This window comes from Falco cherrug, chromosome 3, assembly GCF_023634085.1.
Source record: "Falco cherrug isolate bFalChe1 chromosome 3, bFalChe1.pri, whole genome shotgun sequence".
In the NCBI taxonomy this organism is placed as follows: Eukaryota; Metazoa; Chordata; class Aves; order Falconiformes; family Falconidae; genus Falco; species Falco cherrug.
The window spans coordinates 13,533,470-13,738,439 of NC_073699.1; the positions used below are offsets into that span (position 1 = coordinate 13,533,470).

The window sequence follows — 204,970 nt, forward strand, 5'->3', positions numbered from 1 at the left end:
CAAGGCTTGTCCCCACACCCTCACCCTAAAAACTAACCACCCCTTGGCTGCAGGGTTGGGGTGAGACTGCGAGGCTGCTGCTTTCACCCTCCCAAAGCACAGGGTCAGGCTGGAGCTGGGGTGCAGGGAAGCCCAGGATGGGTGCAGGGGCTGCAGATCCTCACAGGAGGGAGCATGCAGTGTCCCGAGGTCCTGCAAGCCTGTGCAGCCCCCAAACAGGGCTTGGGAAATGGCTCCGGCCCTGCTCAGAGATAGGAAAAAGCTTAAAAAAAAAAAAAAAAGTCAGAGAAAGCCAAAACTCCACGCACCCTTCCTGCAACATGCAGACGTGGCACCCTGCAAACATCTGCAGCCCTGCGGCACAGGCAACATGCTTACGCCCCCCCAGCCCAAAACATGTGCCAGCATGCTCTGACCATGCACACACAGACCCACAACACACCACAAATGCATGGTGCTGCAGCAAAGGTCAGCATACCGCAGCCACCCCAAAAAGACATGGCAAAACCAAGCAGGGACCACACAGGCACCCTGCCACAGCTCAGGGTGCAGGAGGGGGCTTGGCCCTCCCGGTCCCAAGAAGGAGACAAGTCATAAACCAGCCCCATCTCACATAAACTGCTTTTTTATTATTTATTCACCAAACCGGAGCACAGCTGGATCCAGGACAGCTGTACCCAGGCAGCACCAGGAGCTTCAGCAGCCCAGAGCAAGTCAGGATGATGGGGATCACTGAGGGGTCCCCAGCTGCACCCCAACACTTCAACAGGGCAGAAGGGTGCAACTCTTCCCCAGGATCTCCCCAAGGAGCGGCTGTAGGATGGGGTCCCCCATGGAGGACTACCACTAACAAGCGGCAGTAATGTCCCATGCCCTGCTCCAGCTACTCCCCTGCTTGAGGGATTTCCAGGAGGTGCCAGAAAAAAAAGAGTGGGAAACAAAAAAACAAAACAAACAAAAAATGCCCACAACCAAATAACACACCAAAAAACCAACAATCATAGCAATGTAAGGAGTTGGGGGTCACATGCCTGTTCCCCTACCCAAAGCTGCCCTCGGAAGATCAGGGTTGAAGGGGTAACATCACAATCACCAAAATAATCTGTTCCCGGGGCAGCAACTTGGTGAGACCCAGGCCACACCTTCCCCAGCTTGCTGCACCCCCCAAAAAATAGAAAAAAAAAATAATCAAGGAAGATACAAACAGAGGGGCCAAACAGTGCTGAGCACCAAGGCAAGGAGGAAAATCAGGCATCCTCAGCCCCAAACCACTGCTGTGCTCTGCCAAGGCAGCGGGGAAAGGCATCGCAGGGCTGGAAACAATTGCAGCTGCCTCACAGGCATCACAGAGCATCATACTGGACCCCAGGTGAGATCCCCCAAAACCCCACACAGCCCCAAAGACAGCTCTGCTCCTCCAGCCAGCCCCATCGCAGCTGGGAGAGGGGGCAGCAGCCCCCCAGGACCATGCCCACAGGGAGCACTGACCATGGCAAGATCCAGAGGCAAGGAAATAGATGGGGGCGGGAGGGGAACTGAGGTCCCTGGGATGTTTTAGTGAAGGCACTGGCCCCAGATCCCTTCTCCTCCCCAAACTCTCCTTATTTAGTCACAGAGCAGGTGGCTGGAAACACTTCTTCCCCCCAAAAAAAATGTGCTGAGAGAGGGATGTTGGGAGGAAAAGATGGGGAGTAACCCACCAGGAAGCTGCGATTCACTCCCCAAAAAAACAAGGTGGGGAGAGGAGGCAATGTCCTGCAAGAGACTCTGTAGGCAGCAGGACACCTTATTTTTTAGAACCAGGTTTGCAAAGCTCCCCCAGCTCTAAATAAAAATAATAGGGAATGAAATGCCCCACAAACCCTGCTTTCTGCCCAGTCCTGCTGCATCAGGCACAAGGCAAGGGTCCCTCTATGCATCCCAGCTCCCATCCCAAAAAAACAAGCCTGATGTCAAGCTGAGCTCAGGCTGCTCAAAATGCTCCACACACAAAATAAGACACCAACAAGCCTGAAGCAGCTGAAGAAAACAGGGGGATCAAGTCTGGGGGTGCAGGGGAGGGAGAACCAGAAGGTCCTGGGACCACACACACACCCCCCAAAGCCTGGGGACAGCCGGTCCCAAGGGGGTTGCATCAGCACAGTGGTGATCTATGGAGGGCGGCAGGGGGCAGCTCGTGTACCGGGGCACCTCCTGGCTGAGGACCCGCCATGGCTGAGCCTGTCCAGAGATATAGGAGGAAAAGATAAATATATATATATAAAATATATTACATGCTCAGAAATACATTGGGCCAAGGGCTGTGTTGCAAATTGCCCCACCGAGACCAGATAGCTGCAAGCAGGGCAGCTGAGCTCGGGCTTCTCAGCGACACATAGCAGAGCTGCCGGGGACATAAATCCCTGCAAAGAGTCCCGAAAAACCCCTAAACATTTGTAAAAATACCAACCCTAAAGCTTTCCTTTAGGGAAGGTATGTATTTCTTTGGTTTGTTGTTTTTTTGGTTTGGTTTTTTTTTTTTCCCCCTCCCCCCTCCCTTAATTAAGAACTCAAAAGGGAAAAGGCAAGAGGGGAAAGAAAAATTATTTATTACCATTTCAAATCAAGCCAGCGGCTCATCGGGACGGTGTCAGACAAGCTGGGACCGAACTGGATCCGGGCTGGGGTGAAGGTGACTTTTTGGCAGCCACGGGAACAAAGGTCTCCAGGACACCTTGGGACCCACACTGGCCGGGGGCGGAGGGAAACAGCCAAACAAAAAACCCAACAAAACCCACCAAACTCAAACAAACAAACAAACAAAAAAAACAGAAACCCACAATCAAAACACAGTACCCGGCCGGTAAAAAAAAAAAAAAAAGAAAAAAGAAAAGAAAAGAAAAGAAAAGAAAAAACCCACAACAAAAAAAATCAAACCACCAAAACCACCCCCCCAAACAAACAGAAAATAAACAAAAAATACCACCAAAAAAAAAAAAACACCAAGAAAAAAACACAAGAAACCACAAAAGGCAAGAAAAGAGAGAAGCCCGAGTTCGGTGGAGCAGAGCCGGTGGTGGTCCCTGGCTTGCAAGTGATGAATAACAGCGTATTCGCCCCGGCGAGCCCCCCGCGCCGCGACCCGTCGCCGGGCGGGAGCTTGGGGAGGGTTTTGCATCAGTCCCAGGACTCCAAGGGAAGCAGCAGCAAACCCCAAACGAAAAGGCAATGCTGCGGGACCCCCGCTCGAGAGAAAACCCGACCCAGGCTCTAGTTGAATATAAGTTTTTATCTTGATGCAACATCGTTAAAACCGTCACAAATCGAAACAACAGGTCGTTAAAAACCGCTTCGCACGATCAGTACCTAAAATGCACCAGGCTCCCAAGCTCGCTTTGTCCGCAAGACCCTTGTGTTGTCCCCCATATTTTTTTTTTTATGGTTTTTCTTTTTTAAATAAGCAACTTGTTAAAAAAACCCCGCTCCTCCGCGCAGGATCGGCCCCGCTTTTGCTCCAAACACAATTGCACGAATTAATTTTTTTTTTTTGCAAGAAATAATGTGCATTTTCTTTCCTTCTTTCAACATCGAGGTTAAAATAATATTCCGTTTCCCGAGGGTTAATAAATAAATCTGGTGCATAGTGAGATAGCAGCCAACCGTTTGCAGTCCATATATTACTATATTGCCTTTCAGGTCACCCTAAAATTGTTACCTCCCCCCCGCCCCGCTATTTTAAAGAGCATAGATAATTTTAAATCTCTATAAAACAGTATTATTTAACCCAATTGATTCCTGTATATAGTGCATTCGGCTTCTTCCCAACATCATTAAATTAACTCGATAGTATTTGCATGCTATTACATACAAACTTTTTAAGACTCGTGTATTTTTTTTTCTTTTCTAAAGGATTTTGGGTTGTGGGGTTTTTTTTTTTTCGTAAATCACCAAGCAAAATATAGGCTCAAGGAAAAAAAAAAAAAAGCAGAAAACTAACTAATTTCTACATATTTACAAGGGTGAATAAGTTAAATGTGGCTCAGGTTTGCCGGCCGGGGGGGTTCGGGCGGCGAGGCCGGGCAGGGTGCAGCGCTACCTGCGACCCGCCCGGCCGATCCGTGGAGACCCCTCGAAAAAGAAAATCAAATCGGGGGTTAAACACACAGGATAAGGGGTGGGGGGGTGTATGTGGGTAGGGGGTGGTGATGTTTGTGGCGGTGGGGGGGAAGCCACCTGGATGGCGCTGATGCTCCCGGGGTGGGGGGGTGGCTGCGCGCCGTACACGTCCCGCATGCAGGCTGGCTCCAGGTCCGCTGCCGCCCCCCCGCCCCATCCCCAGCCCCAAGTCCCGGCTGTTGAGGGGTTCAACTCTCTCCAAAATTTCAGTGGGCAAAAAAAAAAGTTGTGGGGTTTTTTTTTTTTAATACAAGCAGAGGGTTTGCTCTCCCCACGTGGAGGGGGTGAGGAAAAAAAAAGCGAGGGACCCCCACACACACACATACACCCCTCACCCCAGGTATGCGGCTCACATGAAGTAGTCAGCAGCGGGTTTGGGGGCGGCGGATGGGGAGGGCTCCCTTGGGAAGCCCCGGCCGGCTAACTTCTCATATTTTTCTTTGTACAGATCCCTTTCCTTGGCCAAGCGTGTCACCTCCTGCTTGAGCTGCTCCACCTGGCTCTGGAGTTGGCATTTCTCGTTCTCCAAGATGTGCCGTTGCTGGACCCGCTTGTAACGGCAGGATTGAGCGTAGCCTCGGTTCTTCAAGGTCCTCCTCTTCTGCTTGAGGCGGATCACCTCCTCCTTGCTGAAGCCCCGCAGCTGCCGGTTCAGCTCCCGTACCGACATACTCACCAACTGATCGTCGGAGAAGCGGTCCTCCAAACGCAGGTGGTGATGATGATGATGGTGATGGCCGGGATGATGATGGGCGGCCGGCGGTAGCTCCTCGCCACCGAAGGGCTGAGGTCGGAAAGGCTCATAACCTTGATGGTGATGATGATGATGGTGAGGGGCACCGATCAACGCCTCCACCGCGTCCTCCGGCGTCAGGTTGAGAGCTTCGGGATTGAGGTGATGCTGGTAACCCGACATCCAGTACAGCTCCTCCAGCTGCTGTTTGGAGCCCAGGGAAGCGGCGGCGGCAGCTGGGGGACCGGCGGCCGGTTGCCCGCCAGGACTGGGAGCGCAGAAGCTGGGCGAGGAAGGCACGGAGGAGCAGGGCGTGCTGAGCGGGGTGGAGGAGAGGGAACCGGCGGGCAGACGGTGGCACAGCCGCTCCGCCTCCGCCGGTTCCTTCTTCACCTCGAACTTCATCAGGTCGAAATCGTTCACGTATTCGATGGCGAGGGGGCTGGTGGGCAGCTCCGCGCTCATGGCCAGCTCCGAGGCCATCTCAGTCCATGGAGGGACCGGGGGGCGATCCCCCGGGCGCCGCCGCTCACCGAGGGCTGGAGGTCCCGCTGGCTGCGGGAGCCTCCTCCGGGCGGGCTCCGGGGCTCTGTCCGCGCTGCAACCGGCTGCCCCGACGGGGCTCCGCTCCCGGGTACGGCCGGGCTTCGGCTGGGCTCCGCCGCGGGGCTCAGCCCGGCTCCGGCAGCCTCCACGGCGGGGCTCAGCCCGGCTCCGCTGCAGGGCTCAGCCGGGCTGCTGGACTCTCCGACGGGACCCCGCTCCGGGCTGCGGGCGGACACCTCCGTCGGGGCTTCGCTGCCAGAGCCTCCCGCGGGAGCTTTCGCCGGGCGCCGCGGGCCGGGCGCGCTCCCCCCCCCGCCGCTACCGCCGGTGGGACGCGGAGCCCCGTGGGTGCGGGACCCGGCGCTCTCCAGCACGGCGCTGCCCGGCAGGCTCCAGCCGCTGCCTGCGGCCGGTCCCCAATGGCAAGGAGCAGGCAGCGCCCTGCCCGCCCCTTCCTGCCTCCCCCTGGCACCTGCCCCGGCCCCACCTCCCGCGCCGCCGCCGCCGCTGCTGCCTCCGCTCCTCCCCGCCCCGGGCACGGGCACGGCGCCCTGGGGGCGGGGGCCGTAGCCCTGCCCGCTCCCTGCCCGTGCTCGGCGCTGCCGCCGCCGCTGCCGGGCGGCTGAATGGAGCCCGCCGCCTTATATACGGGGCAACGCGGCCGGGCCCCGCCTTCTGGGGCGGGACTAGTCGCTTCTGTCCTATCAGCGCGGCGGTAGCTCGCCTTGATTGGTGTATCCCCACGGTAACGCCCCGGGGTAGCTGTCAATCTCCGCGGGGAGAGGGTTCGGCGCTGCTGGCGGCCGCTCCGGAGGAGAAGCCGGGGGGACAGTGGCCAGGGCATCCTCCTGGCAACCCGAGGGTAACCCCCCTGCACCCCCCAGGCACCCCCCCCGCACCCCCTGGGCACACCCCGGGCAACCCCCCTGCACCCCCCAGGCATCAGCACAGGCATCCTGCCTGCACCCCCGGGCATTTCCCCTGCATCCCCCCCTGCACCCCACAGGCGCCCCCGGCACCACCATATGCCTTCACCACTGCAGCTTCTACCAACCACCCTGGGCCCAAGCCGGACTGAGCAAGGAGTGGGGAAAAATAGAAATCATAGTTTTCTCCCAAAGAAACAAGAAAATCCCAAAACGGCGATTACTGATCCCAAATCAGGTTTCATGCAGTAGTTGCTGGGGGACCATGGCCTCCAGGACATCTGCAGGTGCCAGGCGTGACATCAGGGTGCAGCCCTTTCCCCACCTCAGTTTCCCCAGGTGGGAACAGCTCAGCATCCTTCCTGGGTCATTGGAAAGGCTTGCCATCCTTGCAAAAAGCCATATACATATAAAATTTATTTATTTATTTATTTTATGTTTTCACAAGTTATTGATGGTCAGGAAGCAGCTGTATCCACCAGGGAAACACTCCACGTGCTCCATCAGGGCTGGACCAGTTAAGCCGCTGCCCCTGGCTTCGTGACGTTTGCCCCGGCACATGGCGGGGAGCGTTACCAGCTCGAGGCTGAGGACCACCATCCCAGCAACACGGCAAAGGCATCACAGGCACTAATCGGCAGCTTGGGGGTGAGGGGTGGGGGGGAGTGGGGCATGGGGTGCTCAGCCCACCGCAGGATGAGACCCATGGTGTGGATGTGGCTGCGCTGCTCCGAGCCCTGCCACCTCGTGGCTGCTGCAGCTGCAGCACGGGAGGGATGAGGATGTTTGGGGTATCCAGGCGAGAATAAGAATTAACTTCCATGGGCTCAGTGTCAGTGTGGGAGCAGCGGGTCAGGGACAGCACCCCGGGGCTCAGGGATCACATGGGGAAATGTGCTGAGGCCAGGGATGGAGCACATGGCAGCCTGGTCCCAGCTGCGGGGCTGCGGGCACAGCTGCTCCTCACACCAGTGTTTGAGGGAAACTGAGGCACAGGGCAGTTGCCATTGAGTTGTCCCACCAAACCCCAAAGGATGACCAGCTTCATCCTGCAGAGGCTATCAATACCCACCCACCAACCCGCAGTCCCCCTCAGGACTCAGGGTTGTCTCCATCACCTGCAGGATGCAGCCTCGGTCCCACTGCATCCCAGCCTGGCTGCATCCTGCCCCTCTGCACCCTACAGGCAGCTCCATGGGATGTGGGCGGTGACGGTCCCTTTGCCCAGCTGATGGTCATCCCTGCTCAGGGATTTGGGGTTGGGGGACACTACCTTCCATGGTGCTAACTGACCATTCAGAAGCAGGGATTATTTGGGCCAAATTACTGCAGAAAATAATTTTTTGGGGGGGATAAACCCACTTACCCCGCTGCATCCCCAGCAATTAAAACTTCACATCATTTCTCTTACTGGATCAGGCCTCTGGAGGTTGTTGTCCCCTTCTATCTGCTCCCATCAAGGTAAAACTGAGTTGGGGCAGAGGGGTGTGTGTGTGTGTGTGTTTGTCCCCCCAGGGAGGGTCACACATGCAGGCAAAGCCCCACATGTGTCCCCCAAAACCCTGGTGATGCTGGAAGTTAACCTATATTGGATAACCTGGAACACAGATATCCCATAATGGAGACCTCAAACTTGGGCAGGGGATAATAGGACACCTCCATCCCTCACCCCCAACTTGAGGGAGGGGACAAAGAAGGGGACAAAAAGGGCTTCTGGATGTTTTTGCAATAAACCCCCCTTTTTATAGAGTGTTTTCAACCTCCGTTTGCTTATGTGACCCCAAATGCAGCATCAGTGTCCCTGTGCAGTGGGATGTTGAGGTCCCACACTGGGAAAGGGGTGTGTGGGTGGGGAGTCTGGGATGTGATGCCACCTCCCTAACCCTGGCACCACGTTCCTCCTGGGAGCTGCTGGCACCTTGGGGGCACCCGGCCCCCATCAGCAGCTGCCACCCATGATGGGACAGCAGCCACCAAGGGATTAGGAATGGGCCGGGCTCCAACAGGGACGTCGCTCACCCACGACACCCCCTTGGGTATTTTTAGTGGGGTGGCTGGGTACAGTGACACAGCTGGGGGAGCATGTCCCCAGCCCTCCCCGCCACGCTGAACCAGTCATCTAAGTTTACTTGCAGGCGGTCAAGTGACATAACCAGGTTGGTGGCCATGGGATGGCGGTGGGATGGCGTCACCTTTTGCTTTTAGAGTGGGCAGCTTGTGTGCCCCTTTAACCCTTCGAGCGGGGCTGGGTAACCGTGTGGGTGCTGCCTTAGTTTCCCCAGTTGGTTGATAACAGGGTGATAGGGTGATGGTGCGCAGCACCCAGTCTGGGGTGCTGCTGGATTAGGAAGCCCTCATAGTAGCATCACCCCATGGCAAAGGTGGTGTCCACCATGATGCACCCCATGAGCTGATGGTACCATCTTGGCAATGCTCCACCAGCATCTGCAGCACGAACCCAGGTGTCACTGCACAGAGAAGGGTCAGAAATCATTTTGGGAGGGGGAAGAAAAACCACCAGCAATGAGGCTGGTGCCCATGGTGAGACCAGCTACGGGCACGGAGGAGGAGGAGGGCAGGGGATAGCTACCCTGATGACAGGCAGAAAAGCGAGCCAGCGGCTGACACCTCCTCGGCACCTGCCCCCCTGGCAAGGCACCAACAGTTGTGCCAGCAGCACCCGCCGTGGCAGGTGTTTCCAGGAAATGTTTACAGTGCCCTCCAGAAACACTGCCCTGTGCCACCCCTCCAGCAAAGGCACGTCCTTGCTGGGGCTCTGGGACAGCCCGGCCATGCACCCACTACCACAGCATCCCCAGCTTCATGGGGAGGACAGATAAACCCCCATTGGGGCCCATCACCCAGGCATTGCGGCTGCTGGTGGCAGTGGGGGAACCCACCAGGGCTCAGCAACACCTCTCCCGGGGCTGCGTTTATCCCTGCTTGGAAATTAATCACCCCCAAGCAATGCTTTAATGACAACCAGCAATAAATTACAATCCTCCCCAGGAAGGGAGCAGCGGCACCGGTGGGCGGCGGAGCCGTGGCTCTCGGCAAGCTACTCATTGCCTCACTCAATTAGTGCAGTGCAAGCCTTAATCCCAGTTAGATTGCTCATTAGGGAGCCACAGCCATGGGAAACACCAAAGCTCCCGGCCACTGTCACCCTGCACTGGCCATCCCTGGGGACTTGCATCATCATCATCTCCTCCAGGGTGATTTTTAGTGAATTTAGGTGGTGGGTTTTTTGGGTTTTTTTTAGGAAACCACCACATGAAGAAACATCCTTTCTAGGTAAAAGGGGGGAAAGTTATAATAATTACAAATGTCAAAAAATATGGGGATCAGAGAAGCCCCTCCACCGGCATTAGCCAGCTCCTTGAGGGGGTGTTCATGTGGTATCACTGAAAAAAAGAGCAAAGCCACACTCTGACCAGGCATCCTAGGGAAGAAACTCTTTATTTACATATCAAAACACATGGGTTAATAAAAGACATTTAACATCAACGGAGACAATGAAGTTTTTATTAAAAAACTGCTCACTGTACACACGCTGGGGTATGAGTGCAGCCCCGGAGTGGGGGACCTGCTGGTCCTTGCAATGGCTGGGAGGATGCTGGGGACGTGGCCTCCCCAAACTGGTCTCCAAGTGGTACTAACCCCCACGCCAGCTCTTGGTTCAGAAGTGGGCAGCATCTCTAAACAGGAGCCCAGGGAGGTTACAGGCATTAATGACGTCTCACCTTTGGTGGCATGCCGTGCCCACAGTCATGTGAGCCAGGTGATAAATCCACCTCCACAAGCCGGGGAGAGCATCTCAGTCTGTAGATGTGGGGTGATAACACCCAAGGGGGTCACCTAGGGAAGGGAAACCCCTGTGGGGTCCCACACCACCCAGTTGCAGGGGGAAAAACCGCAGCCATCAGCCCCTTGCCAGAGCCGTGGTGCCCCTGAGCCCACTGCCGAGCTCTACCACCCACCCCACTGCTGAGCACACTTGGGTGCTGGGTCCCCTGGGAGCCCCAGGGCTCACCCACGTCCCTGCTGATGCCTTTTCCCTGCAGCTGCGACTCAGGGCAGTGGATGAGCAAAGCCTGCCACTCCCCATGGCTAACCCTGACTCTCTGCACCTCTTGGGAAAGGGAAGTCCTGCAGCCGTCCCCAGGACCTCATCCGTGTGGGGGAACAGCATCCACCACTCCGAAATCCCTGTGGGAATTGTACCCACGGATGCAAAAACCCAATGTGCTGGCAGCTGCATGGCTGGGAGTACTCGGCACAAAGCTCCCCCTGTGTTTTGCTCCTGCTTAGATTTGGGAGTTTCCAAAAAAAACCCGTAAGAGCTGGTTTGGGTCTCCCAGGGGGGACCAAACCCCCTCTGGGATGGGAAGAGGTGGGTGTCAGGGTGCAACTGGCCACGGGAGACATTGACATGCTGCAGGAGCATTTGATGGGAGCTCAGCACTGCTCCGAACACACGTTTCCACTAGGGATGCTCTCGGCACATAGCTCCACTCCAAGAAATCTCCCAAAAGCAAAGGGATAGAGCGGGATGGATGCAGGTGGTCTCTTGGCACGAAGAGATCAGGGCTGAGCTGAGTTGGGGCTCTACACCCTGTTACACACCACCACAGTGACTTGCAACCACTGGCCACACTTGTCCCCAGTATAGTGGCTGACCTGGATGCAGGCATGTCACGTGATGGCATTAAGCTCCTCAGGTCCCTGTATCACCTTGTGTCTGGGACTGCAGCAGAGCCACAATCTGTGAGTGGACCGATGGGGATGGGAGCCTCTTCCTAGCTCTGCAAGCATGCAGGGAGCCTGACGGCAGGGCTTGCCTTCAATACACTGGCTGAAAAGATAAATCTATTGTCAAATTAATGTATTTCAAACAAAGCTGCTCCCCTGCAGCAACAGGTGGTGCTTCCCCATGCTGCCATCCGTCTCCTTGCCAAAATGATGTCCCAGAAAAGCAAGATGAGAAGGGGGTGCTGCATCTGGCCACGGCATCCTGAGGTAGGTGCCAGGTCATGCCCGGCTCTGCAGTTCCTGAGCTGGTCAGCTGCCGCTTGATCGGGTCTTGCTTACAGCCGGGGCTTGATCTGCAGCTGTTTGCCTGGAGGGAGGAAAGGCAAAGGTGATGGTGGGAGGGGGGTACCATGTGTCTGGACACCCCTGGGCTTCTCCTTGCTTGACTGTGGTTGGTTAACACACTGGAGATGGGCAAAGGCAGCAGGGATGTAGGTGGTCCCCTGCCCCAGCTGCACCTGACCCCACTAGCACCCACCAGCCTCACCTCTGCCGCCCTCTTCCAGACGTGCGTTTTCAGAGTCCCGCAAGGATGACGGTGGCAAAGTCCTCTTCTTTTTCTCATTGCCTGGGAGAAGAAAGGAAGAGGAGAAAGTCATTGAGGTTGACTCAGGTCACCTTGGAAATCCTTTGGGTCACAGGAGCATCCTGAGCTCCTCTGCTGCTCCTGCAGTCCTGGTGCTTCATGCCTTAACAGTGGGAAAAGGGAGTAAAAGCTGCCCCAGAGGGCACAGTGCCGCCAACAAGAAGGGTTAATTAGTGAGCAAATGTAGAAAAATAAATGAGTGCACCTAACTGCATTCTGTGCCTCCCATCCTGAAGCCCACAGCCATGGTTGTGGCTCCCCCACCACCCTGCCAGCCTGCTGGTGGGAACACGTGTGTCCCCAATCTGGTGCTCAGCCTGGCCTTGCTGCCCTGCAGCCCTTTCCCCTGCCTTTTGGTGCAGAGTTGTTCCCTTTGGGGTGGGGACATGTCTCCCTGCAAGTCCAGAGCCTATGTCTCCCTTGGCCATTGCTGGGATGGAGGTGGATGCTGGGATTCCCCAAATCCCTGAGCACCCTCAGCCCCCTGGAAGTAGTACAGGACAGAGGCACTTGCAGGTCCCTTCCTGGCGCAGAGCAGCAAGTCTGCTGCAAAACCCCCAAGTTATGGGTGAAAAAGAAATTTAAAAGTAGTCAACCTCCAAACAGCAGCACAAGGTGAGCATCATGACCTGCTTTGGGGCTGGGCTGGAGCAGGAAAGAGCAGAGCACTGGCAAGCAAGAGGTTAACTCATACTTGGTGCTCTGGCCACTCCAGGTTTGGGGATCAAACTTTTCAGCCACCCCCAGCGTCCCCCCAGGATGTGCTGGGTGATTACTTCTCCTTGCTGGAGCACTGTGTCTCCCCCAAAACGGGTCCCAGATGCTCATACAGAGTCAAAACTCCATGAAGTGCCTCTGGGAGGTGGCATCTTCACACGACAAATCCAGGCACAGCCCATGGACTGGGGTGGATGGCATGAAGCCCCCCTCCATTTCAACCACAACACTGGAGTTTCTCCTATTTTCCCTTGCTGAAGTATGTGGAGAGGTGCTCATGGGGTCTTACCTACCAGACTGGGCAGGAGAGCAGTGGCCACTTGGGCAAGAAGACACTGAGATGAATGTGGATGGGAAAAGGAGAAGGTTTCCCAGAAAAAAGGACCCACAGCTTGCTGAGTGATGAGGTTTAGTGGGAAAAGTCCCCTCTCACTTGGGATTACAGCAGGTGGAGAAGGTCACGGAGAAGATGGAGGGAATACAGCCCAAACCCTCTCCAGATGAATAAGCACCACACAACTTAACCGTATTTCTGTAAAACCCCAGCTTTAGCACCCCGCATCGCACCTCCCAAACAATGATGCCCAACACAGATGTGGTACAATGGGCACCTTCAAGCAGCCTTGAAAGCCTGAAGGAGGTTTGGGGGCAGGGGAAGCAGGAGGGGTGAGGAGCCCAAACAGCATCCAACAACAGGGAGCCACCAAGAGTTTTTTGTTGCTTTTAAACTTGGGTAAACAAACTTGCTCAGAGCCTAAGCCGTAGTGGCAGTGATACATAGCTTTTGAGCTAATTTATGTAAAATAAAGAGGGCTCATTTAGCACCTTTCCACCCTTAATATAACACCCATACATCAGAGGGCTGCACAGCAGCCATGATGGACTCAGCTATTAGTCACTGGCAAACGCAGCCAAATTCAGCTTTGGGGAACGGCACCACCAAGCAGATGCCCATCACACCCTGCTCAGCCTCTGACCACCCTTCTAATTTTCCAGCTGACCCCAAGTATTTCTTTTGCATTGAGCCAGATGGTTTTTCCAGCCTGGGATTTCCAAATCCCACCCTGGTTGCTGTAGTTAGGGTCCAGCAGAGCTGCTATCCATCAACCACAAGGGGTCAAAATTAGCATCTCCTTCCTCCTGCCCCACCAGCAACCGCCGCCCCAGTCCAATGGGAACGATGGGAACAGCTCAGTTTCCCCTGGATGAGCTGGAGAAAACTTCATTAGCTAATATACATGCAGTGGCACAAAACCCACGCTTTGCGATTTAACGCAAATATGATTACAGAAGTAGAAATAGATTTCTTTCTTTTTGGAGAGAAGAAAAAAAATTAAGGATGATTTTTAAATCAACCGTAATTAGCTTCCTGACTTCAGTACAGGGTTGCACGGAGCCGAGATGATTTCACAGCATCCATGTCTGATTTCCAACATATTCCTCAAAAAACTGAGGAGGGCAATAATGAATTAAAACCACAAGAGGTTGTAAAAGGACTAAACCAGTCCAGTTTCTCACCTTGGAGGGAGGGAGATGCTGCTCCTGGAAAGCATGGAGCAGTGGATGCTTCACCCCACAGAGCAAGTGGGGATGGGCAAACACTGCATCCCACATCACCATGAAAACCAGAGGCAGGGGGGACCTGGACAAAACGGGGGTGTCACTTAACCCACCCCAGCAAAAGAAAATATATTTTCTGCTTTTGTGCATGGGAGATCCTGCAAATGGCGTGATCAATCTTGGGTCGCATCTTGTGTACCTTCACTCTCTCCCCCCGCCGGCTTCTTCCCTGCATTTCAGCAGCCATGCAATCCATCTTCCAGGAACCAGGTATATAATTTCTAGTTAGCGAAAGCCGGGCTAAGAAGCCCCTTTTTCATTACGATGATTGAACTGCTTCCAAAGAGAAGAACCAGGGCTGGATCACAAGCTCTCCATCGAAAGCCGGGCAGCTTTTGCTGAGCTTGTCAGCCTCGCTGGAGAATTAGGACTTCCAGCGCTCTTCCTCCTGATGAAAATCAACATTTATTTTGCCTAAACCTAAGAAGGTGTCAGGCAGATGGAAAAACTTGCCACTCTTCACGAGGAGAAGGGAGGGAAAAGAAGGAAATCTAATAGAAATATATTATCAAGTCCGAGGAGTGGACAGTGCAGTAAATCACGCTTCAGGTGGCACCATTATATTTTTCAATAAAACCTGGCCTTCCCCCAGACGCTGCCGAGCCGAGCAGTTCCAGCTGCAGCTGACAGGAAAGTTAAAACAAAATTTGTTTCATCCCAATGCTGATACAGGTTTTTTTAAAGGGATTGAAAAGTAGGGAAACCCCTCAGATGAGGGATGAAAGGAGGAGGGTCTCATCCTTGTCCCCAGATTCTCTCCCTGCCCACCATTCCTGATCGATGAGGGTTTAAATAAATTTGTTCCCCTCCGAGCTGTGAGGGTGGGAGGCAGCTGGAGACTGCCCCACATCATTGGTGGAAGATTCCCAAGCCCCAAAGCAAGGGGATGCACGGGAAGATGGCTTGCTTGCAGCTTTCCAAACTCCACCAGCCAGCTATAAAAAGCTTTGCTGGAGGGAAAGCCAGTTATGTTGATGCTTTTCCTTCCTGACCAACCTCCAACCTGATGGATGTCTGGTCTCCATCACTCTCCTGAGTGTTTTTCGTCCTCTCCTGCATCCAGCCAGGCTCCAGGAAGGGGCTTCGTGTGGGACATGATACCCGCAACCACCTGCTCCTCCCCGAGAGCTGACTGTGTGCAATAGCCCCGAACAAAAAATATATTCCCATTTCTAAAAGGAGAGCGGGCTAACAAGGTGGCTACAATTAACAACCAGCCAGCTAATGCTCTGGTTATTAACACAGCAAAGGGGGGTGCAAAAGTTTCCACCTGACGGCTCGGAGCACCGAGATGCATCCCAGCATCTCCCTGCCGGATGCTCCAAGTTTAACACTGTGAGGAGAAATCTCCCTATCCCCCCAAACCACTTTTTTCCCCCATTCCCAAAGGAAAAATATCACTTTAACCCCTTCTTGACCACTTTGGGGAAGCCCAGAGGCTGAATCTGCCTTGGAAATGGCTTTTCCTTTCTCAGCAAAAGCACTCACTGAGTCAGCTCCCAGAGAAACGTACGTTGGGAGATGCCTTTAAAAAATAAATTGAAATTATTATTGATATTTTTAAATAAAGCCCAAGAACCAAAGGCAGGATGGAAAGGTCAATGGCAAGGGTTAAGCCCCAGAATTTTCCACAAATTATTTTTCATATAGAAAAAGCAGCTGGGGGGCTGGATCTCCTTGGCTCGATCCTGCATTAATCCATCTGGTGAGACAACCTGCACCAAAACCTCACCCTGCTGCTGTTCCGCCCAGACCTTCTGCCCCTCATGTGGGGGAAGCATCAAGGCTGGGATGTCATGAGAAGCTTTGTCCAGAAGGAAAAATGCTCAGATATTTTCTTGCTTCCTAACTAGGATGTTCGAAGCGAAGACAGGCTGGGGGTGATGTCCCACTGCTGCCTAGTAGTGCCTGTCTCCTGCCATGCTTGCAGAGCAGGGTATCTGTGCCAGGATGTTCTTTCCATGTCTCTTCTCCTTAATTCCTTCTTTTAAGTGGAAAAAAGCAATCGGAACACTAGCCATGAGCTGCAGTGGTGGGAGTGGGGCTTCGTCGGGCATGGCAGAGATGTTTTGTGCTCTGGTGGTGCATGTTGACATGGCCTTGATGATGCGTGGTGAACACCATGTTTGTCTTTTACTGGTGAGCTGAAGTTTACCCTGAAGAAGACGGGATTTCACCACCTGGGAGGGCTCTTCCAGCTTCAGTTTTTTGGTCATTAAATAACCTGGGGGGGAACAACATGGCTGCCAAGTGGCCGCAGGCTGAACAAGAGGGGCCTTCAGAAATCCTGAGCCAAGTCTAAAAGCCCTGGTCTACAGACCCTCTGCCACAGGTGGACAAGACCCTAAAAAATGGGTAACAAATTAATATGGAAGAAGTAGATTTCAGTCCTGGCAAAGGAGTGAGACTTGGCAGGTCTGAAAGTCACCTGCAAATCAATCAGGGAAGAGGACTGCAAACGTGCAGGCGGCTCAGTCCAGGCAGAAAGTAAATCAGAGAACAGTATTGCCAACAGCCTTTTGTGGGCTAAGAAATGATGATTCTGATTCAGAGCGAGAGCCCAATTAGAAAAAGTCACTGCACTCACCAGGTTTACTGGAAGTGTCAACTACACTGGTTCCTTTGCAGTAAGGAAGTTAAATGGCAGTAAAGTTTCTGACTTTTGGACCTTCCCAGAGCCACCAAGACATGCGGCGATCCAATTCCAGCCTTCAACAACAGCCATGTTATCTGCACTACCCCACAGCCTGATGGTACCCCAAACCTGGTGGTGTTCTGCAGCAGGATCAGGGCTTTAGTAAGGGATGAAAATGAAAGGATGGAGAAACAGAGGCAAGGGCTGCCAGATACAAGGCATCTAACGCAAGGTCCACCAAGGAGTTCTGGTGAGGTCCATCAGCCTGAGTATCAGTCTACCTGTTTCTCTGGGCTGGGAAGGAAGCATTCATGACCAAGAAGATGTCTGAAACCAGTATCCACGGTGTATGAAAGCAACCTAAACCCACCCCGCTGCAGAGACACTCACCAAACAGCCCCCAAATCTGTAGGGACCTGCTGACTCAGGAGGAGAAGATGCAATTGCTAATGACCCAAGTAGATCCAGCCCATTAACAGGAAACCAATTAGACTGCTAGGCACTGTCCTGTCCAAGGGGTGGATGCAGCCTGCTACCTGCAGCTCAACAGATTTTTGCATTAGAAAAAGCAATTCTATTAAAGGTTTGTTAATTCAGTTACGAAAGAGTTTTGATGCTCTCTTATTAAACTCTCCCTACATGCCTGATGGAGCGTGGCGTTGGCTGAGAAGCTGGTGAAGGAAGCATTCACCTGCAGCAGGATAACACAGCAAAGGAGGAGATCAGGATGAGCACAGGAACATCCCATCACCACCTGCCAGGTGCATGGATCACCCTCTCCATTACAAGAAAGATCTGCCAAATGCCAGGAGAAGAGATGGGAAGGTACCACCAAGGTCCACACTGTCCTGGAGCCCTCCAGGTTGTTAAGCTATGAGGCAGGGATTGGTTCATGGGTACCATCAGGAAGGAAGACAGAGATTTCCTGCTGCCTGATGTGGAGCCTGTTAATTTATCCTGTGAGACTAGAGTGCCTCAGAGAAAGACAGCAATGGTAACACTGATGTAAGGACAACAAGGTACATCAAGCACACTCCTAATTCCCTTTTCTTTCCCTGCAGACTTCAGGGCTTGGTGTCCTTCTGCCCTTCCTCTCCTTAACTTTTCCTTGTCCCATTGGTATCATCTCCTGAGGATCTGGGAGGTCTTGTAACTCTCATGAGCTCTTACCATGACCATCAAAGTGTCTCCACCAACTCCTGCCATCTCCTACCTGGATGATGAGCTGGACCTTATTGTTGAGGTTGGACAGGTTCAGGAGGCTGGACTTGATGACCTCCCCAGGTCCCTTCCATCCTATGATCCTAAGGCCTGGACTTGGATCTGAAAATGGCCCAGAGCTGAAGGGAAAGACCCCCAAAACACAAAGGAGATGGTTTATCTGCTCCTCTCATACCTAAACTCATCCCTGGCTCTCCCTCAACCCTCCCAGCTGTTTCCATCCTGCAGCGCCTCAAGCCACCCACAAACTGCCAATAAAGCTTCAGAGCTGCTGCTAATTAGAAGAATATAGCAAATGGGGAAACTGAGGCACACACCACTATCCTGCCAAAACCCCTGTTTCTGCATAAAGATTTCAGTTGCTGCCCTTGCCTGCAAAGGCTAAAACTACTGTGACCAAAGATCTCAGATGATCTGTAACCATCTCCCATCAATCTGATCTGCCCCAGGAACCTATGAGGGGACCAGGAGCAGCTCTGCAGAGTTCCCTGGCTCTCCACAAGTGAAAAGCCACATGAAAAGCAGTCCTCAGCCCATCAACCCCCTCACTCTTCCCAACCTGGCAGGTGACCAAGCCAGCCACACATCACAGCAATCCTGAGATGTCACAAGCCACTTAACCATCCACTGTCCCATAGCCCTTATTAGATGGTCCACTGATCTGGCTCCACAGCTTGCTGGGTTTCTTGCTGCTGTGAGCACCCAGGATGCATGGAGCAAGCAAAGGTACGGCGGAGTCAAGAGTTATTGCCAGCCTTTGGGTGAGGCACCAAGACCTTCAAGCAGGTTCCTCAAAAGCTGGGAGGCCCAGGAAAGAGCTTCTCCAGCACCTTAGCCAGACTCTGAGGAAGAGAGGTCCATTCCAGTGACCAGCTCTCCAAGAGAGGTCTGACAACAGTGAGCCATAACACCCCCACCAGCAGTGCAGGAGACGCACCAGGACCCTGCTCAGAAAGGTGGTGCTGTCAATGACAAGTCAATGGAGGGAACCTGGAGGAGGAATACACAGAGGAGGAGCAGAAAGGCTGGGAAGACTGTGTGGGACAGAACAGCTGCCCTCAGCCAAGTCGTGGGAGATCCAGAGGCCATGGAGGTGACCCCCCCTGAAGAAGAGGTCATGGATGTGGTCCCACCCAAAGAAGAAGCCAGGGAGGTGGACCGGCTGCAGGTGCAGCATTTAGCCCCTGACTTCATCATGGCCAAGGCCTTTTCCAAAAAGAGGCAACGAGCCCCACCAGGAAGGCCAAAACCTCAGCTCCCCACCAGCCAGGACTCAAGATCCTCAAAGAAGTCCAAGGTGGCTCAGATGCCTCCTGAAGGTAACCTGGATGGAAGAGAAGAGAGAACCAGGGGGTTCCTGTCTGGAGATGAGAAAACTAATGGGGAATTGCTGTCTTTAACTACTTGTCTTCAGTTACCTAAAGGTGGTTGAAGATGGAGCCAGACTCTCCATGGAGGTGCATAACAGATAACAGATCAGTAAGAGAAAACTATATAAAAAAATTTTCCCCTGGATAAACAAAAGGCTTCAGATTTACCATGAAAAAGTCTGAGTTCAGCACTGAGGTCTGCATTAAATGCTTCATTAGCAGCGCTTTTCAGGATTGGGCTAATTTGGTAGTGCTATGAAAACATCCAACACTTGTGAGACCACACCTGGAGCTCTGTGGGCTCCCCAGTACAGAAGGACATGGACATACTGGAGCGAGTTCAGTGAATGCCATCAAGACGACTGAGGTTGGAGCACAGGATGTACAAGGAGATGTTTGTGACCACACAGACAAACCAGTTCCCTGTATTTGATCCACAGAAATATTTCCTCCACGATCCTACCAAGAGAAGCGAACTGCGCTAAGTCCTGCCAGCATCAAAGCTGACAGTGAATGCCAGCTCTTGTTATCCCAGGACAATGTCCTAGCCCTTCATCCCCAACCACACAGATGCTCTCTGGAAAGCTCCAGGGCATCTTCTGCTGCTGGCTCACACTGACCAAAAGGGTTGGCTGCCGCACCTGGCTGCTGAAATAAGTTTTAGATCAAAGAGCTGGTGTCAGAAGTAGGGTTAAAGGAGATACTACAGGTGATGGGAGACCCCATGGGACCCTCAGTGCAGCCAAGGGGGTCTGGCCACATCCAACTGGATGGCTCACAGCACCAGCTTTCTCTTACATTCCAGGAGCTGGGCATGGTTGGATCAGGATCTGGCACCAAGGGGTTGCCCACCCCCACAGTCACATGCCCTGTTGGGGGTGGCTCTCAAGCACTGGTCCAGCCCGGCAGAGAAGGGGGGAGATTTGCATTTGCAAAGTTATTCCTCCAGAAGTGAAAGCTGTAAACAAACCCAGAAGCGCTGCACCTCCGTGAATTCCTCCAAAGCCAAAGCGTTTGAGCGTGCTCAGCGGAGCCGTTAAAAAAGACTGTAGCGAGCATCTTCCATTAACGTTACGACCGTGAAATATGACAATAAAATGATAGCCGTATGGTCGCAAATTTGCAGCCCGCCGAGTTGCTAGGGGTTTATCGTCACTCAAACGTGCAGAGAGCTGTAAAATGTTTACAGAAAGGGTTGTTTGCAGCTATAAAATCCTCTTTTCTCTCCTAAACAAGGCTGAGTGGAGCCATTTACAAACCCCTGAATGTTCATCGGGGGAGAGGGGAACATCTGTTCTCTCCAGGAGTTTTCAGTGATCTTCTCGAACAAATTAACTAAAATGGGTGCTTTCTAATTAAATTAGCACTCGATTGGAATGGTTTGCATTGGTGCACTTGCTTACAATTAGCGCGGGGAGGCCAGTTAGGCTCCAGCACAGGCTATTTAACTGGAAGGTGAAATATGGAAAAGCCCATTACCTGGAAACGGGTGTTGGAGGGGTAGGGGAGCCCCTGCTCCCTCCAGCTCTGCCCTCCTGGATGGAGAACACAACAAGGATGCCACCAAGCCCACCCTTCCCAGCTGGGATGCCTGGCTGGAAGCAGTTTGCTCTCCCTGTGCTGCATGGACAGGCTTTTTGGAGGGTGCTCAGAAAGCACCAGTGGCCTCAAACTACCACTCTGACCCCAAACTACAAGGCTCCTCTTGCAGGTTGGGAACCCTCCCAACTGAAGAATAACAGCGGGCTCTGCTCCACACATGCAGACCGCATCACTCCTTTTCCAGTTCCTCTTTTCTATATTCCAAGGCCAGAGGCTGCAGACCCCCACTGAGACCCCACAAACTGATACTGTTGCCCACACTTGTCCTTAAACGTCATCTCCAAACCCACACTCCATCCCTCCTGCACAGAGAGCCTGTGTTTTTATTTAATTCCTCCTGCATCTACCAGTCTTAAAAGGGAATTTTCTTAAATTGTAACCATTTAACCAAGCAATTCAGCTCACTCTGTAATAATAACCTGTCCTCCTCCTTATTTACTACCCCACCAATTTGTGTGTCACCTTCAGGCTTTACAAGCAGAAACCCAATATTATCCTGGGTATGAAATCCACAGCGGGGAAGGCGCAGACCCCCAAGCCCCACTGCAGACCCCAGCTACTACCTAGAGCTACGCAGACTCATCCTGACCACCTGCTCAGCTCAAAACAGCACTTCAAGCTCATAAACACCAGTTCTGGTGATGTGGCCACCATAGAGCATTTGGTCCTTCAGCAGCACCTAAGCCCCACCCTGTGCTCTTTCGGGATGACGGCTCACTAGTGGCTTGGGCGCCTTCTCTCCCATTAGGTTATGGGGGTCCCCAGCTTCTGCTGTGCCTGAGCCTCTTTGTTTGTGTGTTGAGATGATTACCATGTGTGTTGATGTGTGTTGAGATTAATTACCAACTGCAACACAGCGCCAAGCATGGGCAAACTCAGGCACTGAAGAGCATTCTCATGCCCAGACTCACCACACTGCATCCCTTTGGCAGGGAAATTGCTTCATCATCAGATGATTTTACAGCCATCTGCAATTCCTGCCTGGTTTGCCTTTCCTCTGATCTTCTGGCATCTGCTTTCCCGATGCCAGTGTTCCCTGGGCAAAGGAGAAGGAGCATGGAGGGATGCATGCCCCAGCCCCATACACACCAGCTCCCCACAGCCTTCCTCCCAACACCCCTGGACTGAACCAGCTCCTTCTACTCATCCTCCCACCCAAAACACCTGAAATCATCCTCCCTTGAATGTGCAAACCGGAGTTAAGAGGAAAAGGATGTCCTCGCTGCCAGGATGATGCCTCTGCCCTCTCGACCGAGTTACTCCAGGCTGCCAAGTGCAATCCAGGGCATTTTGACAGCTTTTTTGTCCACAGATTAATTGCTCCATCTTCACCACAGAGATAAAAAAACCGATTAAGCCACTGCTTTGGGAGTGCTTCCCTGGCTGCATCACTGAGATCAAAAGGGAGTTGAACCAGAGCCAAGGAGAGGGAAGAAGGGAGGCACGCAGGGGAAGAAATCCCTGGAAAGGGAAGTGGAGAACTTCACCCCATGCCACGGAGAGGAGCCATTCCCAGCCAGAACGGTCCCTTGCTGTCTCCGCCGCACTGTGATTCGACAGCACACTCACTTGCCTGTGACTTCAGGAATATGTGGCTAATCCCGAGAATTTTCCTTCCCACACCATTAAGGCATCTCAGACCTCCCTGGCTTGAAGCATTCCGTGTTCAAGCCTGGCACTGCCTTGCAAATCCTTGGTACCTGCTTACGGACAACCATGCAAATGCCCCAGCCTGGCTTTCAGTACTGAATTCATCCCTTCTCCCCATGGGATCCTGTTCCAACTGCATACTCAGTCAGAGGTGGCACGGGACAGAAGACAGAGAGGGATGCTCCAGCCCTTTGGTTCATACTGAGCCAAGGATTTCATCATTACTGCCACAAAATATTCTGTTTTCTGAGCCAGATGCTGCCTCCCTTTTCACGAAGGTGCTCAGGAGATGCAGCTGCTGTACATCCCTCCAGTGAAGGACAGGAGATGAAAAGGAAAGCTTGAAGTATCACCTGGCCAAAAACCTCCCACCCAGCACTGGGAAGGACCAGACATGATTTCTGCCTTGGCACCTCCATCACCTCTGCTCCTGCGGACGCATCCCTGCAGTGCCCCAAAGTGCTGGATTTTCCAGTGTCAGAGCTGATTTAGGAGAGGAAGAAGCAAGGAAAATGTTGGAGAAGCAGAAATGTAGCTAACGTCCACCATGAGCCACTCTGGAGAAACAAAGACGTTTCTTCTCATTACTTCAGCTACCTCCCCCTGCTTTTATTCCCACAGTCAGTTCCGTTTCAAACAATTGAAACATTTCCCTGAATTTTTTCAAAAATATAAAATGTTGAAGCAGATGCTGTTTGTTCTCACATGTCGGAGTTTTTAAGAAGTTTTGCTCATCCTAAAACAGCCTTTTCCAAAAATGTTACTGATTTACAAACCCTCTTCCCCCATCTTTTAGCAAAAGAATAAAGCAGATCATCTCAGATTAACATGGCTCTTCCTCTGAACTTGCAACCTGCAAACACGTCACCCCACCTCCCACCAGGGGTGTTTTTATTTTTAAGCTTTGAAGCTATTTCACCCTGGGAAATATGTGTGATGAACAGTCCAGAGGTCCTTCTGTGGGTCCAGCAGCAAGGCAGAGCATCACTACACCCCTCTGAAACACCCTTCTACCAGAGACTGCTGCAGGTCCGTCATTGGAATGAGACTGGATTCATCATCAGATAATTTAAAGGATAAGGAAGAAGGGGACAATGATAAAAGATGGGGACAAAATCCTACTGCGTGGTTTCAGGAGCAGAGCCAGGGACATGTGCCCTTGTGTGCAGAGAGACACAAGTCCTGATTGCCATCCCACTTTGGGCTCCCATGGCTTGGCATCTCACAAGGTACATGGATCTCACCAAAACCCACTGAGAGCAGTTGGGAAATAACTCTCCCGCACGGTGAATCAGAGCAGCTCAGAGCATGCGTCAGCAAAACCAGAGCAAGCACTTCCTACCTGGCTCATCCTCTGGCTCGTCCTCATCCTTCTCCACTTTGCAGCCCTCGTCCCTGGGGGATGCTGAGGACTGGAGGGAGATGAAGGACGGCAGCTTTTGCAGCCAGTTGGTTGGCGAAGTGTCTGTCTCTTTCCAAAACTTAACTTCTTGCTCCGCACTGGAGGGTCCGGGCATTTCCCCATCATCACAGAGCTGAGCTGGATCATTCCTGAAGGAGGCACAGGGGAAAATTAATACAGAAAAATAAAACGATCCCACTTGGCAATGATGGGCATGGCATCACGTGCAATGGAAGAGGCTGGGATAACCACCAGAGCCACACATGAAGGCTCCCTGGGCTCCATCCCAAGCTGCTCTGTATCTCTAAATTCCCAGAAGCTGGCTTGGATTTAGACAGAGTTTCTCACCCTCCAGCTGGATTCCCTGCCCCGCACTTCCCTGCAAGGTTTCCAGTTCTCAGGTGTGCTTGTGGAGGTGATGGGCTGTTTGGGTGCCGGCTGGGCTAAGCAAGCAGAGAGGAGGGGAGATGGAGGGCATGGGTAGCAGGGATGGCTTGGAGATGTCCTGCTGGGCTTGGCTTAGCCCCAACCCTGCCACCCTCCTCCCAGCCCAGCGAATATGACACTTCAACTCATTCGACATCTCTGATGACGGTGCCAATAAAGGAAAAAAAAAACCCCTCCTGAGCAGCTTCCAAGCTTGGGTGTGCTCCCTTCCTAGCAGAGGATGCCAGGAGCCGGCCCCAGGACAGGAGGAGGGTGCCCCCCCACTGCTCAGCCCTGGGCTTATGCCTCCTTACCTAAAAAAGAGCAAGGAGCTATTTCATACCTCATTCACACTGGGGACGTGAGCTCTGCGTCATTCCAAGGCTCTTCTGTCACCCGGAATAAGTTCAGAGAGCCCGCTGAGTGCTTGTCCCCCTCTGCTACCTTACAAGGCAGGACCAGGATGAGGCTCAGGACTGGGCAAGAGCATGGACCAGACCAGCACGGCTCCCAGGTCCCTCCATTGCCATTCCACCTTCACCCCCACATCCTGCTGCAAATTGCCACAGAGGAGCCAAGCATCCAGGCTGGTGTTTTCTCTTCCTGCTAACCAGGACTTCTGGATTTCATTTTTTAAAGCCAGATTTCAACTTGGCTTTAATTTTAATTGCATTGGGATGTAGTCATTCTACAGGCAGAGCTCAGGGGTGAGGGCAGAAGAAGGCAAGAATGTGCCAAGTTTGAGAAGATCTGTTTCCCTGTGAGGACGAGGACCAACGTGTTCATCATCAGTCTGTGGCTCCATCCCAGATCCCAGCATCCAAAAGTACCACAGAGAGCTCAGAGAGCTTCCAAGGATTAACCAAGGACCCAGCCCAGCATCAAATAGTTTTACAAAGCCTATTGTATCTTCATGTCTGTCCCCATCTCTGCTTCTTCAGGCAGTGAGTCCAGCCCTGATGGCAAGCCCCTCCATGCCACACCAAGAGCTCAGCTCTGCTCTCTGCCATCAAGAAGAGGAAGAGGGATGATGGTTTCCAGTTTCTCACAGAGCTATGGATAAACTGTACCTGGTTTTGGCAGTAGGGTCTCCATCAGGGCTCCTCCACCTCCCAGGAGGAAGGTCTACAAAAGCCTCAAAGAGACCTGGAGGTGCCAAAGCACTGGGCAGCACATTTCTAAGGGTGAAGATAGCTACACTCCAACGGCACACATCAGGTAGCAAGATGCAAGCTATCTTACCTTTTCTCTCCATTAGCTCTGCCTGGGGACCTCTCCCTTGAGCATGGACCCTGCCCAACCCCGTTACTCTACAAAGAAGGCACCACGATGACCCACATCATCAACATCTTAAAACAAACCAGCACACAGATGGATACACACCTGGAAGAGGAAATGTTTTTGAGCAGGCTAGGAAGAAAGCTGTTTAAGAACAGCAAAGTGAATTTCTTCTGCTCTCTCCTACCTGCCTGTCTCCTCCCAGACTCGTCTCCACTTGGAGGGGGGGTCACTGCGCTCCCCATCTTCTGCCTCTTTTGGGTGGCGTTTCTTCTGTGGGTGCAGCAGCTTGCACCGGGCACCACTGGGGCAGACTCCTTTCTTGGCAAAGTCAGGGCAAACTAGCGTGTGCTTCTTCTTGCACTGCAAGGGAAAAAGAGAGTGATGTTGGGAAAAGCAGTGAAACCTCTGCAGGGAGCACAGGTTCCCTTCAGGGCTCCTTCAGATGGCACCAACATGTTGCTAAAGAGAAGGATGTATTGATACTTCCTTCTCAGTATCAAAATACCACTCCATTCCAAAATACTATTAAAAATAATACTCTCCTCTGGGAGACACTACACACTCACCCACAGCTTTCCAAGCGCCCGATTTTATGGAACCAAACCTCTAAAGTCTTAACAGCAATGATCAGCCCCCAAGGGGGTGATGCTGGGAGGTTCCAAAGAGGTTAACTGGGCTGGAGAAGCTGGGTTTGGAGAAGACACAAGGTTTTCTTGTCCCAGACATGCTTGGCAATTGAGGAGGAGCAGGGAAGACCAGGCATGAAAGACCTTCCTTTTAGGACTTATTTTGGGATTGCTGCCTGGACCACCCTCTGGACGAAGGTGGCTGAGGGCTGGAGCTCAACCCGCTCTGCTCACGGCTTGGAAATGAGATTTGCTGATGCTCGTCTGACCAAAGAAGCTTAGCATGGCCATGGCATAGGGCTGGCAAAACCAGGGCACCATGATGTTCACCACTAAAAGTGCTTCTGCACTCCCAGCCCAGCGTTTCAGGAGCTCCCTGCAGCAATGCTCACAGCTGTCCCTGCAGCCACCAGCTGTGCTAGTGGGATGGAGATGTCAACAGTGCTCCACAGCTTCCCCTGCACAAGGCTTTCTGCTGTGGAACAGCACTTTTTGGCAGTGGGAAAGGCAGGAAGAAACGCAGGCAGGGCAGAGGAGACATCTTCAGATCTGATTTCTGTCTGGGTGGCTGAGAACGTTGGTGGGGGGAGGGAGAAAGAACAGCTTTTCTCTAATCTCTAACTGTTCCAAACACCATGACAGAACACCCAGCAATCCAGAGAGCTTGTCCCAGTGTATCCCAAGGGATGCAGGGTGGCAGCAGGTCCTGGAGCCCTGCTCAGCCCCATGATGCCCTGGGTGGACCCATTCCCACCCAGGGTGCTCTCTCCCATCCCAGCCAGCTTGGCTTTTGCAGGAAGCACAGGCATGCACCACGTCATGATACCCATGGAGAGAGGCAATCCAAGACACACGGCGCAACAAAGGGTTCACAACATCAGCATCCATTCCCCTGTTGACAGTCTCCACGAGCAAAGATGCAGTCTGCTTTTTCCCCACATGGGTCCTCCCACACTTGGATGCCCATGCTGCAAATCTCCCTGCTACAGGGTAGCACAGTTGCTCAAATTTTGCACAGGTTTGGGGCAAAACAAGACAAACCCAGGGGAACAGAAACACAGTGAGGGTTTTAGCATGATCATTCTCACCTGTTTATAAAAATGCATCTTCCCAACAATGTGGGATGTAGGCAAGCTCTTGCCCTTTTAATGCAACCTGACTCTGGGGGCACGGGAGCAGCTCCCCATGCTGACCTTTGGGATTAAGCAGCAGCCCTGCTGAGCTGTGGGAGCTTCTCTTTAAAAGGGCAGAAAGGTTCAGCAGCTCTGCTGCCTGGGGCCGATCACTGAAGTCAGCAGCAGAGCAAGGAGCTTGTCTGCTGGAGGTTGGGGATGGCATTGAGCAGCAGGAGGGCTGGGGATCCAGATGGACGCATGGCCATTGTCTCGATGGGGGGCACGGTGCAGTGACAGCACCGCTTTTCCAATAAAAATTCATTAAACCCACAGTTTACGACTTTCCTCCTCAATTTGAAGGACCTTCAATGGTAAGTAAGTCTACAAGCCAATGGGCAACCTGAAACTAGAGTGATCTCTAAACAGTGCCCAGGGTCTGCCATTATTCCAAAATCCTGTTTCATAGAAACAGAATCACAGAATGGTTTGGGTTGGAAGTGATCTTTCAAGATCATCTAGTCCAACCCCACTGCCATGGGCAGGGACACCTTCCACTAGATCAGGTCACTCAAAGCCCCATTCAGTTTTCCAGGGATGGGGCATCCACAGCTTCTCTGGGCAACCTGGCCCAGCGTCTCACCACCCTCACCAGAAAACATTCATTTCCTATGTCCAATCTAAACCTACCCTCTTTTAGTTTAAAATCATTGCCCCTTGTGCTATCACTACAGGCCCTGGTAAAAACTCTCCGTCTTTTTTATCAGCCCCCTTTAGGTATTGGCAGGCTGCTCTAAGGTCTCCCTCCCGGAGCCTTCTCTTTTCCAGGCTGAACAACCCCAGCTCTCTCAGCCTGTCTTCATAGGAGAGATGCTCCAGCCCTCGGACCAGCTCCGTGTCCCTCCCCCGGCCCCGCTCCAGCAGGTCCCTGCCTGGCTTGTGCTGGGGACCCCCGAGCTGGGTGCAGTGCCCCAGGGGGGTCTCACCTGAGTGGAGCAGAGGGGCAGAATCCCCTCCCTAGACCTGTTGGCCACATTGCTTCAGATGCAGCCCAGGAGACTGTTTGCTCTCTTCCGCTCACGGACAAGCACTGGAAAAGCATCACTAGAGACTAGAGCATCCCAGCCATGCAGGCAAGGCCAGCTCCTGCCTGCCCCGAGCTAGCAGTAGCATTGATGCTTATTTTGGGTATGCCATTCCAGAGCGGGTATGGGAAAACCATCACATTCAGCACAGAAAGCTTGTGTTTAAGCAGCCATTCCCTTGCAAATCACCTAGAAATTTGAATCAAGCAGAGGTTTGGGAGAACAGCTTTCACTTTCCTCTACCTTCTTCCCAACTCGTGCTGGTCTGGCCACCTCCACCTGCAGACGGGCTATGGCCCGGATCAAGAATAAATGCTTGCAAAAGACAGCGACAAGACAGCTTTCAAGGGCAGTCCTTGTCATGAAAAATAATGAGCAGAGAAGCAAACCCCTCAACCTGATAACTGCTTTAAAAGTAAGTGAAACAAAATCAGGGGAGAGAAAAACTAAAGGCATGGCCTGTTGAGGATTGAAGGCTAGGATGAACCCAGGGGCTGCTGCCAGGTGATGGAGAGATGGAAAGGCTGAAAGCCACATTGGCGCGGTGCCAGCTGAGACCATCTACATGGAGAAAACCTGCAACCGCTTGTGGTTTATCTTCTCATTCCCCTTTTCCCCACATTCTCTGCCCAAAGCCATTCTTTATTGAATGGGCAGTGATGGATGATAATGCCTGCCTAAAACTTATACGACTCCGGTGGCACAGGACAGGCAGAACTGCTGAGCTCACTTTGACAGGGCAAGTGGATCCCAAGGGAAGCATGAGCAAAACCTCAGGATTTCAGGTTCCGTACAGTGTCAGGCAGCAAAACAGTGAGGGATGGGCTCTTGGGCTGTGTGATCATGTTTCTGACTGGCATCAACGCAAAGTAATTCCCATATCGTTCTTATAGCTGGGGCCAGCTCTAGTTCAACGGCACCAGTCCCATGTGATGGCTAGCTGGCCTGATGGTATATCAGATCTACTGCATGCTGGAAGGCTTCTAGTCCACCACCACCTCTGGGTCTCCATCCTTGTGATGATGGTGACACCCTGAAAGCCTCCTATTAATTATGAACCCACCTGATGCTGATTATTGCTATTCATTGTCAGGGCAGCAGCTCTTCAGAGCCTCAAGGATGCGAGATCTGCTTCTGTAGAGTAGTTTCCAGGACAAAATGGACTTGAAAGGAGAAGAGAAGGAAAAAAAGAGCCCTGGTCTCAAAAAGCCACATGGATGCTTCACCCTTGCAGCTGGTGGTGATGCTGCTATGCCGAGGAATGATGCTATTTTGGGGAAAAGCCAAGAAACATGGCTGTTTCTTCCAAGCAGGGCACCCAAGGGACCAGTTACAAATCCCTGCGGGAGGGATGGTGCTGTGGTCCTGGCTGGGTGCCAGGATCAGGATATGGCACCTCCCCAGTGCTCTCACCAGCACCAACCTCCAAGTCAATCACTGTACCAGACCATGTTTATTGGCTCCATGGCAAAAAGATACTTAATAAAGAAAACAAACCGTGTGCGACTAATCCCAGGGCCATGTCCCCAGCTCCGGTTTCTAATGGCTTTTCCACGCCGCTCCCAGAGCTCGGCCTTTCTTCCGTAACGCCCCGTGCATCGTCGCTGTTTCAGGGCTGGGATGATGAGGCTGGGATCACCTCCCTGCTGGGCTCAGTGGTTGGAAAAGCCCCTTCTGTTTATTTATGGCCACTGTTCTGCTCTTGCCCTGCATGCCAGAGCAAACATGCTGGGGCTGGGTTGCTGTAAGGTGGTTTGCTGCGCACTGTGTGTCAGCCAGGGTGAAGCCCATGCTGGGGTGGCGGGCATGACCTCGTGCTGGGGGCTATCTGATCCCTTCCACCTGTTGGGGTGGCTAATTATACCCCCATGGGATCCCTGCCAGCCCACAGGTTGGATCATAAAAAGAGAAAAAAACCTCTGATCCCTTCCAAGAGAGACAACGGAAAACCCACAGCAGTTCTAAAAAGCCCTGGGGATAAACCTCCCCGGCTCCATCGGGTGCTGATGAAGATGTCATCATCCCACTGATGTCGTCCCCATCCTGGTCTCCTCACTCTGGGGTTCCCCCCACAGCCTGCCTGGAGGAGACCGGCAGCGGTGCCCAGCGCTGGGACAGTGCCCGGCTGGCAGCCCCCGTGGTCGGGACTCCTCCCTGGCTGCCAAGGCAGCTTTGGGTGAAATTCAAGGTGCTGTTAACGACTTACAAAGCCTTAAATGGCCCAACAGGCCCCGAAGTGCATGGGGAGCGGAACAGGGATGAGGGGGTTTTGCAGGGCACAGCCTTCTTTAGCATGGACCTGGCAAAGAAGGAGGCAGCAACTGAAAGGTCCCAGCTCAGCCCTGGGAATGACGTTAATTAACATTTTCCACGAACGAGCTTGGCAGGAAGCAGCAGAGGGCAGAAGGCAAAGCTGGGTTACTGGGCCAACTAACAACCACCCACTGACCTTACAGGGTGGGGATGACCAGCCTGGCATTTCCAGCTCTGCTCTACCAGCAGTTTGCCCAAGTTGAACTTCTTTAATATCTCCAGGCTTGTCTCACCCCCTGCTTGATTGCTACTTTTCCAGCACCAGTCAACAGCAGGTGACAAGGGACCAGCAGACAGACAAGAGATGGCAAAGTGCTGGAGCATCTTCCTATCTCCTTGGACTTGTGTCTATCTCTCCATCCACCATGACGGACCCGAGTCCAGCTCCTTCCTGGAAACCCAGCACAATGTGGTGACAAAAGCACCAAGCAGACCTTCTGGGGAAGGGGAGCATTAAAAGCACAAGTTAATCCCCAAAACACAAGTGCCTCAACTCAAGTACTTTCTATTTTTTAAAGCACATCCATGCAGCTTCACTGGAACTATTACAGGTAGCCTCGCCGCCAAGTGCAGGATTAAGCGAGTGGATTGATGTCAGGCTGTTTTAATGTCCCTCTTACCCACCATGTCTCAGTGCTAAGCAGCTGTTGGGAAGCTATCGCTGGAGGTGGTGGAGCTGTTTTCTGACACCGCTCTGAACTGACAGCCAGTAAATAGCTTTTTTTTCATGGCTTTTTTATAATTGGGTGCAGACGGAAGCAGCCTTAAAAAAAAATATCCAGCTCCCTGTCATTAAAACCTGGAGGACAATACGTCCAAACATCATCCAGGCTGTGGAATAATGATGGAGAAATTTAGCCAACACAATTATCCTAAGGAATTTGCTCCAAAATGAGTTTCTGCCCTCAAAATAGTTTGGTGATCTGAGCTAAATGCTTGCAGGGAAGCGATGACTTCTGATGGCCTTCTCCAAGTGCTCATTAGTATCTGGGATCTACCAAATGCTCCCTAGCATCTACTGCAAAGCCATGAACCCTCTCCCCTGGTATTTGCAGGCAATAAAACAGCATTTGAGCTAAAATACCTCCGGAGCTGGAGTAAGAATGGGATGGTATTTCTAAACTCACTGGGAAGAGGCAGAAAAATAGCTGCAGGAGACTTAAGTGGCCAAGAAAAAGCCTTGTCCCTGCAGCATCCATTCCTCCAGCATGGTCCAGCCCAAACTGAAATGGCCTAATGGATGGGGCTCTCTTTTGCATCCCTTCTCTGCCACCTCTTGCCATCTTCCTCTAAGTTCCCGTCAGCTGTTACTTCTCATCTTTCTTCTCCATGGTTTGGACATGTTACTTCCTCTGTAATTGAAATTTCCCACATAGCAAAATGATGTCAAAGAGCACTGCATCTCTCCAGCATGCACGTAAGCAACACCTCCAGGTTTCAGCTCCAAGCAGGAGCAGAGGTACCATAACTGAGCATTTTGGGGTTTTTTATTTTTTATTTAAACATACTATCTTATTTGGGAGTTGCTTCCTGTCAGGTCTTGCTCCAGCTCCCTGCGACTGGTGAGCACCTTGCTTGGAGTCACACTGGCCAGAAGTTGGATTTTCCAGGGTTGGTTTCTGACCGTGTCCTGAATCAGCTTGGAGGACAGCCACAGAACTCGTAACAACGCCTGAAGACAGTGTAAGCCAAAATATAAATAAAAGAAACAAGGCAAGCCAAGAGGGTGGAGGGGAAGACCAGCCAGTGCAGCCCTACTCCAATCCCGAATCACCCAGGACCAGCTGAACCACCACAAAAGCCAAGTCACAGAAATAAGGAGGAATCAACAAATCATAGAATGGGTTGGGTTGGGAGGGACCTTCAAAGTTCATCTAGTCCAAATCCCCTGCCATAGGCAGGGACATCTTCAACTAGATCAGGTTGCTCAAAGCCCCATCCAACTTGATGTTGAACACTTCCAGGGATGGAGCATCCACAACTTCTCTGGGCAACCTGCTCCAGTGTCTCATCACCCTTGCTGGAAAAAAAGTTTGCCCTTATATCCTATCTAAAGCTACTCTCTTTCAGTTTAAAACCATTCATTACTCTTTGTTCTGGTAAAAAAGTTTCTCTCCATCTTTCTTATAAGTCCTCTTTTTATACTGAAAGGCTGCAAGATGGTCTCCCCAGGCTAAACAACCCCAACTTTCTTAGCCTTTCCTCATACCAGAGGGGTTCCAGCTCTCAGACCATTTCCATGGCCTCCTCTGGCCCTGCTCCAACAGGACCCTGTCTGGCTTGTGCTGGGGACCCCAGGGATGGACACAGTGCTCTGGGGTGTTCTCACCAGAGTGGAGCAGAGGGGAAAAATCCCCTCCCTAGACCCACTGGTCACACTGCTTTGGATGCAGCCCAAGATACACTTGGCTTTCTGGGCTGCAAGAGCACATTGCCAGCCAGCTCATGTCCCATTTTTCATCGACCAGCAACCACAGATCTTTCTCTGCAGGGCTGCTCTCAATCTGTTCTCCACCCAGCCTGTATTTGTGCTTGAGATTGCTCCAACCCAGGTGCAGGACCCTTGTGCTTGGCCTCATTGAGCTTCATGAGGTTCACATGGGTGCACTCCTTAGGCGGGACAAGACCCCTCTGGATGGCCTCCCTTCCCTCAAGGGAATCAACGGCAGCACTCAGCTTGGTGTCATCTGCAAACTTGCTGAGGGTGCACTCAATCCCACTATGTCATTAATGAAGATATTAAACAGTATTGGTCCCAGTACAGATGCTTGAGGGACACCACTTATTACTGGCTTCCACTTGGACATAGAGCCATTGACTATAACTCTTTGGATATGTCCATCCAGAAGTTGAATCCCCAACCTGGCATTCACTGCAGTATGGCAATATCTACAGCATTCAATCACTCCCCACACCACTTTGTTGAAGAACCCCATTTCCATGACCCTCAAAATCTCATCCATCACACCCCAAAGCCAAGATGGAGCCAATTTCACATGGGGAACCCATTGACAGTGATCACCAACCCCAAATCATCACTGTCAGGGGTGGAGCAAGCCAGATATCCACCAGACATCCCCTACAGTGTCATCTGCATGAGGTATGACAGGGGCTCCACCACGTGCATGATTCCAGGTGGCTCATGGAAGGTGCCAGCCACTGCTCTCAGGCTGCAGAGACTGTCCAACAACAGAGAACAGATGGGAACAAAGGGAGACTCCAGCACGGGAAGCAAAGACAAAATCTGCTCTTTGTGTTCACTTGTACAGAAGTTCGGGTTGAAATCAAGAACTCCCTGCCTCATCAGCATATTCCCACTTTATAGCCATGATTCAGTGACTGCTTTTCCCCTGAACTTTCCTAATTTTCATGTTTTGCGATGCACCTCCTTCTACAGAGATATTAAAGTGCAAGAGAGAAAATCACACCCCGGTATTTATATAGGCACTATTATCAACTAGCCGAGACTACCAAGCAGTTCAAGTTTGCCCTGATAAGCAACGTCTTTAATGTAAGCATCTGAATGCTGTTGAAGATACTACAGCTAAATTAAAGTAGCAATAAGAACTCTCATTATGCCATTACAGAGTACGGTAAATAAAATGCAACTGGAAACCTACAAAGATTTCTGCACTGATACATGGGTAGGATTGGACACGGAAGAAGCCTGATTAGTTTTAAACCTCTGCAATCCAGCAAGTGTTTTCAACGGAAAGCTCCCATCGCCAGTACCAAGATTTACCCCTTACTATCAGCAGCACAACCATCACTGCCCAGAGGAGATGCACAAGGACTTGATGTCCCCAGCAAGCCAACGGGATGCTCCCAGTCAGTCAGATTTCAGCCTGCTCAAATCCAGCCTGGCCACCACTCGTGATCTTATGAGCAGACCCACTACCAAGCCTACCCACCTTTTTTTTTTTTTTTTAGTAAAGATTTTACTTACTAATCAGTGTGTTGACTGATGACTTCTGCTACACATTATAGGAAAAAAAACAAACCAAGCAGGCAACTCTAGCACCCAGGAAACATCTGTCAACCACAGCCAAAATTAAAAATAAACAAAATGAAGTTGCTTTTGTAGTTGATTTTCATACAGCTGCAGTGGACCATAAAAGAGCTATCAAAGGCAGTGCTCTTCATCAGCTATTTCTGAACAATGGGAGAAGGTAAGCCACAAATACCTTATCCCAGAGAAGGGGCTGCCCTGTTGCCCAGGAGTTATGTCCAGTGTCTCCCAGACATGACTGCAAGCAACAAAAATCAGCAGGAGAGGTGAGGACCACTCAGCACACCAGGAACCTGCAGCTGGAACAGGTGGACACTGCTACAGATATGCCTAAAGTATCACTAAAAACTCCTGGCAAGTAGACCCAACGAGACTTGGGTCAAAATGAAGGTGAGGGAGCCATAACCAGGTAGTTCTCCAAGCCGTGCCTGCTTCAGCACCAGGAAAAAGGATGCTGATGCATCCACCTGGCAAACTCCTCTCCTCTTTCCCCCCCTGCAAACCTATTGACATCTTACCTGATAAAGCCTGGAGAGGGTTCATAACCTCTAAAACCAGCCCTATACAAAGCTTCATGCACACAACCAGCATTTCTGTAGCTGTGAGGGCATTTCTACCACCTGCCCTCCATCTGAGCCCAAAACAGCTGCATCCAAGACAGAGATAAATTTCAATCTTAAATGGCTTTTTCCCACACAGGACTGAGAGAAGGGGCAGGAGAAGCTGCCAAGATGTTTTCATGCAACACCTCCTCATCATACCCTGTCCTGCTGGAAGTGTATACAATGGGTCATCTCTTAAAAAGAAGCAATTTGCTGATGTCCAGACCCTAATGCCCAACCTTCATGAATGCAGGTGGTTAAATCTGTTTGACTCTTCTAATAGGAGCCGGAGCATGGTGTGTCTGCTGACATGGAAGCTGATGCAGGGTATCAGGTCTCAGCAAGCCCATCCTCATGTAGGTCACCTTTAAAGATCTCACCGAGATGGAAAAGTGATAAGTCTCTGAGCAGCAAAATCATGCAAGTCTTTCTCCTCTTCCTCTTCTCCATCCTTTGATCAGCTCACTCATTTCATGGATTTACGGCCTTAATGAACATCAGCTCCAGCTTCCTCCTGGGCAGCCCCTCCTCATGTTCAGAGGCCCATTGATCACATCGCTGTTTCCCCATGGCCTCTCTGTTCCAGTCCAGTCAGATCCTGCACACCTATAAGATCCTGTCCTCCCCTACCCAACACCATTAGTGTGTCCTGCAGCCATCACCTCTCTCTGAATCAAAGGGTAGAAGAAACTGGAAGCAGTTCTGATAGAATCATAAAAGGAGTAAGATGGAGGTATGACCAAAATATAGAAATTTTGGGATGTCTCAAAGCTTAGACTTCTCTGTATCCCTCCCCATGCTAATAACAAGAGGTGAGGTTTTATATTAAGACTTCTTGCACTTCAAGCAGCCCCCCTGGTAGCTGGACACGGAGGAGCTTCTCAGCTTGACTGCATCTAATTCAGCATAACAAAGTCATGGAGTTTGGAGATGAGCACTTTGAGCCAGGAAACCTGCTCCTGCCACAGGTGGCTGTCTCCAAGTATCAGCCCTGGGGTGATCTGAAAGAAAAATCATCTGCATTTGAAACCTCTTAGTCAGTCCGAAATGAAAAGCATGCACGAAACCATCTGTATGTGAAGGAGCTTCTTAAGGTCTCACACAGTATTTGAAGGGTCTCCAGGAGAGGAGCAAATCTTTGCTGACCCACTGATGTGATGGTGAAGACCTACAGGAACAAGGCTGCCACCCAGAAAACTGACCTGGAAGAAACTCAGCTCCAAAACATCTCTCATAGAATCATTTAGGTTGGAAAAGACCTTTAAGATCATTGGGTCCAACCGTTAGCCCAGGACTGCCAAGCCCACCGCTAAACCACATCCCTAAGCACCATATCTATGCATTTTCTGAAAGTTTCCAGGGATGGTGATACCACTACTTCCCTGGGCAGCCTGTTCCAATGCCTGATAACCCTTTCAGTGAAGAAATTTCTCATAATATCCAATCTAAACCCCACCCCTGCACAACTTAAGGCTATTTCCTCTTGTCCTGTCGCTTGTTACTTGGGACAACAGACTGACCCCACCTGCCTACAACCTCCTTGCCGGGAGCTGTAGAGAATGATAAGGTCTCCCCTGAGCCTCCTTTTCTCCAGGCTAAACTCCCCCAGTTCCTCATCAGACTTGTGATCCAGACCTTTCACCAGTTTCACTGCCCATCTCCGGACAACACTCCAGCACCTCAATGTCTTTCTGGTAGTGAGGGGCCCAAAACTGAACCCAGGATTCAAGGTGCTAATATCTCAGTGCTAGCACACCTGGAGGGAAAGGAGAGGGCTGTTTGTAAAGTTGAGGTGCTTCCCTTCACAACCCCCAACACATCTAAAACCTCTCCCACAGCCCCTCTGGCCATAGCCAGTACCAGTTTTGGAGGGATGAGATCAAGGAGCAGCCTGGGCCTTCAGGATTTCCACAACCAGAAGATGTTGAACAACCCTCAAGGGACTTTTCATCCAGAGATTTGTCCACATGCTTCTCCTCTAAGGGAGATGTTGGAGCTCTGAAATGGCAGCAGTGAGCACAGAGCAGCTCACATCCCACCACTAGCCCAACCACAGCAGCGGCAACCTCAGGAAGAAGGAGCACAACTGATCACAGCAGCAGCATGGAGAAGCAAGAAATCATTCTTAAAGGATTTATATGCAGCTTAAAAATTCATGGTGATTCTTATACTTGCTAGACTCAAGAAGCTTCTACCATTAAGCACCTCCAAGCTTTTTGCTGTCACAAGTCTCTCAATGCTGCAGGAAAAGGACAGCCAGTGTCCTTCAACTCCCCACCATATGTGACAGGTGCTGTGGTGGCCACCATGACCACCTGGGACAGAAGTTCAGGATGATCAGCAGGCTGGAACACCTCTCCTAGGAAGAAGGGCTGAGAGAGCTGAGGTTGGAGAAGCCTGGAGAAGAGGAGGCTCTGGGAGGACCTTATTGTGGTCTTTCAGTATGGAAAGGGGGATTATAAGAAAGATGAAGAAAGACATTTTACCGGGGCCTGTAGTGACTGGAAAAGGGGAAACAGTTTTAAACTGAAAGAGGGCAGGTTCAGGCTGGACATCAAGGAAGAAATTTTTTCCTGTGAGGGTAGAGAGACACCAGCACAGGTTGCCCAGAGCAGCTGTGCATGCCCCATCCCTGGGAGTGTTCAAGGTCAGGTTGGACAGGGCCTTGAGGGACCTGATCTAGTGGGACATGTCCCTGCTTATTGCAGGGGGATTGGACTAGATGATGTTTAAAAATCCCTTCCAAGCCAAACTATTCTATGACTCAATGAAAGATGGGGGTGGAGTGCAATTACAGACCTGGGAATCGGCCAACAGCTACCTGGATGAATGTGCACAGGTAGGTCCCCAATGATTGTGTGTGCTCAAGGGAAAGTCAACCTGCTGGGAGTCAACCTGGGACCAAAGGAGGGGGAATAAAGACCCAGAAAGACCAACACCTGATGGCTGTTGGCTGTGAGGAAAGAAAAAAGCTGTTTTACCCAGCAAGCAACAAAAAACAGCTGAGAACACGCAATATGAACAGCATTGATCTTCACCTTTCTGTGATAACGGATTAAGGGGAACAAGGACCTCTCTGCCACTCTCCATTGCAAACTGAGCACTGGATAATGAAGAGAAAATCCCAAAGACATTTAACTGTTTGCTGCTACTAACACAGTTCATGTGGCTTTTCTTAAAAAAAAAAAAAAGTGTTAGATTTAAGTATCAGACACATAAGTTTATGGTGGGAACATGCTAAACTTCCACCAGAAAAGGAGAAAATAACCAACCAAGCACATCATCAGACTACAGAAACACAAACAAGAACAAGGCGTCAGCTAAGAAAAAGTCCCAATGTTTGAATTTTCTACAGAAGAATCAAGCAGCTGCCACTGTGAAAAACACCACAATCCACCTGGGGGAGGAAAATTATTTTTCTAAGGAAGCGGCACTTCCTCAGGCAGCACATGCTAACTAGACCTGCCTTCGTTAGCATGAGCTTTGCCAACAGTGTACATGGGTAAGGTGTAAGTCAGAGCTCTGGTGAAAGGCTGTTGGCCAAGCAACTCAGCAGGACTGAAAAGATGGATTTTAGGAGATGGATGGGCAGTTCCAGTGCAGGTCAACCATGAGCATCCTTGCTGTGGTGGCAGTCAAGCTTCAATTGTCAGGAACTGGGCTGGTCGTGCTGGTTGGGGTCCCCAGGAGCAATGAGTTGCCAGCAAACACTGGAGCACAGAGTCCCCGCTTACCCATGATTTATTCCAGTACATAAATATATCACAGTAGCCTCGATGTTTAATCTCAGTGTCTTACTGTTTAACAGTTCCCACGGGGGAACAATTTACCCACAGGCTTCACAGCAGCTGATGGAAACAATATGAAGATAGGTATTTAATGCGGCACACTCGCTAATGTACACCATGGGGAAAAGCTTATTTAATACAAAACAATTTTACAGATGCAGCAGTTAGAGGAGACTGGGCTGACTTGCTTGCCTTTGCTCTGACAAAGCTTGCCTTTGCTGCAAGGGCTGGAGGACGCACCAAAACTGACCCTTGCCACAATTCTTACACATACAGTTTATTCCCCAATAAGCCATGTTTTGTGCCCATGAAGCAAATCTCAAGGCACCTGCTCATTGGTGTTGCCTATGGATGTATAGAATCAATCATAGAATCATCTAGGTTGAAGAAGACCTTTAAGATCAAGTCCAACTGTGAATCAATGCAATGAGTGCTCAGCCGTGCAGAGATCTCAGCCCATGGTTAGCCATCAAATATTACAACAGCAGCCTGACACACAACCCATTATCACCCTACAGGCTCCTTTGGGCCAAGTGTTATTTCGTATTATTTCATATTATTTGGGTATTATTTCAGGAGTGAAATGTGAGCACAGCAAGGAGAGCGGCTTGGCAGAGAAATCACCTCTCAGACAAGATGAGCATCTGTTCTCCAGGCTTGCTGGTCATGCAAGCCACTCATGACTACATCTCCTCCTGCTTCTCTGTAACCCTGGGGAACATGCTACCACAGCTTCACTCACTGGTGCTACCTCATCCCTTGCACCCACCAGCCTCACCCCATCCTCTTCTAGTGAACTCATGCCCCAAGCCAAGATGCATGCATGAGGACCCATATGGGAGGAGGGATGGGGAACCAGAGAGGAACTTTTACTATAGAGCAGCTCATTAAAATGTCTTCGGAAAACCCTGGGGAGCACCTGCAAGAGGCCCCATTTCTCCCTCTCTTCCCACTTCCCCCTTCGGGCTTCCTCCACTGCAGGTGACCAGCCCAGAGGGACCAGCCTCACCCAGTGTGACCATTTCATGGTGCCAGAGACGGTCAGGGAGCTCCAGGCAAGGCGGCAAGGAGACTTCCATGGTGGGCATAGCTTTGTGGCTTTAGCTAAGACATTTATGACATTGTGTTTAGAGATGATGCACGTCACAGAGCTATTTGGAGCTGTATGTCACCTACTGCTTCATGAAGCTGAACTTGCAGGTCCATTCAATCCCTTTAGGAAGCTGTAGGTTCCCATGTGTGCACACAAGGTGGAGGAACGTCCTCACCTACAACCAAGGAACCGGTGAGAATGCTGGAAATCAAGGTCCTAGCTTTGCTACCAGCTCCCTCCTGGAAACGACTAATATTGGGGGTAACATTCCTTAACGAAGGATGTGGTCATGCTCTTGTACAGGAGTTGTCCCCTCAACCCAAGAGTGGAGGGACCTTTATCCTCTACAGTCTACGTTCTGGAAGAAGGGACTTGGCAACACAAAATTAAAGCTTTCTCACTTAATTCTAAGTAAGATCCTGATGAAGCTAGAGCATCCCAGCATTGTTTGTATGAAGAGCTCACACAGTTGGAGTTACAGCCCATGGGACGGGTCAAGGGTTGATCAGCTTGGCCTGAGCATCCTGCAAGACATTCTAGAAAGTACTTAAGAGATGACACTGCCAACGACACATCATAAATTATGGATAATAATGGGACATTTTTTATGAAGATCTGATAAAAATCAGAAAACATGCTTCTTCGGGGGAGCACAAAAAGGAAAACACAACTGGGAAAAGAGTCCAGTGTGCCAAAGCCCAGCACAAAAGAACCTAAATCCCTAATTACCAGCCATCCTTCTTTGGGATGCTACGCCAGCATCACACACCTTTGCTGTCTGTGCCCTTTGTGGTTCAAACCACAGGCAGACAGCTCTCACCGTTTCTCGGACAGGGAAACGCAGAACGAGAGAAGATTTACTCCAGGCCTAAATTATTCAAAAGAAAAGGGACTGCGCATCTTTAACAAGCCATCGTTTTATGAAGCAAGGTTAACATTTTTACTTGATTCAGTAGAATATTATAAACTCTCCGGGGTCCATTTGAGGACTTTCTACTTTGAGCAAAGGCACAGACTCAGCACTTTTTATATTATTTAGAGAATAAAATTAACCCTTAATGGCCCAAGCTGGTATTTCTCCTCCCCAGTTAAATATGGCCTGCTCAGCAATTTCTCCCCATATATAATTACAGGCTGCTATCCATCATCTGTAGGAGAATGCTTTTCTGACACTCTAAAAGTGACACGGTAAGCACTTTTACTAATAGAATAAATATTCTAAATATCTCTTTTATATTTTCATTTAAATTGGAATATTTTACAAATAATTGTAGGGACCCTGCCTGTGTGGCTAGCACTGTGCTGGAGGGAGGTGGCAGGATGTCTGTGTTTTCCTTCAGAGGAAACGCTTATCCTGCATGCAGCCCCCTCCACACACTGGCCACAAAAAGTAATTAGGCATAGACTAATTTATTAGCGTTTCCCTCCACTGCTGCTGATACCCTGCTTTCCCTACAGCTCTCACTTTGAGCTTTTTTCCTTTTCCCTTTGCCTGGTTTTTGCTCTGTAGCAGTTTCTCCTCGAGAAGGGATGGCTTTGCTTGCAGAAGGCACCATCCGCCATTGTGTTTGTGTTCTGGGACAGGCTGGTGGCTTTGCACGATGATGCTACGGTGATGGGTGCTGAGCACCTACGGCTTCACTTGCTGGGTTGTACCTCTGCCAATGAGAGCTACAGGGGTGGAGAAAAGAAGAAGAGACCTTTGGGGCTCCAGTCCAGAGCAGCATCTGGATCCAAGCATCTGACCGTTCATCCCAGTGACTTCCCCGGTGAAAAGCACTCAAAATCACAAGGGAGTTAAGAATCTCCAGGAGCAGCAAGTCTAAGCAAAACGGTGCCTTGGCAGACATTTATTCATGCATTATCTATTAAATGCAATAAAATAATATTGCATAGGCCCACTGGGGCATATTTCGGATGGCACCCTGTGATCTGGCAGACTTGAGGCAAAGAAAATGATTGTTTCATTAGCAGCTCATTTTTTCAGCCAAAGAGCCAATCTAAAGCAGTGCTTGCAAAGTTCCTGTCACGTTTTCAGTGTGGTACCTGGAGTCTCCATTTCAAGGAGCAGGCTTTCTGTCTCCTCCAATTCGTTACTGTTGGCTTGTAGAAGCAGCTGAACCAAGCCAGGGCACTGATGTGATGTTTTCTTCCATATCAAAGGTGTCATAGAAGAGACTATGAAAATCCCCAGAGAGAAGCAGATTGAGAGAAGAGGATGGCTCCCATCCTCCAGCTGGGTTCATAGAGGTGGGCCAATATGGCACAGCAAATCATTATCATAAGATCATAGAATGGTTTGAGTTGGAAGGGACCTTTAAAGATCATCTAGTCCAACCCCCCTGCCATGAGCAGGGACATCAACTCGATCAGGCTGCTCAGAGCCTCGTCCAACCTGACTTTGAACGTTTCCAGGGATGGGGCATCTACCAAGCCAGTGCCTCACCACCATTGCAGTAAAGGATTTCTTCCTTCTATCTAGTCTGAATCTACCCTCTTTTAGTTTAAAAGCATTCCCCCTTGTCCTACCACTACAGGCCCTACTAAAAAGTCTGTCCCCGTCTTTTTTATAAGCCCTCTTTAAGTATTGAAAGGCCATAGTAGGGCTTCCTGGGATCCTTCTCTTCTCCAGGTTGAACAATCCCAACCCTCTCAGCCCTTCTTCATAGGAGAGGTGCTCCAGCCCTCCCATAATTTCTGTGTCCCTGCTCTAACAGGTCCCTGTATGGTTTGTGCTGGGGACACCAGAGCTGGACACAGTGCCCCAAGGAGGGCCTCACCAGAGCAGAGGAGGGGTGGAAAATTACTTCCCTTGAACTGCTGGGCACAATGGTCAAAGGATGAGCACAGTCAAAGGATGAGCATGGTCAAAGGATGAGCAAAAATCCCACTGCATAACCCACCTCCAGTGAGAAAGGCTTGGCAGCTCTGAACCACTACAGAAGAATATAATTTCCATAAATCTGAGAGTCCACCTTTCCTTTATTCAAAAGTGACGGCAAATTGACTGCTCAGGGATTCTGATGTGACAGCATCACTGCTCTTGCCAGTTTGAGATGGGAGCTGGAGAAACCAAGTGAAGGTGGCCTGTATCTTGTTCATGGAACTCAAAAGAAAACTACATGCACTACTAATAAAAAAGTCGTTCACACTGAGGCAAAAATGCTATTAAATTAATGGAAAACAGCAATCGGATAGGATGGTCACTTTGATTCCCAGGGGAACACCAGCATGGCCAACCCCCACCCTTAGCCACGAAGCAAGGAAAGGTGAGATCCTGCAGCATGGCTCCGTGCCACTGAGGAACTGAGCTCACTGCTACCCGCTTCTCCCACTGCCTACAAAGAAGTGGGGAGCCACAACATGCCAGATAAACCCCCAAATTCCACTTTTTTTGCACGTAACGGCCCTAAAATTCCTTTGGAAACCGGCAAGTGGCAGCCAGCCCCAGGCTCTGCTCCAGGAAAGCTGTTCTTTCTCGAGCTCTGCATGTTACGTAGGGTGCCATAAGCTCGCAGACGAGGTTGTAAATCTACTGAGGGTGCACATAAAGTCCATGTAGGACTTCACTGCATTGATCTAAACCAGAGAGCCCCCAGGACCTGGAGGTGGGCCCCACAAAGCCCCCAGGCACATAACCAGGCACAGCTTGAGGTTTAGCTGCTGCAGGCTAAGTGAGGAAGGGTGGTCTTGCTGCTAAGACTGAGCCACAAGATCTAGGGCTTGAGTTTTAACCTGTCACAGAGCCAGTATGCAAAATAAGCATTAATGTCTGTGGTTTTTCTATGTAAAACAGGGACTCATAAACCTCTTCCTTCACTTCTCATCTATTTAACTGAGCAGTTTTCAGGGCAGATGCTATCAGTTCAGGCACCGTACTCCGGTAACATGGGCACCCCAGGGAGGGTCTTCCTGGGGAAACACCAGCACGACGTTTGCGAGCTGCAGCTTTTGATTTGTTTCCTGGTTTTTTCCTGCCTGTAAGGCAACCAAGCCACTTTGCCCATAACCCTTTGGAAAGGCACAGGATTGCCATTCATCACATCCAGGTGTTCAGCAGCTTCCAATTCTATGACTCCCTTTAGTGCCGTAGCTCAAGTGAAAAACAGCTTGTGGCTTCAGCAAAGGCGCATCTGTCCCGGGACCCCAAGAGCTGGTCCTCTCTTTACCTTTTCTCCCATGGGGCAATAGCCTTTGAGGAAATCCTGGCACACTTCTGCCTTCCTGGACACATAGACATGGCTGTATGGGCAGTTGCTGTTGCTGCAGATCCCCTTCAAGAAGTAGGAGCACACCGGCATCTGCAAGGGCAGAGGATGAGAAACACGTTAGCACTCCCCTCGACTAGTGATTAGGAACTGTTCCAACACCCAGAACTGAAATAAAATCACAACATGTGTAAAATAAATATATGCCTTTTGCCAGCCACTGATCCCAGAGGTATTTTTAGCTCTTCTATTGGTCTCCTGCAACGCAGCTCCCTGACCATTACATGGTCCTGGTGTATATATGCACAAGGGATGAACACCCTTGCCTTAGCATCCCTCAGGATGGTGAAAAGCATGAAACTGCCACCAGAAAGAAAACTGCCTCTGTACAGCACGGGGAAAAGATTGGGGAATCATAACAAACTCTTTTATCACGAGGGCTCTGCTGGCATGATGCACATGGCAGGCACATCTTCTGCCGACACTCTTCTTGAAGAGGAGAGAAGGAGTGACTGCTCCCCAGGCTCCTTGCTCATAAAAGGCACTAATCCGAGTGCACTGTTGCACGACCAAGGACTGAGAACACCCTTCCCAAGGGGTGGTGCAGCAGCTGTGATGGGCACAGCAGCGCAGGTCTCACCCCCAGCCTGGCTGCACTCTCCCGTGGCAAACTTTGGCCATTGCAAAGGCCACAACAGCATTCTGGGGGTGCTCCCCACTATTTGGCTCTTCCGTGGATATGGAGCTGGCTGGAGGATACAGAGCACGTAATTAGATAAAGGTTCCAAAAGATGAGTTATAGCAAGGGGGAAAACAAGCACTTGCACCTCTGCAAGCATTTCTGGGGGAGCTGCATCATGCCAAGGCATCAGCCTGGACCCCCCAAGGGTGGCAGGTGATGTGATGATGCCTGTCCCTGTGCGCTGGAGGAAGGATGCTCCAGGAGGCAGTGAAAGGAGGAGGAGAGCCTGGGCTCCTGCCGTGAGCGGTTGGTTACACGGCGTAGAGCCCCACTCCCGCATTCAGCTTTAGCAGCATGACAGCCGATGGGGAAAAGCAAACGAGCAAGGATCCTCATCGTCCTCAAACCACAAACTTCACCTTCTGCCAGCTGTTATAATTAAAAACAAATTACCAGCCTGCTGTGATATTTCAGCATCCTTAACTCACCGGCTACCGCAGGCAACTTCCCGACCCGACTAGGCAGCTGCCAGTGGGAACGTGTGCTTCCCGAAGTCATCGCGCCGGTCCAGCTCCTCCTGCTCAATCCCTTGGTGACCACCTACATGCCAGATCTCCTTCCGGCTCGGCACAGTATTGATCTCTCTGTTCACCGGTAGCATCTCAGCCCCACCAGTTCGAGCATCCCCAAACTAATATTTACAATTCTGCAATAACCACAGCTGAGGCTATCTGGAAAAATCCCTTTCCCTGAAGGGCACATTAGGGTTTTAACTAAATTGGCTCACTTGAGGCAAAGAGAGGAACGGAGAGAAGAAGGGGGAAGCAGATAGGAAAGAAAACAAAGGGTCCTTTAAAAGAGAAGAGTTTATTTTTAATTGTCTTTTAACTGCCGACATTAACATAAAGGACAGGGCTCTGGGGCTATCTTTTTTGGTTGTGGTGGTGTGACCGTAAATGATTCCCTTAATGTAGTTTTTGATATAGAGCCCAAATTAGCTCTAATAAAAAGGGATAATAAAGGCAGCTCTTCTACAAAAATAAACTCCTCCTAGCTGTCAAGCCTGAGCCATTATCAAGAGGAAGCAGCACTCTCATTTCAATTAACCTTGTTTGCACCCCACTACGTCCACACAAATAACAATAACATTAATTCAAGGCACTGGTGCGGTGCGTCCGTATTAGACAGCTTTGACTATGTACATGCTTTGGAGCCAGCAGCTAATGAACCTGAAACTCAACGTGAATTTCCAAATTGCTCACAACAGAGTTTTGAAGCTCTATTAGGGAGAAAAATGCTGATTCTTTTCGAGTTCCTCAAGGGGAAAAGCTGTTGTAGCAGCAGCAGGCGGTTGCCCGAGTCCTAGCCTCTTGCTAACCTTCACTCACAAAGCCATTCATTCAGATTTACCAGTTTCTCTCAATCACCAGGATGCGCCGGTGGCTCTGCCCCGTTGTGGAGAAATTCCCTGCACATCACTTCGACAGATGCTCCTTAGCCAAGGGCTTCGCACCGCATCACCTGCAAGAGCAGAATTCCCCAACTGCCAGCCTTCCCTCTCCTCCAGGCCCCTTTTTCCATGGCCAGAGGGGCAGTTTGCTTTTTGAGAGCACCTGCAAAGCATTGTGTCCATCTGGAGCAGCCCTCCACCCTGGAGATCATCCGCTGCTTGGAGCAAGGGTTTTACGGCTTAGGATGCAGAAAAGCTCCCTGCTGCTGCAACAGCTCAGCCCATGCAAGTTTGTTACAGAAAACAGGGATTGTCCCCATTTTTCACTAGGGAAACTGAGGCACAGGATCATCCCAATGCTGAGCAAGAGTTTTGTCCTCAAAGCAACAGTTAAGCCCCACAAGCCCTTGGTCCTTCACCTCGTGGACCAGGTATGGAGCCCCATCTCCAATGACATCCCACCGGAGTGAGATACACAACAACAATAACCTGACGCTTCTCTGATGAGGAGGTTGTGAGGTGTGTGTCCCCCATAGCCACAAAGTGAAATTGAGAGCCAACTAGTGAGGCATCAGCAAAACCAGGAATCCCCCAAACCACAGCTGACACCCCGTCATCACTAACCACAAGAAAAAAACAATAATTCATTGCATTAAACCCCCAGCTCAAATAGCCAAAAACAAGTGACCCCCATAATCCGTCATCCAAGGAACAAGTGGGATCTGCTCCAAAATACCCACGAGCAGGGGGAAACTGCTGCCTTCCTCTGCGGATTGCCTTCACCTGCCTTTCTCCTCCACTGATAAATGAGGCTAACACCACCTTTGCTAGTAATCACTTGGGTTAACAGGGAGCTACAGGAGTTGAAAAGCAAAGTCGCCTCTTGCTTTGGGTAGCAGCATCCCTGCAGCTATAAATCACCCTGAAACAGGCTTGCACTCTGCACAGGAGGCTGTTTCTCTTCTAGCCCACACTGACGACAAGGTAGTGAGTGGAGACCTCTGAACCACCCCTGAGGTGCCCAGGCCTACGAAAAATAATCCCCCTTCCCCACAGAGCGCAACATGCGTGGCCAGAAACACGTTCTCTCAAAGCATTTGTTTCTAAGGCACACAAGAGAGCTTGCATCTGCCTGCTTCCTTTGTAGGCTTCTTAATTTAATGACTGATCTTGGGCTTAGATGATACTTATGGTAGTGGCAAACTGCTAAGGAAAAAGGTGAGATGGCCAGAGGCCACCTGCACGCCATGGGACCCCTTTCCAGGGATTCTGCCCCCCTCAGCAAACCAGCTCTTCTGCAACAAGCGTCGGCACAGCCACTCCTTTTTAATTCAGTTTTAGTACCACAATGATGTTATCGTTATCATTGCCCGATTCCTAACTGGCAAGGTGCTGCTAAGGGGGAAAGGCTGAGTTTTCCATGCCATGCTGCAGCCATCATTCTCCATCTATCCACCCAAAATGGAGCTCAGAAGCCAAAAGCTTGAGGTCCTCCTTGAGGCACCAAGACACACTGGTGCTTCTGGAGGGGAAACTGAGGCCACAGCTCCACCAGCAAATTAAACATGTTGAAGAATATTCCTGGGTACCAAGACCAGTTGGCACAAACCTATCTGCATCCAGCCATTGCATCCTTTAGTGGAAACGGCTGCTGCCAAGTCACTGACTGCAACAGTTCCTTGGCCGTCTCCAACTCCTAAGTCTCACCCAGGTTTCTGCCCTGGGACCAAAAACAAGCTCTGGTACCTGCTGAAATACCATTTAACTCACCAGTACAGATGTAAGTCAACAGTCCCATGCAGTCTGGATGGATATCAATCCTTCGGCTCGGAGCCACAGGCTCTGAGCACGGTTGCATGCTCCCATTAGCACTTGCGTATCACTTACTCTGGTGAAAAGAAGTTGCTGGCCCCGTATCCACTCCAAATCTGCGTTAATTCTAACAATTCTAGATACACCAACAGCCAGTCCTTTTAAAAGCTTTCTTCTTTCTTGGCTTCTGGATTTCTGAAGTCTAACTATATGTTATAGGAAGAAAAAAAAGCCACAGCTTTTTTCCCTTCAATCAGTTCTCATCCTCATCCCTCTTTTGACATGCCATGAGTCAGGGAGTACAGCTGTCCCCAGTCTATCTCCTCTATTTTATATACTCATGATTAAGTGACTCTGAAGAGAGATACATGTAAAAAGCATATGGTGCTTTGTGTCTCGTTCAGAGCGACTCTGCTCACTGCAAGGATAACTTATGAGCTCCCCACTGACAACGAACGTGCCTTAGGCAAACGGAGGAAAAGGGAGACAAGAAAACTGTGCCCAAAGGCAAACACTGTTGGAAAAGGTCCTGTCCCAGATGCTGATGAGAGCCGATGTCCCATGGGTTAAATCCTTTACAGGTCAGTAATTGCGCTGTAACTACCTATGTGATGCTGTGGATGGGGAATGGAGGAAGGTGATACTTCAAGGGAGTGGGGAGAAGAACACGCTATAAGGACAATTCAAAGGGCACAGGCTAAATAACCAAAGCTTGAATAATTAAAAGCAGCGCTTTCAGATGTGGCTCAGGCGAGCTTCAGTCCCTGCCGCGCCCCAGGCACAGCTGTGAAAGCTTTGACAAAGCTACTTTCGACAAATGACATGTCAGAAATACAGCCAAGGGGGGCTGCAGGCTCCTCAAGTGACACAAAGAAGGACTGAGCCTTACAGGCTTCTCCAGGAAGACCAGTCCTCATTCGCATCCCGCTTTCTGTCACCTCCATCCTGACAGCAGAGCCTTGACACCAGAGCCGATCCCAAACCACTCCCCATGCAGTGACACTGCTCTCGCTGGTGTTTAATAGCCTGGTGGGATTAACCTTACTGCTGTTGTCTGGGTGATCCTTTGTCTGTAGCAGAGAAATGATCTTCCAAATCCGTCCAACAAAGCTGAAATGTAAATATGTGCTTGAAGCACATCCCAGCTAAACGAAGGACCCACAGCTACACTTAACCTTCAGCACCAACTTCGCCTCGGCTTCAACGCTTGAGGTCTCCAAAGCTACGTCCGACTGGAGATCCTAGCCACTGAACGGAGGTTAATCTGCTGAATTGTCAACTGATAATCACTAAAAGAAAACCTAATTATTTTTCCACCTCGGTCTGTGTAATAAAACCACAGAGACCCAAATAAAGGAAGTTGAAAACGAAGATGAACTCAAAAGCCGTTCTACTAGCCAGTTTCACTGCCTGGCTTTTTAGAAAGGTTAATTTATACCTCCAAGCTCTTGTATGTTAAAACATCCTCCTCTTCCTCCGACACCAGCACAGGGTGATTTAGAGGGAAGGGTGATCTTACGGAGGTAGCTAAGGATTAGATGCAACTAAACGTTACTCCCACGCTCTTTCTCTTCAGTCCCTGGAGTTTAAGCACTCCTTAACCCAACACGTCACCCAACACAGCCCTAGGTGTTTTGGTTTCCAATTCACTGTTTAATGCATTCATATACCAATTCACTGTGTCGTTTCAAAAGGCACATTTCGCTCTCACAACCCCATCATATGCCTGAACAGCTCGGCAAGCAAACTATAAATGAACTCTGCTGGAAGCATTCAATGAGGAAGACTTCCCCGCAACCACCAGCATAGGTCCGCTTGCTCACAGAGCCACACCGTGCTCAGTGGGAAGCCATACAGACCTTGTCTTTCGACACCTTGTGGGAAAACGAACAGGTCCCATCTGTCTTCTTGCACGTGCCACGGAGAAACCTGTAGATACACCAGAAGGAGAGGGTCAAGCATGAGATGGGTCGTACAACACGGGTTTTTAAACACCAAGCATCTGCCTTGCCCCATTACCACATCTGCCCCAAGGCCACAAATACACCTAACTGCTGCCAAGCTCACTGTTAAAGCCCATTTCACACCCTGAATCATCACAGAGTAGCTGATGCTTCCTGACAGATTGTGCTCTTTCATCATATTAGGCTGCTTATTAGTAGGTAGAGCAAAGCATGCACCCTGAGGTTCAGAAATGATGCTCCCAGAAGGAGAAAGATTCTTCCTAGAGCCCTGATTACACCAGATGCTGAATGAAGTACAAGGAGGAACTCCAGGTCTGAGTGGCCAACATCCAGGAGAAGCAGAGACAGGCACACAAGAGAAACTAAGATCCCAAAGCACATGAGGATGTTTGGACTCAGAAGTTTTCCTAGGAGCTACCAGTGTGACAGCAGATTAATAAAATACACGTTATCGTGGGAAGAGTGCTGGTCTGAACCCTTTCAAAGGAGACTCCAGGGGTACATGCTCTCAGCTGCACAGGCTTGCAGGGAGATTCTGGAACACAGAATATGCCTCCAGCTTTACTTATAAAATCTGGGTAAATTTAGAGCTGAGCATGGGGAGATTCATTAAAAAAAATAAAAATAATTCAGATTGGTTTGAAAAAAGTATAAATGGGAACATACAGACGTGAAAACCAGCTGGTTGATGGCAAAACAAGACACAAGATAATGAACGTTGTCCTCTAGTGACTCATGGAAATGGCACAGGATGGAAATCCAAAAGACCTTTGGGACCAGAAATTCCTAAAGCACACATGGAGCACAGCCCAAAACCAGACTTTGTCATGAACATAAGAAGAAGTAAGGATTCAAAGTGAGGAGTTAGTAGTTAGCATCCCTTGTCCTCTACATCACCAGAAATAATCCTGACCAGATACCTTGGACATACGAGCCTCAGTGTTCATGAAGATGTGTTAGGGAAGAATATGTGAAAGCAAGTGAAATCAGTTAAAAAATCAATAAATCACCTTTCCCTCCTGTATGGTCTCCCACTGAGCTTTGTGCAACCTCCAAATGATTGTAGCACAGCAGCAATTTTATGGAGAAATTACTCAAGGAGTTCATCAGTGGAGTTGGCTTTTCTACACTTTTTAAACGACTAATAATATAGTTTAATCAACTGTTGGGCAGGTATAATGAGCTGGCAACATGAATCAGTTCTCCTGTAATAAATTAGTGAGTCTTGTAGCTGCATGGCATCACAGGCTGAAGGATTCAAAGCTGCTGCATGGATCCGAGCAGATCTGAGAAATGCTGCTAGAAGAAATCACCCGGTGCATGGTCAGGGCAGGCTCTCAAGTCACTCAGCTCAGATCTGCACGGCGCTGGTATCTGTACCAGGTATACCCACGACCCACAAAATCATTCCAGTTAGATGGTGCCTTTGGGGACTGGCTAAATGTTTTAGCCTTTAAATACCACCTGGCAAACCTTGATGGCATCCTCAACCTGACAGCAGTAAGTACATCACTAAGGACTATTATTCTGGCTATATTTAAGCAAAGTTGATTTGATCTTATTATTAATTCTTTAAACACTACTCTGATTTTTTAGGTTTTTTAGAGCTTCTGTACTATGATATGGAAGGATACTTTCTACCTGTAAACATCCTGGTGATGGTATCCACCTCCAAAATGTGAAACAAATATTTCTGTAATCCCTACAGTCTGTCCACAATAACCAAAATGCGTGTATTTAACTTGGAGGCTAGTTGTGCAATGCTTTATTAGCATTAATAGATGTAAACTGCTGTGTAAATTTAGAGAAAAATTATCATAAAAGATTAAATAGACAATGATCCTCCGGTCTGGGAAGTTCAGACAGAGAGGGGAGGACTATATAGTTACAAATGGTGCCTAGAAGGTGATCACAGAATGACTTTTCCATCCATCTCAAGAGCCACGAGCGAGGAGGCACCCAGCACAACAGTTGAGCAGTCTGTTGCGGAAGCACTTTTCATGCAGTCCGTAATCCAGTTGTGCAACCCACTGCCATAAATACCATGTGTTGAAGAAAGGACTAAATAAGTTCACCCCAGAAAAAGAACTGCTGACTATTACATGACGATGGTTTGGTGGCAAACTCTAGCAATTGTAATGCAAACCCTGCTAGGCTGCAGGGCTTCACTGCCAGAAGCTGAGTGGTCCCAGCCAGGCGAAAGTGCCTTTCACCGTGTTCCTCATCTTCTCCTCCTGTAGGTACCTGCCAACCCAACAGTGCTGGGCAGACCCCAGGCCTGACCCAGAACAGCTGTCCTCATGGTCTTACATCTCTGTTATCAGGTTTTTTCCCTGGGGAGTATCACATGAGCAAGCACCAAAGCCAACCAATGGCTCAGCCTACTATGACAGACCAAAGCATTGCACTTGCTGTGTCCATCCATACCTGGTGCAGACGGCCACCTTCTCCGGATCATGAATGTAGGGGCAACTCTCCCCACGATTACACTTGCCGAAGCGGTTGTAGTACATACAGTATTCCTTCTTCTTTTTCTTCTGTTTAGCTTGACGAATGATGGCCAAACTCCGCTGAACAGCACGGCTAAACGAGAAAGAGAGACAGGGTCAGGAAACATCTCCAACTTCAACGCAACAATGACATAGAGAAGACAGGCCAACAGCACCTGAAATCACAGAGGAGCCCAAGTTTCACTTTGAAGAGACAGTGCGATATTAAGGAAGCTTGTGCCGGACCTAAGCTTTTAGGTCTTTGTGAGTTTTGGCCAGCTTAAACTTGAATCTTAAAAATGTTCAAGATGAGGCCTATCTCCCTGGAAACATCTGCACTAGGTACACAATCACCCCATGCAGCAGGCCAGGTTGTGACCAACCTCTTGGAAAGCACCTCTGCAGAAGACAACCCTGGGGAACAACAAGGCACCCAGGAGTCAGCCAGGCACCCTTGCAGTGATGACACCAACCACATCCTAGGCTGTATGAGTGGAACACAGCTGGGACGATGAGGGAGGGGACCTACCCCTCTATTTGGCATATGCAAGACCACAGCTGGGCACTGGGTCCAGTCTGGGGCTCCCAGTACAACAGTGATGGATGGCAGCACATTCAGCGCAGGCCACCAAGATGGTTGGGGCTGGAGCACAGGACATCTGAGCAGAGGCCATGGGCTCAGCAGGGAGGAGGCCAAGGGGATCTTACTGTCCTCCATGACTTCTTAATGGGATGGTGCGGAGAAGATGGAACCAGACCTTCTCAGAGACATATGCTAGGAGGACAAGAGGCCCTTTGGGGCAGGAGGAAGAACAGCTCTCCAGAGATCCCTTCCCACCTCCATAACCATGATTCTCTCCTATGATTCTATGAGCTTGGAGAGAGCTTCCTGCAGTTTTAGTGAGGCAGAAAACATTCTCTCCCATGCTGGGCTCATGCAGCACAGGATGCAAATGCTGAACAACTCAGAGGGCACTGCAGCATGTGTCCTGCCAGCTGGCCTGCTGCTATTCAAGTCCTTCAAGTGGGCACCTGCTTATGGACCTCAGTGAGCGAGGGCCTATGTGACAGCCATGGGAACACAAGGTAACACCAAATATCAGAAAAACTTGCTATTGATTGCCTGGTACCCTAGAAGTTGCTTAAGGCTATCGAAAGCTGCTTAGCACACATTTTTCATAAACTTCCAGATGAAGAGGTAATTAATTACCTAGCAGCTATAGAGATATATGGGACCAGGAGGAAGAGGGGGAAGTGTTGAGATTTGGCTGAATTCAACACCATGGAGGTCATGTTTGATGTCTCTGAGCAGATAATTAAGATGATACAGCATGATTAACTCAAGTTTGCAGAAGATACGCTGCTCTGGATGGGGGCAAAGCAAGCCGCTCACCTTAGGTTCTCTGGGTAGTCGTATGTTTTGCTTCCTTAGAGACTAAGGATAAATATTTATATATACAATTACTTTAATACATGTATAATATATAAATATTATCTAATACTATGTATTTCCACAGTCTTGGTCCTCCTGGTGGAAGAAATACAGGTCTAAGGGTCACAATAGCATTACCCATGACAAATACTGGCTCAGGCAAACTACTTTAGGGGGGAACATGTATTTTTACCTCTGTCATTATTGGTTGTCTACAGCTCTTGGGTTAAAATGCAATAAGATAAAGACAACTTCACATAGCCAAAATGCTGAATGCAAAAGCCTCATTTCAGCATCAGAAATGTCACCACCTCTTTCATCACAAATGGCTTGGGGGGATACCAAGCCCCACCACAAACTGCTTCTTGGTACTTAAGGTGACCGCAAGGCAAGCCATGATACAGTATGGTAAGCATTTAAAAAAAGAATATTTCTTTGCTAAAAATTATGATATTGAAAAAAGGCTCTCCCTTAGTCAACATCTCTGCTACTTGTGATACCTGGCCAAGTCACCAGCACATCGACCTGCACAGAAAGCACTTGCAAGCTGGACTCCAGCAACAATTAACTCCAATAGCAGATTTTTAATTAGTTTATATTAGTGGCAGGACATGATAAAATAGAGCTAGAATCTGGCATTACATCTGTATACAGACATCTGGAACTGACACACTTCAGGAATAAATTTCAGAGCGCTACTATTAAGAGGGACTTGTCTACAAATGCTCATACTTAAGGACACAATGATATGTAGCACAACTGTAGCATAAAAAAAAAAGGCAAGAAGAAAGCTGGCAGGGCTTTGAACACCAACAACGTGCCATCTTTCTCCCATACACGGTGCTTTCCAGTTGCCACATGGCAAATTCCCGGTCTGTGGGTGGGACAGAGAGAAGGAAAACTGCAGTTTTGCTGGGTTAAATTTCAGGGCTTCTCAGCTGGGGGGAAAAAAACAAAATACCCCTTGAAAACACTACAGTTGATTTTAAAAGGGACTTTCCAAGCAGGAGTTGGCATTCTTTGCCTGCAGAAAGGTGTTGCTATCCATTAATAACCTTTCAAACCCTTTCGAAGCTGAAATCACAGCTTTCTGCTGAGCTTACAACCCCCTTGGAGCAGAGGCTGGGGGAAAAGCAGTGGCCAGAGCTTCACCAAATAAACAGCCAGTTAAATACACACATCTCATGCTTTTGACACCCTCCTGAGCATAAATCACATGCAGCATCCAGAGGGGGAGCACGCTATTCCTCCCTGCAAGTACAGACCTGGCGAAGTATCGGCTTGTAGCTGATCTGTTCAGGCAGCCGGATGGAGAAAAGCCAGGACTAGGCGTACAATGCAACCTCGCTGTTGAAAACAGAAAAGAAAACGTAAGTAGTTTCCTCAGAATCGAGAAATTTTGCAGGAATTCACACAGCCCTCAGTATCTTAATTTCACAAAAATGATCAGAGGGATGAAACACCTCTCCTATGAGGAAAGGCTGAGAAAACTGGGAGTGTTCAGCCTGGAGAAGACTCTGGGGAGACCTTACAGCCACCTTTCAATACTTCAAGGGAACTTATAAGAAAGATGGGGACAGACTTTTTAGCAGAGCCTGTAGTGATAGGGCAAGGGGGAATACTTTTAAACTAAAAGAGGGGGGATTCAGACTAGATAAAAGGAAGAAATATTTTATGATGAAGGCAGTGAAACACTGGCACAGGTTGCCCAGAGAGGTGGTAGATGCCCCATCCCTGGAAACATTCAAGGTCAGGTTGGACAAGACTCTGAGCAACCTGATCGAGTTGATGTCCCTGCTCATGGCAGAGGGCTTGGACTAGATGATCTTTAAAGGTCCCTTCCAACTCAAACCATTTGAGATTCTATGATCTTATTGCTTTATCCAACACAAGCAGCTCCCAGAGCCCAGACAGGTGAGGATGCTCTTTACAGACCTCCATGTTGCCGGCACCTCCAGAGCCGCCATGGTAAAAGGGCTCCTCGCCAGCTCTGAACACCACAGGGACCTTTCCCCTTGGCACCCAAACATGCCAAAAAAACTCTCCAGGCAACTCACACGCTTGTGCTATCAGTCCAGAAAATTTCCGCGCTTGGCTTGGCTGCTCCCTGCAGCCAGTGGGGGAAGCCCAGCGCTTGCTTCCAATACGTGCATGCACATAATTAAATTGTCCTTGACTGGCGTAGGAAAGAATGAATTGAAAATAAAGGCTGTGTATCAGCTTTCCAGGTGGTACGAGAGCGGCTCAGTCACTCACCTGCCAGCCCGGGCGTGTTGGGAAGTGAGTGAGCAGAATTTGATAGTGCGGCAGCGCGCTCTCCCCGCGTGCGAGCTGTCACTTGGGCTGCCGGCATCGGCAAAGCCCCATCTGTTCCTTCCGCAAATAAAAGCGATGGCGCAGGCGCAGTGTCAGTGTGGGCAGCACATGCCTGTCCATCAGAGGCATCGAGCAAGCTCTGTGCTACTCACTGGCAAGCGTGTTCAAGCTTGCTGGAAGCTCATTCCAGCTTGCCGCAAGCATGTCAAGTATCAACTGGGCATTTAAGCCACAATTGAGGGGTTTTCTGCATTTTATTTTTGGCTTCCCCCTCACTGCAGAGCTGTCTCGCTGTAGGAGCATCTTTTTTAACTAGTTTGAAGCGTTCAAATAAATGTACGTCAACTTTGGGTCGCTCCGAAGATGCTGCAGAGCATCTCTTAGCGAGGACTTAGGTTAAGAGGCCAGCGCATTCGAGCAAGGTTGACCTCCCAGCTGATGCAGGGAGAAAGACCCAAATTAAAGTCCAACCATTAGGGTAGGGATAGAGCATCCCCCAGCCCTCTGCAATTATGTTTAATGCTCCTTAAAGCAAGCTCAGCAGGATGGGCTATACCAGGAGCTGGCTCCCCAGGGCAGCAGACAATCTCTCTAAATATTTAATACCCAGGCATAAAAGTGGACTCTCGGGGATGAACGCACTCCCATGCTTGTGTGCCACCCTTTTAGTTAAAGTGGCCTGATAACCACATCTTGGTTATCAGAAAGGAGGAATCTCTAAAGAAATAAATAAAGAGGTAAATAAATAAAGGGTGCAACAGCCGCATGCCACTGGGTTTTAATTTCTATATAGCAAAAATACATCCATATCATAATGTTTTTTTGCCCAGCTTTTATCTTCTGGCAAGAAGTTATGCTATTATACATGGAGAGGCGATGCACATCTCCCATTACCGGCTCTTGCTGTGAATTAACTCACAGCCTGGAGGCAGTTTAACTGCCCGAGAGAGTCAGTCCCATCCACAGCAAAATCCAGGCAAGATGCAGCCATCCAACATGTTGACCAGGTCCTGCAAAGCATCAGACTGGCAGCTGACAAAGAAACTCTTCATCCACACTTTCCCACCACCTAATTACTCACCCTACATGCAAATCCTCCCTGAACTATTAGAAAACCACCTAAATATTTACCCAGGAGGAGAGAGCCCAGCAGCTGCGTAACGCTGCTGGTTAAGAAGCTCCATAACTACACATTTTGCCATCAACTGGGATTTACAGTGAAAACTCAAACTCTGGCATGATAGTATTTTTAGAAGCTTTTGCATTGTGCAAAAAGAAGTTTAAATACAAGCCAGGCTCTGTGAGCATTAAAGAAGCAAGGCAGGAGATGCAGGAGAGCGGATTTGATGCCTCAGACTTTTAGGAAGGTCCAAAGAGCCCATGTTTTGATTTTTTGAGTGGTTACCAACTCGAGGATGACCACAGAACAGCTACCAAGAGATCTGCATTAATAAATACACAGCATCTGATATTTTGAAGACAGTGGAAATTCCAAGTGTATCTGAATCAGGATATTCAGTGTGTATTCAGGGTATATTATCAAAGTAACCCACGCAGCGTGAAACCAGAGCTGGGCAAAAGACACCAGAGGACTGGATAAGGGTTAAATTAAAAAATGAGGAGTTGAAATTTGCTGCAGTCTGGACTAAATTAAACAAAAAAACAAAACGATGCCTCCAGAGCTTGACTGATCCCTGGGAATCTCATTTAGTCCAGACATAACACGTTTTTATTTTGCAGGTCAGATGCCAGCCCCAAATCCATCCTGTTCTTCTCCCGAGTTACTCTCCAAACTGAGAGAGCATCAGGACTAGGACAGAGCAGTGCTGTCGGATCAGGAGAGCAACTCGCACATCCCACATCATGCTTTTCTGTGTATTGCAAATGTCCCTTGCTGCAGAGATTTAAGTAAGTGGCATGGCAAGTTCCTCCCCTGTGCATGCTCAAAGGCAGTGGGAACAACAGGGGTAGGAAAAAAAAAAGAAGGAAAAAAGAAAAAAAAAGAGCTGCTGGGGAGAGCATCAAGAACTGCACATTAAGGGCTTTTTAACTGATTACACACAGCACAGCGGCATCAGGCTTGATATTTTATACCCTGCATCAGGGACAGGTGGTTTTCTCTCTCTGCGTTTTTTTTCCTTTTCCTTCTTAATGATTTAGCTGGTTTGAAGCGCATCATCTGTAAGGAAATACATAGCCCGTGCAAATGGGGATGTTTCTCTTAATGCATCATCCCAACCTGACACTGGCTGCTCCGGCGGCTCTCGGTGTTATCAAGCGCGAGTGTTGAGAAGTGATTGTTGTACCTAACCCAGTCGTGAGACTCAACGCATCTCTCCGGAGGGAGCGGGAGCTGTCATGTTCATTAAATGCATGATTACAGCTATGATTAATAGCGGGGGCTACAGTCTAACTCCTTTTTTTCATCCTGCTCCTCTGAAGGAATCCACAGCCAAGCAGTCCCATGGTGTTTTCTGCAGTGTTCGCCTCCTGCTTGAAATTCCAGCTTTTGATGGAAAAGGGGAAAGAGGCACAATTTATCCCTGTCAAAGGCTCCACAACTACAAGTGCTTAAAACGAGCAGGTCAGATGCTGCACCCCTCCACCAACATCTGTACATTAATTAGGACTTCCCCACCCCCACCCCCCACCCCCACACCCCCCCCCAAAACACAGCTCAAGGCTCAAGGCTGTCCATCTCCTGCACCCTGATCCTTCTCCTCCAGGGAAAGGTTGGCAGAGATTTGCTTTGGCAACCGCATTTGGGAGCAATGCTTGGTGCTTTCCAGCATGCCTATGTGGGGAGAGGGATGCTTCCATCCAGCTCCAACACCTCTGCTCAGCCTTCTCTCACCCAAGGGCTTGCGATGCAAAAAATGCACACTGAAAACACCACTTGAAATTTTCCTTTGCCATTAAAAATCGGCTGCAAATATCGCAGGGAGGGAGTGCAGTTAATTATTACCTGCTTAATTATTTAGGAAGGACTTTATTGCTCCTAGGGCATAGCTCAAGGACCAGGACCTCATCATGTGGAAAGGTTTGTTTGTGTATCTTATCTAGTAATTTATTTTTTATACAGTGGAAAGGCTGTGGAAAACTGAAATAGCCTAAAAAAAAAGAGAGAACTTGCAGAGCCGGAGTGCATTGGGGCCAGCAGATGCACAAGAGGGTTAGGACATTGTTAGAGTGACGGCCAGCACCAAACCCATTGCTGCCCATCTGCTTCAACTTCCCCAAACCAAGGATAATTTATGGAAATCTTACACAGGGAGAGAAATAGCCAGGGCTTTGCCCGAGTGAGAGCAGCTAGCAGGCAATCAGCTCTACCGGCCAGTGCTCCAACCCAAGGATGATCGTAACAGGGTCATCCCAGCTTGCGTTAATTTTTGCTCATCAAGGGAAGGGGTTTTGCCATTAGCTGCACTCACATCAGCTCAGCCTGTTTCAACATGACCTTGGCACCCAGGAAAGGCTTCCTTTAACCATGCCGGCTCCTTTAATGGGTCCCATTATAGCCCCGCTTCGCCTGCCACGGCACAGCAGCCTACTTCAGAAACAGCCAAGCGATTCATTTTGTGAGGCTCTCCGCTTTATTGCTGAACAAAAAGTTTTGAGGCTGGCACTCGGGGAAATTTATTTCTTTAATTATTATTCATTTAAGTGGGTTCCACTGTTTCAGATGATCAGCACTAGCAGCTGCTGGGGGTAATTTATTTTCCTCACTGGACAGCAGAAGCCCTCACTCTCTAGAAGGTAACAGCAAAAGAAGGGATGAGCTGCCACTACACGAGTGGAGCTTTTCACGTTTTCCTGTCTGATCACACCCCAGCTCCTAACAGGAACATGCATGTTCCTGGGTCAGGCGGTCACGAGTGTTTTATTAGTGAACCAACCTCAATTAATGAAGCACACTCCAGGCTGGTTGTTGTTGTACGAGCAGATCCTTGCAAGGAGCCTGGAGTGGCTGCTGTGGGGCATCTTCTTAGCTCTGCAAGCTCTGGTCTACACCAGTGCTGGATCCAGTGGTGCTCCTCAAGGACATCTGGTCCCTGCCCACCAGCACCTGTAATCCCACAGTTGAAGGACTGAGCTCAAAAGGAACAAAGGGACAGTAATCCCAAAACCAAGGGATTGAGGTTGATGGGGCCAAGGAATTCTGCAATCCCAAAGACAAGGGACTGAGACTGAAGGTACCATGGAATTGAGCTAAAAAGGGGTATGGGATTGAGCAATCCCAAAAACAAGGGATTGAGACTGAAGGGGCCAAAGGATTGAATGCAAGAGGGATAAGGGACTGAGCAATCCCAAAACCAAGGGATTGAGCTTGAGGGGCCAAGGGAGTGAGCTCAAAAGGGGTAAGGGATTGAGTAATCCTAAAACCAAAGGACTGAGATTGAATGGGCCAAGGGATTGAGCAATACCCAAACCAAGGAATTAAACCCAAAAGGGGTCAAAGGGATTAAACTCAACAGTGGTAAGGAATTGAGTAATCCTAAAACCAAGGGACTGAGCTCAAAAGGAGCAAGAGATTGAGCAATCCCAAACCCAAGAGATTGAGATTGAAGGGGCCAAGGGATTCTGCAATCCCAAAGACAAGGGACTGAGCTCAAAAGAGGTCAAGGCATTAAACTCAAAAGGGGTAATGAACTGAGAAATCCCAAAGCCAAAGGACTGAGTTCAAAAGGGACCAAGGGATTAAGTTCAAGGAGGGCAAAGGATCAGGCAATCCCCAAACCAGGGAATTCAGTTTGAGGGGACTGAGCACAAGCCAGCCCCAGCACAGCACAAGTGACACCAAAACCAGCTGAAACCTGAGGAAAGCAACACTCCAGTTTTCACTGCTCTCACACCTTGGTGCATTGGGTTGGCCTCTCCTCCACCAGCTTCTTTCTTACTCTGCCACCACCTGGTCCCAACACATTCCAAGTGTTTTGCAGACAGAAAGGAAGAAAGCTGAGGCCATGATCAGCAAACTGCATGATCCCAATACTGCAGATTGGGATGCTCCCAGGTGCCAGATGAGCTGCTCTAACAGCCACAGACTGGGGGAAGAGGCAAAGCATAGCACACCGGGGTGAACACCCCCCAATTCCTATTTGAACACCTGCACTAAAAGTGCCACCAAGCAGAGGTGGCAGAGGATGGGTGGTGAAAATGTTCCAATCTTAAATCCCTCCTTTCCTTTTTAAAAAAGCTGAGTGGCTCAGAAGAGGAAGCATCATTTACGCAAGTCCTCAGCCAGCCCAACTATACAGCTGAACACTTTATCATCCTTGCAAACGTGAAAAGTGTGTTTCTGTGGCGCTCAGCACTTCTAAAATTAGTTGGTAAACAAGGAGCCGAGAGCGCAGTTTCTTGCAGTGCTTGGCTCCCTGTGCCGTGGTTATATTCCTTCTCCTTTCACTGAGCATGGAGTTCTCCCACTGCATCTGAAATCATGTTCATGAGCATCAGTTATCCATCTTCAGCGTGATGCAGCAGAGGAGCTCGCATCTTCAGTCTCCTCAGCTGTACACTAGATGCTGTCACAGCAGGGTGGGGAAACTGAGGCAGGAGGGGCTGTTATGCAGCAGGATGGAGACAGGGATTGGTTTAGATGCAAAGAAAGACCCCCAGCCATGGAAGGCTGAACTTAAACACGTGTTTCAAAATAATTTGCTCATCTGTGGTCAGGGCCACCATCGCAGCTGTATTGGGAGATGTGCATTAGCAGCTCAGGAGAACTTAAAGGTTCCTCTTAAACCCCCACCTTTAAGAGCTCAGCAACCATGGCTGTCTCCAAGACTTCTGGATCCTACCGTTGTAGAGAAAAACTGAAAACTACCAATAAATAAAATCACACCGCTTGAGGGGCTGGCTGCCACCCGTGAGCATTCCCCCAGCAGGTGAAGCCCAGGCACACTACAGTGTCCCCAAAGCCACCAGCCTTCTGTCCCACTGGGGCTCCTGCAGGCTTCCCAGGAGGTAAAACCTCAGCAGAGGATGAGAAAGTCATGCAGGTGAAGATCTGCCTATGGAAAGCAGCCTGGACACCAGCAAAACGCCACTGGAGGCAGCCCCAGACCAGGGTGTGCAATACCTCTCACTGCAGCAGCGGTGGCTCGTGCCTAGATTGGGGTCAGGGCTGCTTTCCGGACAATGTCAAACCTCAATTTGGTTTCTGCTGCTTTCAATCTTGTACAGGGCTGTGCTTTTTTTTTTATTTTCCCTTTTGAATTTCTTTGTGAAATGCTTTATTGCCAGGACCTTTTGCTTCTTTCCCTAATTTCATAGAAATTCCTCAAGTACCTGAATAACATCTTAGCAGCTGTAGAAAGAAATGAAGGAAAGGATTGTTGTGAGCAGAGAAACCCAATTATTACGCTTGCTCAATTAATTGCAACGTATCGAATACTTTCCACACCATGCCGCTGCCTATTTTCTAATAATTCTGCAAAGTGAAAAATACGTTGTTTCAGAAATACTAGTTATCCCAGGGATAAAGAGCTTTTCCATGTTTGATACTGCATCTTTGTCCTGTACAGGGGCAAGGAGCAGGGGTGGAGCCCTGCGTTTGCAGGTAGATGTCTTCTTCTGAGCCTTTTCCATTCTTGCTCAAGCAGCTGAGTACACTGAGTACTGGTACATCTGAGTACTGAGGTACATCTGAGCTCACTGGCCAGCTAGGAAGGCAAGAAGTCTTTTTTTATTTCCACATTTTATCCACAGTGCTCAGGAGACAAGCTCAGAACTTCCAGCAAGCCCTCTGGGAGCAGACCCACACATGTGATGAGAGCACAGTTCTCAGCAGCTGCATGGACCACTGCGATGCCCCAAAACACGAACCATTCCGGGGAGCTTCTTTATGCTCAAAACACCTTCAGAAACTTTTCCTGGGTTTGCAATGACGCTTTCTTTGCCCCCAAGCCAGGTGTCCCCCATGCCATGCCACCAGTAATAAAGCAGGTTGCAGACGAACCATGGCAAAACCCCTACTCTTCCCCTTGCTCCGGGAGATGGATGAGTTGCTTTATTGCTCCTGGTAGCCCCAGGATTGACCCCAATACAGCACAGGGCTGCAGGAAGTGCATCCACAGGACAAAATTTTAGCTCACCACCAGCATCCATCAGTAAATCAGCTGGTGGGGATGGTATGACAGTGCAGATGGATCAGTTGCAGCGACTAGCATCATGTTTCTTATTGTAGTTGGGCCACGAAGAGACAAAATACCAACCCAATAAATTCAGGCAAACAACAGAATTATAACCCACTGTAAGTAAACTCCAAGCTATTAAACTGTCAGGAGTGTTTCCCATCTCTCTGCTACCCCAAACACACAGCGTCTGGCACTGGAAGGGAAAGCAAAAGCTGTTTTTTTCATCTTTTAAATAAACTCTGTCAAGTGTTGAAAACACAGAGCATTGAGTAAACATGTGAAGGCTCATACCCAATAGCACACACAAATCTTCTGCCCTGCCAGCCCCAGTTATTGTAAAGCAAGAGACATCAGTATCTGTTGAATCCATCCTTGCAAAGGAGGATGAATCGTATCAAGAGCTGAAAGATGACATGAAAATACTGACACATACCAGTTAACTAGGGCTTTATTGTTACAAACCCCATGTGCTGCATGGCAGGGGGAAGGAGACTACAGCAAAAGAAGAAGTATCTTAAAAAAAAACAACTAATGAGATGGGTTTCTATTTTATAGAAAATAACCCTGGAAGGGACCTTCTGTCCCAAAATGGAACTAATTAAACCTGTTTCTCTAAACAAGACCTTGCTAAAGGACGTGGTACCAGTGGGGAAGAAAAGATGTGGGGATATCACATCTGCTCCGTGCCCCGTCACCCCTGATAAAACCACAATGGGGAGCAGCTGCCTTCTCACCACCAGCCAGGAGGTCTGACCTGCTAACCTTGAGGCAACTGCACATCTCGATGAAAGTATCATTTTAAAACTGAGATCAAAAAGGAGGAAAAGCATCCATAAAAGTACCCAGTGCTTGCTGGTGCACACTCATCCTGTGCCTGTTACTGATCCTTTGTTTCTTAAAGCTGCTTTAGGTCACCTCCGCAAACTAAATCCCTTGAAAAACATCACAGTTTCCTTGCAAGGCTTGAGCCCCAGGGCTCTCCCCATACCCCAAATGCCCCCCAGCAAAACCCCAAGAGCAATGCTGATGCCTGAATTTGCAAAAATCCTCCTGTCATACCACTGGCTCAACTGCTCTTCCAGAAATTGCACTCTGAGCTAGTGTTTCTCTGCTTGGTCCCAGCCCAGCGGTGGATATACATGGACAGGCTGAATCCATCAGCCTTTGCTGAGTTGCCTGTGCGTGACTTTGCTCTTTCCCAGTGACCAGACAAATTTAGAGACTTTCTTGCACTTAGATAAATGAAAAAAACCAATAGCCTGGAAAGCATTTTAAATATGGAATGTGCAATATTTGGGCTTGGGAAAGGCTGTCTCGGTGCTCCAAACAGCAGCAGAAATAGTGATTTAAGCACAAAGGTGGACAGTCAAGTCCTCCCACTATCTCCTAGCACCCAAATTAAAGTCACCAATGTGTTGACTACAAATTAGGCAGCAGCTTGAGTCAAGTCCACCTCCTTGCTGCAAGGCAGGTCCTATTCCAACTGTATCCTCGCCGAACTGTTCTTTAAAAAATCCCAATAATGGAAATTTCAGAGTCAACACAGCCAACTTAATCCAGCACTTCATAATCCTCATCCTTTGAAAGCTCTCCCTGCACCCTTCCTGAAAAAGTTTAAACCCTTTGGTTTTTTGGCTGTCATGGACAAGACATCCTTCCCCTTTGCTTGGCAGCTCTTCATGAACTTGGGCACCTGCAGCCCCTCCATCACAACCTCTTCAGATGGCACAGACCCAGGTCCTCCACCTTTCCAGTCCTTCCAGCCATCACTTCTCTCCTGGACCCTTCCCAGTGGTCCAAGTCTGTCCCAAAATCTGGCCCAAAAACCAGATCTAGTATCTTCCCTGCCCATGTCTTGGAGGTTTCATAAGACTTGTAGAATCATAGAATGGTTTTGGTTGGAAGGTACATTCAAAGATCATCTAGTTTCAATCCCCCTGCCACAGGCAAGGGCACCTTCCACTAGGCCAGGTTGCTCAAAGCCCTGTCCAACCTGACCTTGAACACTTCCAGGGATGGGGCATCCACAGCTTCTCTGGGCAGCCTGCTCCAGTGTCTCACCATCCTCACAGCAAAGAATGTCCTAATATCTAGTCTGAATTCCCCCTCTTTTAGTTTAAAACCATTCCCCCTTGCCCTATCATTACAGGCCCTTCTAAGAAGTCTCTCCCTCTTTTTTATAAGCTCCCTTTAGGTACTGGCAGGCTGCTGTAAGGTCTCCCCGGAGCCTTCTCTTTTCCAGGCTGAACAACCCCAACTCTCTCAGCCTGTCTTCATAGGAGAGGTGCTCCAGCCCTCTGATCATCCTTGTGGCCCTCCTCTGGACTCGCTTTCTTGTTAGGTTTCAATCCTTTTCTTGCACTCCAGCAAGATGTTTGCTGCCTTCGGTGACACCTTCAACATGTGGGGATGGTGCTTATGGCAGAACCACCCATGAGTTGGTTTTGTGCAGCTGACTGCAGTGACTTCGGAAAATCCCACTGCCATTAGCAAAGGTCTTGACATCGCTGACATCAGGATTTGCTTGGTTTACAAACCCCTGAGCTCACTTCATTGCCTTTTTTTCCATGCCTCTAAAGGCTGATCCTTGCCCATCCTCCTCCAGATGCAGCACCAAAGCCAAGGATGTAACAGCTCGCAGGTAGGATTGCAGACTCCAGAACAAACCATATGGACGCAAGCTCATGAGTGTGCACATACTTATTTGCAGAGCCAGCAACAAGGAGGATGTCACAGGCCAGTCAGCCACCAAAAATCTGTCCTGAGCAGAGCTGAGTTGCAAAAACACCCGCAAACTGTCCTCAAACCGCTGCCAAGCATCCCTTTAATGCTCTCAGAAGGGAGATTACCTGAAAGTAATGTTCCATCGGCTCCGCGCCCCTTTGGACACCGCAGCATCTTCATCTCTGCCATCATCTGCAGGCGTCTTCGTTTCCCATCCCTGGGTGGCCAGGGCAGCTAATCCGCGGTTTAAGCTAAATCTCTGCCCTCCTCCCTGCCAGCAATGATGTGCAGTAAGGATTTATCATCACTGGCCGTCCCTCTTCTGGCTGCCTCTCGTTTCCCTCTCCACTTTCCGGCTGTGTGCAAGCGTCAGGGGGGAGTTATTTACTCTTTATTGAGATATTGCTGTTTGCTCCTAATTTTCCTCATGCTTTTCAAACTTCCCAGAGCTGCTCAGCTCTCCTGCTGATGGGATTTTTGTGTCTGCAGAAAGCTCCTTTGCTCCCTAATCCTGTTCTTTGTGGGTTTAAACCTCCCCAGGACGCCCCATAACACTCACATCAATTGGGGTGCAGGTGGTTTCAGAGGCTGCACCTCTCAACGACACTGCACTATTTATTGCCTCTCTTCATCCACTTTCCCACCGTACATAAAATGACTTTGGCATTAAATTGCCTCCTTTATAGCATCATCCACGAACATACTCATCTCTGCACACTTCATCCTTCCAGCAAAGAAAAACAATAGCACAAAGCCATTGGCTTTGCCTTTCCCAGTTTAACTGTCCCCAAAATTTGTCAATAAAGTAGTTATGGAGCAAAAATATTTGACCCCAAGTAGAAATTTAAAAAAAAAATACTTTGAGCACAGTTAAAAAACTGGTCTTTCCCAAGAGCCACACTTGAGGCATCAAGTACAGGAGGAGCTAAACCACAAATTTAATTGAAGCTAAATGTAAAGCCGGTAACTGTGTCAAAATGCCTGTTTCACAGTTATCTGCAGAATGATCCTCCCAGATTTTCTTAGGTCAATATTGAATGTAATTTGATAAGCATCTCAAATAGGTTTAATCTTGTGGTGGCACCTGAAGCCGCCCAAGATTTTGCTCAAGTTAAAAAAAGAAACAAGTTTAATGGTGCATCTCTACAAGCTTAAACTAAGCCTGAGTGAAGAAAAGCCTCCACTTTCTTAAATCTTTCATTTCATCTAAAAGCTTCAGTGCTTTTGTAAAGCAAGAAGAGCTGGGGGATGCACTTTGGCACCGATGGGATATCCATCACCTTTGCATCTGGGCTCCTGCAAGGCCAGAGGATGAGTTGCAACACACGGGCTGGGAATAAGCATTTAAAAGTCCCTGTGGGTGGCGGTTAATTCTGGTTGTAGGACTTGGAACGCTGAAGCTGGGACTTCAATGGATTTTGGACGCAGATGGGGACAAATTCTTGCTGCTCACCTGCTCTGCCAGGGCTCTTGGTGCTCAGGTCTCTGCCCCGGCCAGGGGTGCTGGAAGTCTTGGAGAGTTTATTTGCCGATACTCGGTACATCACCCCACCAATGCAGCAATAGCCTTTGCTCCTCCATCTCTGTTGCACGTGCTGGGACTTGCCGCCTTGAGGTGACAGGCGTGTTTGGTTCAGTAGCGGGGATCTACAAGAAAACATAAGCCAAGGTAAGCCCAAACTATGGATGATATTGCAAGGAGCTGCTGCTTCGTGAGCAAACCCTCAGCTATCTGAGGATGGAGGTGATGCAGCAAGGAACCAGGGTGCTCTTGCTGTAGACAGAGGAGATGCTCTGATCCCCTGTGATTTACACCAAAAAACCCCACAACTTCAAGGACTGTCCTCCTGATACTCCCTCCCCCATGCAACAAAAAGCCTTTTATTTCTCTCAGCTCACCCACAGCAGTGCTGCAGAAGGGACCACGTGTTGAAGGTCAACTCCACGCCCAACCGCAGCCTGCTAGGACACAGCAAAGGTGTTTGTCCCTAAACTCTGCAGGTGTTTCCTATAGGCCCCAATGCCTCGCAAATGGCACAGCTTTGATCCGCACTGCTGGTATGTACTTCTGAATAGGCAGCCTGGTGCATCCAACACAGTATTCAGGTGAGGCCACACAGCCACGGCTGATGCCTCATCTCACACCCTTGGCTTGCAGCTCCAGCCCCAGCAGCAAACATAAAAAGAAATGTGGATGCGGTCCCACGAGGGAATCAGCAATGTGGGATCTCCCCTGAGCTGAGCCAATTCATGGAGCTCTACAAGCTTTGGTATTTTTGGTAGCATTGCTATTAGGTACTATAACTTTTATGTTACTATTTTGCCCCCAAAATATTGTTCCCCAGGGCTCAGTACTGGGGCTAGTCCTGTTTAATATCTTTATTGATGATCTGGATGAGGGGATCAAGTGCACTTACAGGAAGTTTGCAGATGACAGCAAGTTACGGGGGAGCGTTGATCTGCTGGAGGGCAGGAGGCTCTGCAGAGGGATCTGGGCAGGATGGACCTATGGGCCAAGGCCAGTTGTATGAGGTTCAACAAGGCTCAGTGCCAGGTCCCGCACTTGGGGCACAACAGCCCCCCCCAGCGCTACGGGCTCGGGACAGAGCGGCTGGGAAGCTGCCCAGTGGGAAAGGCCCTGGGGGTGCTGGCTGACAGCCGGCTGGGCAGGAGCCAGCAGTGTGCCCAGGTGGCCAAGAAGGCCAGTAGCACCCTGGCTTGTACCAGAAACAGTGGCCAGCAGGACCAGGGCAGTGATCATCACCCTGTACTGGGCACTGGTGAGGCCACACCTTGAATCCTGGGTTCAGTTTTGGGCCCCTCACTGCAAAAAAATATTGAGATGCTGGAGCATGTCCAGAGATGGGCAACGGGGCTGGGGAAGGGGCTGGAGCACAAGTCTGATGAGGGGTGGCTGGGGGAGCTGGGAGTGTTTAGCCTGGAGAAAAGGAGGCTCGGGGGGACCTTATGACTCTCTACAACTGCCTGACAGCAGGCTGTAGGCAGGTGGGGCTCAGTCTCTTCTCCCAGGTAACAAGCAACAGGACAAGAGAAAATGGCCTCAAGTTGTGCCAGGGGAGGTTTAGATTGGATGCTAGGACGACTTTCTTCACTGAAAGGGTATCAAGCATTGGAACAGGCTGCCCAGGGAAGCGGTGGAATCACCATCCCTGGAAGTGTTCAGAAAACATGTAGATGTGGTGCTTAGGGACATGGCTTAGTGGTGGACTTGGCAGTCCTGAGCTAATGGTTGGACCTGGTGACTTAAATCTAAGTGATGATCCAACCTAAATGATTCTATGTTCCTATAAAATCTGGCTCTTGCAAGCGTTTTGCTACATCCCTGAAGGGGACGAGTCACCCGAGACCACTGTCACCCACCATTTAGCAGATGCTGGAACCCAAGCAGGGTTAAGCAGATGGGGAGGCACTGGGGACCTTCACCCCCCCCCATCTCTCCCCCACATCCACAAACCCTGTAGCGAGGTAGCGGGATGGCGATCGGTCATGAGCTGCAATCCAGTTAGTGTTGCTCGTAAGATTATTCTGAACAATCAGTAAGCTCTGAAGTGACACCCTAGGGACAAATATGTCTCAGAGGGGCTCATGTGCCACCAAAAAACCTTCCAGTTCATGACCCAGTATCTTCTGCATCATCCCAACTCCCTCCCAGCCCATGCGGAGCTACCCAGCTCATTTTTGTACATATGCTGTTATACAAACAGAGCCGTTGCAGCCAAATCAAATCTCCTCAAATATCAGTCGTCTTCCTCATTTAGCACTAATCCAAACAGTAATTTGTTTATGCAAATTAGAGCTCTAATTTTGTATTAGTCCAAACTATGCTCATAATGCTATTAGCAGAACGTATATAAACCGCGCATTACTGGAGAATATCTGTAAATTAAGATCCCGCTATCCTATCAGCAGAATGCAAACCCCGGAGAGCATTACCTTTAAATGAACATGTGCTGCAAAGAAAAAGAGAACTGTAAAATGTAATAGTTACATTTCTTAATGCTTAGCGTGACAGCCTATTCATTTCATCGGGCTGTTGCCACTGGCTACCGAGCTTGGAGAATTGCTGCCTGATTTTTGTGGAGAGGATGGGGATTGCATAAAGAAGCTGCTGCCCTGCTTCCAGGTTCCCCAGGGCTTGGTCCTCATGAAACTGCTCCAGAGAGGAGCATCATGTCTTAATTTTTACAAAACCAGGTTACTTGCAATGAGCCGTAGCGGTGGCATTGTTGTGTAAAGGTACCAATGGCAGGAAGGACATGAGGGCCACACATGGACCACCCAGCAAACCTTTGCAAGTCCAAGGTTGCAGCCAGCACTGGCTGCAGGACATGGAGAATGGTCTCTAATGCATCCAATAAAAATGATATCAAGTACCTAATGACCAGCAGGGTGAGGGAGGGGATTCTGCCCCTCTGCTCCGCTCTGGGGAGACCCCCATGGAGCACTGCGCCCAGCTCGGGGGTCCCCAGCACAAGCCAGGCAGGGACCTGCTGGAGCGGGGCCGGGGGAGGGACACGGAGCTGGTCCGAGGGCTGGAAGCCCTCTGCTGCGGAGAAAGGCTGGGAGAGCTGGGGGGGCTCAGCCCGGAGCAGAGGAGGCTGCGGGGAGACCTCATAGTGGATTTTCAATATATAAAGAGGGCTTATAAGAAAGATGGGGACAGACTTTTTATTAGGGTCTGTAACAATAGGACAAGGGGGAATGGTTTTAACTAAAACAGGGTAGATTCATACTAGATTTAAGGAAGACATTTTTTACACTGAGGGTAGTGAGACACTGGAGCAGGTTGCCCAGAGCAGCTGTGGATGCCCCACCCCTGAAAACATTCAAGGCCAGGCTGGATGGGGCTCTGGGCAACCTGCTCTAGTGGAAGATGTCCCTGCCCATGGCAGGGGGGTTGGACTAGATGGCCTTTGAATGTACCTTCCAACCCAAGCCATTTGGTAAATCTAATAAAGGTGTCATAATATAGCAAAGCACCGCCACAGCTGTGACAAGACAACTCAGCTCAGCTTCAGCTCTCCTCCTCCTCTTCCTCCTAGTGATACAGCTCTGGGAGGTCACCAGGATGCTCCATGCCACCATACATGGCGACTGCAGTGCTGCTGGCTTTTGGGCTCCTGTTTTGCCTGGCACTGAGCTGTAAGCATCAGTCCCTTCAAGGAAGTTCTGTAAAGTCTTCAGAAAACACAGCTGGAAAAAAGCCTTCTGAAAGCTTCCAGGTCTGTGGGACAGAAACAGCCAGAGCTGCTGATTGCAATGGACAGTCAGAATTACAGTCAGGGATGGAGCACTTGCTGAGAGAGAGCTGGCTGTATCTATAATCCCCCAATACATGCAGCATCAGGGGAACCGCTAGTGACCAGAGATGCATTTGCTTTGATTTCAACACAGAAAACACAGCAGAACATGTAGAAAACATTACCAAAAGCTGAAATATGAGGCCTGGATATAACTTCATATATATGTGTGTGTGTGTATGTGCATGCACACATAAATATTATAAATATATATTGTATAATAAATATATAATTATACATATAAACCTATAGATGTAGTGGAATACTCTATATATTATCTCTTGATAATATATATAGACATATATACAAACATGTATATATATATATAAATATACATAGTATTGAATATACATACTGAATATGTATTGAAATATATTCTCTATACATTATATATAATAATATACAGAGATACCTTTCGACATAAATCTCTATATTATTACCTATCAATTATCTCTAGATATGATTAAATATATACACTGAATACATATATGGATTTATATATATTCAATAATACCTAGAGATATTCAATATATATTCAATAATATCTAGAGATAATTGATAGAGATACAAGGCCCAGCTACTACTGCCATTTAAAGTATTTTATATTATTCAGATATTATTGAATAGATATATTGAATAGCTATTGAATTATATATATTCAGGACTATCTGGAGATAATAGATATATTCTTTTACATATAATACATATTTAATGTTTTCTTCCAGTCTGTCAGAGGGGAGGGAAGAAGACCCAGGCTCAGCCACACAGCCAGGGCATGGAGGGGAGGGTGTCCAAAGCCCCAGCTCCACCGGCAGCAAAAACTTGTTCCTGCCCTAAACACAAAGTTTCCAAGCAAAGCCCTTCTGTCTCCTCTGCATTTGACAGAGACATAGCATTGTGTGTGTGTATATATGCTCACACATACATAAATATATATGTAACAATAGACATAGAGATATCTATAGAGAGATCTATAGATATATACTCTATAGATATCTATAAATATCTATATATACACACTATATCTGTATCTATATCTATAAATATATACTATATATAAAAATATTTATAGAAAACTATCTATAGCCTGTGTTGATAGACATATACCTTATGTATCTATAAATTATATAAAATTATAGACATACATAAACTATACCGATATATAGACATATATCTAAGTTATTTATAAAACTATATACAATATATCTATATATTTATAGAGAGATTACATCTATATATCTCTCTATACATATTGTATAGTTAATATATAATCTATATAAAAATTTATTTGATATAGATTGAAATATATATCCTCTAGAGGTATCTATATGGACATATATCTGTGTCTCTATCATATGTCTATATTGACATCTCGGTACCTATATATGAATCTATATATCTATAGATATCATCTATAGTTAATATATCAATGTATATAGAAAGTAAGATTTTATATATACCTAATAATATAGATTATATTATTGTATAGACATACACACACATATATGAGAAATGCTATCCAGGTCTCATCTCTCGAGATATCCCAATCCTAAAAACCACGGCGCACCAAAGCTACACCAACAGCACGCTCCAGAGAAGCATCTTTTCCTGCTGCTGCCTGGATTTCAGTTCTCCTTGCATATCCAGCCCCAGCCTGGGCTTCACACACCCCAAATCCACCCCATTTCTCCAGGCATGGGCACACCTTCCTGAGCAGGGGTTTCTGCTTCAGAGAACTGCTCCTACCCGCAGTGCACTTTCTTGGAAAATCATCAGTGGACTTTTTTTTTTTAAAAAAAAAAAAGGGGGGAGGGGGGGGGAACGAACCTTCCTCTTATGTCTGTAACATCAACATCGTGCACAGCCCCAGGCGCTACTCATGCTGGCTGAGCCTAAACAGCACTGGTTTACGCACCAGTTTAAGAGCCTGGCTGGTTGAATCACCCAGATCCTCAGGATATTTATTTTCTTGCTTTGCTGCACTCACTCAACCCACTGAAGTGGTTGCACACTCTGGCGCTCCTTGTTCAAAAGTCACCATTTATCAAGAGTTATTACCCAGTGGCATCTGACCCCTGGTATGTGAGTAGAGAGCAAGCAGGTAGCAGCTGCCGAGCAAATAGCAACAGCTGCAGATTATAAAACATTTTATACTTTTATAAAGCAGTATTAAAAAGAAAAAGCCGGTATAAAAGGAACAGAGCAGCGATGTGCACAGCAGCACACTCTCCTTCCTGGCAGTCCTTAGGGATGGTCAGGCCCCAAATACAAGGAACTACTGGTGTCACGTCTCCCGTTAGGGATGTTCCCACTGGGATTTTTCAAGAATTATGGCACAAAGCACTGAAAAGGATCACACCTGCAAAAAGAGTGGGGTTGAACCTCCTCCAATTTGTAGTCATTGCATTTTTGAGAGAGAAAAATGACCATCTTAGGTGGCCTCCAAGCAAAGCTTCTGCAGAACATCTGCTCAGGCCCAAGTGCTACTGGACTGAAGTCTCATCTAGGGACTCAATTTGAGCTCACTGGAGTCCTGACCATCTCTATTTCCATATTCCAGGTGGTGGAAGTGTCCAAGTAGGGATGTCCTCAGCACCCCTTAGCCTCCACGAAGGCTCTACAACCAGCCCAGCTCCTCACCTGGAAACTCTCCTACCTAAAAAGTCAATGGGGGTTATCCCCACTGCGGGGTGGGAAGAACCCCAACAACCCACCTTAAACACCTTCCCAGGGCACTTTGCTATTTCTATTTGTGTTTATTCCCCTTTAACTCCAGAGGTCTCCTCCTCTGCCCTTCACCCCCCAGAAACTGGAGGTGCAATTTTGCAGAGCAGTAAGCCCAGGGGATGCAGACAGGGGCTGGTAGGACCCCCTGCCCACACATGTTCACACCATTGTGGGGAGTCCCGATGCAAACACAACAGGAGAGGAGATGCTGCACACCGGGAAATGCTGGTGATGCTTTGCGGGGGGATTTTGGCAGCTGAACACATGCATTGGGTTGAGCTTTGCCCACATCTGTTATTTATAGAGTATTATTTATTACTTTATTTATTAAATTTATGTATACTATAGGAGCTGTAAGAGATTTAAAATTGAAGGTAAAACATGTTTTATATCAAAAAATCACAGTGGAACCTGAGCTCATAAAGAAGAGCAGGAGGGGGGAACTTCATTCGTAGGAAACCTCTGTTTTCCTCTTAAGCCAAGCTGTTGTTCCCAAGTGGTTGCGTAGCCCCAACACACCCACTGTGCGTCCTCCTCCCTCTCAGTGACTTGTAACCCGGCATTGGCCGGGAAAAGCCACCAGCAAGGAGGGCGAGGGGAAGGATGGCTGTAACAGAGGGCATGGAGCTGCGCCAAACGCCCAGTCGCTTTTCATTGGCAGCGGTGTCACAGCTCTCTGTTGAATTGTTACCCTAATGGAAAGGACGGCCTTTGGAAATGAACTGTATTGAAAAAAAGAGGATAAAATTAATGAGATAATAGCCAGGCCAAGGACCTGAAGAATACGCCGGCCCCTCGACATCAGGGGCTTGTAATTCCCTTTCTGCTGCACAAGCCTGCGGATCTAAAGAGTCCTCCTGTCCGTCCAGAAGGCCCGCTCCGGCAGGAAATTTCATTAACGCTGGAAAATAGGAAAGGTATTAAGCGTGGATAATGAAGGCCAGAGTGTGAACAGTGCCTTAAGATAGTCTTCTTTCTAGCCTTTGTAATGGGAGGCATGAACTTTCCCTTCAAATCCATTTCTAATCCATTTGAAATACTACAGCAAATTATCTTCCCTTCAGCCCGAAAGCGGCCAGCCAATTTACTCCGAATAGAAGTGACAATGCTACAGAATTTATCGCCATAACCTTGACTACACAAGGTTGAGGGTTGTCTTTCCCCCACCCCCGGGGTGGACAGGGGAAGAAAAATTTTTAATGAAAAGGGGGAAGAGGAATGCTATAAAAATGTTTAAAAACAGTGTCGTAGCTGTTGGAGGTCCAACACCAATACCAGGGCCAAGCGTGACGGGAAGATCAAAGTCTTGTGCTAAAAATGTTACAGAGGGAGGACCTGGGCTAATAAAACACTCTGCAGGTTGGGGTCTGGGGTCTTCCTCTGCATCCCTTGACACAGTAGCAAGCTTGCCTGAGTCTGGTGCTTCATAGATGCTCAGGTCGACCAAGTCTAACTTTTCTTACTCTCCCATGATTAAACATCAAGCTGCTGTGTCCTTCATTGAATCATTTAGGTAGGAAAAGACCTTTACGATCATTAAGTCCAACCATTAACCCAGCACTGCACAGTCACCCACTAAACCATGTCCCTAAGCACCACATCTACATGTCTTCTAAATATCTTCAAGGATGGTCACTAAACCTCTTCCCTGGGCAGCCTGTTCCAATGCTTGGCCACCCTTTCCATCTGGGAAGAAATTTTTTCTCATATCCAATCTAAACCTCCCCTGGCGCAACTTGAGGCCATTTCCTCTTGTCCTATTGCTTGTTACCTGGGAGAGGAGACCAACCCCACCTGCCTACAACCTCCTGTCAGGCAGTTGTAGAGAGAGAGAGGGTGTCCTCTGAGCCTCCTTTTCTCCAGGCTAAACATCGCCAGTTCCCTCAGCCACTCTTGATCAGACTTGTGCTCCAGCCCCTTCCCCAGCCCCACTGCCTATCTCTGGACAAGCTCCAGCATCTCAATATTTTTTTGCAGTGAGGGGCCCAAAACTGAAACCAGGATTCGAGGTTTGGCCTCACTAGTGCGAAGTACAGGGGGACAGTCATTGCCCTGGTCCTCCTGGCCACACCGTTTCTGATAGAAAATTTCCTCCAGACTTCTCTGCTTGACTGATTTCTCATCACTTGGGAACTAGAAATGCTGGGTCTTTCCTCTAGCCTTTTCTCCAAGACCAGCTTCTCATCACTTGGGAAATGGAAATGTTTCTTCCAGGAGACTGGTAAACTCAAAGCAAAAACTGGACCAAGAGGGAGAAAAAGGCTCAGCAAGACAATGTGGAGTCAACAGTCAGCTGACGTCTAGCTCAACGTGCCTTCCGTGCCTCCAAACACAGCGAAGCTGCTCAGAATGGAAGAAGACCACTGAAACTTCAGCCAGGAGCCAGCAAGTGACACTACCAAAATGCAATCCCTCTTAAATTGATCTATGAAAAGCAAAAACAATAAAAGGGAGATTTCCAAGCCAACATGGAAGGTCTCTCCTTAGCAACAAGGATGACTCACCTGAGCATGCAGCAACACCTGTAGGAGATGCTCAGATACTACACTGCCGTACTGCGCACACGAGTGTGCACTCAACGCACAGACCATCTGATCCAAAAAACCCACACAAACACCTCCATAAATGCATCTACAGTATCTGATGTATATAAATTAAACACAAAACTGAGAGCAGAGCAAGAGCATCCCAATGGCATTTCAGCCAGCTGAAACGGAGAGGATTTCTTGGCGCTGACGGCAATACAAATGGCTCTTAAAGGATGGTTTTCTTTTACTACTAGATATCTTCTTTAGGCTTAGCTTTTTTTTTTTTTTTTTTTTTTAAGTAATCCTTACATAGTAAGAAATCATATTTGCATGCTGGCATTTGATTCCCGAGGAAAGAGAGGATCATAACCCGGGCAACGGTTTTGGACAGCAACAGGGAGTGGCGAGGCAGGAGGGACCTCATCCACTCCAAGCCTCCCAGATGGCAATGCAAAATCCTCATTTGGGAGAAACATTAAAAAAAAACCCCAAACCCCCACTATCCTTGTTCCCTAGCATGCAGCATAACAAAACACACGATTTAGGCTTAAAAGTGCTCCTCAAACTTATTAGCGATCCCCCGAGTTGCTGCACCAGTTTCCCTTGGAAGCTGCTCCAATCTCCCATAACATGTCTATCCCCACCCACCAGCTGCCTGAGGACACCAAATCAGCAGAAAAAAAGCAAGTAACTCCACTAAAATATTTGGTTTACGGAATTTATATCAACATTATTGCTTTCTTCTTAAAAAAATAAAAGGTCAAATCTCAAATAAACTCTTTCTATTTTAAGACTTGATTTATTTAAAGAACCTGATTTGGATTATTCAAATAATTCAGCTCACTGACTATGATATTCAAGGTTAAAAAAGTGATCAGAAATTGAAAAATAGAAAAGCACGTGTCTTCTTCCAATATACAAACATAAATACAGGGGTTCCATTGGTTTTAAATACACAGTGACCAGCTATCATCTGTTAATTTATCCATACACATTTCTCTACTTTAACACTTAGTTCTAATTATGAAACAAACACTTTCAAAAACTATTTTAATTTGGTTCAATTGAATGTGAATTTCCATTCAAATGCAGCTTAACGTTAATCTCAAGGAAAAAAAATAATCCAGCACAGATCTCATTTACCATTTTCAAAACCTGGGAAAAAATTATGAACCTCCTAAGTACCTATTAAGCTACCTAATTGCCTAAATAAAGATGTACCTACCTAATAAATCCTCCTGACTTGTGAAAGAAAAACTGTTGCAGGTATATTATAATAGTTATCAACCAACAAGAATAAAGGTTCCTCCAGAAAAACAGCTGGTAAATAAAGATGAAGAACTAGACCTGATGATTGAAATCAACAGTTTCCATCTTCTGGATCTAAATTCTAATTAACCCCAGCAATTAAATCACAGTGAGCTGCAACAGTGCCATGTGGCCACATGCGTGTGAAGGGCTGAAATAATGGTGATGGGATCGCTCACTTGGTGGGCAGTGATGATGTATGATGGTGATACAGTGGAAGAGCAGATGACCAGCCACCATGACACAGTCAGTTTGTACCATTTTTGGCAAGACTCAGATGGTGACCTCCCTCAGCAGCCCCAGCGGCGTGGGCCACTCTCCTCCCCTGGCCACAAGCATCCTTCCATTTGCCATGCTCATCGCTGTAGAAGCTGTAACACCAACAGCAAAGGCAGCAGAACTATTGGCAAACAATACAAACTGCCTTTGAAATGTTTAATATTTTCTCCATCTGTTTAAAAGCTTTCAGCCTCTCCTGCACGCTGTTGCCAATGCTATTATCAAAGCTATCTAAATGGATTTCTTCTTCACAGTTCAAGCCATTACTTCATCCTGTAATCAAAACCATCGCAGTTGCATTTCCGTGTACATGTTGTGTAAGAAACATAGGATTATACGTGCCATGCAGGGCTGTTGAGGGTTTTTTTGTGGTTTCCCCCAATTTCCACATCCCATAGGCATGACACCTCTTCCCAATCCTTGCACAGGCTGGAGAAGTTATCTCCTCAAATAATTACACACAGAAAGATCCAGGTATGAAAATAACATCCCAGTCTTCTTGCAGTGCTTTACTCAAAGGGCTCTAAAAGTTACAGCCAACCCTGTGATAAATCATAGAATCATAGAATGGTTTGGGTTGGAAGGGACCTTTAAAGATCATCTAGAGCACCCCCATGCACTCCATGGACAGAGACATCTCTCACTAGATCAGTTTGCTCAAAGCCCCATGCAAACTGACTTTGAACACTTCCAATGATGAAGCATTCACAACTTCTCTGGCCAACCTGGTCCAGTGTCTTTGTAAGACTTCAATCTTTTCCAGTTGCTCACTCAAAATGACATTAAGATCACAGCAACATCAATCCTCATTGCAAGACCAGGCCATGGGAGGACAATGGCATTTCTGAGCTAGCTGCAGGAGTGTGAGCACTGGGGCAGAAACGACAACATCCAATGCTTCAAACATTACAAGGTTTGAGAAAGGAGATGGGACTCCTCTGGGAAAGGTCCAGGCTTGATGGCTCAGCAAGGGGGAATTACATTGATGGTGAACCCCAAAACAGCTAATGCAAGCTTGACACCCCGAGGCTATGGCCACAGGGTACCTCTATGCCCGCCTTTGAGCAGGCAGCTCTGTAAGTGTTTTGGGGCAAAGCCAAGCCCTGAAGCCCCCATCCCCAGGAGCCAGTCAGTAACCATCCCAGATGAGAGCAGGTAGAGATCCAGGTAGAGATGATGGTTTGAACCAAGGAAGCCTTTGATGTGGGCTAGTAACAGCTGACAGAAAGGAAGAACAGCAGAAATTATTTGGGGTTCCTGTCCTGTTTCTAGGATCAGCCTGCTTTTCCCCAGTTTTTCTCATCCTTTTCTCTGGACCCTTTTCCTCCTTTGAAGCTGAAGAACCAGAAAAAGGATGAGATCCATGCAGAGTCCTCGTGTACAAGATGCAGGACCTATCTCCATAAGCTACATCTTTGCATTTTGACAGGTGAGATTTGACAAGTCTCCACAGGCCTCCAGCTTGTCACCCCACTGTCAGGGTCACCCTACAGTGCAGGCTGAGAAGCCAGTGCACAGTCAAACCCATGAGCTCACCCCACAGATGGTCTGGGGACAGTCGTGGAGCCTGAAGAGCAGCCAAAGGAGGCTCCCTCTACAGCCACCCCAAAACAACCTCCAGTAGCCAGCGGCAGTTCCCTCTGGGCTGTGAGACTCATTCAACACCCCACAATTTTGACCATGGCTTTAACTACATGAGCTTTTTGCTCCGTGCAAGACCCACATTAGTCTTTCCTTACCACCCACACAGCTCAGAAGAGTCAGAGGCAGAAATGTCCCCAGTGTCATAAATCCTGCTCCAAGCCGGGGATTAAAACCAGAAACATTAAGCTTGTAAAAAGGTCTAATTAAGCCTGCAGAAAAAGATACAGTTTGGGCTACACATGGTTCATAAGCAAGCCAAGACCCACCTCAGGTCTTCCTTTCCCTAAGAGTCCCAACCAGGAGCATGAGACAGGGAAGCACTGTGCTGTCCTCACACAAGGGGCTTCATTGCCCAAACATCGCAAATGAGTGACTTTCATGGAATCACAGAGTGGTTTGGGTTGGCAGGGACTTTTAAAGATCATCTAGTTCCAACCCCCCTGACATGGGCAGGGACACCTTCCATTAGAGAAATTTGCTCAAAGCCCCGTCCAGCCTGGCCTTGAACACTCCCAGGGATGGGGCATCCACAGCTTCTCTGGACAACCTGCTCCGGTGTCTCACCACTCTCATTGTAAAGAATTTCTTCCTTATGTCCAATCTAAATCTATCCTCTTTCAGTTCAAAAACATTGCCCTTTGTCCTGTCACTACATGCCCTTCCAAAAAGTTTCTCTCCGCCTTTCCTATAAGCCCCCTTCAGGTACTGGCAGGCTGCTGTAAGGTCTCTCCGGAGCCTTCTCTTCTCCAGGCTGAACAACGCCAACTCTCCCAGCCTGTCTCCATAGGAGAGGTGCTCCAGCCCTCTGATCACCTTCGTGGCTTCCTCTGGACCTGCTCCAACAGGTTCATGTCCTTCTTACATTGCGGACTCCAGAGCGGGATGCAGTGCTCCAGGTGGGGGTCTCACCAGAGCTGAGCAGAGGGGCAGAATCCCCTCCCTTGACCTGCCGGCCACACTGCTTTGGATGCAGCTCAGGATATAATTGCAAGCACACATTGCCGGGTCATGTCCAATTCTTCATTCACCAGCACCCCCAAGTCCTTCTCCCCAGGGCTGCTCTCAAGCCACCCATCCTCAGCCTGTACTGATACTGGGGATTGACCTGACCCAGGTGCAGGACCTTGCACTTGGCCTCATTGAACTTCATGAGGTCCACAGTGACCACTCCTTAAGCCTGTCAATGGCTCTCTCATTGCCAGCTCTTCCCTCTAGTGTATCATTATTTCTTCCCACTGGATTTATTGCCATTTCTTTCTTGAAGGCATTTCAGGCCCATGCTGGCATTCCCTTTCATTTTTCAGTTGCCTCTAAAAGTCACCAAGAAGGCTTCACACTGCACTTGGCAGCCCTGCAGCACTGGGCTCACAGTCTCAGTCGCTTGTCAAGGGTGAATCCATGTGCCAGGGAAAGCACTTAAATTTGGCCAAGACCATACAAAACACAGAGGAGATACAGTTACCACCTCAAGGAGCTTACAATAGTGTTACAGAGGAGAGTTCTTCTCCCTGCCCCAAACCACTTCACTTTGCTAAATCACTGCTACTGTTTGCAACTCCATTCATTCCTGAGAAAGAGATGAAGAGCCTGGCCACAAAACCAGCTCCACATGATATGCATGAATAATGGTGGAAAGCATCTGGCTTGTGGCCTGCTGCACTGAAGCCCTGGCATAGCCAAGCAGGGAGGGCAGGGATGGATCAGCCCCTTTCAGAGCAGCTCACCAGTTGGGACTATCCAGAGGGTGGTCTGGAGAGCACTGAAAGTGGTGCCAGCACACAGCCTGTTTCACCTACGGTAGACTTTAAAAGTCTCTTTTTCGTCCCAGTGGACTGTGTCCTGCTTCCTTTTTTGTACATCTAGTTATCCAAATTATTTGGTGTTCCATCACTCCTCTGGGTAGGCAGTGTGGTGGGATGCTCATTCAGAAGAGGGTGAAAGTGGGGAGTCACAGCATGGGGAAGGACAGAAAAAGTCCTCATGAGAAGGTTTCCTCCTGTAGCTTCATTTGAGCTACACACCGGACAGCAGTGAGCATGCAAGATATGAGAGCCCAGGACCAGGAGCAGGTAACAGGCATGGCCATCTTCTTTTGCAAACATCTTCCTGTAAGCGCAAGAGATGAAGTTGTCTATAAACTAGATTAAACCCAGGGGACAAAAGTGGGACTTTAATAAACACAGGCCAAATGTTTTCTACTTAATTAACCAAGGAAACCAAACGAGAGCATCCCACATCCTTGCCATCAACCCCTGATGGCTTTCAGAGACTGGTGGGAGACACTGCAAGGGAGCACACAAAACCAAAGGCAAGTGGGTTTGTGCTTTCAGGGTTTTAAGCCCCAGACCCTGAAAGTGATACATTCACCCAGGGCCTATTGGAGCTGCAGGCTGCAAAAAACCCTTTTAGATTCACAAAGTCAAAGCACCAAGAGCCTTCCTGGACAGCACAGCACACTGTGAACTAACACAGATACCTCAAAATCACCAATACTAGCACACCACCGAAATTAAGCCAAAATGATTTGCATAGATTTCACACAAAGGAAGAAATGCAACACAGGCTGGGTTTCAAGTAGCTTAGGATGTCCCCTCTCCATTTAAATAGATTTAAAAATCCCAGCTTCAATTGAATTGGTCCAATTGTTTGTGTAGCCCAACCTCAGATGTGTGATTTAGCAACAAGTCATACCCAACAGTAGGGTAAGCCTTACCTGATGTCTCACCCCCTTTTGCAGGGAAGATCAAAGAAAGGAGTTGGTAAGTTGAGCACCAATGTCCACCCTGAGGCTGTATCTGCTTACAGTATCAGTTGTTGGTCAACAACAGCCAAAGAACAGAGGAGAGGTTCATGGCTTAAGCAACAACAAATTGAAAAAAGCAAATAATCTTTAATGTCCCATGGCGTGTTCAGCCTTCCTACGACTGCCCTTTCCTCTCCCGCACCTTCATCTTCAACCATTACACAAGACAGCATGTCAGCAGGCTAGCTACCATGTCTGCAATCTTCCTGCTGGTATTCCTGCTCCTGGCAGTGTCACACACAGCCTGAACTGTGTGTTCAGGCAATTTATGGTAAAGTTACAAACCTGCCTATAAGACGGGTCCTTTTACATTTACAAATGTTTCAAAAATCTTGCAGGACAATTTTATCCAGCAGCACTCCCCTTCCCAAGTCTGCCAGTCTGGGAGATATCCCAAGTCTGCCAGTCTGGGAGATAGGTTTACAGACTGGGAAGGATTAGTTAATTAGTACCATTTTTTTGTTTCCCAATGCAAATAAGGGGTAGTAGGCTATATAAAGGCTCAGGGCACTGCATCTGCTCCAGTCTCCATGTTTGCCATTTCTCCATCCTCCCAGCTCCGATGATTAGCAATATTTAGTTTTATTTTTTCTCTTCTCAAGCTAGAAAGAGATGTATAGCATAAACAAGCTCACAACTGAAGGGTGGAATGGGATAGCAAGATGAGAGGAAGAAAACCCCATTGATAACAGTGAGAATTATGATGGAAAGTGGTCCAAGCACAACAGCTTATCACCCTGACCAAACGCAGGAGACCACCAGATGAGGGGATGTTAGAAGAAGGTCAGCTAATGACACTGGAAAGGGCCAGTGAGTGCCTCGCCCAGAGGTGATGAGATATTTCAGAAACTATACAGGATATTGTGACTAGCAGTTCAGAGGAGGTGATTCTCCCCCTCTACTCTGCTCTCATGAGACTGGAGTATTGTGTTCAGCTCTGGGGGCCCCCAGCATAAGAAGGCCATGGACCTGCTCAAGTAAGTCCAGAGGACGGCCATGAAGACGATCAAGGAGGTGGAGCACCTCCCCTTTTAGGACAAGCTGAGACAGTTGAGATTGTTTAGCCTAGAGAAGAGAAGGCTCCAGGTAGACCCTATAGCAGCTATCCTGTATCTAAAGGGGGCCTACAGGAAACATGGGGAGGGATTCTTGATTACAGAGTGTAGTGATAGGAGAGGGGGTAACGGTTTGAAACTAAAAGAGGCGGGGTTCAGACTAGATATTAGGACATTCTTTGCTGTGAGGGTGGTGAGACACTGGAGCAGGTTGTCCAGAGAAGGCATGGATGCCCCATCCCTGGAAGCGTTCAAGGCCAGGTTGGACAGGGCTTTTGAGCAAGCTGGTCTGGTGGATGGTGTCCCTGCCTGTGGCAAGGGGGTTGGAACTAGATGATATTTAAAAGTCCCTTACAACCCAAGCCACCTGATGATTCTACAACATCACCTGGCCACTGACCCAACACAAGTGGAGTGGCTCACAGCTGATCCATGGAGGAAACACTGCTCCCCCTGGTAGTTTCCTGACTCACAGAACTGTTACAGTCAGAGGGGATCACTGTAGACAGATGTTGACGGTTTAATTATCTGGGGATTAACAGAGTTTTCCTGTTAAAACTTGCAAGTTTTGCTAATGCCACAAGTTTAATGGGCATCTTCTTTCCTAACATAACTGAAATTGTGTAACCAGATGCTGGTGACAGAGGGACAAACAAAAAAGCCATCAGGTGATACAGGCATAGAACTAATTTAAGATCATAACTGTTACCAGAAGCATTGAAACACCTGTCCCTAAATCAAGGTTAAATAAGATTTCTCTGGTGTGCTGGGGTTGTCCTGGCCTTAGCACAACAGTGAATTTCATCTATATTGTGCAAACACAACTGTCTCCACTCCAGAATAATTTTACCTCCATGCATGCTACTGCATCAGCAGATTTACTGAGTGCTATGGCTCTTCCCATCCCAACACAAGGACAGGGAGAAGGGAGAGAGGATTGTCCATTCCTTCCCTTGGGGCTTTTTGGCACAAGGATGTGCCTTGCTAAGATCACCGTGCCAAAAGTGGGGGCACGGGGAGGATCTCCATCCAGCAGCACTACAGGAATGCAGGCATATATTTGAATTAAGCAGTCTTTCAAAATCATTTTTGGCCTCTCCTATGAATCTTATAATTTCTGAGACCTCCGAAGCAGCAGAAACTGACCAAAGCCACCCTAATGTGCTGGCTGTCCCTCCACATCATGTGTCCCTGACAGATATTATGCCACCTCTCTTGCTTCTTGACATAAACCCAGACCTGCAACCCAGCCCCAGCACGGCTTTTCCTTCTGCGCTTTCTGCACACCCATCACATCAGTCTCACCCACGAGAAGGTGCCCAGTTCTGCCAGTTAAATGTATCTTTGCTGAGCTGCCAGTAGCACAGTATTACTCTCAGCAGGATGCCGCTTCTGCCTGTAATTAATGTTTCATCATCGTTCCTGAAAGCAAACAGCTGCTGCAGTCTCAATCACTCATCTTCTTGTGGCTCTCGCTTTCCTAATGGGTGGCTGGCACTACACTGGCCTCTTACTTTCTGTCTTCATCCACAACCTTCTCCCATGGTCAGCAACAGTTCGGTTTATTTTGCCACCTCATGACCAGAGGGTCTTGGCCAAGACAACGGTGTTCAGCCTGTTTGCCAGGATTTTAGTTTCACTGGGATTTCTACACATTGCTTCTGGCCAAGACTGTGTCTACTCCAATGGCTCACTGGACTCCTCTGTTCAGGTAGGGACTAGGCAGGTTTTTGCTGAGGTCTCCTGCTCTGCTGGGTACTCTCTCTCGTTTCATTGCTCCCTCTGTCTCTGCACATGCCTTTCTTCACAACCCCCACAATACTGCCTATGTAATCCGTACCTTGAGGTCTCCCTTCATCCTACATCTTCCTGGCTGTTTCAGTTCCTTGTGCTTAGGGTCTTGCACCCCTCTTCTCCAGAGCTTCCAGGTGCTTAGATACCTCCTCCTCATCTTTCAGAAGTTTATTTTCTGACCAACCCCAGCCTAAAGCAGCTCTGCTCACTCCCAGTTCATCTGACAGCCCAACCTGAAAACACGTTGCTTGGCTCCCCTCCAGCGAGGGGTCTGATCCCACCCACAGAAAGATCTTCAGAAACATTTCAAAGTTACTCAAGTTCTGCAGCAAAGTTTGCACTACAAAAATGACTCCACTGCAGCACTGGCCTGGAGAAAAAACAAAGATCTGTTCTAGAAGACGTAATTGCCCACATGAAGCTGTTTCCAAGGTAGGTCAACTTTCAGCCTAAAACCCATGACAGCGTCCCATTAAACCGCTTAAGCTAAGATTCAGAATGGAAATGCTGACAACCCCTAATACACAGCTTTCCAACCCGCCGCTCTAATGCTGCAGCAGATCAGTAATTATAACAGGAAGACCGGGGACCATTGTCCCATTAATTAGATTCCTTTTACCCCCATTAGCTCAGATGATTGGACAAAGTTCATTACGGTTTAATTCTGATTAGCTGAAATGGATCTCTTTCAGCATACAAGACAGGCAGGTGTTACCGGCTTTAGCACCTAAGACGTGCTCCAGGCAGGCACCCACGCTGGCTGTGACACTGGGCAGCACCACATCCCACATCCACGTGGGACAGGATATTAATGCTTAATCCCTCCGAGGCAGCATCCTACCACCCTCAGTGATGGGCTCCAGGGCTCTCCACAATTAGAAGGAAAGCGAGGGTAGGTCACAGACCTCCTTCTGTCCCAGCACAGAAGATAGTCCTTCATCTGCTCATACCAGAGCTTAGCAAATTGTATTTCAGATCTCTGGATGTGCTCCAAGTGCAGCAATATTGCACCTTCCTGCTTGTTTTTCTAACACACAGATCTGTATGAAGCATTGTGCAAACACCAAGCACCATCCCTGCTCGGGTCGAAACACTGTGCATTTCCATACAGTGGGCGTTTCCTACATTGTGCATTACCAAGTAGATTGACAATCAAGTTCTAGCCATGCTGTGGAAAGCATAAGCTGAATTTGGAAATCCTAAACAACAGTCTCAACCCCCAAGGCTAATTGCTGAGGATCAAAACCATTTCGACACTGCATCCATGCATGACCCACAATGGCATGCCGGTGGCACTGCCTGCTAAGTCAGAGGTGGACAGAGCCACTGAAGGTGGACAGCACCTTCAGACTCAAAACAGCCTCAACTTCGAATATTTTCCAAAATAATCAGCCAGACATATAGCCAAATCCCACTTGTGGCTTCCCCTCCTGCTCGCTTTCCAAAAATACCTGGCCTAATTGCTTTTTCCAGAGATGGCTTCTTTTTAAATGCTCTTTTTCTCCTGCAGGAAATAGTAATAATACTAAGAAGAGCAAGAACAGCTGATATATTTTAATTAAAGCAAACTAATATCTCAGTCAGGCAGCAGGGCTCAATGGAAAACCATGTGCCAGGCACTGACTCAGCATGGAAGAGGTTAAAGAAGTTCAGCAGGCTGTGCTAAAGGGAATTATCTGCTGAGAAAACACCAGCCCCTGGCCAGCTCTGGAAAGCCGCGTGCCCACAGATATATGGGCTTTTACTAGGGATAGATATATATCCATGGCAATGCAAAACTAGTATTAAAATTAATTTACCTACTAAGATATAGAGAACAGTGCATAAGTGCCCCTTCTGATTTTTTTTTTCCATAGAGCCTTGGTTTTGCTGCCTTTATGTTACTAAGGAACAAGTAACAAATTCATGTTTCTACTGCAGGCTTATTTCTCTAAATTTAAAGCAGGCTAACTTTAAAGTCGTTACATATCCATGTATATGCCCCATATAGCAGCCTTTAGGCATCTTTTACAAGCTGACCCACAAAACAACTGGAGCAGCATTTTCAGCTTTGATTCCTTAGCATGAACTCTTGGCATTCCTGTAATCAAACGATCCAGGCAGTAAATATATTAATACAAGTGTTGTGTCTGCCTGGATAAGTATATATACTTATATATACACACATATATATTTTATAAACTTATACATGTATATTTTATAAATACATGTATATAAAGAATTTAGATCTACTTCCAAGTGAAAGAAAAAAAGGTCCAACACTTCTGAGAGCATCAGTATATAAGATACTCACCAGGCAGACACTTAAAGGAAGTCTGCTTGGACTCGGTATATATTGTAATGTATAAAAATGATTCAAAGGCACCCATCAAGGGGCAGTGTATTGGTTAGCAATACTAATTGCATTGCCTACATTACAAATGATATTGCTCCATTATTAAAGGGTCGGGACTATTTTATGTGCTCACATCTATTCAATTGGTATTTCGATCAATGGATGCATTACAAGCTTTCCCTTTAAGAGCCTAATAAACAACAAGATGGAAAGGAAAATTCGCCGTAAGATGACGCTTTAAAAAATCCATTTCAAGGGGAGCAATTGGGACTCTGTAAAGCAGGTTGCAACCAAACCAAAAGGCTGGAAATTAAGAAGTTGAGAAGGTCATGTTAGCCCTGCAGAGGAGGGCTTGGGGGTACTGGTGGATGAAGAACTGGACACGAGCTGCAATGTGTGCTCACAGCCCAGAAACCCAACCGGCTCCCGGGCTGCACCCCGAGCGGCATGGCCGGCAGGGCGAGGGAGGGGATTCTGCCCCTCTGCTCCGCTCTGGGGAGACCCCCCGCAGCACTGCGCCCAGCTCGGGGGTCCCCAGCACAAGCCAGGCAGGGACCTGCTGAAGCGGGGCCGGGGGAGGGACACGGAGCTGGTCTGAGGGCTGGAAGCCCTCTGCTGCAGAGAAAGGCTGGGAGAGCTGGGGGGGCTCAGCCCGGAGCAGAGGAGGCTGCGGGGAGACCTCATAGCGGCCTTTCGGTACTGAAAAGGAGCTGATAGAAATATGAGGATGGACTTTTTAGCAGGGCCTGTAGTGACAGAACAAGGGGCAACGGTTTTAAACTGAAAGAGCATAGGTTCAGATTGGACATAAGGAATACATGTTTTCCCACAAGAGTAGTGAGACACTGAACCATGTTGCTCAGAGAAGCTGTAGTTGCCCCATCCCTGGAAGTATTCAAGGTCAGGCTGGACAGGGCTTCGAGTGACCTGACCTAGTGGGAGATGTCCCTGCTTATCGCAGAGGGGTTGAACTATTTGAAGGGGTCTGAAGATTGCAAACTCAAACCATTTCATGATTCTACTATTCTCCCCAACACAGGACCATGCTTCAAACATAGCAGGGCAGATGTGAGACAGGGTATGGTCTCCACGCCATTAAAAAAAACAATTCTTGGAGTTCCCAACAATCATCCTGTGATCAGAAATGAGGCATAAATCTAAATATCTACTATATGTCTATCGGTATAGAGCAGCAGCTCACTGGCATGCGCTGGGCAAAATCCAACACAAGGGAAAGGCTTCACCAGCACCAAAAATCACAACGCTGGTTGAGCGAAGCACAGCAAATGCCAAGATGCCCTCCAGCACCTGCTGCCTCATACACCAAAGTGACCATAAGCCAGAGTCCAGCCCGTGCCTAGATTAATGTGGATGTTTCCTAGAGATTCCCCTACTTTGGGAAGTGCTGTTCCTTCCAGCTTTCACGGAAGCAATAAGGAAAAAGCATCTGTACATAACCATGTAACAGCATCTTGCTGACAACACTCAGCATCTCTACGTGCAAGCTTGCCATTTACAAACATACAGTCCCCTTATATCAGGCCAGAGAAATAGTAAAACCGATACCAATTAGTATGAAAATTGCCCCTTGGGCTCAGGATCCAGCTTTTAAAATCAATTGCTTTATGGCATCATCCCGAGCAAACCTCACTGTTAGGCTCAGAGGAGTTTCCAAGTGTTTCCACCAGCTCTGACATGGCTTTGCTTGTTAGAGCACTTAAAACAGACCTCCTGCAGAAAAAACACGGCTGCATGGCATGTTTCAGCCACACTGGTCATCTACCAGTCTGCTGGGGAACCTCATCCACACGGAGCTGTAAGCATGCTAAATCTCAGCACAGTGACAACTCCATAGGTGCCAAGACAGCCACATTGTTTCTGTGTGCCTCTTGTACCGATTTCTCAGGTACCTAAGAATAAAAGCACATACGTTGGTCATACAGGCAGCGCAGATGTTCAGCATGTGTCCAAGGTGTTTGGATGAGCTCCCACTGAAGCCGTCGCTCATGCACGGCTTCTAGATAAAGCCCCAGCAGTGAGAGCATCATCCAAACAGCCCAGAGATGCTCTTAATCAGGGACTGTGCAGTGATATCAGGAAAAGTGGGGTCCAGCCCAGAAGTGAAATGATGTGCCAAGTGTTTGTGGCATTTATTGGGAAATACAGGCTGTGAACCTACATGGCACATCAGTTCCTGATGCAGGATGCAGAGACATCTCTAATAAGGTCACTCTGTTATATAGGATTTTGAGGGCTCTGAGGTATAAAATCCATCGGTCCCCAATTTCAGCATATTGGCACTGCAAAGCGATGTGCGTGTGTTCGACATGTACACGAAGACCAAACACACTTACTGTTGCTCCCTCATTAAAACTAAATTAGCTGTCATCCTTTCCTGCACAGGACTCATACAGAGCTGTCTCCCTCTGCTGGCACCAGACTCAGAGCAGCTCACAACTCCAAACCAAAAAAAAATAATAATGGGGAAAACTTCCTAAATTAACCCAAAACTGGTGTTTAGCTCACAGCATTGACAGAACCCTCTACAAACGTGTTAAGGTGAGACATAACTCACACTTACGATCGCTTCCATGGCACCATCATTCCCCTCTCGACATCACCCCCTCTGTGCAAAGGTGGATAAAAAAGGATTTTAATGATGCTCTTACGGCACAAGTTCATAAGCAGGCAGGTACCAATTCAGCAACTCTAGCTCATTTTTCCACTCAGGATTTGGTCCTTGCAAGGATGCTCAGCTACCACCCCCATCCCAGGACTCCCAAGTATCTCCACTATTTTTACAGAAAAAACGAAAACCATCATCTTTCAAACCAAAGGTGGACCTAATGCCTGATAGAAAGGAAAAAGAAACAACCAAACAGATGTGATTCCAACTTTATAAAGTTCTGACACCAGCACAAATGGAAAAAGCAACAGCTGGAAGAGCTGAGATATTTTCGTACCTCACAGCATGCAAAGCTGGAGGGACGCCTTCCCTGGGTCTCACCAGGCCTTCCTGAAGAGCAGAAGTTGTGAAGGCCACCTTCTCCCAGAGTATCAGGGAAAACAAGTCCTCACAGCACTTACCTGAGCTGCTTTCCCTTGTTTTCACGGATGGGAAATAAAGTCACAGCTTTCCCCAGAACAGCCTGGGAATGATGGCACGGACACCCAAAAGCAAAGAGCTGAAGGATCTACAATGGGTTTCCCATGACCTGGGGGGACACCCACTTCACCCCAGGCAGATGCACAAAGCTGGTATCCTAACAAAGATTTCCCTCCACATCTTGCTTCCCCTTGCCCAGCCCAAAATAATCACGTTAAAATATATGTGATTAGAGGACCATAAAAGACCACATGGCCACAGCCAGGGCCAAGGAGGGAAGAAATGAAATGCATGATCGCAACAGCAGAGCAATTACCTCCCGGTCTGGATCCTTTCAAAATCAATATTAAGCCACTAAAACTGATTAGGCCAACTCCGGTGATACTCCTGAAGACATGGCAAAAACTGGGAAAGAGGTGGGGTTGGGGCATTGCTCCTCTCCCTGTCGCCAACAGAGACAACCACAACTTGTCCCCAGTGAGAGACAACACTGGCACGACCGCATGCCACCAGTGGCGCGAGGGTCCGGGGGAGGAAAGAAAGCAGAGCCTGAAGAAGAAGACAGAGAGATGGCTATAATTTATACTCTCCTGCCTATACTTTATGGCTTTCTTAATTCGGCTCCTGCTACTATTAATGTAGTTAATGTTGAGATTATATCTATTTTCTGGCGTCAGGCAGTGATTTATTCAAGCCATTTTTCCGGTGCCGGCTCCCACGCTGTTAAATCAAGCGACTTGCCAATTAAGTGCTGACTGGGGAAGTGGATGCAATCTTAACAGATATCTAACCGCAAATTAAACCGGGTGTTTCTTATGTGTTGTGGTGTGCAAGGCCAAACCGCTGAACCTTGCTGAGTTGGGAAAAGAGAAAATAAAAACAAGCCCCAAAACAAAGGGGGGGGGGGGGGGGGGAGGTACGGGAACCAAAACACCACTAAGTTGCAGAAGAAAAGAGACAAGTTGCCTTTCCCAGTGGCACGGTACTCATCACTCAAGCCTTGCGTGCCCACTGCTTTCTGGACTTCAGCTCCAGACAACCACCACCCTGCAGTGAAAACCAGGGAGCAGAGAGGAGCATAGGGTGGAGAATTCAAGGGTGTGTTTGGAAACCCCTGTTTTGCAGAGCAAAGATGGAATCAAGAGCTCTCTCACCCATCACCATCGCCAGGTCTACCAGGGTTCATGCAAGATCAAGTCATCTCAGGCTTGCAGCAGGTGAGTCCAACCACCTGCCCAGGGCTAATTTTTGATGTGAAGTCTCAAATACCTCTGGATGTCCTGGTGCTGCAACATATGATGTGCCACAATCGGCAACAAGCAGTGCCCAGAGGTCTTGAGAGATCACAGAATGGTTCTAGCTGGAAGGGACCTCTGGAGGTCATCTGGTCCAACCCCCCTGCTCAAGCAGGGCCACCCAGACACAGATGTATCGATGGTTTTTTAGGACCTCCAAGGAGAGAGATCACACCCCAAGGGCTTCGGAGGTCCTGGTGTTCCCTAGCACATTGGTGGGACTGACTGGGCTACATCACCTGCCCAGGACTTAGCTGCACCAGGACATGTCCATCGTCACCTAGAATCATAGACTCATAGAATCATTTAGGTTGGAAAAGACCTTTAAGATCATCAAGTCCAGATGGTTCACAGTTACCCCCTTTCCTCCCCTAAACATGCACCCCATGCAAGGTGGGTACCATAATGCCTGTAGAGCCCTTCATCGGCATCACAGTCTGTAAGGAGGACACAGCATGGTACAGAGGAGCATGTTTAAGAGCTTTGGTAGATGACCACCAGGAACCACAGAAATAGCCCAAAACCTGCTCTCCTTCACTCACAAAGAGGCAATGACAGCTCTGCTGCTTCCCAGCCTGCAACTCAACCATTAGCAATACTTCCCTGCATCTATTATTTGCCTCGAGAGCTATAATGAAAAGCAATACACAAAACTAAGCACTATTATTAATAATTGTGTAGAGTTGTTGTGATAACAGCTCATGATAAGTGGTGAATGTTTTTATGTTCCTTGAATATTGAGCAGGCATTAAAAAAATTAAAAAATAAAAGGGGAGGAGAAAACCAATATATACATACAGGGCAGTACAGAAAGCCCAAAGATCCTCATGTTCAGGCTGTACCTATGGCCAGGAATTAAATCAAAGGACAAGAATAAACAGGTAAGGGGCTGCAATGGTTCTGGACAGGCAAAAAGTGACCTACGGGGAGGAGTGGAGCAATTCTTGCCAGCTGCTGAAATTCAATCTAAGGGAAACACCATCCAGAGCTCCCATCATAAATACTCAATCAACAAGGACAAACAACTTCGCAAGCCTCCAGCACAATATAAGGATCAGGTTCCTGGGAGGCACAAAGAAGAGCAACCACCTGGCTTTGCAATATTTAAGGAAAAACTCCCACTTGCTACCTCACTTTGGGAAGCCCACATCGGTTCCCTGGCATATGAGATAAACCACACCAGCAGAACGCAAACTGACTGGTACATTATTTAGCATTGTTGCAAGAGACCAAAATATTTGGCAACGTGCACTCGCAGCCCAGAAACCCAACCGGCTCCTGGGCTGCACCCCGAGTGAGTGAGGGAGGGGATTCTGCCCCTCTGCTCCACTCTGGGGAGACCCCCCGGAGCACTGCGCCCAGCTCGGGGGTCCCCAGCACAAGCCAGGCAGGGACCTGCTGGAGCGGGGCCGGGGGAGGGACACGGAGCTGGTCCGAGGGCTGGAAGCCCTCTGCTGCAGAGAAAGGCTGGGAGAGCTGGGGGGGCTCAGCCTGGAGCAGAGAAGGATCTGGGGAAACCTTGTTGCAGCTTTTCGGCAATTAAAGGGGGCTGATAAAAAAGACAGGGAAAGTCTCTTTACCAGAGCCTGTAGTGACAGAACAAAGGGCTAGGGTTTTAAACTGAAAGAGCATAAGGACATAAAGGAATACATGTTTTCCAATGGGGATGGTGAGATACAGGACCTGGTTGCCCAGAGAAGTTGTGGACACCCCATCCTTGGAAGCGTTCAAGGTAACGTTGGATGGGGCTTGGAGCGACCTGATCTAGTGAAGGTGTCCCTGCCCATGTCAGGGTAGCTGGACTAGATGATTTTCAAAGGTTTCCTCCAACCCATATAATTTGATGATTCAATAAGTGTATGACTTTACAAAGCAATTAAAAACCCTAAAGTGGCTGAAGCACACAGAGGGGACTTCAAGGATGTTTGGGGAAGCTAGTACCGACTTTCTGTCAGTCTCCGGTGGAGGCTCTGCCTTTCTTTAAAACTCCCAGTGCATGCCATGTGCTGCGATGCTACATCATCATCATATTGTTACACACAAATAGTCCCCAAATATCAGCACGGCATACTTCAAGCAGGACATCAGAAACTCCTTTTCAATCTTAGTATTAAAATAATACACATTCACCTTCAGCAATAGGTAACCCCACGATCTGATGAGCATAATACTCTCAGGGTTTGCATAAAAAAGGATAAATTATTTGAATTTAGCAGACAAAAATCCAATCACACAAAGGCATTCTGGCAAAGCCATTTGCAGTCACCTTCACTGCAACGGCCTCGATCACACTACAACAAATTAAGATTAGCTATTAAAAGACTTGGGGAGATTGGGCTGGCAAGTTTGAAATATGCAAGCAGTCTAAAAATCTATTGATTATTGTAAAGGTAGTTTACTACCACCCTTAAAACTGGCCTAAAAGTGGTATTTAAAACAGTGTTTAATTATGTAAGTTGGCTATATGGCAGCGTGCACAGCAGTGGAGTTTCAGTTCTTTCTTTTCCGATTTGAAGTCTCATCCAGGCTCTTTTTGGCCACATCATCCCTTATTTTTGGGGAAGTCCACCACGGGTTAAGTGCTGCGCAAAGCACAATACGAAGAATGTCTCTGCCCCAAGAGATACAACATCGTAACTCACCCGTCACACCAGGTTCTCAGCCAAATACTCTGCTCCATTGACAATGTATTTTAAATCACATATTAACATTGATCCAATTAATGCAGCTGTTGCTAAACCAGATGATTTCTGAGTCTCTTCCTGCCCACTGCATATTCTTGGTTGCATTTAAAAGGAGCAGAGGAGTTGAGGCCAATCTCAGCTTTCCCCTCTTCTCATCTTAAAGGCACTTTGCAGCAAGCAGCTTGTTTCTTCCCCACTGATTAACGCTTTTCACCTTTCCTGCCCAGCTGCTTTAACCCCAAAATTTGTTAACATTCAACTGTTGCATGGGGTGATGCTCCCCTGGGTCTCAATATTTTAGTTTCTCTCAAATCCCACTGGGACATCCTGCATCTGCCCTTGTCCTGCTCTCCACAACCTCAGGACAGGCAAGCTGGAGAGGAAGCTTGCCCTGATTTTCCAAGGCAAGTGGCATGTGGACATCACAGTCTCATATCCTTCTAGTGAGGAGATGCCAGGAGGAGCATGGCAAGGAGCTCACAATCCAAAGGGCTCAAAAGGAGACTGTGGGGATGGAAAAGTCCAAGAATAGGAAGTCAAAGCCCCTGAAAAATCAAATGGACTGATATATGGATGGGCAACAACCACAGCCCACAGCCTGACCACAACCAGCTCGTAACCGAGCCCCTGGTGGCATCTAATAAATTTTCCAGTTATAACAATAAAAGGTTATTTTACCCTAACCCTACAAGGATATGCTTCAACACCTTCGTACAATGTTGAAGCAACACTCTGGGTTGACTGAGCTGGTCTCATGTAGAGCTTTGCCGTGAGAATACCCACTGTCCGTAGGCAGCCCTAAGTGACCAGTCTCTTCACAGCTAATGAGACCTTTCTACCATTGCTAACTACGCTGGTCAGGCTTTGTTCCCCACCTCCCTCTTCCCACACCTCTTATCTTGTTCCTCACAACATGTGTAAACAGGTCCTTTGAGTTCAGGCAATACCCGAGGACCCAACAGTGGGAGAAGTCCAGGTGCTTTGCAAGGTGTGGGGATGAACCAGTCCCATTTATCCCAGCTGTCATTACCCAGCTTTGCCACAGCTGAAGAATCAGAGGAAGAGGACTACATGTCTCAAAATGAAAAAAATAAAATACAAAATCCTTTGAAACTGGCTCCAAATTAAGAGCTGCATCGAGGCTGTCAAGCCCCTGCTAGCTGAGTCTACAGCACCTTCCGTGCGAAAAGGGAGCTTAGCCCATTTATTAGAATGATGAAAGCAAAGGGATCTAAAAATTGCACTCCTTCGTTAATGAGCAGCCAAAGGGATCGGTAAGCATAATTTCAGAGGCTAGTAATATTTTATATAATCAGCGAGTGGTTTAAATTGAAAACCCCCAACTGAATCAATATTTACTGCATTGAAACGAAATGAATAGTAATAAGTCACTAAGCTCCCTGTCCTGTTTCATAAAATAAAAAATTATAAAAATGAGCACAGGCGCAGAGCGACTATCACATTAACTTTTACGGCACTTGGGGAGTCATAACCGACTGTTCTCATAAAATAAAATTTTAAAAAACCTGCCGGAGGAAGCCTTGCTTCAGCATCGCCAACAGAAAAAAAGCAAAATAGGAGCCGAGAGTTTCACAAACGCAGGCAAAAAGTCTCCCAGCAGCCCAAAGCCCCACTCCCCCGGCACACAGCATGCTCTCAGCTGCTCACCGAAGTGCTTCCTACTCGATTTCACATGGAAACCATCCCAACCAGACCTCAGCCTCTGGAGCGTTTTGGGTGGTGCAGTGCCACAGCTTTGGACACAGCCAACGCAAGCCCTGCCCTCCCTTGCATTTGAAAGGTGGTTTGTGTAACCCGCGCAGAGGTGGGAACAGTGCAGATCCATGGGCAGGTGCCCACTGTGATGACCTGGGACCAGAGAGCAGGTCCAGGGTAAGAGTGATGCTGCCTAACATACACCCTGTCCATACACAAACACATCGATAATAAAGTATTAACCTCCATGATTACACGCTGGGACAGCGGGCCTTGTTACTCCTAATCACAGTTCCATGAGTTGTCCAAGGAGGTCTTTTTTTCTTCCCCCTTATTCATTAGGGTTTCTTTTTATTCTTAAAGCCCTGAGAGTTCCAAACAGCATCATGGCCAAAAGTACAACTAAAAGAAAACACACTTCTATAGCACCTTAGATACAAGACACTCACATCCACATAAAAAGGCTACCTTTCAACACTTCCACCAAGGAGAAAATGGTCCACCCATCATCTTACGTTGTGGAGAACCAGGGTCAGGCTGGATGGGGCTTTGAGCAACCTAATCTAGTGGAAGACAGCCCTGCCCATGGCAGGGAGGTTGGACTAGACAATCATCTAAGGTCCCTTCCAACCCAAACCCTTCTATGATTTTATGATTCTGAGCTCCTGAAGAACATTTAAGTGGTGGATCCCACAACTGCAGAAGATGAGAGCCCTGGCTTCCCACCACCATCTCCATCACTAAACCCCTCCCTGTTCAAAGCAATGCAAGTGCTCTGCTCATACACACCAAAAAGAAATAACTCATGTAAAAATATTCCCTCCTGTAGAAAGGCCCAAGATGGGGGTTGTTAAGTGCTCAGAAGCAACCTGGATGGATATTTTTTTCGTATTTTATTTTTTCAAGCACCTTCCTCTTCAATCCTCAAAGCTTTGCTCCTTTTTTGAAGCACCTTCAGTTGCTTGCCTGAATACCTACCCTTTCTGTTTACTCTTAAAAGGAGTTTTCAGGATTGTCAAGTATTAACAAAAACAGCAGAAGGAGATTTTTTTTACCTCATATAAATTATAAAAATAGAAATGCAACTTTTTTAGCTCACTTCACCAAAGCCATTGCCCTGTCCCATGTATAGTTTTATATGGATGAAGAGCAGGGGGGACAACCCCATACTCACTGCTTTGGACTTCTATGCTTGGAGCTTCCCAGCATTTTCCCATCTCTCCTACCCAACCGAGGGCAGGTTTCCATGCCCTGTTCCCCACCACAGCAGTGTTGAGCCCTGTTTTGGGTTGAAACATGGTTATTTTAAATGCAGAAGAGGCCAGGAATTTGTTAGCGGGAGGAAACAGGAAAATGTCCCTGCTGTCTCAAGAACATAACTCCCACAAAGAAAGTTCCTTCCTGTGCCAAAAATAACCTTCCCCTTTGCCCCTTTTATTCTTGCATTTAAAAAGGAATTAAAAGCAAGCAGGGATGCTGTCTTCTGAGGTCCCTGCTCCTCCTTACCGAGTCAAAAAACCTTTTTCCATGTCAAATATCCTGAGCTGGAATGGCTTTGGGGTTTCCCCAGAGATTTCTCCTTCATTGCCTCCGTTTACACACTCCTTTCCACATCAGAGGATGGCAGGAACACCTGTGGCAGCACTGATCTGAATTCACTACCAATAATTCAAGAAGCAATTATTAAATCTGGGGGGGGGGGGCAGAATTAAAGGAAATTATTTGCAATCAAAATATATTTCAGCTTGGAAAAGCATTGATGCTTGCAGACAGGTGGCTACGGCACTTGTGCCAATTTCGGAAACGCCTCTGCCCTTTTTTTCCCACTTTCCCAGCTTTAACAGCTGTGACCTCTCAGACCTCCCCATATCCTTCTGCAAATCCTCCTTCCAGGCGAGCCCGGCAGGCAGTGCAAGCTGCAGATGCTGTGGTGCCCAGTCAGCACCTGGGGATGCACGGACGGACAGACGGGGAACAGGGAAGCTGCCGGGCGCAGATGGTCGGCTTCACCACAAGCCCCCACGAAGGGGCACCTGTGCCAAGAGCGGGCGCAAATCCGGCCTTGCACTGAATCCTAGCTCTGCTGCACACAGGGGTGCCAGAATCAGGCCCTGGGGAGAGCCAAGGGGAGTATGCTCCTGCCTGGTAGCAGGCAAGAGGCTTTGCAAAGCTTCAGCTGTAACCAGCACTTCTTGCTTCACCTAGAAGCAAGACAGGAACAAAGGCAGAGGATAAATCCACAAATTACTTCCCCGACTTTATGTTACAGTAGCTAGGCATGGTAAAAGAAGTTAATTTAGAAGTTCCTCACCGCAGTTAGAGACATCCAAAGCACTTCTTACAAGTCCTTGTGTTACTTGTGCTTGGTAAAGATCATCCAATATGAAAACCACACACATCCTAACAAAAAAACTCATGGTTTGGAGGAAACACTGCGGCTTCATCCCAGAGCAACCTCCATCAGACAGAGATTTTGGGTGTAGAATGAGGAAACCACAGTCCTCTGGCAGGGGAAGATAACCAGGCAGGAATGGTATTACTCAGTACTAAATGAGCTAATTCTGATTATTTTGAAGGCAGCAGAAGGAAATAAATGCCCAGGTATTGAGAAAGCTGATTACATAGGGTTTGGGTATACAGTAAGGTATGAATATAACATTATTTAGGTATTTGCCTCCATATCGAGTACAACACACTTAAACTCAACTGGCAATATTCACTATCTCAGCCTAAGGGCAAAACACACCTGACCTACCCCGAGAGAGACGAACAAGCCTGCTGCCATTGGTACCACAGCATCTCCCTCCTCCATTCCTTCTCCCCATTGCATTCCCAGCTCCTGGAGAATGGCTGCTGCTGCCCAGCGAAGCTCTTGGAGTTCTTATTTATGAAGGGTCAGTCCTGCTCTTGAGCCAGCCCCACACCATCCTCCAAACTTGACTTTCATATCCTATTAAATCATCTTATCTCTTAGTTGTCACCTCTAAGGACATGCAAACAGCCACACTTTTAACAGACAGGTGATTAATGAAGCAAGATACCTGCTTGCTCTTTGCTTTCTGCAGCCTGATTGCTGCCAACAAAGGGTTTCGCTCAGAGCAGGAGCGGCACCCAAGACGCACGCATCCCTCTGCATTCGTTAATCCAAGAGTTTCTTCCAGCGTTTTAAGAGGTTTGTTGTTGGTTTGTTTTATTTCTCAGGCCAGGAAGAAACAGATGGATCCATCCTTCAGCCTGAAAGAAGACTAAATGTTTACTTAGCCTGGAAAGAATTAATCAGTTGAAAACGATGCTCAAGCACTTGCCAAGTGACCTCTCTGCCCCCACAAACTGGTTCGCTCTTTCCCTGAGCCCCGAGACCTGCCCGGGCACAGCCCAACGCGAGCAGCCCAGATGCCAGCAGCAGTTGGACTCAGCTCAGTGCACCAGCTCATGGCGAGGTTTGAACGAAGGTATCACAATTTTACCATCACTGGGAGCTGATAAGAAGCAATTTGGGTCATTTATGCTGCACGGAGCTGCCATTCAGCCATGCTGCACTCCCCCCTTCCTCTTTTTTTTTTGTGTTTTTGTTTGTTGTTTTTTTAAAATATCAACTTTCACACTGGAATCACCACAGGAAAACTTCTTGGATCGAGCTGCTAAAAGGCTGGAGAAGTTACAGCCCTTTGTAGCAAAAGATATTTGGGGGAAAGGGTGGGAAAAGAGAAGCTCTGCCATTACTAATCTCTTAGTAGGGTAGAAATTTAGAAATTAAATACATCACTCACTCCTGCAGCTGTCACTGTCAGGTGAAAAATCGGTGACTGTGTAAATACCCAGTGCCAGAAAAATATTCTCAAAATGGGATGCAGTTAGGAGGGATTATTAGCCTTAGAAAAACCACTTCCAAAGGTTCAAAACCATTTCAAAAAGAGTTTTAAATATGGCATATGTGCAATTTGGAAAACCATATCCCCAAGCAGATTTCATCTGGCCAGACTACTCAGTTGCTGCTGAAGCCTGGGTTAGAAAGGGTGAATACTATCATAAAAAATATACATTTTTGCTGAAGCCTGCGTTAGAAAGGGTGAATACTACCATCTAAAATATGTATTATTTTTTTTTTTTAAGCCACAGTTGGCATCTGGGGAATCTGGATGTACAAAAGGAACAGCAGTACCTGAAACCTTGTGATCCCATGAAATATTTTATCCTGGAGCATCTGGGCAGGAGCAAATAGATGCCCTAAGAGAGAGTAAGCAGCACTGAGAGAGGTTAAAAGGCTTTGGAGACCTGCTTCGATTCCCAGCATCACCACATTTCGTCCCTGCATGACGAAGATATGTCCCCAAGAGTGGACGAGGAGGGTATCAACCCTCTGCTTTCTTCCAGATGGCATCTGCCCTGATTGCCTAGGATCCATCCTAGAACTTGCACACTAATCCACAAATCACATTATAACATCCATAATTAACATTCTTCTACTAAAGCTTTTCCTGTGCTTTTGTTGGAGTTAATGATTTGAGTTCAAAGTGCTTTTTCCATCTCCACACTGCATTTCAAGATCCTGACTGTGGACTCCCAAGTAAATGAAGAGGAAGGGCAAGCCCTGACCTACTGGTCATGTACATGCCACCACATTTAGAGTATTTTGGATATAACCTATAGGAAGGGAGCGATTGCTGCCTTCACCATGCAAAGACCACAGCCACCCCAAAGCATCAAGAGCTGCTGGGCTGAGGCTCCAAGAGATGACATGAGAGACCGACCATAGCATGGGGAGGACCATTTCATGTCTGGTGTCTCAGCACCTGAAGATGGGCTTCCAAACACTGGAGATGACCTCTCTGATTGTCTGGGCACAAACTTTTATGTCTCCCACCTGAGTCCCTGCACCAGCTGATCCAATCCCGACTCAAAACTGCTGATCTGCAGCTGAAAACTCCCAATTTTTAATCTGTATAAACCTCCTTGCTAAGGATGTTCTGCTTTTCTTTGATAGCTGCTGTACTCTGAAAGCAAGGAGAAGTGGTCACAAAAGAGGGGAAAAAAAATCCCAGCTAATGAATTACCACTCATCAGCAAATCCTCTACTAACCGACTGTGCGTGTGCTCTCTGTCTATTATAAACACTAAGTAAAACATATTAGCTTAATATGCCATGGGGTGGGAGCAGCCAGTCAGCAAGACACTGATGATGAGCAGTAGCTCGTTGAGAAGCAACACAACCACTTGCGAGCATGTCTGCACTGTTATACAACGTAGGCAATGCCCCACATGCTGGATTTAGTTAGTCCCTAAGGGAGCTTTCCACTTGGCTTGTCCAGCCCTGGGAGCTGATAACGCTCCCACAGCACCATGATGCAACTGGAGATGGTGGGCCCAGTGTGAAAAGACCCAAGCGTCCGGTCACTTCCTTGCAGCTCTCAAAACGAGTGCTTCTTGCAGCCTTACCGATATACAGTCTGTCTGTCTCTCTCTCTCTCTCTCTCTCTCAGCTTAGTTATTGTGTTAGTTTATTCTTTTCTATAGGAGCCTTTGGTCAAATGAGCATCATGGGTGTAATATAGCTCTCCGTATTTGTGCAGAACTATGTGAGGCTTGCAAGTCTGCTCAGCTCACTAGGAATTATAGCAGCCTTCCAGTACCTAGAGGGGGCTATGTGAAAGCTGGAGAGGGGCTTTTTACAAGGGTCTGTAATGATAGGACAAGGGGAAGTGGCTTTAAACTGAAACAGAACAGATTTAAATTAGATATTAGGAAGAAATTCTTTACTGGGAGGGTGGTGAGACACTGGAGCAGGCTGCCCAGAGAAGCTGTGATGCCTTGTCCCTGGAAGTGTTGAAGGCCAGGATGGACAGGGCTTTGAGCAACCTGGTCTAGTGGGAGATGTCCCTGCCGATGGCCGGGGGTTTGGACTAGATGATCTTTAAAGGTCACTCCCAACTCAAACCGTTCTATGATTCTATGAATTGGCATTTGAACAAACACTGACAGGTGAAACCACTTGGTCCAGGGAGCCTCCTCTCTGCCCTGCAGCAGGACACAGCATGAAGGATTCATTCTCACAGGGAGATAGAGGAAAGGTGGCAGGCTGGAAACAGAAAGAGGTTGCATCAAACAGGCATTTGCAAACCCCATCACAGATCCAAAATCTTGCCCCAGGCTGGTGCCCACACTGCTGACCCACACCAGCCATGTCTCTTCTAGTAAGTAGTTTGGACCCTTCAGAGTAGATCTGTAGAGGCAACCTGGTGCTCCACACTACAAATTACTTTCATTTCAGCAAAACATGTCCTTTGCTTTGCTCCTGCCTGGCTTTGATGATCCAGTGCCCACCAGCAGTTAGAGAACATCCTCAGGACTGGTTTTATCTACAAGGGGTTGAGTCTGAGCCTCCAAGACTGGTCTGTGAAGCCACCTGAAGCCCAGCAACTGGAGACGTTCCACTCAGGAGACCAACTTCAAAATGTTGCCCTGACCCAGATGAAAATAATGCTGAGGATGCAACTGATGCCTACTACAAGGGACAGTGTCATGCTTTTCTACAGTGGTTTTATACCATCACACTTTGGGGGAGGCGGGGTAAGAGAAGGAAGATCCTCCATTTATACATTATCCATGCTATGGACTGGTTGGCTTCCCACTCATTTCCATCCATCATGAGCACCTCAGGCCAAAAGGATGCAGGAGAGTTCAACATCTCACATGGCAGAAAGCCAGTGCCAGGCTGGGAGTTCATCAGGAGGATGGCTCTCAGCGGATGCTGGTACGGAACCTGGTGGTGGAAACCACTGCTTACATATCTTTAATTTATGGGAGACATCTGTATTTGGCTGGGGGTAAGTATTACAAAAGTAAAACTATGCCCCGATGATGCTAAATGAGATGTCGCTTTTATTCTCAACTATGCTCATCACTTACATGTCTGTAGAATCTCTCTATAACCAAAACCCAGCTTTCTGCATTTCCTCTCCTAAATCCAGAGCACAAGATGTTTTCTGGGCTACAGATCTAAAGCCACATTTCAACAGCCAAATAAGAAGCCAGACCACCCCAAGGTGCCTTATGGCTACATGAAAAAAACTTTATTATCCGTACCTCTGCAGGAAATGCAAAGCACTTCCCTTAAATAATGTAAAGCAAAGGCTACAGCTATACCTCACAAACTCAGAAAGGGAGGGGAAAAAACCAGAAATTGCCCATTTTTTCAGCCAAACTAGTTAAGCATCTCCTTTATCTGCTCACAACCAACACAGCTCCAAGCAGGTGATGAAGCTGAAAGATCTCCCAGCAAGAAAAGATCCAGGTTTGGGAAATGGTGGGCTCCCCAAAGAAGGATGCTCCAGGCTCCACGGAAGGGCTGATCCAAGATCAACACAACACCCTGTCAAGTAAATAACCCATCATTGCCTCCCCAGGTTCGAATGTGACGGTTTTATTTTTAATAGAATCCATTCAAAACTCGACTACTCCATTAACCAAAATTAAAAAAAGAAAATCCCATTATTCTTAAGTATGTTCATATGCATTTAAAGCTGGTAGTTAACCTCTGAGTCCCGTTTTTATTTTGTTTTCATTAGTTCCTCCAAAGTAGAGCTCGATTACTGTGGCCAACCCTTTGAGGAGGAATCCGGAGCGCTCCCTCCAAAGCCAGCAGCCTTGAATTCACGCAAAAGCAGCACAAAATACAACTTCATGGCACAAGGTTGCCCCCACACAGGACAGAACTGGGGGGACTGGGAGGATGGAGGGGACAGCCCAGGCAGGAAGCAGGCTGGTGCAGCCCCCGTCTCCCCCTGCAAAGCTGCCCAGCTGGGATGTGCTGCTTGGCCAGTTAGCTGGGAAAGCACCCAGCCATCAGCTCTGTCTGGGGGGAATGCACTAGGAGGAAAAAAAAAATGAGGAGAAAAAGGGGGGAAAGGAAAAAAGGAAAGAAGAAAGACTAGAGAAAGGGGAAAGAGAGGGGAAAGAGGAGGAAAGAAGGCGAAAGAGGGGGAAAGAAGATATAGAAAAAAGAACACAAAGGGGAAAAAAAGAAAGAAGACTGACTGTTGTAAAGTGTCTGTCTTTCTGCAAGGGGGGAGTGCTGAGCATATGAAAGATTAATCCCGAGCTTTGCCCAAAAGAAGCGACATTGTTTTTTAAAGCCTCTAAACTAGTTCCTAACAGAAACTGGATTATGCTAGGCCAGATGTCAGGGCTTCTCAGAAACAATACAGGGTTGTGTATCTCATACCATCCTCATTAAAAAGATTAAAAGTACTTCCTATAGAAAGAAAAAAAAAATGTATTTTCAAATGGGAGCCACAGTTTCCTCCTGCCTATAATGTCTCCAATCCCAGCAGATGAATTTCACTTTAATGAGATGTCATTTTGGAGAATGGTTTAACATCCCTTCAAAAAAAATCTTAGCCCTAAACCTCGTAAAACCACGTCGAGATTATTAAAAGAAAATTTACCACACAGACAAAATAAAATAAAACAAAATAGAACCCGCCAATTCGCAGAATCCATGACACGGCCGTTTTTAAATGTGATGGAAAAGGCTTTCCAAGTTATCTGCTTAAACACAGGCTTTCTGTTTACTTCTCACTTTCATGTCAAATGAATTTGGGAAGAAAAAAATTGACAGGAACTTTAAGGACATTAGTCACATTTCGACTCCTTTTTCAGATTAATGCATCAAAAGCCGGGGAGGCAGAGGGGTATTTTATCATCTTGATAAAATAAAATTAACTCCTGGTACCCCAACCTCTGCCCGTAGGGTTATGATGCTCATGATCCTTCACCTGCGTGCTCGGAGATCCAGTAGCATTTGGCACCAGGAGCAGAGGAAGCACAACCCCACCAGAGCATCATCTGAACAAGATAAATAACTCATAAACCCCCCAAAAAATTGGAGATTGCAGTCTGGTCTTCGCAGGCTCCTCTGAGCTTGAAGAGCAGCTTCTCGACAACAGCATCAGTCCAGTTTGTGCTCCAAACTGGTCTGCAGGAGGTTGGGATCCCACCTCTTGGACCCCTTCTCCCCACTGAAGTGAAGGTATCAACCAGCAAAAAAAATAAACGGACCGAGGAGAGAAGACAGCTTTTGCTGAGATCTTTAAAAGAAACACCATCCCTGTCTACTCACAATATATGATAACTTCGATTAAAGCTTCCCCCCATTTGAGCACTCAGCAATTATCAACAGTCGAAGCCCACATTAACAGTTTTCTGTCTTCCCTGCAACTTTCAAGATGATGCCCCAGCACCGAAGAAATATGGATTTGCTCCATCCATCATGCATAATGGCCCTGAACCACACCCTCAGCTCTCAACCTCAACCACTGACCCCCTGGGATTAGGAACATGCCGTGATTTAACGTAATTTCCTCTTGAAGAGCTGCAGAAACACCTTTAGACCCTGCATCATCTTGAAGACGCATGGAGAGCAGCATCTTCGCTCTCCAAAATTGCTTGATGTCTTCTCCTGGAGATGTGTTGAGAAAATACATGACAGCAGTGTCTGCTTAGCAACATGGAGAAATAATCAGGTGTTATTTATTTGCCTCTGGCTTCTTCACATTGAGATTGTTGAGACAGCGGTTAAAGATGGAGAGAGAAGGATCCTGTAAGCACAGAGCACACCATGGGCAGAGCTGGCACTGAAAACTACTTTGCCAGCCTGCTTCTAACTAATTCCACCACCTGTCACTAAACCAATGCACATTTTGGTCTCCATGCAATAGTGTGCCACTGCCAGATTTTGTATTTTCACAGCTATGTCAGAAATTAAAAAAAAAAAAAAAAAAAAAAAAGAAAAAAAAAAAGTCCTCTCCAGACCAAACTAATGGTTCATGGACTAAGCTGGTTTCCACAGGCACCAACTCCAGATGGTTTTGGAGAAGAGGTATAGATACCTCAAACAGGAAAGTGCAGAATGACAGCCAGGGAGATGTCTCTTACAAATGTACATATTTAACATAATTCTAAGTAGATGCTGCTCTCAAAGTCTTGTACCATAAAATCCTGCAGACTAAACACCTTGCAGTGGTGGCTTATCAAGGTGGTTCTCACATGGGGTGCTTCAGCATTGTCCTTCTAATGGTCGCTGGGTCTTGTTTAGGGGAATTAGGACATTTGCTGCCATCCTCACGTCCCTTTCCAGAAGAAGCTGTCAGCATAAAGGTAATTCATGGGACCATCATCCCAACGGCCTCCAAAGCACAGCAGACACAATGACTGGGGCTGCCCTTTCCCCTGCTCTCTCCAGTTCTTGGCCAACAGCTAATTTTAAAAAGGCATCTTCATTTTCTCCCAAAAGTTGGGGGTTTTAAGCAGAAGGACATTCTTCATCATTTGAGCCTTCTGAAATATGTCCCATAGTGCTTCACCCTGTACAGCAGTATCTTCCACAAGTGCTAAAAAGAATTCCCCAGAAAGCTCCAAGCCATAGTGGTGATCATAACTCCACGCCAGCAAAGCAAATGAAGCAGAGAAGGGATTTCCCCTAACAATGGCTGGTGAGATGAGGACTAAACCATGCCAAACCAGACCTGAATCAACTCCCCCAAGGGGCCACCACTCTGGCTCTTTAATTGCCAGCATGGGCAAAGCTACTCAATGTTGGGTTGTAGGACAAGCAACACACACCAACGAATCTCAAACACTTCTCAACAGTTTCCAAAGATGTCACAAAACCTGGAAAAATCCATCCCATTGCCAGAATGGACAGACTTCCTGGGGAACCTTAAGAGTGCAACCAAAAAGCTCAGAAGCAATTGAATTACTGCGGCTTAACATGTTACTGCCCATCAGCCTGGATTATGGTAAACGACTCTGTGCAGACTGTAAAACTTGGGTTCAAAGTGCTGTGCCATGGTGGCTCGGCCACTTTGCATCACCTTGATCTGCAATGCAATGGGAGGCACGCAGAGAGGAGGAGACAGCTTCCCCGGAAAGTCACAAGGACATGGTCTCCCCCACAGAAAAAGAGAGGATATACTGAGTTTTCACATTCGTGCCATGCAGCAAGTATTCATGGCAAGGCAACCGTAGAGTTCTGCGTTCTGCAGGAATTAGACATAGCAATTGATCTGGGAAAGCCGTGCAGGCACGGACCCACTGCAGTGCACGTGCTTCTGTCCTGCAACTCAAGGCTTTACTTCAGCTGTGTGTCCCTTCCCCAAGGGTTTAGGCAGAAAGAGTTAACTTACATGCTGACAGCAAACCAAGACCGGCACTGTGGCTCCACTTGCCCCAGTCAGACATGGAAAACACTCCACCGCAGAGGGAGAAGCCGAGCACCATTCCTGATCACACGATATCATTGTCTCAAGGAGGTGAAACTACTATTTCACTTCTGCCAGGAAACATGTAACAGGACTCAAGATATGACAGCAGAATGGGACCACAGAGCAAGGGAAGTCTGAAGGGCTTCTCGGGGAGGGGATGGCAGGGGCTGCATGAAATTAACTCAGCACCTCAGCGTGGGATTTGGGGGAAAAGATGATGATGATGTTGCACAAGAGAGGAGACCAAGCATCAGGACAGCCCTGGAAATTGGTGGCCTCCACACACCCTCAGCAGGTATCTTTGCTGGTCTGCAGAAGCTAGAGAGCCAGCAACAGATGGCCCCATCATTGGAATTGTTCAAGGCCAGGCTGGATGGGGCTTTGAACAACCTGATCTAGTGAATGATGTCCCTGCCCATGGCACAGGGGTTGGACTCCCTTCCAACCCAAACCATTTTATGATTCTGTGAACTGGTTGATGAGTTGGGTTGACTGGCTGGAAATGGATCTCTGAAAACTATTGGTAAGAGAGCAAAAAGAATCAGAAACCAACAACTCGCCCACTGTGAAGAAAAGGAAGAGATGAGACAGGGAGGTCGGTGTGTCCACGCCACCTGGCACACAGTATCTCAACCTCCTGAAGAGACAGTGACTGGCAAAGACAGTGGTTTCTCCTCCTCTTGGGCCCTCAACCATATGTCCCTTTGCCCTGGTGAAGTGGCACTTGCACCCAGCACTGTGGCTGAGCACCAGCCCGTTTCACAACCTGCATCACCCACTTTACCTTTCAGCGCAAAAGCCTAAAGGCTTTGCAGGAGAATGGGTGGCGAGGACCCAAATCAAGCCCAGAAAGCTCTCACTTCCATCTTAGTCCATTCAATCTGCTTCAGGCCAAGGAACAGAAAGAAAAGAAGAAAACAAAACTAAGCCACACAAGTGTATCCTCTGCTGACAAGTGTTTTCTACTGAACAGGCATTTCTCTGACAAATGTTGTATTATCTTGTTCTTTACTTATTTATAGTGCTGGAGGGGTAGAACTGTCCCTCAAGAGGTGCTGCTAAGTTTTCTGAAGGAAATATCTGAGCTTCTCCATCAGTGCCAGACTATTATTTGTAGACAGATTACTTTTCTTTTAAACACATGCATCAGTATTTTAGACAAAAACTCTTCAAAGTGGGTCAGTGTTCAACTCACTCATCGGGGGTCTATAAACACAACATCAGCCATTACGCACAGGTGTCTCTGCTTCCAAAAATGTGTCTTAAAATGGCTCTGTCTCTCCATGAGAGGGTGAGCTGGTGTCTTCTGCAGACGTTGGTGCATCCTCCTTCTTCAAGCCAATGCTCTTGGCTCTGTGCTTCCTGGCTGAGCCCATCACAGGCACGTCATCCCCTGTACAGGGACATGGATATTTTCCACTGCTGTCTTGGAATGGATGCTCAATGACATTTGGGTTTGCCCCATTTATCCTGCTCTGCTTGCAAGAAAACTGTCCCTTTGGTGGAGGATGTGGATTTGCAAGCAGAGGGTATCTGCAGTGGCCAGGAGCATCCTCCTGTTGTTATCCTCATCTGCTCCTTCCAGCCAAGGTGTGTTGGGGTGGAGGATCCTAGCCACACCAGCGGATGCCCTACTTAGCTTTCTAGCAGTTTCCACAATCTTACAGCACACCCAACACCAGAAGGCTTCGGCTGACTCTGGGCAAGGTCTGTGAAAACTGGACATCCTGGTTTACTGGTGGCTGCATCTGCTGACACCACATGAACCACAGAAAGAGGCTGAAAGCAGGAGCAGCATCGCTGCTGTCGCTCAACATGTCACTTCATCCATCTCAACTCCTCCAAAGCAACTCACTCAGCCCTCTCCTGGTGGCGAGAGGCTGCAGGAGGAGAGGGCATCCCCCCACGATTTCTAAGCAATGACCAACCGCAATGTCAATAGGAGCAAATGAAATTTAAGACAAGCAAATCACAGCTTTTCTGAGCTGCACTCCTGCAAAGCAGAGAGAGATAAGGGGGAGGAGTGAAAAGGAGAATCAATAAATCTTAACCTCATTCACAATGATCTGGAGCTCTTATTAAGTAAATTAATTTAAGTTAATTTAACTCGATCATGACTCCTGATCACAGTGATTTAGTGAGGGGGAAATTGCATTAGGAAAGGCCACACTTGCTAGATAGAAGAACGGAAGAAAATTAGATCCACTTAGCAATGTGAATTAATATGGAAATAGCAGGTGTAAATTTAACCTTATCAAGAGAGTGAAAATTATCTTCATAAATTTGGAGAAATAGCCCCCAAGTTGCTTATAAATCTGTTTAAAACAAAAATATTACAAAAAGTGTAGTAAAATTAATTTAAAATATACTCCCATCTATTGCCTCTAAGAAAAGTCAGCAGCAGGGCGAAGTTTAATGCAACCTAGCAATAAGGGGAGAACGCAACTCATCATGGAGGGATTAGCACCGGGTACGTCCAGATGTGCAGCGACTCTCCCCGTCACTCATTTCCCAAAGGCACAACCCTCTTCATCTTAGTCTGCGGATTTGGGGGAGTTTCTCAGCAACAAGGGCAATGTCCCGGATACCCCAGCAAGGGTTTTTGCTGCAAACTACAGCACAGATACTCAAAAAGAGAAGGGGGAATCTCATAAACATCTTTAACGACAGCAAGTTCACAAGACAGAGAAGAACACAAGTCCTGTTGGAAGTTTATTATGGCAGCACATTAAATCTGAAAAAATCAGTAACTGTGTAAAACACTTGAACATCACTTTTGGACTCCTCAAAACCTGATTTCATAGTAGGAATTTCTCCTTAGCATCAGCTAGAAACCAATTTGGGAGCAGCATTTGACTGTAGCACCACCAGCCTTTTAACATCACACTTCTGGCTTAAGGTGAAAAGGGTAATAAAAATAAATTTAAAAAAATAAAAGGAAACAAAAATAAAATAAAAAAAAATAATTGACCATTCAGCATGATGAACACCAAAAGATAAATATGAGGAGGTGACTAAACCAGTGCTCCAGGCATGCACAGTGTGCTCCACTGCCACCAAAGCTGCCCATTTCTTGGCAAAAGCAAAGCACCAGAAAGCAGCTCCCAGCTTGTTGCTTGCTAGAGGTCCAACAGGATGCTATGAACAATGGAACAAAAACACTTATAAAAACTAGAGGAGAAGCATTTGCCACATGCTTCCTCCAGACAGTCCAAATGACTGATCACACACAAAGAAGGTAACGGGGAGAGTGAGTAAGAGATTTATTGCTTCTTTAAAATACAATTGTTTTAAATTGCTGATGGCATTTTGTCAAGATTTGTCTGAAACAGCTGTAAGATCTAAACTACATAATTTAATGAAATCAGAGATTAATACAGATAAAATTATTCTACAAGTGGGAGCTCTCAGCCAATCATGGCAGCACAAACAGGTTGCTCCTCTGCAGAATCAGTGCTCGGCTGAGAAAGACCCACCACCCCGCAGCTGGAGACTCCTGCTCTCACCCTGCCTGAATCCCCTGCCTGAAGCTCCTGCCCTCCTCAGTTCTCACCGTGGACCCTCCATCCATCAGCCATCCAAATCATAGAACCATAGAATGGTTTGGGTTGGAAGGGACATTAGAGACCATCTAGTTCCAACCCCCTGACGTGGGCAGGGACACCTTCCACCAGACCAGGTTGCTCAAAGCCCCATCCAGCCTGGCCTTGAACACTTCCAGGGATGGGGCATCTACAACTTCTCTGAGCAACGTGCTTCAGTGTCTCACTACCCTCATTGTAAAGAATTTCTTCCTAATACCTAATCTAAACCGAATCTCTTTCAGCTTAAACCATTCCCCCTTGTCCTATCACCACATGCCCTTGTAAAAAGCCCCTCTCCAGTTTTCTTGTAGCCCCCTTTAGGTACTGGCAGGCTGCTATAAGGTCTCCCTGGAGCCTTCTCTTCTCCAGGCTGAACAACCCCAACCCTCTCAGCCTGTCTTCACAAGAGAGATGCTCCAGCCCTGGATCTGGAGTAACAAGCTGTGAGGGAAGAACCTGAGCCAAATAGTCAGAGCACAAGCTGTTTTCTGTTAGCTAAGGCTGACCTCCATAGAAACACAGAATGGTTTGGGTTTGAAGGGACCTTTAAAGGTCATCTAGTCCATCCCTGACATCTTAATGTAGATCAGGTTGCTCAGAGCCCCGTCGTACCTGGCCTTGAATGTTTCCAGGGATGGGACATCTACCACCTTTCTACACAACCACATTAGTCATCTATTATGGCATTGTACACGTGCATCTGCACATCATCAAGGGGCACCAGATTAAATTTGATATGGCTATGAGAAGCCCATCTCTCCCTCCCTTACAACCAATGCCTGAAAGATTTTCACAAATCAGGCTCGCACATCAATGGGATAATAGTTTTGGGCAATATCATGTCACAGTACGACATGATGATTTTCGCTATAAAGAGCATCAAGTAGCAAAAACGTCATCACGTTTCACTCACTGGGAAAGCCATTACAGAACCAAATCCACCAACAGACAGTAGGTACAAGATACAAATTCCCCTCCCAGGAATAAAACTGGGATAATTACAGAGCAGGGCGAGCCTTGCCTGGCTCACATTTTCTCTTTCAAGGTCCCAGATGAGGCACATTAATGTTGGAGGGACACTAAAGCAGTAGTTTTGCTTTACTACTACTACAACGAACAGATTCGTTGCAGAACATTTCACCATCACAAAAACTAGAAACAAAAATCAGTCTTCTCTCCGATAAATGGGCAGGACTTGCAGCGAGGGCAGTGACAGAGAGAGAAGGGTCATTTGAACAGGACTGCCTATAACAAGAACAGAAAGCAGCAGCTGTTTCCACCTAAATAAAAGGAGGGAGATTTGCTCAAAATGGCTGGTTCAGGACCAAAACAGCAGCAAACTGAGCTGCGAACAGGAAAGGGCAAGAAGCATGTCATTGTGGGTGTAAATGCATTCATTAGGGGCAATCTGAGTTGCACATCAGCAACTGCAGCTACAGGAGTGACCAGAACCAGAGTCAGCATTACACCAACACTACAGGAGGAAACAAGAGATTTAAAGCCACAAGAAACAAATCATCACCTGCACACAAAATACCTGGTGCTGTAATTACCAGCAGCAAATTATGAACCTCTACGAAGCAATACAATTTAAGATTTTATCATAACATACTTGTACATTCACAATGCAAAAGAGAACTTTGAGAAATTAATAGTAATATTTTAAAGAAGCTGCTTTTGGGGCCAAAGAAGAATCACAACAATTACTTATTTGATGGTCTGGCTTTCTATTGCAGCCTGAGAGCAGTGAGCAAGCAATAACTCTCACCAGCAGGTAAGATGCTGCCTTGATTCAGCAAAAGCATAGGATGAGGGAGCAAGAAAAAGAATGTATGGTTTGTTTGTGGAAAGCGAAATGCCAGAAGCTGGCCCCAAGAACATACAAATGGAGGTGGCACCTACAAGTAGAGCAGTAACTGGAGGAGGCAAACCAGCCACCTTTGGGGTAAATGGGAGGCATGTGGATCTCAGGACTTGATAAAAGGGCATGAACACATGGGAAAACATCAAAGGCAAAAGCAGCATGTGTAGAAAAAGGAGGCAGCGCAGGTAAGATTGACTGTGAAAAATCTGGGTGGAAATCAGCCATTAGCCCAAAAGGATCCCACAGTTTCCATACATGGACTTTGAAACTAAGGCCAGCATACTACACAAGATGAGGAGTTTCTCAACCAAAAGCTTGAAAAAACCAAGACAAAATAACAGACCTAATTTTATATTTTAAAGAATAGTTTGAAAGTAAACAGATTTTTCTAAAATCTCCCTGTTTACCTGGTACTCTGGCCCATCACCCTGAAGTCTTCCAAAACCAACCCTCCCTTCAGATACCAGTATTTGTGAAACTCAAAGCCAAATTCACTTCTTATAGGGAAAAATCACACAAACTGAAGCCTTAAAACCAATCAACACCATCTCCACAGCTGTCTCTCCACAGCACCCACCATAAAGGCCACCAACCCTTGGGGCATTGCTGGGGGAAATAACTTTTGGAAGAAACCACCCACAGAAGGGCATTGATGCTGCCCCATGTCACTGCTCTGCCAGAGGGGTCAATGGTGGGGGACAGCCCGCAGCATCCCTCAGCTCCTCAGGTTCATTACACTGGAATGAATAATAAAACAAGCCCATAGCAGAGAAGAGCTGGCTCTCTTTGCCCAAAATACTGCCTGTGATAGTGGCAAACCAGCATTTCAGGGGGAGGAGAAGTCATTCTCAACCTAAGAATAGCCAGAATCTGGGTTATAGCCAAAACCATCAGTTCTAATAGTGCCTTTTTTAGAGCATCAATTACCATAAGGACTTTTCTGCTTACACACAAGTTTCAGGCTTTGTCTTGGCCTCTGAGATGTTCTCTGGTAACATCTCCAGCAGCTAACAAGGCTGCACTTTGCTTGTAGCTGAAATATGAATGTCAGCATAACTGATTTAGGAAAACTCAGGCTCAAGGGTAGGGCACCATCCTTCAGTGACACCTTTCTTCACATGGGTGCTGGCACGCCAAATTATTTGCTACAGGGATGGGCTGATGCTCCACACACCCAGATAACCTGGGAAGAAGCAAGTTTGTGCCTGCACCTACCTCCTGGTGTAGGTTTGGAGCACCTGCCTCCAACATGCTTTCAATAAGCTCCTCTGTAGCACCAACGTACACATTAATATTATAAAGCAGAGGGAAGGTCTGGCTTCATTAGCAGGTTTGTCCATCCTTATTTAACAGGCCACATCTATCTCCAAAAGAAGCAGCAACTTCACTTAGGTCTGATGTAAAAAGCTCTGTGTGTTTTTTGCATCTTCCTTACAGGTTATTTAATGGCTTCATGGAAACAATTAATTAAAACAGGGAATAAATACAAAGCCACAGACTTCAGTAAGCTGTTGGCCGCCAACTCAGTCTAACGTGATTAGTAATACAATTTTACACTTTAAGTCAATAAACCCTGTGTAGAAGCAGCTAAACAAATAGAGAAATTAAGCAACGAACATGCAATAGTTGTAACGCAGAGCCAGCGTGGGAACTCCCTCAGCTCCTGCATCCCAACCAGCTGCATGCAAGGAATGGAAGAATTACCTGGATGTCACAGGGCGCCTCGTCTTCCAGTTGGGAGCAGTGCTGCCAAAGGTTGATAAGGCTGGTGACACCACATTCTTCTTCACTATCCTGTATCGTGTCTTTATCACCTTGTTAGCAGGGGGGCTCCTTAAGAAGTGCAAATTAGCTCCTATGAGAAAGCAAATGGAAAAAAGGGTTTGAAATTTGGGGGTGCATGGGACAGGAAGGACCTCATCAATGTAGGTCATACACCCAGTTCTTTAGCACCTACAAAAAGACCCATGGGGCACTTTAGGCATGGGACCACCACGGATGATGGTAACAGAAAGGCTCTGATGGGCTTGGGGGCATTTGGTTTCTACCAGCCCCGAACAAAACTCCATCAGGTGAATTATGTATTCACCAACAATACCTTGATCCCCAATATCTACATGGAAACAGATTACACATTTAATCATTGCCATTTTCATCATATTTTGCAGGATGATCTACACTCTGGTTTGTTCTGCAGAATGTTTCATGCAATTAACAGTTATATGTTTGACTCTGGTTTTCCTCCACTTGATAGCTAGCAATTTTTTTCACGGCTTTAAGGAATGCATCTAATTGCCCAACTTTTATAACATACAGCTATAACTGCCCAGATAATTAAAGCTGACACTACATGCTGAGACTAAGTCGTCTGGTTTTATAACTGATTTAAAGGGCCGACTGTTTTTCTTGGAGATACTCTAATTAAAATTATTGAAAGGTTGAGAGGGGAAAAGCAGAATCATTATTTCCCTTGAAAATGTTGTACCGTCTCCATGTTTGTCTCTGCAAGAGAAGGGAGAATAAGGTTGCTTCCCAAGTAAACTGGTAATCTCAGGATGCTGGATCTGTGTCAAAACAAAAAAAATAGGGAAATGCATTTTAGAGCTGATCGCATTCCCTTGAGCACAGCGAGCAGCTTCTCCATCTCCCTGCAGAGAGGTAACGGCATCCATGACTTTACAGTTTAATACGGAGAATATTCTCCTTCTTGTGCATTCCCAAGCAAGCTGGCATCTCGTGTTGGGTTCAGGATTAGACAGCACGAATTTCCACTCCCAAACTCATCCAGAGAGTTACAATTTCTGGTGGGGGTGGAAGGAGAAAAGCAGGCTCTGCCATGAGAGATAAATCACTGGAAATTTTCATAATAAAGATGACAATTGCAATGCTCCTCGATACTATACTGTAAGATAAATGATCACGGAGCAAGGAGCTTATGGAGGGATTCACAGCTTTCAGCGCCACCTATAAAGCCCTGAGCACGCTCACGACACAACGCAAATAATCTCTTTTATATGGCTGCAATAAAATTTGGAAGGTGTTTGGTACAAATAGCCCAGCCAGCTCTAACTTGGCATTGCTCTTGCCCACACTGCAGCATATGGGACCTCCAACCCCTGTTAGCATCATGCTTGAAGCCACATCCTCACACCAAAGTGTTATTTTGAGAGAGACTCTTCTACATCCCTCCAACTCCTATACGGGACCTCTGCTGAATTTATGCATCAAAATAATGCCAGCATGCAAATTAGTTTCTGCGGCACTGCAGTAAGCAGCAGACTTTTGATGATGTCATCTCAACCAGTGATCATCCGTAAAACCAGCAGTGCTACAAAGTACACTCCTAGTAAGGGTGCATTAAGTCAACCAGTCAATGTTGAACAAACTAAAAAACCCAGGAAGTTTATGCCAGCAAACCTACAGAGCTTCTGTTGATTTGGAGTAACAATTAAAATAAAAGAAATCAAAATAAACCCAGATGTTTCGTGGGCCCATGTCAACCTCATGAAGTTCAATGAGGCCAAGTGCAAGGTCCTGTGCCTGGGTCGGGGCAATCCCCAGGAGCAGCCCTGGGGAGAAGGCCTTGGGGGTACTGGTGGATGAAAAACTGTACACGAGCCGGCAATGTGTGCTTGCAGCCCAGAAAGCTGTTTCCTGGGCTGCACCCCAAGCAGCGTGGCCAGCAGGGTGAGGGAGGGGATTCTGCCCCTCTGCTCCGCTCTGGGGAGACCCCCCGGAGCACTGCGCCCAGCTCGGGGGTCCCCAGCACAAGCCAGGCAGGGACCTGCTGGAGCGGGGCCGGGGGAGGGACACGGAGCTGGTCCGAGGGCTGGAAGCCCTCTGCTGCGGAGAAAGGCTGGGAGAGCTGGGGGGGCTCAGCCTGGAGCAGAGGAGGCTGCGGGGAGACCCGGCTGCGGCCACTCAGTGCCTACAGGTGTTGATAAGAAAGACAAAAATAGACTTCTTAGTAGATCCTGTAGTGACAGGACAAGGGGCATCAGTTTTAAACTGAAAGAGGGTAGATTTAGATTGGACATAAAAAAGAACATATTTTACACTGAGACAGGTGAGACACTGGCCGAGGCTGCCCAGAGCAGCTGTGGGTGTCCCATCCCTGGCAGTGCTCAAGGCCACATTGCACAGGGCTTTGAGGGACCTGATCTAGTGGAAGATGTGGAAGCTTTGAGTGACCCGATCCAGTGGAAGCCCGTAACAGGGGAGCTGGACTAGATGACTTTTAAAGGTCCCTTCCAATCCAAACCTTTGATGATTTGATGACCAGAGCAATTGCAGACACTTATTGATTTAGAGGTGAGGCAAGAAGAGAGAGAGGGAAGAAGACTGAAAACGGGTTTTCATCGCATTTCCCTGTCCTGGGACTTTTTGTATCAGACCAAATTCCTCAGGGAAGTGACTGCACCATCACAGGGGGGTTTAAAGCCCTTTGCAAAGTTTAAGCTCTAATTACAATTATAATTGCTCACAAGCATCGGCAAAATTGGAGCATTTTGCTTCAGAGAACTGTATTTAGGATTGCGAAGTGGGAACAACAACAGCACAGACATGCAAACCCCTGCATGGTCCAACGCTGCACACACACGATGAAATCCCAGCTACAGTGAGGGCTGGCGACTGTGAGACCCTTTTGTCACCCAGGAGGCATGGACATACCAGGCTTCTCATGGAAATAGCATCAACCATATACCCAAAGCAGCTCTTTTGCACTGGGGAAGGGATGAGAGCCACAACCACGCATCCTCCCCAGACAGCAACAGCGCAAGTTGACCCTTTCCCTCTGCTGCTCCAACCTTACAAAATTATTAAGCTGGGAATTTGTTGAATACATTATTAACTTTTCCCTCCATCCATCCTCCCCCCACAAGCTCTAGCTTCCACTAATCAACCCAGAACCTCATCAAACTCCTGCCTGACATCATCCCCTGCCTCAAGCTCATACAAGAAATAGAGGTCCCAAATTGTCATGGTTTGCAGGCGTCCCCCCTCCTCCTTGTACAAATGGGCTGGCACCTGGTAAACTCTATTCCCCGGCAGTAATTGGATGGTGTATTCATGCCGAAGCTGCTCTTCTGAAAGTGCCTGCGTGCACGGCTCCAGCATTAACCACCTCCTCAAAGAGACTCTCCGAAGAGCTCAGTTTTCTATTATTACTTGCTAGCTGAGGGGTTTTGTGTAGATAATCATGTTATTTAGACAGGATGTTGGTTTAATTCCCTTCATTACAGGCTCCCAGGGTTGTAATTTTTTTTTCTCCGCATGATGTATTCCCCGTGGCACATTTCACTCAAATCAAACACTTTACGCTTTTATTACAAACAATACCCCAGCGTCCCCTGTTATCAGCCCAGCACACACACGCACACTCCTCGCAGAGATCCAGAGGTCAGTTCTAATGACTAATCGATCTCATTAGCTTTCCTAATTAAAAACTTTACTACCGCAATGGAAGACAAACTACAAAAAAACTGCTTGCATCATATTTGAATGGGATATGAGCATCATTTATCAGCCAGGACTCGCAGCCTGCGCCCATTGCAACGGGCCATGCGCTGCTGAGGTTGGTGCTTTATTTGGAGCCGTGCATTTCCCCTGGGCATTGCTCACACCTACTGTGCCGGCAGAAAAGATCCTGGTGCAAATTCAAATGCTGACCTTGAGATTGGCAAATTGCTGCCAAAACCCTCTTACCAGAGTGTTTCAAGCAGATGGGATCCAGGACCCACCAGTGCACACATCCTTTAGGGAAGGGGTTGAATGCAACATGGTTAGGAGGATCCTTAAATTTTGCTGTGAGAGGTACGAGGAATCGAACCCCTGGGGAAGCTGAAACAGAGGGCAAAAATAGGGCTGGCTCCTGGGATGTCTGCAGGAAAGTTGGAAATAACACAAAGCCTGACTTGCTTTCTAGCATCCTTAAAACATATAAGCACCTTAAAGCTTTATATTCCTCAACCATTCCAAATAGCCTCTTATTTGTATTCTGTGTCTCCTCAAAATGAATGACGTTTTAACATTTAAAAGTTATGGGTTTTTTCCAACCTCAATACAAGGTGGAGAATTAAGATCACTTGCAAGGAAGTTTCAACAAAAAAAGTAAAACCTTTTTGTAAAAACAGGTATTTACCCCCTTGGAAAGAAAAATGGGGAGGGGGAACACTGACCTGCTGTTACTCACTCCAAATCCTTCATCCTTAAAAGCTCTCATTAAATCAGAATCCTCCACTTCTGCCAAAAAATGAGCAGACAGGAAGCAGATATTAGCTAACTCTGCCTGCTTCTCAATCAAACCAGACCCAACAGTCTCAGTCCTACAATCACACAGGGCTGGCATGCAAAAGTGGGGAACACTGCACCCTGAGCCATTTATGTCTGCGTGACTGTGCCGTTACGGCAGCTCTCCAGGGATGGGCCAGCATCGCCAGCCAACCAAGCCCTAACAAGCAAGCATGCAAGTCCATGCAGCAAGAGGAAAATGCTGCTGCTCAGGGTGGATTAGGGAAACTGCAGTATTGGTGGAGTAAATCTTGTTCACCTGTTGCTGAGAAAAAAGAAGTTAAATAAGCAAAGGTAAATTCAGGAGTGCAGATTCCCAAATTCACAAGATTATTGCTGCTTTTGGAAAAGGATATGGGATAGAAAAAGCCTCCCATAAGGGCACAGGAATGTGAAAAAAAAAACCTGAAGTAATTGAGCCATGACATGACCTGAGTTCTACCAGGTCCCTACCCTGCATCACTGGCTACCATGAACCTCACAGTGCATGAGCCTCTGCTGGGGCACTGGCAGCTCAATGCCAAGCTGCTGCCACTGCCACTGTTAAACCCCAATTCGAGGCGAGCCAGGGAAGTGGTGAGTGACAAGTACATTGATCTTCCAGCACTTGGAAATGAGATGAGAGTGGGAACAAATGCAAATTGGGGAGCAGAAGCTGTGCCTTTGATATGATGCCAGTATTGTCCCCAGCTCCAGAGGAAACCTCGGGGATGCAAAGCTATGCAGTAGGGCCACCCTAAGGGACCCTTTTAACTCAGTCAGGATGAGTCCACTAAGAAAAAAAGGAAAGCAGAGGCCAAAAACCTCTGATAAAACTGAACTGCTTTTTCAAAGCAAGCCATTAGGAAGAAAAATAAAGGGCTAAGGACTATTAGTAATGTGCAAAGGATGCCACCAGTATGTCATAACTCCTGATACAGGCTCTGATGCTAGCAGAGATTTAAAAAGCATGCACTCAAAACTAAAAACATCTCCAAGAAGAGCCGAAAATATCTGCCAAAAGGTATTCTGAAAGCAAACACTTTCTAACATGAAGAAGAATCCCACAAGCACCCTTACCACGGGATTTGCTCCAGGCCTGGAAGTAAAGATTCAGCAAAACCCACGATTATCTCCTCCTCACCTCCCAGAACAAAGTTGTTGTTCACCTGCTACTCAAAGCAAACCCACGCTGCAGCAGTAGGCGCTTGCACCAGCAGGAAAATCACCCACATGCCGTGATGCTCTGGGATGGCATGGGACCAAACCTCTCTCCTTTCCATGAGGAAAGCCGTCTCTCATCCAAGACCACTTGGCTGCTAGCTCACCTTGCTCTTCTGGCATGCCCAGAGATGAGGAGCATCCCTATTTGCGAGCACACCTGTGAAACAGGTTGGGAAGCTGCCCTGTACCATGCAGCATTAACTAAAACGTTAACAAGCAGTGTGGAAGCAGAGGATTAAGCAGAACACTGCAGGAGCACACAGAGGCTAGGGTGGCCAGCGTCAAGGCACGGAGCGAGCCCTTTGCATCTCCTTTTTGTAAAGCCCCAGCAAGATTATGTCCTAATTTGATATCCTTCTATGAGAAGGTCACCTGCTTCATGGATGATGACAAACTGGTGGATGTAGTTTTTCTGGATTTTGATACAGCTTCTGATATTGTCCCTCACAGCATCCTCCTAGACAAGTTGTCCAACTGTGATGAGCAGGCACATGGTGCGATGGGTGAAGAACTGGCTGGATGGCATATCTCAAAGGGTTTTAGTAACTACGGCTACATCTGGCAGGTGACCGGTCCCAGTGGTGTCGCTCAGGGCTCAGTCCTAGAGCCAACTGTGTTCAATATTCTTATCAATGGTTTACATGCAGGAGTTGATTGTACCATTAGCAAATCTGATGATGATACCAAATTGGGAGGAGCTGCTGACTCTTACAAGGTCAAGAGGCCTTGCAGAGGGATCTAGATAGACTGGAGCATTGGGCAATGGCATGAAGTTTAACAAGAACAAATGTCGGATCCTGCACCTAGGGTGCAGTAACACTGGGAACAAGTACAGATTGGCAGAGAAGTGGCTGGAGAGCAGCCATGTGGAAAAGGATCTGGGGGTGAGGCCATTTCCCCGCAGGTACTGGTGGGCTGTAGGCTCAATAGAAGTCAGCAGTGTCCCCTGAGAGCCAAGAGGGCAAACTGCACCCTGGCGTGCATCAAACACAGTAGAACCAGTGGTCAAAAGAGAGGATTGATTTGGATTGATAAGGAAGTAGGAAGAAAGAAGGAGGAGGAAGAAGAAGAAAAAGAAGGAAGAAGAGTTCCAATTGGAAGGAACCTACAACAATTGTCCAGTCCAACTGCTGACTAGCACTGGACCAGATTTAGCGTTGGTGCAACCTCAGTTCGAGTACTATGTGCAGATCTGGGCCCCACAATTTCAGAAGGATGTGAATATCCTTGAAAGTATCCAGAGGAAGGAAACACAGCTGGTGCAAGGGCTGGAAGGCATGTCCTGTGACAAGCCGCTGAGAACTCTGGGTTTGCCTAGTTTGGAGAGAGGCTGAAGGGTGACCTCACTGCTCTCTACAGCTTCCTGAGGGGAAGGGGACAGGGAAGTCCTGATCTCTTCTCCCTGGGATCCAGGGACAAGACACACAGGAATGGGTCAAAGCTGTATCAGAGGAGGTTTTGACCAAATATTAGGAAGCATTTCTTTACCAAGAGGGTGGTCAAACACTGGAACAGGCTTCCTAGAGAGGTGGTCAAAGCTCCAAGTCTGTCAGTGTTTCAGAGGTATTTGGACAATGCCTTTAATAATCTGCTTTTAGTCAGTCCTGAAGTGATCAAGCAGTTGGTCTAGATGACCACTATAGGTCCCTTCCAACTGAACTGTTCTGTTCTAAAAAGTGATGTGTAGTTTCAGGACAACTCAATATCAGGATGATAAATATAAACCAAAAAGAATCCAGACAACGGCAGCAATAACAGAAATCCACAGCAAACTCCTCAGTCCTTTGTATCTGAAATACTTGGGAAATGGAAACATGCAGCTTAAGTTATCAAGGACTATTAGGAGAAAAGGAAATTTTAAAACCACAACAGAGGCAGGAAACTTCTCCAGCACGAAAGGAGCTGGTTGCAGCCATTCTGCCCCAAAACTGCCTAACTGCAGGTAAACTGGAGGCACATGCAGTGCTACCAAAGAGCAGTTTAACAAGAGCACGCCAAGGAAGACAGAAATTTCCTCATTCATGTTGCAAGCCAATGATTTACTAAGCCTTGCCGAGGTGGTCACCACCCCACTGAGCCCAGCACCTTTCCACTACACCCCCAGAACAGGCTCTGCAGGCTGAAAAAGCCTTGGGAACTCACCATCTCGTCAAGAATGGCCTCAGGAGGGATCTCTAGTAGACTCCCAAGATAGTCTGGGCAAGAAGCTATTTTGCACCATATGCAGCACAATGGGAGGACAAGGGGTGTGCAGGGTCAGAGCCATTGAGAGGCCTTGATCCAGCTGGCTCCTGGGAGCAGGGTAGTTGTGCAGATGAGCTTCAGATGTTGGAGCTCTGATACCCACCACCCCTCCACTTCTCATCAAAATAGCATGTAGAGATAGCAAAAATACAGGGAAAATCCCAAGCATGACCCTTGTCCCTCCATCACCCCCATGGTGAGCCCACACCAGCAGGTAAGGGCAGATTTGGTAGAAGTAGAGGTGTTTGCAGCCAGGAGCAACCTCAACAGCAAAAGCACCATAGGAAGCTCCGATGGCAAGGAGGTATCAGCTCCCATCCTGCTGCAACAGCAGATTACAGGGATTAGGGGTCCAAGCATTGCCCTTATTGTCAGTCTAGAGACTTGTGTATCTGCTTCCCTACAGCAGCAGAAACAACGCTTTCTCAGTGATTATTCATTAGTGAAGGACTTGAGATCTTGATTTCTGCCATAAAATTAATCTCTAAAGAGAAGCAATGTCACACTGTGAGAACAGAAGGAAAGCTAAAAGTCCCAGAATTAAAAAACCTACATCCCACCTTCTTCTCCCATTGCTGTTTTCCCAGCTGTGAAATAGGTGGTCTGGTTGAGGCCTACCTTAAATTCAATTTCTTGTGGGGAAAACCAAATAACATACAAAGACATGGCTTTGCTGTAGGGTCTGCAACAAAACTTCGCAAGGCACTTTGAAGACAGGATGTGCCATGTGGTTTTTTTTCTTTAACACAGTGAATTTTAAAACTTTGTGCCATTCACACATTAGGGATTCCATTATTTTTTAAAAGAAAACACAATCCCAAATATTTTAGCACTTATGATTGAGACTGAGAGCAGCACCGAGCTGAGGAACTATGGGGTTTGCAGTGACACAAACAGCTGGAGTCTTACCAGGGAGATCTGAGCCAGCTCTGCAAGCACATCTCCATGGCTGGATCTGGTTTTAGTTTAAGTTTTGCTCTCCTTTGTTAAGATGGGCAGCATCTTTGTCTTCTTCCAATATTGGACTTGCAGCCAGCAGCAGGTATTTTGCAAACAGCAGCTGAAGGATAGCATGCATCCAGCTGGATACTGAGTCCAGCTCTGAGGCCCACAACATGAGAAGGACAGGGACCTGTTGGAATGAGTCCAGAGGAGGGTCACGAAGATGATCAGAGGGCTGGAGCACCTCTCCTATGGGGACAGGCTGAATTGGGGTTTTTCAGCCTGGAGAAGAGAAGGCTCTGGGGAGACCTTACATCAGCCTTCCAGTACCTAAAGGAGGCTAGAAGAAAGCTGGAGAGGGACTTTTTACAAGGGCCTGTAGTGACAGGACATGGGGAAATGGTTTTAAACTGAAAGATTTAGATCAGGTATTAGGAAGAAATTCTTTACGATGGGGGTGGTGGAACACCGGAGCAAGCTGCCCAGAGAAGCTGTGGATGCCCCATCCGTGGGAGTGTTCAAGGCCAGGTTGGATGGGGCTTTGAGCAAATTTCTCTAGTGGCAGGTGTCCCTGCCCATGTCAGGGGGTTGGAACTAGATGATCTTTAAGGTCCCTTCCAACTCAAACCATTCTATGATTCCATGATTCTGTGCTGATTCGGATGCTGTGAGCTGTGTTGTGCCTGCACAACCTGCCAGTCCCATGCCGCAGGCATCACGTTTAGGGCTGCTGAGGAGTGTCATGAAAAGGAACACTGATGCCAGCTACCAATAAAATAGCAATGTCCACAGCATCCTCCCTGAAACCAGGAGGGTGAACTACCATGGTATACACAGAGAGATGTAAAGAAACACTGATCCTTCCACCAAGCCTTGTTTTCTTTGAAAGACTTCTCCTTATCATTGGGTACAAAGATAGCAGAGCAACCCTGGCACCCAAATCCCCTGGGGATGTCCCTGTCCCAAACACCACATGCTTCCTTGGGTGAGAAATACTGTGGATGGGAAGGACACAGCAAATGGAGGAAAAAACTGAGAAAGACAGAGAGAAGATGGACTAAAAGAAGAGGGCAGCAGCTGGGTTTGAGGACTGGACACAGAAGCAGAAAGTGTATAGTAGCAACTACACTGCATACTTTGCAAGGAAAAGGAAAGGTCCCGCAAATTAAAAGCTAAGAGTCACAAAGAGCCAGCAGAGCTCAGCCTGCCTCCAGTGAGCTTAAAAAAAAAAGCTGTGCAGCTCCAGAAGTAGTTGTGGACCTACCCAACTCATGCATGGATCTTTCAAGAGTTTTACTAACAGATTATAATGACCTTGCAACGAGGATAAATCTGTGGGTGAACTTGAATCAAGTTTCATCACCACAGCTCCTACACCCAAAAGCAAATTGTTTTGTTAGTGTTTCCCATTACACCAGAAGAACCTGCAAGATGTCGGCCCTGAGCTGCACAGCTCCAATGCCTTCTATTCTGGCTACCAACTTGGCCAAGTCCCTAGAGTTAACAAAAGGATTTGGGATTACTGTAATACTGTTACGAATTTAGTGTGAAAGCAGACACCAGTATTACGAGATGATTATCACAGAGCGTGTTCAATATGCTCACACAGAATGGCACAGCAAGAGGTTAATTATATTGCTACTGGAATCAGCTTCCAAAAGGACCATCCTTCGATTTAAGAGGGGAATTTAATTTTCAACTCATTCAGTTCTGAGCTCTTTCAAGAGCGACGACTATTTATGCCAGAATGTAAACGATGGTTTATGATCATGAACTGCTGCTTAATAGGAAATAAATCCAATTGATCAAAAGTGCTTTACCTGTGACCCCAAGCAAGACTGCTGTTCAGGCTGTACAATTCGCAGAGGACAAGAGAAGCACAGGCTTTGCAGCTGAAATGTTTTAGTGGGCTCCAAACCCTTTGCAGTATTTGCTTAGCACGGCAGCCACTTTCAGCTGGGAACATTTGGGGAATTAATAGCAAATCTGCTTCACTAATTCTTCTACGCTGAATGGACCACAGGAAAAGAAAGTTAACGCAATCCATCAGGCACCACACTGCATTGGTATGGTGGCACTTGGTAGAGATTAACTGTAAGGAAATACCCATTTTAGCAGGCAAGGTATTAAAAGCCACATATAGCGTTCAAATGAATTGCATGTGTTTGGGTATGTACCCAAAATTCCTTAAACAAAAAGAACAGGACTTCTGTTTCCTGGAAATATAGAGTGGGAGCAATGGGGAAAGCATTGCCCAGCTTCAAGTGAAAAATCAAGTGATGTGACCAGCAGGTCAAGAGAGAGGATTCTCTCCCTCTACTCGTGTGTCCTCAGACCCCCCTGGAGCACTGCGTCCAGCTGGGGGTCCCCAGCACAAGCCAGGCAGGGACCTGCTGGAGCGGGGCCGGGGGAGGGACACGGAGCTGGTCCGAGGGCTGGAAGCCCTCTGCTGCGGAGAAAGGCTGGGAGAGCTGGGGGGGCTCAGCCTGGAGCAGAGGAGGATCTGGGGAGACCTCCTTACAGCCTTTCGGTATAGAAAAGGAGCTTATAGGAAAGACGGAGAGAGACCTTTTATCAAGGCCTGTAGTGACAGGACAAGGGGTAACAGTTTTAAACTGAAAGAGGGTAGATTTAGATTGGACATAAAGAAGAACATATTTTACACTGAGGGTGGTGAGACACTGAACCATGTTGCCCAGAGAACTTGTGGATGCCCCATCCCTGGAAGCATTCAAGGCCATGTTGCACAGGGCTTTGAGTGACCTGATCAACTTGAAGATGTCCCTGCCATGGGCAGGGTAGTTGGAACAGATGATCTTCAAAGGTCCCTTCCAAACCATTGCATAATTCAACAATTATCACAAGTTCACCAAGCTAACATCGTTCATTAGAACTTTTAACTTTAATTCATTAGAAGTCTAGAGATAACTCTGGGGAAACTTGTTTCCAGAAAATAAACATTTCAGCATGGAAATACCACTGAACATGGTTAAAGGAGAATTAAAAGTTACGTCCCAGCTTGGCTTAGGCCCAACGAGTCGTCAAAGCCTTGTTCCTGTGCTCTCATCACACACAAGCTCAGAGTCGCAGGACACCAACCCCATCCTGTTGTTCTGGAAATGGCAAATAAAACCAAACCCTACCAAGCTCTCAGAAAAAGTTTATTTTCATATTAGAACAACGTTATTCTCCCCATTCATCAGACTGCCTACTTCTTCCTCCTCAAGTCATGGCAGCAACCATGTCCACCTTCCCAAGAAAGGCTGCAGTGGTCAGTCAAAGGTATTCATTATGAAATTTAAACAAACATGAGAACAATTTCATTTTCCCAGCTGCAGGGCACAGACCAAGCAATAACACTTCCCCCAATCAACTACTATTAGGAGCTTTTCATCAGGATTTTTTGGCAACAGACTGACTCAGAGAACGGCAGAAGCACACACCAGGAAAGGAACAAAATCTTTCCATGATAGGAATTGGAATAACATTTGATTGCATGGCTTTTTCCAGATGTCAAAGCAAACCTCATCATCACCAGTGAAACACAGCTCAATGTTCATTGAGAAACTCAAGAGCCAATTCAAAACCATCATGACTCTTAAAAACTTTCCAGTTCTCTGCTGAACATCAACCCTTCTTGCCTCTTCACACAGTCAGGCCAAGCACCTTCTCCCTTGTCCTGGTTTCAGCTGAGGTAAGGGTTAATTTTCTTCTTAGTAGTTAGTACAGTGCTGTGTTTTGGCTATGATGTGAGAACAATGTTGATAATGCCCTGACATTTTTAGTTGTTCCCCGGTAATGTTTATACATCAAGGATGTTTCAGTTTCCTGGGCCCTGCCAGCGAGAGGGCTGGGGGTGGGGCACAGTAAATTGGGAGGGGACACAGCCAGGACAGGTGACCCAAGCTAGCTAGAGAGGTATTCCATACCATATGGCATCATGCTCAGTATATAAACTGGGGGAAGAAGAAAGAAGGGGGGGACATTTAGCATTATGGCATTTGTCTTCCCGAGTAACCGTTACACATGATGGAGCCCTGCTGTCCTGGGGATGGCCGAGCACCTGCCTGCCCATGGGGAGTGGTGAATGAATTCCTTGCTTTGCTTTGCTTGCATGCGCGGCTTTGGCTTTAACTATGGAACTGTTCTTATCTCAACCCTTGAGTTGTACATTCCTTTCCAATCCTCCTTCCCATCCCTCTGGGTGAGGGGGAGTGAGCAAGCGGCTGTGTGGTACTTGGTTGCCGGCCAGGGTTAAACCATGGCAGTCCTTTTTGGCACCCAACGTGGGGCACGAAGGGTTCAAGGTAACAACAGATTTGATTGGAATGTTTTATTGCTGTTTAGCTATTCAGGGGCAGGTTTCTGTGCTTACCATGGGGCTTGCTTGCCTTACTGTATATTAGTCTAGTGCTCGTTAGTGGCTGCTTCTTGCTTTTGCTGCTTGCTGTACTGCTTATCATCTCCCTGTGCTGTGCCCAGGAACATTGTGATAACAGCCATGGCGATGCGCTGGGGCTGCCAGATGGCCAGGGCATCGCTGCTGTTTCTGTGCTGCTGTACTGGACAGGCTGGAACTCCAGTGTGAACTCAAGTCAAAGGGACTGTGACCTGTGGATGAGTCCAAGTGGGAGCAGGATACCCCAAAGCCCCTGTAGCCGTGACTAAGTCCAAGGCTGAGCAGGTATATCTCAGAGTGTCTGTGGCCATGGCTGTGTCTGTGCTGCAGCAGGTATGCCTCTGAAGGAATTGTGGCCCAAGGACAAGTCCACGCTGGGGAAGGTACACCTCGAAGCATCTGTGGTTGTGAATCAGTCTGTGCCGCAGTAAGTACACCCTGGAGCATCAGTGGCTGTGTGTGAGGTCATGCTGGAGCACTTCAAAGTGTGTGGATAAACCCAAGACAGAGCAGGTACAGCCCTGAAGGGATTGTGGCCAGGGATAAGGCCATGCTGGAGCTGATTTACTTCTGAAGGGACTGTGGCTGTGGGTAAGGCCACACAGGTCTATAGTCACGGCCCACGGATAAGGCCATGTTGCAACAAATGCACCTCGAAGTGACTGTGGCTGTGGATGAGTCTATGCCGCAGCAGGGATACCCCTGGAGAGACTGTGACTCGTAGCTGAGGCTCCATCTGGAGCAGGTTGCAGTCTGTGGGTAAGTCCAAGCCAGAGCAGGGGCAAGGGGAGGAGTTCATTGCAATGTTAAACCCTATGGGGTGGTCCGAAAGGACCAGGGCTGGAGATTGTAATGGATATACCTTTAAATTGTTCTAACCCATGATTTGACTTTCATGTTATAGGAATGACTATAGCAGCAACCACCTGAACCTTTGGAGGACAAGCAGTGCAAGTGCAGCGGTGACCCAACCTGAGCTGGCTTTGATGCCTGATAACCCCATAAAACACTCAACCCCTCTTCTCCTGAGTGACCACCATAAGAGATCATGTTCATAGACTAAACAAACTCAATGGACATTTTGTAGACATTCTGTGGACATTTGTGGACATTTTATAGACATTTTTACAGGGGTGGTGCATAGACTAGGTGAATGATGTCTGTGTATTATATCAAAGGATGGGAAGGGTGATAGTGTTAATGAGATTGCATTGGAAAGTGTGGCACAATGTAAATGGTATGGAATAAGGGGGTGCACAGCCCTGCACCGAGACCGGGGAGAGCTCATTGGCCTCATACACCTCCCCAGAGCAAAACCCCGTGCTGATCCTGCCACCTCTGCCTGGGTGCGGACCTATGGATGAGAGGTGATAGACCTGGCAGTGGTGTCCACCACAGGGCAGAAGGGTGACTGCTGCTTCCACGTTTCTCCAATATCTTCTCCATACATTTTGACACCCATGTGCCTTGGTATGGGCCTGGATCCACTGTCACCAGCAGGTAGGGTTGGGCAGTGTTGCTCTGAAGAAATTCCAGTGCTGGAGAACAAGCTTCATGTTCATCACAACAGCTGGACTCTTCAGTAGCTTGTCCCTATCTTCCCACTTGTTCAACCTTTTTTTTTTTTTTAATTGCTTACTTTCTCAAAATGTGGTTGATTTGTGATTAGTGAATCCAAAAAAAAATTATTTGAAAAGAGATCACAGAATGGTTGAAGTTGGAAGGGACCTCTGGAGATCATCTGGTCCAACTCCCTGTTCTGGCAGGGCCAACTAGAGCCAGCTGCCCAGGACTATGTCCAGATGGCTTTTGAGTATCTCCAAGGACAGAGACTCCACTATGTCCCTGGGCAACCTGTGCCAGTGGTTGATTACCCTCACAGTGAAGAACTGTCTTCTGATGTTCAGATGGAGTCTCCTCTGGTCCTGTCACTGGGCACTGCTGAGAATAGCCTGGCTCTGTCCTCCTTGCATCCTCCCTTCAGGTACTTACAGACATTGACAAGACCCTCCTTGAGCCTCCTCTTCAGATGCAATGTACTTCACCACGTCAAGAACCCACCAGCAGCATCGCTTGTGCAGCATCTCATACCACCCACAGGACGTGGCAATGGTTAAAGCTTCTCCAGCTGCTGGCCAGGACCCATCATACTAATCCAAGTGAACACTGAGATGCTCTGAAGCAGAATGTAGATGATGTTTACGTTGGGATTACTTTAAAGGCTGTTAGACAGTGACAAAGCTTATAGCACAACACAAGGAAAGAAAACAGCATCTCTCACTCCCTATTTAGAAATAATCCAAAGGTTTAGGCAAGTCCCACCATGTGTGGAGACGTCATAGGGGAACCAGGCAATCCCTTGGCTGTTGAGAAAAAAGAAGAGAAAGGGAGCGAGGAGGAGAACATCTGGAAAAGCAGGGGATAGCGTAGCAAAGAGAATACTAGCAGCGAGGAAACATCAGCAACAAGTGTGACAGGAGAGACAGGGAGGCAGCAGAAAGCAAAGCAGACATGAAAGTCGGAGAGCTCCAAGATGCTCCCTGGAAAAACGCTGCTGCAAAAGACACTCAGGATCAGCCTTGCAAAAGGCTTTTGAGTCCACTGCTGCAGCGGATGCTGAACAAGTTCATTAGAAGGAAACCACCCAGCATTGCACAGAGTTGGTAATCCCTTCTTGAGATTAGGGAGCAGGATCACAGTACCTCCTCGGCACAAGGTAAAGCACAAGGTAAAAGACATCACTGTGCATCTCTGGGAGCTGGGACTCCTGCCTCTGTACTGTACATCTCTACACACATTCACACTGAGAAAATTAGCTCATCTGCCTCTCTGATCAGCCTGTCTACCAGGCTCTGATCAACCCACCCATCTGGTTCATCCACCCTAACTCCTCTGCTGTCTCCTCCACCCATGCCCTCTGTGACCCATCTGCCAATGTGGCCCACCCAATATTGGTGTTGCTTTTAGAAAAGCGTCACAGCTAATCATCTGTCGCCTGAATGTAATACTTCTGGTGGTTCAGCAGGTTGGCTTTTTGGTGACGTGTTTTTTTTTTTTAAGAGGAACAGGGGGAAATGCAAACTTTTATTGCTACGTGCTGGGAATACTGCACATTTGCAAGCAGCACAGCAAGTGTCTGCTTGTTCCCATCCCAGGCACAGGCTGCAGCCTCCTGTCCCCATTTCCATCCACAGCTGAGATGCTGCATATAAAGGTTTATTGAGTCCGGTTTCATTTGGGGGTTTTTGCCAGCACCAGACTAAAGATGTTCAGGGCCAGCATCTCCATTTAGGAAAGGTAATTGCTAACAACTCACTGGGGCTGCCGAACATAAGGTGTCACACAGTGCGTTGCTGCAAGATCTGGCAAGAAGAGCAGCACAAAGTCCTTGGTGCTGCTTTCGGGAGCTGCCGCAAGCCCTATGCTAGCCAAACCAGCACACCACAAAAACCTAACAAGCAAAAGACTTTCTGCTTGTGACACTGTCACTACCATTCCCTTGCACCAAACCACGGGGGAGTTTTATCATACTAAATTAGGCATTTAAATCTTGCACATAGTGCTGAAGATTCATGATGTATGTCTCCTGGTCCTGGAAAGGCTAACGCTGATTTAATACAGGTAGATCTCTACTGATGATTGGTAGCCCATTACACACCAATTGTCAGCATGTTATACATCACGGCTACACTCCCCTACCTCCAGCTAGCAGGAAACCATCTGGTTGCTCTCAGGGTTTTGCATCCCTCACAATCACGGCAGGATTGTGTTTAAGGATTAAGTTTTCCAGTTTTCCAGGGAAGGACTGGGACACAGCCATGTGCGGTCGTATCTCCATTCCTCTGTCCATAAAGATAAGGCCAGCCCCATGAGGACCACTGTCACACTGAAGCCTGCATCAAAAGTGCAGTGAGGCGAGGTGGAAATCACTTCCCAGAGTCTGGCCATGCTTCTGGAGCCACCAAGTGCTTCTTCCACAGCTCCCTGCCTCCTTGAGATGCTCAGTGATTTTCACATTAATTTTGGCTGCAGCCAAATCTGCAAACACTGGATAAGCTGCAGCAAATAGCTGATGGCTACAGCATTGTCAGACACATCGGTGAGTGACAATAATATATATCCCCATGATGGCTACCTGTGTTGTCCCAAATTGCTGCCACGAGCCTGCCTGATTACCCACGCAAGGTTCAGCTATATTGCTTTCCAAAGAAGTCTGGGTCAGCAGGCTTCAGAGCAACACCAGCATCTGCAGCCAGGTGATCTGGGATGCCATGGAGAATAATGGGCAGAACAGAGTGTCTTTGACTCAGTTCTACAATTTTAGTATCAATATTTAATCTGCAACAGAAACACTAGCAAATATCTAGGTTTATTCTCTCTGATCAGAAAATACAGAGAGAGGCAGAGATGGATGGACTTCAAGAAGGTCTTGCTGGCAACAGGTGGACACATCACCTGTTCACCTGCCTCCCAGTAACACAAGAAGGTGCATGATCCTGAAACCATGCTACCACTCTCAGCAGCTGGTGGGTGAGCAACACATCCCTACCCTGGGGTTCACCCACTGGTACTCAGCTCCACTGCATAGCCGTCCCCGCTGCCAAGAAGCACCAGGGTGGTCCCGTCCAAATGCCAGAGGAACAGATGAGCCTGCTAAGGATAGGGAGACACCATGTTATCCACCTCCCTGATGGGACCAGCGAGAGGTGGTCATGTTTAATCCACTAAACACTTTTCCTGGCTACAGCCCATGTTAAAGAGCCTGAGTGGGTCTCTGGAGTATTGGACCTTGTTCAAACACAAACCTTATTATTATAACAAAAGAGGGTGGTGGGGGTTTTTTCCCCCCTTCCTTCAGTGAATGATTATTAATGTGTTTCCAGGAGCCAGGTCCATTTCTCTAAATGAGAGCGGGATGGCAGAAGGAAGGCTGATAAATGCCCTCCTCCCCCCGGCCTCGCGGCAGGAGCTGCCAGGGGTTCTCGTTCTAACAAGCTGCAGATGGAAGACGACTGGAATAACAAAGTATGAATTTTTATGAGTCTAATAAATCACTCCACTTTTCCTGCTCTTGATCGTTTTCAGCACTTCAGACACTAGAAAAACCCCAGCTATAATCAAATGGGTTCACGGATCTCGTGTTAATGCCTTGCTGTGGCACAGAGAGGTGGCTCTGCCTCAGGAAACGACAGGGAGCACTTGTCGAGCTGGAAATCCATTTGCATTCATGCTTTAGGATTGACTTAATTTATTTTTTTTTTTTAATTTAACAAGGAGAAATTTGAATCTGTTAGGTATTCCCCCACCCTCAAAGCCACTTATCAAACCAGAGGCCACCCAGCTTTTACCTTTGCTAACTATCCATTTAAAAAGACCCTGACCTAACTCCAGCATCAGCAGAGAAACTTGTATAAACTCTGTGAGAACAGAGGAAAACTTTGCAGGCAGCAAGTTTTTTAAGGTCCTTTTAATTCTCCTTTCTAAACTCCTGTATAAAGCAGGCAACGGGCAGGCCTCAAATCCATCTGAACAAGAAACAAAAGGTTTCAACTTGTTGCACCCACTGAGTATGCGCACACGTGTTTGCCAAAGGAAGTTTCTGCCAAGGTCTGATGAGCACCACATGGGTGGAAAGAAAGAATTAAGACTTTGCTCTCCTTACCAAAAAACTACTCTTCAGACCTCCAGGACAGTGACCAGCAAAAGAAGGACAGAGCCAAAGCCAGAGACACCACGATGTGGTTAAGCAAAGGAGAACATGACCGTTGCTCCCCACCCATCTGCAATTCCTTGAGACCAAGCACAGGAATGCATCCTGCAGCTCCAGGAACTGCAAAACCTGCAAAACCCACCCTTGTAATGGATGCAGCTCTCCCAGTCCCCCCATGCCCGTGCTGACAGCAAGCTTCTATCCCACCACACCAGCAAAGCAGCAGCACCCCGAGCCTTGATGCTTTACCTCCCTAAAGGAAGGAGGGCAAATTAGCTGGGAAACCTGTTGTTTCTGTCATCCTCATCCTGCCCCAGTCTTTAATCCATTCAATATGTTTTTCCTTGCTTTTCATTTGCTTTTCCAGCACAGCACTGAATCAGGGAGGGAATTCATCTTTGACAAACATTTACCGATTATCAAATCACAACTGCAGCCACAGACAGGGGCAATAAGTCACTTTAAGCAGCCGTCCGTATTGCAGGCTGAGGAGTTTGGGCAGCTCCTTGATGACAAATAACTCCTGTCAAAGCCGCATGTTCCCTGGCGCTCCGAACCCGTGTTCTCTGTTGTTCCACGCTACCTGGTGTTTAATGACAACACTGTCAGACTAAGACGAAGCCTCTGCGCTGCGGACTGTCAAAGCCCTATTAGAGGAAAGATTGAGACCCTACTCTTCTTAAACTCACTCAAGCAACACAACCCGCTAGTTTTTATAATTATTGTACGAGAGCCATCGATCGTGCACTGACACCTAACCTATCTGTATGAAATGGGAGTAGTTTGCTGGGTGACAGTTGCTATAGATTATTGTGGGTGGGTTGTTGTTCCCCCCCCCCCCCCCTTTTACCCATTGCTCTACAAAGCCTAGAATGGATGGGAAGGAAGAAGACGAGAGTGTGCACCTTCACTTAGGTGCCTTTTCCATGCCTTTTCCATCCCAGCTCGTTACCTTCAAAGTGACTTTTGGAAGTTTATTGTTTGTAGGGTGCTTCCCTGGTTGGGAAAACCAACATGCCTCCTCCAGCTCACACATCTCCTAGCACATAAGCCGTACTCAGATCATCCCAACTAGCACCTAACACCAGAATGATGCTCCAAGAGCACATCCTTGCATGGAAATGCTCACGTAAACAAATCAGGGGGTTATGACAGGCAGAAATCACCCAACGCTGATCCTGGAGGCAGGTAGCAGCCCAAGGCACCCTCGACATGCAAGACTGCCAGCTCAGCATCAGTTTATCCATGTGAAGTCCTTCCCTTCTTCCCTAGGGTCAAAGTTCTGCATTTAGGGAAAGAAGCAGAAAACCCAGCATCTCCAGCTGCAGTATCATAATGGAGGAAGTATTCGTGCCCACTTGATGCTATTGAGATTGCATTGTTTTTCACCATCCCCCCCAAAAAAAACACAGAGATAAGATGTAAGTACTGCCAGCATCTCTGTCCATGCAGATGTCTGCTGCTGCAGGCAGCCAACAAACTGCACTGGGACCTGTTTCCATCTAACACATCATCCATCAGTTCAGTTCATTTTGCTCCCAGAGAAGGACTGGACAAAACTATGGGTTGGCACAAAAGAGAAGTCTTCTAGAATACAAATGCACAGTCCCGAGTGAATGTGACACTCTGGGGATGTGGTACTGAATTCCCAATGGCATAAAGAAAGGGAACCATAGTCCAAGGGTGATGAGAAGCTACTTTTGAGCCATAAAAAGAGGCACGAAGGGAAGAAGATAAGAGCCAGGGAGGGACTCAGCTGTTCCAAGGGAAACGGGTTGAAGAGGAGGAGCTCTCTCCCAAGGAACAAAGACTAGTTTGTTGTTGTGTCTGCCCACCTCTCTCAACATCCCCACTTGCATGTTCACCAAGGAGACCTCTCTCCAACTCAGTTTTCATTTCACTGGGGAAAAACCCTTTTATCTGAGCTGCTTCCAATAGACAAAGTTGGGGATAGATGCTGCTCCCAAATCCAGCTTACATGGTAAGCAAGGATTTTGCTCCTCAGAAACTCCACTCTCAAAACCAAGGTTGGGGCCACTTTGCCATCAGTTATTTGGAAGTAGTACATGTGTGGCTTGCCACCAGAGACTCAGAAATGCCACCACCTGCACACAAGCAGCATTAAATACATGTGTTAACTCTTATACTACAACTTCAGGAGAGTTTGGAGGGGTGAGGGGAGGAGGAAGAACACTGCTGTTGCTTTAAAGAAACACCCTAATTTGCTTAAAGCAGCTACAGGATTTGTCAAGTTACTATAAAGTATTTTCATAGCCTAAGCTATGCACAAGCATCAGTGTGTGTGGTTTATTTGCTTGGATTGCCCATTTGAGTGCACAGTTGGGTGAGTTTGGCACACATCCACTTCTTCCACCTCCCCAAAGACCATGGTTTCATCTGTACTAGAGGAGAAAGGACCCTCCTGCACTCCATTGACATGCAGCTCTGGATGCTCAGTGTGGGGCTACATGGCACTGAGAGGCACCCAAACTCTACCCCACCACCCCATCCCATGGTCAGAGCTGCAGGAACTGACACCACCAGGTCCTGTGGGACCCAATGAGCCAAACTCACTGTTCCTGCACCAGAGATGAAATCTTCTCACGGGTCTGATCCAAATAAACAGCCCTCTTTGAGGTGGGTGCAATGAGAGGGAGCTTAAACCACAGAAACATGATGACCAGACCTTTGCTTGGTTGAAGACCACATGGGGCTTATGGTCATCTAAATTTATGGTATTGAAAACATAAGGGAGGATTACAAGAAAGAAATTTCCATTGGCTACTTGGGTGGCTCAAGCAAGCCATTCCTCATTAGGAGATCTGAAATAAGTACCACACCACATGAGATTGTGCATTAATTTTGATTCAAGGTCCTTCCAGCCATGATTCCTTAGCATAAAGGCACAAAGACAACCCCAAGCCAGCTTTTTAGGAAAGGTAGCAAAGAGGTGCCTTCTTGACTCCTGAAATCAACAATAAAGTTAGAGACATCGCAATAAGGAAAGCTCAGACCTCCAAGACAGCTGGTCCCAACTAATCTTGCTATAGCTGAAGCTGCTAACAAAATAGAGAAGAAAAGTTTCCATTTGCAGTTGGAAACAAATGTTGTTTTACTGGACATGGCAATAACCCCATCTCTAGCCTCCATCAAGAGTGCTTTCTGTTCAGGTATCCATCCCTGCAGCCCAGAGCAGTGATCCCAGCCTTTCCTACAGCACACATTGAAGGAAATAGCATCTTCTTCTGTGACTACAAACCTCTGGCACTGCCTAGATTCTGTCTCCAATAAACACCTCATTTTCTAAACCCTGAGTGACAGGTGAGCAGAATGTTCTCCTTGTACCATCCTCGGGATCACCCAGGGATGTCAGCGTGGGAGAGGGAAAGAAGAACAAGAAATCTTGCTTCTCCTGCCTCTGAGTTTGACAAGCCATCCTAGACAGGTGGTAATATTTGATAAATTTTAATTTCTCTTCCAAGGCTGTCAGGTAATCTTTTTATTGACAGCACTACAGGGGTTTTTCTGTAGTCTCAGGGAAAAGGGTATGTGCTCTTGTTTGTTATTAAACCAAATACATATTTTGGATGGAGAAACAGCTACTATCCACCTCCATCTACAAATAAATCCTCCAGATATGAGTCCTGCGTAACTCCATACATCACGCAAGCTGCATGGAAGCCCAGTTCACCATGCAGTGTCCTTGGAAACTCCCCGGCACAAATCCAGAGTTGAAACCACCGCTAGCTCTGGGTCTCCTTTCACCACCCAAGCAACCGTGCTTCCCTCTCTGTGTTAGGGGGATAATTTTACAGTGAATAGTACTCAAATGCCAAGAGACGTTTCTGTGGCTGAAGTGTGACCACATCATTTCTAATAATACCCACCGGAGTCACAGCTCGGTGGTGGTTCCCAAACTACCATGTGAGGCCATTGGATCGAGCTCCCAGCCATGCAAGGAGTCACACCAACCCGCATCCTCGAGCACAACGCTCGCCTGCAAGGGACAAGGGCCTGTATCCTGACCCAGGACATGTGCTACCATCAGATTGTGATGATGGAGGGAAGATGAATGCCAGCTAGCTCCCTCCTCCTGCTTCTTCACTAAAGGAAGTGGTACAAGGAGGACAGGAGTATGGGCAGCCACAGACAATGCTCAATTTCCCCCAGAAGCAAGACAAGCAGAAGGAAAAAAACCGTGACCATTTATAAAGAACAGGCACAACTACTGCTTTTCAGAGGGTTGTTATTTCTTTGCACCCTGCACAAGCCAAAAAGCCAATGTTCCACATTACATGGAGCAAAACCTCTGCTCAAGTCCAAAGAGATGGGTGAAGGCAAGTCCTGCTAACACCAACAGCCATGCTCCCGTGATTTGTTTAGGTCTGAGTCAGGCCCCATCCTGGTACCAAGCCCTACTGCCTTCCACAGAGGCAGTGCAGCATGCACTTAAGTGCACGGTAGCCTCATTGATTGCCACGTCCCTAAGCACCCAGCTCTACCATGCCTTGCAGAGGGACAGCATCGACAATTTGAAAAAGAAGGACTACCAAAAAGGAAAAATAAAAAAGCATTTCCAAAGAGAAATGATAGCATCCTCTGATCTCACTGTTCTCTTGAAGCAGGTCAAGAAATATTGACCCATTTTATAGGGAGAGGGCAAACAGTTTCTCTGTGTGTTGGTTAAATCGATAAATGAAGATCATTTAAGTTTAAGGAGTCTTTCCTTAAAGCCCTTCTTTCCTTGCTATTCCGTTACTGCACTTGGGGAAAGGTCACACGGACAGAAGCCCAAGGTGTCAACTTCCCAGTCCGATGAACATTCGATCCATGAAAAGAAATTAAAGTAGGGCCAGAAATACCACCTATAACAGTGCCAATGAGAAAAAACTGCAAGAATCTTACGTAAAACAGCCAGGTCTCCATTTCATCATTAAATACTGTTTTCAAACCTCTCTCTCTCTGACAATTTACAAGGGGAGGGTAATTCCTAAGCCAAGGAGCACCTTACACCACACACCCTCCATACCAAAGGTAGCAGAACCAGCCTTTCTACAGCCTTTTGGGAGAAAACTGCCTCCACAGTGCAGTTTGGAGCAGCAGTGTCTCTTCAGTCTCTGGACCCATAGGAGTAGCTAAGCCCTGCTCAGTGGCAAGGATAGCAGCATGGGACATGGTGAGATGCTCTGGCTGCATCTCACCAGTACTAGGACACTGCCGTGACAAATCTGTACAAGATGTATAACATAACTGTTTGTGTTTGCAATCTGCTGCCGGCCTTGTGTAAGACAATCCAGTTCAGCTTAATCATTATTAGCAAGTTATTTTTTCTCAGCATTTGGGAAGAAGCAGGTTTGGGAACAACCGCCTGGAAGGAGAAACTGGTGAGGAACCACTCCAATCAGCAGCACCTAAAGCAGCAGATCCAAGAAAGCCCTCTGCTCCCCAGCATGGGCTCAGCTCAAGCTCTGCTGGATTATTTTTTTCTATTTTGTGACTGTCCGCTGTGTTTTTCAAATCGTGAAGTTAAGTAAAAGACTAAAGACAGAAGGTAGGACATCTTACATTCAGTGACAACCTATCAGTGAGTACAGCTATAGCTTCCTAAAAAGCTTGTGAGAGGCAAGTGAGCAAACCCCCCAGCGACCTGCTTTTGAAAGTCCTACCCTCCAACTTTTAACACCAAGTTCATCCAAAAAGTCAGAAGAGAAACTTGGCTGCAAAGGCAAATACTAACAAACAACAACTTGACACCACGGCAGGAGTGACACTCTCCACATTCCCAGACCAGCCTCCTACTATTACCTAGCTGTTCCAGCAACAAACTGTCCCAGTTCACAGCACAGTTATTTCGGGTCTTCCCTTCTCCAGATCTTTCGATGAAAACAAACTCCTTTCTCCTTCATATGTATCAGTCCAAAAATATGACTTGAATCCTTGGCCTCTTGACATTCACCAAGCTCATGAAAGGTGGTTTCAGCTCTTCAGGCCAGAAGATCCTCTTGCAGTCTGCCTGGGTGATGCAGAGGGATGTCATGGAAGATGTGCTGCTGTGGTACTGACAAGTGCTCCCCAGGATGTCCCCATGCAGCACTTGCACACTGCAATGGCCAAGATGACCATGACAGCCTGTTCAGGTCTTCTCTCCACTTTGGCTGAGACACGGTACCTCTTCAAATCCCACCTGGGGCCTTTTGGCACTGTCATGGTATTATAAGCAGCACAGCCTCATCACATTTGTTGACAGCCAAGAGAATGGGTATATGCACAAAATTTAAACAGCAGCAATAAGATCCATTGAATTACTGCAGTATCACTTCCCCTACATTTTCCATTTCCAGAGAGATTTAATGGGAACATCATATAGGCAAACACATGCATGTTTCCAGCATGAGATCTCCTAAAAAGCTTTAAATACTTTCCTTATTCCACCTTTCCCAAGGAAGCTTCGTACTCCTTACCTTATCTCCCACCTACCAAAAGACAGAGAGACAATACTGTAAGGAGGAGGACAATTCTCCTGATAACATCAGTGTTAGCTCCAGTTCGGAGCGAATATGGGAAAAGCCAAACTATTTGCCTGCCATACTTTTCCTTAGCATCCTCCTCCTGCAAAAAGCCACTAGAAGTTGTTGACATGCAATTTCTGACCTGTTGGCCACACAGCCCCAGGAGTCCTGAACAAGACCTCCTTTATTTTCTCTTCATCTATGGACCCTTGCTCCTATGGACCCTATGGACCACCTTGCTCCTGTGGCTTTGATTCAGCTCAGACAATATTCCAGTTCCCACCCTGATGAAGCCAGTTTTCACAGCCTCGCTACAGCATCCCCCCAGAACAAGGCAGCTTTGCTGAAGCACAGTAAGCTGTCATGCCAACATCCCATTCTGGTACAAAATGTGGATGCTTATAATTTAAAAGAAAACCATACAATTTGTGGGTTTGTTTTCAAAACTGACCTTCGAATGGTTCATAAATATCTAACTACACCAACAGTCCCATATCTGGTTAAAAATCAGAAGGCAATCTGAAGGCAATGCATCACCTGGGGCATCTCGTGCAGATGTTGGCAAAGAGCCCAGCCAAAACCCATGGGACTCCTCAGTGCTCTCCGACTTTTTGGAGATTTTAGTATCATGAAAACTCATTGGGGTCTCCGGCACATAAACCCAAGTACTCCTCCTTACCTACCTCACAGGTGGTAGGTAGCAGCTTAATTAATGTTTGCACAGTCTCATAAAGACAATCAGTGACGAGTATTATTAGTTAATAAAATACTCCATCACTTAGGTTACTTCTTTGCATAACCCTCCCCATGCTTTTTTTCCTGCTTCATCTTCTATCACCTCTTTTAGACTTACCGCCAGTCCCATCAGATCAATACGCAAATCCATGCTCCCAAATACCCTGGCCTGTAGCATAACTGTTCTGCAAAGGACTCTTACCAATTCAGGTACACCTGAAGGCACTTCTCTTGGCAAGCTCCAGGAGAACAATTTCCTAGAGGCATTAGGGCTCTTGCACCCTCTCTGACAATGCCAAGATGCAAGGCAAATGCACCAAGAGGTGACCCCACCAAAAGACCTCTTGGCACATCTGCAGCATACAGCAACGACAATCCCCCCAACAAGCAACATCCTAGACCAGGAAAGGGCTGAATTCTAACAAGGACCACCAAGTAAAGTCACTTCAGATTTTCTGCACTGCTCCATGCCGTGATGGCTTCTTGTTCAAAGGTCAGAAATCCCCTCACTGAAATTCCCCCAGAATAGTCTCTCTATAAAAAGAACCAGGAGCTCACAGCAAATCCCACGTGCAAACCATAACATTGTAATCCCCAATGCTATAGGGATTCTGTGCATGCCACCAGGCAGCTCACCCAAGGCGTGTGAATAGCTGGACTCCAAACCCGACTCTCAACTTCATAACACCTCCCAAAGTTTTCACGTTAGCTCCCAGAAGAACTGTGCGCTGGCTATCACTCAGGCACAGAGCCAAAGCATACGGCCTTATGATCTAAGCCGGTATGACAAACCCTGTGCTGTTTTGCAAGGGTTTAAAATCAAGGAATGAAAGATTTCAGGTGAAGTTCAGGAGTCCCAAGCAACTTGGTACAAGTTTTTACAAAACATCCTCATCATTTCTTTTACAATAACCCAATGCAACCAGTGGTCTTGGAGAACTAAATGCGTAGGACATCTCATGTGCAGAAAACACAATCCTATGCAAGTCAAGATACACAAGTAGATAATTGAAGAGGAGGAATAAAGGAAGTCAAGATACACAAGTAGATAATTGAAGAGGAGGAATAAAGGAAGTCTTGTACAACGCAATTTAAGCATGATGGGACAGAGGGCTTCCAGCAAACATAAGCCACCCTTCGAAATGAGGCTGAGTTGTGCCCTTGCAGGCTAGCTAAATCCATCGGGAGTTGCATGCCAGTAAGGGGGATGGGCGAACAATGGCCACATGCTGCTGGGCCCAGCTCAGGCTCGGCAAAGCTCCAGGTGCTGCTAATGCTTCCAAGATGAACGATGGATGAAAGGGACCTCTGCAGACCAACAAAGCAACTGAGTAACAACAACAAGGAGCCAGGGTTGAGCTGGGAGGCAGAGCACCCTCAAAAGCATGCCTGGGTGATCTGCAGGGCACTTGCATTACTCTGGCTCTAAAATAACGGTGTCCAGAGGACAACGAAGCTGGTGAAGGGTCTACAGAACAAGTCTTATGAAGAACGGCTGAAGGAACTGGGGGTATTTAGCCTGGAGAAAAGGAGGCTCAGGGGAGACTATCACTCTCTACAACTGCCTGAAAGGAGGCCATAGGCAGGTGGGGGTCAGTCTGTTCCCCCAAGTAACAAGTGACAGGACAAGAGGACATAGCCTCAAGTTGTGCCAGGGGAGGTTTAGATTGGCTACTAAGACAAAAAATTTCTTCATTGAAAGGCATCAGAAGAGGCAGCCCAGGCCATTGGTAGAGTCACCATGCCTGGAGGTATTTAAAAGATGTGTAGATGAGATGAGACTTACGGACATGGTTTAGTGGTGTGCTTGGCAGTGCTGGGTTAACGGTTGGGCTTGATGATCTTTGAGGTATTTTCCAATGTAAACGATTCTATGATAAAGTGACTGAAACTGGAAACTATGCTGAATACCCAGGCAGCTTTAATAGTCCCTTGTCCTCAAGTACCAGCACAGAGTGTTCTTCAGACACAGAACTCACAAGTTCAGCACACAACATTTCTTTGCCTTTTAAGATAGGCAAAACCACCTGCTGGTACACAAACCAAGGTGTCAGAGGACTGCAAGGACCAACAAGCTGGTCTGCCACAGGAGCACAGTCCCAGACGGTCCTGGGATGGCAGCCAAGCCCTGCTGAGATGCAACTGCAGGTGAAAAAATACCTCTTCAGATGCAACATGCAACAGAGGCTTCAAGTGGCAGCTGCAGCCAGTGGCGTGGAGAAGCAGCCTGGCATTACACCACAGGCATGAGGCATTGACTTTCCAGGGGCAAAACCAGCTCAGGTGGATTTGTTTACCCCCCACTTTGAGCACACAGATATCTCGGCACTGTCCTAACACAGATGGGCAGATGACGTGCAACAGCAAACACGAGGTCTTTCCCATGAGGTATTCACAGACACCAGTGAAGCACAGCAAAGCCGCAACACCCTGAGCTGCCCCACCACATGCACAGGGCTGCTGGCTCCAGTGCCTGCACATGGCAAATGGAAAAGGCAGGAGGTTTTTAGGGGGAGGCAGGGGGGAAACCTTATTAGCCTTTTTCATTACATGTCCAGGCTTCATGATCTGTCAGTACCTAAGCTGGGCTGTCACCACTCAGCCTGTTGTTTGGACAAAAGCAAAACCGTTTCCAAGCAAACAGTTCAGGAAACTCTGTCCCACTCTCCCCGCAGCCCCCCCGCCAGCTCTTCGGGGCACAGTGCTTGCACACGCAGCAGCACGAAACGCCTTGCCTAATGTTTCACACTCCGAGAGCTCCTCCAGCATGTGCTCACTGTGTAATCCCCACAAAGTGCTTCCAAAAACAGCTGCAGCCCTCCTTAATTAGTCTCCGTGGGCAACGGGCATTAATGATTTCAGTCTGATGCGTAACTATTTTTGTGTAAGCCCCGTGCACCCCCCCTCAAAGCCTCTCTGCACAGCCAGCATGGATGGCTCCATCAAGCAGCATAACCTTTTGGCCAAACCCCTGGTTGAAAAGTCAAGTGAAGAGCAGCTAACCACAGGCACTGAGCTTCAAGGTGTCATCTCTGGGAGGAAAGCACTGATCAGCCCCAAAATCAGTGGAGAAGTCAAACCACTTGCTGTTTTCTGTGGACCCCAAGTATTGGTCAATATGGGGGACCAACTTGCAGCAGCATTACAGCACCCCCCAGCTTTGGGGTACGTCATGCATAGATCTGGGGTAAATCCTCAAACTATAGACACATATGCCACCTCCACAAGCAAGAGCTTGCCATATTTGTTTGAGGGCTCCTTTAACACAAGCCTCCTTCCAAGAAACTCAGTGTCTTTACCCAGGCAAATGGGGCTCAAGGGTCTGAACAGAAGGTAGCAGGGAAGATGTTATCCCATCAAGCCATTGTCTTGACTCAGCAGTTTGATGCAAGCCTTCAGCAAAAACAACTTCTTTAGCAACAGCAGGTTCTGTAACAAAACTTAGCCACTGTGTCTACCTAGTCCCCTTATCAGCAGCCAAGTTTTAAAAATAATCATAACAATTAACAAAGAGGGGGGGGGAAAAAAAAAAATATGAGAATTACACCTCGGTGGCTGCTAAAAGAGCTCAAAGAGCCGCCATTGCACTTGGGAACCAGATGCACGGCAGCCCAGCTCACTAAAAAGTCAGGTTTGATTAAAAATAGCCAAGTGCATGGTAACTTTACCACCAGCTTTATTGCATTCAAGGCAGAAAGTGACACAATCTCACATAAAAATCTTCCTTGGGCAGTCATGCCTGATGGTAGACAGACACAAGGGTCAAATTGATTTGTCTGCCAGCCAAAACACCCCAGCTTGGGCTTTGCCTGCTGTCTCTCTACCGGAGGGAAAAGGTTGCCAGAGAGTTTTGACCTTCAATCAAAGCAAAACTGCTCAGTTAGGCCAGACCTAGGGGCAGCCCAGAAACTGCACCTTAGATGGCAGGCAAAACCAACACCGCTGTACCTCTAGCACTGGGATGACATGTTCCAGCTGCCTGTTTTTCTGCAAGAGCATGCTGTCCCCAGTGTCTGCCCAACTCCTCATTCTGTAAGCTCCAGTCCAACGAGCTAGTCTTCCAGAGGGGGCTAAACAGACTAGAGAATAACAAAAGACACTCAATTAAGCAAAATCTTCCTACAAGCTCAGCAAAACCTTGCAAAAATGCTTCTTGGAGATTATTTTCTCCTCTTGATGTACCTATGTAAGTCCCAGAAGCAGCAGAGAGGTCCCCAGATATCAGCTGGCTCTTTGGGGAAGCAATGTGCTTCCTTCAGGGCAGTGGCTCCCAGGAACAGACAGCACCAGTGCCATGTCTTCAAGCAATTAGAGGGTGGGAAGAGCAAGCAGAGTAGCACAAGACAGATTCCTCCTCTTCCCCTCTGCCTCTAGTTTTTTCCCTTCCTGCTAGGTGCAGACATCAGAAGGGAAGACGCCTGGGTGCCCGCAGAATCACCAGCTGCTTCAGCAAGAAGCCCCAAGGCATGCCGGAACAGGTACCTGGGGAGCAGCACCTTCCATTCAGAGCTTCGTTTGCACCCAGAGATCTGCCAGTCCCTCCAGCAGCTCCTCCAGATTCAAGGCAAGGATGACACAAAACAGTACGTGGTGCCTGCAGGCTCCCAGCAAGTTGTAAAAGCTGGTCTCACGTGGGCAAAAACATCCATGCCCCCTTCAGAGCTCAAGAACTTCTTTGTTAACTTGCGATGCAGCTTATCAGCATCGCTCTGCATCCCCGCATGGATAACACCATCCGTTATCTCAGCTGCGCAAGCTCGCCACCTCTGCTCGGTATCATAATGTCACGTACCGAAAGCTCTCAGATGACAAGAGTAATAAAGCCCAAACCTCCCCCTTGATTAACGCAAGTGGTTTCAGACATAAAACAATACAACCCAGCTCAAAGCTATTTAAAATAATAAACCACCTTTGATTTTTCATATTCATAAAATCTGGAACAATATGGCAGCCCAGGAGGATGCCTATCAATAAAGCTGGAGTGGAATATCAATATTTAGCTACATGGAAATTTATTACAAGCTGGGAAGCAATTATTAATACAGGGTTCAGTAATTTGCACACATTTGACGCAAAGCAATGGCAACACTTAGCACTGACAAAATACACCTCTGGCATACTTATTTCTATAAAGAGAAGCAGGGCACAAGGCAATACAAAGTAAGTAGCAAAAAATAGCAGAGCTTGGCCCTCCATTTGCCAAGTTTATAGGGAAAATATGGGAAATGATGAGGTTCCTAAGGAGCACTCTGCAAGGAAGCCCTCACCAGCCAGCTTTCCTAATGCAATCCTCCACACAGGCTTACCCTTTTCGTCCTGCTCTCATCGAAGGGAAACCCGTGTGAAGTTATCATCACAGCTTTTGAGAGCAGCCACGACCAGGTTGACAGCTGCTATTACCGCCGTCGTGGGCATGCAATAAGTTTTTGCCCAGCTGCAAAATGGCTCTTGCTTCCCTCCCCTTGATGCCATATGGGCAAGGACTGTTCACAGCGCTCCCCCAAGCAGACGAGCAATTCTCCCAGAGCAAAAACCCTTCCCTCTGGCTGAGGCAGTAGTAACAGGTTTCCGCAAACTCAGCAGCCATTCTTGCAACTGCGTTTTTGAGATGGTATGTTCTCTGAAATCACCCTAAAACACACACAATTTCTTAATGGTGTCTAATTATTACGGGGGCATTGCAATCACACAACATTTAAAACTGCAAAGTCCAAGCAGTTCAGCATTAATGGTACAGCAGCAAAGGCATAAAAGCTGAGGTAGGTCTGAGTTCTTGTTACATGGCGATTTGCAGAGCCAGCTGAGAAAGAAAAAAAGGAAAATTAATATGAATTTGCAGAGATAATGTCTAAGGAGTACCTCTGGAGGCAAAGCAACCTTCCACCCCGGCTTTGTGTGCAGGGGTGTCTTTGCCCAGAGATCAATAAATAGCAATTACTCAAGATGCAGGTTAAGATCTCCTTTTAAACTTCAGGACCACCAAGGTACGTGGCTATGGTGGCATCTCAGAAAGGCCGCAGCAGAGCCCACAGAGCCCAAGTGCTGAGCGCTGGAGGACCTCATGGGCTTTGCAGCTTGAGGAGGTTTGAAGCAAACAGAACAGCTCAGGGAGCAATCGCATGGGACAGCTGCACTGCAGGAACCCACGCAGGAAACAAGCACCCAGCAAAGGGGCCACATGGAGGTGTCAACCCACCCATCTGCTACTACAAAGGAGCATTTCAGCCACCTGATACTTGTACCCATCTCCAACATAGACTTGTTTCTCAGGGCTCCAGCTCCCCTGAAGAAAGCTGCCTTTTCTTGAAGGAAGGAGAAATTCTTCTGTCCATGCAGCACAGGGCATCCTGGGAGCAATTAAGTGGAGCGATTAGGAAGAAGGGTATGGTCCTCCCTCACCTCTGGGAACAGAACCCAGAGCAAGGGATGGAGAACAGGGCACCTACTTGGGAAAAGAGGGTCTACGAAGGGAGCGCTGCCTCCATCGCAGGCAGGAGAAATCAGAGCTACAAAGGCTGAAAGGAACCTCCCGGCTGCAGGGAGGGCTCAACCTTGAAGTACCACACTGCTTTGCAACACATGGAGCTGATTTTTCACCCCGGCAGGCTCCTTTGCCTTCAAAACCAGAACAGCTTACAGCATGTTACTGGCTTTATTCTCAGCATATTAAGGCGATAGCCTCATTGATCAGATGGGGAAACTGACGCAGCAGGTGGCCAAGACAACTTGCTGCAAGCCATGGTAGAAAAAAACAGCAGAGGACATCACTGATATCCTCATCTCCAGGACTCTCCTTGCTCCAATTTAACATCCGTTCCCCTGACCATGCATGGGTCTGAAACAGAGGAGGGAGGATTAAAGGGGACGTAAACAATAGAGCTGCAGTTTTCACTTCCCATCAGGGCTGCCGGCACTGGAAACAGCAGCGGCACTGGAAACAGCAGCGCTGGGTTTTCAGGCTCACAGCGTCTCTCTGAAGTAATTCTGTCCATCTGCAGGGTGACATGTGGGAAAGCAGCCAGTGTCAGGTTTCAGTACAGCCGTGTAAATTCACAAACTGTACAGCTATTAATATTGTGAGGCATCCTTGCCTACTGAGGGCGGGGGTTAAACGCTGGGACATTAACGTGGCATGCCAGTTGTGCCTCTGGATTTGTAGCAACTGTGTGCAGGAAGCCTGGACCAACGACTGTGCTGCCCTTTTATCAATACCAGTACAAGCCCCAGCCCAAGCCACAGGCTCTAGGGATTGCTGTGCCCTCCACCACTCAGGCTTTGCCCTTAAAACATGGTTAATCTGGGTCCTTACTCAGAGTTTGGGTTTAATTCTGCTGCAAACCTGCACTGAAAAACCTCTAGCTGAGTTTTAAAGGTGCTTTAGCCCCTGCCAAGCTGAAATGCAGATTAAAAGGTAGTGCCAACTTAACTTGGGACCAAAAACCACATGAGAAATTAATCCCACATCAATAATCCTTCAACATCTTTCCCCTCAGTCCCATCCTAAAATCAAATTAATTTGCACAAGTGCTACCCAAAAAAAAACTGAGAAAGGCTCTCAAGCATTGCAGCACAAAAATCACAGGATTCATCCCAGCACACAAAGAGAAAGTCAGGGGCAGCGTTTCAGCATGGCAGCAAAAACCACACAGACTCAGTCAGTGATCACCTGGGGCACGCATCTCAGTGCCGGCAGCTGCCTGCTTGCCCATGGCAACAACTGAACAGGCAAGGCAATGCCTCTGCGGTCCCTAATAGCCACCAATACGTTAGGTGCCATTAAATCCACTCCTGGTCAATAAGATCTTGGTCTCAAAAAGCCATGTGTGCTCAGGTAGCACCTGTGCATCAACCCTGCATTGCTAGTTTAAAAGTGATATTTGAACTTAAGGGCCAACTTTTTTCTTTCTTTTTTCCCCCCTCCATTTCTTATGTTTTCAGCAATCTTTCCACACCTGCACATTATTTTCAAAGCTTTTACTGTCCCAAGGTACCTTCTCTCACTGTATCTTTCAAGGATAAGTGCAATGGAGAATACTTTGTCCTCCCCTTCAGATATCTCAGAGGAATTTTTTAATATCAGTCCTCAACCTCCCAGAACTGTTTTCCCCACTTAAGAGACAAGAAAATTGGGGTGCAGAAAGACAAATAGACTCTTCCTATACCAGACAAAGGGCTCAACAGCAGAAGCAATGATAAAACTCAAAAATAAAACCCCCAAACTAACCTTTTTCTTCTTCCAAAGCTGCTTTGACATTTCTTCAACTGTCCTAAGCGGAGCAGTGGGCTGGCTGCTTTTAAATCATCCCCCCCGGTCTCACCAGCACAGCGGATTAATGCATTAGCTATTCACCCTGCAGACAAGCCTGGTACTGGGAGCACAGTTGAGCCATCACTTTTGCAGTCACCAACCTTCCTGCCTTCAGATTAAATGCATATTTTTAAATCAATGGCTGGAAAAATGCCCTGCAAAGGGCTGCGGCAAGTGCAGAGTGAAAAAGAGATGTCAAACTCTATGTGTAATTGGAAGGAGCATGTCTCCACGGACAAGGAGCTGGTTGGGTTTGGAGTTAGGGGGATACCTTGCAGAGTGATGTTTCATCCCATCATTTCAACCTGCTGTCTGTAGATCTTCAGGGGTCCGTGAAATGTTTTGGGAATGGCAGAGAATGACTGTACTACACCCCAACAGCTACCTCAAAAGGGAAAGGGAACAGTAAAAAGTTGGGAGATTATATATTTCCTTAGCCGTTCTCCACTCCAGCCCCATGCTTCAAAAAAATAATCAATAGTAAAAAAAATGTTTTTAAAATATCAAGCAGTTCCTACGCATGCAGATTCATCCAAGTGCTTGAGCACATTTAGACTCACATGTATCACTTATAACATGCCCAAGCACATTCTCAGAGATGTGGGGTCCCACAAAAAAGCTCTGCACCCTGAACCTGCCTCAGTGAAGCAGAGCTAGAAGATGCCTTTGCATCTTGCCTCAACTGTTTCCCCATAGGGTGAAGGAGAGAGGGGAGGCAGTGGCCAGCCAAAAACCGCAAGGTAGAAGCTCTTTTTCAAACTCTCCTAACAAATTTCCCAGCTCTTAGGGAGTGGGAGAGGATGACAGATCACCGAACCTCTAGATTAATTGCTCGCCAAAGTGAGATGGTCGTGTTTGGTACCCGACGTCAGCACATCCCATCAATCTCCACAGCCGAGTGCCGCTGTCAGGAGCTAATCCTCCCCCCACCCCCTTCCCCTCACCAGGCAGGGAGTTCATTTCCACTTCATTACTTCGCAATGTAGTGAGCCGGCAAGTGTCTTTCTTACTGGCTACACCACTCACGCCCCGTTACCGCCATTGCTGCCCAAGCTTTCACCGTGCTTTGCTGAGCCTGGGGCAGGCACCTGGAAGATGGGAGCAGACTCATCTACCCACAGCAGCATGTGCCCAGCTGATCCTTTAAAAAGGGGCACAGGGCAGGAGGGGGGCAAATATTAATCGCATGCAATACTCTTTCACCTCCTTCCCTTTTTGGTGCTAAAATCATGGGAGAAATGTGCTCCACAGAGTCCTCCACTGGGTAGGACAGCACATCCCAAAGGGTCTGTCCTGCTCCTCTGGGAATCTCCCAGAGATCTCACTCTCCCACACTAAGTACCTAGTGCCTGAAGCCATGGAAGCATCCAGCCCTGTGGAAACATACACTGCACCGCAGCATATCACCAAAACCAATTTAAATTGCTACTACAGCAGTCTCATATCACCACTATTGCCTTTTCCCCAAGAAACCCTCATGTTGTTAAACAGTCCCAGGAAAGAGCTTGGAAAGCTTTTCCCACCCTTTCCATAACTCCATGCCCTCCTTAAACTAGCCAAGCAGTGCTGAAAACTGATTTTCGGTGTTTTGTGATGGATAAAGGCACCATTGCTCTCATCTTACAGGTAATTTCTTGGTCAGCATCACTTTATCCCACCATCTGCTAAAACGATTACTAGCCGGAGAAAAACTGAACCAGCAGAAAAAGTCAAGAAGGATGCATCAGAGAGGAGGCAGATGCAGCAGTGTCGGGATCGAGCAGAGTTTTGTGCCTCGCTATCCTCTTCTCCAGAACAAAATCCTCATGGGAAAGTATAAAAGAGAAAGGAAGCAAAAAAAAAAAAAAAAATCCCAACCAAAGGATGCTTCATGGAAAAGTGAGGGTTTAGAGGAGTTTTGGGGATTGCTTTTTGTTTTGTAGTTGAAGGAATTTTATGCTATAAAAAATTCCTAAATTTATAATTGCTAAATTTACTTACTGAAATTATACTTCTAAGACTGTTTTAATATTTTTAATCCCACTTTTTTGCCCTTGAAAAGAGGTGGCTGCATATCTTCCCCTTCTTACGTGCATCTCGTTACTCAGGAATGCACCTTTGTCAAAATGTTCACAAGGATAACAAAGACCTAGGCTGTTTCCAGCAGCGTCGTTACTGCTGTCTAATTACAGACCCAGAAAGCAAGATGTCCAGACACCCAGGTTTATCTGCACCATCCTGTACGCCACTGATTTGCCTGTGGGAATTATACCACACACAACTGTATTTGCCGGGCTATTGCAGGCGGCGTTAGACAAGCAGGAACAATTGCCAGCCCTCTGCTAGCCCGTTAACTCAGAGTCACTAAATATCTCTGGCACGAAGACAGCTATTTGCCATCTTAATCTGAGGCAGTCCAGGTCGGCAGGGACCGATTGGCAAAGATGTATTTAATTAAGCAGCAGAGCCTTCCTCTCTGCTGTTCTGCTCTTGTGTTCAAGTACTGATCCTGTACAGACGGCACCGGAGCCTCCTCACTGCTGGGTCCGGAGATGCCACACCATCTCTTGTCTGCCTGGTACAGCAATTAATGCAGCAAACAATTAATCATGGTCTAGTAGAGAAGACAGAGTGACAACTTTAAGTGACACTCCCGAACACATGGGAAGGCAGGGTGCCGGCTTTTATTGAAATAATACGATCAAATAAAAGTGACCGGTCAACTCACTGGTATTAGGAATCAATTAACGGGGCAGAAATCAGCACCATATAGTGTTCCATATAGAAACATCACAGAGGCAGCACAAAAGCAACGCAACTCTATCTGTAATGCAGTAATCAGACACAGCAAGGCAAGAGGTAATTACAGGAGCACTGGAAAACAGGATTTACTTCAGAAAGGTTTTTACCATGCATAGAGTAATTTTCTCTGCGTATTAATGCTACTAGCTCTCATGCCTAGCAGCTCAATAATACAGGCTACGTAATAGTTTAAAAAAAAAAAAACTTAAAAAAAACCAAACCACAAAACACATTGTTTAAATTAAATTCTTGACCCTCAACACAGAGCCCAAGTTATCTTGGATGCACAGTGAGTCACGGGTGTTTAACCAAAGAGGAGGTCCTAAGCGTTGCCTGGTTAAGGACTCACTTTATTGGGACTAGAAGGGTTGAATTACATTTGTCTTTAAAAGAAAGATGTAAAGTCCCATCAAGCCAGCTCAGAAATCACACATGTGCTGCCTGTCTTAAAAACACTGGACTAGCCAGAGCCTTTCAAGGTCTCCTGTGCAAGCGATGTAGCTGCCTGTCCCCATCTCTCACTGCACCAGAGCCGAAGCTCTCACAGGGGCAGGAGCACTTTTAAACAATCACATCCTTAATTTGGCAGCACATGGCTTTTTAAAAGTTGTCCTTCATACTTCTGCTGGTTTAAAACAACCATGCTTCAAAATGCAGCTGCTTTATGGGCAATTTTTAAACCTCCAGGACAGATTAAAACCAAACACATAAGCATTTGCAAGCCTCACATCTTAAATCACTGCAAAAATTACTAAGAGTATCAGTGATGGGTAAAAACCCACCAGCTCTGGCCAGGCTTCTATTCCCGCTGAACACATGGATAATCTGCTGCTTCTTGTAACTCTCAGTTCATTTCCCTACTGTTATTTCCTATGGAAAAAAAAAAGGAAAAACAACCATCCTTCTCTGCAAAACCAGCAACGGCGGCAGCGGCAGCGTGCGTGGTGCAAACACGGGTGCATCGTGCCCCCTAGAGGGTACGGCCCCAAGTCCCGGCACCGTGAGGGTCCACGCCATGCGAGGGTCTGTGTGTGCCGGGCTTCGGATCTGCTTTTCAAAATCCGAAGGGGAAAAAAAGAGGGAAGAAAAAAAAGGCCATTTCCTTCTGTAGATTGCATGCCTGTGCCTGAATATGCTTTATAAAATACATTATACATAAAGAATTTGAAAAGAGAAGGGGAGAAAGGCATACATGAATATAAAACTTTGCAGAACAGGCTGTGGGTAGGTATGTATTGCTCGGAATTTTCCTTTCCAATTAGTATATGTGTAATTAAACCCCAGACTGATCCCAAACCAAGGAACACACTGAAAACACCCCTTCTTGCTTTTGCTGGAGTGAGACATACAAGGAGTTAAGCTCACTTCCCCAGAGTGGTTGGGGAAGCTGGTGCTGCTGGGCTGAGCCCATGTACTTCTAAAAATCATCCAAAAAATGATGCCTTTAAGGATGTACTCTTGCTGTCCCCTGGGCTGAACCCCTCCAATGCAGCCCCTCTGCCTTCAGGGGCAGCTGAGCCCATCTCCCAGCAAGTGAACCCCGGGAGTGCTTCTTCATTGCCCACCCCTCCCCTTCACAAACCTCTTCCTTGCTGCTCCGTGTTTCAGCACTGGAAACATGCTGAGTTAAACAACATGGCTACAATTAAAACAAAAACTGAAAGGGGAAAAAGAGGCAAATGCCAAAAGGAATAGGTACGTTTGCAGCCAGCAGCTGAAAACAGATGGGGAGTCAACGAGGCAGAGAAATAAAATGCAGAGAAGCTGCTCCTGCCTGAAGGAGCTGCCAAGGTGAAGGCTCCCATCCCGGGGAGGGGCTGGGGCACACAGCAGCACCACAGAGAAGCTTTACAGCAAGCAGGAACAGTAACCGAATATCCCAACAGGAGACTGACAGAGGGGCTTTCGAGGCTGGAGAGGGGGGTGTTTGCTTCTCTTTAAATGCACCATCAGGCAGGGCGGACAGTGTTTTCCTGGTGCAATTTGAGAAGCCAAAAAAAAAAAAAATCACTGTATTTGCACATGCAGCAACCCTGTTGTACCCCAAATCACAAACCAGTGCACAGCCAACACAGCCACACTTTCCATGGGGCACAGAAACGTTCCGCTCCACTGCCAGCTATAACTTGTGCTTTGCCACTTCCCCAACCTCTCGTGATAACCATTCACTACTGCTTATTCCGAAGGAAACTTCAAATTGGGAAGATCAGGGACAAGGTAATCCCAAAGGGCTGGGCAGTCCAGATCTGCCGTGCCTGTGGGCGATGAGCTGAGCCTTTCCTCCAGGCTCCCTTCTGCTGAGCCCTGTTGAATCCATCAGGCTCACTCCAGAATACCGGGCTCTTAATTAAGCGTGGCTAATCAGACACCTGGATTTGTCCAGCCCTGTTGCATTCCCCAGGGCAAAAGGGGAGGGAAAAAAACCAACCCCACACCACTCGCTTGCCTCCTGCAAGCTGCAGCTCATCACAAGCTGCCAGGCTTAGCACACAGACAGCTGCGGATGCTGACTGAGAGCTTCCCATTTGTTTCAGAGCTTTGGATTAGGCTCCCAAAAAAGGGGAGGTTTGCAGGTATAGGTCGTTATTGGGAGAACTGCCTCTCAGGGCTTGGTAACATGCTTTTGGGAGAGGGCACCTGAGCAGTCCTTGTTACTCTGGGGAGCAAGGGGGAAGAGCTTTAAGCAGCCAGTACCCAAACTGGACCAGTACGTCCAGCCTCAGAATCGTCTCCAGCAGACACATTGAGAGTGAAGAAAGGAAAAAGGAGTCCCTCCAGAGCATTATTTCTGATGGTGAGGCTGATCTCGTGCTGAATGTATCTGCATGGTAAAATGAGAGTAAGAGCTGGGATACCTGGACACGCTGGCCCAATTCCGCCCCGAACTCTCAGTCCACAGGCAACCCGAAGTGCCAAGAGCCTTGAGAAATTTTTGGTGAAAGAAGGCACAGCAGGATGGAAACAGCCCATTCCTAACTCAAAAGAAGGATCTTCAAGGGTTACTTGAGAGAAGGCAGAAGTAGCCAACGGAAGGGAGCAGAGACCCTTAGGCCCGTTCTTGAGACATCCAGCAGGGAGCAGATCAAGGTCCAAACCTAAGGAGAAACTCCTCCACCTTCAGGCATGGAGCAGACTTGCATGCAAGCTCAGGAGCCCAAAAGGAGCTCTGAGCACCGCAGGGACATGTCTGCACCCAAACTGGCACTGGTGGCACGACCTCATGTGATTCTCCCCACCACTAGCTCTGATTTTTGAGGGAGACCTGCATGAAAGCCAGTGCCACCAACCCGATAGCAAGCAGGGAAAGGGAGAAGGGAGCACAGCTGTAGCAGTAACACCATGCCCTCCGACACAGCTCCTGCAACTAATTACCCTTCACAGCCCATGCAGATTGATGGACAAGGAGGGGGGAGGGGGTCAAGACACAAGGAATCAGATGAGCCAAGTGGCAAATCAACAAGAGGACTGGGGTGAGATCATCACAGCAAAAATTACCAAGGGAGGTGTCAGGCATCGAATCGCTTTTTAATACCACACTACTCCCTGCTGGCCTCAAGAGCCCCGGTCTCCAGGCCCCCAACACCAACAGCTCTCTGTGCCAGCCCTGGATGCTTTTTTAATTTACGGTAATTGCATCTGACTATAGCTTTCAATTACAAATTCCATCAATTCTATGCATTCAAACCAAATCTTAAAATTGGAAAGGCACCTGTGAAGGGAGCAAGAAGCTTCCTGAAGCTGTGGCGAGGAGGCCAAGCCAGGGCTGACATGCCTGTCATGAGTCAGATGCCAAGCTGGATGCTTCTGTAGGGGCTTTACAAATGGAAGTGCTGTCCTGAGCCAAGATGAGTAAAGATAGCTCTTGTGCATCAGAATAAACCCTCAGTTGAAGTTTCTCTTGTTCCCTGTCTCCCTTCTTACTCGTGTGCCTTCTTCCCGTTCTCCCCCATTAATGATACACCCACCTGGGTCGGGTGCATCCTCTGGGACGTTGGGAGGCAAGTTGGGAAGGGGATAGGGTTACTTGTGAGCCTGGGGAGAGAGAAGTGGCTTGCTCACAGCTGGCGTTCCCTCACTTTCTCACACGCAGTTAATTGGTAATTTTCATCACTCTTGCTGGAAGCATTTGCTGTTATATGTAGATGCAAGAGATAGAAAAGGGAAAAGGCAATGGGTGGAGCAGGTGCTTTCACTAAGGATTTCAGCTGAAACATTACCACAGCCTGCAGAAACCACCTTCCAGGAGTCGAACCCAAAACACAGCCCTGTGAAGGAGCAGTTCAGGACATTCCTCATTCACTCCCCATGGGCCAATTCAACACCAGAGTTGGGTGACTGCAGACGAGCAGACCTGCGCAGAGCAGTGGCACTGCCAGCCACTATCCCAGGCCACTGCTGAAGATGTACAAGTGTCATCTCGAGAGAGTAAGAACCACAGGTGTCACCTCAAAAAAATCTATGTGTGATGTTCTTGAAAAGTTCTTTACTGGTTGTGACATACAAACTATAGAAAACAGCATCCATGAATGTAGGACAACTTCAGTTGGAAAAAAGATAATATATAGAATAGCACAGGGGGAAGGGAGGGGGCAGGAATATCTTAATTAGAAAGAGTTGTAACTACTTTAAGTACTGCTAGAATAAAGAGAAAGGCCTGGCCTCTCCTACAAGGATTTACACCACCATTCTGTACCTGCCACATCCATCTGTACTCTGCCGTTTCACAGTTCAAACCTGTAAATGCTCCGAGACAAGGATGCTCTGGGTTGTGTATCTGCAACACCAACGCTGCCTCAGCAATATAAATAACAAAAACGCAAGGAATACTTTGAGCCACAACACTCCCTTATCCCTTCCCAGCTCTCTTCCCCCACAGATGCTCAAGCACCCTCAAAGAGAAAAAAAATATGCCCAAACTCCGTTTCCTTCATCTCTATTTAGGACTACAGTATTGTTCAGGAAAATCTGAAGGAAAAATATCCTGACAAACTGCTGGAGCAGCCCTTCACTGACCAACTTTTTGCTCTAGAACAAACAAAAAGGAGGCAGCAGCCCTGGGAGGACCAAGGACCTGCAAAGGACTATGAGATGTGGGTCACAGCCACAGCATTGGAAAGGGACCAGAGTTAGCACCAAGAGGTAAGGCAAGTATCACAGGGGTCTGCCTGTGGCAATTTAACCCCTGAGCAAGTAACGCCCATGAGCACACTCCTTTCAGGGGCCCTGGCAGTCATCCAGCACCAAAGCAAGCCTCAGTTTGATTCGAATTCGTTATGCACTAAAAAGTCCTGATAAAAATCCAATATACTACTAAATTGCACGTCACCAGGTAGAGAAGGCTCTTTATCCCAGGGCAGAGGATATTTTTGGTTGGTGTACCACGAACTTCACCTAAGCAGAAAGGGCACGAACCACCCTGCCTCCAAACTGCCTGACCCACGCAGAGAAAAGTCTACTGCAGATTGCATCCAGGTCTTAGCTGTATCATTCAAACTGCTGCAAAACTTGTAATTTGAGTGTCTAAACTGCCTAACCTCAACTCCCCAAACAAAGGGCAAAGTTGGAGCCAGAGAGAGGAGAGCTGTATGACCAAAGACTGAGAGGCAGGAATGCCCATTCTAATTCTGGCTCTGTCCCCATCCATGTGTGACCACAGGTTACCTCCCTGCCCACACCCTCCGCCTGTGCAGAGGGTGAATGCATGTAGCCCTTTCAGCAAGCAAACTTCTGGATCAAAAGCATGACCAGCCAGGAATTTGTGGAAGAAATCGAGGTTTTTTTATTATCTCAGATGCTGACGCACAGATTTTAAATACATCCCTCCAGGAGGACAGCCTTCATCTGCTGCCTCCTGCAACCTCCTTGTCTCAGCGCATTGAACACATGTTAGGACACCACCTTACTGCCTTAATTAGGTAATTATCTAAATCTTTATTGCTGCCTCCTTTGATAGGCTTACTAGATATCAACATACCCTCAAAATCTGGCCACAAGTGTCTTGTCCAAGATCACATCAGTTTCAGGGGAGCTGATGCCTGAGCTGACCCTCCAGCATGTGCTAGTTCGCACCCCTCACCTCTCTCTACCCATCCTGTGCATAAGCAAGGGCTTTAGTTTCCTAGTTTGCCAAACTGACAACTTGGAAATAAGTAATGAATAAGTAAATCACAATAATTATTTACATGACATTTTGTTCACACAGGACCAAATTCAGACACAGATATTTACATAGGGCAGACTACTACAGATATCAAAGTTTGGCTGCAACACAACCGGCAGCATCCAAAGGAGTCACAGCAAGCGCCCACAGAGACAACACTGCTTCCACCAAGCTGCACCCCTGCTCCCCCTCCACACAAAAATCCCCTGAAATCCCACAAGACCTGAGAAAGCAGTGCATATCACTTTCCCACTATAGGTGCAAAATACTCATAGCTTTCCAAGCGAGCGGCTGTCCCCCCAGCAGTTAGCCAACAACATACGGTTTCATTTGTTCACCGGGCAGAGCGCTCCCTGGGAGGTGTCAGGGAGGGAAGCAAGCAGTGACCTGGAGCAGAAAGGATCTGGGAGCAAACAAAGATAATGAACTGCATTTAACAGGGGTGAAGGTGCTACCACCACACATGCAGCCCGGGCCCATCACACTGCTCAGCACCAAAACCCAGCTCAGAAAGCTGCAGGGACAGCGCAGAGACCCGCACAAACACGAGCACATTCACAGAAAGAAAACTAAGGGAGAAGTAAGGTATTAAAAGGGAGATGCTCTATTAATATTTCTCTTTAAACCACAATAGTCATAATTCAGGCAGCCTGTGCAGAGGGGTGATGACATGATACTGCTTTGCCACCAGCAAGGCAGGAGCTGGGGATGCTCTAGGGAGCAACAGGAAAAACTTCCCGGGACAGTCTTTAGAGCCGGAATTAAAATCAGAGAACAGATGTAAGTATTTTCCAACTCTAAAGAAGGTAGATGAGCTTCATGTAAAGCTTTACAAGTTACGAACAAATTCTTCCAAGAAATGCAGGCAGGGAAAGGGGAAGGTGACAAATACGAGGCAGCATCCTTAGATGGTTCTGTCTCCCCATATGCATCACCTTTTTAAAAGGTTTTAAAAGGCCTTGCTAGACACTAAAAAACGAACACACACACACACAAAAATAAAAATAATCACTCTGGTCCTGGCAGCAAGGTTTTTAGGTCTACTTTATGGTGGAATTACTTTGATAGGATCACTCAGGCTGCTTGCAGCTCTCAGCAGTCCTGCCTGCCATCCTTCACTAGTGCTTTCTGCCTACAATATCAGTGCGCAGAGGAATTGTGGTCATTGTCCAGGATCCCATCACAGTAGGTGCCAAACAAACACAAAACAAAAAGCTTTTAATGAGTTTATTTCTCCTAACAATGCAACAATTGCGAGGACAACTAATTAATGCACATTGGAGCCTAAAGCAGAGCTCTAGCTACACTAATTATGTATTTTTAATCCATTCCCCCTCCTTTCACCCACAGAGGCAGCTCTCCAAGAGATAGCAAGGGAGGGAATATTAGCAGAGGCACTGCTGCTTTCCACCTCCCATTGTCTATGCCAGCTCCCAGTGATGCTCCACTACCAGGGTACCACTCAGGGAAGCGTCCCGCAGGCAGCAAACCTGGGCAGGCAGCATACTACAGATGGATATCTCACTTGACTCTTCTCCTTGACCTTTATCTTAAGCTCTTTACTTCCCATATGCATTTCCCAAGCAACCTGCTGCTCTCTGGGCACAGATCTGAGACCCACTGGCCAAGAGGTTTAGTGATAAACTTTAAAACAATCAGATAAATCTCATCCCTCTTCTCTTGTTCTGTGGAAGAACCAACCAAAAAAACCTTTCAAGAATGGGGCAATAACGGATTGAGCACACAGATTCTCAGGGCTTAAATGGGTATTTGCTTCCAGAGAAGGGAATTCAGAGAAATGGGATTTCTCTCTTGAAAGAGACCGTTTGGCAGCAGGAACAGCTGAGAAAAGCAGCATTTTGACTATGTAAGCTCAACTGTTTCCCAGTTCAAAAGGAAAATAGTAGTGTTGCTCCTTGCAGCCCATCTCCCTTCCTGATGCCACACCACACCTCTGCTTTCAACCCAGCAGCTCTCCCTGTGAAATGCTTTGAGATCCTCCACTACCATTTCTAATTAAAGTACTTTATTTTTAGCCTGATTTGTCAAAGCAAAAGCTAGACAGGCAGAGGTGGTGCTCACCATGGGGGCACAGAGAAGAGGCAAGCACAGACCCCTGGATCCACACCTTAACAGGCACATAAGGTGTTGCAGGACAGCACATCAACTTGGAGACCGGCACCTAAATGTGTTTAACCCTACCCATCATTACAGAGCACACTGCACGTGATCCCAGACCTTCTTCTCCATAAATGGTTTTAAACACTTGCAACTTGTAATTCTAGCTGCAACCATCTCAAGCTCCTTTTCCTTCTCATTCACGTTTATCCCAATTCTGTCTTTCCTCAGACAGCCAAGATGGGTTCCTTCAGACAGCTGATGGGACGTAGGTAATGTCATGCTCCACGACAGGGTTCTCCTCTTGCACTCCAGTCTCAAGTTTGAGCTGACATTAAGGGCATATTCATAATGAATTCTGGAGGTCAACGCTATAATTCAGACAAACAGGGGAAGCCACGCCGAGGTGCTGAATGATTTAAAACATAATTCACCCCCACCCATTCCCTGGTGAAGGGTGCCACCTGTTAGTGTTTGGAGCATGAGAAAATATCCAGGAATGAGCAGAATCCCAAGACGCGCAGCTCTGCTCCACCAACTGCAGTAAGGAAGAAGCTGCTAATGGCTCCTCACTTGCTCCAGGGATTATGTCATAGCTCAAATTGTATTCCCAAGGAATGGGGTTACCACATTCCCGAGGAACATGCTGGATACATGCAGCAAGCTTACCAGAGCTGAAAACAACTCAGGCAGTGCAACAGCACCGGGCCAGGTGGCACAGACAAGAAAAGCCCTGGGGGCCTTGCAAGAAGGAGATCTGCTCCAAGGATCCCCCCTCCCCGGCCAGGCCCTCGCTTTTGGTACCCACCCCTTCAGTCTTGAGAAGGCACATGCACTCACTGGAGATGGGTGCAGCCTGAGCGGTGCTCCTCCCTGGTGTCAGCTGGGCAGTGGCATTGCCTGCTCACCCCCATCACCCCCAGCACATCATTCCTCTATGTCAACTCAGTGCCCAGCCCCTATAAAACCAAGCTTCCAGCACCTCTCAGCAAGGACTTGCTTGCTTTAAACAGCTGCACACACTTTGCAGCTGTGGGATCTGTGCAAAATACAACCCTGTGTTAGAGCAATTAGTAGAGTTACAGAGCCAGGTTCTCAGAAAATTAGGAAACCTTGAACTCCAGGACAAAAAAAGCTACACTTGCAAACTAAAAGAGAAATGAGAGGACTACAGTTTCCTTCAACATGCTTTTCTAAGAGGTATCCATGTCTTCAGGTGCACACTTGCCTGTCACATTTGTTTTACAGCATCTGGTCATGCACAGTTCAGCACCTCCAGGGTCACAGTTGCCCTCTGGTACTGCTCAGCTGTTTGCAAGGGCTAGCACATGTACCAAACACATACCAGCCCCTAAAAAACATACCTCCTCATACTGGGACAAAGAGATCCCACCTATTGTCAGATCCTGCTCAACAGATTAAAATAGTATTTCCCAAATTCTGAGAGAAAATTTTTAGCCCTTGCAAAGGGATTGGATAACACGATAGTGATGAATGTTGCCAAGGAGCCTGAAGCAAATCAAATCCATCTTTCATCTTCACCACCTAGGAAGGATCTCTCTCCTCTCCTGCCTCACTGGCACTACAACTGACAAATAAGCTGGAAAATATTTTTTATGGACTTCTACAGCTATCAAAACACCTTGCACTGTATTTTAGATGAACTAGCCTTAACAAGAAAACTTGCCAAGATCAAAAAATATTAAATGGTTCACATGAAACATTTCCACAGAAACCAAAAGAAAACAGAAGAGCTGGACAAGACTTAGACCAATACATAAAGCTTTTTATTTCTATGTCAGCACTTCTAAAATACACTGTTAATTGTACTGCAAAGACTTTTAGCTGCTCAGGAATGTCACCCATCAATGCCTGCTCCTCAGGTGCACTTAGAGGGAGAGTTGATCATCACTGATGTTCCCATCCAGTAAATATTTCAAACAAAAAACAATTAACACCACTACACACTGGAAGAATGCTGCTCCCCTGTTCTGCCTCCAAAGCAAACTTTCCAAATGCAAGAGAAAGTTAGAGGAAAAAAGCAACACACATTTTGATGCTTTCCCTTTCTGCTTGGGCTCCCCTACTCACACCTGCAACCCCTTGGAGAATCACAGAATGGTGGGGGCTGGAAGGGGCCTGTGGAGATCATCCAGTCCAACCCCCTACTAAAGCAGGCTCTCTTCAAGCAGGCTGCACAGGATCTTGTCCAGGCGGGTTCTGAATGTCTCCAGAGACGGAGGCTCCACAGTCTCTCTGGGCAGCCTGACAGGCTCTGTCACCCGCAACATAAAGACGTTTTTCCTCATATTCAGATGGATCTTCCCATGTTGCAGTTTGTGCCTGTTGCCACCTGTCCTGTCACCAAGCTCCACAGAAAAAAACCCGGCCCCACCTTCTTAACACTCGCCCTTAAGATACTGGTAGACATTGATAAGATCTGCTCTCAGTCTTCTCTCAGCTCTCTCAGACTTTCCTTATCAAGGAGATGCTCCAGTCCCCTCATTATCTTCATCACCCTGCACTGGACCCTCTCCAGCAGTTCCCTGTCTCTCTTGAACAGAGGAGCCCAGAACTGGACACAGTACTCCAGACACGGCCTCATAAGGGTAAGAGTAGAGAGGGAGGATCACCTCTCTTGAAGTGCAACACTTCCAAGTTTCTTCTCACGCCTTAAAAACCTGCTCACGCGATATCCTTAGCTTCTTCTTTCTCACTGACACAGCCCTCACCAAGCTCACCCCAGCACTGGTCCAAAGTCCTTGGTCATCCTCCAGCCCCACAGAGCTGCTTCTCAGAGCCCCATCACACCACCAGCTGAGGAGCCTGCAGGACATCCCCACCAACATAACTAAAAACCACTCTTCAGAAACACATCCAGGAGCTCATGCACACTTCATCCCTTCCTCACCCAAGCACAACATGCTTCTGAGGAAGTCCTTCTCACCAGGACTGGTGGTGAGCCCATGGGCCAGCTTGATCTCCAGGTTAATTTGAAAGCCCATACAGACACTTGCCACTGTCTATCTGCCTCCAGTTCCCCATTTCTTTGGCCCTCATCCATGCCCCTTTGCCATCCCCACAACCCTTTAGTTTTCTCCCCATTTTGTTTTGCTTTATCTCCCCAACAACCCTCTGACCCTACAGGAACAGAGACCTATAGGTACAACACCCACAAGCGGGGACCCAGGAAGGAGCAAGAGCACAGAGGAATGAGTTCCTGAGTCTGATGAATATCAGGCATTTAGTAACCTCAAAATAGATGCGTCCCTTCCAAGCACCCATTGTGCCCCTCTTAAGCATACCTCACCCCAACACTCCATGCCAGGCATGCTGGCTGGACACGGGGTGACCTGATGCTGGACCTAAGTGGACCAGGCAGTCCACAGAGAAGGGCAACAGCTCTTTGCTTTTCCAGGGTACTAATCGGTCCCATCAGGCTACTTATCCATGCCCAGCAGATTTCTATGAAACCTTTAGAAACTTATCATCTCCACCACCTCTGTCCATCTGTTGATATTGTCTGAGATCAGACAAGTACAAAAACAAACAGGGAACATTAAGCTCTTTAGCAGACAGAGCTGGAGCATGGACACATGTCTGATGTAACTGTGTTTATTCCAGCCTCAGCGGCCAACACCAGGCAAAGGAACCCCAAACTCTTCCCTGCAGCAGCATCTTCAGGAGTAGGCCAGGAACAGGCTCAGCATCTTTTTCAGACCTTGCTTTGCTACCTGCAAGCAGCTACAGCTGTCTGTTCCCAGCTACCAACCAGCACCATCCCTCCTGCATCTGAAATTACCTTCCCCTTCACATGAGCACCCCTTAATCAGCATCTGTCAATATAAGCCGCGTTAACTGAGACTGTTTAAATACCACGTCTATGCTAAGCCAGCTCGTTCAGGCTGAAGCAGGTCAGCAAGTGCTTGCAGGCCCAATTCCTAAGAGCACTGGCGCTTTCAGAGCTGGCATGCACCTATGTTTCATGCAGGTACAGTTATAATCTGTTTATCCTCATGTTAAGACTTTGGACCTCCCATATAGACCCAATCCAGGTTTAAATGAGACCAGCACATAAGGTTTTATGCTGTTATAGCTATTTCAGATTGCAGTTTTAAAACTGCAGGATTTAAAACAAAAGATTACTCATCCCAATCCTCTCCTGCCATCGAGTCAGGCAATGAAATACCATGGTCGATGACTTACTGTGCATGAGCTGAGCTGCACTACCTGACTGCCAGTACACCACAGCCCCTGGGGAGGGCAGGGGGGAGCAGGCAGGGAGCAGAAAACCCCATCAGTTGAACATTTCTCATAGCTTTCTGCAAATAGTTTCCCTTGTATCTTCTGCAAGTTAATAACTTGCGTAATCAACAAAACTCTCCAACCACCAGGGCAGGAGAGCTCAGAGTGGATGGGGAAAAAAGTCCCTGCAATGACCCGATTGCTCTCAACAAGACTACGTGAAAATTAAGTCCCTTTCCAGCAACACAAGTGTGAACCCAGACCAGCCTTAGAGGGAAGTGAACTATTTAGAAACCGTGCACTGGTTTTGGACCTCACAGCACCCTACCCAGGGCACTGTTGGTACTTCCAGTCTTCAGAAACGGAAGGCACAGGGAAGTCAGCTCCCACAGGAGTAGCCAGTTTCATTTAGATGCTGTGGAGTTGAAGACTAAATCTGAAGTTGCACAAGTCTCAGCTTAGCTTGGCTCAGCATCTCCTTTCAACCTCAGCATTCCCCAGGCAGTCCTGTAAACCCACCATTGTCTTCCAGGTGGGCAGAAAGACCAGGCTTAACTCTTTCCTCCACCACATAACCACACAGTCTTAGGAAAAGGAACTGCTCTGCTTGCTAAGAACATTACCATAGCCTTCAACCCATCCATCAGCCCAGAGAATCATAGAATGGTTTGAGTTGGAAGGGACATTAAAGATCATCTAGTTCCAACCCCCTGGCACAGGCAGGGACACCTTCCACTAGACCAGGTTGCCCAAAGCCTTATCCAACCTGGCCTTGAACGCTTCCAGGGATGGGGCACCCACAGATTCCCTGGGCAACCTGCTCCAGTACCTCACCACCTTCATGGTGAGAATGGAGGGCAGAGGCAAAACTTGAGGCTCTTTCATCCAGATCTGCCTGCTAACCCCGACCACAGCACAGCTGATGGACAACCAGCCATAACGGATGAGCTCTTGAACTCCAAACCTCTGACTTTTGCAGTAGAGCATCATACCTGGCATCAGGTTCACACCAGGGAATAAAGCCTCAAAAACCCTCTGAGCTAGTAAGGAGCCTACAGAAAACCTTCTTTGGCTAGCCAAGATGCAAACAGCAAAATCTTTAGCAAAGAATATCAGCAACAGTTGTTCCATAGGTGATTGTTTTGCCCAGATCTCACGGTGCAAGGGTTTGCTCTTCCCATCACACGGGCAGCAAAACCGAGGCACACCATTAAAAGCATTTACCCCAAGGTCACAGAGGGAATCAGCAGAAGAAGTGCATATTAATAACAGTGTCCTGGCTCTTAGCCTGCTCTATCAGGGTCCTTTCCCCACACAAGTGTTTTCCCCCTCCCTCCAATTATTCAGGTAATTGAAATGCCTGCTTCTGTCCTTGAAAATTAGGTTGAAAGTGGCTTGAAAATTAGTTGCAACACCACCAGCCACGAATTGTTAGCCTCCACTGATGCAGCCTGCAGCATCGTCTATAAAAGTCCGTCCAGTGGCAGTGAAGGCTGTTTGGTTTTAATCAACTCTAAATGTATTTGAAGGACACTCCCTGGGTCTTACAGGGATGTTTGGTGTTCAAATTTAAGAGTATTACCAAATGGCAGAGAAGACCTCTTCAGGCCATAAGAATTACAGAACTGGGACAAGAAATCCCCCTCGCTCTTCTAGTGTCATGTCTGAATCCCCTTTTGACCCCAGCTGATTTTAATATAAAAGCTTTGTTGTTGGTTAGTGTTTGCTTTTTTGGTTTGTTTTTTTCTTTTGGAGTGGGGTGGTAGGTTTTGGTTTTGGTTTGTTTTCCTTTGTGGTTTGTTTCTGGTTTGCTGTTTAAAAAAAAAAAAAAAAGCAAAACCAAAACACAAACACCAAACTTCATGCATCTGCATGCACTGAAAATAAAAATCATATCCAGCATTTTTCACTCAGCTGCCACGTCAAATTATGCTCTCCAGGCCATGTGTCAGGCATGATCTCCTAAATCTACAAGCTATTTTAATAGCAGGAGAGTCAGACTTCCAGCCCTCATCCTACCAGTGACCTGAATGCAGTGGGAGTAGACTGGCTGGCAGAGCTGTAAGAAATGAAAACATTCCCTGAAAAATTTCTGACATTCCTTCAGCATGTTATTTTACTCTTAAATAATGCAAGCAATATTCTAGAGCACCTCAAAGCAAGCTGCAAATACTGAATAAAGCCCCAATTCTACTGTAAAGGTATTATTAATGCCTTCCCAAAGAAGCAGGAAAAAAATAAAGCATGAAGATTACATGACTCGCCAAAAGTTAGAGAGCCATGAGCAAACTCTGGTCCTCCCTGAGATAGTCCTGTCTGACAAGAAGAGATGATTCTTCCTTCAGTATCCTTTTTTCTAGGCTCATTAGCTCCTTGCAGTGGCTTCTCTTTATCCTTTCTGAGAAGCAAGAATTGATGACTTTAAAGAATAAAACGCATTTGATCATTCAGTCACTTAGAGGAACATGCCCAGCATGCTCAGAAGAAGGAAAAGTCACAGAGACTATTTCCTCACCTGCAGAAACATCTCTTGTGATGGGAAACAGCAAAACGAGAGGCTGTTACACCTCCCCAGAGCAGGTCCGAATGCTACAGCCCACAGCTGGTTTCTTCTTCACATTATCTGACCAGCACATGTAAGAGAAATCCTTCCCTGGAGCTGAAAAAATCAGTTTGGTCTTTGACATCCCAGGCATGACCAGTCACACACGCTGAGCGGTACTGCCACCGCAGCAATTCTGTAGCCCAGAGGCACAGGAGATGGCCCCCAGCAAACCAGTGGATAAAAGCCAGGCTTAAAGCCAGTTAAAACAAGTAATCTAGAGAATAAAACACCAAACACCTATTAGCATTAATTCCTATTAATCCCTCTAACTTCACCTCCCCCCATCCTTTCTGCAAACTTTCTGAAGCTATCTGAGGATCTAAAACCTGGTGCCTCAGCCCTTGCACCACCACAGGCCACCAGTGCTGAGCCATTCCCAAAAGTTTTCCTTTGCCATGAGAGCTGCGTAGGAAGTGCTAACAAACAACAAAGCAAGTGAAAATCCTCTGTCACTATGTCATTCAGCATTTGCTCATGCTCTGACAAGGTCATGCAGTTGTACAAAGGCAAATTTCAGAGTGGGATACATAAACAAGAAAGCCAGTTGTAATCTTTCACCTCCATTCGGCTCAAGAAGCATTTGTGACAGCCAAAGAACTAGAGTAAGTTACCTGGAGACAATGTGGAGCTTCATCACTAGAAGTCTTTCAAATATGGTGAGATGCCCACCGGGCAGGAATGATGTAGATCAGTGGCTGTGCCTTGAGCAGGGGAGAGACTAGACAGCCTGGGGAGAGACTAGGTCCATCCCAACCTTTTTTACTATTCTACACCATAGTGTTACTCTTCTCACTCATCAGACAAATCCAGGAGAGTTAAATCTTTTACTTATACAACAAGGTATGGGTGACTGGTGAGTGGAGCCAATAGAGAACCTGTGGCTAGTGCTGAAGCTGCAAAAAAACCCAACCAAAACAGAAAGCATTCAGCTCCTTCGATCTGCAGATACCTTGAGTGAATTCCTAGTGACAGCGGAAAAAGCTGAAGGGTTTTACCCTTAAAAAGGGAGTGAGGTGCTGAAGACCCTCACCTTCTGCAAAAAGATACAGAGAACTGTAAATCTGGATAGAAAAATGAGAGCTGGACATGACTGCTCATGCTACGAGAGCACTTAAATGCCCCCAAAAATACTGCATCTCATTTACACTGTACAGAGACATCACCGGAACCGGACAATCTGTCAGCATGGACATCATCTCAAGACCCCACAGAGAGAAACGATGGAAGAAAGCAAAGGGAAAATTCTCTCCAAAGAAGGATGAGTTACTTTTCTCCAGGGAGTTTACACAAGACAAGACAGCCCCAGAGCTCAGTCCCCTCTTCAGTCAAGGGTTCGTTAAAACACACCACTGCAGATATTTGTAATATACATTCAACTATACTTTCTCTTCCTCTGAATTGCTTTCTTACTACCTTGACTACTTTCTTGTCCAGGGTACAGGTAAAGCAACTCACCAAAAATCCCTCAGGCATGTCAGTGATCCTCTCGACAGCAGAAAATCTCCTTCCTAGTGGGGATCAGTAGTTTCCTCTCCTTTATGGAGGCTGTCCTCCCAATGCAGCACATCAAGGCCACATTTGTAAGCAGCAACTGTTCCTGCACTAGAATTCATTTAAACTTTAAAAGAGGGGAAATATGTCAATCTGACAGGCTATCAGCCGGATTAGTGAAAAGTTTTTAAAAGCTATTGACAACAAGTTCACTTCTGCTTCGGATTCGAAAGACCATGCTGCTCCATTAAGTAACCCAGCCACTCTGCTCACATGAATATTTAAAAGAGAAAAAGCAAGGCATTAGGCAGCCAAGCAGCCCAGGATGTGCACTAATATTTTCAAGAAGAGAGGACAGGACAAAGGAAGTGTCAGCACACACAAAGTGGCTGGTGTGATGCCCAGGCTATTTTTCTTTTTAGAGGATGGAGTGGGAAAGGCAAGGTCCTCTCCCACACCACTTAGTATGAAACCAGCCTTTCAGCAATGTGTTCGGCACACACAGCTACTGACACGCAACAGAAAGTGGATCCACATTGAATGTCCATTATGGGAAACATAATAAAGAGAAAAATGTCCCTTCAGTTTAAAGGTAAAACTGTCCAGGAATCACAAAGACACAGCACGTATTAGAGAAAAACTATCCGAACCGATGTTTCCTACCACGTATTACCAGAAAGCCTGAAATATCTGGGACCGCATTAAGAAATTAAAAAAACCCAAACCCTGAACTACCCTGAAAAAGAAATCAAGTTGCATGTCCACATTTCCCAACCATTACTGCTTAGCACAGGCTTTGAGATAAAGAGAGTGTGCAAGGGGTCACAAAGTACATCTAACGCCATTCACTGCTCTGAAAAGAAGCTTGCAGCTTAGCTGGCACGCAGCAACAAGGAAAGCTCCCACACACCGATGCCTTTAAAATACAGAGGAGCCATAGAGCAATTCTTCCAAAAGCCATAAGTCCCAAGAGGGAAAATCATTGAAGTCGGAGACCAAAGTTGCAAGGTATAGAGTAGAGGGAAGGGAACAGAAAAAGACCTGCTCACCCAGCACTGAGCACTGCTCTACTTAAGAGCCCATGAGACAAGAAGACATAAAACAAGCTGCCCACTTTAATATATATTAAAAAGCAAAGGAAAACATCAAGCTGCAGATTTACTGCCTGTCACCAGCACAGGTTTAACATCTTGATTTCATGCTGGTATTCTTCATTACGTTTTATTACTGGGCTTTATGTCCCTACCACAGTGTTCAGGTGGGAATTCAGAGGGTTTCATTCAGGAATGTCTTCAAGTCGAGACACTAAACAACCCCGCAGCAGGGCATTACTTTTCCTCTGCCAGCTCACCTCAGGGAATGCGAGCAAATGCTGAGAGCACCTGAGAGAGGTGCTGTGGCTTCACCATGCTAAGGCAAGCCACATGAGTGCTCAGCCAGCACAGGGAGAGGCAGCAGGGAACCTCACAGGGCATGGACAGAAGAAATAAAGCAAAATAATAGTCACAGAATGGTATTTTTTTTAAGTTACCAACGAGTTTAAGCAGCTGGGCTGTCTTACATGTGCCTAGAAACAGAGGGAAGCAAACAACCCATTTTACAGAGGATTACAATGCACTAACAGAGGAGTTTTTACTGTCCTATAATAGCCTCAGGGCTGTCAGTCAGAGGACCCTTTCGAGCCATATACGAGATCTTTTCAGTACAGCAAGGAGATTTTATCCTTATTAGAAAGCTGACACACTGCCTCCCCCAGTTTGGACAGGCCTGACAGCCTGCCTGTGCAAGTAACTGCTCCAAAATAAAGACCCTGCAAGCCCTTGAGTGACAGCAGCCATGGATACCTCCAGGACAAGCCTCCCTGAGCTAACTCCAGGTCCTGGGGCTGTTTCCAGCATCACAGCCTGCGTAGGGATGCTCGGGATGCTCCAGCCCTAAAGGGAGGCAGGAATAACACCCTACGTACACACAACTTGCTCTCAGTGTTACTCAGGCAGCGAAGTGGCTGTTGGCAGTTGTGTGCACTGGCACCTGTTTATCTAGAGGGGCCAGGCAGGGCCTGCAAAGAGATAAACACGGGTATCAAGTTTAGGACACTTTTCAACAAACCTGCTTTCCCCAAGCTATGTCCAGGCAATGGCATGTCATCCACACCCTGCCCAGCCCCAGAAAGAAAGTGGTGACAGTGGGAGAGTCACTGGGGATGAGCACCCCCTTGGTACAGGGGGAGGAATTGCTCAGGAGCAGAGATCACTTTACTGGCATTGTACGTCCTGACTTTTCTAACTCCTTCAGCTCAACAAGTGTTTGTTCACATAGGGCTCTGCCTTGTCCTCACCTGTCCTCTGCAGCACACATCCTTGCTGACCCTGAAATTTGCTGAGGAGGGGATGGATGTACTAAGAAGTGAAAATAAAACCCGTAAAGCAGATGTTTCCCAAGCTCTGGAAAGAAACAGCAAAGCCCAATCTGCCCATGGAGAGCCACGTTTTTAATTGCTGATCTCAGCAACGTCCAAAAGCAGCAGCAAGGGGCAGGATCCCTGCTGGCTTGTGATGTAGCAGGGTTCAGCAAGAACCAGCCCTCATCTCAGAGAGGCACATACAGCATCTTTCAGGTCAAAACTCCTCATGAACAACGGGCAACAGCATGGAAGGACACTCGGGAAACAGGGGATGGATGCGCCGCATACCAATAGCTGGGGAAGGGGGAGCAGAAAACCACATATTAAGAGGTATTTCCACATCCTCGCCGAGGCTCTACAGTGATCCTCAGGCTACTCTGGCACCAGAGGAAAGGTTACACACAGCCTTGCAAAATCCAGAAAAAGCAAGGCAGCTTTTTGGTACCCCTACAAAGAGCCTAGAACAAGAAAAATCAGTTTCCGGAACACTGGAAGCATTTACTTAACACGCTCTCAGGTATGTTGCCCTTCTTCCCCTTTCCCACATAAACCATGCACAAACCTCTCTGGGGAATAATGCAGAATCCATCGCCCTTTCCTGCTTTTCCCAGGAGGGTAAATGGAAAGACTCTGAGCCGTCAGCAGCAGGTGAATTCTCTCCACACTTAAAGGCTGTCTGCAGCATAGGAGGAACACAGCTGTTACCAGCACAATACAGAGCCACTCCTGGCAGTGAAGCCACATGAAAAGCATTCACCCCTAATGAAATTTTGAGTATTTTCACAGCATTACAAAATGGCCTGGGTTAGAAAGAACATTAAAAATCATCTAGTTCCGATCCCCCTGATATGGGCAGGCACACCTTCCACTAAATCAGGTTGCTCAAAGCCTCATCCAACCTGGCCTTGAACGCTTCCAGGGATGGGGCACCCACAGATTCCCTGGGCAACCTGCTCCAGTACCTCACCACCTTCATGGTGAGAATGGAGGGCAGAGGCAAAACTTGAGGCTCTTTCATCCAGATCTGCCTGCTAACCCCGACCACAGCACAGCTGATGGACAACCAGCTGTGCTGGATCCAATCTCGAACTCCAAAGTCCTAGTGTTTCATCACTGCCTCACCACTCTCACAGCAAAGAATTTCTTCCTAACACCTAATCTAAATCTACCCTCTTTTAGCTTAAAGCCATTCCCCCTTGTCCTATCACTATATATCCTTGTAAAAAGCCCCTCTCCAGCTTTCTTGTTGGCCCCTTTAGATACTGGAAGGCTGCCATAAGGTCTCCCTAGAGCCTTCTCTTCTCCAGGCTGAACAACCCCAACTCTCTCAGCCTGTCCTCATAGGAGAGGTGCTCCAGCCCTCTGATCATCTGCATGACCCTCCTATGGACTGGCTCCAACTGGACCATGCCCTTCTCGTGCTGGAGGCCCCACAACTGGACGCAGTGCTTCGTGGTGGTCTCACCGGAGTGGGAGTAGAGGGGGACACTCCTGTCCCTCGACCTGCCGGCCACACTGCTTTAGATGCAGCTCAGGATATAATTGGCTTTCTGGGCTGCAAGTGTACATTGCCACTGCATCATCCACTTGGGTAAGTGCTTTTTATAAATGAAAGTAAAGACAAATTTGCATCAAGCTGTGCAATCCAGGCACAGGTACACTTTCAACTTAGTCACACGGCTATTCGATGGACCACCAGTTCAAAGCTTGGTGACACACTGCTTTTGTAACAAGGCATGGATGGTCCTTTATTCTCTTTACAGTATCTTTTAGCTTAAGCACAATCTTTAGAAGCCTATCACAGCAAATCCTACCTGTTCGCAAGCCAACATCATTGCTTGTTAGCCAGCATTTCTTCTGCATCATTCTTTTCCCACACTCCTTCAATCACCAGAACATCAGTTATACTAATTGGTTGGCACATTTTCATGACTCTAAAGGGTAGTTTGCAGTCTTGGCACTGCATGAATAATGGCACCAAACAACAGCACAAGCAAAATAAAGCAAGCCCTAGCCACAGCAGGGCTACTGCAAGGCAATCGTGCTAACTGGAACACTCAGTTTTGTGAACAGAAGTTTGAAGCCATAAAAAAAAGATCTTCATTTGCTGTGGTCTGGGACCTCCAGGTTAACATAGACCTACTGGTGAGATTAAAGGTCCTCTCAAGCAGTGAAATAAAGTCATTACATTTGTTCTTGCTTCAGTCCTTACCTTCACACCTGAGAACATGGTACCATCATCATTTGCAAAGGCAATTTTCTTTTTTCATGACGGTGCTCAGAATCAACTCCTAATACTGAGACTCTTACAACTACTTTCATTCTTTTCAGAAAAGATTAATAAAAGGGCTTTGGCACCACATCTCTGGCATTTGTGTAGTTTGCAAAGTCCTTCCGGACACAAGTGCAGAGTACACAGTGGCAATTCTGCATGAACCTTAGCAATAAACTCTTCACAGTTAGACAGGAATTGGATGGTTTTTATCGGCTGAATTTGACATTGCCAGTCACAAACATTGCAAAACCTAGTAAGCTGCATAGGGATTTTGGTGCTTAGACTGAAAACTCCAGCACTGTAGCAGATACCATAAGTCACTTCCCCAGAATCACAGAAATGGTTGGTGGAATCTCCAGAGATCTCCACCTTAACAACCCTCTGCTCAAAGAATGAGCATCACGAACACCCAATCAGGACAGTCACAGCTTCATCTGCCCAGATCTGAAATACCTCCAAGAACAGACACTCCACAGCTACTTGAGATGAGCCCAGCACCCTCAACCTCTTATTTTAGGTCACGTGCCCAAGGTAATCCCAAAATTCTCTCCTCCTGGACCATCTCTTCACATCCCTGAACCGGGATGCCCAAAACCAGTCACCATTTACCAGTATGGCCCCACTAGTGCCACAAAGAGGGTTAATACCATCTCTGAATCTACTGGACATGTTCCTCTTAATATAGACTAATCCAGTATGTTCTATTTGTAATGAGAGGACACTTTGGGTGCTTTCAGTTTAGGGTCCAACACAGCCCCAGACCCTTTTTAGCAAAGCCACTACTGAACCATTTGCCTCCCAGGGCACTGGGTCAGGGGCATGCTATCCAAGGACACTGAGACTCCAGTGTTTACAGGTTCCCTAAGCTCCATTTCAGGGCACTGGAAGTCTTTCAAGGGCACTTTCAGGGATCTGAAGTCCTTTGCAAACAATGAGTCCAAACTCTCCAGAAAGAGATGAACACTATGTGTAGCTCTGTGCAATTCCACCATTCAGAGGAAGGTAATATCTTTCTATTAAAGAGAATATTCAAAATGAGGCACAAAGTTGGTAATAGCTTGCCAAGTCTAGAAACTTGGATCAGCACGAGCCGCAGGCTCAACTGCTCCCTACATTGCAATGCACAGCGAAGTACTATTTTCAATATACTTTTCCAAAGCAAGTGTCCTGACTTTATTATAGGCAAACATCAGACATTATTTAAATACTAAATACTTAATTACATCTCAACAATAACAGTCCTGATCCTCTTCTCCCATCTGTATTTTTCTTTTCCAGGCATCCCTCAGCTGTCTCACTCCTCTTTCTGATGAAGAGGATGAGGCAAGGAAGTGTTCCAAGATGGTCAGCACCACCCTTCTGCAAGGTAGTCCCTCTTCAGTGCCATACCATGCTATACCACAGCCATACCAAAGTGCATGAAGAAAGCATGCTAAAATGGCAAAACATTTTTTAGGAGCTGGTAGAGACCTCTTCTTGTCTTGTGATTTTCTACTTACCCTTTACAAAACATGACATTAAGAAAACAATCCAACCATGAAGAAATTATTTAAATGACACAAGTCCCACCGTTCCACTTCTGAAAGGTTTATACTTCAGTTTTCTGTAAGTGGAATTTGTCTTTAGTTTGATCCCTAACTCAGAAATTGAATAGATGTCGTAAATTCTGTCAGATTAACAGAATGTTAACATAGCAATGATAATATAACACAGTTTACCAAATTCCCCTGCCCACTTCCCTATCTATCTATTAACAGAGATACAAACTCGTGACACATGGTTACTCCAGCCCCAGTATACAAGCCAGAGCAAACATTAGGGTTTAAAATGTATATACCATGAAGCATAAGGGCAGACGTTTAAGCCCAGACAATTTCGATGGGGCCAGAATTTCACCATCTATTTTTAAAAAATATCAACTTACTCGTTCCAGTTGCAAAGATCTCCTCAGCAAATTTCATCTCAATCTGTAGACCATTTTATAGCCTCTTAAATAATTTTTCCTCTGCTTCTTTAGAGCACGTCATCTTTCATATAGTCATGGTGGAGACTCAGCCTTCCCTGGACATCTGGAACATCTCACTCCAAAGCCAATGCTGAGTTAGACCCACAGAAAATTTGTGGAGTAATATTTCCCCATCTGGTTATCATTTAGATTGTACATATTGAGGAAAGCTAGTGCATTAACCCCATTGTTGGGTGGGTAAAATTAAAGTGTTACCACAGCAGAAAAAAAAAAAACCAAAAAACCAGCTGCCATATTGAAAGTAAATATTCATTAAGACAGAAAAGGACCAAACTTTGGTTCCTCTAAACATCGATTATTCTGGAATAATTAATTAGCAGAGCTATAACAATACATAAAATTGCTAGCCTCTGACTCTTCTGATAATTTATGCAAGATTAAAGTATCGCTGTGGTTGCCTTTTCCATTGCCTAATTCAGCATTTTCTTTTTCCTTATGAAAGCAAGACTTCAGATTTAACTGCTCTAATGCCCTTTTACAGTGTTTGGCATAGTAAAATCTAACAGCCGCTACAGCACGCTAGCAGGGAAATGATGGATCGTGGAAGCTCACAGAAGGGGAGCACTGTAAAATGCCCCAGTTAACGTTGAGACAGTAGAGTAAATCTTATTTTAAAAACACATACACACATATATATACACAGAGTGGTATCTCTGATGAACTCTTTTCCCTCATCAAATCTCCTTTTGATTCTTCTCGTGATAACAGATACTTCCACACTGAGTATCTTGCTTTCCCAATAACCAAGCAAACAACCACCTCACAAAGAAACCATTTCAAAGTCATCATCACTAGATTAAGCTCACCAATCAACCCAATCACAATGACCCAGCTGAGAAAGAACACCTTTCGGGCAAGAGGTTGGTCTCTTCCTCAAACATCATCTTCAAAAGAAGAAAAGAGAGTTCATCTCTTTTGTTTTTCAAAAAGCAGTCTTTGCAGCTGTTCTGCCTGGGCCCTTTCACTCAAGTACGTCACCCCAAAAAGCTCAGAGCCAAGGTTACTAGGAGATGCACCAGAGCATCCAGTGGCCCACAGAGCTCTACAGCCCCTCCAGTGAAGGCAGGCTGCCCCAAGACAGCTGGCACCACACTGGACCTTCTCAACACAGTTCCTGAGCTAGACCTTCACTTATTTCTCCACAGAATGTGGCTGCTGCTCTCCTACGACCAGAAGCTACCCGTTACACAGCAGTCTTGCACCTTTCAATAAGCTCAGCAGTTACTGATTTTTATTTTCTTTTTCAGGAGAGCTCTTTGCTTTTTACCCAGGCTACAAATGGGGTGTCAATACACACCAACTTGTTTGTTTTAACACAGAGACCTCACAAGACACGTTTTGGGAAGGTATTTCATGGAAAAAACAAAGTTGTAGTGCATGTCACATCCACAAACACACACTTGCCCATCACTTTCTGTCCCACCCAAGAACAAGATATCCCAGGACATTTGCCAGTACAGTGAACAACAGCAGCACACACTTGGCCACTGTGACCAATACAGGAGTTAATAGCCCACACTAAGTCTCCAAGTATGCTCATGCCCTTTTCCATCACAGAGCCCCAAGGGCAGGCTTAAGGGCTAATAGAACACAGGATCAGTTTTGAGAACTGATCTGGACCCACAGCTCACCAGCCCTGTCTATACACTCACACAACACCCTTCCTTGATACTATTCAAAACAACTCCAAGCACAATCCAAAATAGAAGTTTACCAAAAAACACACGTGTGTGGATTATACAGAGGCATAAGGGAGGATGAAACGTTCCTCAAACTCAAATTTCCCAGAGGCAATAGCAAAATTCCCATTGCCAAGTGAAGTAGAAGCGTTTCCCCATCCCTTAAACTAAAGCAGAAACTTGAAACCGCAAATGCTGCTGCAACAGTACAGTTTTGTAGGACTCATGAGATGTTGTCAAGTCCATGAAGCATTTACCCCATGTGCACTTATGCATGTTATATATTCTGAGGGTTGTAGAGCACAAAAAGTGAACAGGCAAGTCCTTGAATGAATGGCTTCTAACTCAGCTCAGCAGAAATACAGAGGAATCGCCATACAAAGCTTGTGAGTTGTTACTAAGAAAATCAAATGGGAAGTGTTTGCAAAATAAAATAAAATAAATAAAAAAACCTTGTAAACAGGGATTTGAAGAAGAATGGGAAGCAGAAAGCAGATCAGAGAAACCTGCCCAGGTTTTACAGCCAGTTGAGCATCTGCTGGGGCAGGATCTGGGGAGTCCTGACAGCACTGTGTAGATACTCTGATCATCCATTCAGGCATCAGTTCACAGCACAGGAAATACCAGTAATTTCAACTGTGACTGTGCCGGGGATATCTTCAGCCAGTTTGTGTATTAGGTGAAAGGAAACAGCAAAAGGAGAAAGCAAAAAAGGAAAGAGCCCCAACTGTCAAGCTTCAGATTACAGAGGCATTCATATTTCTTTTAAGTGCCTTAAATGCCCACTTTTATTTTCCTTATTTTTACCTTAAGAGCCCAAGGAAAGACAACTAAGGGGATAAGAGGCAGGAGCACCGAAATCCAGCACAATTGAGAGCACAAGGGAGAGCCAGATGGATTGAAAACTATTTTAAAAGCTTCACTATGCAGCCTGAACATACACATGCAAACAAGATCCGTCCACGTGAATACTTGCTAGGGACAAGCAAGGGACTAATCTAGCTCAAAATTACAAGGAAGGTTTGCAGTGTTCAAACACGACAAACAAAAAAAATATCCCAAAGAGCACAGAAATTACATGCTATGCATTCATGAAGTCAGTGCAACAGCATCCAGCCTGTTTTCTAGTAGCACAAACTATAAAAATAAGACTCTTTTTTAACAACTCTCTGCCCTTCCAGCAATGAATACAAGGCTTCACCGTAAAAAGTCACAGCAAGACGACACATCCAACATTCAACAAGAAAGCACCAGTGACTGAAATTACACAATGCCACCCTGATTTAAGGATGTGCTATTTGGAGCAACAGGTTACAGGCACTCACCAAGAAGTGGCATGACGCAAGTCCCAGGGGAACGAGTGAGAAGTGCATACCACGGTGCTAAGACCCACTGCTCTGGGGTTTTTTTGTTTGTTTGTTTTTTGCACTGCACTGTCCCTGAAAGGTTTGAATTCTTAGAAAAGCCCCCCATGGACTTGAAAATGTCAAGGGTCACAGCCAATGAACGGATGTCATGCATCCCCAAAGCCAAATATTTTTCATATTAGTGTATAACTAGACTACTCCCCAAAAAGCTGCTTGCTACTAACAGAATACCACAATCAAATGGCACAGGACATGGGTACCGGAGAGTCTCTGAAATAGGGGAAAGGGGTACTGAGAGGTGATTTTCTACATTAATTTGAGCATGCAGTTTGAATGCTGCAGGAAAAGGGAGAAAGAATGGACAGAGACTAAGAATAATTTAAAGCAACTCTATGTGAAGAGCAGAGTGGTGTTATAAGCCTTGTCTGCTGTTCCCCAGATCCTCATCACTCAGTCTGCACCTCTACCCTGGCAGAGGTCTACCTGCAGGTCTCACCTTACACTCATCTTTATCTAGAGGCACACTATCACCTTCAGATCATGTCTCTCAAAGCATTTCACTCTGGATGTTCCCCCTATTGCAGTCACTGTTTTACCCTGACCCCAAATCGAAATGCTGGAGTGCTCAAGCTGAGCACTGAGGAGAAGGCTGTCTACACGGTGACACCTCCTCATTTAGCAAGGCTGACTTCCCTCACTCAAAGCAGCCTGTTATTTTTAAAAGAGGTTTCTGAAAACAGAATCCCCGCTGCTGGCTGCCTACAGCTCCTCTTGCAGCTTGGGACAAGTCACCTGTAAATACCAAGTAAAGCCAGAAACCCAAAACTGTTGCTTACGAACACTGACGTAACTGGTGCTGGCAAAAAGCCAAGTATGTGAACTTTTCCCAATTACTGCGAAGGAGTGAACAGCCACTTCATCAGGCACACTCCACGCCTGGCTCCCAAGGACAAGCCAGCAAAAGTGAGAAGAGAGACCTGACAACCTAATGATTTATGGACAAGGTCAAATCTACGTATGACAGTGTAATGGCATTAGCCTTTCTGGCCTCGAGCAGCAAACCTGCGAAGGGTTCAGATAAGCTAGGAAGGACCTGTTCAGAAAGATGAGACTAATGACGGAGCAGAGAAGAAGAGACGTGAGGAACTCCAAGGGGTCCTGAGCCATGCATGATACTAGGGCTTCCTTTGAGGGCAGGGATCACCACCTCTGACTCCTTCTAATAAGATGTAACAGAGACGTCGCACCAGCTTAACTCATATGTAACGTAATCTGAGATGTCACCAGCAACACCTTGTACAATTCACTGAAAAAAATACAAAGAAAGGAATACAGCTTAAAAAAATATAAATCCCAGACTACAATGGCCCAACAAGAATCTCCCTATTCAAAATATTTCCTGATTGGCCTTCACTGTAGAAGAAGAAAAAAAAAATAGAAGAGGGTATAAAACCCATTGCTGAGATTTTCAAAGCTGCCAGAGGGATACAAACACCCAGTGTCAATAAAATTAACAGCAGCTGAGCATTCAGATGCCAGCCATAACTTACTCCTCACCATTTACACCCCGTTTACTTTCTGCACTTGCCTGGGCACGAGTAATGCAAACCAGCTCCTTACACTTCTGCCGCCAGCCTTTTTCCCCTTGCCCGTCCCAACACCCTCACACTGCACGGCTCATGTTACTGAGCAAGCAGAAAGAGAATGTAGGGTTTAGGGAATTTTTTGGAAAGTGACTATCACTGACTAAAATTAAGGCGTTTAGAAATTCTTCTGCAGATGGCAGGGTGAAGGGGGTCTTACAAAACCAAATCTCTCTCTGGAAAGAAGCAAACACAAACAGGATTTCCTTCTATTCAGCACGTTCACAGAAGTCAGCTTCAATGCTGGTGGTGGCAACAGAGGACAAGCAAGAAGCTGGTAACAAGAACTGCTGTGTTACCTCAACCTGGAGCATGAGAAAAGCAAAAAATAAGCAGGAAAGGAGTATTTTGAAGGAAGACAACACAAAAAATAGCCTCCTAGCTGCGTACATCGTGGGTGCAACAAAGGATCCACTCACAATTCACTCTTGCTCTGGCCATGGATTTGCATGGCCACAGACAGATCGTAGCCACAGCTCCCCATCTCTTTGGCTTTCTTTGCCAAGGCACGTGTACAGCAGGGATGGCAATGTGGCCTCTTCTTGTGCCACCTCACCAAACCACCATTTCATTAGTTAATGCCTCCAAAGTGCTCTGAACAAAGTGCTGAGTAACAGTATTATTCCCACCCCGGCACAAGTCCACTCCACTCTCCAAACCCAAAGAACAAAAGGAATTAGAGGATGAAGAACCTCTGTGGCACAGTTGGAAAGACACCCCTCGCAGTGCAGCTCCTCGCGTGGCAGTTGTGCTTGACCTGCAGCAGCAAAAGCTTCTGTCCCACCACCCACCTCTCCCAGGCATAATCCAAAAGCTACTACTAAAAAACAAGTTTGATAAGCAAAGCAGGAGATCGCTACAATCAGGAGGTAGCTAGCCTTTTAACTCAGGAGGTTCAGTTGGGACACAGCAAAATAAGTTCACTTGAGGCAGAAGACAACACGACTGGTTTCAGCGCTTCATGCTTACATAATGATCTTACACTGAACCATCAAACCCAGCAAACATCAAATTATTTAAGAAACAAATATACATAGCAATACAATAAAGAAGGGTCCCTAGAGAAATCTGCCTCTCACTTTCTCCATCTTCTGCTTTCAGCCAGCTGTGACTGTGCCTAAGCAATCCCGGGCACACAGCTGAGAAGTCCTGCCTGGAAGGGGACATTACAGAGGGGAAAAGACATCGAGGAGCCTCTTACTGGCATCTTTGTAATATTCTGCAATCCCCTCGGGCGAGGCGGGCAGCCCGCACTGCTGCTGAACAATGCAGTTTTGAATTCAATTAAAGTGATTATCTGTTGTGCCAAATAAATTGTGTACAGCATATATCCTGCAGCATTTTACACCTTCAGGCTCATTATTTTCTAACTGTTTCCTCCTGTTTATGCGCTTTCAAATTAAATTGCTGATAATATGCGCCAAAATAAAAAATGAGCGCACCTTGTCCGAAGAAAATTGATTCTCCTTTTTCCTGAACCGGGCGATTGCCAGGTTTTATATACTCTGTTCCTGGCGATCATTAGTAATTCAATTTTCTTTTTATTAGCCCCCTTATCTGCTGAGCAATATAGTGGCAGAGCTGACCTCTTTCGCACGGGTAAATGTTTAAAATCTTTTCCCTGATTAATTTTGCCAGTTAAGGAAAAGAGGAGAAATGGCCCGGCTCTTAGCCATCACAATGAATAAAGCTTAATGTTGATTGTGATGGAATTTCTAATGCCAAGGAAATTGATTGAACGCAGCAATTACACTGCAATAGTAACTCAAGGGAAATGGGATAGTTTTCTCCTGGCCATAGCCTTTTGGTTATTTAAAACAATCCAATTTGCAAGGATAATTATATATTAGTGTTTTATCTGCCACTTGAAATGAACATGGGAGTTTTGATACTGGCCCAGCATTAGCAGGTTATTGCTGCAAATTACTTGATATCTGCTTTCTTTCACATAAAGACGAAATTAGGCCATCAATAACCAGAAAAAGGTGGACTGGGGAGATGCGAGGGGCACGAGTGCCCTCTGCAGGGCTGCAGGGAAGGAAGGGTGGCCCGAGAGACTCCCTGAAATCCCATTCTCTGCTCCTGTGCCAAACACACAGCGAAGAGGCATGGTGCAGTTCCCCATCCATAGAGTTGCCATATCTTTGACATTAAAAGAAATCTTAAAAAAATTAAAAAGTATAAAAAAAAAAAATCTTAATTTTAAGCACTTCTAGTTTTTTCCCAAAGAAAAAGCCAGGGGAATAAGAAATGGCAGCACCATCATGCCGAATGCCCAAGCAGGGTGAACACTTACCAGCACAGCAGCATTGCACAAGAGCTGCAGCAGCCAAGGAGGGCAACAGCATTGATTATTTGCAAGGGTGAGGAAAGGTTCACAACTGCAAGTGCTCACCTGTCTTTCATCAAAAACAAGAGTTGAGAAAGGGCTTCATCCTGCAAGATGTCAAATAAGTGACCAGCTAGAACTGGGAGTAAATGGCTGCTGGAAAATGGGGCATTCCCACATCCGCACTGCTGGCACAGGACTCGTAGCACTGGAGGAGCAGGCTTATCCCGCTGTTGCTGCATCTGGATCAGTCAAACCTCACTCTGAAGTTGGTATTTTCCCTTAAAACCAGTGATAAAAAGATCACACCCCTGCACCTTCAGGAAAAAAACTATCTCCAGTTTGGAGAAAGTGGATAAAGGTTGCCCAAGCTAAACTGGACAGCACGTGGCCAAAAAACACTGCAGGAAACTGTGTTGTCCCAGCGTACGCACCACAGTTTGATTGTATTGCCCTTTTGCTGTAACAAATAAGCAACAAAAAGTCAATTCAGGATAGACATTTGCCATTTAGACAACATAATTACAACATACGTTATTGGCAGGAAAGTTACTAGGCGAATGACAAAAAGCCCAGTATTTATTCTCCAAATCAAATCCTTTGGTTCTGATGCCAAAAATAAGATGGTTGGGGGAATTGCCGTCCATGAAAATCCACCCACATCTTAATTACCAGTTCGCCTCCCCCTGCTTCTTGCATCCAGAAAGAGGATTGCAGCTTAGGGCTTTCAAGTACAAGGGCAGTCCAGCAATCTCGCCATTGTGACTCCCACACAGTTAATACAGGAATTAAAAATTCAGGCTGTAAGAGCACTTCCAATTATAGCAAGTAATTTAAAATAAAAACAATAAAATACGTAATATATAAAAATATATAATTTGAAGAAAAGAAATAGGAATCAAAGTTAACTTCAGCTTGCATTTAAACAGGCTGTATTATTTCTGTGCAACACAGAGGCACCAGCGGTCTGAGGACCACATTCAGCAGCCTGATGATCTTTGTTGCTCCTCCAGCTTTTCCCTGGATAAGGAGGGAAGTAACTGCTGCCTTTTATCCCTCTTATCTTCAGATCCAAACTGTCTTGCCTACACCAGAGGCAAGTGAGACAGCCTGATCTGCTGTCTTCTATAGATAAATGTATATATGAAACCTGACATTCTGACAGGAGTCTGAAATATGCAGGTGCCAGATGAAGCAGACCCCATTGCAGAAGTTGTGAAGCCAGCTCAAACAAGGGGATGAGTTTCATCAGATTCACAACCATGCCCAAAGCAGGGACATGTTACCTGAGTGAAGTCACAGCTCCTGGCAAAATAGTTATCTCCCAGTTCTCCTTCCCTCTAAAAAGAGCCTAAGAAGTTAAATGGGAAAAAGGAATAAAAAGAAAAAGGCAGTCTTTAATATTAATGGCACATTAATATTAAGTACTAAGTGGTCAAGAAGTACAACATCTAAAGGCTGTTTTATCAACATCAATTTGGCTAAACTGAGCAACAGAACATTTTCTATTCCTCTTTGCTTTGGTCAAGCGCTTGAGCTCATCCTACACAGGCATTCTGTCCCAGCGCAAGATCTGCATTAAAATACCTGGATGAACAGACCGCTAACTGCATTAGAAATGCTTCACCACTCTACCACCCCATCTGAGGAACTTCCATTTGGGACACATCCCAATTTCTGACCAGTTATTAAATGTTCCATTTAACCAAATGAGTATTTTGGAGTTAAATGATAACAGCTACAGATATCACACTCATCATGAGAGCAGCCCAAATAATCCCAAGAGAACTGCTACTAGTCTGCCACTTTCCGTTTTGTTGCTAGTATGACCACTGATCCTTAAACGAAAACACAGCGATTCCCACAGAAGCCAAGTGCCTCTGAATACAGACCATCACAAACACCAATCTGAAACCGAGTCTCAGCAGTGGCTGGCACAGCCGCACTGCTGCGCAAGATCAAACGGGTCCATTTGGATCCAAAAAGGGAATTGTAGAGTCAGGATACTGACAGGTCTTTGCGTTACATGCTTGGGAAAGGCAGGACCAATGACTTCAGTACGTACTGCAGAATTCATGCCATGTATCCCAAGAGCCTGTTTAACAGGACAGACAAGGAAACAACAAAGCTGTGTCACAATGCCACCTGCATCAGCAGGGAAGGAAGGGGCTGACCCAGTTTTTTGCACTCATGCTGCAGTGCACCTTTAAGGCACGGTCCCCAGCTGTCCTTCTGTCCCCAGCCCTGACACACACAGGTTTTATCCGACGTGGGATCCCACAGCTCCCTGGGAATGCAGACATGCCAGATGCTCGCTCACCACACTGGCATGAGCACCAACTGGATCCAGGCTCCAGCACAACCACATCCATCCAGCAGGATCATGAGCCCAGCATGAACCATCTGGCTTTTTGATCTGTTTGTTAGCTAAACTGTGCATGTTCAGACTCAAGATGACAAACTAATCAGAGGTAAGCCACTCAGCTGGCCCAGGACTGTCACCAGTCTGCTCCCAGCAAGAGAGGCGATGGGTGTTGCTTCAACATCAAGCCAGAGACTGAACATCAGTCTCACTGCTCCATTTGTGCCCTACTCTGCTCCCAGAGGTTCTCAGTAACAAATGGCAAGACTTAAAATCTACCACCTGATTAATATCCCCACTTTGCACAAGCAAAGAGAAATAAAAACAACCCTCTCAAAATCTCTCTGATAACCTGAGAGGCAGGAATTGAACCCACAAGCCTTGACTTATTCCCAGCTCACTACAGGAGTGCTGTGAAACCAGAAGACACCCACTATATATGTAATTATATGTTTAGAGGCACAAAACGTGAGTGATGTCCGAGCTGCTCCAAGCCCTATCTGTGGCTACACTCTCTTATCAGACTTCGAAATGCTGCCTTGAAAATATCCTTGCCCCATCCAGCATCTAACAACCTTTTTTCATACTAGACCCTACATGTCTCCCTGTGGAAAAAAAAAAAAAAAAGAATCCTAATGCACGTAGGAACAGTCCAGCAATAATTCAACAGCTGTAAAAATCCAGAGCATAAGAAGAGTTCAACACATTAAGCTAAAATACACTGCCTAGGATTTAACCCTCTCTCAAAAGAAAAGCCTTAAGGTATAAAGGATTCAAACCTATAAACTCAATTCCAATCAAAGGAAGCAAATCCACAGGCTAATTATGAAGGTAAACATGAAGGGTCGAGGTCTGCTGGACATAAGTTGCTTGGCCTCCATGCTACAGGCATGGCTGCTGCTAAGAGGAAAGTATGTGTGGGGCAGGCACCTTGCTAGTCCTTCGCCATAACTGGATGCCCAGCAAGCAGCACCAACCCTGCCAAAATTCATTTGGCAATTTTAAAGCAGTCAAGACTCTTGCTGAATTTCTAACTGGAGAAGCAAAGCAAATGTGCATCGCTCAGCAGCTGCCTCACAGAGCAGCCAATGGCACAGGAAAGAGCAAATAAAGTCCTTTGGGATCCCCTGAGATAACAGTACAACAGAAGTTAGATTACCAGCAACCATCTACCCACATGATATCAGCATTTAGCACTCTATGTCCCAGCAGCAAGGGGAAAGCCTGTAAGCACAGTAGAGAAAAGATGACAAGAACTCTCAAACTTACATTGCTGTGTCGTATCTTACAGAGCCTCTCCAGGAAGGGGATGTGCAGCCAAGTTCTCATAGTCACCATGTCAACAGGAAATATACCCAGCAAGAGATCTCAACTGCACAAAGTCCTCCTAGCAGAAAGATGTATTTAATTCAGCTCTGCAGAAAGGCTGGACAAAGCAGCAGCAAACACAGCAGAAATAACCTTATACCCTCCTCCCTGGGGAGGAGAAAAGCAGCCTAAGGAGTTCTTTTAGAGCTTCCAGTGAATGGATCCCAGTGCCACTTGATAGTCCTTTTTCCAGTCCAAATAATGCCTCATCCACCAGAGTATAATTCCTCTCCACCACAGAAAGCAAGAAAGAAATTTAGAAGCCATTTCATAATTACGGTGAGGAAGCATTTTTAATTCACCATCTAAAGAATCAGTGTCCGTGCTCCCATTAGCACAGCGAGGCACAGCAAAAAGTATTTGTGGCATTCATGAAGTGAGGAAGAGTAGTCTCACATGTGCACACCCAGATATACGCACCAGAAAAGGCAGGCAGGATATTTACTTCTAGTCATTTTAAGAACCAAATCAAGACACTTTTTTTATAGCAGGTACTGCAGTTTGCAAAGAAAGAGCCACAAGGCATGGTCACCAAGTTTTATTAAAGCAGATACCAGGTTCCACATCTCTGAGCTAAGACTGAGAAGTGCACAGATGCAAGCCAGAAAACAACATAGTCACTTCAATGCAGACAACTCAACTCTCCGAAGTCAGGGTTTTGGCTGTGCTAGGTTTGGCTACATCTGTCAGGAATGGTTTGATAGTTTGATCCGCTTTTGAACAGGTCAATGAACTATACACTCTCCCAAAGTCACTTCCAGACACATATTCCATTTTTTCCCCCCTACTTTCCTAGACTTCTTTATTTGCCAACTTTACTTTGAACAAAGCCAGGAGCACAACTGTATTTCCACTCTATCTACATATTTTCACCCCTGTGCAGTTTAAAATTATATTTTTTTTTTCAGTATGGGAACATTACCTTCAACCAAGGAGCTAGAACTCAGAATACATTCCCAAAAGACACAGGCTTTTGGCAGCTGCCACTCAGGCTTCCAGGGGGGCAGAAGATTTTGATCCATTTTGTATACTCTTAACCTATGTGAAAGCTTCATTTCACTGGGCTTATGTTTTTACTGAGAGCTTCTAAAAAGAAGAGATGTTTGCCAAGTCAAGCGAGATGGGTGCTAGGAGCCTTCCCAAGGCAGCAGCTTGAGCACTGTGATCTCCTCAATGGCACACACAGCTGACCAAACTACAGTGAGGCCACTGCTCTGCACAAATCCAGGTGTAAACATGAAGCCACACAGAGAACAAGGATCTGGTTTAACCTCAGGTCTGTTCCTGGATCACCCGAACAGCTTATATCCCTGTAACCAGCAGGGTCTCAGTTTCCTCATAGGTAAAATGCTTTGCAACCCCAAATTTCTCTGTCTCTCCAAAGCCTACTGTAGAGGTGTTAGCATCAGGCTCTCAGCAAGCACAGTACGTTCTTTAAAAAAGAGCTTTACAGCATGAAGATTTATTCAATTACTTGTACTGGATATGCCGCACTGGAGAAAGGTCCCCATCAAGTAGTTTGTGAGATATGAGCCCTAAATTCACCCCAGAATAGCCAGTGGACAGTTCTGGGGAGACTGAAGGGCTGCTTCCCTCCTTCTACACATCACCCAAGGAAGAAAAGCCTTGTTGCCCCCACATCACCATCACAGTTGGGTCTGGCCACATGCTATATCCACCACCTCTAATTTCAAAGATCACAGAAGCACAACCACAGTGCAAGTATGACCAAGACCTCCAACAGTACATGCTGCCTTCACATACTGCATGAAAACTTCTAACACAGCATCTGGAGGTGCAGTCTTTGTGCCTTTCCAGCCACCAAAAGGATTGGCTGACATCCTTAAATGGAGCAAGATTCAGCCCCAAAGCCAGGCAACTGCTTGAATGCTGGATCATCAATGCAACTGCACAAATGCACATATTATTCTCCTTATTGCCCTTTACAGTGTGTTTCAAACTGCCTTTTACTTAGGTGTCTGTCAAGGGAGACCTTTGAGAGAAATCATATTCTTCACAACCTGCACTGAGATCAGATGGTAGCATTTTTATTCTAGTTAGGAAGCCTATGTTTATTTAACTTTCCACCAAACTCCTCTAGTTTAATAAATTCCCATTAGTTTTGCATTAATTATTCCTGAACCCAAGATCTTCTTGGAAGGTGGCAAATGTATGAGGAAATACAGAATAGTTTTGTAAGAGAACTTGTCAGAGGAAAATTTTAGCAGTAATTTGAGTAAATTATGGCAAAAATATCAACGGACTGTTCAAATACTGATAGTTGCCATTAAGCCTCTCCCGTGAGTCACTGCTTGCCTCCTAAAGCACCAGAATGAAAATTCTGCTCCCAGCATCCCTCCCATCCCTCCAAATCCATCTTCAAACACACACATGAAGGGAAAAATCCCTTTATTCTCCTCCCACAAAAAGCTTTTCCCTTTCCTGAACAGCAAGCCCCCCATTCTTGTCTTTTCATCCATCAAAACACAGTAACATCTCAATGCAGTGATTTGTCTGAATAAGAATTAATTATAATCACACATGTAAACTCACTAGTTGAAATTCTGTGGTTTCCTGCTCTGTCTTCCTGAAAACAGAGGCTCAACAGCTTTTACTTTTGGAGGTAGCTCACAGCTACATCACGGCCTTAACAGCCCTCCCAACTCAAGCAATGCCTACCCACAATGTCACTGGCCACCTTGCTGTACATCAACAAGCACAGCACAGGAACAAAACATGCTTCAAATACATTTGAGGAAACTGAATCTCAGGGGAGCAGAGCCACTTGTCCACATAAATGGCCACTGAATAGCAGAATCAGACTTTGAGCCAGAAACATCACGAAAACATTTCGCACACGCGTAGGTGTAGCTGATTTCTACTCTGACCATTGCCAGCCCAAGCCAGCACACATGGATGTAAACAAAATGGACATGGTATTCCTCTGATTATTGCTATTTTAAGCAAATTTCATACAAAACCTAGATGCCCACAGACATGGAACTGGGAAACAGGTGCATTAGGTAGGTCTATAGTTGCTAGAGGGGTGTCTCACAGCATGCACAAGCTTTTACCCAGTGCAAAAAGAAAGATTAGTCTCACAGAAGTATTACTGCCTCTGCTACCCTCTTCCTTCCTTGAGCACCTTCCTGTACGATGCCTGCAAGTCCAGCAAAACCACACTAAAAGCAAGAAGCAACTTTAAAATGGCCTTGTCAGGAGATGTCAAAGCACAAGACAGCTCTGAGGTAAGGCAGAATTTTTTTACTCCACCCAAACTTCTCCTCAGTGTTTGGTCCAGGACTGACAATAGCAGATACATCTCCTGGAGGACTCGGTAACTCATTTCCAAACCCAAGAGTGTCCCCTGGAACCACTTTGCAGTCAGCGAGCACTGTCATCCCTTGGGACAGCTGTTCCTACCTTCCTTGGTAGAGACCTGCATCCCAGGGACCGGCAGCCTGCAGAGCCTGTGCGTGGAGATCTGTACCAGGCCCTTGGGAGAGGAGCGTTTCAGTGGCACAGAAGGTTTCCCCCGCAAAGAGTTTTTCTTCCTGAGATGGAAGTGGCTTTTCAGAGGCACGGTGGGTGAGGAGCTGTTCTTCTTATCTGTCAGGGAACTGTGAAAGGGAACACCACACAGTTAGAAGAAAGGAGAGAGGTGACCAAAATGTACTCAGTCCCCTTTCCTAGCACTGAGAGGAGAAGCTGGATCACCAAGCTCCACACTGGTCCCCTACCCAAGGGTGCTAAGAAGCACTGAACAGAAAATTGCAAGTAAATAGACAAGTGTAATGAATTTCTGGCAAAGCACAGATGGAAAATGAGGTATTTGACAGCCTAACTTGACTCATTCCCTTTTGCTTTCTGCTCAGCGGATGTGGGTGAGAGGATAGACTCATAGAATCATTTTAAGTTGGAAAAGATATTTAAGATCATCGAGTCCAACCGCTAACTCAGGACTGCCAAGCCCACCACTGAACCATGTCCCCAAGCACCACAACTATGCATTTTTTAAATATGCTCAGGGATGGTGATTCCACCACCTCCCTAGGCAGCCTCTTCCAGTGCTCGATAACCCTTCTGAAGAAAAAGCCAATCTAAACCTCCCCCCGTGCAACTTGAGGCTGTTTCCTCTTGTTATTCGGGAGAAGAGACTGACCCCCACCTTACCACAACCTCCTTTTAGGCAGTTGTAGAGAGTGATAAGGTCTCCCCTCAGCCTCCTTTCTGCAGACTGAACAACCCCAGTTCCCCCAGCTGCTCCTCGTAAGACTTGTGCTCGACCTTTTCACCAGTTTTGTTGCCCTTCTCTGGACACGCTGCAGCACCTCAATGTCTTTCTTTTAGTGAGGGGCCCAAAACTGAACACAGGATTCACCAGTGCCAAGTACAGGGGGACAATCACTTCTCTAATCGTGCTGGTCTTTAGCAAGATGGGGGGGGGGGGCTCATCTCCCCAACTGCCAAAAAATCCCAAACAACCCCAGCTTCTCCAGGCACCTTGCTCCAGAATGATCCACCCACAGCCAGATAACCCAGCAAACCAGGAGGGCAAGGAAGGGATGGAAACCTGTGATGAAGCACTGAGCAGAGGATCTTGAAAATAGAAGCAGGAATCAAGGCACCAGATTCTCAGTCTTTGCCGTTTACCAGCTCACTGCATCACTCAAAATATTTAGGCCACAGCCCTCAATTTTCAAGAGCTCAAGCTTGGCATTGTTGTAGTGAGAAAGGAGCCAACCACGTGTCCGCTACACTGAGGGTATCTCTAAGTTCAGTGATATAGAGGTCACACAGCTGTGCCACCAACCCTCACCTCCTCCTGTTTATCCCTTCCCTGCAGCACAGGCTGGGCTTGCATACGGCCCTGCTGAGAAACACAGCTTTCCCACCGGGAGCACAATGTGACTAAGCCCTTGCAGCACTTCCACGACACACCTGCTTTCAGAGAAAGTTTGGTCCCAATCTCTTATCTGTTTCCTCTAGACTCCCAGCCTGGTGCAAAACCTTTTTACAGATAACTCAGCCCACACACCTTTTCCTTCCGCCAAGCTTCATTTATAAACGTCCCATTGTACTCTGTCCCTATCAGACATGGCCAGGGGGAAGAACTTGCTCCACAATACCCCAGGAGTATCTGCTGATCTGGCACACCACACGCTCCCAAGGTAGCTATGACAGCCACAGATCTGTCACTGATTTGACAAGAAGAAGGAAGAACAAGAGCCTTCAGGGAGGACACTTTGGGTTACTGGTGGATAGCACAAAAGGATGGCACCCAAGGGATGGAAGTACCAGCAGAGCAGCACAGATAGCACTTCTTCTACAGTAGAGCGTGCACAACTCACCTCCCATCCCTGCTCCATCCCAGGGTCTGCACAATGCTTTACAGGAACAGATAGTACATGATACAGCAATTCAAACCACTTCTCCTTTCCCCAGCCCCCAATGCAACAAGGTTATGCAAGTTTGAAAATAAATCGAGACAGCTCTTTCCTTCCCTTGGAATATTAGTCTGTTATTCAGGTCAGGGAGGAGTCTCGTGAGTGCTGCAGAAGTCTTTGGAGAACAGGGGTGGGAGCTAAGAAGAAAACCCAGCTCTGTTTCAAAGGTTGAAGTCATAGTTACAGAGCCTGCAAAAGCAATTAAAACCTGAAGCCTTCCAACCCTGGAAAGCAGGATGCCTCCAGACAGAACAAAGTCACCACACTTCAAAAGCAAAAGGCACATACATATACCCTTCCAGTTTACAGTGCTCACTGGAATTTCACTTATAGCCACAACTTTGCCAATCAACACAAAACCCAACAAGTGTGACGACACCACTCTGAAGATGACCAACAACTTACCCCGAGTTTCCTTTTCTCTTGATGATTTTTGTCCGACTCTTCACTTTATAACTGGAGAGCACAGCATCACCAGAGGACTTTGCGCCACCAAGACCAACAGCGGCAGCACTCTGAGGTGGTGGGGCAGCACCAGCTCGAGGGAGGTTTGGAGCTGGAGGCTTTATCTGATCCTCAGATCGCCACCTGAATGCTGACTTGGAGGTGGAGGGTGAGGTCTGCAGGCTGGTGGCTTTCCACTTATACTTGCTGGGAGAAACACCTAGTTTAGACTGCAGTCCCGATTTCTTCAGCTTTACTCCCAATTCTGCTTTTGGTGATAGTTTAGCACCTCTGTCCGCTCCACCAGCAACCTTCTTAGCACTTTCAGAAGCTCTAGGGCTGACCCACCTCTTCACAGTACAAGAGCATTTGCCAGGGTTTGCAACCCACGTGTAATTAGTTTTCCTGAACTTTGGAGCTTTGCTGGAGATGGATACTGAGGCAACTCTTTGGAGACCAGCAGCTTTGGGGACTACAGAAAAACTGCTCATCCCAACCACCAAAGTTGCAGCCTGAGCAGATCTAGAGCATGTCTTGCCATTTCCAAGGAGCTTCGGCTCTCCGAAAGCATCTCTGACTTGCTCACAACTAGACTGCCCTGGAGCTGGTGGTTCTGACTTCCTTTGCACCAAGTGCCGAGCTGGCTCGCGATCTGGCAACACCAAAGGCTGCTGTGGCTCTGATTTCAGTGTCACAGCGCTTTCACTGGTGCTTCCGCAGGAGGCAAGGGAGCTCCTGGCCACGTCACCAGACAGACGCACCATTCTAGGCTTATCTGACATGCTCACGTACGCTGAACTCACAAACCGGTGAGATGAACTAAATGAAACTGAGAGAGAGGGTCTTCTCTCTTCACTTCGGCTTGTGTATGAAGATTTCTGCACATTTTTACTGTCGCTTGGAGCACTGACCACCGTTTTCAGCCCAGAAAATTCACAGTAAGAACCCACATCAGCAAAGCCTTTCATATCTACAAATGGGCCAGCCCTCTGTGGCAGCTGGATCCCCACAACTATATTACCATCTGTGGTTAAGTCCACATGTCTCTCCGGAGACGATTCTGGTGGTTCAGATGCCTGGCTGTCCCCATGGCTTCCAAAAGCCCAAGATGTGCTGGCACCTCCACCACTTCCAACCTCACATGCTGATCCCAGCGGCCGGTTGACAAGAGAGTATTTTTTCCTCCAGGAGTGACCTTGGCGCAGCTGGAAATCCCTGGAAGCCTGCTGGGGGTACCTGGCTGAAAATGCCCCCCTCCTGTTGAAGGCAGGCTGGTGGGGGTTGTTCCACCTCGGCAGTGCAGGTGGCAGCGGCCGTGGTGCATCCCCATGTGTGTTTTTATGGTCATTTATGAGACCTAAGGAAAAGAAGACAGGGACTGTTAACCACCATTCCTACAGGAGTTTGGCAGCATCACAACGTTGGTTTTCCTTGTGCTGCAATGAGGACAATCACTCCACACAGTCTTGCGCAGGCCACATTTCACATAAGCAGTGCTGGAAGGAAAAACTTAAAACAAGTATCTCCCTCAATCCTCACAAAAGTCAGCAACAAAAGTGATTTTGCAGGAGAGCTCAATGCAGGTCTGAATCACATTCACCAACACACCCTTAACACACTGCACTAGTGCTGTCAGCCACATTTTGCCCCTTAAACAATCTTTTTTATGTGCCAAAACAGACATGTGAATTATTGGTTTTGGAGACTAATTTTTAAAAAAAATGTTAATTTTATTTCCAGATATCTTTTCAGAACAGTCTCTGAGTGCCTGCAAGTAGTCCAGCACAGCCACTGCCAGCCCCAAACACAAAGCATAGACTCACAGAATCATTTAGGTTGGAAAAGACCTTTAATATCCAGTCTGACCATTAATCCTAATGCTGCCAAGCCCACCACTGAACCATGTGCCTAAGCACCACATCTACACATCTTTTAAATACCTTCAGAGATGGTCACTCAACCTCTTTCCTGGGCAACCTCTTCCAATGCTTGTCAACCCTTTCAGGGAAGAGATTTTTCCTCATATCCAATCTAAACCCCCCCACAAGCAACTTGCAGCTGTTTCCTCTCATCCTATCACTTGTTACTTGGGAGAAGAGACTGACCCCCACCTTACTACAACCTCCTTTCAGGCAGTTGTAGAGAGTGATAGTCTCCCCTGAGCAGCCTTTTCTGCAAGCTAAACGCCACCAGTTCCCTCAGCCACCCCTCATAAGACTTGTGTTCTAGACCCTTCACCAGCTTCATTGCTCTACTTCAAAGCAGCAATGAGGAGGCTCCGAGGCAGCCCCAGTTTTGCTGTTGAGTCACTGCACATCCTTCTGCCAAGCCACTCCACCTCCCCGGTGCTTTGCTCTACTAACAAAGTTGTTTGTATAATACATACATGTCAATTAGGGAGGGTCTGCACTTGTTAAGCCTCAGTGTTTAGGAAAAACCTTTCAGCAAAAGGGATTATCAAAGGATTTTTAATACTTATATTTTAGGGATACGTCAGTATAGAAAAGTTTTTTCTACACAAGAGGTCACAGAGCCACCAAAAGAGCAGCGTCAGCAGATCCCTCCTGGAAAAGGCAAGGACCATGCTCTCCTCCCTCTCATTACACCCCTGCCACGTAGGAGCTCCTGGACAGAGGCAGATCCCCCACAAGGCCCAAGCAGTTTCCAGCCTTACTAATGAAGGAAAATTACTTTGGGGTCTATAAATAGTGAGTGAGTGCTAAGAATAAGCACTGATGCTCACCAGAGGTAGGAAAGGGCACGCAAATATATCCCCCCTGCACTCATCCACCCTGCCGAGGAGTCAAGGGACAGAGGGCGAGGGGCACATCCCACCTCTGTGCCACCAGCCCCGGGGGACATGGGGGAGGGGACACCTCCAGCCCCCAGCCAGGAGGGTCACAGGCCCTATAAGAACGAGCAACATGGGGGAACTCCCTACCGTGGGGACCTCTGAACCCCTCCGGTGCTCTCCTCCCTCCTTGCCTTGGCCCATCCAGCACTCGGGGGTCTCTCCCCTCTCCCACCTCTTGGGCCCTTACCAAGCCTCAGCCCTCCCCTCCCCGGCACTCCGGGTTCCTCTCCGTTCCCCTCCCCCACAAAACTCCCAGGCCCGCCGTCAAAACCTGTCCCTTCCCCCCAGACTCCAAAGTCCCCTTCACAGCCTGCCCCTCCCCCCCAGAAGGCTACAGGGTCCCCTCAGAACCCGCCACTCCTCCCCCCCGGGTCCCCTCACAACCCGCCCCTCCCCCCACCGGGAGCCCTCACAACACGCCGCTCTTCCCACACACAATCCGCCCCTCCCCCCCATCCCCGGGTCCCCTCACAACCCGCCCCTCCTCCCTCCTCCCCCCTCCCCCGGGTCCCCTCACAACCCGCCCCTCCCCCTCCGGCTCCCTTCACAGCCCGCCCCTCCCCCTCTTCCCCCTCCCCTGTTCCCCTCACAACCCGCCCTCTTCTCCCCCAAGACTCGGTGTCCCCTCACAGCAGCCGCCCCACCATTCCCCCGGCCCGGCCGTACCCTGCAGCTGGCAGATCTGCCGCCACAGCTGCTCCCTCTCTTCCATCCCCGCAGCGCTCCCGCACACCCCCGCCCCGCCACGTCATCACCCAGCGCCGGCCGTTGGCCGGTCACGTGAGCGCGCAGCGTCACGTGGCGCCCGCAGCCGCGGCGGCCGTCGCTTAGCAACGGGGGCAGCCACGGCCTGCGCGGCCGGCCCCGGCTCCGGCCCAACGCCCAGCGCCTCCGCTCACGGCTGGCGCCGGCTCCCGCCGCCCCCCGTCCCCAGCCTGAGCTGGCCTGGCTCTCTTCAACCTCTGTCCCATGCCCTGCCTAATCCAGCTGTCCCCATTTTGTCACCATGCAAAGCTTTTAATGCTCTCCCACCAAACATCATTCACTCTAAACTGGAGAGACATGGATGTGACGGGTGGAGCACTCGATAGATAAGGAATTGGCTGGATGGTCACACTACGAGAGTTGCGCTCAATGGTTCGATGACCAAGTGGAGATCGGTGATGAGCGACATTCCTTAGGGGTCAGTACTGGCTCTGGTGCTGTGCCACATCTTTGTCATGATGTGGACAGTGGGGTCGAGTGCACCCTCAGGAGGTCTGCCGACAACACCAAGCTGTGTGGTGTGGTCAACGCGCTGGAGGGAAGAGATTCCATCCAGAGGGACCTTGACAGGTTGGAGAGATGGGGCCGTGCAAACTTCATGAAGTTCAGTGAGGCCAAGTGCAAGGTCCTGCAGCTGGGTCAGGGCAAACCCCAGCATCAGTACAGGCTGAGCAGAGAATGGATTGAGGGCAGCCCTGTGGAGAAGGACTTGGAGGTGCTGGTGGGTGACAAGCTCAGCATGGCCCAAGAATGTGTGCTTGCAGACTAAAAACCTGTCTTCTGGGCTGCATCCCAAGCAGTGTGGCCAGCAGGCTGAGAGAGGGGATTCTGCCCCTCTGATCCGCTCTGGTGAGAACCCCACCTGGAGCACTGCATTCAGCTCAGGGGACCCCAACATAAAAAGAACATGGACCTCTTGGTGCAGGTCCAGAGCAGGGACACAGAAATTGTCCAAGGGCTGGAGCACCTCTACTATCAAGGCTGAGAGAGTTGGGTGTGTTCAGCCCGGAGAAGAGAAGGCTCTGGGGAGACCTTAGAGCAGCCTTTCAATACTTAAAGGGGGCCTATGAGAAAGATGGGGACAGACTTTTTAGTAGGGCCTGAGTGAGAAGGCAAGGGAGAATGGTTTTAAATTAAAAGAGGGTAGATTCAGACTAGATAGAAGGAAAAATCCTTTACTGTGATGGTGATGAGGCACTGGAACGGGTTGTCCAGAGAAGCTGTGGGTGCCCCATCCCTGGAAGTGTTCAAGGCCAGGTTGGATGGGGCTCTGAGCAACCTGGTCTAGTGGGAGATGTCCTCGCCCATAGCAGCTAGTTGGAACTAGATGGTCTTTAATGTCCCTTCCAACTCAAACCGTTCTATGATTTCCTGTCCCCAGCCCAGTGTGGCTGTCCCCATACTGTCCTCAGCCATGATATCTGCACTCAGGGAGGGAGGATCTCTCCCTTGGGCTGCAGAAGCCTATAGATGGAAAACACGTACAGCTGCATAAGCACCTACATACACAACAGAACAGATGCTGATCCAGCACATGCTTACATCAATGTGCCATCACCAAGTTTTACAAGAACTTTAAAATTAAGCAAAAATTGCCATGTGCTTAAAAACTAAGGACAAAGAAAGGAAATAAGGCTTGTGATTAGAGCAGAAGCAGGTGTCAAACCACTTACTTGGTCCCAGCACTGGCTCCAGCAGCGATGCCCCAGGTAACCCTGGGCATGCCACTTTACCTCCAGGTTTGCCCACTGAATGCAGCTGCCACTCTTTACACAGCTCTTTACGTGGTGTTTGCAGAAAAGCAGGCCACCTGTAACTCAGCAGCTCCAAGGAACCCCACAAGCCTTGGCTCTGAGCAGCTGCTTATAATCTAAACCACAGAAGAAAGTCAGGATTTGCAACAATACTTCACATTTTGCCTGCTGAAAATAAAGACAATAGCATTTCAAAATAAATGGGGGGAAAAGCAATATCAGTAAGTAAAACACATTTATTTCCTAACCCAGCCTAATTAAAATTGTGATAAACGCAGTCATGATTCATGTCAAAAATAGAATGTGGTGTGATAAGTGCAATTGTTGTACTCTGTGTAAATCTGGGACCTGTATCGCAGTTGTGGTGAGTGGGCACGTGTGATTCTCCTTTGAGACAATGTGATGGCTTCCCCTGAGGCAATCGCTGCTTGGAAAAGCCCGCCAAGGGAGATAAGGAAGGCAGGCCAGCGAAAGCCCGCCGGAGGAGACAAAGACCTTGAGATTTGAAAAAGCACGCCAAAGGAGAGCCAATAGGAGGAGAAGGTGTACCCTAGCGACCCAGTGGGGAAAGAGCGGGATGAACATCTGGCAAGAAGAGATTGGCCAAGATCCGGGCATAAAAGACGCTGCTTTTAGGACTCAGGTGTGCCTGCGGTGGAACTAATTGAGTTCTCTGCGCGCCCAGCGCTGTTTTTGCTTATTGTTTCTCAACCTAAATTGATTGAACCCCAAATAAAATTGTTTTAATTGTTATCGTTTATAACAAAATGAAGTATAATACCCTGTTCATCATCACAAGTAAGAGTGCCAAATCTACAAAGTGTAGAATCTACAACTGAATTCACAACTGGGAAGGATTTTAATACAGGAGAGGACTTTCCTGCAAAAGTGAAGTGTGTGAAGCTCAAGAGTAACAAACTGACCCACACAGGAAATGACATGACAAACTTCTCTGCACTTTGATGGGGTGGTGATATTCACTTTGCTTGTAAGCATTACAGTTGGACTCATTGATCTTCAGGGTCTTTTCCAACCTAAATGATTCTATGATTTCTATGATTCTGTCCCAACTGTCCCCAGCTATTGTCCCCAGCTTGGCCTATCCTGGCTGCTCCCTCTCCGCAGCGCAGCCTGGCCCAGCTGTTCCCATCTCCTGTTCCTTCTGCATCCTCATCCAGCCATCCCCTGCCCACATCCCAGCCTGGTCCAACTGTTCCCCTCTCCTGCCTCCAGCCTGGGCTATTGCAGCTGTCCCTGTTCCCAGCACGGCCCCATCCAGCTGTCTCCATCCAGCTGTCCCCATCCCCTGTCCAGTCTTGTCCAGCCATCCCCTGCCCCCAGCCCAGCCTGGTCCAGCTGTCCCCATCCTCTGTCCACTGCCCAGCCTCACCCAGCTATCCCCTGCCCCCATCCCAAACTGGTCTGACTCCCCCATCCCCAACTGGTCTGACTCCCCCATCCCCTGTCTCCAACCTGGGCTATCCCAGCCTTATCCAGCCAGCCCCTGCCCCCGTCCTGTGATCCCTGCCCAGCCAGACTCCCCTGCCCATCTCTGCCCTCTCCCATCACCAGTATCTGCCCAGAGACCACCACCACCACAGCCTGTACCTGCAGACACGAGATGGACAATCTCCTGGTGACCCCATAGAACCACCTCCAGCAAGGAAACTTTAATTACACAGGTCAGCCTTGCAAGTCCTTTTTTCTCATATTTTTGCTGTACTTGTTTAAAATGTTTTGCAGAACTAGTCCCAAAGCTGCAGAGGTTAACTTGTGGTAGGGCAGGCAATCCTAGATGTTTGCAGCTTCCTGCAAGAATGGGCAAGTTTAGTCCCACATTTAAAGCCTTTGTTGTGTGTTAGATGTGCCGGTAAGGCTGCAGCAGCAGCAAAGCAAAATAGCTGCTGCAGTCAGGGTAATTTTGAGACATCATCTGGGCACAGGAGTTTGCACCTTCTACTTAAGCAAGAAAAAGGCATAAGTGGCTCTGCAAGTTATGTTTTGTAATGTTTCATGGACAGCTTTCAGGGCGGTTCACGTTTGGAGGAGGAGTTTCTCAATTCCTCCTGGAAACGAGGGGCAAATCAAGAGCAGGAGACAGTTTTCTTAGGTCTGATCCTAGTCCCTATCCCCTAAATTACTTTCTTTGACCTGAACTGTACCCACTGGGCACACGTCCCATCCTGAAAGTCAGATGGCCCCTTGTTACCAACACAAATCAGGAGTATTCACAAATTGTATCCACCCAATTGAGTGCACAATCAGAGAATGTCATTTACATGGACGTTATCCTTAAGGAGTCTGTTTTCTGAGCAATTTCATCCTTCCCTAAGGGAATAAACCTTGTAACTTTAAACAAAACCATAACAGAACCTCAAGTCTGCAAAGGAGATAAAAATCCAGACTAAGATAATTTTTTAAACAATTTGGGAAAAAAAAGCTGAGCTAAGTAGCTGTACCAGCACAACGCTATTCCCTTCTAAACACTCCCATGATGGGAACTTTATAAAAGCAACCAATCATCAACTTCAAATTATTTAAAATAGAAGCTGTCCCTTGGGATGTCTCACTTCCCATTGCAGTTAGGGAGCTATGCCTGTCCCAGCTCTGATCAAATAACATCCCCGGGGCAAGCCCATGATTTGCCTGCTCAGAAAGGTAGATTTAGTAAATTATTTATGGTGTGTTTAGTGGCCTTTTAAAGCAATTCAGTAGCGGAATATGGGGAAGAGCCAGCCTGTAGGAATAAACCCCTTTGTGCAGATGGTGGCAAAAGCTTCAAAATACAAAGCAATCAGGGAGCCTGGCCATTATTAACCTCCCCTGAAACCCTAACACTGCAAAAATAACCCCCACATTCTCTCTTGTTGCAAAGTCTTGCACATATGGGAAAGGGCTGGGAACCAGACAGGCAGAGATGGCAGATCTCCTCCCTTTGGGTGGCCTCAGATCAGATGCGATTGATCACAAAGCCCCACCCAGGGTTTTGTAACCACTCTAAACTGGCAGAAATTGGCACTTCTGCCAAAAGAAGCCTCCTCCGCTCCCAGCTGCTTGTTCCCTCCCTTGTGCTGGCACAAAGATTGGAGTGGCTTGCATAAATGAGCGAGGACAGGCTGCTCTGAATTAAAATTAATTCAGCACATGCAGAGGAAAAGCTGATTTTTAGTATAGGGAAGCCATGTATCCACCACTCCCACAAAACCCAGCCTCAGGAAAGAGTGAGCTAAAAGCAGTGGGCCCCGTTTTGCCAATCTACACCAAAATATGTAACTAGAAAAAGCAAAGTATAGGGCAAGGCAGTGCTGCAGGGTCTTGGGCCACTTGGGATCCTCCTCGGATGCTCATTGGATCCCTGTAAGGAGAGCTTTGGTAGGGGGGGGCATCCAGAGGAGCCAAGGTGCCATTTTAAGTGTGAACTGGATCTTCTCCAGGGAGCAGGAGTGGAGCATCCTGCCTCGGGGCAAACAGTTGGCATAGTTTCACATACCTCCCCTGAGATGCATGCGGAGGGCAAAGGAGAGAAAAGGGTGCTGCATCATCGCTAAAACAAACACTTCTTTTTTTTTTCTTTTCAGCCCACCATGAGGAAGCACTACCCTTTTAACTGCCTCACCACTCAGTGCCTGTTACAAGCAACACGTCTGAAAGCTACAGGAATTTGCAGCACTTGTTCTTTGTTCGTAGCGCTACGCTTGTATGACACTTGTTTGTAAGTCTAATTTAATTAAAAAAACAGTAAAAAGTGAGTGCAGGGTTTTGATGCTGCACTAGCAGAGTGTCTACATGTGAGAAAACACCCCAGGGAGGGTAGCACATTTAAGAGAAATTAAATTGTCCCATTCAGCCCAGAATAAACATGGTGCTAATCCCTCTAATGGCCTTAAACATCACCCAAACTGCGGATCCAGTGACAAGCATGCAATAGGACCCAATTAAGCTGCTCAGACATTTGAAATCATGTCCTCAACAGCTTTGGTTTAGTTTGGAGGCTCTTGATGGCTTTCCATAAACTTGCTGAGACAAGCTAAAACCCCAAACTTTAAGCGCTGCACCAGCAGATTGCACAGACCTGATGACAGGGTGAGTGGGAGGCACTGGTGTTTCTGCTGCCTGCTCACCCGAGCACGTTTATGAGGGCACAGGGGTCTTCTGGGATCCCTGGATCCTCCAGCATTGCCTAAAATACCCAGCACTGTCTGGGATCCATTTGCAGGAGCATCATGTATAGGATAGCAGAGAATTATTCTCTCTGGGGGCACCTGTGAGCCTCAGCTGGAGCATTACATCAAGCTTTCGGGGAGACACATTAGAAAAAAGGTAAGAATCCTGATGGAAGCAAAAAATCTAAAGAGTTAAGGTTTAACAAACATCACCCATAAAGAAAAGCTAAAAGATTTTCAGGTTTTGATTTAAAAAACAAACAAAAAAACCCAAAAAAACAAAAAACAAAGAAAGGAAATAATACTAGAAACAGATATCTAATTAAGTGTGCTTGACATTGCAACAAAGGACATTCAAGGTACAGCTCAGGAAATTTTTTCCAACTATCCAAAGAAGAGGTTACCTGGTGAATATGGGAAGCTTTGATGCAAGTGCGTTGGGATGGTCGAGACGTTCTGAACACTGCTGTGGGCTCTGAGTCAGGTGTCCTCCTCAGCTTGTTTTCAGCCTCTCTTCCTACAGTCCTGTCAGCTCCATGGTGCCTTGCATGTGTAGTCCCAACATCAGTGGCTGTCCCCTGCATCCTTTTGTTGAAGCATCATGAAAAAAAAGAGTCCGGAGCTGACTGACCAGTTCCCTCCTGTGCCAGCACCTGCACTTGTACGGCTATGGCATGGACTCACGGGATGTGATCTGGCTGCAGAGCAATTTATCCTTATCCTCCTCCTCCTCCTTCTCCTTCTGGTTTAGTTTTCAGCTTTACCTGGTCGCTAATAAGGTTCACCATGCAATCTCAGGAGTGTAAGTGATGGGACAGAAGTTCATTGGATAAGAGCAGTGCAGGGAGCACTTTCTAGGCAGTAGCTTGGATCTGTATTTCTCTAACCTAAGCACAAACCCACACTGTTTCAGAACACCTGTGGCTGTGAGTCCAGCTGATCACAAGATGAAAGCCACTGATTTAGAAAGAAAACCCAAATCTGAGCTGCAGCTGCTGAGAAACTCTACCTCCCATTTTGACCCATCTCATGGCTGACCAGATAACTGTTTCTGGGAAATGCATTGCTCAGGTGGTAGGGGCTCACCCAGACAGGGAAGCTGGTGGGACCTGTGCAGGCACTTAGGAGGAAGATGGGGTATCTGAATTTGCTGTGGAAGGATGCCAGGAGCCAATGTAAAGCTTCAGGAGGAGGCGTGACACAGGCCAAGCAGCAGGCAGAGGAGATAATTTTAGCAGCAGCAGCTTGCTGGCTAGACTGAAGCAATACAAAGATTAAAAAAAAACAACAACAAAACACAAAACCAAAACAAACTACCCCAAAAACAACAGAAAGGAAGAAAATTGACCACAGAAAGGATTGCAGGACAGGTTTTCATTAGAGACGAGGAACAATTAACACCATTGTACAAGACAGTGGTGAAAACTAATGTGCAATGGTGTGCATGATGTGTGAGATAAATTCAGATTAGGGAATGGTTTCTGAGATACTCTGGAGAATGGAGAGCCTCTCACTAGAGGTGCCTGAAACAGCTGACTTTTCTTAGCCTTCCACACCAAGATATGATACAGCTACTCTCTGCAAACGTGTCAGAGGAAGGAAGGAATATTGCAGGAAAAGGAAGACCTATTCAAGCACAAATCAATGAATCATAGAGTGGTTTGGGTTGCAAGGGACCTTCAAAGATCATTTGGTCCAAATCCCCTGCCATGGGCAGGGATACCTTCCACTAGATCAGATTGCTCTAAAGTCCCGTCCAAGCTGGCCTTGAACACTTCCAGGGATGAAGCATCCACAGCTGCTCTGGACAACCTCCTCCAGTGTTTCACCACCCCTATCACAAATAATTTCTTCCTTATCTCCAATCTAAATCTACTGTCTTTCAGTTTAAAAGGACTCTGCAGTACAAAAGGCAGTATTGCATTATTACGTTTAGCCTTGAAACTAAAGACACCTCTAATCATCCTAAGAACCAGAGCCCAAAACAAGTGGGCTTATATGGAAGAAGTGAGCAGAGGGCTGAACTCAGGCTCCAAGGAGATTGCACCCTGTGTCCTGCAGCCCTGTAACCCTGCCATGCAGTGGAGACCTGCCACAGATGCAAATGAATGCAAATAAACCCCCTTGTCTGTGGTCAAGAAGTTGAGAGCAGTAATTCCTCCCAGGCTTACCGTCCAGGAGCTTAAGTTTTGTCTTTTTCTGTCCCAATTCTGCTTTTAACCTGTTTGAAGCACCAGTTCATCAGTCGCAGCCCTTCCTGACATTGTCTTAGGCTCTGTGTGCTGCTGTAATTTGGAGCACAACTCATACAGCAACCCACGGACATACTCAGCCTCCAGCTGCAAGAGAAGCTCAGCAGCTATTTACCGCTGAAAAAAGTTACTTGTTCTCCAAAAAAGTTTTTGCTATTTTAACCTGAGGGGAAAAAACTGCTTCCCAAGGGCAAACAAACTCTAGAATTGCTTTTTTGCTGATAAAAGCAAGACTCAGGAGTGTGGGCTCAAGGGAAGGAGATGTCT

The 204,970-nt window shown here is 47.5% G+C and overlaps 2 protein-coding genes across 2 annotated transcripts; both read right to left on the reverse strand.

Annotated features, from left to right (window-relative positions):
• Positions 1 to 3,248: 3,248 nt before the first annotated feature.
• MAFA (MAF bZIP transcription factor A) lies at positions 3,249 to 6,049 on the reverse strand. Its single transcript, XM_055706274.1, has one exon. The coding sequence runs from the start codon at positions 5,369 to 5,371 to the stop codon at positions 4,505 to 4,507; it is 867 nt and encodes a 288-aa protein (XP_055562249.1). The 5' UTR covers positions 5,372 to 6,049; the 3' UTR covers positions 3,249 to 4,504.
• Positions 6,050 to 9,800: 3,751 nt separating this feature from the next.
• On the reverse strand, positions 9,801 to 196,507 carry ZC3H3 (zinc finger CCCH-type containing 3). The gene is made up of 13 exons (XM_055703962.1): positions 196,436 to 196,507; positions 192,877 to 194,272; positions 190,448 to 190,644; positions 115,535 to 115,685; positions 67,980 to 68,173; positions 55,613 to 55,694; positions 52,854 to 53,009; positions 50,322 to 50,391; positions 44,480 to 44,611; positions 25,867 to 26,042; positions 23,916 to 24,124; positions 11,660 to 11,740; positions 9,801 to 11,479 (listed from the first exon to the last, which is right to left on the reverse strand). Exons 1-13 carry the CDS (start codon positions 196,479 to 196,481, stop codon positions 11,448 to 11,450), a joined length of 2,922 nt encoding a protein of 973 aa, XP_055559937.1. The 5' UTR covers positions 196,482 to 196,507; the 3' UTR covers positions 9,801 to 11,447.
• Positions 196,508 to 204,970: the final 8,463 nt, after the last annotated feature.

What these genes read in the sequence shown, in the direction of transcription:
- ZC3H3 (XM_055703962.1), bottom strand. Translation starts at nt 196,481, where the DNA reads ATGGAAGAGAGGGAGCAGCTGTGGCGGCAGATCTGCCAGCTGCAGG. An exon ending in AGGCGCCCTGTGACATCCAG is followed by an intron (nt 68,174 to 115,534) that starts GTAATTCTTCCA and finishes GTTTTCTTGTAG; the next exon opens with ATCCCCGCTACTGAACCAAA. An exon ending in AAGGTGGCCGTCTGCACCAG is followed by an intron (nt 50,392 to 52,853) that starts GTATGGATGGAC and finishes GTGTATCTACAG; the next exon opens with GTTTCTCCGTGGCACGTGCA.
- MAFA (XM_055706274.1), bottom strand. Translation starts at nt 5,371, where the DNA reads ATGGCCTCGGAGCTGGCCATGAGCGCGGAGCTGCCCACCAGCCCCCTC.